Source organism: Lacerta agilis, chromosome 1, assembly GCF_009819535.1.
Source record: "Lacerta agilis isolate rLacAgi1 chromosome 1, rLacAgi1.pri, whole genome shotgun sequence".
NCBI classification, from domain to species: Eukaryota; Metazoa; Chordata; class Lepidosauria; order Squamata; family Lacertidae; genus Lacerta; species Lacerta agilis.
Window position 1 is genome coordinate 4,218,238 of NC_046312.1, and position 246,035 is coordinate 4,464,272.

At 47.8% G+C, this 246,035-nt stretch overlaps 5 protein-coding genes and 1 non-coding gene across 7 annotated transcripts; 1 reads left to right on the top strand and 5 right to left on the bottom strand.

The window, feature by feature from the left end:
* Positions 1–4,614: 4,614 nt before the first annotated feature.
* On the bottom strand, positions 4,615–17,058 carry PTGER2 (prostaglandin E receptor 2). Its single transcript, XM_033172899.1, has 2 exons — positions 16,146–17,058; positions 4,615–5,098 (listed from the first exon to the last, which is right to left on the bottom strand). Exons 1-2 carry the CDS (start codon positions 16,989–16,991, stop codon positions 4,850–4,852), a joined length of 1,095 nt encoding a protein of 364 aa, XP_033028790.1. The 5' UTR covers positions 16,992–17,058; the 3' UTR covers positions 4,615–4,849.
* Positions 17,059–38,673: 21,615 nt separating this feature from the next.
* Positions 38,674–101,161, bottom strand: LOC117060312. The gene is made up of 4 exons (XM_033172530.1): positions 100,859–101,161; positions 65,273–65,350; positions 55,446–56,840; positions 38,674–38,907 (listed from the first exon to the last, which is right to left on the bottom strand). Exons 1-4 carry the CDS (start codon positions 101,159–101,161, stop codon positions 38,674–38,676), a joined length of 2,010 nt encoding a protein of 669 aa, XP_033028421.1.
* On the top strand, positions 101,048–159,489 carry NID2 (nidogen 2). Its single transcript, XM_033164456.1, has 21 exons — positions 101,048–101,385; positions 104,767–105,072; positions 112,150–112,376; positions 121,788–122,509; positions 127,153–127,302; positions 129,339–129,584; positions 130,627–130,827; positions 131,277–131,507; positions 135,261–135,404; positions 136,168–136,296; positions 141,107–141,250; positions 143,744–143,863; positions 145,743–145,973; positions 147,427–147,648; positions 148,853–149,022; positions 153,938–154,067; positions 154,999–155,170; positions 155,439–155,596; positions 157,145–157,268; positions 157,920–158,032; positions 158,981–159,489. Exons 1-21 carry the CDS (start codon positions 101,179–101,181, stop codon positions 158,989–158,991), a joined length of 4,158 nt encoding a protein of 1,385 aa, XP_033020347.1. The 5' UTR covers positions 101,048–101,178; the 3' UTR covers positions 158,992–159,489.
* A 552-nt stretch (positions 159,490–160,041) lies between these two features.
* Positions 160,042–174,400, bottom strand: RTRAF (RNA transcription, translation and transport factor). Its single transcript, XM_033164576.1, has 8 exons — positions 174,249–174,400; positions 171,344–171,471; positions 170,081–170,180; positions 167,966–168,052; positions 167,427–167,515; positions 164,439–164,507; positions 162,119–162,167; positions 160,042–160,395 (listed from the first exon to the last, which is right to left on the bottom strand). The coding sequence occupies exons 1-8, from the start codon at positions 174,307–174,309 to the stop codon at positions 160,241–160,243; spliced, it is 738 nt and encodes a 245-aa protein (XP_033020467.1). The 5' UTR covers positions 174,310–174,400; the 3' UTR covers positions 160,042–160,240.
* A 3,219-nt stretch (positions 174,401–177,619) lies between these two features.
* GNG2 (G protein subunit gamma 2) lies at positions 177,620–234,206 on the bottom strand. 2 transcript variants are annotated; one of them, XM_033164701.1, is made up of 4 exons: positions 234,031–234,206; positions 185,537–185,617; positions 183,702–183,834; positions 177,620–177,900 (listed from the first exon to the last, which is right to left on the bottom strand). In XM_033164701.1, the coding sequence occupies exons 3-4, from the start codon at positions 183,786–183,788 to the stop codon at positions 177,772–177,774; spliced, it is 216 nt and encodes a 71-aa protein (XP_033020592.1). In that variant the 5' UTR covers positions 183,789–183,834; positions 185,537–185,617; positions 234,031–234,206; the 3' UTR covers positions 177,620–177,771. The 2 variants fall into 2 exon arrangements, with proteins under 2 accessions (XP_033020592.1, XP_033020663.1); XM_033164772.1 differs by lacking the exon at positions 234,031–234,206 and adding an exon at positions 188,087–188,124.
* TRNAK-UUU lies at positions 201,618–201,690 on the bottom strand. The gene has a single exon. It is a non-coding gene; the product is annotated as a tRNA-Lys (tRNA).
* Positions 234,207–246,035: the final 11,829 nt, after the last annotated feature.

The window sequence follows — 246,035 nt, forward strand, 5'->3', positions numbered from 1 at the left end:
CTGGAGAATTGCACTGCAAAGTTCAGAGAAGTGTGAATTTTGAAGGATGGCTGTTTTGCTTCCCTTGTTCTTTCCGAAAGTGCGAATCAAGTTCTCCCCCCCCCATAAAATTTAAACCCCCTTGACTGTAAAAAGAAACACCGCAAAGCGGTTTACAAACGATAAAACAAGAAAACCAAGAAAAACTCACAAGCGTACAAAAGTTAAATACTAAAACAGATTAAAATTACCTTGTCTAAGCATCTGCACAGTCTTGTCTAATAAACAAGAACATCTTTAGCAGGCACCGAAAAGAGTGCAGCGAAGGCTCCTTCTTGATCTCAATAGGCAGGGAGTTCCAAAGTGTTGGCTCTGCCACACTAAACGATTGAGTTCTTATAAATGCGGTACAGTTTGCCTTTAAATGTGGACCGAATTGAATTTCTCTCCCATCCTAGGCCTCCAGCTGCGTTGGACCACAATTCCCACCAGCTTATGTGAGCTGTAGTCCGAAACAAATGGAAAACATCACTTAGCGGAAAGCTGTTTAAAGAAAAGGAGACCTAAGTCTTGGCATTAAGAGTCATCAGATGTTGGATTGGTTTCATTTTGCAGCAGCAGTATTTTTTAAATTCCAGCCCAACTGGATTCCTGTAATCTAGGAGCTATGCCACTATAAAGCGGGAAGCAATTTATACAGGATTGTTGCTGTCCCGCCTTGAAATCCTAGCAGGATTACTTTCGTTGTTGAAAAACACCAGGCTGCTTTTATACAAGTTTATTCCTCGTGCCTCACCCTCCCAATTCGCCCAGCGGGGAAAATCTTTCTCCGAGGAGTAAACTCAAGACCCCCAAATCAATTCTCAAGTTGCTGTGCGAGTGAGGCGGCCCCTTGGCCAGAGGAAGAGAACTTTTTAGAAACTGGGAGGGCAGATTTCGGGGCAGCGCTATTTTTATCCTGCGAAAAGCCACAGGGAGCGGCAAAGAAATGCGGAGGGAACGCGAGGAAGAGCAAAAAAAAACAACACAAAAGACCCAAGAGGAAACCAAGTTTTATTTTGCACCTCTTACTTAAATATTTCTGAAACAGAATCTCCAAAGGAACAAACCATGGCATCCTTTCGAATTTATTTCATTTATAAGGTTTCTTACACTCCCCTTTTCCGTTAAAAGTCCCCAGAGTGGCGTTACAGCAATACAGGTTATAGAAACAATATGCGGCGTCATGTTAAAACAACAGGTTCGATTTGCAAGGAGGTTAATGAATTGAAAAGTTCTCGTCCCCTCACAGCATTAGCGTTGCCAGGGGTTAGACTAGATGGCCCTTTGTGTCCCTTCCATCCCTATAATTCTGTGATTCCGGCCATCTGCATTTCAGCAGCCTGTTGGATGCCCTCCTGAATAATGTCCTGATTTACACGTCACACTAAACCATGGTTTGCTTAAACCACAGTTTGTTTAATAAGCAGCAAGCTAAAACAAGTTGTCTGACAGCCAACAACAAACCATGGCTTCAGAGCAGAGTTTGTTGCCAATAAACTAACCATGGTTAAGTTGCTGGGCAGATAAACACCATCTGTAAAGTTTAAAGTGCTGGAGGAGACTCTTGAGAGTCCCATGGACTGCAAGAAGATCAAACCTATCCATTCTCAAAGAAATCAGCCCTGAGTGCTCACTAGAAGGACAGATCCTGAAGCTGAGGCTCCAGTACTTTGGCCACCTCATGAGAAGAGAAGACTCCCTGGAAAAGACCCTGATGTTGGGAAAGATGGAGGGCACAAGGAGAAGGGGACGACAGAGGATGAGATGGTTGGACAGTGTTCTCGAAGCTACTAACATGAGCTTGGCCAAACTGCGGGAGGCAGTGAAGGATAGGCGTGCCTGGCGTGCTCTGGTCCATGGGGTCACGAAGGGTCGGACACGACTGAACGACTGAACAACAACAAAGTTTATTAAACCACTAAACCAGGTGTGAGGAAACTTTGGCCTTCCAGAACGACAACTCCCATCACCCCTGGCTTGCTGGGGCTGATGGGAGTCATAGTTCAGCACCATCTGGAAGGCTAAAGGTTCCCCATAGCTGTACTAAGTCATGGTGTAATAAACCATGGTTGAATAGGGCATGGTTTAGTATTGACTGCTAACCAGGGTAAGAAGGGGGGGGGTGCGCTGTGAACTTCCTTGGCTTAGCATCGTAAGCCCTACGAACACCTATGCTGTTTGTCTCTACCATCTGCTATTCAAAGATAAACTGCCTATGCACATGGAGGCTCCATTTGCTATCATGCCTAATAAACAGAAACCCCCTTATTATGAAGGAAGGTTGCAGCAACTGGGACTCTCAACTGAGCGAAAAGGTGAGCGATAGGCGACAAGACAGAAGTTTACAAAATGATGCATGGCGAGGAGAAATTAGACTGAGAAAAATTCCCTTCCCTCTCTCATTACACTAGAACGTAAGGACGTCCAATGAGGCTGAATGTATTTTGTGTGTGTGTGTGTGTGTTTTAATCTTGTAGTTTCATGCTGTGAACTGCCCTGAGATCTGTGGATGAAAGGCGGCATACAAATTTAATAAATAATAGTAATCATAAATAAAATTCTTGGAGGAGAGGGCTATCAGCGGACACTAGCTATGCCCTGCCTCCGTGGTCAGAGGCAGTAGTGCTTCTGGATCCCAGCTGCCGGAAACCGCAGGAGGAGAGAGGGCTCCTGAGCTTGGATCCTGCTTTTGAGTGCCCCACGGGCATTTGGGTGGCCACTGTGAGGACCATATACTGGACCAGATGGGCCAGGGGCCTGACCCAGGAGAGCTACTGTTGTTTTTATGCTATTTAAAGACCCAACTTCTCAGAAGCTCAGAAACGTCTCCACATTCTGCCTCCTCTCTGCTTTCTACACTTACTGGCCATTTGGTGCATAGTTTGCACTCGTAAATTATGCCTCTACCTGCTTCAGGTAAGAGCATCTTCCTTCTGGATTTGAAGATGTTGATTTCAGTGCATAGACGACAAAAGCTAATGGTTCATATAAGGTAACGCAAGCTAATACGGATTTTACCACACTGACGAACGACCAAATACAGTTTTACTGATATATACAGCATCTGAAGTCAAAGCAAACAGGAGGGAGAAAACCCCTCGACATAGCAGGCTTCGGAGATAAATATCCAATTGCATTCAACAGCTATTGATAAAGTGTGCATCATTTTCTTTACATTGGCCCGGGCTTCATCGGAGAGGAGAAACACACACAGACGACACCTTTGGTTAAAAGAGTGTTTTGCAAACAAATAATGGTTGTTCAGGGAGATAATTCTCCCCCTATCTCAATGCAACATAAGGTTGACCCATCTAAGCATCAGAGCACCTGCTTTGCATGGAAAATGCCCCAAATTCACTCCTAGGCATCTCCAGGTGAGGATGGAAAAGACCCCTGCCTGAAATCTGGAAGAGAAGATTCCAGGAAGGAAAGAAAAATAATGAGCCAGGTGGATGGACCAATGATCTGATGTTGTCTCCAATCTGAACAGTCTCCAACGTTGCCACTCGAGTATTTCCTGGTGAACAGTTAGGATGGATGGCTACCTGTCAGGAAGTCGAAACAAAAATTCCTTCCAGTAGCATTTTACAGACCAACTAAGTTTGTTCTTGGTATGAGCTTTTGTGTGCATGCACACTTCTTCAGATACACTGAAACAGAAGTCACCAGACCCTTATATATAGTGAGAGGGTGGGGAGGGGTATGACTCAGAAGGGTGGTGGGAATGGGGGATTGGCTGATAGGTGTGGCAAACCTGTTGACGACTGTTAACGACGGCAATTGGTCTTACAGGAAAAAGCAAGGGGTGAGATGGCTAAAAATAGCTTTATCGTGTATAATGAGATAAGAATCCAATGTCTCTATTCAGACAAGGTCTCTCCCTGGTTTTAAGTTTGGTAAAGTTGAAGAAGAGGACAGATCCTGAAGTTGAAGCTCTGGTACTTTGGCCACTTCATGAGAAGAGAAGACTCCCTGGAAAAGACCCTGATGTTGGGAAAGATGGAGGGCACAAGGAGAAGGGGACGACAGAGGATGAGATGGTTGGACAGTGTTCTCGAAGCGACTAGCATGAGTTTGGCCAAGCTGCGGGAGGCAGTGGAGGATAGGCGTGCCTGGCGTGCTCTGGTCCATGGGGTCACGAAGAGTCGGACACGACTGAACGACTGAACAACAACAACAACAACAACGAAAGGTAAATGTACCCCTGACCGTTAGGTCCAGTCGCGGACGACTCTGGGGTTGCGGCGCTCATCTCACTTTATTGGCCGAGGGAGCCGCCGTTTGTCCACAGACAGCTTCCGGGTCATGTGGCCAGCATGACTAAGCCACTTCTGGCGAACCAGAGCAATTTGGTAATAAGTTGCAATTCAGCCACTTCTCTTTCCAGTCTATTTCTGAAATTCTTTTGTAATATGACAGCTACTTTGAGATCTTGTATAGAATGTCCCAGGAGATTGAAGTATTCTCCTACTGGTTTCTCTGTCTTGTGATTTCTGATGTCAGATTTATGTCCATTTTTTTAAATTTTGTTTCGACTACGGTAGACCAACACGGCTGCCTACCTAGGTCAGGAAGTCTTTAGCTGTGATCCCCACATGGTAGAACATTGGACTAGACTAGGATTCCTAAGCGTCCCTTCAAACTCTACAGTTCTAGGATGGAGTCATTTCGGACAACCGCCCTAGGGAAATGCAGGATAGAACACACTTTGATGTCCAGCGGGCATGCCAACATGGGAATGGAGAATTCCAGTCATTCTCCTGCAATTACCCTGAGGAACTGTCCAGAGATGGACTTTCAGACATCTTCTCCAAAAGCAGGGGACCGTTCACTGCCTGCAAATGCCAGCCTGTTCAACGGGCTTTGGTTTGGCAAAGGGAGGCCTCTGCCTGTCTGTAGTTCGTGGTTTTAGGGGCATCCGGCAGCAGAGCACAGAGCGTATCACCCTCAGGATGGGGGGCCGGAGGATGGCAAACACCCAGGGGTCAATGATGGAATTGAAGGACAGGAACCGCATTGCCTGAAGGTCCTCCTTGTAATCCACACTCGGGTCAAAATGGTTCATAAAGGCACGGACCTGGAAAGAAGCAAGAATAACAACACATTGTTTAGCAATTACAGTAGACCCTCGGGTTACCTTACTCTCGGGCATGCGCAGAAGCGACACCTCTGGATACGGATTGTTCAGGGTGCGCACGGACCCTCGGAACGAATTAAATTTGTATCCGGAGGGTCCGCTGTATATAGCGCACGAGGCTTTAAATGTTATTGGTTTTATTTCATAGGATTTATACGCCAGGCGGTTGGTAAAAACAGCAACTCCCTCACAGTGGTTTACAAAGAGAGCAAAACAGTGACACGGTCAGTAAAAAACAACAAGCCCTTAAAACATTCAGGAGGGAAAAAGCCAACAATAAACTGAAAACGTATTGAATGTCAGAAGGAAGCTAACAGTAAATCACACCTGGCACATCGGAGTTAACTCTTTATTGGCAAAAATACGATCTGCAAGGACCTGGCAGAGTGTCATGCCTAATGAGCACAGCAAATCAATCCCAGTAGGTCTTGCCCCCATGAAGCAGCTGCTGAGACTGAAGGTGTCCACCTCCCCACAGCTGCCTAAGTCATCTCCTCTCCAGGGTTCCCCCCCCCCAAGCAATTGGAGACTGTGCCTGCATTCTGGCCTTTGCTCCTCCCTCTTCATGCCTCTTCTGGCCCTGGGAGACCAGGGGGAAGCTTGTTACAGCAGGAGGGGAGATACCTGTGACTCTTCACCAGCCTGACTCATATCTGCCTCTCTCTTTTTTATAAATACTTTTTATTCGTTTTCAATTACAAAAACCCAATATAAGCCTTATTATATTGATACCAAATTACAATACCAATTTGAATGCAAGTCAATCAAATAACCAGTTATAAAATTTAGGTGGCCCCCCGTGTGCTAGCCTAATAATTCCCTTTAATTACGATCCAATCTTAATAACAATCCCTTATACCACAGCGACGATGTTTTAATTTCAATTCGTATTAGCACATTTAATCATTGATGAGTCCGCTAGTGAAGTTCTCCTTTCTTCTTCCTGTGTGAGGTATTTATTTTAACCAATTATTCCTCTGGGTCTTTGCCAAATAGTACGTCCATCTTGGTTATTCGTGGTCTCCATCATGCCTTGTGTCTTTCTGTCTCGGTGTCATTCTGGAGCAGGCATGGCCAAACTTGGCCCTCCAGATGTTTTGGGACTACGGTTCCCATCATCCTTGACCACTGGTCCTGTTAGCTAGGGATGATGGGAGTTGTAGTCCCAAAACATCTGGAGGGCCAAGTTTGGCCATGCCTATTCTAGAGAGATCTCTCTTTCTTTGTTTTCCAGCCCCTCTGGCTGCAGTTGTAAAATTCCACCCATCTCTGCCTCTTAACCCCCCTAGTCCCACTCGCCTATTTCAGCTTCTGCCTCCGATTCTGGACTCCTCTCTGCCACAGACTCTCCCAGCTCACCGAGTCCTGTTACCCTTTCAGCTTCCGACACCTCCTCTTCCCAATCTTCTCCCTGCGACCACTCATCGTTGCCCCACCACCAATCCTTGGGCTGTGAGCTTTGGAGGTTCCTCAACTGGTCCCTTCTACCATTCCTTTGCATCCAACCAGTCCAAGACATTGAAACATATATATCGACATTCTGCATGGAATGTCAAACTATGGAACTCACTTCCGCAGGAGGCAGTGATGGCCAGTGGCTGATAGCCATGACAGCAATGCCCTGTCTCCGCTCTTGGAGACAGCAATGCTTCTCAACACCAGTTGCTGGAAACCGCAGGAGAGGGGAGCGCTGGTCTTGTGTGCCGAGATCCAGCTTGCAGGTTTCCCTTTGGCAAAAGGCTGGCCACTGTGGGAACAGGATGCCGGACTAGATGGGCCATTGTTGGCCTGATCCAGCAAGCTCTTATGTTCTTATGCCTGGCTAGGCTTGTCTCAACAAAAACGTTTTCAGCGGCCGCTGAAAAGAGTACAGTGAAGGCCTGATGTCAAAACTTCACAGGGCAGCGGAAAAGAGAAAGAGCACACCCAGAAATATTCGTTAAATGGAGGCATGTTGGGACCTGCTTTTGAACCTCAAGCGTTTTACGGGTGGAAAAGACTGCAGAGAATTACGTAAGCCCCCCTAAGACAGGAACGATGCTCTGACTGCGTGGACTTAACTGCATTGCAGCAAGAAGGTTCTTTATAAGGTTGGAGCAGAACACAGGAAATTGTTGAGGGTCTGGCTCACAGTCCACGGTGAATTTGTGACTGTGGTTTTGCCTCCAGGCCTACGCCAGCCTCCTTTTTCGGCCTCTGAGTCTCCCTACGCTGCTCCTTCCCACTTCTTCTCCTCCTCCTCCTCTTCCTTCTTCTTTAAAAAAAAATACATTTATGCTTTTCAGGTTTATACATTTCACCAACTTTACAATCATTTTAACTTTTCGAAACTTGACTTACTTTCCCCTCTTTCCGCAGTTCCTCAAATGTATTTTTAAAAACTTCTGCATATCCAAATCAACTTAATTTGCTCGTTTATTCATCTGCTTTAAATATATACTCGTATAAATATGCAGGCTATTACCATAATCCTGCCAATGTTCTTATCCGTTTACAATTTATCTGTAACTATTCAATAAACCATTTCCATTCTTCTATATATAAAAAAGTTTGTTATCTTGATTTCTTATTCTTCCGGTAAGTTTCGCCATTTCTGCATATTCTGTAAGTTTTTGTATCCATTCTTCCTTTGCTGGAACTTCAGCTTTTTCCAGTTTGGGGCAAGTAGCATTCTTGCCACTGTAGTCGCATACATGAATACGTTTCTGTACAGTTACAGGTAGGTAGCCGTGTTGGTCTGCCATAGTCAAAACAAAATAATAATAATAAAAATCCTTCCAGTAGCACCTTAGAGACCAACTAAGTTGGCTCTTGGTATGAGCTTTCGTGTGCATGCACACTTCTTCAGATACCTGAAGAAGTGTGCATGCACATGAAAGCTCATACCAAGAACAAACTTAGTTGGTCTCTAAGGAGCTACTGGAAGGAATTTTTTAAGTTTCTATACAGTTTAGGTAGTTCTGTCCCTATAATTCTCAAAAGAAAAGCTTCTGGGTTGTTGGTTTTTTTAAACAAACGTTATTTTGAACATCCTTTTCAATTCGTTATGTATCATTTCCCAGTAAGCTTTAACCTTACTACAAGATCTTACTATGAGACTTCTTGTCGTGCTCCTTCCCAATTCTTTCAGCCCACTCCTCAAAAGGCAAGAATCAGGAATGCCAGGAAGAGGGCTCTCCAGTTTCCACCTTGGTAAAATAATGTCAGAAGAGCCTGACTGCTGAATCAGCAGAGAGGCCCGTCTTGTTGTCCAGCATCTGGTTCTCACAGGGGTCACTCACCCCCACCTAACTGCCAAAATTCTTACTGGTTTGCGAAGTGTCAGGACCAGAAACTTAATTTGTATCTAAATAATCTGTAATTTATTCAGATTATTCGGGGAGTGCCCTGATGCTCCCTGGAAGGACAGATCCTGAAGTTGAGGCTCCAGTATTTTGGCCACCTCATGAGAAGAGAAGACTCCCTGGAAAAGACCCTGATATTGGGAAAGATGGAGGGCACAAGGAGAAGGGGACGACAGAGGACGAGATGGTTGGACAGTGTTCTCAAAGTGGCATGTGTTTGGCCAAACTGTAAAAACACCAGGCAGGTCCCACAAATAACCCAGAGATGCATTTTAAATAAAAGCACACATTTTACTCATGTAAAAACACGCTGATTCCCGGACCGTCTGTGGGCCAGATTGAGAAGGCGATCGGGCAGGATCTGGCCCCCGGGCCTTAGTTTGCCTACCCATGGGTTAGAGTGTTGGACAATGACCTGGAAGAGCAGGGTTTGAATCCCCACTCGGCCACAAAGCTCCCTGGGTGACCTTGGGCCAGTCACTGCCCCTTGGTCCATCCTACCTCATTGGCTTGTTGCGAAGATGAAATGGGAAGGATAACCAACTGCGCCACCTTGAGCTCCTTGGCGGACAAAGGTGGTATACGCATGACCTGGGATAGCTCAGTCAGTAGAGCAAGAGACTCTGAATCTCAGGGTCGTGGGTTCGATTCCCGCGTTGGGCAATTCTACAAGTGTATCTAAATGTAATATATATAACAACAAAGAGTAAAAAAGAGAAGGTTTCTAGCATTTTTAGAACCTGTTACGAGATTAAATGAGCAGACATGATTCCTCTGGGTTTTTGTTTTGTTTTGTGAGGAATCAGTGGCCTCTGACTTTTAGTGGGGTGACTTTTAGAAGACATCTGTAGGCAGCCCTGTTTAGGGAAGTTGTTAATGTTTGATGTTTTATCATGTTTTTAATATTCTGATGGGAGCAGGCCAGAGTGGTTGGGGAAACCCAGCCAGATGGGTGGGTATTAATGATAATAATAATAATAATAATAATAATAATAATAATAATAATAATAATAATAATATCATCATCATCATCCCTACTTTCAGTGTTTTATATCCCCCCCATTAATGGGGGCACCCATGAACTTCTTTCATTTTTGGCGATCCCTCGTAGCCGAGTAAGATTGTCTTCCATGAACACGGTTTTAACAATGAGTCCGTAAGCAACTGTGGAGGCCAATTCTGGATCCACACATCCTTCCACAGTGGGGACATTGGTTTCCGGGCGGGAGTTGATCACGGTGTGGATTTGCCAAGTGTGCCTTCCTCTTAGCACGTTTCTCCCTTGCGTCCTGAGTTCGAGTGTCTTCAAAGCCCATGACACCTTTGGTCAAGGCTGTTCTCCAACTGGAGCACTCGCAGGCCAGTGTTTCCCAATTGTCGGTGTTTATACTACATTTTTTTAAGATTTGCCTTGAGAGAGTCTTTAAACCTCTTTTGTTGACCACCAGCATTACGCTTTCCATTTTTAAGTTTGGAATAGAGTAGTTGCTCTTGAGAGTCCCATGGACTGCAAGAAGATCAAACCTATCCATTCTCAAAGAAATCAGCCCTGAGTGCTCACTGGAAGGACAGATCCTGAAGTTGAGGCTCCAGTACTTTGGCCACCTCATGAGAAGAGAAGAATCCCTAGAAAAGACCCTGATGTTGGGAAAGATGGAGGGCACAAGGAGAAGGGGACGACAGAGAGATGAGATGGTTGGACAGTGTTCTCGAAGCGACTGGCATGAGTTTGGCCAAACTGTGGGAAGCAGTGAAAGATAGGCATGCCTGGCGTGCTCTGGTCCATGGGGTCACGAAGAGTCGGACACGACTGAACGACTGAACAACAAAGTTGTTTTGGAAGATGATCATCAGGCATCCGCACAACATGACCAGCCCAACAATGTTGATGTTGAAGATTCGTTGCTTCGACAGCGGTGCTCTATTATTATCCCTCCTTTCAATGTTTTATATTCCCCCCCCCCACTGAAAGTAATGGGGGCACCCATGAACTAAATGACTGGAATCCAAGGCATCACCAAACAACTGTCCTAGGATTTCTGCTTGCGTAACCAGACTTCCAGACCCATCTCTCTCCCTTTCACCCTGCACCCTCCTCTGGAGTGTAGTGGGAGCCCCCAGAGCAGATTTAGGGCAGGAGAAGTTCCCACTGGGAAAGCGGGAATTCTCACGCAGACTCGGGACGGTGAATTATTGCAGTGCTCGATGCCGGCTAGGAAAGTCCCAGGCGGTCCAGGACGAAAGAACGCGCAACTGCGGCCTCCCCTTCCCGTCCCAGCCCATCACAGCTCCGCCAGCTGCACCTTCTCCAATTATGACTCAGCCGGAAAGCAAATGAAGTGGAGAAGATGTTTCAAGGCTGTTGCGACCCAGAGCTAAATACTGGGGGCCAAAAGCCGAATGTCAGTATCCTGTTATAATAAACATTGGGATGAGACTGTAAAGATGGAAAGAGAGAGAGATAGAGAGAGAGAGAGAGAGAAGACTCCTTAAAACGTTGGTACCTATTTGTTCCGCAGAATCATAGAATTGTAGAGCTGGAAGGGATACCAAGGGTCATCTAGTCTCACCCCTTGCAATTCAGGAATCGTAATAATAATAATTTATAATAATTTATTATTTGTTTCCCGCCCATCTGGCTGTGTCTCCCCAGCCACTCTGGGCGGCTTCCAACAAATATTAAAGTAGACCTACAGAATCCCTGGCAGACAGACATCCAACCTTTTTCATTCTCAAACTACCCCTTTCCCAATGTGCTGCCTATCCTATAAGGGAGAATATGTCTACGTATCTTTCCCCAACAGCGGAAAAAATGGGGGGGGGGGATATTTAGTGAGGGAAGCAGCAAGCAAGGAAAGGGTTAAGCACTCCTTTTCGGACCTGCCCTACACCGGCTGCTAACTGCATCCCTCCCTCCCCTCCAAAAGCAGAGCAAAACACTGAAGAAAGGAATATGGAACCCCATGTAAATCAGGGGTTGGGACTGTTCCCCCAAGGAAATGTTCTTGGGACTCCATGTGTTGTAAGAAATTACGGTCTTTTATATACACTGTATACATAATAAATGTTCCTCCTTCATGGATCACTGCCTTGTCGTGGTGAAGGGGCTTGAATAAGATGGTGACATTTCAATGTATTTTAATCTTTGATGGAAGCCGCCCAGAGTGGGCGGTGTGCAAACAATAAATTATTATTATTATTATTATTATTATTATTATTATTATTATTATTATTATTAGCTTTGCCTATGTATTTAGTGTTTTTATCTTGTGTATTTTTTATCTTGTGAACTGCCCTGAGATCTACAGACAAAGGGCGGTACACACATTTAATTAATTAATAATAATACTTAATACATAAACTATATATATATATAATATTAATTAATAATAATACTTAATCTATAAACAAGGGCTGTGATGTGATGGACACCAAAGCAAAGTATGGTGATCCGTACTAGCAATGGAAAAGGAAGGATTTATCCCTGCTTTCTGTTGTCCAAGTGCAAACGGCAATTCGGTTTTTTTCCGGGTTGGCGTTTGCGCCGATTTAGAGCCGGATAGCAGGTTTTCCCTGGGAAAGAATCGGGGCAAATGGAAAACCACTCAGACCTGCGCACAGGGCAAGCGGAGGAGGCGTGAACCAGCCCAAAGTTTCTCCTAGTCACATATATTGACTCAGCATTTGCATCTGGCTTTTCCATGTGCGGTATTTTCATTTTTTAAAAAGCCGCCCTCTGGCTAATTTGAGCCGGCTGGTGTGCTGCTTCTATTGTTACCAGCTCCCTGGGATTTCAGCCTTGTTTACACAGTTGGCTTGCTCATCTCATGCCATAAAAACTAGCGCACATAAACAGTAAGCCGTTTGAGTGTTTTGCATTCTATTGCACTTTTTAAAGAGTTTCCCCTTTGCTTAAGAATCCCAAAGGCAGATTGAACATCACAGATTGTATCCACCTAATCACCCCTGGAATATGGGACGACGTTTTGTGTTATTCTTGCCTTCCATCTGTCTCGAGAGGCGATGGGGGTGCGCTTCCGGGCATAGCTGTCAAGTCTCCCTTTTTTTGCGAGAAACTCCCTTATTCCAAGCCGTTTCCCGCTGCTATCCCTTGTTGTTGATATCCCTAAAATTTCCCTTATTTCCGGGAAGGAGTGTTGGAGTCTGGGGACTCCTTGGGTCCCTGCCTTTCTCAGCCCTGCCTGCCTGCCTGCCTGCCTGCCTACCTCACAGGACTGTTGTGGGGATTAAATGAGGACTAGGACCAGGGACCTCCTTGGAGAAAAAGGTGGAATATAAATACCTAATAACAAACAGACAGACGGATATATAAAGAAGAAGAAGATAAAATAGATGACTGTTTCTCGGCAACAGGTGCTCAGATTCAGCATTGCTGCCCCTAACTGGAGGCAGAGCAGAGCCAACCTGGCCAGAAGCCATCAGTGGTCCTCTCCTCCTGCATGAATTTGCCTAATCCTTTTCTAAAGACATCCAAGTTGGTGGCCATCGCTGCTCCCTGTGGCAGGGAGTTCCAGAGGTTAACCGTGTGCTGCGTAAATAAGTGCTTTCTTTTCTCTGCTCTGATTTCTCTTTCCTGGGAGCTCTATCCTGGTGTAAATTAATTTGTAGCCTGGGGGGGGGGGATTACCGCGGTGTGGACTGTCCCTGAGAACCGTAGACTGTCCCCGGGACGGGTGAGGGTGCTGATCCCTTATTTTCAAATCCGAAACTTGACAGCTATGCTTCCGGGGTGAAGTCAAACTGCTGTGTTAGCTGCTCCAAAGTGACCAACCCCCCCCCCAGGGCACAAGCCTGGGCAGCATGTCTGGAGGTCCTGAACTGCCCAGACGACAAGACCCCCCCCCCTCTCGGGGTCCAAAGGAAAAAAGCAGAGGAAGACGTTTGGCACCAGCTGGGCTGCAGGAGTTGCCGGAAGGAGGCGTGCAAGGCACCATCTAACCGCCTTAGGGGCTCCGCTCCAGATTTGTGTATGGCTTACTCCTTGGGCTCTTCATTTTATTTTATTTTTTGTTAAATATTTTTTTAAAATTAATTTTCAATCACAAAACTGCAATATAAACCGTATTATATTAATTCCAAATTGCAGTACGAATTCAAGTACAAATCAATAACATAGCCGATCAAGGTCTGTTGATTCCCTTTAACCCTGCTTCCAATCTACAGGTGAAACTCGTAAAATTAGAATATCGTGGAGAGTTTGATTTCTTTCAGTAATTCAACTTAAAAGGTGAAACTAATAGAAAAATGATTTTTCTCTACGCAAGCACAGCCGCCAGAATAGTAATAGCCACAAAATGGAAAGCACAAGAGGTTCCAACAAAGGAAGAATGGATCTGTAAATTAAACGAATACCTAACTTTGGCAAAATTAACTGCGACAATAAGAAATCAGTCCAACCAAAAAATTTAAAAATGAATGGAAATGTTACGAAGACTACAGGTGAAACTCGAAAAATTAGAATATTGTGGAAAGGTTCATTTCTTTCAGTAATTCAACTTAAAAGGTGAAACTAATATATGAGATAGACTCATGTCATGCAAAGCGAGATATGTCAAGCCTTTATTTGTTATAAGTGTGATGATTATGGCGTACAGCTGATGAGAACCCCAAATTAACAATTTCAACTTTGGGTTTTTCATCAAACCTGTTTACCTTCCCGCTGGAGCGGTACCTATTTATCTACTTGCGCTTTGACGTGCTTTCGAACTGCTAGGTTGGCAGGAGCAGGGACCAAGCAACGGGAGCTCACCCTGTCGCGGGGATTCGAACTGGCAACCTTCCGATCGGCAAGCCCATGGATAATATGACTTGATATAAAATTTAAGAGTATGGAATAATATGCAGTTGTAAATGCTGAAAATAGGATACCATGGAAGGGTTGGGAGGGGGGAAATCGGAAGATGCAGAGTAATCTCAATATATGGGTATGTATTTAAAGCAGCAGATAAAGGATTTGAACAGAAACATCTTGGAAGTAAGGATGGCAGGTCAAAACGCCAGGGGGGAGATTGTACTGGAACTGAACGGAATTGGTTAAACTGTATGAAAATTAATAAAAAATTATGGGGGAGGAAGAGTGGTTAGACCCTGGCATAAATCGCAGGAGGAAAGTCATTGAGGTCTCACATTTAACATGCCTTTCAGAGTCTTTCACTGTTGCTTCATAGTTTGCATGGCTTAAAGCTAAACATCCAATGCTCTGGGGCATCGGAAGCTGCCTTATCAGCCGTGCTGCGTCAAAAGGCTGCAGGGTCTTTGGGGAAGGCCAAGAGCTCACTGGGAGAACACCTGCTCGGCATGCAGAAGGTCGCAGATTCAAACCCAGCTGCTTTCGGGGCCAGCAGCAGAGGGTGATCGAGCTGGGCACCTGCCAGGGCCCCACAGCCAGCAGAAGACCCATGGATCCTAACTGTGCACCGTTCTGGTTGCCTCGCCTCAAAAAAGATACTGTACTTTTGGAAACGGTTCCAAAAAACGGCAACCGAAATTATCAAAGGGCTGGAGAAGAGGAGATTCAGAGGTGATGTGATAGCCTCTTTCAAGTATCACATGCAAGAGGCTTGTTTTCTGCTACTCCAGAGTGCAGGACCTGAACTTACGGATTCAAATGACAAGAAAGAAGATTCCAACTAAGCATCAGTCTGTAGAGTAGGAGACTCTTCATCTCAGGGTCATGGGTTCGAATCCCATGTTGGGCAAAAAGATTCCTGCATTGCAGGGGGTTGGACTAGATGGCCCTTGTGATCCCCTCCAGCTCTACAATTCTATGATCAGGCAGGACTTTCTGACGGTACGAGCTGTTCGGCGGTGGAACGGACTCCCTCGATGGTGTCTCTGAAAATTTTTACACATCACTTGGGAAGACAGGTGAACTAATACCAGTGTACTGGAAGAAGCAAAGATCACCAGTGTTGAAGCAACGATTCTTCAACATCAACTTTGTTGGACTGGTCATGTTGTTCGGATGCCTGATGATCGTCTTCCAAAGCAACTACTCTATTGCGAACTTTAAAATGGAAAGCGTAATGCTGGTGGTCAACAAAAGAGGTTTAAAGACTCTCAAGGCAAATCTTTAAAAATGTAGTATAAACACCAACAATTGGGAAACACTTGCCTGTGAGAGCTCTAATTGGAGAAGAGCCTTGACCAAAGGTGTCATGGGCTTTGAAGACACTCGAACTCAGGACGCAAGGGAGAAACATGCTAAGAGGAAGGCACGCTTGGCAAACCCTCACTGTGATCAACTCCTGCCCAGAAACCAATGTCCCCACTGTGGAAGGATGTGTGGATCCAGAACTGGCCTCCACAGTTACTTACGGACTCACTGCTAAGACCGTGTTCATGGAAGACAATTTTACTCGGCTCCGAGGGAATCACCAAAGAAGAAGTTGATATTCCTATACTGTAGGGGGTTGGGCTAGTTGACCCTTGGGGTCCCTTCCAACACTACAGTGCTACAATTCTACAACTGTAAACCTCTTTAAGAGCCCCTTTCATTCAGATGCGGCACCAGCCCCATGTCAGCTCACCCCCCACCTCTTGGCCAGCTCAGAGGCTGGCCGCTTGTGCCCCAAGACTGCTGGGGGGGCCCCGTCCCAATCGCATCCTCCCTCCCCACTCACCGTGAAAGGCAGAGAGCACACAGCGAAGGTGATGGTGATGATGGCGAGGAGGATGAGGTGGTCCAGCTCCTCGAACATGGACAGCTGCTTCCTGGCTGCGTTCTTGGGGCTGGGCGCCTGGCCGTCGGAAGACTCCGTCTGGCGGAGCTGGGAAGAAGAGGAGGAGGACGACGAGGCGGCGGCGGCGGCGGTGGTCGCCCGTCGGGTGGCTTTTCCCCTCCGCTGCATGCGGAGCAGGTTGACGATAACGCTGAGGTTGCAGAGCAGCACGGCCAGGATGAGCAGCAGCAGCAGCGAGGCGTAGAGGAGCGAGAAGGCGCCCCCCGACGACAGCTCCGCTGCGCCGCCGGTCCTTGGAAAGTGCATCTGGATGAAGCACCAGGTGCCCGGGCAGTACTGGACGTAGCGGCCGAAGCCGAGCAGCGGCAGGGCGCAGAAGGCGGCGGCCAGCGCGTAGAGGGCCGGCAGGGCGGCCAGCAGGAGCGGCGCGACGGGGCGGGAGCTCAGGAGGCGCTCGTACAGGTAGGGCGCGCCGATGGCCAGGCTGCGCTCCAGCGCCATGGCGCCCAGGCATCCCATAGTGGCCAGGCTGAAGAAGCTCATGGCGAAGGCGAAGTAGAGGCACACGCCGCCGCCGTCGGACAACCCGCGCAGCGTCCGCCGGCGCCCGTAGGCCGCCAGCACTACCGGGCTCAGCAGGCACGTGCCCAGCAGGTCCGTCAGCACCAGCGCCATCACCAGCACGTGGAAGGGCGCCAGGCGCTCCCGGCGAGCCCGACGGCGAGCCCGCGCCCGAAGCAGCAGCCCCAACGCCGTAAGGTTGCCCAGCACGCCGGCCGCGAACATGAGCGCCGCGCTGGCCGGGCTTTCGCCCGGCGGCAGACGCAGCTCCAGCGCCGCCTCGCAGCTCGTGGTGTTCATCGGAGGGACTGTGCCCAATGCGCTCCGTCGGGAGGGAAGGCAGGCGGAGGCGGGGAAGCCGGCGGGGGCGGGACCAGGCGACACCTCCCTCCCTCCCTGTTAGGGTGCCGGAGAGAGACCGGGTGCCCCGTCGGGGGAGGAGCGTAGGCCGGCCTCCCCAGACCTTCGCCAGCATCCGAGGCCCGCGGCGGCATCCCCAAGGCGCACGAAGGAATCGACGGGGACCCCAGGACCTCGCCAATCCCCGCCATCCGACGGCGTCCCGAAGGCGCACGGGGAGTGGGCGGGGATCGATGGGAAGCCAGAGGAGGACTTCTCCAATTCCGCTCCCCACCACGTCGTCCCCAAGGCGCAGGGGGAATCGACGGGGACCCACAGCACCTCGCCAATACTCCCCCCCCCCGGGGTGGATCACCAGGCTTTGCCAATGTTTTCAACGCCGTACCGTGTGAAGTCCTCCGAGCTGTCCTGCTCCAAGGCCGGGATCCCATCCCCGGTTCCCGATCTCCGCGGTGTCCCTGGGCCCTTCACGTGCGTGGGTCTCCTTCACGCGGGTCCATTGGTAGATGCCAACTGAAAACACGTGGCGGGGGGACCCGGCCAGGTCAGCTCTGGGTGAGTGGAGAGGCGTGGAGATCTTTTCTCTGGATTTCCTAAGACATTCCCTATTTTTCCTGCCTCGGGCTTCCGCGTCCGAGGCGGGTGTCTCTGAGCATGTGTGGAGAGCGCTGCTCCGCTCTTTCTCTGCGATTACTGGTAGAGGATTTTCAGGCGAAATCCACAGTTCTCTTTCCACGTTGCCTCCAGACTGTCACTGTTTGGTGTGGGGAGCGGGAGGGATTCAGGTATCCAAAATTTAGTTTAGTGCAATTAAAGTAGGTGAAAAGTCCGGGTTCTGCTGCCATTTAGCCCTTCCTTGCTTGATTGCATAAAAGAAATGGATGTTTTGGAGCATATAGGTAGCAATCACTATTTATCCTCTTGCGATTTTAAAGGATATTGCTGGACCTCAAACCCACAACTGCATAATCGAAAGGGAAAGTTTTGGGATCCAAAAGACTCAGCCCTTCTCTCTCTCTCTCTCTCTCTCTCTCTCTCTCTCTCTCTCTCTTTAAAAAAATATTTATTGAGATTTTACTACAAAAATACAAAAAAATAAACACAACTACAATAATAACAAACACAACAAACATAACAAAAACAACAATTTACTCATTTCTTAAAACTAATATTACTTCCTCACATCAAAGTGGGACTTCCTCCTTTCTCCTCCTCCTACGTCCCTTGTAAATACCTTTTTTGTAACTTCCATTAATTTCTTACAATTCTATTCTACTCTCCAATAACAAAATCATTAATATTTTATCTCTCTTAATCTATATTTTATCTCTCTTAATCTATATTATAGCATTGCCTAAATAATTAGTCTTATATCGTATCTTAATCCCAATCATCCTCTATCTTAATCAATTATCTTCTATTCTACAACCTAACTTACACTCAAATTATATCTAACTTTCAATCATACAATGATTTTTAAAATACATTTAAAAAATTTTCCATTCTTTTTCCACTGCGTCGTCCCTCTGGTCACGGAGTTTCCTGGTCATTTCTGCGAGCTCCATATAGTCCATCAGACCTTGATTAATTTTATGAGGGCTAAGGAATTGGTACTATTTTGTTCTCATTGTCTTTGGGGGGAAAGCTCTTCTTTTTAGCACCAACAGGCAGAATGAAACACTGATGACATCTTGTAACACCACATAAGATTTCTGACTTATCCTTCTCATGTTTTGATAATTATCGCCAGAATGCTAAGCAAACATTGGCCCAACTCTCTAGACAACATCTTGTAACGGAAGTAGCCACTCAAGGGCTCATCAAATCCACATCGTCTCATAAATGCCTCTTACACAAACACACCCTAGAATATAACAGAACTCAGTGGGAGGCCTTGCGGATGGCTGCTATAGAAAAAAATGAGCCTAGATTTTGAGATACTGCTGCCCAGGGCCCAGCTGAGACGAGAGGGATCATTGGAGCCCAGATTTCAACTGAGGACTGGACCAGTTATTTTACTAAATCATACAGCTCTCCATCAGTTTCTGAGCTTTGCGTAGATTATGACGTTTCTCTTATTTGGGATCCAGTAACCTCACAGTCATGGGACGTGGGTGACGCTGTGGGTTAAACCACAGAGCCTAGGGGTTGCTGATCAGAAGGTCGGCAGTTCGAATCCCCACGATGGGGTGAGCTCCCGTTGTTCGGTCCCAGCTCCTGCCCACCTAGCAGTTCGAAAGCACGTCAAAAGTGCAAGTAGATAAATAGGTACCGCTCCGTCGGGAAGGTAAACGCCGTTTCCATGTGCTGCTCTGGTTTCGCCAGAAGCGGCTTTGTCATGCTGGCCACATGACCCGGAAGCTGTATGCCGGCTCCCTCGGCCAGTAATGCGAGATGAGCGCCGCAACCCCAGAGTCGGACACGACTGGACCTAATGGTCAGGGGCCCCTTTACCTTTAACTTCACAGTCAGGTTGTGACTCCACAGCAGTGATCAGAGGAGGAATGACACCTAGGAGGAGCACAGAGAGAAGAAACGTCTTGGTGCATCTGCAGCAACACAAATGGATGCCTTCCTCTGCCCCAGCTGCAGCTAAACATGTCTCTCCAGTATCAGTCTCAACAGCCACAGCAGGTGATGTAAACTTTCAACTGTTTGACTTCACCACCAAAGGCACATTCTCCTCTATTTGTCTCCCGAGACAGAGAGATGCCAACCAACCTCACACCAAATTAAATCACTGATTGGTCTGATTAAAAATAATAATAATAATAATAATAATAATAATAATAATAATAATAATAGTGTTTGGATTTGATATCCTGCTTTATCACTACCCAAAGGAGTCTCAAAGCGGCTCACATTCTCCTTTCACTTCCTCCCCCACAACAAACACTCTGAGAGACTTCAGAGAAGTGTGACTAGCCCAAGGTCACCCAGCAGCTGCATGCGGAGGAGCGGGGAAGCGAACCCGGTTCACCAGATTACAAGTCTACCACTCTTAACCACTACACCACACTGGCTCCCAAGTGAACATTTCTTACCCCCCAGAAATGTTTAAAACCTACTTCAACTGGTGGACTCCTGTCCTTGCTAAGCTGTTACACCGAGATCATTCTGACTGGCTCAGTTCCTCCAGGTTGGAAATTGTAGTGTACCTAATTTTTTTAAAGTAAGGGTCGTCCTTTTAATTCCCAGAATCAAAGACCAATCGAGCTGTTGGAGACCTCTTCTAAAATACATGCCACTTCTTTTTACTGAATAAGCTGCAGCGGTGAGTCTCTCCCAGTTGCACTCTGTGTGAAGAGCAAGCTGGTTTTTGGAATTTCCGTTCCACCGTTGATCATTTGCTATACAGTACTTTGTCCCACCTCATGAGAAGAGAAGTACTTTGGCCACCTCATGAGAAGAGAAGACTCCCTGGAAAAGACCCTGATGTTGGGAAAGATGGAGGGCACAAGGAGAAGGGGACGACAGAGGACGAGATGGTTGGACAGTGTTCTTGAAGCGACTGGCATGAGTTTGGCCAAACTGCGGGAGGCAGTGGAGGATAGGCGTGCCTGGCGTGCTCTGGTCCATGGGGTCACGAAGAATCGGACACGACTGAACGACTGAACAACAACAACAACAACTTTGTCCCAACTACTTGGGGAAACTGTTGAAAACCATGCGAGGCTCTTTGCTGTGTCTGTTGACCTGGCATCCTCAGTTGACCCCCAATCCCGCTGGAAAATAGCCACAGCCTGGGAGTTCCCCTCCTAACTGGGCAAGTCGAAGGGGTCAAAGAACAGCAATCCTGAGCGGGGCCGTCTTACCCATAGACGCAAGGGGTGTGGGGCACCCAGGCGCCGGGCTCTCAGGGGCGCCAGGTTGAGAGTCCGGGGTTCGAGAGTTGAGTCTGGGGAAGAGCCCATCTTTCAGTCAGAGTGCTGTGGTGGGCTCTTCTGCTGTGGGCGGATCTGCGCCACGAGTTTGAGGGCAACCGAGCCAGCGAGACGCTGAGGCGGCTAGCCGGCTCTGCCCTCCTGTGCGCCTGGGACTGGGGGGCGGGTGCGGGCGGATCTTTGCACCCCGGCACCGCATATGCTTAAGACAGCCCTGGTCCTGAGTTTCAAAAAATAATGTTAAAGAGTCTTAAAGATACTTTCTCCCTTCCTGAGACAGGCACACCCTGTAGGAAAACAAGCGATGATGCAAGCCATTGCGTAGCCGGAACGTTATTGGGACGGGCACCATCTGCTAGAGCTGCCACGTATTGTCACCTGAACAATAACCACCTTCCCTCCAAAAGAAAGTTTGCTCAGGGCAGCAACTGTCATCCCAGGGCTCAGTCTGAGCAAGGACCCATCAGCACACAAGCCTTGGCTTATTAAGAGACCACCTCTGTAAAAACACAACGCGGCTTTCCTTCTCCAGCTGTGAAGTGGTTCCTGGTTGGTGTTGTGGTTAGAGTGCTGGACTGGGAGCTGGGAGACCGGGGTTCAAGTCCCCCCTCAGCAAACTTGGGCCAGTCAGTCACCACTGCTGTGAGCCTGACCCACCTGGCAGGGTTGGTGTGAGGATAAAATGGGAGGGAGGGGAAGAATAAAGTCTGCTTCCTTGAGCTCCTTGGAGAAAAGGCGGGGTAGGAATTTAAATAATAAGTGAATGACCTGAAAGAAAGGCTTCTGAAAAGGAAGGCAAGTTGGGGCAAATGGAGATGGCATCATCTCAACCTCAGAGGGAACTGGGGGGGGGGCAACACCTGAGGGTATTTTGTAGATGTCTTGGAGTGGGTTTGGGGGCTGCAGTTTTGAAGGAGGTGCACAGAGGCAGTTGTTGGGCAGCGGCACAGCAAACGCCGATCGGGCGACTGGGGCGCCGTGCATGCCCCACTCAAAATGCGCCAAGAAGATGGATATCAGTGCAGTCCATCCAACTTCAATGTTCTGCCCAAGAGACTTTTTCTTTTCTTTTTCCATAAAAATTTATTGGATTTTAGCAATAAAGACACACATAATACAACACACACACTACAAAGAAAACAAAACTACAAAACAATACAAAAAAAGAAAACTTACACACACTTATTTAACCATCCTTATCCTCTTTCTAAACAATATTTTGGGACTTCCTCACATCCTCTCTTCTGCGTTCATTTCTCATCTTCTTTAGTAACTTTGTGACATTATAGAATCTTCCTTCTCACAACTAATCTTAATCCTACACACCCTGGCAGGGAGTTCCTTAGTTCAACTCTGCGCTGCATGAAGAAGAACTTTCATCTGTCCTGAATCTTACATCATTCTGCTTCGTTCCAGTGTCCACGAGTTCCAGTGTTAGGAGAAACTTAGTTGGTCTCTAAGGTGCTACTGGAAAGAATTTTTTTTATTTTATTTTGTTTTGACTATGGCAGACCAACACGGCTACCCACCTGTAACTAGTGTTATGAAAGAGGGAGAAGAAATTTTCTCCGGCCATTTTCTTTTTAATTTTTTTATAAACTTCTCTTACTCATCTTTTCTCTAAACGGAAAAATCCCAAATGCTGCAACTTTCCCTCTTAGGAGAGTCAGTCTGTCTCCTTGAAGTTGCTACTCTTCTCTCCAAGCTCCAGCCTTCATAACCTAGGGCAGGGGTCTGCAACCTTTAAGACCAAAAGAGCCACTTGGACCCATTTCCGAAGGGGAAAAAAAACCTGGGAGCCGCAAAACCATTGCGACATTTAAAACAAATATAACACTGCATTTTATTTTTAAAAATCCGATTTAAATTTAAAAAAATCCAATTTAAATAAAAAAATCCGATTTAAATAAAAAAAATCCGATTTAAATTTAAAAAAAAAATCCATTTTTTTTAAAAAAAATCATTCATTTTTATCCACCCTGGGGACCACTACCAGGTCACAGCCTGATCCAAGGTGGGTTGCAACAGCATAAAAATATTTGATTTTTTTTTTTTTTTTTAAATGAGTCCTCAACTGCACACTTGTGTTAAATGTTTGTCCCATGTCTAATTGAAGACTGCTGGCTTTTACAATAATCTTAGTGTCTTTTACTCTTAATATTTCAGACCAGGGGCTATGTTCACCTCTTCCAACCTCCTCTCTTGCTAAATAAAGCACAGAATTGCACCAGAGAAGCCTGTGATGTTTGTGCTGACTTGCATACAGGTGGCTGTAGTAGTTCGTAGTGTTCAAACCTTTTTAGGGGAGTTCCCTGCCCCCTTAATGACAATGGCGATAGATTTTGCACATGAACACAGATCCAAGTTAGGACTCCTCTCTTCCACGGCAACAGGTGCTTTGTCAAGGCTCCCCTAACACACACTCAGGACAGAGGAAAAACCACAAAACGTCCCGGCCTTGCTCCGGGGCGGAGAGAGACGCGCGCCCGCGAGAGCGTGGTCTGATGCTGCGAGCGGAACCAGGAGCGAAGGAGGCAGCAGCAGGGAAACAGGCGCCGCTTCCTCGACCATTTTTAAAAAGAGGGCTTCCCCCCTCGCCCTCGCCTGCCACCTGCCGCCCCTGGCCCAGCACACAGCTGCCTACCTCGTCGTCGCCTCAACGCAGCAGCCAGCAGCCTTCCGAGAGGAACCGCGGCCAGCCCGCCCCCGCGGTCCCACGACCCAGTTGAGGAGTCCTGGCCTCCAGTGCCCGTGCGGGCACGCGTCTGAAGGCCCCCTTCCTGCCCCCATCCTGTCCCGCCTCCCAGGTGCCTCTGGATGCCGCGGGGTCCCACATAGCTGCCGACCCCAGAGCTCCCCTGTCCACCCCAAGGCCGCCTCCCACGCTAGGAAGACTCCCGGAGCTGGGCAGGGTTGGTCCCGCCAGGCAGGCTTGGGGGGGCGGCCTCTCCCATGGACGCCTGCTTCGGAGGCGGAGGCGGGGTCTTCAAAGTTCCCCCTCCCGCTCGCCCAGCTCCATCTCTTCCCGAAGGAGCGCGCGCGCCTCAGGAGCGCTCCCCGCCAGAGCCCTCAGCTGAGCTGCGCCACCTCTACTGCGTCCCCACCGCCTCTGAGCCCCGCTGCCCCGCTGTTCAAGGCTAAGTGATCCTGGGTACGCCCCTGAGCAGCGCCCTCAGCCTCCTGAGGGCGGGCCGCCGGCCAGCTGGAGGGCGGTCGCTTCCGCTGGCCAGCTGGAGAAGTGGGCGGGCGTATCTGCCCCGGAGCCCCAGAGCCACGGCAGCCGTGTAAAAGAGCCGCATGCGGCTCTGGAGCCGCAGGTTGCTGACCCCCGACCTAGGGTAATGGACTTTCCCATGCCCTATTCATTGCATGAAAATTCCCTCCCCACAGCTGGTTGTTGTTGTGTTGTTGTTTTTTGCCCAGGTGCCCAGTGACTCATCCAGAGACACAGCAGACCCCCTCCTCCAGGGGCAATTAATTCTGTGGCACCGAACGCACTGAATGACCCCGACACGCCCGATGCGAAGAGTGCCCGACACGCCCGATGCGAAGAGTGCCAGAACTGCCCACTTCCAGCAGAGGCTAATTGTTTGAAGGTCAGGAGAGAGTGAATCACACAGATGCAGGAGAAACGGGAGATTTATTTAATGTTTTGCTGATGCGTGGCCACACTGGCCGTTATCCCAGGGGCATGGAGTGCGAGAATGTGACGGATCTAACCGTTTTAAGCTGGCAGAGTTAAATTAAGAAGTGGGTAAAAGCCCAGAGTAGAGCACAGTAGGAAATGGTTGTGGTGGGATTTGGACCAGGGATTTCCTGACTCACACATTTAGCCTTTTACAGCTGTGGGGCTGGTGCTGCTACTGAAATATTTCAATGAACCCAACACAGAGGTGAAGAGAGAGGCAGCCACAGTGGGAGAAGCAATGAATGACTTGAGTTAGTCATATCCCAAACGGAATCGGGGAGTTGCTTGGAGAGCAGAGAATAGGATGAGGTTTTTGGGGGGACAGGAGGCGGGCAGGTGTGGGGGACTCCCTGGTCCTGAATGGGGCAACTGTGCCACTGAAGGACCAGGTGCGCAGCCTGGGAGTCATTTTGGATTCACAGCTGTCCCTGGAGGCGCAGGTCAATTCTGTGTCCAGAGCAGCTGTCTACCAGCTCCATCTGGTACCCCGGCTGAGACCCAATCTGCCCGCAGACTGTCTCGCCAGAGTGGTGCATGCTCTGGATATCTCCCGCCACTGGCGGAGGAAGAGGAGTGTGGGGGAGTGCATTGCCCCTGGCAGCGGGATCCCGGTGGGGTGCCATCGCAGCTGCCCCCCCCTGCGCTGGGCACCACGTCCCCACAGATGGCACGCCACACCCCCAGGATGCGTGCCACACCCTGTGGGTGATGCACAACACCCCAAGGATGCGCACCATGCCTCTGGGATGCGTGCCAGCCCTGCCCCTGCCTACTCTCCCCCCCCCCCCGGTGCCAGAGCATGAACCTCCACCACTGTCTCCCGCTTGGACTACTGCAACGCGCTCTATGTGGCGCTACCTTTGAAGGTGTAAAAGGTAAAGGTAAAGGGACCCCTGACCATTAAGTCCAGTCGTGTCCGACTCTGGGGTTGCAGAGGGAGACGGCGTACAGCTTCTGGGTCATGTGGCCAGCATGACAAAGCCGCTTCTGGCGAACCAGAGCAGCGCACGGAAATGCCGTTTACCTTCCCACTGGAGAGGTACCTAATTTATCTACTTGCACTTTGACATGCTTTCAAACTGCTAGGTGGGCAGGAGCTGGGACCGAGCAACTCGAGCTCCCCCCGTTGTGGGGATTCGAACCGCCGACCTTCTGATCAGCAACCCCTAGGCTCTGTGGTTTAACCCACAGCGCCACCTGTGTCCTTTGAAGGTGACCCAGAAACTAATCCAGAATGCGGCAGCTAGAGTGGTGCCTGGGAGCGGCCGCCGAGACCACATAACACCAGTCCTGAAGGACCTACATTGGTTCCCAGTACGTTTCTGAGCACAAGTCAAAGTGCTGGTGTTGACCTTGAAAGCCCTAAACGGCCTCACCCCAGTATACCTGAAGGAGCATCTCCAACCCCATCGTCCCGAGGTCCAGCTCCGAGGGCCTTCTGGTGCTTCCCTCACTGCAAGAAGCAAATTTACAGGGAACCAGTCAGAGGGCCTTCTCGGTGGTGGCACCCTCCCTGTGGAATGCCCTCCCATCAGATGTCAAAGAAATAAACAACTACCTACTATCTACTTTGGACAATCCTCCCCAAGAAAAGCTCAACAGCACAGAGAAATACGGTAAATTGCCGTGTTGGCACTTTGCGACAAATAAGTGGGTTTTGGGTTGCAGTTTGGGCACTCGGTCTCTAAAAGGTTTACCACCACTGGACTAGGGGGAAGTCAATTTGTTTTGTTTTGTTGTTGTTTTAATTTTTGTTATTTTTTTTAAAAAATTAATAAAATGTTATTAAAAAACTAACTAAATAAAAACCCTCTGTTTACTTACTAGAGAGTAAGCCCACTAAACCGGGGGGGGGGGGGCTTTCCTCTGAACAGACCTGCACAGGGTTGAGAATTCTAATTTGAAAAAGCCATGGTGAAAACAGAAGCAGGGTGATTTCTGTGTAGGTATATATATGTTAAACAGGACAAGAGACAATAGTGCGATGACGATACTGGCCTGGTTGGGAAGTGGTTTTTGAACACTTGAAACGTGTTATATGAAAGCTTAGCAACAACAAAAATCCTGGGTTGTGTCATCTCCTTCATCTGTCAAATGCTGCCACCTATGGGGTGAAATCATTAATATTTCTATAATATCCAGCAAAATATCTAAGACAGCGGTTACCAATTTGCTAAGTATACTGCAGATCCCCCCCCCTGTTTTTCAAAAGCCAAGACATGGACCCCCTACTTTCGAAAATTCTGGTATCTCTAAGGAAGTTTTTTTTAAAAAAAAAATTATTGAAAAGAACTTAAGTCAATACAATTTATCAAAACAGCCAATTACATTTTACCCTCTCTCCCCCCCTTCCCACCCACTCGGACTTCCCACAGCTCCTCTCTGATTTATTTATCCACATTGTTTCTGCATGTTATAAAATTGTACATATCATTTTCCATGTTCAATCATATTCTATTAATAAAAAAAATGGTGTGTCTTTATTCGAAACCTGCCAGTGAGTCTACGTCTCTTTGTTGTTTTTTCAAATAGTTTGTAAAAAGTTCCCATTCTTTTTTAAATTCCCGGTTGTCCTTCTCGCGTCATTTTGCCAGTTCCGCATAGTTCACCAGCTTTTCTTGCCATTGTTCCTTTGTTGGAATTTCTTCCTTCTTCCAGCTTTGTGCTAGCAAAACTCTTGCCGCGGTTAAGGAAGTTTTTTTTTAATGTGAATGGTGCCACGGACCCCCTTGGTAGGGTATGAGGACCCCCTGGTGTCCGTGGACCACCAGTTGGGAACCCCTGATGTAAAGCATAATCCTGGCAATGTTCTTCCCCTTAACTGATTTCAACAGGATACATTTAAGTGTGCAGTTATATGTCGGTTTCCCCCTACAGTTTCCAAAAACAAAGGCAAGAAATTCACCTGTGACTCATCAGCACAATGCAGCAAAACGCGAAGGGCTATAATCGTGTTCTGTTCAAAGGGCGGAAGGACTATTCATTGTTGAACTCTGGCCTTGGAAAAACAGCGTTCCTGGAAGGATTCTCTACAATAGAGAATCTACAAGGTCCTTTCCTCGTAAGAATCTCTGTTCAGCTGCAGCGACGGCCAAGCAGAATGAGCCACAGTATCGCACACCTATCGTGTGGCTGAGGCCATAATCCTGATATGCGCAGCCCTGAAGAAGAAGAAGAAGAGTTTGGATTTGATTTGACCCAGCAGCTGCATGTGGAGGAGCGGGGATGCGAACCCGATTCACCGGATTACGAGTCTACCGCTCTTAACCACTACACCACACCGGCTCTCCATGCGCTGCGTCCATGTGCTCATCATGGACACAGCAATGCAGCTAACATTCTCCTTTCCCTTCCTCCCCTACAACAAACACTCTGTGAGGCGAGTGGGGCTGAGAGACTTCAGAGAAGTGTGACTAGCCCCAGGTCACCCAGCAGCTGCATGTGGAGGAGCGGAGACGCGAACCCAGTTCACCAGATTACGAGTCCACCACTCTTAACCACTACACCACACTGGCTCTGACACACGCAGGCAAAGGCATAGCCCTCTTCATGTCTTTATCTGCCCCACACCTGATGTTCTGTGAAATGGACTCATGGGCCAAATAGGGGGAGGCCTGGAGGGCCTCATCAGGCTCAAGGGGGAGAGGTTCCCCACTGCTGCTTTGAAGTTGGTGTCAGAGAACCACGGCGTCCCGTGAGCATAGCGAGCCACAGGATGCATCTAACAAAATCCTCAGCATTGCTGCCCAGATAAACAGGGACCGTAGAATCGTAGAGTTGGAAGGGACCACTAGCCATAGGGATGCGGGTGGCGCTGTGGTCTAAACCACTGAGCCTCTAGGGCTTGCCGATCAAAAGGTCAGTGGTTCTAATTCCCCGTGATGGGGTGAGCTCCCGTTGCTCTGTCCCAGCTCCTGCCAACCTAGCAGTTCAAAAGCACGCCAGTGCAAGTAGATAAATAGGTAACGCTGCGGCGGGAAGGTAAACGGCGTTTCCGTGCGCTCTGGTTTCTGTCACGGTGTACCATTGCGTCAGCAGTTCAGTCATGCTGGCAACGATCCGGAAAGCTGTCTGTGGACAAACACCAGCCCCCTCGGCCTGAAAGCGAGATGTGTGACGCAATCCTATAGTCGCCTTTGACTGGACTTAATTGTCCAGGGGTCCTTTGCCTTTACCTTTAACCTTACTAGGGTCATCTAGCCCAACCCCCTGAAACGTAGGAATCTTTCACCCAATGTGGGGCTCGAACCCACAACTCTGAGATTAAGCCTCATGCTCTACCAACTGAGCTTTCCATCTACCACAGAGTGTTACTTGCTTTCTCACTTGTTTTTTCTTTCTTTCTTTCTTTCTTTCTTTCTTTCTTTCTTTCTTTCTTTCTTTCTTTCTTTCTTTCTTTCTTTCTTTCTTTCTTTCTTTCTTTCTTTCTTTCTTTCTTTCTTTCTCTTCCTTCCTTCCTTCCTTCCTTCCTTCCTTCCTTCCTTCCTTCCTTTCTTTTCCTTCCTTCCTTCCTTTTTCCTCTTTCTTTCTTTCTTTCTTTCTTTCTTTCTTTCTTTCTTTCTTTCTTTCTTTCTTTCTTTCCTCTCTCTCTCTCTGTACAGGTAGGTAGCCGTGTTGGTCTGCCATAGTCAAAACAAAATAAAAAATAAAAAAAATCCTTCCAGTAGCACCTTAGAGACCAACTAAGTTTGTTCTTGGTATGAGCTTTCGTGTGCATGCACACTTCTTCAGATACACACAAATGCACACAAATTAGATACACACAAATCTGAAGAAGTGTGCATGCACACGGAAGCTCTCTCTCTCTAATCTGTGATATTTTTTCCATATTTCTCTTTCCTTTTTCTGAAGGCATTGTTAATTTTAGGGAGAAGAAAATCAAAATGCACTTCAAAGCACTCAAGTGATTTCGGTGGAGGCGAAGCCCAGAGTGGATGGACTTGCAACTTGCTAACATTACTCCCAAGACATTTTAAAACAGGAAATGCTGCTGTCACCAGAAAAGCAATCAAAGCCTGCTCAATGATCACTTAGTTGTCGAGTTTATTGCTTTGTCGTTCCTATTTATTGTACTTGTTATCTTTCTGCTGGAAACTTTGCTTTTTTAAAAAAGGTGGCAATAGCAGGAGTGGAGGCGACTCTAGACTCTTTCCCTACCTCATTTCCTCACTCTGAATCGCCCTCAAACAAAGTGGCTTTTGTCCCCAAACAATTCCAAATAAATGTTTGCCTAAATTTAAGGAGGTGGAGTGATGTGTCCTGAAATAAATGAGCAAAATTCTGCATCGGGAAAAGCTGAATTCTGCAACCAGTTATGAATTCTGCAAACGTGTGTCATTTCTTTGCAAAATTCATTCTACTTTGTGCTAGTCACAAGGAAAGAACAAAACAGCCAGCTCTCTGGTTTAAGATTTTATTTCTAGAATTCTGCTTGCTTCTTTTGGAAAGCAGAGATCCTGAGGAAGCTGAACTCCATGTAAAAAAAAAACCCAAATACTGCATTCTGCAACATTCCCATGCTCCTGCCAAATCACAGCAAGCAGAAAGTCATGCCATGAGGCTTTGAAATCTTTCGAGGTGTCGAATGCCCCAAAAGCAACTCCCACAGTTGATCATGTTGTTTTCCAAAAACCAGGCAGGAAACTCCATGCAGGGTAAAATAATTTATTTCACAAACATAATCCATCATGCAGAATGGAGTCGCTTGCAACAAATATCTGAAGTGCTGGGCCACTGAACGCTGAAGCAGATTTCATTACGCTGCCTGGCCTTTTAGGTCCTGATCTGCCGTCCAGTCATGCATTGCAAAGGGGAGACTGAGAAGGTGACAAAGGGAGCCAATTGTGGAGTTGACAGAGTTGTAAACCACTGAGCCTCTTGGGCTTGCCGATCGGAAGGTCAGCAGTTCGAATCCCCGCGACCGACGGAGTGAGCTCCCGTTGCTCTGTCCCAGCTCCTGCCAACCTAGCAGTTCGAAAGCACACCAGTGCAAGTAGATAAATAGGTACCACTGCAGCAGGAAGGTAAACAGTGTTTCTGTGCGCTCTGGTTTCCGTCACGGTGTCCCGTTGCGCCAGAAGCGGTTTAGTCCTGCTGGCCACATGACCCGGAAAGCTGTCTGTGGACAAACGCCGGCTCCCTCGGCCTGAAAGCGAGATGAGCGCTGCAACCCCATAGTCGCCTTTGACTGGACTTAACCGTCCAGGGATCCTTTACCTTTTTACCTTATACAGTATCTATATCTATCTAACTATGGTTCAAAGGCATATTAATACCAAAATGCTACAATAAAAATGTAACAAATCTATTGAAACAATATACAAGATCAGAAAATACCCACCAATCACACGGGATAGGTGTTTATAGAAGAAGAAGAAGAAGAAGAAGAAGAAGAAGAAGAAGAAGAAGAAGAAGAAGAAGAGTTTGGATTTGATATCCCGCTTTATCACTACCTGAAGGAGTCTCAAAGCAGCTAACAATCTCCTTTTCCCTTCCTCCCCCACAGCAAACACTCTGTGATATGAGTGGGACTGAGAGACTTCAGAGAAGTGGGACTAGCCCAAGGTCACCCAGCAGCTGCATGTGGAAGAGCGGAGACGCGAACCCAGTTCACCAGATTATGAGTCTACCGCTCTTAACCACTACACCACACTGGCTCTCCATGTGCTGCATCCATGTGCTCATCATGGACACAGCAATGCACCTATAACTTGGGAATTCTATTTAACTCGCCTCCCCCCTCCAGCTCCAGCCTCTCACCTAGGAACAAGCTGAGCCATGGAGAAGCCAAGCCACACTCAGTTCCCCATGGGGGAAGCTTCAAAGGGTAACTCTTCCTTTGGTGCCCCTCCCTGTAGGAATCCTCTCTTCTATGCACCTCTGAACGGTATGGGAACCTTTATATACTGAACTGTGAACTTTTTAAAATGAGGGTGTAGTGCAAGGAGGACTTTCAGCAAATGTTAAACTTTGGTTCTTGCCTCCGCGTAGCCTGATGGGAGAAGTAAAATCCTGGTATCCTGGGAATGTGTGCCTGGTCTCCCTTTAAGATAAACCTTCCCCTCTCACCCTCCCTTAATTGCCAGGGTGCGATTTAATTGTCTCCAGCTTGAAGGAAGATGTTATCCGGATTACAAGGTGGATTTATAATGCTAAGTGTCAAGCTTGATACAGCTGGGTTAAGTTGTGTATTGGGGTTATAAAGATCAATCAATTGCAACCTAGGATGCCTGCTACACACCTGGGAACTTAGGGAGTGTCCTTGATCCCAGGATGTTCCCTAACAAACAATATCACAGCTACAGGTGGGTAGCCGTGTTGGTCTGCCATAGTCGAAACAAAATAGAAAATTCTTTTCAGTAGCACCTTAGAGACCAACTGTGTTTGTTCTTGGTATGAGCTTTCGTGTGCATGCACACTTCTTCAGATACACTGAAACGGAAGTCACCAGACCCTTAAATATAGTGAGGGAGTGGGGAGGGGTATTACTCAGAAGAGTGGTGGGAATGGGTGATCAGCTGATAGACTGTTAACAACTGCAATTTGGTCTTACAGGGAAAGGCAAGGGGTGAGGTGGCTAAAGATAGCTTTGTTATGTATAATGAGATAAGAATCCAATGTCCTTGTTCAGACCAGGTTTCTCCATGGTTTTAAGTTTGGTGATTAGTTGCAATTCAGCCACTTCTCTTTCCAGTCTATTTCTGAAATTTCTTTGTATTAAAACAGCTACTTTGAGATCTTTTATAGAATGTCCTGGGAGATTGAAGTGTTCTCCTACTGGTTTCTCTGTCTTGTGATTCCTGATATCAGATTTATGTCCATTTATCCTTTGGCGAAGGGTTTGGCCTGTTTGTCCAATATAGAGAGCTGAAGGGCACTGTTGGCATTTGATTGCATACACAATGTTGGAAGATGAGCAATCCACAGCTGTGTGGATTGTTTTGGCCATCATGAGTTACAACCCCAATCCCTAGCCATTGGTTCGCTACAATTAAAGAAAGCATCTAATAGGATTAAACACGGACCATTTCGGATAATAACTCTTGTGTTTTGAGATGCTAATTGCATTCCGCCAGGGGAATCCGCCAGGCCTCTTGTTAAGGTACCTCGCCTGAGGGCAGTGACCAGAGGGAAGTTCTTTTGACTTTATACTATGTTTGAATGTAAGTATATTAGCTAGAAATATTTTACAATGCTCTTGCTTTTTTCCTGTTTGTAACTCTTTTTAAGAAATGTGCACCTTTTTAAGTTGTCTTGTTTTTTAAAATAAATTCTGAAACGTATTTCTTGTTCTTGTCTTGATTGCCTTTGCATTGGGGAAACTGAATCCAGTGTCTAACCCCTTGGACCCTACCAGTTATTCTGTTTTGTTAATTGGTGCCATGGTATAGTGAGCCAAGGTGTGTAACCTGGTTAATAATAGTTACAGGTGGGTTGCCGTGTTGGTCTGCCATAGTCAAAAACAAAACAAAACAAAAAAACCTTTCCAGTAGCACCTTAGAGAACAACTAAGTTTGTTCTTGGTATGAGCTTTCGTGTGCATGCACACTTCTTCAGATAGTTAATAATAGATAGATTATTCAGATAGATGGTTAATAATAGGATTTCTCCTACAGTGGTGCCCCGCTAGACGAAAATAATTTGTTCTGCGAAAATTTTCGTCTAGCGGGTTTTTCGTCTTGCGGAGCGGCAATGACAGCCGCGCTCCGCAAAACGGAAAAAAAGACGAAACTTTTTCATCTAGCGGGGCAGCCTTCCGCTAGACGAATGCCTTCGTCTAGCGAGGCATTCGTCTAAGCGGGGCACCACTGTATTTGGTTACCCGGAAAAAGGGAGGTGGTGGCAGCTTTACCTTTTGTTTCATGTATTGCCAAGTAAAAGTGAAAACTCTCCCCTTCCTTATCTAAGTTCTGCCGGTGCTTGGAGGATTGGATAATTGGAGAGGAGGGCCAAAACCCCTACAGAGGGTGCATAAAATTCGAAGGAAAAAATCAAAGCATGCAACGATACGAACGACGGAAACTCCTCATAAAATGCCTGCGGAAACAAGCAAGTCTTTGTGCCTGAAGCTGACAGAGGGTTTTTCCTTAGCCTGGGGACTCTTCACAAATGGCACCCTTTTTACGCCGTCTGAAATGGCCCAGTCCACTCTGCCGCCGCCTCCTTCTGCAGGCCCTAGAGGAGGCGGAAGGGAAACAAAGAGCCACGTCCCCCCTGCCTTCGCCTGTTGGATGGCATAGCGGCAATTCCAGCCGCCGCCCCTTCCACATCTGGGCCCATATGTGTCTCCATTGCAGAGCATGCCTCTAAGGCACTGGTGGCCAAACTTGGCCCTCCAGCTGTTTTGGGACTACAACTCCCATCATCCCTAGCTAACAGGACCAGTGGTCAGGGGATGATGGGAGTTGTAGTCCCCAAACAGATGGAGGGCCAAGTTTGGCCACCACCGCTCTAAGGGGACGTCTCCCATGCTACCTTTCAAAGACATCGGAGTTGTTTTTCTCCCCAGATTCGTGTAAACCTAGGACTTTGCCTTATCCTGAATCAGGCTATTGGTTCATCCAACTCAGTATTGTCAACACTGACTGGCAGCATCTCTCCTGGATTTCAGACGGGGGTCTCTACCACCTTGGGATTCAACCCGTTCCTTCCTCAACATAATAAAGAGATGCATGCATTATTTCTTGAATAAGACAGGAATGTGCCCCAAAGGTTGGATGCTTTTAATGGTATACCAAAGAGGCTAAATGTCAGTTGCTGCCAGGTTCTTTGCAAGCACCCCAGTCGTTGGCAATCAGAGGCTATTTATTATTGTTGTTTATTTCATATAACTTATACACCGCTTGTTTGTAAAACAAAAAAAGCGCTTTACAAAAGGCAAACAATTATCACCAAGGAAAATTGACAATAAGTTAAGACTTTCAAAAAATTGCAATAACAAAAGACTAAAAACGCTAAAGCTCGCATGAACTTTCTAAACACCTGGATACGTTTGTCTAACAAGGATGCCCAAAAGAGTAGGGTGAAGGTGCTTGCCTGATAATCAAGAGGCAGGGAGTTCCAAAGTGTGGACTCTGCCACATTAAAAGACTGAGTTGTTACAAGGAACAGGACTAATTCCATCAATTGAAGCACTTGAGTGGGCATGTAACGGGTAAAGTTATGAACCTCCTGATTGCTCAGTGGCAAAATGTCAGCAACAGAACATTGTACCTCTGTGTCTTTAGATGCTTGTACATTATGAAAAGAGATGCACACACACATACACATTTCCTGGAGGAGACAGAGACACTTAGCAGAGCTCTTGGGTCCCGATTTACACACATGCTACAATTTGGCCCCCAAACTGGCTATCACCAGTGCTGCCTGCCTCCTTTCCCCATGGGAGTTTTGGAGAAATCAGAACTTGGGGAAAAAAGCAGTCCTAACTGCTCCACGTCCAAGTGTCAGCAACAGAATATTGACGGCGGAGGAATGATGGACAGCCCTGCTGGAACAGATTCCTGACGATCGCCCCAGAGCTTTGGAACAAATACTCGGGTATATGTCCCTAGGAAATCCAGAGGTATACCGAGAGTTCCTGCTCATAGCTATTGCAACTAGCAGCCACCGACAGACACAATTTCCCTGAACCTCTCGTTTTTGTTTTGTTTTTAAAGCAGCAATTAGTTGTTGCATAAAGAAATCCATCCTTTTGTCTGCACCAGAGCAACAGCCAGGGGGCGCCCCTGACACGTTGAGAGACAGCAAGAACAAATGTACAGTGGTATCTTGGGTTACAGACACCTCGGGTTGCAAACACCGAGTGCTGCAACCCCAGAGTCGTTCGCAACTGGACTTAACTGCCAGGTGTCCTTCACCTTTACCTTTCAGGCCCAGTGTAGTTTTGTAGTTGGCTGCAAAAACCTCACCCCGACTCAAATCTGAACCCTTCCAGCTTTTACACATCTGGATGAAAAATCAGGCGGTTGCATTTCCAACAGTCGTTGGTTCTTGTCTTGTACATTTTAGCCAATTTAAAGGTAAAGGGACCCCTGACCGTTCGGTCCAGTCGCAGACGACTCTGGGGTTGCGGCACTCATTTCACTCTATAGGCCAAGGGAGCCGGCGTTTGTCCGCAGACAGCTTCCGGGTCATGTGGCCAGCATGACTAAGCCGCTTCTGGCGAACCAGAGCAGCGCACGGAAACGCCGTTTACCTTCCCGCTGGAGCAGTACCTATTTATCTACTTGCACTTTTGATGTGCTTTTGAACTGCTAGGTTGGCAGGAGCAGGGAACGAGCAACGGGATCTCACCCCGTCACGGGGATTCGAACTGCCAACCTTCTGATCGGCAAGCCCTAGGCTCTGTGGTTTAAACCACAGCGCCACTGGCATCCATTTTAGCTGGTGTTAAATACCATCTAAAATGAAAAAAGAAAAATTCCTTCCAGTAGCACCTTAGAGACCAACTAAGTTTGTTCTTGGTATCCATGCACACGAACGCTCATACCAAGAACAAACTTAGTTGGTCTCTAAGGTGCTACTGGAAGGAATTTTTAAATTTTATTTTGTTTTGACTATGGAAGACCAACACGGCTACCTACCTGTAACTTAAATACCATCTATACATCATTTTCATAACATTCTCTTTAAGAGCACTGGGAATGTAAAGAAAGGGGATGCTATCTTCTACCACATGTGGTGGACTTGTAAAGGCTTTCTGGGAAATGATATACATTGAGTTAAAGAAAATGATTAAAAATAGTTTTGTTAAAAAACCAGTAGCCTTTTTATTGGGTATAGTGGGCGAAGAGATACCAAGGGACGATAAAAGACTCTTTATGTATGCAGCAACTGTGGCATGAATTATTTTAGCCCAAAAATGGAAATACCAACGAAAGAAGAGTGGCAGACGAAGATGATGGACTCTGCGGAACTGGCGAAGCCGACGGGAAAAATCCGAAACCGGCATGATCAAGTATTCCAAAAGGACTGGATTAAATTTATACAATATCTGAAAGATCATTGTAAGCAATGAACATCATTTGCAGGGTTGTCTGAAGACTTGTAATGAGAAATTTTCTACCTTTCTATATTTAAATTTTCAGTCATTTTGTAATGAGTCCGATTAGAATTGGAAAACGTACAAATTGCAGTGAGATAAAGGTTAATTTCGAAAGCCATGAGGCGGGTGGGAAGGAAGTTGACAGGCTCCAAAAAAGCCAGGGTGGAAAAGTGGGATAATGATGATGCGAATGTATATTATTAAATGGAAAATAAATAAGAATTATAAAAATAAAAATATCGAGCGCTTGGCAGATGTCTCGGACTAAACATCTGTTTGGCCAGCTGAAGCAAACCAACCGGTCTTCCCAAGGTGAAAAACTGCTCCTGGGAGGGGGGGGGCGTTTGTGATTGCCATAAGGAACAACCAATTGGCAAACACAAACAGGTTTCTTCTGAGCATGGCCGGAACGGAACAAGGGGCACCTCCAGGGGGGCCTCGCCCCTCAAATGATGCACGACTGGATGCGCCCCAATGTTGCAGAATAACACGACGCCGTCAGGAAGTTTTATTTCTGACCCCTTGCTCGGCGTTCCATATCCTGACCTTTTCGTCAAGGGCTCCAGCCCCTTTGATCGTTTCAGTTGTCCTTTCTCAGTCCCGGCTTGACTGCTGCGCACCATTCCGTAGCTTCCCCAGCAACGCTCAGGATTCATAGAATCAGAACTGTAGAATTGGAAGGGGAACCCCCTGGGGTCATCTAGTCCAACCCTCCCACCATGCAAGCTAACGATTCGCTGGATGAAACCCAACATTGGCTTGATGACGTTGGCACCATTAATGTATAAAGCATGTGTGTGTGTAGGAGATTCCTGATTTAAACGCAGAATGGAGGATTCAGTTGAGGGCAGATCAACTCCACCGTCCCTCCCCTTCAAGAAAAGGTGTTTCCTTTTATCCCTGGTCATTTTGTCTGCCTGTTTCTGCCCCTTTCCCAGCTCTACAGTCTCCCGTTTTGAGATGAGGGTAGCTAGGATTTGACCTACTGCTCCAATGAAAGCTGCACATCCGCTCTACTAAGAATGATCAAGGCGGTCATTCCGGATTTCCGTGGGCAGAAACCCGAGGGGAATTTGCCCTTTCGAGGCACCGCCACACATCCACGTGGCTATGCAATTCTCCTATCAGGCCAGCCAACTCGCCTGGTCGCCACTGGCGAGGAACCATGGCCTCCAGGCGACCTGGCAGGCAAGTCCTTGCAAGCTGGGAGAGAGCAGACTCCTCTCTCTTTAACTTTTCAGTTAAAGTGGCTGATATCCGCAGGCAGTACGCAAACCGTCTAGTACCTTTGATCAGGTTGCTTGCAGGTTTGGCATGAGCCGGTCGCTAAACGCTTTGGGGAAAAGTCTCCCCAGGTCAAGTACGATGGGAGTGCAATGTCCGCCCGTCCCCCCAAATTTGGTGACTGCTTCTTGGATTTTCCACCTATCTTGAAAGACCAGAAACCATGAATGGTGGTACGATCACTACATTAAAAAAACCTAAGAAGAGCCTGCTGGATTGGGCCAATGGCCCATCTAGTCCAGCAAGCATCTGGTTCTTACACTGGCCAATCAGATGCCCCAATGGGAATCCCGCAATCAGGATTCGAACACAAGAGCTTCCTGTGGTTTCCGGCAACTGTTATTCAGAAGCACTGCAGTGGAGGCAGAGCCTAGCCATCGCCAGCCCTCTCTTCCACGAATTTGTCCAGTCTTCAAATTCATCCAGGCTGGTGGCCATCGCTGTCTCCTGTGGGCATGAGTTCCAGAGGTTAACCATGCAGGTTAAGCCACCCGCTTCTTTCTGACCAGGGAAAATGTTTGCTTGCAAGCACTTTGGCCTGCTCCTTGGACTATGGGCGATTTACGGGGCCGGGATTGGGGGGTGGGTGGGAGTCCAGCTGGACCCCCCCCCTCCAGCACCAGCTCCTCAGAAGGCAGAAATGCCTCACTGCAGAGGACCAGATCCTTTCCGCTCCCAAGTTTCCAGCAGCTGAGATTCCGGGGTCCTTTTTGAGCTCAGCCTCCTCGAAACCCGGCGGAGGCAACTGCGGAACAGGGACGTCCGGAAAATAATGAGGACCCAGGGGTCCACGATGGAGTTCACGGAGAAGAATCGGAGGGCCGTGAGGTCTCCTTTCTCGTCGAAATCCGGGGCAAATGCGCCAATGTAAGCACGGACCTGTGGGAGGGGAGGGAGACAGGTTGAAAAACTCACTTGCGACAGATTGAGGCGGCTGAGTATTATTGTGACTACTACTTCATAGACGTTAAACCACAGAGCCTAGGGCTTGCCGATCGGAAGGTCGGCGGTTCGAATCCCCGCGACAGGGTGAGCTCCCGTTGCTCGGTCCCAGCTCCTGCCAACCTAGCAGTTCGAAAGCACGTCAAAGTGCAAGTAGATAAATAGGTACCACTCCGGTGGGAAGGTAAACGCCATTTCCGTGTGCTGCTCTGGTTCGCCAGAAGCGGCTTAGTCATGCTGGCCACATGACCCGGAATCTATACGCCGGCTCCCTTGGCCAGTAAAGCGAAATGAGCACCGCAACCCGAGTCGTCTGCGACTGGACCTAATGGTCAGGGGTCCCTTTACCTTTACTTCATAGAAGCATAGGATTTCAGGGTTGGAAGGGACCCTGAGAATCATCTAGTCTAACCCTCTGCAATGCAGGAACAGGCCGATGTCCCAAACGGGGATCGAACCTGCAACCTTGGTGTTATCAGCACCATGCTCTAACCAACTGAGCTTTCCAGTTGGTTTGTTCATTACCTGCTCCTCTTCACCATCGGGTCCCAGGGCAGATTTACAACAATTTAAAACTCTGTATGTATTGAAAAACAGTTCATCTAAAAGATGAACCACGAGGAAAGGGTGCGTCCCGGAAACACCTGTCTTGGCCATCAAAGGCCAGGGTAGAGAGCTACATCTTCAGCATTACACTGCAGAGGCAGTGGATGTGTAGTGGTTAGAGCGCATGACTAGGACTTTGGGAGACCAGGATTTGAATCCACCACTCAGCCATGGGCCAGCCGCTGCCTCTCAGCCAAACCTTCCTTGCAGGGTTCTTGAGAGGATAAAATGGAGAGGTGGAGAATTATGCAGGCCCCCTTGAGCAAAGTTGGGTTGGGGGGGAAAGGTGGTATATCATACCGTACAACTTTTGGAGACTGAAATCCGGGACGCGTGGTTTTTAACAACCACGCGGTGTATAAATTTTATGGAATATATTGGTAATGAATAGCAACATCTGGAGATGATGAAGAAGAGTTTGGATTTGATATCCCGCTTTTCACTACCCGAAGGAGTCTCAAAGCGGCTCATAATCTCCTTTCCCTTCCTCGCCCACAACAAACACTCTGTGAGGTGAGTGGGGCTGAGAGACTTCAGAGAAGTGTGACTAGCCCATGGTCACCCGGCAGCTGCATGCGGAGGAGCGGGGAAGCGAACCCGGTTCACCGGATTATGAGTCTACTGCTCTTAACCACTACACCACACTGGCTTCGCTATCCCACAAGCCACTGTGGCATAAACCCACTACTTTGGTTTTTCAGCTGACTGCGTGTGTAAAGAGCTCCCCCTTGTGGGTAAAGATGGTGGTCTGTCTCAAAACTGTTTCTTTGAAGGGGCTTCCATAGAATCAGAGTTGGAAGGGACCTCCAGAGTCATCTAGTCCAACCCCAGAGCAATGCAGGCATCTCAACTGAAGCATCCATGACAGATGGCCATCCAACCTGTGCTTCAAAACCTCCAAGGAAGGAGAGTCCACCACCTCCCGAGGGAAACCGTGCCACCTTTAGAAGACATTTGAAACAAAATAAAAAATAAAAAAATCCTTCCAGTAGCACCTTAGAGACCAACTAAGTTTCTTCTTGGTATGAGCTTTCGTGTGCATGCACACTTCTTCAGATACACAGAAGACATTTGAAGGCAGCCCTGAATAAGGAAGGGTTGTTTTTTTTTGTTTAATGTTTTATTATGTTTTTGTAATTTGTTGGAAGCTGCCCAGAGTGGCTGGGGCAAGCCAGTCAGATGAGCGGAGTTGTTGTCGTTGATGGGCAGAGTTGTTGTTGTTGTTAAGGACACCCCTATTTTCATATGCACACCTGCAGTCTAAAGAAGAGTTTGGATTTGATATCCCGCTTTTCACTACCCTAAGGAGTCTCAAAGCAGCTCACATTCTCCTTTACAACAAACCCTCTGTGAGGTGAGTGGGGCTGAGAGACTTCAGAGAAGTGTGTCTAGCCCAAGGTCACCCAGCAGCTGCATGTGGAGGAGAGGGGAAGCAAACCCGGTTCACCAGATTACGAGTCTACCGCTCTTAACCACTACACCACACTGGCTCCCAGTGCTTCTCACGTGCCTTTCTGGAACACGAGAACTGGCTCCAAGTCTCCCTGCATTCGTTCCAGGAGGGTCGTCCTGCTATGTATCTAAGTACAGTGGTCCCTTGGTTCTCAAACGCCTTGGCTCTCAAACAACTTGGAACCCAAACCCTGCAAACCCGGAAGTAAGTGTTCTGGTTTGCGAACTTTTTCGGAAGCCGAACATGCTCCGTTTTGAGTGCCACACTTCTATTTTGAGTGCCACGCTTCCGTTTTGAGTGTTAATGCTGAGGTCTGTCTGTTTTTGCTATTTATTTTGTGTTTTTGTGGCTCTTTTTCATTTCGTTTTTGTGACTGTGTGGAAATCACTTCAGCTACCGATTGATTGATTGATTGTGTGACTGCAGTACATTGTTTATCGCTTTCATTTTATGGATCATTGGCCTTGCTGGATAGCAAAATTCATGTTAAATTGCCCCTTTTAAGGGGTTGCTTTTAAAAGTCTGGAACGGATCAATCCATTTTGCATTCCTTTCTATGGGAAAGCGTGCCTTGGTTTTGGAACGCTTTGGTTTTGGAACGGACTTCCGGAACGGATTAAGTTTGAGAACCGACGTACCACTGTAACAGTTGTGTGTACTAAAAATAAGGGCTGTTTCAGGCGCAATAGCAGAAAGGCTTTGAATCGCCCTGAGATCTTCAGATGGAGGGTGGAATACAAATTTAATAAATTAAAACTGAATCACAAAATTGTGAACTAGGTGGGGCTTCCCTTGTGCTTGACCCAGAAGCTGTGGCTAGGGCAGGCTGTTGCAACCCGATTGCTGGCAGGATTGAGGGCTTGCTAACAGGTTAACACCTGTGCTACGAGGTCTGCACCAGTTGCAGATTCTCTACCGGGCTGAGTTCAAGGTGTTAGGAAAGTCCTTAGCAACTGGGGACCAGTTTACCTGCAAGATCTCCGCTCCTCATATATTCCCATCGGACCGCTTCGGTCTGCGGAGCTGGCGCTGTTAACGGTGCCGCACAATACCCGTTCTGCATTTGCAAGAACTCCCATCTTTTCGTGCACTTTGGAACTCCCTGCCTCATGATATCAGGCAGGCGCCTCTGCTGTGCTCTTTCTGGTGCCTGCTAAAAGCATTTGGGAACCACACATCCAGAAAAGGGACTATCTGCTTATCTGCCTACCCGGTGATGGTATATATTAGCAGAGCCTTAACTGTAAGCATCTTCAGCTTTTTGTTGTCCTGCGTCAGATCTCTTAGCCGGAAAGCAGTTTGGGGGAGTTTTAACAGGACCGCTGCAGTTACATTGTTTTTGGAAAGCTATTAAATGCCTGCGGAGGACCAGAGCCTCACGTGGGCATTCTGAGCCCTTTTAAGGCCAAGATTACAAGGAGAGGAGGTTGGAGGTTGTCAAGAGGTTATTGGAGACATTTTCGAGAAAAGCAGATGATGAGGTTGGTGAGTCAGAGTCCAGCCTTGGCCAAGTTCAGGGGTGGCTGTAAGGCCCGTGGAGCCACTGTCTCCTTAGTTCCACAAACTCATCCCCAATGCCGCTGCCCCCCCCCCAAGCCAATATTCAGAATTGGGGTTTCCAAGACCCAGAAGATAATAAGGCAACAAAATTGAAAATGGTGACAGTTAATTTCACATTTATTCCCAATCCCACTACAGTGGTACCTTGGTTCTCAAACTTAATCCGTTCCGGAAGTCCGTTCCAAAACCAAAGCGTTCCAGAACCAAGGCGTGCTTTCCCATAGAAAGCAATGCAAAACGGATTAATCTGTTCCAGAAGTAAGTGTATCTGAAGAAGTGTGCATGCACACGAAAGCTCATACCAATAACAAACTTAGTTGGTCTCTAAGGTGCTACTGGAAGGTATTTTTTTGTTTGTTTCATCTTATTTATTTTATAGTACATCGATTATTGCTTTCATTTTATGGATCAATGGTCTCGTTAGATAGTAAAATTCATGTTAAATTGCTGTTTCAGGGGTTGTTTTTAAAAGTCTGGAACGGATTAATCCATTTTGCATTACTTTCTATGGGGAAGCGCGCCTTGGTTTTGGAACGGAGTTCTGGAACGGATTACGTTTGAGAACCAAGGTACTACGGTACCTTCCAAGGACTCTCGTTCCCTCTTCCCGGTGAAGTTTCTCCAGGAGGGCTCAAGTTTCTTGTATTGATTTCCACAATTTATATACCGTTTATTTATTTAGTAAATTTGAATCCCGTGCTTTGTCTCAAAGGAGGCCAGGGCACCAGACAACATGCAATGAAACATCTCCAAAACAATTCCATTGCAGATGCCGTTCTCGGAAAGATCTCAGCTTCAAAGGCTTGTTGTAATTCAAGATAATAATCAGTTAAAACTGCTTTAAAAAACAACAACCCAACTGCGGTTAGACTGCTGGGCTAGGACATTGGAGACCAGGGTTCAAAAACTCACTAGGTGACCGGGGGGGGGGGGTCAATCGGTTGCTCTCAGCCTAGCCTACCTCTCAGGGTTGTTGTGAAGATAAAGTGGGGAGAAGGGTTGTATGTATGCCGCCTTGAGTTCTTCAGAGGAAAGAAGGTGAGACATAAACGCAATAAATAAATGTAATAAATCAGGATGCAGTTAAAATGCCTTCTGGGTTTTATTTTTTAAGTCTTCAGTAGGCAGTGGCGTTTCACTGGGGAGGGGGCCTGCCTGATCTCAGCTGGGGGGGGGGGAGTTCCCATAAGGCTGGGATCTCAATACCGACTGAAACTGAGAAGCGTAGAATTAGAGGGGGCACCAAGGGTCATCTAGTCCAACCCCCTGCAATGCCGGAATCTCAGCTAAAGCATCCAGGACAAATGGCCCTATGACCTCAGCTTCAAAACCTCCAAGGAAGGAGTGGCCACCACTTTCCGAGGTACTCTTTTCCACTGTTGAACGGCTCTTACCATCAAAAAGTCCCCCCCAATGTTTAGCCAGAATCCCCTTTCTTGTAACTCAAAGCCATGGGTTCGAGTCCTCCCCTCCGGAGCAGGAGAAAACGAACTTGTTCCATCTTCCATGTGACAGCCCTTGAGATATTGGAAGATGGCTCTCCTATCTCCTCTTTTCCAGGCTAAACATACCCAGCTCCTTCAACCGTTCTTCACAAGGCTTGGCTTCCAGGCCCAAACCTTCCATGGAGCATCTACCATGTGACAGCACTTGAGGTATCTGAAGATGGTTCTCATCAGTGCTATTTTTCTAGAAGAAGAACAGGTGCCGGAATTCACCAAGAACGCCTCCTTCGTTCTCTTAGAACGGCAATGGCCACCACCTGAAAGGTGCTGGAACTGAGTGCCGGCAGAAAAAAAAAGCCCTGGTTCCCATATCTCCTCTCAGACTCCACTTTCGAACCGAGCTGCTGGTGGATCCAGGCCACTTGTTGTTCAGTCGTGTCCGACTCTTCGTGACCCCATGGACCAGAGCACGCCAGGCACGCCTATCCTTCACTGCCTCTCACAGTTTGGCCAAACTCATGCCAGTCGCTTCGAGGACACTGTCCAACCATCTCATCCTCTGTCGTCCCCTTCTCCTTGTGCCCTCCATCTTTCCCAACATCAGGGTCTTTTCCAGGGAGTCTTCTCTTCTCATGAGGTGGCCAAAGTACTGGAGCCTCAACTTCAGGATCTGTCCTTCTAGTGAGCACTCAGGGCTGATTTCTTTAAGAATGGATAGGTTTGATCTTTTTGCAGTCCATGGGACTCTCAAGAGTCTCCTCCAGCACCATAATTCAAAAGCATCAATTCTTCGGCGATCAGTCTCCTTTATGGTCCAGCTCTCACTTCCGTACATTACTACTGGGAAAACCATAGCTTTAACTATACGGATCTTTGTCGGCAGGGTGATGTCTTTGCTTTTTAAGATGCTGTCTAGGTTTGGCATTGCTTTTCTCCCAAGAAGCAGGCATCTTCTAATTTCGGGACCACCAGCAGTGTCTCCCTCAATCAGGCATCCCTTGAGATATCCTGGGCCCAAGGCGGGAAGGGCTGTGCCAATTGATCCAAGAGCCTTGAACCTTGCCCAGGAGAAGACAGGAAAGAGCGATTTCAGAATGGGGTCAGCGGCTCAAGAATAGCCGTTCTCTCTCTAGAGACTGGTCTGCATTTGACAATCTGCTAGATGAATCAGATCTGGCACCAAATCTGGCCAAGCCTGAAGACTTTTACGCTGCTTGGCAAGGATCCATTTCTTCTGTTAACAGGGTTCCTGCTGTTCCTGGGCCACTGTGCTCTCAACGTTCAGTTCTGAGAAGACACTTTAGCTCAGGGGTCAGCAACCTTTTTCAGCCGTGGGCCGGTCCACCGTCCCTCAGACCCTGTGGTGGGCCGGACTATATTTTTTTTGGGGGGGGGGAGGGAAATGAACAAATTCCCATGCCCCACAAATAACCCAGAGATGCATTTTAAATAAAAAGACACATTCTATAGGTGAAACTCGAAAAATTAGAATATTGTGGAAAGGTTCGTTTCTTTCAGTAATTCAGCTTAAAAGGTGAAACTAATATATGAGATAGACTCATGACATGCAAAGCGAGATATGTCAAGCCTTTATTTGTTATAATTGTGATGATTATGGCGTACAGCTGATGAGAACCCCAAATTAACAATTTCAACTTTGGGGTTTTCATCAGCTGGATGCCATAATCATCACAATTATAACAAGCAAAGGCTTAACATATCTCGCTTTGCATGTCACGAGTCTATCTCATATATTAAACTCCAGTAGTTAATGAAAACAATTGCTTACATAAATGGACTTTTCCACGATATTCTAATTTTTGGAGTTTCACCTGTACTCATGTAAAAACACGCTGATTCCCGGACCGTCCATGAGCCGGATTGAGAAGGCCATTGGGCCGCATCCAGCCCACGGGCCTAAGGTTGTCTACCCCTGCTTTAGCTGATATTTTTCCTGGTCTTCTCTGGAGGCTGGGCTCTGCTGACTGTGCTGTGATAAGATGGCAGATATCGCTATCTCCTGTTGTCACTGATTGTTTGACTTCCTTCTGTCTCCTTGAGAAAATGTCCTTTAAAGGGGGGCGGGGAAGGCTGGCAGACCAGGTGGTTCTCATCCCCAACCCTGCTCCGGTGCCTAAATTTGAAATATGGGCAGAGAAATCTAAATTTAAGATGGATATTTACAAGCTGGAACATATTCAGAGGAGGGCAACCAAGATGATCCAGTGCCTGGAAACAAAACCTTATGAGGAACGGTTGAGGGAGTTGGGGAGGTTTAGCTTGGAAAAGAGGAGACTGGGAAGAGATAGGACAGCCATCTTCTGATAGCCTGTCACATGGAGGATGGATGGAGTAAAGCTTGTTTTCTCCTGCTCCGGAGGGGTGGACTCAAATCAGTGGATTCACCGTTACAAAAAAGGAGATTCTGACTCACCATCAGTAATATTAATATTAATACAAAATCAAAAATTCTTTCCAGTAGCACCTTAGAGACCAACTGAGTTTGTTCCTGGTATGAGCTTTCGTGTGCATGCACACTTCTTCAGATACACTGAAACAGAAGTCACCAGATCCTTAAATATAGTGAGGGAGTGGGGAGGGGTATTGCTAAGAAGGGTGGTGGGAATGGGTGATCAGCTGATAGGTGTGGAAAACCTGTTGACGACTCTTAACGGCTGTAATTAGTCTTGCAGGGAAAGGCAAGGGGTGAGATGGCTAAAGATAGCTTTGTTATGTATAATGAGATAAGAATCCAATGTCTTTGTTCAGACCAGGTTTCTCCATGGTTTTAAGTTTGGTGATTAGTTGTAATTCAGCCACTTCTCTTTCCAGTCTATTTCTGAAATTTCTTTGTATTAAGACAGCTACTTTGAGATCTTTTATAGTATTATTAATATTAATAATACTAACAACAACAACAACAACAACAATTTATTATTTATACCCCGCCCATCTGGCTGTGTTTCCCCAGCCACTCTGGGCGACTCCCAACAGAATACAGTGGTACCTCGGTTGTCAAACGTAATCCGTTCCACTTCTGAAATGTTCAACAACCAAGGCGCAAAGGGCTGCCGGCAAATTGAACGGAGAAAATTGAGAAACGCGCCTCGGAAGCGTGCCACCACCGAGAAGGCCCTCTCTGTCTGGTTCCCTGTTTGACAGTGGAACAGACTCAGAAAGTGCTGGCATTGGAGCCAGCCGTGCACCCCACCCTCAGAACAGCTGGATTCTGCGGTTCTGGGTGCGGAAGACGAGAAGGAGAGCCCTGTTGGATCAGGAGAAATGGCCCTTTCGGTCCAGCATCCTGTTCTCACAGGGGCCAACCAGATGCTTGTGGAAAACCAGTAAGCAGAGCATGATAGGAAGAAGAAGAAGAAAGAAGAGGAGGAGTTTGGATTTGATATCCCGCTTTATCACTACCCTAAGGAGTCTCAAAGCGGCTCACATTTTCCTTTCCCTTCCTCGCCCACAACAAACACTCTGTGAGGTGAGTGGGGCTGAGAGACTTCAGAGAAGTGTGACTAGCCCAAGGTCACCCAGCAGCTGCATGTGGAGGAGTGGAGATGCGAACCCGGTTCACCAGATTACAAGTCTACCGCTCTTAACCACTACACCACACTAGCTCCCATAGATAGATAGATAGACAGATGGATAGATGATAGATAAATGATAGAGATAAAGGTTAGATAGATAGATAGATAGATAGATGAAGAGTTTGGATTTGATATCCCGCTTTTCACTACCCGAAGGAGTCTCAAAGCGGCTAACATTCTCCTTCCCCTTCCTTCCCCACAACAAACACTCTGTGAGGTGAGTGGGGCTGAGAGACTTCAGAGAAGTGTGACTAGCCCAAAGTCACCCAGCAGCTGCATGTGGAGGAGTGGAGGTGCGAACCCGGTTCACCAGATTACAAGTCTACCGCTCTTAACCACTACACCACACTGGCTCTCAGTGTGAGCACTAGAGTTCTGTCCCTTCCTGGGCTTTCTAAGAACTGGTACCCAGAATCACTGCCGCTTCCAGCTGTGGTGGTCAGAGCCCAGCCATTGCGGCTGGTAGCCTTTGCTATACATTTTACCCTGGTGGGGAAGCCTGTGGCCTGGTGACTTCCTTGGTCTGCTGACAACTGCTAACTGCTGATGGGTAACTCCAACGTCTCTGCAGATCTCCCCTCTCAGAGTTCTTTATCTTTAAACAGACCTGGGACACATTCACAGCACACAATTAAAATGCTCTTATATCGCTCAAAACAGTCGTGGCTTCCCTCCAAAGAATCCCGGGAGCTGCAGTTTGTTAAGCTGTTAGGATGCCCCCTTTCCCCTCGCAGAGCTACAGTTCCCAGGGAAGGGGGATTGACTGTAAAATTGTTGTTGTTGTTCAGTCGTGTCCGACTCTTGGTGACCCCATTGACCAGAGCACGCCAGGCACGCCTATCCTTCACTGCCTCTCGCAGTTTGGCCAAACTCATGTTAGTAGCTTCGAGAACACTGTCCAACCATCTCATCCTCTGTCGTCCCCTTCTCCTTGTGCCCTCCATCTTTCCCAACATCAGGGTCTTTTCCAGGGAGTCTTGGGACCTTGATCTGTTTTATGTGGATCTCGTGATACATATTGACACATGTTGATGTCATATATTTGCAGTTGAATACTTGTACCCATGTATTATTATGCTTGAGTTCTATATTATACCTGTTTATATGTAAAAATGATGGGAAATTGAGATTACTTCATCAGCCGGTTACGATCTTGTTGAGATTCCTGCATTGCAGGGAGTTGGACTGGATGACCCTCAGTGGTCCCTTCCAACTCTATGATTCTATGCTCATTTGCTCAGCCTTGACTCTCATGGCTAGATGTGCCAGACTCAAAGCCTGTTAACCGCGCATGGCAGGGCTACACAACTAGATTGCAATCTGGCTTTCCTAACAGAGGCCTCATCCTGCCCGCGAAGCGCACCAGGCAAGGCCCACAGGTAAGCCACTCCTACAGGAGGAGAAGGCTGCTGTCTTCACACTGCCTTGTTTTGTGGGTCCTGCACATCATCTCTGCTGCAAACAGGATATTGGCATTGATGGTCTCTTTTGTCAGACCAGCAGGGCTAACTTGATGACCACAGATCCGTCTTAATCTTCTTTGCTCTGTTCCAGACATGCCGTGTGCGTCGGCTAAAAAATGGATGCTGTTGGCCGGCAATGCGAAACATTCTCCCGACTGTGTGCAAGTAACCAAAGCAAGTTCTCAAATGCATCAACATTAATCAGTGTTCTCTCGCAGTCCCGTTCCAGAAATCAATTAGTTAGCAGCTTTTGACTTCTAGGGACGCAGCAAGCTGCAAGGAACCCCATAAATCTGAGACTTGTCATTATCGGCGCTCCGAAAACACAGCCGGAATGTTTTGCAGCTTAACAAAGAGAGAACAGCAGTGAGTCCTTTCTGTTACAGCTTCCCACGTCCAAACACCCCAGAGGGCAGCTGTTCTTTCCATCCTGCTAATCTCAGAGAGGTGCGATGTGACGATTCTCAAGAAAACCAGTGCAGGGTTCAGAGCCCTTAGCTACAACAACGAAGGCGCCGTCAAGGTTCGCTGTGATGCCCCATAGCAGGGTTGGGGTGTGACTTACGGGGCAATGGCTATGGGGCTTGGGAGATGCCTCTGTTCTCTGGTGGGGCAGAAGTTATAGCGACCTGATCAAATTCTGCGGCAAGAGAACGCGAGTAATTTCAGAAAGCTAGGGAGAAAGAATTGATGCTTTTTTATTATGGTGCTGGAGGAGACTCTTGAGAGTCCCATGGACTGCAAGATCAAACCTATCCATCCTTAAAGAAATCAGCCCTGAGTGCTCACTAGAAGGACAGATCCTGAAGTTGAGGCTCCAGTACTTTGGCCACCTCATGAGAAGAGAAGACTCCCTGGAAAAGACCCTGATGGGAAAGATGGAGGGCACAAGGAGAAGGGGACGACAGAGGACGAGGTGGTTGGACAGTGTTCTCGAAGCTACTAACATGAGCTTGGCCAAACTGCGAGAGGCAGTGAAGGATAGGCATGCCTGGCGTGCTCTGGTCCATGGGGTCATGAAGAGTCGGACACGACTGAACAACAAAGGGAGAAAGGAAGGGCAGGTGGATCACAGACCCGGAGAGGAGCCTACATTTTGCACCGTTTCCAAATCTGACGGCATTTGCCCCATGTTGGGCAAAAGATTCCTGCACTGTAGGGGGCTGGACTAGATGACCCCTGTGGTCCCTTCCAACTCTACGATTCTACAAAATCGCCTACAAATGACAGAGAGGGGTGTATCTGTAGAAGTGTGCATGCACACGACAGCTCATACCAAGAACAAACTTAGTTGGTCTCTAAGGTGCTACTGGAAGGAATTTTTTATTTTGTTTTGTTTTGACTATGGCAGACCAACACGGCTACCTACCTGTAGAGAGGGGTGTGTTATTGTGTGTAGAAAGCAGTCTACTGCAAGGGGTGAATTTGGCATTTGTTGTCAAATTCTCACTTTCAGCTCTGCTCCCTACCAGCATGTGGCCCCCATGTTCTTGCCCAGAAGGGAATGCGGCCCTCAGCCTGGGAAAAGTCCCCCCTCCCTTAGTTACGCATGCATGTGACTCACTCCCTAGCACGTCCAATCCTGTAGCCTCCATTACAGATGTTCGCTTGTAATTTGATTATAAAGTGAGCTCAAATTGTGCACACTGCAAAGCGTAAAGCAATATTTTTAGCATTTTCTCCTCCCCCCTTATAAGGTGAATAGCTATTTAAAAGCCTATAGTATCTTATATATGCCCTGTTTTTCTAAAGCCCTGAAACCCAACATCTGTCGCGGGGAAAGCTGCAAAACATCAGGTTAGGAGACTGCCGCTGAGCTAATCTGGGATGCAAAAAACAACCAGGCGTCCTTTTGAATGCACATTCATAATGATTTGCGCTCACGGTGGTATCAGGGAGGTCACACGTGATCACATTTTCAATGCCGGTTGCACCTGCAAAAGCTTTGGGGCTGTTCATTCCCAGTCGGTGCGTGTCTTCCTGCTGAAATCCTGCAAATTTTTTTATATATATCATAAGTGTTCTGTTTCATTTTCTTTGCTTCTTTTGGATGCACTATGGGCCCTTCTAGACAGCAATAATGGGGCATGATTTGGGGAAGAGTCAAACCAAAGCGCGATAAATCCACCGCTAATGAACTATTCTTGTGTCAAGAATATATGCTGCAGAAGACAACCCTCAACCGCTGGGCCATTATCTCTAACCAATTTGTTCTAGAGATTGCTTGCAACGTGGATGGAAAAACAGACACCAAACTGTCACCCCCCAAAAGTGAAAGCAAGCATATGTCACGGATCATAGAATCATGGAATCCTAGAGTTGGAAGAGACCCCAAGGGCCATCCAGTCCAACCCCCTGCCAAGCAGGAAACACCAGCAAAGCATTCCTGACATATGGCTGTCAAGCCTCCGCTTAAAGACCTCCAAAGAAGGAGGCTCCACCACACTCATTGGCAGCAAATTCCACTGTCCAACAGCTCTTACTGTCAGGAAGTTCTTCCTAATCTTTAGGTGGAATCTTCTTTCTTGTAGTTTGAATCCATTGCCCTGTGTCCGCTTCTCTGGAGCAGCAGAAAACAACCTTTCTCCCTCCTCTAGATGACATCCTTTGATATATTTGAACATGGCTATCATATCACCTCTTAACCTTCTCTTCTCCAGACTAAACTTACCCAGCTCCCTAAGCCGTTCCTCATAAGGCATCGTTTCCAGGCCTTTGACCATTTTGGTTGCCCTCCTCTGGACACGTTCCAGCTTGTCAGTATCCTTCTTGAAGTGTGGTGCCCAAAAATGGACACAGTATTCTAGGTGAGGTCTGACCAGAGTCAGACCTATTACTTCCCTTGATCTAGATGCTATACTCCTATTGATGCAACCCAGAATTGCATTGGCTTTTTTAGCTGCTGCATCACACTGTTGACTCATGTCAAGTTGATGGTCTACCAAGACTCCTAGATCCTTTTCACATGTACTGCTCTCAAGCCAGGTGTCACCCATCCTGTATTTGTGCCTTTCATTTTTTGTGCCCAAGTGTAGTACTTTACATTTCTCCCTGTTAAAATTCATCCTGTTTCCTTTGGCCCAGTTCTCTAATCTGTTAAGGTCATTTTGAAGTGTGATCTTGTCCTCTGGGGTATTAGCCACCCCTCCCAATTTGGTGTCAAACTGAGGATGTTAGAAAGGAGAATCAAACCCCGTCATGTGTGAAGTCCCCCTTTTTAGAATTCTGCCTCCAGAGAGCAGCAGCGTAAGATCTCTGCCTGCTGTGATTTTTTTCCTTTCCTAAAACAATCCCGGCCTGTGTTAATAGCTGCTACATCATTTATCACCGCAGTCCTGCTACGGCCCAGGATCTGTTTTCTGTTAAATTAAACAATCTGCGAGGGCTTCAGCAGAAGGGAAAGGAAGGTGCGCAGTTATCAAAGAGATGCAAAGGGGAGATTAGAGCTAAAACTGTTCAGGGAGGGACGTTACGTTCTGTGCCACACAAGCAGAGACCAGGCTTGCTTGGGATCCATGGAAAAGGCACGTTTGCTAGCGGAAGTCGCCAGCCCTCTTCAAATCAGGTGCGCAGATCATTGCGTGTGCCATCTGTGCCCCCTCAGGCAAGACTAAAAGGGTAGAACCTCCACTCTGGGTGGCAGTCTACCAGTTGCAGGGAATCACAACCGGGGTGTTGTGCTCAGGTCCTGTTTGCGGGTTTCCTTTAAAAAAAAATAATTTTCTTATACATTTTATAAGATATAAAACATATAAAACAAATACAAAACACAAACAACTCTTATATCAACTTCACATTTTCCCTTTGACATCTTAAGGCGACTTCCTGCAACCTCCCCTTTCTGGGTTTCATTACTATGCTTTCGGGTTTTCAACAGGCATCTCGTTGGCCACTGGGAGAACAGAATTCTGGACCAGATGGGCCATGGGCCTCATCCTGCAGGCTCTTCCGGTGTCCTTAATACTTGTTGTTGTTGTTGTTGTTCAGTCGTGTCCGACTCTTCGTGACCCCATGGACAAGAGCACGCCAGGCACGCCTATCCTTCACTGCCTCCCGCAGTTTGGCCAAACTCAGGCCAGTCGCTTCAAGAACACTGTCCAACCATCTCATCCTCTGCCGTCCCCTTCTCCTTGTGCCCTCCATCTTTCCCAGCATCAGGGTCTTTTCCAGGGAGTCTTCTCTTCTCATGAGGTGGCCAAAGTACTGGAGCCTCAACTTCAGGATCTGCCCTTCCAGTGAGCACTCAGGGCTGAATTCTTTAAGGATGGATAAGTTTGATCTTTTGCAGTCCATGGGACTCTCAAGAGTCTCCTCCAGCACCATAATTCAAAAGCATCAATTCTTCGGTGATCAGCCTTCTTGATGGTCCAGCTCTCACTTCCATACATCACTACTGGGAAAACCGTAGCTTTAACTATACGGACCTTTGTTGGCATGGTGGTGTCTCTGCTTTTTAAGATGCTGTCTAGGTTTGTCATTGCTTTCCTCCCAAGAAGCAGGCGTCTTTTAATTTCGTGACTGCTGTCACCATCTGCATTGATCATGGAGCCCAAGAAAGTAAAATCTCTCACTGCTTCCATTTCTTCCCCTTCTATTTGCCAGGAGGTGATGGGACCTTAATACTAAAGTGTGCTAATTTATTATTACTGTTGTTAGTTTTATTAAATTTCTTTAGCACCTTTCTAACAAAATCTCAAGGTGTCCCACAAAGAATATACAATGAGAAGTAACGTAAAAACGAGAATACAGGTGAAACTTGAAAAATTAGAATATCGTGGAAAGGTTCATTTCCTTCAGTAATTCAACTTAAAAGGTGAAACTAATGTATGAGATAGACTCATGACATGCAAAGCGACATATGCCAAGCCTTTATTTGTTATAATTGTGATGATTATGGCGTACAGCTGATGAGAACCCCAAATTCACAATCTCAACTTTGGGGTTTTCATCAGCTGTGCGCCATAATCATCACAATTATAACAAATAAAGGCTTGGCATATCTCGCTTTGCATGTCATGAGTCTATCTCATATATTAAACTCCAGTAGCTAATGAAAACAACTGCTTACATAAATGGACTTCTCCACGATATTCAAATTTTTCGAGTTTCACCTGTATAACGGAGGTAACAGTAATATCACTACAAACAGTAAAATCCACATCAGTCCACCAAAAACAAAAAAAGCCCAATTCACCACTCATTATTGTCCGTGTTGCCTTCACTGGGGTTGATCTTCTGACCCATACAGTTCAGCTGGTTGAGCATGAGACTCTTAATCCCAGGGTTCTTGGGTTCGAACCTCACATTGGGTGAAAGATTCCTGCATTGCAGGGGGCTGGACTAATATGACCCTGAGAGCTCAGTTCTGGCACCTCTCAGATGGGCACCATTGCCATTCTAAGAGAACAAGGTGAGTTCTGGTACCTCTTTTCCTAGAAAAATAGCAATGAGATGATTCTGTGTCTCCTGACATAATTTCACACAGTCCTCAGTTTAGTTTTGAAATCTAGCTACCTGTAAGTGTGACCACAGCAGTGTTCTGGCAGAAAGCGTTTGTAAAAGTGGGTGGACCATCTCCCGTCTGTTTTGGGCCCCACAGGATGCTGGGTTCAGCCTCGTCCATGGCTGGCTGGCATGAGGAGACCCTCTGGTCTTCCACTCACCCCAAGTCTTTCTCACCTCCACCTGCGGATGCCAGGGGTTGAACAGGTGGCCTTGGGGAGGTGGCCTTGCTACTGGAGATATCTACTTCATTGTCTCTAGGCATCTAGACATACACGGGCGGGGTGGGGGCTGCCCCACCAAGGATCAAAATGCTGGAGGCAGGGGTGCCCACTTGAATAAAATATTGTGGTACCCCAGGTAAGCCCTGCCCCACATAATCCATCACATAATGTGGTGTGCGCACATCATTTGAATGCCCATCAACTTTGGGGGCCCCTGGCCACCCCAAATATATTATTTTTTGGGGGGGCAAAGCCCCCTCGGTCCCTCAGAGTTGGCTCCTACGGCTGGAGGGTCCCTGGAGAGGCGCTGTGGAACACCCTCCCATCTGATGTCAAAGAGATAAACAACTATCTGACATTTAGAAGACCTCTGAAGGCAGCCCTGTTTAGGGAAGTTTTTAATGACTGATGTTTTAATGTATTTTAAATCTTTCGTTGGAAGCTGCCCAGAGTGGCTGGGGAAACCCAGCCAGATGGGCGGGGTAGAAATAATAAATTATTATTATTGTATTATGGTGCCCTCTGGGCGCACAGAGCGCGCCTTCCGACGGGGCGTTTCCCTCAACGGCCTCTCCAAGGTACACAGCTCTCCCGTCCGTCCCTCCACCCCCCCCCGTAGCGTTACTTACGATCATGGGGAGGGAGCAGACGGTGAAGAGGGCGGTCATGAGAGCCAGCAAGACCAGCTGGCCCAGCTCCTCGGTGCGGCCGGCGTAGGGAGGCGCGGCCGACGGGGCGCCCGTGCCACCGCCGCTTTCGTGCGCTCCGGCCGGCTGGCTCCTTCGCGGGGGCTGCCGGCGCGCCATGCGGTAGAGGCTGCGCATGCTGGCCAGGTTGCAGAGCCCGATGGCGAGTCCCAGCGCGCCCAGGAGGCTGGCGTAGAGCACCGAGTAGGCCCGCCCGCCGCCGGCCATGCGGATGAAGCACCAGGTGCCCGGGCAGTACTGCACGATGGCACCAAAGCCCAGCAGAGGCAGGGCGCAGAAGAGGGCGCACAGCGCGCCCGCCGCGACGGTTAGCAGCGCGCCCAGGCGCCGGCTGGTGTGGCGCTGGTAGAAGTAGGGGTGGCCCAGCGACAGGCAGCACTCCAGGGCCATGGCTAGTAGCAGCATGGTGGGCGCCAGGCCGAAGAAAGCCATCAGGAAGGCGAAGAGCTGGCACAGGCTCCCGGGGCTCGCGTCTCCAGCGCCGGCGGCTGCGTCTTCCCCGACGGCGGTTGCTGGCGGCGGCCAGAGCTCGCTGAGGCTGCGGTTGCGCGCATAGGCGGCCAGGACGATGGGGCTGAGCAGGCACTTTCCCAGCAGGTCGGTGGCGGCCAAGGCGCTCACCAGGAGGTAGAAGGCGGACGCCCTTGGGCGCCCCCAGCCGCCGGCGCGCTGCAGCCGCGCGCGGAGCTGGTGCTGCCACAGGATCCCCAGCGCCAGCACGTTGCCCAGCAGGCCGGCCGCGAAGAGCAGCGAGCCCGGCAGCGCCGACTGGCCGCCCTCCAGGTGCCGGTTGGCGCGGCAGCGGTAAGCGCCGCCGCCGTCCATGGAGCCGGCGGCGGGCGAGAGCGTGCGCCTCGACGGGGCGGGATGGGCGGGACGCGTGTGGGGCGGCGCGGCGGGACGAGCCGTGCCTATGAAGGGGCGCGGGGCGGGGAGGATGCGCAGGAGGGTGGACGGCCTCCCGCAGACGGGGCGGGAGCAAGAGAGCCAAAGAGGTGGGGCGGGGGCTAAGAGAAGGAAGCGCTGGCCTCGCCGGGAGGGCGGAGAAGGGGCCGTTTGTTCCCACGGGGAGCGGGGAAGGAATCGCGGCTGTCTGTGGGAAGGGGGGGGGGACGGGAGCAAGCGAGAGGGAGGGAATCCCCTTCTAGACGGCAGGCGGCAAAGGCTCGAGGAAACGAGAGGTGCCGCCCGGGAAGGGTAATAGGTTGGGTACAGTGGGATTGCGGAAAGGTTTCCGGTGACAAGGGCGCACTGCACATGCCCAGAGGCACTCTGCCCGCCCTCACCGCCACTTCCGTCCGGGATGTGCAGCAGTAACTCGGAAATAGGGACCCAGATCAGGGTTCAGGGTGTTTGGGGCGGGGATTTCGCGAGTCCGAGGCGCATAGGATGGCAGTGCGGCAGGACATCTGCTTTGCGAGCTGAAGGTCCCGGGTTCAGTCCCTGGCTGGTAGCATCTCCAGGTAAGGCCCTGTCCAAAACCCCGGAGAGCCGCTGCCATTCAGAGCACGTAACGCACAGCTAGATAAGGGTCTGACTCAGAATAAGGAAGCTTTTTGGTATGAATTGCCCTCAGGTGACCAGATAGGGAGGCTTTGCAAAAACTGGTTCTTTGTGGGGGGAAGGGTCATAGGTGACCGGGAGAGTATCTGCTTTGAATGCAGAAAGTTCAAAGTTCACTCTCAGGCCTCTTCAGGTAGGATTGAAGGAACCTGCCCCTCAGGAAGGTCAACCCACAGGAAGATGAACCAAGAGCCCGACTCTTTAGAAAGCACCTTCCTATCTTCCCAGGTGAAGTTCCGGCATTGCAGAAGTCCAGGGGAGGGAGGGATGGCCAAGCTTACCTGGGAAGCTGGCCTTTGACAGGAGGGAAGCCACAACGTTGGCAAGACCAGTGAACTTGCAGGTTTTGTTGCCCTTCTAAGCCCTCAAACCCAGTGCCGGATTTATGTATAAGCTAAACAAGCTATAGCCAAAAAAATTTAAAGGAAAAAAAACCCTGGATTTACATTTCCAAAATATAAGATAAAAAACAAATAAAATAAAACCTAAATACAGCAACAGTGTTTTGTGTTGTGTAGGCTCCTATGATGTAAGTGATGTGCCCCGTCTGCTAGCCTGCTCACTCAAATATCACTGTTTTGCTCCTTTCTATATATAGGGTGCCTACATTCTGCATGGACGGGTTGCATGGCAACATGTGCAAATGGCTTGAGATACCTATTAGGTCCATAAATTACCATATAGCATATTTGTTGTTGTTGTTGTTCAGTCGTTCAGTCGTGTCTGACTCTTCGTGACCCCATGGACTAGCAGTACATGTGAAAAGGATCTAGGGGTCTTAGTGGAATACCAGCTTGACTTTGAGTCCACAGTGTGATGCAGCAGCAAAAACAAATGCTAATGCTATTCGGTTGTTGTTGTTCAGTCGTTCAGTCGTGTCCGACTCTTCGTGACCCCATGGACCAGAGCACGCCAGGCATGCCTATCTTTCAAAGCCTCCCGCAGTTTGGCCAAACTCATGCTAGTCGCTTCGAGCCAGTGTGGTGTAGTGGTTAAGAGAGGTAGACTCGTAATCTGGTGAACCGGGTTTGCGTCTCCACTTTTCCACATGCAGCTGCTGGGTGACCTTGGGCTAGTCACACTTCTTTGAAGTCTCTCAGCCCCACTCACCTCACAGAGTGTTTGTTGTGGGGGAGGGAGGGAAAGGAGAATGTAAGCCGCTTTGAGACTCCTTCGGGTAGTGAAAAGCGGGATATCAAATCCAAACTCTTCTTCTTCTTCGAGAACACTGTCCAACCATCTTATCCTCTGTCGTCCCCTTCTCCTTGTGCCCTCCATATTTCCCAACATCAGGGTCTTTTCCAGGGAGTCTTCTCTTCTCCTGAGGTGGCCAAAGTACTGGAGCCTCAACTTCAGGATCTGCCCTTCCAGTGAGCACTCAGGGCTGATTTCTTTAAGGATGGATAAATTTGATCTTTTTGCAGTCCATGGGTGAATGATATTCTAGGCTGCATCAACAGAAGTATAGAGTCCAGGTTAAGGGAAGTAATTGTTGTTCTTTAGTTGTTCAGTCGTTTCCGACTCTTCGTGACCCCATGGACCAGAGCACGTCAGGCACTCCTGTCTTCCACTGCCTCCCGCAATTTGGTCAGACTCATGTTGGTAGCTTCGAGAACACTGTCCAACCATCTTATCCTCTGTCGTCCCCTTCTCCTTGTGCCCTCCATCTTTCCCAACAACAGGGACTTTTACAGGGAGTCTTCTCTTCTCATGAGGTGGCCAAAGTACTGGAGCCTCAGCTTCAGGATCTGTCCTTCCGGTGAGCACTCAGGCCTGATTTCCTTCAGAATGGATAGGTTTGATCTTCTTGCAGTCCATGGGACTCTCAAGAGTCTCTTCCAGCACCAGAATTCAAAAGCATCAGTTCTTTGGCGATCAGCCTACTTTATGGTCCAGCTCTCACTTCCATACATTACTACTGGGAAAACCATAGCTTTAACTATATGGACCTTTGTCGGCAAGGTGATGTCTTTGCTTTTTGAGATGCTGTCTAGGTTTGTCATTGCTTTTCTCCCAAGAAGCAGGCGTTTTTTAATTTCGTGACTGCTGTCACCATCTGCGGTGATCATGGATCCCACAAAAGTAAAATCTTTCACTGCTTCTATTTCTTCCCCTTCTATTTGCCAGGAGGTGATGGGAAGTCATAGTCCCACTCTATTCTGCCTTAGTCAGACCACACCTGGAATACTGTGTCCATTCCTGGGTGCCACAATTTAAGAAGGATGTTGACAAGCTGGAACGTGTCCAGAGGAGGGCAACCAAAATGATCAAAGGCCTGGAAACGATGCCTTATGAGGAACGGCTTAGGGAGCTGGGTATGTTTAGCCTGGAGAAGAGAAGGTTAAGGGGTGATATGATAGCCATGTTCAAACATAGAAAAGGATGTCATCTAGAGGAGGGAGAAAGGTTGTTTTCTGCTGCTCCAGAGAAGTGGACACGGGGCAATGGGTTCAAACTGCAAGAAAGAAGATTCCACCTAAACATTAGGAAGAACTTCCTGGAAGCAAGATCTGTTCAGCAGTGGAATTTGCTACCAAGGAGTGTGGTGGAGTCTCCTTCTTTGGAGGTCTTTAAGCGGAGGCTTGACAGCCATCTGTCAGGAATGCTTTGATGGTGTTTCCTGCTTGGCAGGGGGTTGGACTGGATGGCCCTTGGGGTCTCTTCCAACGCTAGGATTCTAGGATTCTAAGAGGGCAACCAAGATGATCAAGGGTCTGGAAACCAAGTCTTACGAGGAACGGTTGAAGGAGCTGGGTATGTTTAGCCTGGGAAAGAGGAGACTGAGAGGAGATAGGAGAGCCAACTACAAATATCTCAGTGGCTGTCAGATGGAAGATGGAGCCACCATGTTTTCTCCTTCTCCAGAGAAGTTACAAGAAAGGAGATTCCAACTAAACATCAGGATGAACCTTCTGGCAGTAAGAGCTGTTCAACAGTGGAACAGACTCCCTTGGAAAGTGGTGGACATTCTCCTTCATTGGAGGGGGGTTGAGTAGCCAACTTTCAGGGATTCTTCAGCTGTGATTCCTGCATTGCAGAGGGTTGGACTAGATGACCCTTGGGGATCCCTCCCAACTCTACCATTCTATGATTCTTTGAAACCGTGGTCAACCAGGGTTTCAGGAAGCTCACCACCATATCTGTCTTGTACACTGGAAGGGATGTTGATTTACGAATAGAGGAAGCTGCCTTATACTGAATCAAAGCATATTGTCTCCACTGACTGGCAGCAGCTTACAGACAGAGTCTGGCCTCTCCCAACCCTTCCTGGAGATGCTGGGGACTGAACCTGAGACCTTTTGCTTGGAAGGCAGATGTTTTAACCCCTGAGCTAGCTCTCCCCCCTGTTGCACACTAAAAGAAAGGGATCATCCCTGGTTACTTGTGAGCTGGAAGGAGGTAGCGCCTTCTCCCCTTGGTGACAAGAGAGCAATAATATTTGCTCCTGTCCATCCATCTTGTTTGTTTTTTCTGTGGAGCTGGGAGCTCAGATTGAAAACCAAGATTACTGACTTCAACAGGGACAGGCTTTGTAGACACTTCGTGACTATCGGAAAGTGCAGAGAAATCCGAGCCTCGCTTGCAGAATCATCGAAAATTGGGCCCGCGAGTGACATTTTTTTGGTGACAAAGATATTCTGGCTGTGACCCTGCAGTACTGCCTCCACCTCGATCACTTTGGCAGTTCTTTTCTGAACTTTTGCCAACTCGACAATAAAATAAACCTGAAAGGGACTTGCCTATCAATCTTCGGTGTGGGGTGAACATGGAATCCACAAACCCTAGGTCTGCAGGGAAATACGATAATAAGAATGAGATATCGGTGCAAATTTCCCTGCCCCCAGATGCTTTAGCTGAGATTTCTACATTGCAGGGGGTGGACTAGATGACTCAGGGTTCCTTCCAACTCTACTATTCCGTGTTTCAATGAAGGAGCCCCTTCTTCCATACAGACCTGCCTCTGTGTTGAGATCTGTGGAGTTGACCTTCCTATTGGGGCTTCCACTGTCTGGCAAATAATATTGAGCACCCCAGGGGAGGGCCTTCTCGGTGGTGGCACCACAGTTTTGTAATTCCCCCATTGAGTTACGGCGGGATGTGACCTTCGTGAGTTTTTTTCACCAGCTAAAGACATACTTGTTTCCTCAGGCATTTCCTGGGTATTAATGCTGGAGCCCGCTTTTAATTAATGTCCTGCTGCTTGTTGAGATTGCGAAAAATATTTTTATGCGTCTTCTCTTCAGAGCTGTATTTTTAAACTGCAGATATTTTAAATGAAATAAATATAAGCATGATGTTTACGTCCCCTTTATATTGCAAAGGCAGAAAAAAAGGCCAAAACGAATGCAACACAATGTTGGGTTATATTGCCTATAAAAGGCAGATTAAAAGGTTCAAATGACTTTTTTTAAAAAAAATAAAATGACAGAGGCGTGGTGGAATTACGTTTTTATTCAGGAGAATTTGCCTAAGGGATTTAATCATTTTGCAATAAGAAACATAAATAAGGAAATAAACATAAATAAACATAATAAATAAACATAAATAAACATAAATAAGGAAATAAACAACTACCTGACATTCAGAAAATACCAGAAGGCAGCCCTGTTTAGGGAAGTTTTAAATGACTGATATTTTAAATGTATTTTAATGTTTGGTGGAAGCCGCCCAGAGTGGCTGGGGAGACCCAGCCAGATGGGCGGGGTACAAATAATAAATTATTATTATTATAAAACCACAAAGGTCAGGAATGGTTGTAAATCGGGCATCATTGCAACGAATCCATTATTATTATTTTTTTAAAGTATTTTTTATTAAAGATTTTCTTGATTCACAAAGGTGTGTGCAATGTCTCTCTCGTATTGTTTCCCCCGTGTAACATTTTTACAAATCAGTTTCGGTTGTTGAGACATTAGGAAGAGAAGGGGGAAAGAGGTGGGTGGGATGGGGAGATGGGTGGGGTGAGGTGGCAATATATTTATTTTACAAAGAATCCATTATTGAAATCTAGGAAAGGAATAGATTTCACTAAGTCTTAGATTTTGGCTGTCCCCATTAGCCTCGCTTATCCCTATACGATCCGTGAGCCAAGTTCCACACCAGTTTGAGGAGCTGTTAAGCTAAGCATGGATTGACATTTTTATTTATTTGAGGGATGTTTATATGGCTTTTCAACCGCAGTTTTCAGGGCACTTGACAGATGAAATGATTTTTGAAACATCAAGGGGAAAACGGGGGGGGGGGGCACACTTCAAAAGCAGCATTAACAATGAGTGATGGGGCCTTTTAAAAGCTGGAGAGGAGGACATGAAAAAAAGTATCTTTGTCCAGTGCGGAAAAGAGAATCCTGCAAATGTGTCAGGGCCCTTTCACACTTCATTTTATGGCTCATTCACGATGATCTGTGCTCAAGATCCTGCTTCACTGCAAAGGTTTTTGGGGCAGTCGTATTGCTTATAATTCTGAATTTCTGCCTGTCCGTAGCTTCCTGCTGAAATCCTGTGAATTTTTATACCCCAGATGTTATGGGGGTGGGTGGGCTTCTATGTCCTGCTTTTTTGTGCAATAATAATAATAATAATAATAATAATAATTTATTTATATCCCACCCATCTGGCTGGATTTCTCCAGCCACTCTGGGCGGCTCCCAATCGGGTATTAAAAGCACAATACAGCATCAAACATTAAAAGCTTCCCTAAACAGGGCTGCCCTCAGATGTCTTCTAAAAGTCAGATAGCTGTTTATTTCCTTGAGATCTGATGGGAGGGTGTTCCACAGGGCGGGTGCCACCACCGAGAAGGCCCTCTGCCTGGTTCCCTGTAACTTGGCTTCTCGCAGGTAGGGAACCGCCAGAAGGCCCTCGGAGCTGGAGCTCATTGTCCAGGCAGAACGATGGGGGTGGAGACGCTCCTTCAGGTATACTGGGCTTTTGAGGCCTTTTAGGGCTTTCAAGGTCAGCACCAACACTTTGAATTGTGCTCGGAAACAGGGGCGTCGCTGGGGAGGGGCGGTAGGGGCGGTACGCCCCCAGTGACAGGGTGACAAGCGGCGGGTGGGGGTGACAAGCGGCGGCCCCTCCCGCCACTCCCACGCGCTGCTGCTCCCTCCGTCACCCCAGGAGCAGCAGCGCTGCATGGACAGGGTGCTCGCTCGGCTGAGGGAGCACCCCGTCCGTGCAGCGCTGCTCCTCCCGGGGTGACCGGTGGTGCGTGGGGAGTGGTGGGAGGGGGCGCCGCTTGTCACCCCCACGTACCACCGCTCGCTCCGTCGCCGTGGGAGCAGCAGCGCACATTGTGTGCGGTGCTGCTGCTCCCGGGGCGATGGAACGAACGGCAGCACGTGGGGTGACAAGCGGCGCCCCCTCCCACCACTCCCACGCGCCGCCGCTCCGCTCCCTGTCCGCTGGGCTCAGGGAGCGGAGCCCGGGGGGAAAGGACAGGGGCAGGCCAGCGAGGGGAATGACACCCCCTCGCTGGCCCAACCCCTCTCCTTTCCCCGGGACGGCTCCGTTCACGGAGCGCAGAGGCGTTGTTCCATGCGCATGCGTCATGACGTCATGCGCACGGAGCGGCGCCCCGCCCCCATGGGTGCCGCTGGGCTTGCCGCCCCCGGCAGCCCAGCGGCTAGCTACGCCTCTGCTCAGAAACGTACTGGGAGTTCTGGGGCAATGCAGTAACACTGGGAAAGCACTCCAGAACAACTAACGAAGTGGAATGATGTCTTGACGATCCAGTATAAATCCACCACAGATGTGCTGTTACTGTGTTAATTTACATGTTGCAGAACACACCGACCAAAAATATTCCCCACTAGTCTCAAGAGTCACTCAGTCCTCGCACAATCATTTATTGAGTTAATTGTGGATTGGATCAAGAAAGTTTGTGGGTTAATTTCTGGATTATTTACTTTTAAGAAACCTGGTTAAACAAATAATCCTTTGGGATGTTACCATCTTCTCTAGGCTTAAGTCAAGAGATCAGTAGGGGAGGAAAACCCCGGTCTCTTGCCGTCCATCTTGCCTGAACAATCCAGGCACGGTACTTCAGCCAGGTTTCTGAATCCACGAGGATAGTTTCTGTCTGGCAGGAAGATTGAAAAAGTCCTGGCGGCAATTTCCACTGGCAAAAACCATCTCCCCCTGCCCACAAGGGCGTTTGCCATGTCGCTAAATCCTGGAAAGATGTTGCAATGGTTACCTGGCATCATGTGCTCTGATTGGCTGAAAAGTGCCAGCTGAAGAAGTGTGCATGCACATGAAAGCTTATACCATGGATCAGCAAAGTTTACCTCGCCTGGGCTGGTTCACTCCAGCGGAGATCCCTCCATGGGCCAGATCCCGCCCCTGCGTGAGCGCGCAGCCCTGTGATTTCCGGCATCTGCACCTGCATAGATGTGATTTCCAGTGTCTGCGCATGCGCCAACGCGATTTCCAGCGCCGCGGAAGTGAGCCCCCGCACTGCACTGGTTTAGCGCAATGTGCGGGGACTCGCCGAATGGGCGCCTCGGTTCAGGGCGGCTCATGGGCCAGTTAAACGACCCCCATGGGCTGCTTGTGGCCCATAGGCTTTAGGTTGCCAACCCCTGGCTTATACCCAGAACATACTTAGTTGGTCTCTAAGGACCCAGGTGGCGCTGTGGGTTAAACCACAGAGTCTACGGCTTGCTGGTCAGAAGGTCGGTGGTTCGAATCCCTGCCACGGGGTGAGCTCCCGTTGCTCGGTCCCAGCTCCTGCCCACCTAGCAGTTTGAAAGCATGTCAAAGTGCAAGTAGATAAATAGGGACCACTCCAGCGGGAAGGTAAACGGCGTTTCCATGCGCTGCTCTGGTTCGCCAAAAGCGGCTTTGTCATGGTAGCCACATGACCCGGAAGCTGTCTGCGGACAAACACCGGCTCCCTCGGCCTATAGAGCGTGATGAGCGCCGCAGCCCCAGAGTCGGACACGACCTGATGGTCAGGGGTCCCTTTACCTTTAAGCTACTGAAGGTAATGGGGCCCTTTATATGTCCAGCTGTCCTTTGTCAACAACAAATTGTCGCTGTTTTTTGTGTGTTGAATATACGCTATATGGTCATTTATGTACACGACTGGACCTGATGGTCAGGGGTCCCTTTACCTTTTACCAAGGTGCTACTGGACAATTTTTAATTTTTTTCCGACTGCGTCAGACCAACACAGCTACCTACCTGAATCTTGTTCTCCAGAAGTTTTCTTTTGCTCTCCAGCTCCGCTTGACCCTTGCCATCGCAGATCGGTGCGTATCTCTGGTGGGATAGCCAAACAAAGCATGGGTGCTGTGTTCACAAATAACGCCTAGCCATGATCATTACAAACAAAATGGTTGGTAAGCCAGCAACAAATCATGGCTTCAGGTGGTGGCTTGTTGGCAGTAAACAAACTATAGTTAAGCTGCCGAGCAGGATTTGCATGTGGCGCTAAGCCAAGAGTAGGGAATCTCAGGCCTGCTTGCGACATGGATTATGACAACAATGGCAGTTTTTATTGTTTCCGCCATCTCTTATCGGCCCCTAACATGGAAGCCATCTTCTCAGAGCTGCTTGCTAAACTGATGACCAATCTTCTCTTTGAAGGAGTCCTTTCTTTAAAGGTCTCTTCACTCCAAGTCCAATTTGAACATTTTAAAACCCGTAAGAATGGAGCTCGAGAGTAATGAAGTTTCCCACCAGTGTTTAGCAATGGCTCCTAGTTGCTGCTGCTGCTACTACTAGTAGTATTAATGGTGCTACTACTAGTACTACTAATACTACTACTAGTAATAGTAGTAGTAGTGGTAGTAGCAGCAGCAGCAGCAGCAACTAGGAGCCATTGCTAAACACTGGTGGGAAACTTCATTACTCTCAAACTCCATTCTTATGGGTTTTTAAATGTTCAAATTGGACTTGGTGCTTCTACTAGTACTACTATGGGACCCAGGTGGTGCTGTGGGCTAAACCACAGGGCCTAGGGCTTGGCGATCAGAAGGTCGGCGGTTCGAATCCCTGCAACGGGGTGAGCTCCTTTGGTTCGGTCCCAGCTCCTGCCCACCTAGCAGTTCGAAAGCACGTCAAAAGTGCAAGTAGAGAAATAGGTACCGCTCCGGCGGGAAGGTAAACGGCGTTTCCGTGCGCTGCTCTGGTTCGCCAGAAGCGGCTTTGTCATGCTGGCCACATGACCCGGAAGCTGTACCAGTAACGCGAGATGAGTGCCGCAACCCCAGAGTCGGACACGACTGGACCTAACGGTCAGGGGTCCCTTTACCTTTTTACTAGTACTGCTAGTAATACACATTAAAACGTGGCAAAAACCATTTCATCAGAACATGAAAACACCCATAATTAAAAAGGTATAATTTACAAGCCTTCTAAAGTAGCATAACAGTCAAAACAATGATTAAAGCAGGAGGTTCAAGCCTGGAGATCAGGAGATCATTTGTCCAAACAGGAGTGGCACAAGGTTGATATTGATGGAGCGTCTCGCATTTCAGCAGAGAGAACATGGGGGGGGCAGTAAATGCTTCTGAAGACCAGTAGCTGGGAATTGAAATTGGGGAGGGTGCTCTGGTGCTCAGGTCCTGTTCGTGGACTTCTCATAGGTACCAGGCCGGCCATGGTGAGAATGAAGGGATGCTGGACTAGATGGGGCTTTTGTCTGATCCAGTGGCAAGGCTCTTCATAGGTTGTGGGAATACGTTTTTAAGGTGCTCCTGCACCTGTTTATGTTTATTTTAAGGTAACCTTCCGCGCTGGGAAGGAAGGGCAAAGGATCCAGCAGAGAGTTTGCTGCATGGATCCCTCCACGTTTGGGGCAAAGCGCGCCAATTTAGCCAACGTAACGGTCAGTTGATAGTTTCCCGCCCAGAAACTAGCTTAGAGACAAGGTTGTGATTGGTTCTTGTAAATGTTGTGACGATGTTTGATTTCCTAATAAATAGCCTCCGCTCTCTGTAGCGTGTGTGGAGAACGCGCGAGACAAGCCAGAGAGAACATCTGTGCGGGACAAGCCAGAGAGAAACCGAAAGCAAAACCAGCCGCACAGAGCAGTTGAGAGCTTCTTCACCATTGACTGCAGTCTCTTAGTTTTTATTTCTTTTATTTCAAAAGCGTTTATTTGGCCTTCTAAGTTTTGGCCGCTACCTAGCTTAGCCTATCTTTCTATCCGGAGTTCCAGTTACAGGTGGGTAGCCATGTTGGTCTGCCATAGTCGAAACAAAATAGGAAATATCTGAAGAAGTGTGTATGCACACGAAAGCTCATACCAAGAACAAACTCAGTTGGTCTCTAAGGTGCTACTGGAAAGAATTTATATCCGGAGACCTCCGGAATCTTCGGAACCTTCAGATACCTGCAGAAAACCTTCAGAAACCTTCAGTAACCTTCAGAACTCACGACAACTACCTTCAGATCATAGCCAGCGGACCCTTTCACGACGCAGTGGGAGCAGGAACTCCGGGATTACTGGTCGTCCCATCTGCTGACTATCCCCACAGTGGGTTCATATTGGTATCGTTGCAAGTTCTCTAGGGTTTCAGGTAGGGTTTTCTCAGACCTACCTAGAGATCCTGGGGATTGAATCTAGAGCCTCTTCAAGCTGTGAAGGCATGGCCACACCACCTTCACTCCAAGGAATTGATGCTGCTGTGGACCAGGGCTTCCCAAACATTTTGGGGTTCAATAAACTCATTCCCAGTGCCCCCCTACCTGATGAAAAACATTATTCAGAATAGAGGTTTGCACGACCCACTAAGGAATCATAGATCACTGAACTGTAGAGTTGGAAGGGACCCTAACGGTCATCTAGTCCGACCCCCTGCAATGCCGGAATCTCACCTGAAGCATCCGTGACAGGTGGCCATCCAAGCTCTGCTTAAAAACCTCCAAGGAAAGGTAGTCCACCACCTTTGGAGGTATTTGGTTCCACTTTCAAATGGCTCTTACCACCAGAAAGTTCTTTTTAAAATAATAATAATAATAATATTTTAAAATTAATTTTCCAACATTTACCCAATACTACCACAGTTTTGCCAACAATTATACAGATTCCAATCAATATCAAAATAATTCCAATTATTTCCAAATTTATGCAATTTAATCAAAGTGGTTTCCCGTGCTCCTTGATCAATTTTTTTTCTCTAATTCTTAGATTGCTGCAGTTCCTATTTTTTTTAAAAAAAACCATCTAATTATATTTTGGTCGATATATTCATCATTAAGATCACAGCTGCATTTTTAGTGATTACTGTTCTTGTCAATACCTTATCTACCTTTCCATAGGATTTCAAATGAGCTGCTCTAATTATTTGCCTTTTATCTGTGTGTTCCAGTCTGAACATGTCCAATTATAAAGTCCTTGGCCTTTGTCTGCTGTCCAGCTCTTGAAATTCTTCCAGTTACTGTTGTCTCTCATCATAACTGGGGTGAGGCTATAATATCCTGGAGAATTCTCAGAATATCTCAATAGCTCCCTCCCATCATGCTCTCATCTTGCTTGGTGTTTCCGGACATCAACATACTCCAACAGTCCACTCTTTCTCACTACTCAGTCAACGTCTAGAAATTTCCACAGCCCAAGAAAGAGGGATCTAGCTTCCGCCCTGGGGATCTTGTAGTACTTTCATTTTAATCCATCGCCATCAAAAGTCTCCATGCCTCCCTCGTCCACAGCTCCAAATTCCTTTCATCTTTACGACTGCATTTTGGCCAAAGTCCACTTAAGTTGTATCTCTTCTCTGTTGTTTTTAAGGGCTGGGGGGGTAGAGATGGTATCCGTTCTAATTTTCCAAGATAATCCATTCCAGCGTTAGAGATCTCCCCCCATCTCTTTAAACAACACGCAGCTGTTGTATGAAAAAATCTGCCCTTATTCCCTTATGGCAGGCATGTCCAACAGGTACGTTTCTGAGCACAATTCAAAGTGTTGGTGCTGACCTTTAAAGCCCTAAACGGCCTCGGTCCAGGATACCTGAACGAGCGTTTCCACCCCCATCGTTCTGCCCGGACATTGAGATCCAGCACCAAGGGCCTTCTGGTGGTTCCCTCCCTGCGAGAAGCCAAGTTACAGGGAACCAGACAGAGGGCCTTCTCGGTAGTGGCGCCCGCCCTGTGGAATGCCCTCCTATCAGATGTCAAGGAAAGAAACAACTATCTGACCTTTAGAAGACATCTGAAGGCAGCCCTGTTTAGGGAAGCTTTTAATGTTTAATAGATTATTGTATTTTAACATTCTGTTGGAAGCTGCTCAGAGTGGCTGGGGAAACCCAGCCAGATGGGCGGGGTATAAATAAATTATTATTATTATTATTATTATTATTATTATTATTATTATTATTATTATTATTATTATTACAACACAACAAAATTCAAAACAGTAACAATTACTGGTAATTTTGCATTTATTCAAAGTCTGCTAGCAACCTCTTGTTTCCCCTTGCCCCTTAGCCCCCCTCCCAGTTATCCCACAAGGGTGAAAGGTTGTTTTCTGCTGCTCCAGAGAAGCGGACACGGGGCAATGGATTCAAACTACAAGAAAGAAGATTCCACCTAAACATTAGGAAGAACTTCCTGACAGTAAGAGCTGTTCGGCAGTGGAATTTGCTACCAAGGAGTGTGGTGGAGTCTCCTTCTTTGGAGGTCTTTAAGCGGAGGCTTGACAGCCATCTGTCAGGAATGCTTTGATGGTGTTTCCTGCTTGGCAGGGGGTTGGACTGGATGACCCTTGGGGTCTCTTCCAACTCTATGATCCCGGTTGCCACACATTTTGGGAGCCACTGTTGTAGAGCAGTATGAATTTTTGGCAAAAAACAAACCAGCCCATGGTAGTTACTTTTTTATTTTTTTAAAAAAACCCCTAAAAGTGCAAAATCTTTGGTCAGTTGAAGTGCTGAATGGTCATGGGTACTGTCACTGCAGCTGTTCTCAACTGCACAGTTTTTGACACGTCCCACAAATCTTAGGCGCACGTTGTCCCTTTGCTGCCAATACAAACTGTTGCTTATGCAGAACGAAAAGCAAAAGTATTTATGACTGTTTGGGACTGAGCTGAAAACCACCGTAACTCACAGAGAGCCTTCTAAATTCCGACAACTTGGCAGACTCGTCCGGGATAATAGGATTTGGAGTGGACTCTCAGATGCCGTTTCCGGAATAGGGAGTGTGTTGTGAACCAGTTGAGCCCAGGTAAAATAAAATAAAATAAAAATCTCTCTAATCTAGGGTCTCTATAGAATCAAAACTATGGAGGATGTATTGGTCCCTGAAATCCATTCTGCAGAATCTCCCCCATGCAATTTTCGTGATGATATATACTGTTGTTACGTTATAGTTTGATGCTATGTCTTGATTTAGGAATGGGGTTTGCTGTTCCGAACCGGTCTGACATTTGATCGTGCTGTTGATTTGCGGCTCAGACTTGTTCCGTTTTGCTTAACGTTTAATCAAGTTAGGGCAATCTCAGCCTGGCTTGGTGGTTTGCAAAAAGAACGCTATTATTTTTGGTGCTCAAGACTCTGTTGCAGTGGTCGCTTCCATAATGGATATTGCTATTTATGGCATTTACGCATCATCAAGTAGACATTTCCTCGTCCAGAGAGGTATTGCAATTTCTCTGTCTAGGCATTTATACGATAATGCATGATTTTATTTAATTTGCCGGTAATTGCTGGCATTTAGGATTGAATAACCCACCAGTTATTCAGAAGACTGATTGCCGGAGAATTGATGCTTTTGAATTATGGTGCTGGAGGAGACTCTTGAGAGTCCCATGGATTGCAAAAAGATCAAACTTACCGGTATCCATTCTGAAGGAAATCATCCCTGAGTGCTCACTGGAAGGACAGATCCTGAAGTTGAGGCTCCAGTACTTTGGCCACCTCATGAGAAGAGAAGACTCCCTGGAAAAGACCCTGATGTTGGGAAAGATGGAGGGCACAAGGAGAAGGGGACGACAGAGGACGAGATGGTTGGACAGTGTTCTCAAAGCTACTAACATGAGTTTGGCCAAACTGCAGGAGGCAGTGGAAGATAGGAGTGCCTGGCGTGCTCTGGTCCATGGGGTCACGAAGAGTCGGACATGACTGAACGACTAAACAACAACCCACCATTTAAAATAGGGCTATAGTTTACATCATGGGTTGGCAAACTAAGGCCTGCGGGCCATATCAGGCCCAATTGCCTTCTAGATCCGGCCAGCGGACAGTCTGTGAATCCAGGCAGCTGGCAAAGCGTGCGCATGCGATTGTTTTTGCGACTCAGACAGGCTTGGGGGTCAAAAGCATTCCTGACAGATGGCTGTCAAGCCTCCGCTTCAAGACCTCCAAAGAAGGAGACTCCACCACACTCCTTGGCAGGAAATTCCACTGCCGAACAGCTCTCACTGTCAGGAAGTTCTTCCTAATGTTTAGGTGGAATCTTCTTTCTTGTAGTTTGAATCCATTGCCCCGTGTCCGCTTCTCTGGAGCAGCAGAAAACAACCTTTCTCCCTCCTCTGTATGACATCCTTTTATATATTTGAACATGGCTATCCTATCACCCCTTAACCTTCTCTTCTCCAGGCTAAACATACCCAGCTCCCTAAGCCGTTCCTCATAAGGCATCGTTTCCAGGCCTTTGACCATTTTGGTTGCCCTCCTCTGGACACCTTCCAGCTTGTCAGTATCCTTCTTGAACTGTGGTGCCCAGAACTGGACACAGTATTCCAGGTGAGGTCTGACCAGAGCAGAATATAGTAGTACTATTACTTCCCTTGATCTAGACGCTATACTCCTCTTGATGCAGCCCAGAATTGCATTGGCTTTTTTAGCTGCTGCATCACACTGTTGACTCATGTCAAGTTTGTGGTCTACCAAGACTCCTAGATCCTTTTCACATGTACTGCTCTCAAGCCAGGTGTCACCCATCCTGTATTTGTGCCAGCGGGGAGCGTCTGGGTGGCTGCACTCCGAAACTGTTCTGTTCTCTGCTGGGGAGGCCGCTTGTTAGCTACACGGTGCGAGCCATGGAAAGGTAAATAGCCGCCTGCTCCTCGTCTTCCCTCACACGGGGAAAAGAACGTTTTTGCTTGAGCGGCGCCGACCTGACTTAGCGTGGCCAGCAGCTTTTTCCTTCACCCACGCAGGCGCACACACTCTCCAGGGCCAACAGGAATGGCACGCTTACCTCAGCCCCCTACCCCCCACCCCGCCTTACGAGAGAAATAATAACTGTCAACACGTAGACCGCAAAGGAAGCAGCGTGGGTATATGAGGGAACCCCCCCCAAAAAAAACACATTTGGGCAACATTGGAATTGGTCCCAATAAGGGTTTTTGCCAAAAATGCGGTTCATAATCATGGCAGCATATAGTCCAGCCCCCCACAAGGTCTGAGGGACAGTGGACCGGCCCCCTGCTGAAAAAGTTTGCTGACCCCTGGTTTACATGCTGCCAGATGGGTGCTTGGAACATGTATTTGTCGATTTAATTGTGAGGGGCTTCTCAATCCTTTCCCCGCTTCTGGTTGTTCTGCTAAAAAAACAACACAACTCCTCTCTTCCCGCTACTTTTTCTTCCCTGGGAGAAAAAAAACATGGGTTTCTACACCAGATTGCAGCCACCACTGCTAGATTGGGCAAAAAGGGGGAGAAAACAAATAAAACCATGGAATAAGAACTACATGATACTGCGCCTCACATGTTCTTTGGCTCGCAGTTAGGACTGGGGTCCAGGCATTCCTGGAACTCTGATCCAGGAAAGATTTTAGGAAGCCTATGTCCTTCCAACTTAGCCGGTTTGGAAGAATGGGAGGGAAGGAGATAGGACAACAAAGGCAGACGGACAGAAATCCCGCTTTGGCTGAGATTTGCATTGGAAACTCCTGGCTGCCTACCTGAAAAGTGTTCTTAATAGAGTTATTTCACAGCACCTGAAATGGTCTGCATCATGTAGTTAGCAGAAGAACATAAGAGCTTGTGGCATCAGGCCGGTGGCCCATCTAGTCCTGCATTCTGTTCTTATAGTGGCCGACCAGTAAGCTCACAAACAGGATTGGAGCAGAAAAGGACTTCTCTTTTCCTGTGCTTTCCAGGGTATATACCCAGTGTGAACCTCAGAGATGGATTTGATGAGGCCCTAAGCTACTGTTAAACCACAGAGCCTAGGGCTTGCTGATCAGAAGGTTGGCGGTTCGAATCCCTGCCACGGGGTGAGCTCCCGTTGCTCGGTCCCTGCTCCTGCCCACCTAGCAGTTCGAAAGCACGTCAAACCGCAAGTAGATAAATAGGGACTGCTCCGGCGGGAAGGGAAACGGCGTTTCTGTGCTCTGCTCTGGTTTGCCAGAAGCGGCTTAGTCATGCTGGGCACATGACCCGGAAGCTGTACGCCGGCTCCCTCGGCCGATAAAGCAAGATGAGCGCCGCAACCCCAGAGCTCACCCCGTCGCGGGGATTCGAACCACCGACCTTCTGATCAGCAAGCCCTAGGCTCTGTGGTTTAACCCACAGCGCCACCCACATCTCTTATTGATAATAGTTTAGTCATAGTCATTATTGTAATTGTTAAGAATGAATGTCTGTTTATTATTTGCTGGTGTTCTGAGAGTTAATTTTATTGCGTACTATTATTGTATATCCTGTTTATTTTATTTTAAAAAAATACGTTTTTATTTGAACACGTGCAATTAAATCTATATTTTCAGGATAGCTTACAAAAGAGAACCATAAAACAAATAGAAACCAGATTCAAAACATTGGAAATAAAAGCAATTATCGTACTATTTTACAGTATTCTAATAGTACTTCCTTTTATCTGCTGTGAATATTCCAACGTTCAGCTTCACTGGGCGGTCACGAGTTCTAATCTAGTCTTGTACTTCGTTCACACAACTGTTTCTCCAGAGTTGATGGTGGGCGGGCATGAAGCTGTAGAGGCCCATCCCAAGGGTTATGCAGCCCCAGTTCTCCTGGCGCATGGGGACTCGTCCTTTTTTTCTTCTTTCCGAAATGTATGTTTATTTCACAAAGCTCTGGGCCCGTTCCAAAGCTGAACATATTTCATGTTGCTCTGCATGTTCCAGAGCTCGGCTCTGGCATTCCAAGGGACTCGGAATAAGCTCTGAATCCATCATCTTGCAGAGCATGGCTATAAACCTCCGAGTATCAGAAGCTGGAAGCAATTATCGGGGATGGGATTACTCTGCTAGAACTGGATGCATTTGTTCGCTTCTCTGGTACATTTGGAACAGGCCACTGTCCGAGCAAAACATGGGGACAGAGGAAGGTTGATTTGACCTCGCAAGTATCTCAGGATGTCTTTATGGCTTGGCTGTTGCATGTGATGTAAGTCTGGACATATCACACTTTCCAGCAATCCAAATACAGTGGTACCTCGGGTTACAGACGCTTCAGGTTACATACTCGGCTAACTCAGAAATAACTCAGTGGATAAATTCAGTGTATCTGAAGAAGTGTGCATGCACACGAAAGCTCATACCAAGAACAAACTCAGTTGGTCTCTAAGGTGCTACTGGAAAGAATTTTCTATTTTGTTTCGACTATGGCAGACCAACACGGCTACCCACCTGTAACCAGAAATAACTCTTCAGGTTAAGAAGTTTGCTTCAGGATAAGAACAGAAATCGTGCTCTGGCGGCGCAGCGGCAGCGGGAGGCCCCATTAGCTAAAGTGGTGCTTCAGGTTAAGAACGGACCTCCAGAACGAATTAAGTACAAAACCAGAGCTACCACTGTATACCGTTGTTGAATGGCTATATCCCTCCCTCCCAGGTGAATAATGACACAGGACACATTTTATCGAATTAAATGGGCGTAAAGGCCACAACTTTATTGGTTACGGATGTTGAGCAGTATTGGCTTAGGCATTGGATCCTAACCACTATATCTGACCCCCCAACCCGGGTGTTGGAGGTCCGTGAAGGGTTAACCAGCAAGGGCAGCACCCCTGATGCTTATCAAGAGGAACTGCCCCTGTGATCACCGTTGGGGCGTGGCTTAGCCCCTAACCTCCCTAGGCCACGCCCCCGGAAACCTTTAACGGAATAAACTTCCAATGAGGGGCAGGTGATGGCGCTACCTCCCCTTTTCACCTCTATTGATGTTATCCAATGCCTAACCGCCAAAACCAAAGTTGTGACGAGGTAGGTGAAAAAACCCGATTTGGCTAGTCCAAATGGAGAAAAGTCCTACCAGGCCCCCCAGCCAACTGGGGCAACCAACCGGAGTCCATAGCAAGGTCAATAGCTACCCTAAAGGGTGGGTGGGCGGGAGAACCGATGTGGCTTGGGGCAGCGAAAGGAGAGGGGGAAGGATTCCCGCCGCCTCCAGTTAAAGGGCTGTTGGCTCCTCCCCTCAGCCGACCGGATTGGTCAGCCACTGGGGAGAGGCGTCGGGAATTCTCCAATCGTGCAGGGGCTGTGTATCAGCCCCTGCACGCATGCTCGGGTCGTGATGCCCACAACGCCACCTCCTGCATGTAGGCGGAAGTGGCTTTGTCTCCCCCACTCTGCTGTTTCTTGGTTTCTCCATCCTGTTTGATGTATTGCTTTCTAAAATAAAAATAAATAAAAATCAGACTTTGGTCTTGTCCACGTTTGAGCATTATTTAGCTCAGCGGTTCCCAAAGTGGGTGGTCGGATTACATGAGGGGTGCCAAGAAGAAAAGGCAGCCAGGGTTTCCTCGAGGTGCAGATGATTAGAAGACTTTGAAAAACAGGTATCATGGGATCAAATCCCTAAGTTTTGTTGACTCAATTAAACAACACTGTTTCAAGTGCATTTTGAATAAGTGTGCAATTAACTGTGACTGTTTTGAATTATATTATGCTGTTATTATTTTGTTTTATTGCATTTATGGTGCATACCCTCCAGCATTTCTCTGATGAAAATAGGGATGTCCTATTCCATTATTATTATTATTATTAGTAGTAGTAGTAGTATACTCCGCCCGTCTGACTGGGTTGCCCCAGACACTCTGAGCGGCTTTCAATATATATAATAACAAAATTAAACAATAAACATTTTTAAAAAGAACCTTCCCTATACAGGGCTGCCTTCAGATGTCTCTTAAAATTTATATACAGTCATACCTCTGGTTACGATTGCTTCAGGTTGTGTTCGTCACGGGATACAAACGCGCCGAACCTGGAAGTACCAGAATGGGTTACTTCTGGGTTCGGCAATTCGCGCATGCGCAGAAGCGCCGAATTGCATCGCGTAGAAGCGCCCGATCGCGCCACGCACATGCGCAGATGTGGCGCTTCAGGTTGCGGACCTTTCAGGTTGCGGACCTTTCAGGTTGCGAACAAGGCTCCGGAACAGATCCCGTTCGCAACCAGAGGTACCACTGTAGTTACTTATCTCCTTGGCTTGGGGGGGTCGGATAACTCCATACCCTCCAACATTTCTCCTGCAAGATTAACACTAGAGTCTCCGAGACACATACGCGAGTTCCAGAATGGGAAAGGATGCGAAATTTCTAGATCTAGAATTCAAACGAATTCTTCCAAAGGAGAAAACGGATGCCAAAGGAAAGCTAAACACTTTGGCACGGTCTCCTCCACACAGCCAGGCCAGTGGGACAAAGTGTCAACGTCTTTTAGAGGAAGAACAGAGAAGACAATGAAAGAGGCATTTTCCTGCCCCCCCCACCACGCTTGCAAAATCCCTATCTGGACGGGCATTTCAGCTGCTTATCTTTTGAAACAAACTAAAATCAGATTGATAGGCATCGAGCTGGAGCCCTTGTACAATTCAAGCGAGCAACATATCTGTAAGGTTTCTCAGTGGTTGCTCATGAGGAAGCAGGCTGCCTCCGAACCGCTACAAACTAAGTTCTTTATTGTGCAGATATTTACAGAGGAGTTACAGTAAAAGCGTCCAGCTCATCCCTCTGCAGAGTCTGGGAATGTCCGCTTCCGGTTCTTGGTCCAGCATAAGAGGCGCGGGATCCTGAACCCCCGCCTCCCCCTTCCACGTCCTTCCCCCCTGCGAAATCGGGGCGCGGGAAAAGGTCCCTGCTCCCCGACTTCCTGCTTCCATCTCCCCCTCCCCACTGGAGGAGCGATCGCTTCCTCCACTCGAACTACGAACTGGAGAGGGTGGTTCCCTATACTGCAAATGACCCGGGAACGCTACCTGCTGCGGTGAGGGGGGTTTCCTGACAATATCTTTCACAATATCCTAATTAGACTAAAGGATATCGAAAGACAAAATATTGAGGCAGCTGTAAATAAAATTTGCTCTCCCATATTCTATGATTTAAACATCTTAGATAGCAGTCAACTATGTTACTAAACTAATAATACCAGCCCAACGTAAGGCATTTATGCTGGCCCGACTGAATATCTTCCCCTTGGCATTTGTCAGGGGTAGATATCAGAATATTCCCAGAAACAAGAGATACTGCAGATGTTCCCTGAATGTCCCGGACACTGTAGAGCATATTCTCTTTTATTGTCCACTACACAGTACGCTGCATGAACGCGTGTTGTCCCCCCTTTTGGGTGGTTTGAAACCGCAGCATGGTGGAAGTGCTGGCACAAGGAGAAGGGGACGACAGAGGACGAGATGGTTGGACAGTGTTCTCGAAGCGACTGGCATGAGTTTGGCCAAACTGCAGGAGGCAGTGGAGGATAGGGGTGCCTGGCGTGCTCTGGTCCATGGGGTCATGAAGAGTCGGACACGACTGAACGACTGAACAACAACAAGGTGCTACTGGAAGGATTTTTTGATTTTTGATTTTGTTTCATCTTTTCCAAGCTAAACATCCCCAGATCCCTCAACCATTCCTCATATGGCTTTGTTCCCAGACCCTTGATCACCTTGGTCGCCCTCCTCTGCACACCTTCCAGCTTGTCGATAACCTTCTTAAACTGGGGTACCCAGAACCGGACACGGGACTCCAAGTGAGGCCTGACCAAGGCAGAATACAACAATATCATAGATCACATCTTGAAGATGAGACTGTGCATAACAACACAGCGTTGAATTCACAGGAGACTCTCCATTGCCGGCTCCTCCTCCCCCTGGATTTTCCTCCAGCTCCCGGCTCTGCTTTCCCACTGAGCGAACGTCCTAAAAATGGTGTTTTTACGAGGAACACAAGCACGGAGAACAAATGTTCTAGGACGGATTCTTCGTTCCGTCCCGAGCAATGCACAGGACACACTGAAGGCTGCTTAATCACCTCTCTTAAACTCAGCGGATCGTGAGCCATCAAATGCTACAGGTCATTTGAAAGAGGAGAGAAATCAAATAAACCGGTGTGGAATTGATTTAAGGGCACCGAAAGATTAAAGGCAGCCATAAAATGGAGTGATTTCACGAGCCGTTTTGCTTGTTCCCATTCCTTGCTAAATGTGTAGACCGTGACTTGTGGCAGCGTCGAAGTGGCACGTCTTTGATGGCGAGCGTTGTTCGACTGTGAAACGGAAGACCTCAGAAGTGGACTCTCCCTCCTTGGAAGATTTTAAACAGTGGTTGGATGGCCATATGCCAGCCATTCTTTAGCTGTGATTCCTGCACTGCAGGGGGTTCGTCTAGATGACTTCTGGGGGTCCCAACGGCACAATTCTATGATTCTACAAAACCCCCATACACACAGCCCAGGCTTGCACCCTGGGGAGGTTACTTTCGTGCTGCTAACACAGCGGTTGGACTTCACCCCTGGAGGCAAACGTCCTTGTTACAACCCCTCCAAGATTATACATCTGTTTCCAGGCACAATTCAAAGTTCTGGTTATGACCTATAAAGCTCTACACAGCATTATACTGTAGGTCCAAGCTATCTGAAATACTATATTCCCTCATACCCACCTGTCAGGGAAGGGAAGGCCCTTTTCTCAGTCCTGCCACCCTCCCAGGCACACTTGGGGAGGGGGGAGGGAGAGGGCCTTCTCGGTGGTGGCTCCTCTCAGACAACCTTGGAACTCCCGAAAGAAGCTAGACTCCTTGCTCCCTCCCTCCCTCCCACCAGCAGTTGAAGGCCTTTCCCTTCCAACAGGCTTTTGGGAACCGACTGCTTTTAAGGAAAGCGAAGTGGCGCCATGCTGTTTCTGTTGTTTAAACAGATATATGTGTTGTTGTTCAGTCGTGTCCGACTATTCGTGACCCCATGGACCAGACCACACCAGGCATTCCTGTCTTTCACTGCCTCCCGCAGTTTGGCCAAACTCATGCTAGTCGCTTCGAGAACACTGTCCAACCATCTCATCCTCTGTCGTCCCCTTCTCCTTGTGCCCTCCATCTTTCCCAACATCAGGGTCTTTTCTAGGGAGTCTTCTCTTCTCGTGAGGTGACCAAAGTATTGGAGCCTCAGCTTCAGGATCTGTTCTTCCAGTGAGCACTCAGGGCTGATTTCCTTCAGAATGGATAGGTTTGATCTTTTTGCAGTCCATGGGACTCTCAAGAGTCTCCTCCAGCACCATAATTCAAAAGCATCAATTCTTCGGCGATCAGTCTTCTTTATGGTCCAGCTCTCACTTCCGTACATTACTACTGGGAAAACCATAGCTTTAACTATACGGACCTTTGTCGGCAAGGTGATGTCTTTGCTTTGTAAGATGCTGTCTAGGTTTGTCATTGCTTTCCTCCCAAGAAGCAGGCGTCTTCTAATTTCGTGACTGCTGTCACCATCTGCAGTGATCATGGAACCCAAGAAAGTAAAATCTCCCACTTTCTCCATTTCTTCCCCTTCTATTTGCCAGGAGGTGATGGGACCAGTGGCCATGATCTTAGTTTTTTTTTATGTTGAGCTCCAGACCATATTTTGCACTCTCCTCTTTCACCCTCATTAAAAGGTTCTTTAATTCCTCCTCACTTTCTGCCATCAAGGTTGTGTATATAGCTTTAATTCTGTCTGCATTTAATTGTGTTTTAATGATTTGCTTTTCTGTGTGTCATCATTTTGAAAGACCTACATTGGCTCCCAGTACGTTTCCAAGCACAATTCAAAGTGTTGGTGCTGACCTTTAAAGCCCTAAACGGCCTCAGTCCAGTATCCCTGAAGGAGTGTCTCCACCCCCATCGTTCTGCCCGGACACTGAGGTCCATTGCCGAGGGCCTTCTGGTGGTTCCCTTGCTGCGAGAAGCCAAGTTACAGGGAACCAGGCAGAGGGCCTTCTCTGTGGTGGCGCCCGCCCTGTGGAACACCCTCCCACCAGATGTCAAGGAAATAAACAATTATCTGACTTTTAGAAGACATCTGAAGGCAGCCCTGTTTAGGGAAGTTTTTAATGACTGGTGTTTTAATGTATTTTAAAACGTTTGTTGGAAGCCACCCAGAGTGGCTGGGGAAACCCAGCCAGATGGGCGGGGTATAAATATTATTATTATTATTATTATTATTATTATTATTATTATTATTATTATTATTTTATCATCATCACCATTATCAGTGCTTATTTTCTGGGGGTACTTGAGGGCACGCAGTACTGCTGGCAGCCCCCAAAGTTAAAAGCACAGATCATCATCATTGTCTCTCCAGACCAACAGGCGCCAGCAATCACGGAATCGTAGAGTTGGAAGGGACCCCCAAGGGTCATCAAGTCCAACCCCAGAGAGCCACTTCCAGCATTGACAACCCTGACCTAGATGGAGCAAAGATCTGAGTCGATGGAGGGCAGTTTGCTGTGCACTTCATAGCTTCCACCAAAGCCCATTTATCAGCCACATCTGGACTTGAGCTGCAGGATGGAAGCCTGTTCCCTCAGCGACAGTTTCCAACCAGCCAGAAGCAAGCAAGCAAAACAGCTGGGGCACTTTGGGAGAAATGTTGGGCCCGTTGCAAGGAAGGGAAGGCGACAAGACCCAGTTGTCTTGCAGATGTTTTGAGCTCCAGCCCTGGCTAGCGCAGCCGATGGGAGTTGGAGTCTGAAACATCTGGGCTGCATCAGTTTGGGGAAGGCTGTTTTAGATGACCAGACAGCTTTCGTTTCTTATTATTCATTTGTTTCGCAAGATTTATATGCCACGCGGTTGTAATAAAACCTCAAAGCAGCTTACAAAACGAACAGTGCGATAAAACGCTCCGTTTAAAAATGTTTCAAAACAGCTGTTTAAAACATCCAAAAGATAATTAAATGCAAGCAAAACCCCAGATGTCAACACACACCAGCCTTCTGCAGGTCTGGGTAAGGCAGGCGTGCCTAAATAAAAATGTATTTGGCAGGTGCAAAGAAGAGGACAGTGAAGGCGTCTGCCTGACGTCAATTGGCAGGGAGTTCCAAAGTGTAGAGGCCGATTTCTTACAAGTGTGGTGGGTTGACTATGTGGCACTTGTAAGAGTGCGAGGTTTCGAAGATGAGAGTGGTCGAATGGGTAAGGCGGTCTCACATATAAACTGGGCCCAAGGATATTAAGGCAAAAATATTCCCCTTCTCCCAGCCCTTTGGCTAACTAAACAATCTATGGCTTTTTAAATTGTATTGGGAGGGGGTACTCCATTTGTTTGTAACTATGGCATGTATTTTTGTGTTTTTATGTTGTAAGCTGCCTTGTGGTCATAGAAACATAGCACTGTGGAGTTGGAAGGGACCCCCAGGGGTCATCTAGTCCAACCCCCCGTGCAATGCAGGAGTCTCAGCTGAAGCATCCCTGGCAGGTGGCCACCCAACCTCTGCTTAAAAACCTCCAAGGAAGGAGAGCCCACCACCTTCTGAAGGGAGAGTCCACCACCTTCTGAAAGAGACCGTTCCACTGTCAAACAGGTCTTCCTGACAGAAAGTTCTTCCTGATGTTTCACCGGAAGCCATTGGTTCGAGTCCTACCCTCCAGAGCAGGAGAAAGCAAGTTTGCACCCTCTTCCATGTGACAGCTCTTCAGATATTTGAAGATGGCTATCATATCCTCGGGTGAAGGACGGTAAAGAAATTTAAAGAAATAAATACTAATAGTAACATCTAGAACATGGCTTGCACTTCTGGGAGTTCTCGGTCCACATACTGCTTAAGCCTGCCTTGTAGAATTTTAAGCATAACCTTGCTAGCGTGTGAAATGAGCGCAATTGTGCGGTAGTTGGAGCATTCTTTGGCACTGCCCTTCTTTGGGATTGGGATGTAGACTGATCTTCTCCAATCCTCTGGCCACTGCTGAGTTTTCCAAACTTGCTGGCATATTGAGTGTAGCACCTTAACAGCATCATCTTTTAAAAATTTAAATAGTTCAGCTGGAATATCATCATTTCCACTGGCCTTGTTGTTAGCAAGGCTTTCTAAGGCCCATTTGACTTCACTCTCCAGGATGTCTGGCTCAAGGTCAGCAACCACACTAGCAGTGACCATTGAGCAAGACTGCTGTTCCAGAGGGTCAGACCTGAACCATGGGTTTCAAATGGCCAGAAAGGAGATTCTGATTAAACATTTGGAAGAACTTTCTCATGGATTGGGAAATTGTGGACACGCCTTCACTGGAAGTTTTTAAGCAGAGGTTAGATAGCAATCTTGTCAGTTGAGATTCCTGCACTGTGTTCTTTATTTGAGATCCTTGCATTGCAGGGGGTTGGACTAGATGAACTTTGGGGTTCCCTTCAAACTTTACCATTCTTCCGTAATCCTGGCTTGGATTCAATGAGTGCTATATTGGCTCTTTGGTTTGCTGCAATTTGCCATAGGCCTTCCAGGGTCCCTAAAACAGCCTTTGGCAACCTGGAGCTCTTCTAGGTAATTCGGACTTCAACTCCCATCAGCCCCAGCCAGCGAATGTTCAAGGGAGAGAATGCAAACGATGCCAAGGTTTTCTGAGGACATGCTACCATCTACTGGGCAAAAATTAAGCTGCAAAATTTACTGTGATATCCCAGTTACAGGTAGGTAGCCGTGTTGGTCTGCCATAGTCAAAACAAAATAAAAAAAATTCCTTCCAGTAGCACCTTAGAGACCAACTAAGTTTGTTCTTGGTATGAGCTTTCGTGTGCATGCACACTTCTTCGGATACGAAATGCATGCACACGAAAGCTCATACCAAGAACAAACTTAGTTGCTCTCTAAGGTGCTACTGGAAGGAATTTTTTTATTTTATTTTGGTTTGTCTTATTTATTTTATAGTACATTGATTATTGCTTTCATTTTATGGATCAATGGTCTCATTAGATAGTAAAATTCATGTTAAATTGCTGTTTTAGGGGTTGTTTTTAAAAGTCTGGAACGGATTAATGCGTTTTGCATTACTTTCTATGGGAAAGTGTGTCTTGGTTTTGGAACGGAGTTCCGGAACAGATTACGTTTGAGAACCAAGATACCACGGTACCTTCCAAGGACTCTTGTTCCCTCTTCCCGGTGAAGTTTCTCCAGGAAGGCACAAGTTTGTTGTTCAGTTGTTCAGTCGTGACCGAATCTTCGTGACCCAATGGACCAGAGCACGCCAGGCACTCCTATCTTTCACTGCCTCCCGCAGTTTGGCAAAACTCATGCCAGTCGCTTCGAGAACAGTGTCCAACCATCTCATCCCCTTCTCCTTGTGCCCTCCATCTTTCCCAACATCAGGGTCTTTTCTAGGGAGTCTTCTCTTCTCATGAGGTGGCCAAAGTAGTTGGTCTCTAAGGTGCTACTGGAAGGATTTTTTTTTTAATTTTTTTTTTTTGTTGTGATATCCCTGGTACAGAACTCAACAAAAATGTACAGTGGGACCTTGGTTTATGAACTTAATCCGTTCCGGAATCTGTTCTTAAACCAAAGCGTTCTTAAACCAAGGCGTGCTTTCCCATAGCAGCGGGGGACTCAATTGACAAATGGAACACACTCAACAGGAAGCAAAACATGTTCTTATTCCAAGGCAAAGTTCACAAACCAAAACACCTACTTCCGGGTTTGCAGCGTTCTTAATCCAAGTTGTTCATAAACTAAGCTGTTCTTAAACCAAGGTACCACTGTATTAGGAAAGCCTGATTGGAAATGGTTGGAAATTTGCAACCCCAAATCAATTTTGCCATTACCTTTCATTCTTTACTGTTGCATCGCATAGAATCACAGAAGCTTAGAGTTGGAAGGAACCCCGAGGGTCATCTAGTCCAACCCCCTGAAATGCCGGAATCTCAGCTAAAGCATCCAGGACAGATGGCCACCCAAACTCTGCTTAAAAACCTCCAAGGAAGGAGGGTCCACCACTTCTTGTGGGAGTCTGTTCAACTGTCAAACAGCTCTTACTGTCAGAAAAGTTTTTCCGAATGTATAGTCGGAATCTCCTTTCTTGCAACTTGAAGCCATTGGTTCGAATCCTACCCTCCAGAGCAGAAGAAAACAAGTACTGTATGCTCCCTCCTCCGTGTAACAGTCCTTAAGATATTTGAAAATGGCTATTATATCTCCTCTCACTCCTCTTTTCCAGGCTAAACATCCCCAGCTCCTTCAAGCACACCTCGTAAGGCTTGGTTTCCAGATCATCTTGGTTGCCCTCCTCTGCACACCTTTAAGAACATCCTTCTTTAATTGTGGTGCCCAGAATTGGACACAGTATTCTAAGTCTTGTCTGACCGAGGCAGAATAGAGAGGGACTATGACTTCCCTGGGACGCGGGTGGCGCTGTGGGTTAAACCACTGAGCCTAGGGCTTGCCGATCAGAAGGCCGGCGATTCGAATCCCCGCAGCAGGGTGAGCTCCCATTACTCCCATTACTCGGTCCCTGCTCCTGCCCACCTAGCAGTTCGAAAGCATGTCAAAGTGCAAGTAGATAAATAGGTACCGCTCTGGCGGGAAGGTACATGGCATTTCCATGGGCTGCTCTGGTTCGCCAGAAGTGGCCTAGTCATGCTGGCCACATGACCCGGAAGCTGTACGCCGGCTCCCTCAGCCAGTAAAGTGAGATGAGTGTCACAACCCCAGAGTCGGACACGACTGGACCTAATGGTCAGGGGTCCCTTTACCCTTTACCTTTATGACTTCCCTTGATCTGGACTCTGTACTTCTGTTGATGCAGCCTAGAATAGCATTAGCTTTTTTTGCTGCTGCATCACACCATCGACTCATATTCAGCTTGTGGTCCACCAAGACCCCTAGATTCTTTTACCTTTTGCACATATACTCCTAATAAGACAGATGTCCCCCATCCTATATTTGTGCATCTGGTTCTTCCTGGCTAGGGACAGAACCTGACGTTTGTCCCTATTGAAATTCATTTTGTTAGCTTGGGCCCAGTTCTGCAATCTGTTTAAGGCATCATTTTGAATCCTGATTCTGTTTTCTGCGACATTAGCTACCTCTCTCAGTTTGGTGTCATCTGCAGATTTGATGAGCGACCCCTCAATTCCTCCATCCAGGTCTTTTATAATGACTTTGTACCAGCTCCTCTGCAAGAATATTACGGCGGAATTTGTCAAAAGCCTTACCAAAATCAAGATACACTATGTCCATAGTATTCCCCTGATCCACCAAGTTTGTACACCATACCCACAGATGGATGGTGGTCCAAAATCTAGTTTTCCATGCCTATCATAGAGGGAAAACATAACTGGGAATCTGCCATGAAATAGTTACCACTTTGCTCAGAAAAGGGGGTGGGTGGGCTCCATTCGTTGATCCAGATCAGGATTCCAGAATGCTCAGGCGTAAGCATAAATTAATCCACTACAGAATCATAGAATCCTAGAGTTGGAAGAGACCCCAAGGGCCATCCAGTCCAACCCCCTGCCAAGCAGGAAACACCATCAAAGCATTCCTGACAGATGGCTGTCAAGCCTCTGCTTAAAGACCTCCAAAGAAGGAGACTCCACCACACTCCTTGGCAGCAAATCCCACTGCAGAACAGCTCTCACTGTCAGGAAGTTCTTCCTAATGTTTAGGTGGAATCTTCTTTCTTGTAATGTGAATCCATTGCTCCGTGTCCGCTTCTCTGGAGCAGCAGAAAACAACCTTTCTCCCTCCTCTATATGATATCCTTTGATATATTTGAACATGGCTATCATATCACCCCTTAACCTTCTCTTCTCCAGGCTAATCATACCCAGCTCCCTAAGCCGTTCCTCATAAGGCATCGTTTCCAGGCCTTTGACCATTTTGGTTACCCTCCTCTGGACACGTTCCAGCTTGTCAGTATCCTTCTTGAACTGTGGTGCCCAGAATGTACTGAGCATTCTAGTAGACAGAACACCATCTAAATGTAACTGTGGGAAGGAAATAAAAATTTTCAAGAAGGGAAAGAAGATTCTGACTAAATATCAGGAAGAATTTTCTGACAGTAAGAGCTGTTCGACAGTGGAACGGATTTCCTCTGGAGGTTGTGGACTCTCCTTCCTTGGAGGTTTTAAAGCAGAGTTTGAAAGGTCGTCTGTCGTGGATGCTTTAGCAGAGATTCGTGTATTGCAAGGGTTGGACTAGATGACCCATGGGGTACCTTCCAACTCTATTATTCTATTACTCTAGACAAGTGTGGTAGACTCGTAATCTGGTGAACCGGGTTCGCGTCTCCGCTCCTCCACATGCAGCTCCTGGGTGACCTTGGGCTAGTCACACTTCTCTGAAGTCTCTCAGCCCCACTCACCTCACAGAGGGTTTGTTGTGGGGGAGGAAGGGAAAGGAGAATGTGAACCGCTTTGAGACTCCTTCGGGTAGTGAAAAGCGGGATATCAAATCCAAACTCTTCTTCTTTTTCTTCTTCTCTTCATGTAGTTCCAGCCCATGTTCTGATTTCTAAGACTCTCAGGCTTCTGAATAAATATGTATTCTGAAATAAATATGTATTTATTTCAAAAAATGTGTACACCACTCGATTGCAGAAAAAGCCTCAAAGAGGTTTACAAAAAAGATAAAGCAATCAAATTATCACTAATTTTTTTTTACAGCAATAAATAAAAACATGCAAAAAATTGATACAATAGAGACTGAAAGAAATTAAAAGTCACACCAACTTTCGGAAACTGGTGTTTACAGCTTCTTTGTGGCACTAGAGGGCGAAATTGCCACTGCAGAATCTCTGCTTTTCTGGCAGAGCACAGGAAAGGGGACTGCAAAATTCCTATTTAGGAGTGGAGGAGGGTGGAATTTTTCCGCAGTCGTTACCACTGAGAAGACACTGGAGCAAAGCAGAAATGAGAATGCTAAGATGAGCGTCCGGGGCAACATTTCAGATATTATTGTTGTTACAGTAATTATTTCTTAATGTCAGATGACTCCTGCTGAATCACATCAAGGCCTCGTGGCAACCAGGATAATTATTTCCTATATTGGCAAACCAAATGCCCCAGTGGGACTCCTGCAAGTGGGATCAGAGCACAGCAGATCTCTTTCCCTGCTTGTGGTTCCCAGCAACGGGCGGGATGACTTCATTTATGAATCACTTCCTTTTTATATATATAACAAATTATTGATTTCCCAAAAATAACAAAACAAACAAACAAAAACAGGAAAAAGAAAAATATCATAAACAGATTAAACCATTATTATTATTTTTGTCGACTTCCCTCCACTCCCCCTCTTGGTTCCATTATAATATACTTGTTTATGCATGTCCATAAAACCTTACATACATAACAGTCCAATTTTAAAACCTTCATCTTATTACAAGTGACTTTTAGAAGTTTGTTGTTGTTCAGTCGTTCAGTCGTGTCTGACTCTTCGTGACCCCATGGACCAGAGCACGCCAGGCACTCCTGTCTTCCACTGCCTCTCGCAGTTTGGTCAGACTCATGTTGGTAGCTGTGAGAACACTGTCCCACCACCTCGTCCTCTGTCGTCCCCTTCTCCTTGTGCCCTCCATCTTTCCCAACATCAGGGTCTTTTCCAGGGAGTCTTCTCTTCTCATGAGGTGGCCAAAGTACTGGAGCCTCAGCTTCAGGATATGTCCTTCCAGTGAGCACTCATGGCTGATTTCCTTAAGAATGGAGAGGTTTGATCTTTTTGCAGTCCATGTAAAAGTCTGTGTACTGTACACAAAGCTTAAGAAATATGCACCGAACAATTGTACATTTTTGTAATTTTGTAATAGTTCAGTAATTTATTTTGCCAATCGTCTTCATTATCTTCTTGTTTACCGTATTTTTCGCTCCATAAGACGCACTTTTTTCCTCCTAAAAAGTAAGGGGAAATATCTGTGCGTCTTATGGAGCGAATGGTGGTCCCTGGAGCTGAATTGCCCAGGGGCCAAAAGAGGATCATGCTTTTTATTTTACAAAGAGAAAAGGGGGTGTTGAAAGGACCCCGCTCAGCAGCTGATCAGCAAGAGATCAGGAGAGAGATAAGAGTCCCGGCTCCCTTTCAGCCCTGCCCTCTTGCCCAGGCCTCCGTTGTTGAATGTGCTGCAGAGGGAGGTTGTTTGTTTCCCCAGCGACATGTGGCTGGCTGATTAGATTATCTGTCTGGAAACTGTAGAAAAGGCTCCCTTTCCTTTAGAAGCTGCAGAAATGTGAGTTGAACCCCATAAAAACGGGGCTTTTCCTCTTTGCTTTTCCCCCTTTGCAAAAGGAGCTTTGCTTTCCCCTCCTTTGCAAAAGGAGCTTTGCTTTTCCCCCTTTGCAAAAAAAGCTGCAAAACTTTTAGCTGATCCTCAAAAAAAACAGGGCTTTTAGAGGAGGAAAACCAGAATTTTTTCCCCCTGGGTTTACTCCTCTAAAAACGAGGTGCACTCTATGGTCCGGTGCACCCTATGGAGCGAAAAATACGGTATATTCTTTGGTCAAGGCTTCTTCCTTCTTCCATAGGGGCTGGCTGGCCTTGGCCTGGCATCCAGTCTCGCATATCGGAACAGAGTCTTTCGTTCAAACAATCCATCAAGTCCTGTACATCTCAGTATCATAACATTTATGAATCGCTTCTTAAGCAGGATGACCAAGCCGTTTCGCAGCGCCCATTCAGAACGCCTATAAAACGGTTGGGTCTAAACAAGTTAAAAACAGTTGCGTACATTTTAAAAAAAACCCTTTCAAATCCGGGACAGATATTGAGTGGGATGCAAATCCCTAATTAGAAGCTGAGCTGCTCCGAGGCACTGCTAAATCGGCAGAAAAATGTGAAGAATGGTCCTGACCCCTGACTCATTCATGATGGGCCAAAAGGGCTGGGTAAAATATGAGACCAGATGCAAATGGGTCCTTCTCTTCCTTCTCCAGAGCTGCTTGTTCTAAGAGCAAGAATGAACGAGGATTGCGTGTTTAGACCTTTTAACGACCCTCGAAATAAATTCACACGTGACTCAAATATTTGGTTTGGTTTTTGGCAGAATTTAGGCCACTGCTTTATTGATTACAATCAAGTGAGTGGTTGCATAGGCTCTGGTTCGACTAGCTCCCTGCACCCTTGCAGGCAGCGCTGACCCAGAGCTCTATCCTAGGTCAGCCAAGGGTGAACACCAGGGACAGCTGAAAGTGGGAGTGCCAGTCAGCCACCCTGACTTGGACATGGGCGCAGCTCCTCTCAGGGTTGACCAAACCATTGAGTCCCTGGATTCCTTTACCGGAATACCCTTCACATGGGGATGGCCAGACCCTTCTGCCACCCCATCACCTGAACCAGAGCCTATCCGCAACCTTTCAAGTTGTGATGATTTGCTACACGGCAGGCCATACCCAAGTGACAACAGCCAATCAGCCAAGTGGGGAAAATTCCTGCCGTGCTCCTGTCCCAACGACAGGTGACACACGATGGCATAGCAAGGTCGCAAGCCCTAAATATAGGGAGAGGTGGGCGGGTGTTCCGATGCACTAGCCCCAAGAGGAAGCTCAGGAGCACGTGCATGGGCTTAAATAGGTCCCTCGATGTCCTTTCATTGCGTCCCCTTGGCCCGATTGTTCCCAGCATCGAGGGACCCACCAATAGGGTGTTGTGGCTATCCAAATGATCCCCACCCACAACACAGGGTCTGGTTGCCAGGTCACACCACAACACATGCCCTCTGTGAGGGAGTACCTGATTTTAGAGGAGAGGGATTTACACACAGCATATAAAAATAACACATATTTCCAAACATGAACCTTCAAACAACCTCTTTAACAGGTGAGCACTCACCTGCACATGCATGATGCTTGCCTGAAATGATTACACCATCCTCTCTTTATTCCGGTATTGTAATTTTTTTAATAATTAAATTTCAAAAACTTAACTTCAAATCAAATTCAGTCGTGCCTCGGAAGTCGAACGGAATCTGTTCCGAAAGTCTGCTTGACTTCCAAAATGTTCGGAAACCAAAGTGCAGCTTCCGATTGGCTGCAGGAAGCTCCAGCAGCCAGTCAGAAGCTGCGGCAGACGGTCGGGTTCCAAAGAGCGTTTGCAAACAATCACTTCTGGGTTTGCGGCATTCGGGAACCAAAACGTCCAAGTACCAAGGCATTCAGGATCCAAGGTACGACTTTAATTACATTGTTTCGTAAGTTAACTTCCCAGCCGCACCTCCACAGTGTTTTTGTTCAAACCCGTTTCTGCTGCGTTAGATATCAAAAATGTTCACACCATTCTGAAGTTCGGAGTGAATGTGGCTTAACTTTTCTAGTTGGACTGAAGCGGGAAGAGTGACGAAAAATGACGTCAAACATCAGCATTTGTCCAGAGACTCCAGGTTGGATATTGTCTAATCTCCCTGGAAACGAAGTAGGATGAAGGCTCAATTCAAAGATTGCCTTGTTGTTGTTGTTGTTGTTCAGTCGTGTCCAACTCTTCATGAACCCATGGACCAGAGCACGCCAGGCACGCCTGTTTTCCACTGCCTCCCGCAGTTCGGTCAGACTCATGTTAGTAGCTTCGAGAACACTGTCCAACCATCTCATCCTCTGTCGTCCCCTTCTCCTTGTGCCCTCCATCTTTCCCAACATCAGGGTCTTTTCCAGGGAGTCTTCTCTTCTCATGAGGTGGCCAAAGTATTGGAGCCTCAGCTTCAGGATCTGTCCTTCCAGTGAGCACTCGGGGCTGGTTTCCTTCAGAATGGAGAGGTTTGATCTTCTTGCAGTCCATGGGACTCTCAAGAGTCTCCTCCAGCACCATAATTCAAAAGAATCAATTCTTCGCCAGTCAGCCTTCTTTATGGTCCAGTTCTCACTTCCATACATCACTCACTGGATGTGCCCAAAAGTTTAGCACTTCCTCCCCTTGCTGCTGCTTCATTTCCTCCTCCCTGATGATTTTCTTTTTTTTAAAAAAATTAAAGACCCTGAAAGGCATTTAATTGTTTTCTTATTCACATTTGCACGCAGGGTGTAGCTGTTGCACAGCCAGCGACATCTGCTTTGCATTGTTCCCTACTCCGCTCCCCTGTTGTTTAGGAATATGTGTTATACCCAAAGAGAAACCCTAAGAATATTGGATTCCATTGGACAACATCTCATGCTGCCAAAACAGGAAGCGTCCCCGCTTGACATGGGGATATGAGGCTCTTGCAAAATGATGCCACTTCACTTGCCTTTTCGACAAGTCAGGGGGCCACTAGGATTAGGGGGGAACGTGAGAAATCTCAGGGGCACATCTGCAGGGGACTAGGGCTGGGCAGTACCTGGTTTTCAACATCGCGATATACCACCAGTTATATATCACAATATACCAATATATCACGATGCCTGAAATAAGCATGGAGCCAGGGCCGTCTCGTCCTAGGGGCTGGGTGGCGCGGTGCACCAGGGCGCCAGGCCCCCCAGGGGCGCCCCCGTGAGCCCGCCGGCATACCAGGCGCTCCCTCCCCAACCCGTGCCCGCCCCCATGGGCGGGTGGGAGGGCGGGCACTTGTGCGCCGGCTGGCGAGCTGCAAGCCGGCTGCCCTCCGGAGCCCCAGCTGGAGCGCTGGGAAGGGCGCGCAAAGCCCTGCGCCGCTCCAGCGCCACGCCCCTCATCCCCCGCTCGCCCACCTCCCTCCCGCGCTGGCCACCCCTCGGGGGATGAGGGGCGTGGCGCTGGAGCGGCGCGGGGCTTTGCGCGCCCTTCACAGCGCTCCAGCTGGGGCTCCGGAGGGCGGCCGGCTTGCAGCGCCACACCCCTCATCTCCCACTCGCCCACCACCCCTCCCGAGGGGCGGCCAGCGCGGGAGGGAGGTGGGCGGAGAGGCGGCCCAGCGGGGGTGGCGAGGGATCGTCGCGCCAGGGCGGCCGATCCCTTTAAGACGGCCCTGCATGGAGCTGTGCAGATGCATTGTCTGGCTTTACAGTTTTCCTTGCGTTGTGATTTTAGTATAGCACACACATCATGATTCGGGATGTATTTCCAGGTCAAGGAGGGACGCGGGTGGCGCTGTGGTCTAAACCACTGAGCCTCTTGGACTTGCCGATCGGAAGGTCGGCGGTTCGAATCCCCACGACCGACGGAGTGAGCTCCTGTTTCTCTGTCCCAGCTCCTGCCAACCTAGCAGTTCCAAAGCACACCAGCGCAAGTAGATAAATAGGTACCACTGCGGCAGGAAGGTAAACGGCGTTTCTGTGCGCTCTGGTTTCCGTCACGGTGTCCCGTTGCGCCAGAAGCGGTTTAGTCCTGCTGTCCACATGACCCGGAAAGCTGTCTGTGGACAAACGCCGGCTCCCTTGGCCTGAAAAGCGAGATGAGCGCCGCAACCCCATAGTCGCCTTTGACTGGACTTAACCGTCCAGGGGTCCTTTACCTTTACCTATTTCCTTTACCTTACCTATTTCCAGTTCAAAAATTATGAAACTGATGCCATGCTATGGACTTCAAACCAGTTTGCAATGATATATCAATTTATTGCTATTTCTACAGGAGGCCAGTAGAGAACTTCAGGTAGAAGTCTTCCCCCGGATTCTGCTCACTGACATAAGATCGTAAGAAGAGATTGCTGGATTGGGCCAATTGCCCATCTAGTCCAGCATCCTGTTCTTTCATGAAGACTGGATGAAGCCACAGCCAGGAATACAGAGATGATGATGATGATGATGATGATGAATAATATCACACCCTCCCCAGCCATAACCGGGCTCAGGGTGGCTAACATCAAAATATAGATACATTAAAACATAAAGTTGACTGAAATACAGCTTAAAATCAGATTAAAGTCAAATAAGATAAGGACATTGGATCGAGCAGTTGTTGCTGTAGGTCCACGCACAATGAGAGCCCCTTTCACCAACTCTAATTTTGTACAAAACCCTGGTCATGGATCCCCTCCACCATGTCTGTTTTGGACCTAAACTAGAGGGAGAGGAGTAACTCCCTCCCACTCACAGATTCTCCAAGTGTCCCTATGTTCCAGGGACAGTCCTGGATGTACAGTTTGATCCTGGAATGTCTTGCTTTTCCTTGTTGTTGTTGTTTAGTCGTGTGGCCATGATCTTAGTTTTTTTGGATGTTGAGCTTCAGACCATATTTTGCTCTCTCCTCTTTCACCCTCATTAAAAGGTTCTTTAATTCCTCCTCACTTTCTGCCATCAAGGTTGTGTCGCTTTTCCTTAGGACGTCCCTACTTTCATTGGAGAAACGATGGAGGATATGCACTCATTCTTCTGAAATGGCATCTTTGGGATTGTGAGCTTGGTCCCCATCCATGGCCAAAAAGGGAGCTGAAATTAGAAGTAGGGTGTTCTTAGGAGAGGGAAGGATTTGTCCCTACACTGAAAACAAGTAATGGAACACCCCCCCTTAAAAAAATCTGCTTCTCCTTTTCTATTCTGTTTGTCCTTGTCCACAAAGCTTGGCTCAATTAACAGGAAAACGCGTCCGCGTTGCTCTGACGGGGGCAGTTCATTCTCCGTTTCATTTTCACAGACACGGGATCTGATAAAGCGTTCCAGATCCTTCCACTAAAAGGGGTGTGTGTGCTTTTTGGTTCCTCTTGCTCCAGCCCCGAGGACAACAACGAAGAGAGCTAATTATGGGAGACGACAAAAATTCCATGGCCCCCCCCCCGCAATTCTCATGTAACAGCTGCAGCCACAACAGCATGGTAAATGTGTGGGATGGTGGAGAGGGATCCGATCCAAAAGCAGGCAGAATCGGTGCTGGGTTGTGGCTCGAGGAGAGCTTTCTTTGACAGACAACGGCTAGGTTCTCGCGCACAAAAGGAGGGTGGGGAGGGCCTGGAAATCATAGTCATTTGCAGGAGCAGGAAAATAAGCCGCCACAAATGGAGAATTTCCAGTTGTGCTGCTCATAGCTGCTCACATTTGACTCCCCCTCCCTCCTCACAATTAAGAACTGGGGACCAGTTTGTCGGTGAGATTGCCTTTCCGTGTATATCAGGGGTAGGCAACCTAAGGCCCGGGGGCTGGATGCAGCCCAATCGCCTTCTCAATCCGGCTTGTGGACAGTCCGGCAATCAGCGTGTTTTTAAATGAGTAGAATGTGTGCTTTTATTTAAAATGCATATCTGGGTTATTTGTGGGGCATAGGAATTTGTTCATTATTTTTTAAAAAATACAGGTGAAACTCGAAAGATTAGAATATCGTGGAAAAGTCCATTTATGTAAGTAATTGTTTTCATTAGCTACTGGATTTTAATATATGAGATAGACTCGTGACACACAAAGCGAGATATGTCAAGCCTTTGTTTGTTATAATTGTGATGATTATGGCATACAGCTGATGAAAACCCCAAAGTTGAGATTGTGAATTTGGGGTTCTCATCAGCTGTACGCCATAATCACCACAATTATAACAAATAAAGTCTGGATGCATCTCGCTTTGCATGTCATGAGTCTATCTCATACATTAGTTTCACCTTTTAAGTTGAATTACTGAAAGAAATGAACCTTTCCACGATATTCTAATTTTTCAAGTTTCACCTGTAGGTTGGGAGAGGAGAGAGAGTTGGTTCTGGGTAGAAACATCCACTCCGAGGAATATATCACACGCTGGAGAAAGGAGTTTCTGAGCTTAGTGTGAAGGGCAGTGTGTGGTGTCCTGCAAGGATAACAGGCCAGGAATTAACTGGGAGGCGCAGGCTGAGCCAGCAGAAGTAGAAGCTGGAAAGATACAGTCTACTTACCGTATTTTTCACTCCACAAGACACACTTTTTTCCTCCTAAAAATTAAGGGGAAATATCTGTGCATCTTATGGAGCGAATGGTGGTCCCTGGAGCCGAATTGCCCAGGGGCCAAAAGCAGATAGTGCTTTTTATTTTACAAAGACAAAAAGGGGTGTTGAAAGGACCCCGCTCAGCAGCTGATCAGCAAGAGATCGGGAGAGAGATAAGAGTCCCCGGCTCCCTTTCAGCCCCGCCCTCCATTGTTGAATGTGCTGCAGAGGGAGGTTGTTTGTTTCCCCAGCGACATGGGACTGGCTGATTAGATTATCTGTCTGGAAACTGTAAAAAGGGCTCCCTTCCCTTCAGAAGCTGCAGAAATGTGAGTTGAACCCCATAAAAAATGGGGCTTTTCCTCTGCTTTTCCCCCTTTGCAAAAGGAGCTTTGCTTTTCTCCCTTTGCAAAAAAGCTGCAAAACTTTTAGCTGATCCTCAAAAAAACCCCAGGGCTTTTAGAGGAGGAAAACCAGAAAAAAAATATTTCTGGGTTTCCTCCTCTAAAAACGAGGTGCGCCCTATTGTCCGTTGCGCCCTATGGAGCGAAAAATACAGGGTCTTGTTCCAATCAGGAGGGGAGAGATTCTTCTATGAAAAGAGAAGACTCCCAAACCAGTTAAGAGGGATGTGGAGATCCCTAGAGTCTGTTACTTGGAGTACCCCAGGAGTAGGGTTGTCAAAGGGGTGTGTAACTGACCAGTGGCGTAGCAAGGGGGGCCGTTGGGGGTGGACCGCCCCGGGTGCCACTCTGGGAGGGGTAACAAGAGGACCCCTGCCTCCCCCCAGGTGTACAGTTCCTTACGAGCTGCCACTCGCGAGTGGCACCCCGTACGGACTGTGCATGTGTGGCATTCCGTACGGAGCGCGCACGTGGGGGGGTGCCACACATGCGCAGTCCGTACGGGGTGCCAAAAAAAATTCCGCACCGGGTACAATCTGGGCTCGCTACGCCACTGTAACTGACAGGAAGTACCACCTTGTCTAAGGACCAAAGTATGAAGCGGCAACAGCTGTGCAACAACTGAGAAAGAACTGAAGAGAAATAACATAATCTGAATTATCCTATGTTTTACCCACTTTGTGTCGCTCAGCGGCGCCAGGGGGAAAAGTGCCGTTCTGTCGTCGCACCCCCCTGCCCCCAAAATATCCATGCGCTTGGAGGAGGGGAAGAATGAATCTGCTTCTGCTCAAGGCTGGCTTTGCGGCCTTTGCTTATTCCCGAAGAATTACGAGGACGCTGGGAAGATAAACAAGGGGAGAAATGGTCTTTGGCGCAGCCGGACGACTGAGCAGCTGTAAGGACCGCATTTATAAGCCAAGAGATTACTAAAGCGGAGAGGAGAACAGGAGGGACACACACACACACCCATGCAAACATGTCTTCTGTGCTTCCTCTCTCTGCTCCTGATCATTTCCCGCCATCTCGTGCAAGGCCTTCCAAGACCCTTCGCCTTTGAAACCCCCAAAGATTTCTGCAGCCAGACGAGGAGGAAGCCTCCTCGCCACTCGGGGCGGCGAACGGAGGCACCCCCCTGGGGGCGGGCCATCGTGGCGTTGCGTTGTGATGTCACAACGCGACATCAGGACGGAGTGTGCACGCGCGAAATGTCGCACGTGCGCACTCCGCCGTTGGCCCCCACCGCCGCTTCTGCAGTGACGTTGCAAGCCCGCCGAGTGAAAAGGTGGCTTGTGGGGAGCTGCTGATCGCGCGTGGCAGCACCACAAGTCGCCTTTTCACTCGGCGGGCTTGCAATGTTGCTGTGGAAGCGGCAGCGCCGGCCAACACAGAGTGCGCATGCACTCCGTCTGGGCCAGTGCTGCTGCTTCCACAGCAGCTCCAGCAGCAGGGGTGGGGCAGCCCCATAGCGGCGCCGGTGGGCGGGCTGCGGCTTGCTCGAGGCCTACCGGCGGGGTGGGGTGGGGCCGGCCCAAGTGTCACCCCCCTCCCCTGGAACCTGGGGTGGCCCGCCCCCCCTTGCGACGCCGCTGTCTGCAGCTTCCTCCTTCCTTCAGCCTGGTGATGATGGCTGGTGGTCAAAAGGCACACAGTGACGCTTCTGGGGTGGCAGCACCAGCAAAACCGGCCAGGAATTCATGGCCATTCCTTGCCTCTCCTCCTCCCCAGCTGACGTCACCGCAGATCAGGGACCGATAGTCTTGGGCATTGTGGAGCGGGCAACATATTTGCAGGGTGAGCAGGACGGCCTGCAGCCTGGACGCTGTCACAACAGGGATAAGGACTCAGCACTGAGAGAGTCTCAGTTCTCCTGTTTACGGACAGCAATGGCAAAACAACTCTGGTGTCAGCTCCACTGAGGTTCTGAAGCTCCCTGATTTCCTGAGCATATGAGATCCCAAGTTTGAGGGGATCTCCGGGGCCCCTGGATGTGGGCTTACTTTGGCCACGATTGTGCCATACATTTAAAGTACTGTGATGCCACTCTAAACATCTCATGGCTTGCCCCAAAGAATCCTGGGAGCTGTAGTTTCAGACCCTTCAAGTGTACCTGTTTTCTAGGGACATTCCCAGATTTACAGAAGCCATCCTGGTTTCTGATTTGATCCCGGACTGTCCCCCTTTTCCTTAGGACGTCCCTATTTACAGCGGAAAACAGTTGGAGGGGACACCTGTATTTTCATTGGAGAAATGTTGGAGGAGGAGGAAGAAGAAGAAGAAGAAGAAGAAGAAGAAGAAGAAGAAGAAGAAGAAGAAGAAGAAGAGTTTGGATTTGATATCCCGCTTTTCACTACCCAAAGGAGTCTCAAAGCGGCTCACATTTTCCTTTCCCTTCCTCCCCGACAACAAACACTCTGTGAGGTGAGTGGGGCTGAGAGACTTCAGAGAAGTGTGACTAGCCCAAGGTCACCCAGCAGCTGCATGTGGAGGAGAGGAGACGCGAACCCAGTTCCCCAGATTATGAGTCCACCGCTCTTAACCGTAGTGGCTCTCATTATTACTGGTGGGTAATAATAATAATAGTTTTATTATTTATATGCTGCCCACCAGACTGAGAAGGATACTGTCCAGAGGAGGGCAACCAAAATGGTCAAAGGCCTGGAGACGATGCCTTATGAGGAACGGCTTAGGGAGCTGGGTATGTTTAGCTTGGAGAAGAGAAGGTTAAGGGGTGATATGATAGCCATGTTCAAATATATCAAAGGATGTCATCTAGAGGAGGGAGAAAGGTTGTTTTCTGCTGCTCCAGAGAAGCGGACACGGGGCAATGGATTCAAACTACAAGAAAGAAGATTCCACCTAAACATGAGGAAGAACTTCCTGACAGTGAGAGCTGTCCGACAGTGGGATTTGCTGCCAAGGAGTGTGGTGGAGTCTCCTTCTTTGGAGGTCTTGAAGCAGAGGCTTGACAGCCATCTGTCAGGAATGCTTTGATGGTGTTTCCTGCTAGGCAGGGGGTTGGACTGGATGGCCCTTGGGGTCTCTTCCAACTCTAGGATTCTAGGATTCTATGACTGGAGTTGGAAATGGTTCTGGAAAGGGTCACAAAAGTGATCAAAGGGATGGAGTGACTCTTCTATGAGGAAGATTCAGGACAGAAAAATATATAAAAGTACAGAGTTAAACTATGAAACTCCCTCTTCCAAGAGGCAGTGATGGTCACAGACTGGATGGCTTTAGGTAAATTCATGGAGGAGAGGGCTGTTGATGGCCCCTAGTTTTGCCATGATGGCTGCGCTCTGCCTCCACAGAATTGTAGAATTGGAAGGGATGCAAGAATTTCAGCTCAAGCATCCATGACAGATGGCCATCGAACCTCTGCTTGAAAACCTCCCAGGAAGGAGAGTCCACAACCTTCTGGGGGAGACCATTCCGCTCTCTAACAGCTTTTACTGTCAGAAAGCTTTTCCGTATCATGTTTAGTTGGAATCTCCTTTCTTGAAGCCATGGGTTCGAGTCCTACCCTCCAGAGCAGGAGAAAACAAGCCGGTTTCCTCTTCCATGTGACAGCCCTTGTGATATTGGAAGATGGCTATCCTATCTCCCTTCAGTTTCCTCCTGCACCAGGCAACCAGAAACGTCACAGCTATTTCCCCCCATAAAGCCTCTTTCTTCTGTGTACATTATGAAGCTGGAAAGATTGTGTCAGCCCCCCCCCCTCAGTCTGCCTCTGGCTTTTCAACAGTTGTTGATCACAGCTTATTACATCAGGTTGTGGGTGGTAGCTCAGGGGTGGTGGTGGAGATAATCTCTCGACAGCTACTTTCAATGTTCCAGCCCCAACCAACTTCTTTTACCATACCCCTTCAGCTTCCAATATTTGACCATGTACCACGCACCCTTTCTTGAAAGTAAACAGACAGTAATAAAGAGCAGTACCTCTGAGCATATACAGAGTGCATTCCTTCATCTCCGAGCAATTAAGAGCCTGCTTTGACCCACAAAGGCCTCTGCTATTGTACCACCAACCTTACTGTATGCTTGTGAAACACGTATAAACGCCATCTCAAACTCCTCGAAAGATTCCATCAATGGTGTCTCCGAAAATTTTTACACATCACTTGGGAAGATTAACTTCTGCTTCCTTTGACACAACAACATTCAACCTTTCTGTAAGCAATTCAGAAATAAATGCTCAATAAACAGTTCCTCCGGAAGCACCCCGTTAGATCGAAACCTTTAAGTCAGTGGTTCTAATGCAAAGCTCAGTGGCAAGGGAAAGGTACTCTGTATATGCTCTTTTTCTTTATAATTTTCTTTATAATTTCATATCAGTTGCTTTAAAGAAGGTCCATGGGTGGGAGGCAAAGTAAACTAAAGGAATATGACAAAAGGTGGGAGAGCGAAGCTAAAGTGCCATCTGATATTCCAAGATAAACTGCTCCTGACTTTGGACGTTCCATTGAAATACTGTGGGCTTGTTTACAGAATGTGCTCCTCACTTCACACTGCCCTCCTCACAAGATTTCTTCAAAAGGAAGCAAATTAAGTCATGCCTGGGGAAGCGCATGCAGATTTTTGCAAACTGCAGAGTTTGTAGCCTACTGAGTGCAAGACTGCAGTTTTCTTTGATATGGATTTCAGCTTTTTCTCATTTTTTTTTTAATTTAGTAAAATGCAGGCCTGTGTCTCTCCCCTCTGCCTGTGCCTCTGGCCTTTGCACCCTAAAAGAATTAATTAAAACACTGCACTAAAGTTAAAGGAAGAGGAAATGTTCCATTTCTCCCCAGGGCATTGCAAATGCATGTCAAATGACTGAACAACGGTTCCTTTTCTTCTTCTTTTTGAAATTATAAAAGGATGTTCTTTGTGTCACTGGGAAACAGCTGGGAATAGTCTGGGGTTTCAGCTGGAAATGGACGCAGGAGCACGTCAAGGAACATATTATAAGTGGCAGAAAAAACACTCAAAGGAGAGGTGACACAAAAGCGTTGCACAGCTGGGAACAAAGGCACTGTCTTATAGACCAAGGCAGTCTATGGGTTCATCCAGCTCAATATTGTCTACTCTGACCGGCAGCTGCTCTCCAGGGTTTCAGGCAGGGGCTATTACCAGTTTCACCAGGAGATGCCAAAGATTAAATGCGGTGCCATCTGTATGCCAAGCAGATGTCCCGTCATTGAGCTATGACCCTTCATATAAAGGGGGCGGGTGGCAGTAGGTAGGGTGCCTGAGAGGGATATAGTTTGGGCAAAGAAGTGGCCCGATCCAGAGTCATGCCGTTGGTCCATCTTCCTCAGTACTTTATCTACACAGACAACATTGCCAGTGAGCTTAAGGTGGAACCACAGGAGGGGACAAAGTGCCGGGGTACCACTTGTGGGTTTCCCCTCGGGGCGTCTACTTGGCCCCTGTGCGAAGAGGATACCGGACCAGATGGACCATGGCCTTCTGGTCCACTGCGCCCCTCTCTGCGCGACGTGCCTGCGCCCAAGCAGCGGGATCCAGCTGTTCCGATGCGCGCCGGGTACCGAGGCAGCATCCCCGACGGGGCGGGCAGCCGGCGGCGCTGCAGCAGCTGCGCCCGCCGAGCCTCTAACGAACTCCAGATGTTGCCGTCGGGGGGGGGTTACTGGGTCCAGGAGGGCTTGATTGGCCGCTGCCCGGGCTCCTGGCAGCCAATGAAGAGGCGGGAGAGGCGCCTCCGGCCCCGCCCTGCCCTGGGCCAGCGCCGGGACTCGAGGGGGCGGCCGTGGGCTTCGCGCCTCCCGCTCCGGAGCTGCGCCCGCCCCGCCCGCTTCCCCTTCCTCCTCCTCCTCCCGGAGCAAGTCCATTGCGAGGGCCAAGCAGCATGCTGGGGGAAGCCGCGCTGCCCGGGCTCTTCCTCCTCCTCCTGCGGCTGCCGGGCTGGGGGGCTGCCCTGCCCCGAGCGCAGCTCTTCCCTTTCGGGCCCCCGCGCGGCGACCGGCAGCTGCCCGACGGCGACGACGAGACCTCGGCTCCCGTTCAGCTGCCCAGCCCGCTGCTCTACTACGAGACCCAGTTCAGCCAGGTCTATGTAAGTCCGACGCCCCATAGAGAGAGAGAGAGAGAGATCGGGGGACTTGGGGGAGAGGAGCAAGGCATTCGTCTAGGGCAGCCTTCGCCAAGCGGGTGCCCCGCAGGTGTTGTTGGACGGGACGGGGATGGATCCGCCCTGCAGATGTTGGGCGGGGCTGATGGGGTGTTGTGCCCTCCAGATGTTGGATGGGGCTGTATCCTCCAGATTTTGGTGGGCAGGGCGTTTGGGTGTTGTCTGTGCCCTCCAGATGTTGGGGGCTGACGGGGCTTTCACGTGCCCTCCAGATGTGCTGTGGGGGGGCGCAGCTGATGGGAGTTGTCATCCATCAACATCTGGAGGGCACCAGCTTGGCAAAGGCTGGTGTCAGGCTCCTGTTTGGAGGATGGTACCAGCCCCAGAGAGATGCCAAGAGCTCACCCCCCCCCATGGCACCACCACTCTGCTGAGCCAGTCCAGAGCTGTGCCAGACAGGCAGGGAGAGGGAGGGGTCTTTGGCTGGGCATCTGTTTGCCCAGGACATTCCTGGGCACTCAATAAGAACTCTGTGTGTCCCTTTCCGAATATCTTTTTCCAACCCGGCGCTCCGTCCCCTCGACACACGCTGCTGAATCTCTGTCGCCAAATCCTCTCGAGAGTGACTACAGCGAACTACACATCCATTTGGCTGGATGGCCTTTGGCCTTTGCAGACCGAGACACTCCCCCAATGCAGTTGGGGGGTATCCAATGCTAGCCCTGCTCAGAGTAGCTGCATTGAAACAGACAGACATAACAAACTTGGGTAAATTCATTTTGATGCTCCGCTCCAAGTACAACCCTGTGTAAATGTGGGGTGGTTGTGTTGCTGTGGTGACCCCACTTTGGTTCGGGCTGTGAGCTGGCAGCTGGTCCCGATCCACCGATCGAAGGCTAACGGTCAAATTCTGCCGTGAGCTTCCTCTCTCCACATCTACTTATTTGAAAAATAGGGGGGGGGGATGCAAACGAAAACCTGCTAGATTTTAATAACTAAAAGGAAATAAAGTCAACAGCTTTTCATTTGCAGATGGGTTTTCTTAACCTTGATAGTGAGTTGGTGCTGTTTCCATTTTATGGATGAGAAACTGAGGCTGAAACTGCCCACAGCCGCCTGTGGCAGAAGCAGATACACAGTTTCCTTGTGAGTAAGGTCGTTATTGTTGAGCTTGGAAGTTCCCAGGCTCCATTCTTATCCACAGTTGTAAACTCACCAGGCAGTCTTAAGCAAACCTCCACTTTCCTAGCTGCCTCCCACTTAATATGGGGAATTCTCCTTGCAGGGTTGTTTTAAGGATTCCTGCAGAATGCTCTGGTTATTTCAATGTGCTGCTTGCAAGTGAAGTTTTTAAGCACTATACAGACGTATTGTTTTATTTCTGTACCTACCCCTCCTCCCACCTGGGAGCTCAAGGCAGTTTATCGTGCAGTAAAATCTCTGTTGCAAGATATTTCACAATTGCATTTAAAACTGCAATCTAACATTTGCAACTGTTGGGTCCCTGGGATACTAAATTCCCGAAGGCTCAGTTGAATAAAATAAGCCCATAACGGGTGCATAAAAGGGAGTAATGAGGAGGCCAGCAGCATTTCCCAAGGGAAGGAGCTCAGAATCTGGGAGCAGGGCCATCTCGTCCATTGAGGCTGGTGGCGCGGCGTGCCAGGGCGCAATGGCCTGGAGGGCGCCTCCGCCCTCCAGCCCTGCTGGCAGCGCCCGCCAGCAGCGCCCGCCGGCTGCCCAGCGGAGCAAGGGAGCTGACTGGCCACGCCACGCCCTCCGGCTGCCCAGCGGAGCGTGGGAGCGCAAGCCGGCCATCCTCGCCTCCCGTCCCGGAAGCACTGGAAGGGCGCGCAGAGCCCCGCGCCACTCCAGCGCCAAGCCCCTCATCCCCCGCTCGCCCACCCCCCTCCCGAGGGGCGGGAAGCGCGGGAGGGAGGTGGCGGAGAGGCGGCACGGCGCCGGAGGGATCGCCGCGCCACGGCGGCTGATCTCTTTAAGACGGCCCTGTCTGGGAGTCACCACTGAGAAGGCTGTCCCACCCCAAACTTTCCCCAGTGGTGACACCAACTGATCTCATTCCACAGGCCAGTCAGTATTTATATCCCTGATTATCTCTCCAGCAAATGGGACCTAAATCTTTCTTACATTTGTCCATCCAGAATAAGCAATTAGATGCCTGTGATTCACTCAATGCATAAATTTGCCCAATCCTCTTTTAAAGCGATCTAGGTCGGGGGCCATCACTGCCTCATGTGGGAGGGAGTTCCAGGGTTTAACTCTGTGCTGTGTAAAGACTATCTTTTCTCCATCCCAAATCTTCCAACATTCATTGGGGGTCCACAAGTTATCTTGTTACGAGAAAGGGAAGCTTTTCTTTCTCCATTCTCTCCATGCCATGCATAAGTTTATAATATTCTATCATATTGCTCCTTACTTGCTTTTTCTTTAAACGAAAAAGTCCTAAATGCTGCAACCATTCCTCAAAGGGGAGTTGCTCTATCCCTTCCATCATTTTGGTTGCCATTTTCTGAACCTTTTCCAACTCTACCATATCTTTTCGAGGTGAGGAAACCAGAACTGTACAAACAGAGATGGAAGGAAGGAAAAGTTCCCACCAGAGAGGAATGGCAGATCAAACTGATGGACTATGTGGAGATGGAGAAAATGACTGGGAAAATCAGAAACAAGGAAGAACAGAATTCCAATAAAGAATTGGGGGGGGGGATTTATAACTTACCTTGGAGACAACTGCAAACAGTTGAGCTCCTTAGCGGGTTTTAAATAACACTTACAATGTAACAAGATCTAGGAGTACATGGGATATTTTTTTAAAAATTGGAGTGACTTAAAATATGCAGCGGAAAAGGATTAGTGATGGAACCCATGGAGGGGTGTGGGAAAGTCCAGAGATTCGATTGGAATTTGTTTATCTTTTTATGATTTATGATGTAACTTTTAATTTGTAAAAGTAAAGAAAATTTTATGACGAGAACTGTACAAACCATTAGAGCCAGTGTGGGGTAGTGGTTAAGAGCGGTAGACTTGTAATCTGGTGAACTGGGTTCGATTCCCCGCTCCTCCCCATGCAGCTGCTGGGTGACCTTGGGCTAGTCACACTTCTCTGAAGTCTCTCAGCCCCACTCACCCCACAGAGTGTTTGTTGTGGGGGAGGAAGGGAAAGGAGAATGTTAGCCACTTTGAGACTCCTTCGGGTAGGGATAAAGCGGGATATCAAATCCAAACTCTTCTTCTTCTTCTTCTTCTTCTTCTTCTTCTTCTTCTTCTTCTTCTTCTTCTTCTTCTTCCACTGCGTTTGCTATTTGATCACATTATCCATTCTTCTTTGACCTGGCTCCCTGACAGGTTGGGACCAACGGGATCATTTCCACCCAGGACTTCCCCAGAGAGACCCAGTATGTGGACGACGATTTCCCCACGGACTTCCCCGCGGTTGCTCCTTTCCTGTCGGACATCGACACCAGCGGCGGGAGGGGCAAAATCTATTACCGCCTGGACGACTCCAGGGAGGTGACGGATCGGGCCGCCCAGCTAATCCAGGCTGGATTCCCCAGCGCGGCCGGTTTTGCCCCACGCCACACCTTCATCGCTACCTGGGAGAATGTGGGGGCCTACGAAGAAGTCAGCCGGAACTCGGAGCCTTCCAAACAGGTGAGGTGATGGTTTGTGACGTCTGCATTTCTGGCGGTTTCTGCTTGGGATGCTCCCGTCATTGGCCAAGCTGTTGAGATCCTACAGGGCATTTGATACAATAGAGAGGGAAGAGACAGTCTCAAGATGTTTAGTCGTTTAGTCGTGTCCGGCTCTTCGTGACCCCATGGACCAGAGCACGCCAGGCACTCCTGTCTTCCACTGCCTCCCGCAGTTTGGTCAGACTCATGTCAGTCACTTTGAGAACACTGTCCAGCCATCTCGTCCTCTGTCGTCCCCTTCTCCTTGTGCCCTCCATCTTTCCCTACATCAGGGTCGAAATTTTCCAGGGAGTCTTCTCTTCTCATGAGGTGGCCAAAGTCTTGGAGCCTCAGCTTCAGGATCTGCCCTTCCAGTGAGCACTCAGGGCCGATTTCCTTGAGAATGGATAGGTTTGATCTTCTTGCAGTCCATGGGACTCTCAAGAGTCTCCTCCATCACCATAATTCAAAAGCATCAATTCTTCAGCGATCAGTCTTCTTTATGGTCCAGCTCTCACTTCCATATATCACTACTGGGCAAACCATAGCTTGAACTAGGCAGCTGCCTAGGAAAAGGCAAAGACTTTCCGTTTTGGGAAAGTCTGACTGCTTTTGTTTTGTTAACCGTTTTAACCTCAGCGTTGTTTTTTTGGGTGGGGGGGATATGTCTCTGTGAATGATTCATCCCTGTGTCTGTTGGGAATGAAGGGCATGTTTCAGACTTTCCGCCATGCATGGAAATGAGGGCCCCGATGGCATTCCTGTAACGAGGTAGGTCTGCATACATCTATTTTTAAATTGACTCGCCCACATTTAAAAACAACACGAAAGGGCTGTAACTCAGTGTTGGTGCCTCTGGTTTGCATGCAGAAAGTCCTGTTGTGGTTGTTATTTAGGCTCAAGGCAGCTCACACAAATTAAATTGACACAGACGCTTAAAACATTTACAGTCGCCCCTTGGTTCTCAGACGTAATCCGTTCCGGAAGTCCATTCGACTCCCGAAACAGTTCGAAAACCAAGGCGCGGCTTCCGATTGGCTGCAGGAGCTTCCTGCACTCAAGCGGAAGCCGTTTCGCATGTTCGGCTTCCGAAATACGTTCGAAAACGTTCCGGGTTTTCGGCGTTCGGGAGCCAAAACGAATAGAATTAAAGCCATTAATGTTAATTAGAAAAAATGATGAGATGGATTTTAAATTAGAGTTAAAGTTAAAAAAATCTGGAATTATGTGATAATTTGGAAATCAGTAAAGGGGGGGGGAATGAGGAAGTCACTGTAAGAGTAATGATGGGAATTTAACTAACTGGCCTAGGAAGAGGGTCAGCTCCACGCTATGATTTGGAAAATATGTGGTTAAATGTGAAATGATTTTTGTTACCTCTGTGAGAGGGGTTTTTTGTATTTGTTGCTCCCCTCGGTGGGAGAGGGGGGGGGAGTTTGGAGTGTTTAACCATGTATTGTATGGTATTGTTTTTAATTGGTTTTTTAAAATTGGAAAATCCTATAAATTCTTAATAATAAAAAAGCCACACACACACACACACACACACACGTGTGTTAAAATACTGGTTCAGTCCCTATCGCCACCAGGTTTTGGCTGTGAATGTCCCTTGCCAGATACCCTGGAGCTGCCAGTCAGTGCGGGTGACACTGAGGTACATGGCAAGTGGTCTGGCTCAGCATAAGGCAGCTTCCCGTGTCACATAACCCTGGCGTGCTGTTGTGTTTTTTAAAATGCCAGGGAACATGCTAAAGTGGAGGTAGCCAATGTGAGCTCCCTCCCCCCCCAGATGGGTGCTGGGTGTCAGGATTGTTCCACTTCAGGGCCCCCCCCCCCCAGATCCTCAGAGCTCCAGGCTGTCTCTTCCTGTCAAAGACCACGGGGTGGGACATAGAATCATAGAGTTGGGAGGGACCCCAAGGGTCATCTAGTCCAACCCCCTGCAATGCAGAAATCTCAGCTCGAGCATCCATGACAGAAGGCCATCCATGCTCTACTTAAAAACCTCCAAGGAAGGAGAATCTACAATCTCCTGAGGAAGATCGTTCCACTGGCGTAGGCTGCCAGAGATTCTGCGTTGAGATTTGGGTCTCAGCCGCGCTCTTGAATTGAGGAAACCAGATTTTCCCTGGCAGAATTTTCCCTCTGCCTCTCTTTGAGCAAATGTTGGGTGCTCAGAGTCCATTGAGGGTGGCTTAGGAACAAGCAAGTCAAGCTGACCTCTGCCCTTGCCCTTTGACGCTTGACCCCACCGGAACACTGTTATCTGTCAGCTTTCCCATTTAACTGTGGGCTTAATCCTGCGTGTTTAGCTGGAAACCTCCGGGAAGAATCCAACTTTGCGCTGAGGCCACCGTTCTGTCATTTCCGTTTGCCGGATGAAACAACCCCCCTATCTCCTCTGCGTGCCATTCCGGGGTTTCTCACAACACACACACAACCCGAGCCAATTTTGGGGAAGGGGGGGAACCCCATTGTGCATGCCGACGTCTTTGTGCAACAAGACTCGTTTGTTGTACACTGCGCTCAGTTTGTTCATTTGCTTAAGGGAAGAATCCACAGGGAATGCTCTCCTCCGGGAACTCTGCTGGAATGAATGTGGGAAAAGCGAGGGGCAAGATTCCCAACAGATCATGTCCTTTGGAACTCCTTGCCTCTTGATATCAGGCAGGCGTCTTCACTGTACTCTTTTCGGCGACTGCGAGAAACATTTTTGTTCAGACGAGCCCATTCAGATGCTTAGAAAGTTTGTGTGAGTGCTACTCCGTTTTAGTTTGTAAACTTTTGTATGTTTAGAAACTTGGCGTGAGTTTTAATCTGCTTTCAGTCTCTTGTCATCTTAGCTTCCCGCAAGTCTTAAATTATTGCTGTTAGTTTTCCTGGGTGATCATTTTATTGCTTTATCTTTTTCGTCAACCTCTCTGAGTGTTTGTTTTAAAATAATAATAATAATAATAATAATAATAATAATAATAATAATAATTTATTTGTACCCCAGCCACTCTGGGCGGCTTCCACCAAACATTAAAATACATTTAAAATATCACAGTTTAAAAACTTCCCTAAATAGGGCTGCCTTCAGGTATTTTCTGAATGTCAGGTAGTTGTTTATTCCCTTCCCTTTTTTAATTGAGATTTCCCCATAATACAGTAACATTGCAGCTCTTAAAGATATAGAACAAAAACAGAAGAAGGAAAGAAAGGAACCATAGAAATAAGGAGAGGAAAGAGAGAGTAAGAGAAAACAAAGAAAGCGAAATAAAGGAAACATTAGCAAGAAATGCCAAAGAGGAATTTCTTCTTCATATAACCACAGCCTGCTGGATCAGGCCCAAGGCCCATCTTAGTCCAGCATCCTGTTCTCACAATGGGAGTGTTGAGCACAAGAGCAACTCTTCCCTCCTGCGGTTTCCAGCGTCTGTTACTCAGAAGCAAAAGTCTTGGGGCTGTGGGGCAGCTGTGGGGCTGCCTTAGGCTCTACAGGGCTGCTGCCGGCCAGAGCAGACACTATCTGCTTAGATAGACCAAAGGCTGGATTTGCTCTTGGGCTCGTGAGGCCGCCTCCTTATCTGAAGCTAAGCAGCTCAATAGAAATGAAAGCTTGTCTTAGTTTGCCAAACATGACCGCTTCTGGAGGAAAGCTTGTGGCTGTCGGGAACACCTGAATTTTCAAGGGAAATTTCAAGGGAATGTTGCGAATGTGGTTGCTACACATTTTGAGATTCTCCCCCCCCCCTCCTTTTCCGCTTCTTTTTCGTTCTGACAAAGCCATGGCTTCATCGGAGCCAGAGCTCAGCCCTTGGCTACGTCCAACGATATTATCTTTTTTATTTGTTTACTTAGCATTTGCCAAGCTGTTCTTTTCGAGTTGGGAGAGGAAAATCCCCCAGAGGCTCTTGCCGAAGCTCTTATCAGCCAGAGCGGGGATGTCCATAGCTTCTGCATTCCAGTTCTCCAGGCACATATTTGGACATGCGGCCACAACGGCCTCAGGCATCGCCTTCCGGCCCCGCAATAACGCCGAGATACCCTCTGGCATGAAGGTCTTCTTGGGCGCAGAAGGTGCTTGCTCAGGAAACACGAGGTTATCTGTGCCGGAGGAGGCTGCGTGCTTCCCGAGAGACTGTCTCATGGAGGAAGGGTGCCTTTGATCCTTCGCCCCTCCAGGCAGATGGTAACACCACGCCAGGCCATTTCAGTTTGTAAACTCCTCGGGGCAGAGAACTACCCTCTTGGGCTGGGGAAGCTTTAATAGGCCAAGGGCCGCGTTCCCTCGAGGCCAGCCTCTTGGGGGCCGCATGCCAGGGGTGGGCGGGGCCCTGAGGCACAAGTGGGCGGGGCCAAAGGTATGACAAATTGTTGCTTACATACAGAGTAAAATGTATATCCTGACCTCCCTCCAAAATGAGCCCAGGGCACCGAGCGACAAATGAGAACGCATCTTGAAAACATCTTCAAAATGATTGCTGGGTGGGAAAGATCTTGGCTTCAAAGGATTGTTGAAAGAGGAAGGTCTGAAGGAGGCGCCCCCAAAGGATACAGGATACAGTGCCAGTATAATAGTCAAGGAGAGGAAATCCTCACACATCTGAAATGCTGTGGGAGAGATGTTCTGCCACGCAGGGTTTTTTTCCTCTACTAAATTTGGCACAACTGTCAAGGGCTGTAGTTTGAGGGGTCAATTCAACCTGCCTGTTTGGCAGAGCCCGATCTCAAGGCGATGAGGCACATAAGGAAACTGAAAGGATGGAGCCCGAAGAAGAATGGTCAACTGGTCAACAGGGAAAGGAAAGGAAATCCCTCTTGGAAAATGTGTGTGTGGAGGAGAAGGAGGAGGTTTAAGGACAAGGGAGAAGTGTCTCTGAGCATGTGCAAAGCTCTGTGTCGTCCTTATTGGTTTTCCCAACCAGCCTCCACCCACGAGTCCGAGGGCCTGTTTCCAAGCAAGCTTGAATCCACAACTTCTCCCTTTTTTTGGGAATCGACGATTGCGTCTCTTGAGCTTCTTTTGGCTTCAGTGAAAATTGGAATCTCTCTTGCGGGCTCCCAAGGGGGAGATAATCCAATGGAGGAAAATGGATGTATTTCCCCTCCTTGCAGCTGAGTCAAGATTAAAAGGCAGGGAGATAAGACAAGAGGGAGGAGAGGTGAATGATACCAAACAGGGCAGTTTTACAGGGCTTTCCGAGCAACAGGCTTCTGGGAAAGGAGGAGTGGAAGAGAAGTGCAGATTAACTGGAGTTGTGCAACAAAGCCGACCCCTCCCTTGATCTGATAATCTAGGGCAGGGGTCCCCAAACTAAGGCCCGGGGGCTGGATGCGGCCCAATCGCCTTCTCAATCCGGCCCACGGACGGTCCGGGAATCAGCATGTTTTTACATGAGTAGAATGTGTCCTTTTATTTAAAATGCATCTCTGGGTTATTTGTGGGGCCTGCCTGGTGTTTTTACATAAGTAGAATGTGTGCTTTTATTTAAATGCATCTCTGGGTTATTTTGGGGGCCTGCCTGGTGTTTTTACATGAGTAGAATGTGTGCTTTTATTTAAAATGCGCCTCTGGGTTATTTGTGGGGCATAGGAATTCATTCGTATTTTTTCCCCAAAATATAGTCCGGCCCCCCACAAGGTTTGAGGGACCGTGGACCGGCCCCCTGCTGAAAATGTTTGCTGACCCCTGATCTAGGGCCATGCCACCGCTGTGTTCTGTATCTGGTGCAGAATTAGATTCATAGAACTATAAAGTTGGAAGGGCCCCAAAGGGCCCAAAGGCCCCTTGCAATGCAGGAACCCATCTATTTCTTTTAATGCCCAATTTTGAGATGTCCAGCGTCAGTTTGGCAAATGAGCAGGCGAGCAACCGGCTCCAGGCCTCTGCAGGGGGGGGGGGAGGATGCCCTGTTTGCAGAAAGTGACTTGAATCCCCAACTGCTTCCTGCAAAAACAGATTTCAAAGCCAGCATCCCCATCCCCAAGGAGGGGGGGGGCAGCAGCTTTCCTGCCAGCGCTCATCAGCTGTTTGGCACTGGCAGACAGCTCTGTGTGGAAAGGAGCAACCCAGGAGTTCACTTTGTTGTTGTTCAGTCGTTCAGTCGTGTCCGACTCTTTGTGACCCCATGGACCAGAGCACGCCAGGCACGCCTATCCTTCACTGTCTCTCGCAGTTTGGCCAAACTCATGTTAGTAGCTTCGAGAACACTGTCCAACCATCTCATCCTCTGTCGTCCCCTTCTCCTTGTGCCCTCCATCTTTCCCAGCATCAGGGTCTTTTCTAGGGAGTCTTCTCTTCTCATGAGGTGGCCAAAGTACTGGAGCCACAACTTCAGGATCTGTCCTTCTAGTGAGTACTCAGGGCTGATTTCTTTGAGAATGGAAAGGTTTGATCTTCTTGCAGTCCACGGGACTCTCAAGAGTCTCCTCCAGCACCATAATTCAAAAGCATCAATTCTTCGGCGATCAGCCTTCTTGATGGTCCAGCTCTCACTTCCATACATTACTACTGGGAAAACCATAGCTTTAACTATACGGACCTTTGTTGGCAAGGTGATGTCTCTGCTTTTTAAGATGCTGTCTAGGTTTGTCATTGCTTTTCTCCCAAGAAGCAGGCGTCTTCTAATTTCGTGACTGCTGTCACCATCTGCAGTGATCATGGAACCCAAGAAAGTGAAATCTCTCACTGCCTCCATTTCTTCCCCTTCTATTTGCCAGGAGGTGATGGGACCAGTGGCCATGATCTTAGTTTTTTTGATGTTGAGCTTCAGACCATATTTTGCGCTCTCCTCTTTCACCCTCATTAAAAGGTTCTTCAATTCCTCCTCACTTTCTGCCATCAAGGTTGTGTCATCAGCATATCTGAGGTTGTTGATATTTTTTCCAGCAATCTTAATTCCGGTTTGGGATTCATCCAGTCCAGCCTTTCGCATGATGAATTCTGCATATAAGTTCACTTTATGCCCCTAGTTTTCCCCTGGGAGCCTCATCCTGCCCCACACACCCGATGCCTGTTCTCTGCTTTGATCTGAATCTATTAACTTTGGTTCTCTGCCCTTTGCTTCTGCAGCACAACACCTTCCAAGCAGTCTTGGCCTACAGCGATTCGGATGCCTATGCCCTCTTCCTCTACCCCGAGGATGGGGTCCAGTTCTTTGGGACGCGGCCCAAAGAATCCTACAACGTCCACCTGGAGCTGCCGGCCAGAGTTGGCTTCAGCAGAGGGGACTACCAGCGCCGGGAAGGGCCGTACCACAGCGTCACCAGCAGTGAGCAGTCCGTCAAGAACCTCTACCAGTAAGTAGCTGGTGTGCTGTCTGGTTCTACCTCCAAGCATCTTAATATGCTTCTGACTTTGCAAGTTTGCGGGTGTGTGCCAAATGTTGATATCATTGAAGGTTTTGGCAGGGAAATGCCAGGGGGGAGCCCGGCCTTTAGGTCAGGGCTGCTTGCCCACCGAGGGCAAGCAACCAGCCCTTTTCTGCCAAAAAGGACTCCCTTTTGGAGAAAGGGCACAGCGCTTGGCGACGTTTTTAGTTTGCGGAAAAAGCGAAGAAGAGGCGAAGAACTTGGTGTCGTCCACAGTTTGGGAATCACCGCGGTGTGCAAACAAAGGAATTGGCACTGGGTGCGGAATCTGCCCTCCACGGAACTTTGCTTTCATTGAACGCATTTCCAGTGAGTGAGGCTTTCCCCAAGTTGCAACGGATGCAAAACAAATGATGAAAAGTCTGCAGAATTATGCACATTTGCCCAGCTCATTACAGTTTGCAGAATCCACATTTGCCCAGCTCATTACAGTTTGCGGAATTTGGAGAAGGGTTCTGATTTATTTGTGTTTAAAGCTGCACAGCCAAAAGGTTAGATTTGTTTTTTTTTGAACCTCTCGCGCTCTGACACCAAACAAGCATGCCAGCTTGCCTTATCGGAAAGCGGAGTTGCGTTTGGATCTGGTGTCAGATGTCGCAAGCAAACTTTGTTTGTGTTAGCTGCCTGTTTCCTTAGATAATGCCATGCCTTCTGGGTGATATGTGTTGTTCCGCCCCTCTTTCCAAATTTGGGTTCAAAGAGAGGCAAGCACCGTGTGGAAAACCTGTGGGAAAACATCCTTCTCGGACGGTGTTGTTGTTGCAGACCTGCTAAGGTCACTCTTTTGACAGACGGCGTACTGCCCTTGACCGGCGTGTGTTCTTGCCATGCGGTACAAACTGGGTACAAACCGTGAACGCGAGTGGCACTGTGGTCTAAACCACTGAGCCTCCTGGGTTTGCCTATCAGAAGGTCGGCGGTTCGAATCCCTGCGACGGAGTGAACTCCCGTTGCTCTGTCCCAGCTCCTGCCAACCTAGCAGTCCGAAAGCACGCCAGTGCAAGTAGATAAATAGGTACCTCTGCGGCAGGGAAGGTAAGCAGTGTTTCCGTGTGCTCTGGTTTCCGTCACAATGTTCTGTTGTGCCAGAAGTGGTTTAGTCCTGCTGGCCACAGGACCCCAGAAAGCTGTCTGTGGACAAACGCCGGTTCCCTCAGCCTGAAAGTGAGATGAGCGCTGCAACCCCATAGTTGCCTTTGACTGGACTTAACCGTCCAGATTTTGAATTATGGTGCTGGAGGAGACTCTTAAGAGTCCCATGTACCGCAAGAAGATCAAACCTATCCATTCTTAAAGAAATCAGTCCTGAGTGCTCACTAGAAGGACGGATCCTGAAGTTGAGGCTCCAGTACTTTGGCCACCTCATGAGAAGAGAAGACTCCCTAGAAAAGACCCTGATGTTGGGAAAGATGGAGGGCACAAGGAGAAGGGGACGACAGAGGATGAGATGGTTGGACAGTGTTCTCGAAGCTACTAACATGAGTTTGGCCAAACTGCGAGAGGCAGTGAAGGATAGGCGTGCCTGGCGTGCTCTGGTCCATGGGGTCACGAAGAGTCGGACACGACTGAACGACAATAACCGCCCAGGGGTCCTCTGCGCCACCTGGGGCGGCAGCGCGGAGACACCAGCCTGGGGGCGGGGCGTCACGGCGCCACGATGGGCTGTGCATGCGCGGAAAAGCCGTGCATGCACAGTCCGCTGGGCCCGGCGCCGCTGCTCCTGTGGTGAGCGGGTGACCCGCTGAGTGGGTGTCGGGGCGTGGGGCTGCCCCATGCCCTACTGCCCGCTTGGCGGGTCACCTGCTTGCCACAGGAGCAGCAGCGCCAACTCAGATGCACTGTGCATGCCCGGAATTTCCGCGCATGCGCAGTGCATCCCACCCGGTGCTGCTGCTCCCGCGGTGACTTGTAGGGCTGCCCTGGCCGTCCATGGAGCAGCACGGACGGGGTGCCGGGTGGCAGGGGGTGGCGGGAGGGGCCAGGGGATGTCACCCCCCCTCCCCTGGAACCCGGGGCGCCCCGCCCCCTACGCTCCTCCCTTGCTACGCCACTGACACCAAGGTCGCAGGTTCAGTCCTCATGTGGAACAGCTGCATATTCCTGCATTGCAGGCGCTTGCACTAGATCTGGCTTCCTCAACCTCGGCTTTCCAGATGTTTTCGGTGTACAACTCCCATGATCCCTAGCTAGCAGGACCAGTGGTCAGGGATGATGGGATTTGTAGTCTCAAAGCATCTGGAGGGCCAAGGTTGAGGAAGCCTGTACTGGATGACCTTCGGGTTCCCTTCCAACTCTACAATTCTATTATTCGGTAATGACGTATCTGCTGAAGAACCTTGACAAAAGAACATAAGGACTCTGCTGGGTCAAACTAGTGGCCCACCTAGTTCATCCTCACAGGGGCACAAGGCTGTTAGCACATTAAACAATTGACCATTTGTGGCCCTTCCTTTCCAGCTCAAATCTGCTCCCTAATGGCACAGCCGGTCCTCGTAAAACGTCTCAGGGTATGTTTCCCTTACCAAACCCCCGATCTGGACATTTCCAGCAGCGATGCTTCACAGCAGCCTCAGCTGGCATTAGAAGGAGTTTTGGGACTGGGAGGGGAGGCGGGGTATTTAGAAATTTCCTTGAAACGTGACCGACTCGAGGAGCCGGGCCTGTAAAACCGCAGCTGCCGTCTCCGTTTCCCACTGTTATCAAATGCCAGCTGTTCTCCGGCTTGGAGCTGGCTGACATGAGGGAAGGGGAGAGGAATGTGCGAATATCCGTGGCCTCGGAGGAGCATTCAGGGGCTGTGAAGGGAGATCTTGTTTGCTTCGAGATGCTTCAGGGACCTGCAGCCTGCCAGCTATTTTTTTGCGGCTCGGAATCTGCCCAGCGTTTTGCACAACTGTCGCGGAAGGAGGTTGCGGAGAATCCACACAATCTCTGCCTCCTTGACCCTCTTCTCATTCCCAGCCTGGCATCTTATCTACTTGACTGCATATTCGCCACCCAGATAGGAAACCCATCAGTTCTCAATTCCATTCCTTTCACCAGTTCTTCCTCGCCCAGGGCCTGTGCAAGAGCTTCCCTTGACTCTTTCCTGATGTAGTGCTCTATCTGAGAGCCAGTGTGGTGTAGTGGTTAAGAGCAGTAGACTCATAATCCGGTGAACTGGGTTTGCATCCCCGCTCCTCCACATGCAGCTGCTGGGTGACCTTGGGCCAGTCACACCTCTCTGAAGTCTCTCAGCCCCACTCACCTCACAGAGTGTTTGTTGTTGGGGATACAGGTGGGTAGCCGTGTTGGTCTGCCATAGTCGAAACAAAATAGGAAATTCTTTCCAGTAGCACCTTAGAGACCAACTGAGTTTGTTCTGTTGTTGGGGAGGGAGGGAAAGCAGAATGTTAGCTGCTTTGTGACTCCTTCAGGTAGTGATAAAGCAGGATATCAAATCCAAACTCTTCTTCTCTTCTTATCTGTGCCCCTGAAGGACCAGGTGTGCAGCCTGGGAGTCATTTTGGACTCACAGCTGTCCATGGAGGCGCAGGTCAATTCTGTGCCCAGGGAGGCTGTCTACCAGCTCCATCTGGTACGCAGACAGTCCCTGCCTGCGGACTGTCTCACCAGAGTGGTGCATGCTCTAGTTATCTCTCGCTTGGACTACTGCAATGCGCTCTACGTGGGGCTACCTTTGAAGGTGACCCAGAAACTACAACTAATCCAGAATGTGGCAGCTCGACTGGTGACTGGGAGCGGCTGCCGAGACCATATAACACCCGTCTTGAAAGACCTACATTGGCTCCCGGTTCGTTTCCGAGCACAATTCAAAGTGTTGATGCTGATCTTTAAAGCCCTAAACAGCCTTGGCCCAGTATACCTGAAGGAGCATCTCCACCCACATCGTTCAGCCCGGACACTGAGGTCCAGCTCTGAGTAGCGAAGTTACAGGGAACCAGACAGAGGGCCTTCTCGGTGGTGGCGCCCGCCCTGTGGAACGCCCTCCCATCAGATGTCAGAGAAATAAACAACTATCTGACATTTAGAAGACATTTGAAGGCAGCCCTGTTTAGGGAAGTTTTTAATGATTGATGTTCTAATGTATTTTTAATCTTTTGTTCCCTGGTGGCTGGGGAATAATTACATTATTATTATTATTATTATTATTATTATTATTATTATTATTATTTTATTTGTATCCTGATATCCCAGACGTGATATCTATCTTTCCCTGAACACTTCTGGAGCACACAGCTGCTACTCGAGAGTAGCGAATGTGGCGCCCTGCAGATGTCACTGGAATGAGCATGCATCGTCCCTGAACGTTGGCCAGGCTGCCTGAGGCTGATGGAAGCTGGGAGCCCAATAACACGTTGAAACTACAACTCCCATCATCCTGACCCATTGGCCATGCTGGCTGGGGAGGTGGGACAGCCACCTGTTGTGGACGTTTTAGTTGAGATTACTGCGTTGCTGGGGGTTGGACTAGATGACCCTTGGGGGTCCCTTACAACTCTGATTCTTTGATTCTAGGTCTCTCTAACCGAGGTCCAGCATGTACAGCATTTCAACACCTTGTAATACATGACATCTTAAATAATAATATATGTGGTGGACCTGGAAAAGGGTAAAAGAGTATTGGGGAGTAATCGTTAATGAATTGAAAAAAGGTTTTAAAGTACTTTAAAAAACCAACAACTAGAGTCCTTTTTGTTGGGGATAATTCAGATCCGAATTCCCAGGTGTCAAAAAAGGCTGTTTATGTATGCCGCTACTGCGGCCCGTGTTTTGTTAGCTCAAAAATGGAAAATGAGCAAAGTCCCAACCAAAGAAGAATGGCAACTTAAACTGGTGGAATATGCGCAGTTTGTGGACCTAACATATACAGGTGAAACTCGAAAAATTAGAATATCGTGGAAAAGTCCATTTATGTAAGCAATTGTTTTCATTAGCTACTGGAGTTTAATATATGAGATAGACTCGTGACATGCAAAGCCAGATATGTCAAGCCTTTGCTTGTTAGACTTGTGATGATTATGGCGCACAGCTGATGAAAACCCCAAAGTTGAAATTGTTAAATTGGGGTTCTCGTCAGCTGTACGCCATAATCATCACAATTATAACAAATAAAGGCTTGACATATCTCGCTTTGCATGTCATGAGTCTATCTCATATATTAGTTTCATTTTTTAAGTTGAATTACTGAAAGAAACGAACCTTTCCACGATATTCTAATTTTTCGAGTTTCACCTGTAGAATAGGAGAACAGGAAGAACATACGTTCAAAGAAGATTGGAAAAGATTTATTGAATAGATGGCAGGAAATTGTGTACACCTGAAAACACTGGCAGCATTAAGATAAATTCAACAGTGTAAACAAGTTTTGATGGATGTAATAATGGAATACTGAATGGTTTAATTTATGTAAAATATGCAGGGATTTATGATATGCAAATTGAACCATGGAAAGAGAACAAGGGAGGTCTTTGACATTTTAAGGTTGTTTAATGCATATTTTAAATTGCAAAATAGAAAACGTAATCAAAATTATAGACGCAAAAAAAGAAATCTTAGACAATATATACAGTGCCCAAATAATGACATGCGCAGCTCAGGATGTCAAAGCCAAGCAGTCCAAACGTTCCTGAAATAAGTCTGTGAGAGACGCTTTCTATGTGAATACTTGTGCTTTATCAGGCCCGTGGCCCGTTCTCTCTCTGCAATTCCCAAAAAACTGACATTCAGAGACATTTACAGCTGAACATTTCCTTCTTTATTTATTGCATCTCTGTCCTGTCCTTCCTCCCGAGGGAGCCCAGGGCGGCCAACAAGAACGCAGCGAAACTATGCAATTAAAATAAAAAAATAAGTGGGTGAAAACATTTTAGAAGCAGGAACAATTGAGAGCATCTGAAAACAATTTAGAAGCTCACAAGGTCAAGGCTGCCAGCGACAGCATCTTTCAGCCATCAAACCCCGAGCGAGCAGGAATCTTTCAGAATCCCTCTTGGAAGTTAATAGCAAAGGAGACAGATGCACCTGGCCAGGAAGGGGAGTCCTCAAATGGGGAGCCACCACCGAAAAGACCCTGCCATGGGTCGACACCAACTGGGTGTCACCCGCTGCTGCTGCACACTCCTTTGCCAGCTTCCTAGAATTGTAGAGGGACCCCCGAGAGTCATCTAGTCCAACCCCATGCAATGCAGGAATCTCAACTACAGCATCCACGACAGCTGGGCATCCTATTCCATTACTGATCCTAGAAATGTGGGCATTCTGCCATGTGCTGTTGCTGTTTAGGAGCGACATGCGTATTTTTGATGCTACTTGGGGGTTGAAGGAGCAAGAGAATTTGAACTCTGCCAAGCTGGGCTCTGAAGAGCAAATTCCCCCGCGATCTGGGATCTGCATGGCCTCGGTCCTTTGATCGTGTGGCCAACCAGGATCCCATCGCTGCTTCCCATGCCGGCGTTTCCTCTCCAGTGGAGCCGTTTCTGCTGTTTGCAATTAGTAACATGATCCGGGTTACTCATCCGATACGGATATCCAGACTTTGCCAGTGTGGGATGGAGCCGGACCACATTGTTTTCGCTTGTCGGCAGTGATCACGGCAAGGCAATTACACGCGCCGAGATGCCTCGGTCCCGAGCCCCGAAGGGATTTATCGGTTGTCATAAAAATCCCCCTTTCCTTGAATCAAGCTTTATTATACCGTAAGGCTGCCTCTCAGTTTTGCCCCCCCCTCCCTTCAGGCACAGTGTGAATGATGAACTAAGCCCAAATAAAAATCTTGAAATTTGCTGATGACACAACAGTTGCTGGGCTTATCCAGGAGGACGATGAATCTGTGTATAGGAGGGAAGTAGACCATCTTGTTTCGTGGTGCACCGAAAATAATTTGGTACTAAATACCCAAAAGAGAGTAGTAATGGTAATTGATTTCAGAAGGCACTCTTCCGTTCTGCCACCACTTTCCATTCTTGGTAACATGGTTGTAGTAGTAGAGTCCTTTAAGTTCCTGGGCTCTATAATTTCTTATAACTTAAATTGTTCAAGCAACATCAATAGTATTATTCAAAAGGTCCACCAGAGGCTGTATTTCCTGCGTCAACTAAGGAAATTTAAACTGTCCCAGGAAGTGTTGATCCAATTCTACAGAGGCACCATTGAAACTGTTCTCTGTAATTCTATAACAGCTTGGTACGGTACAGCCTCCAAGAGAGACAAGAAAAGGCTCCAACGAGCTTTAAGAATTGCAGAAAGGGTAATTGGTGTTAGCTTGCCTTCAATAGAGACAATTTATGCTACCCGAGTTAGGAAGAGAGCAGAGAGAATTGTAGCAGATCCTTTACATCCCGGTCATCATCTGCTTGATTTACTTCCATCTGGACATCGCTACAGGACTTCATATACAAAATCGGCCAGGCACAAGAATAGTTTTTTCCCTTGTGCCATTAAATTGTTAAATTCATAGTTGTATAGCTGAAGGGGAGGTAAAATATGGGTGGGGTTTCTTTGCTTCTTTGTATTGTGAGAGGAACAGTGTCTGTATGTTTACATTGCAATGTAGCCGAAACAAATTCCAAGTATGTTGGAAAATGTACTTGGCCAATAATAAATTATTCCTATTCCTATTCCTATAAAAGTCTGTATGCTCATGGATGGCCCACTGTCATGGATTTTTCAGCTGAGATTCCTGCATTGCAGGGGGTTGGTCTAGAAGAGTTTGGATTGGATTTGATGACCCCTGAGGGTCCCTCCCAACTCTACAGTTGCATGAATGCCAGTTTTTGAGCAGCAGCAGCAGCAGCAGCAGCAGCAGCAGCAGCAGCAGCAGCAGCAGCAGCAGCAGCAGGAGAGAGCTGTTGCCTGGGAGCCAGGATGGTCTTGTTGCATGAATTTGCACCCTTCACGTTGAAGTTTATTTTATTTTACTTGAAAAAGGTGGTTGTCAATCAGTAGCCACTGGGCTTTCACCCTCCTTCCTTGGGACTGGAGAAAGATCTTTTGAGGACCTAAGCCAGGGGTCAGCAACCTTTTTTTCAGCAGGGGGCTGGTCCACAGTCCCTCAGACCTTGTGGGCGGGCGACGGACTATATTTTGAAAAAGAAAAATGGACGAATTCCTACGCCCCACAAATAACCCAGAGATGCATTTTAAATAAAAGGACACATTCTACTCATGTAAAAACACGCTGATTCCTGGACCGTCCGTGGGCCGGATTTAGAAGGCGATTGGGCCAGATCCGGCCCCCGGGCCTTAGGTTGCCTACCCCTGCCCTAAGCACTGGAAGATTTGGGTGCCCCCATATATATATCTTATTCAAAACATAGGTAAAGCTAAAGGACCCCTGGATGGTTAAGTCCTGTCAAAGGCGACTATGGGGTTGCGGTGCTCATCTCACTTTCAGACCGAGGGAGCCGGCGTTTGTCCGCAGACAGTTTTCCAAGTCATGTGTCCAGCAGGACTAAACTGTTTCTGGGGCAACGGGACACTGTGACAGAAGCCAGAGCGCATGGAAACACAGCTTACCTTCCCGCCGGAGCGGTACCTATTTATCTACTTGCTCTGGCATGCTTTCGAAGTGCTAGGTTGGCAGGAGCAGGGGCAGAGCAAAGGGAGCTCACCCCATTGCAGCTTCCGGCGCCCCAAAGGCGTCGAGGGGTGAAACGAAAGGATGGGAGGCGGGGTTTCCGTATACCGAAACACTTTTGTTAGGGTCAGAACCGGAAGGGGCCATTCCCGGATTCTGCCGGCGCTTGATACAGACATGAACTTATTAGCTCTGCACTGTACGTAGTTTGCACAATAAAACTATTAGAGGAAAACTCGGGAGTTTTGCCTGCTTACTCATGAGCAACTAACCGAGGACCTTACAAAACCATAAAATATTTTTTTGTTTTTCAAAATGAAGAAAAACCTACAGTAAGATGGAAAATAAAATTTCTTTTTGTATACTTCCGCTTTATTTGTATTTGAGATTCCCCCCCCACTTGTTCTAATTGCAAAGTCTTTGAGATGCCTGAGATTCCTGCATTGCAGGGGGTTGGGCTAGAGGACCACTGGGGTCCCCTTTCCGACTCTACAATTCTTTGATTCCGTGATCAGATTCTCAAAACTAATCTCATGTAACACACCTGCTTCTGTACTTGAGATAAGGCTCGCAGCCTGCCTTGTTGCATATTTGCTCTGTTGGGATTTTAAATATCCTTCAACTGAGAAAACGAATGTTCAGCTGAGCAATTTGTTGAGGTTAAAAATCTGGCAATGGGAAATTTCTGTGGTGCCCCCCCCCCCCGTTCTCCCTTGATGTCCTAATGGTTAATTCAGCCCTGTTCTTCCCTTTTCCTTTAGGCTGAGCAACATGGGCATCCCTGGCATCTGGGCCTTCCACATTGGCAGCGCCTCCCAGCTGGGCAACGTGGTCCCTGCCACGCTCGGCGGGCTCCCCGCTGCTCCCCCGGAACTCCCCGAGACCAGCTCCACCGGCCACAACTTCCCGGAGCCGGAATACCCTGACCCCAACCTCGACTACGCGGACCCCTTCTACGACGACAGCGAAGACGATTTCGAGTACCTGCCCGTGGTGCCCACAGGGCGGCCTCTCGCACCGGAAGCGAGACCCAGCTCCACGCCGAACCCCGATGTGCAGGTCGACTACAGCGAGGCGAGGTACTCGGGTGCCAGCCTGGACTCAGAACTGGAGCCCACCTCGCTCTACTCGGCACCCAGCCGCCTCCCTCTGTCCCCGGAACTGGATTCGGCCCTCCTGTACCTGGCGGAGCAACTGACGCCACCTTCTGTATTAGAAGAAAACGCAAGGAGCCCGTCCCTGCCGCCGGTGTACGAGAGTCCGATCGAGGCCGTCACGGCTGTTCTGCTGAGACGCCGAGGAGATGGGGACAGCCAATCCCCGCAGGGAGAAGATACGGGCGACCCTTCGGAAACGGAAACGGACATCTTCCCAGACTATCCGGAGGGCGAAGTTATCCTCGAAAGCTTCCCAGACACCCCTCCTTTCAGCCACAGGAGGAGGGTTGTCGGTGTGGACGAGGATCTCCCTTTCGACCCAGACGGTAAGCTCCTGAGAACATCTCCCTACGCCAGACCGCAGTCTCCGAAACGGGAGATTCTTAGGCAGCAGAATTAATTGCATATGCAATAAGCGGAGTTTCGTTAATAAGCCTTTGGCTGATTATTATTCTACAACCTTTTAAATGTGTTTGTGGGAGGGGAAAATATTGCTCCGTTAGTTTTGGTTTTGCCATTTATTTCTGCTTCCATCTTGCATTTTTATCGTGTAAACCAAGGGTCAGCAACCTTTTTCGGCCGTGGGCCAGTCCACTGTCCCTCAGAACACGTGGTGGGCCAGACTATATTTTTTTTGGGGGGGGGGGAATGAGCGAATTCCTATGCCCCACAAATAACCCAGAGATGCATTTTAAATAAAAGCACACATTCTACTCATGTAAAAACACCAGGCAGGCCCCGCAAATAACCCAGAGATGCATTTTAAATACAAGCACACATTCTACTCATGTAAAAACACCAGGCAGGCCCCGCAAATATCCCAGAGATGCATTTTAAATACAAGCACACATTCTACTTGTGTAAAAACACCAGGCAGGTCCCACAAATAAGCTAGAGATGCATTTTAAATAAAAGTACACATTCTACTCATGTAAAAACACCAGGCAGGCCCCACAAATATCCCAGAGATGCATTTTAAATAATAGGACACATTCTACTCGTGTAAAAACACCAGGCAGGCCCCACAAATATCCCAGAGATGCATTTTAAATAATAGGACACATTCTACTAGTGTAAAAACACCAGGCAGGTCCCACAAATAAGCCAGAGATGCATTTTAAATAAAAGTACACATTCTACTCATGTAAAAACACCAGGCAGGTCCCACAAATAACCCAGAGATGCATTTTCAATAAAAGGACACATTCTACTCATGTAAAAACACGCTGTTTCCCGGACTGTCTGCGGGCCGGATTTAGAAGGCAATTGGGCCAGATCTAGCCCCCGGGCCTTAGGTTGCCTACCCATGGTGTAAACCCCCCAGAGATCTTTTGATGAAGGACGGAATATAAATTGATTAAATAAATATATGAAATCAAATAATGATGCACGTGGAGCGGAGAAAACGGGCAGAGGAAAGTTTCTCTGCCTCTCTCCTAACACTAGAACTCACGGGCATCCAGGGAAGCTGAAGGTTGGGAGATTTAAGATGGGTAAAAAGGAGGACTTTTCCCCGCAGCGCATAGCGGAACTGTGGAACTCACTTCCCCAGGACGCAGTTATGGCGACCAACCTAGATGGGTTTAAAAGAGGGTCGGGCAAATTAAGGGTGGAGAGGGCTATCTGTGGCTACTAGCCTGGATGGCTGTGCTTTGTCTCCACAGTTGGAGGCATCAGTGCTTCTGAAACACCAGTTGCTGAAAACTGCAGAAGGGGAAGAGGGGTCTTGTGTTCGAATCCTGCTTGAGAGTTTCCCACAGACACCTGGTTGGCCACTGGGAGACCAGAATGCTGGACTTGGATGGGCCATTGTGTGGGAATGCTTAGGAGTGTGGATGATGACATATTGCTTTATATATCTTATCCCAGCTTGTATTAACAAGCTCCAAACTTAGCAGAGTTCCATTCCCTTTTAAAACACAGCAGAGACGGTTGCATAGGCTTGCTAAAGCCTCTATAAGAAATATATATTCCTGGCATATTCCACTTTTCCCTCTTAAACGTAAAGACACAACACAGTACTGTTTATAATATATAAAAGAGTTTACTTACAGGCATCCTGAGTTAGAATACAGTCTCAGAAAGGCAGGCAGGCTTAGATAAATGTATTTACATGTAGTGAAGCAGATTCCATAGGGGAACAGGCTTCCCCTGTGCTCCTCTCAGCTGCAAGCCAAGAGAGCATCCTGCTTCTTCAAGAGACGAGGCAAAATGGTGACTGGTCTAGGGATCTTGTTCCCAGGTGAGACCACACCTACTTCAGTTACATAGAGGAAGTTGTCTCAGTCCAGGTAAACAGGAGGTTAAGGCTGGAGGACTGAGTCACCTTCATGTCCACTCTAGCAATGCTGTGTTTGACTGCTCTGTGTTTACATCCCACACATTGGCCTGACCCAGCGGCCTCTCCTGACGTTCTCACGAGGCGTGAGCTCCTCTAGCCGTGAGAGAGGGGAGGAGTTTGCAGAAGGGTGTGTGCATTTGAGAGAGACAGCGATAGAGAGGCAGAGAGAATCGGCAAATGCTGCCCTCCGCGGTTGCTGGGGCAGGGCGTGCATTAGAGACGGCTGTCGGCCGACAGCTGGCCCTTCAGGGATCTGCTCCAGACCAACTTGTGGATACTTTGATTGTTGTCTCTCAAGAACTGCCGTGCGAAGAATTAAGAAGCCATTAGTGGCCGCAGGGAACCAGGTGGTCACAGCCCTCTGTCCGCATGAAACAGGATATCCCACAGCTGAGGGATGTCTGTGGCTTGCGTGCAGAGGCCGCTGCGTATCTGGCCAGACCTGATGGTGCAATTGGGGGTGGGGTGGGGTGGGTGCAGAGATGTGGGGAAGAGGAAGGAAGATCTGCGTCAGGGACCCTCAGCGCGGCAACGTCTGGGCGTTCGGAGATTCCCCACGCGGAGGTGAGCGTGGGAAGCCAGAGGCTCGGCGGAGGTTTGCAAGCCTCAACCCTGGAAGCTCTTGAGTTGCGTAAACGAAGTTGAATGCCAACTTAGGTTGATGAATGAGAACCGCTGCTTCTAAGGTCATAAGAAAAACAAAAAATGGACGGCATCGTCCTCAGGTGGTGGCACATAGGTCCATGTGAAAATGGGAGCATAAGAAACGGTCTTATCATTGGCTGTAATTGTAGAACTGTAGACTTGGAAGGGACCCAAGAGTCATCTAGACCAACCCCCTGTAATGCAGGAATCTCAGATGTGGTTCTTCTAGCAAAATGTCCTTAAATTTAGTGGGGGTAAAAAGGTAAAGGGACCCCTGACTGTTAGGTCCAGTTGCGGACAACTCTGGGGTTGTGGCACTCATCTCGCGTTGCTGGCCGAGGGAGCCGGCGTACAGCTTCCGGGTCTTGTGGCCAGCATGACTAAGCCGCTTCTGGTGAAACCAGAGCAGCGCATGGAAACGCCGTTTACCTTCCCGCCGCAGTGGTACCTATTTATCTACTTGCACTTTGAGGTGCTTTCGAACTGCTAGGTGGGCAGGAGCAGGGACCGAGCAACGGGAGCTCACCCTGTCACGGGGATTCGAACCGCCGACCTTCCGATCGGCAAACCCTAGGCTCTGTGGTTTAACCCACATTGCCTCAAATACAAAAACATTTGGAACTGGTTAAAGGTACCTGCTCACACTGCAGACCTCCTGGAGAACGCAGTGGTCAGTTGGGAATGTAGGTTAATGCGGACATTGAATCTTAGAGTTGGAAGGGACCCCAAGGGTCATCTAGTCCAACCCCCTCAAATGCAGGAATCTCAACTGAAGCATCCCTGACAGATGGCCCTCCAACCTCTGCGTAAAAACCTCCAAGGAAGGAGAGTCCACCACTTTTCCACTGTCGAAACACTTTCGGTGGAATGACCTTTGCCCCCCCCTCCATCTCGGCAACTGTATTCTTAGTTGTTCAGGACTTTGTCAATTAACACAAGAACATTGTACCGGGAGCAAATTGTACCCCAGTGCTGGGCTAGGTGAACCAATATTCAGCATCGTCAAATTTCCTGTGGAAGGCGGGTGAGATTCCCCCCCCCCCATTTTTATTTATTTATTTGGTTTTTCAGATAGAAATTGTAGTTACATATCCAACATACAGCGTAAAAGCAAGATTCCAAGGAATCTCTTGGACCCCCCTCCTCCCCTTTGTGTCTTCTGCTGTCAATCATTTCCTCCTGCGTCTTTTATAATAATCCAAATATTTTATCTCTCCGTTGTATCCAAAATTCACCATTAAGCTACAAGTGATATTCCGATCCTACTAATGATTTTAACTGTTTACAATGGTCTTTAAGGCAAGTTATAAATTTCCCCCGTTCCTTATTAAAATGTTGGTCTTCCTGGTTTCCGATTCTTCCGGAGCCAGGTGAGATTCTGAGCCCAAAGGGCGTGGGTTGCAGGATGAGCTGATGGGAGTCTGAGTCACTTTGAATAGCTTAGCTATGTTTAATATCCTAGTTCTGATTTGATGGTGAGTACATGAATCTTTATTAAGCCTTTTTATTGTATAAATTGAACTCATATCTCTAGTAGAGTTGATGGTTTGTACTGTTGTTATCAAGGATAAAGTCCAGACCTTGACGAAACTGCTGGTGAAACGGGAAGATTTGAAGCTGGCCACCCGTTGGGAGGACATACCCAAACGTCTGAATGACTTTGTATAACCTTCTCCAACATTGGGAAGATAGACCCACACGTCTTATAGACTTTTGCATAACCATCCTTAACATTATATTGCACTTTGTATATTGAACTTTGAATCAGCACTTTGATGTTTTGAAGCATATATAGGCTTTGCCTCTGAGGAAATATCTATGTATACTTTTTGTATTATGATATTGTCAGTTTAGTTCCACAATCAATACATTTCTATCCAGAGATACACACGGTTTTCAATTTTATCTGAGACACAGTTGCGGCAGCCCGCTCCCTCTGAGATATATAGAATATAAAACAACTTGCGGTTTTTTTCCATTTAGGGTTCACCTACAGCACGGCCAACGTGGAGACCTGCGAGGACCACCACCGCCAATGCTCCTTGCATGCCTTCTGTACAGATTACAGCACAGGCTTCTGCTGCCACTGCCAGTCTAAGTTCTACGGGAATGGAAAACACTGCTTGCCAGAAGGTACGTTGCTGCAGAAGGAGCGCTGTTCTTCCCAGGCGCTGCTTTGCTCCCCATTTCCTGGGAAGGAGACAGTTGCCCCGGCGTCAGCCATGCTGTTCGGCTCTGACTTCTTCTTTGGTGATCACTCGTAGCCGAGGAAGATCGTCTTCCATAAACATGGTTTTAACGATGGGTCTGTAAGTGACGGTGGAGGCCAGTTCTGGATCCACACGCCCTTCCACAGTGGGGACATTGGTTTCCGGGCGGGAGTCGATCACGGTGAGGGTTTTCCAAGCGTGCCTTCCTCTTAGCACGTTTCTCCCTTTCGTCCTGAGTTCGAGCGTCTTCAAAACCCATGACACCTTTGGTCAAGGCTGTTCTCTAACTGTAGAGCTCGCAGGCAAGGGTTTCCCAATTCACAGAGTCTAGGGCTTGCCGATCAGAAGGTCGGCGGTTTGAATCCCTGCAACGCAGTGTGCTTGGTCCCTGCTCCTGCCAACCTAGCAGTTCGAAAGCACGTCAAAGTGCAAGTAGATAAATAGATACCGCTCTGGCGGGAAGGTAAATGGCGTTTCTGTGTACTGCTCTGGTTTGCCAGAAGCCGTCTGCGGACAAATGCCAGCTCCCTCGGCCAGTAAAGCGAGATGAGTGCCGCAATCCCAGAGTCGTCCGCAACTGGACCTAATGGTCAGGGGTCCCTTTACCTTTACACTACATTTTTTAGATTTGCCTTGAGAGAGTCTTTAAACCTCTTTTGTTGACCACCCACATTACGCTTTCCATTTTAAAGTTTGAAATAGAGTAGTTGCTTTGGAAGACGATCATCAGGCATCCGCACAACAGGACCAGTCCAACGAAGTGGATGTTGAAGAATCAGTGCTTCAACACTGGGGGTCTTTGCTTCTTCAAGTACACTAGCATTAGTTCGCCTGTCTTCCCAAGTGAGGTGTAAAAATTTTCGGAGACAGTGCCATGTGGAAAGGGGGGCACAACCCCCCCTCAAATCCTCACAGCCATATGGAGCCCTGACCTCACGGAAGTAAGAGGAGACAAATTAAAATGATGGGAGTCCATGGTCACTGGCCATAATGGTGATGCTCGGCCTCTGTGGTTGGACACAGAAATGCTTCTGACTTCCAGTTGCTGGAAACCACAGGACAGGAGAGTGGCTCTTGTGTTCGAATCCTGACCGCAGGTTCCCCATTGAGGCATCCGCTTGGCCACTGTGAGCTCAGGATGCTGAAATAAATGGGCCCCTGGCCTGATCCAGCAACCTCTTCTCGTGCTCTTGAACATCAGTTGACAGATATGTGTGCAGGTGCACAGCTTGGGAGTCATTTTGGACTCACAGCTGCCCATGGAGGCGCAGGTTAAGTGTCCAGGGCAGCTGTCTACCAGCTCCATCTGGTACGCAGGCTGAGACCCTACCTGCCCGCAGACTGTCTCACCAGAGTGGGACATGCTCTAGTCATCTCTCGCTTGGACTACCGCAATGTGCTCTACGTGGGGCTACCTTTGAAGGGGACCCAGAAACTACAACTAATCCAGAATGCGGCAGCTGGACTGGGGACTGGGAGCGGCTGCCAAGACCATATAACACCGGTCCTGAAAGACCTATATTGGTTCCCAGTACGTTTCTGAGCACAAGTGTTGGTGCTGACCTTTAGAGCCCTAAACGGCCCAGTATACCGAAGGAGCATCTCCACACCCATCGTTCTGCCTGGACACTGAGGTCCAGCTCTGAGGGCCTTCTGGTGGTTCCCTCTCTGTGACAATTCAAGTTACAGGGAACCAGGCAGAGGGCCTTCTCGGTGGTGGCGCCCGCCCTGTGGAACGCCCTCCCATCAGATGTCAAGGAAATAAACAACTATCTGACTTTTAGAAGACATCTGAAGGCAGCCCTACTTAGGGAAGTTTTTAATGTTTGATGTTTTACCGTGTTTTTAATGTTCTGTTGGGAGCCGCCCAGCGTGGCTGGGGAAACCCAGCCAGATGGGCAGGGTGCAAACAATAAAATGATGATTATGGTGATGACGATTCTGGTCTGTCTTTCTCAGGCGCTGCTCACCGTCTCAACGGCAAGGTGAGCGGAGACCTGCTGGTGGGGCAGACGCCGCTGCGCTTCGGAGAAGTCGACATGCACGCCTACATTGTGGGCAACGACGGCCGGGCCTACACGGCCATCAGCCACATTCCCCAGCCGGCCGCAAGGTCTCTGATGCCGCTGGCTCCGATCGGCAGCTTCTTCGGCTGGCTTTTTGCTCTGGAGAAACCGGGCTACAAAAATGGCTTCAGGATCGCTGGTGAGTCCCCGGGGAGAACGGGCGTGGGTGGACGCCAGGGGCGGGGGAACGTCAAGCCTGGGGGCCGCCAGACCTCTCAACCCAACCCTCAGGCCTCTCCTCAGGCCACAACCCTCACTAGCCCTGCCTAAAAAAAAAAGATGGAGTTTTATTAGAGGTTTTCAATGTATGAAGAGGTTTGCAATGTAAGAACCCGAAGGAGGAATTATTATTATTTTTTAAAATAAACTTTATTATTTTAAAAACATTCACACAATTCACACAGTTCACACACTTAACAAACACAACAGTAAAGATGACACACTGTAAAGAAAAAAGAATTTTTTTACAAAATTTACAAAAAACAAAACAAAGCAAAAGTTTAAAACATTCTTGTTGTTAAATAAAAAGACTCCCAATTAGTCTCGCTGTATTTGATATTCTTTACCTAGATTTTTCGCACAGTTATACACTTTTTATTCCCTTCTTTTTATCTCTTTACTTACTCTAATTTAATATCTCATTTGGTTCAGTCTAGTTCTGCTAATAGGAACCTTCCTACACCATTATTCTTCATATATTCGTTAAACAATTTCCATTCTTTGTGGACTTTTTGTTTTGGTGGTTCTCTTACCCTTCCAGTAGCTTTCACTAGCTGTAGGTACTCCATCATTAAATTCTGCCAGTCTATAATATTAGGTAATGTCTTATTTTTCCAATTTCTGGCTACTAATACTCTGGCTGCCGTTATCCCATACAATAGTAATATTCTTTTTGATTTTTTTCAATTCATTTGGCGCAAGACTTAATAAAAATAATTCTGGGGGGAAATTTTACACCACTTGCTCCACACACTTTTGCCTCTGGACACACCCACCACTGGAGTGTGGCCCTCGGAAGCCTTTCCAGGAAGGAATGTGGCCCTCAGGCTGCAGAGGCGAGAAGCAAAGATACAGGAAACCAGGCAGAAATGTGGGTATGGCAAAATGTGGGTAAGAAAGATAATTTTAAAATAAATAAAAAATAAAATATTCCGGATCTTCTTTCCCTCTCCCCACAATAGGTGCTAAATTCACCCACCATTTCGAAGCCACTTTCTATCCAGGAGAAGAAAAGGTTTCGGTCAGGCAAACAGCCGACGGGCTGGATGCAGAGAATTACCTCAGCGTTCGGACTGAAATTCAAGGCCGGGTGCCCTACATCCCCGAGGATTTCACCGTCCACATTGCACCTTTCAAGGAGATCTACCACTACTCGGATTCAGGTATGGACGAGCCTGTGCTCAGTTTGTCCGTAGGAAGCTGCGTTGTGTTTAGCACTTTGCAAATCGTCTTCCCCCCCGCAAATAGGAATCTATAAATTTCGTTTTTTTAAATTGGAAATTTATAGGGTTTTTACAATTTAAAACACAAAACATTTACAGGGTTAAATTTTTCCATGCTCCCCCTTCTCCCACCAAGAGGAGCGAATAACCAAGCCCCCGCTCTCACTGGAGCACTTACACAATCTTTTCAAATTTAACCAATTAACTCATTGCTCGTGGGTTCGAGTCCCACCTTGGGCAAAAGTTTCCTGCATTTCAGGGGGTTGGACTAGATGACCGTTGGGGTCCCTCTCAACTCTACAATTCTATGTTTCTGCAATGCACACCTGTAGAGGAGGCAGTGTTTTTCTAAGGCGAACCCAGCACTCCCCCTTTGCTCTCTTCCCCAGTTGTGACATCCACGTCCTATCGGGAATATTCCCTTGTTTCCGGAAACGTCAACCAAACCTTCTCCTACCGCCTGCACCAGAACATCACCTACCAAGAGTGCCCGCATGCCCACCACCGCAGGCTCTTCCCCGCCGCCCAGCAGCTAACCGTGGACCGCATCTTTGCCTTGTACAACGAGGAGGAGAGCGTGCTTCGGTATGCCGTCACCAACCAGATCGGACCCCTGGGAGGTAGGTTGTCTTTAAAAAAGGGAGTCAGGCAGGTTCACGGAAGAGGTGAATGCTACTTGCTGGGAAACTACACCGTTCCCAAACCATGTTTTCACTGAGTTGGGCACAGAGGACACTGCAGGGATGGTTTATTTGGTGGTGGATAACAATAACAATAACAATAATAATAATAATAATAGAAGAGTTTGGATTTGATATCCCGCTTTATCACTACCCAAAGGAGTCTCAAAGCTGAGAGACTTCAGAGAAGTATGACTAGCCCAAGGTCACCCAGCAGCTGCATGTGGAGGAGCGGAGACGCGAACCCGGTTCCCCAGATTACAAGTCCACCGCTCTTAACCACTACACCACACTGGCTCTCATAGATAGATAGATAGGTAGATAGATGATAGATAGATAGATAGATAGATAGATAGATAGATAGATAGAAGAAGAGTTTGGATTTGATATCCCGCTTTATCACTACCCGAAGGAGTCTCAAAGCGGCTCACATTCTCCATTCCCTTCCTCCCCCCACAGCAAACACTCTGTGAGGTGAGTGGGGCTGAGAGACTTGTGTGACTAGCCCAAGGTCACCCAGCAGCTGCATGCGGAGGAGCGGAGACGCGAACCCGGTTCACCAGATTACGAGTCTACCGCTCTTAACCACTACACCACACTGGCTCTCATTTATTTATACCCCGCCCATCTGACTGGGTTTCCCCAGCCACGCTTGGCGGCTCCCAACGAAATATTAAAAACACGAAAAAACACCAAACTTTAAAAGCTTATTGATACAGGGCTGCCTTCAGATGTCTTCAGTAGTCAGTAGATGACACGGTTAACATGGCATTGCACTATATTCTGCAACATCTGGATTCCCTGCGGGCCTTTGTGTGAGTTTTGTTTGTGGACTTTAGCTCAGCTTTTAATACTTTTGTTCCATCTAAATTGTTTTCTAAATTACTTCATCTTAATGTACCTGCCCCTGTTTGCCAATGGATATACAGCTTTTTAATGGACAGGAGGCAGCAGGTGAGGTTGGGGAAAATTATACCAAGCAACAATACCATCAATAACCAGGGGTGTGTGTTTTCCCTACTGCTTTTCTCTCTATACACAAATGACTGTACCTCAACTGATCCATCAGTTAAGATCTTGAAATTTGCCAATGACACAACAGTTGCTGGGCTTATCCAGGAGGACGATGAATCTGTGTATAGGCGGGAAGTAAGACCATCTTGTTTTGTGGTGCACCAGAAATAATTTGGTGCTAAATGCCCAAAAGACAGTGGAAATGGTAATTGATTTTAGAAGGCACTCTTCCATCCTGCCGCCACTTTCCATCCTTTGCAACATGGTTGTAGTAGTAGACTCCTTTAAGTTCCTGGGCTCTATAATTTCTCAAAACTTAAATTGGTCAGGCAACATCAATTGTATTATTAAAAAAGGTCTCCACCAGAGGTTGTATTTCCTGCGTCAACTAAGGAAATTTAAATTGCCGCAGGAAGTGTTGATCCAATTTTACAGAGGCATCATTGAAACTGTTCTCTGTAATTCTGTTACTGCTTGGTACGGCACAGCCTCCAAGATGGACAAGAAAAGGCGCCAACGAGCAGTAAGAATTGCAGAAAGGGTAATAATTGGTGCTAGCTTGCCTTCAATAGAGACACTCTATGCTACCCGAGTTAGGAAGAGAGCAGAGGGAATTGTCGCAGATCCTTTGCATCCCGGTCATCATCTGTTTGATTTACTTCCATCTGGACGTCGCTACAGGACTTTATACACAAAAACGGCCAGGCACATGAACAGTTTTCCCCCTCGTGCCATTAAATTGTTAAATTCGTAGTTGTGTAGCGGAAGGGGAGGCCAGTTATGGGTGGGGCTTCTTTGCTGTGTCATTGTATTGTGAGTGGAACAGTGTTTGTATAAGGTATGTTTACATTGCAGTGTAGCCGAAGCAAAATTCCAAGTATGTTGGAAAATGTACTTGGCCAATAAATTATTCCTGTTCCCATTCCTTCTAAAAGTCAGATAGTTGTTCATTTCCTTGACATTTTGAAGGGAGGGCGTTCCACAGGGCGGGAATGATTAAACCTGGGGCTTTTGTGGGCTTTTGCTTGCCCTCTCCTTCGTCTCCCGGGTTTTGGAAAACGCAGCCTGGGAAAATGGCTTTCTGGCGGAGCAATCCTGGAGAATGGATGAGGCTTCTTCCTGGTAGATAGGGCGAGAGTGTGTGTGTGTGTGTGTTGGGGTGGTCTACTGCTCACAACTTCATCGCTAGCAACAAAAGATGCAGTTTGTCGTTCCCGCTCCTCCCCTCCCGCCCTCTCTCCTTAAACGCACAAATGAGTTCCAGATCTCCAGTTAGTAATCCAAGCGCTTTATAACCTGGTTGTAAAAATAGCCAAAGGAGGACGAAGATGTTTGCACAACTGCAGGACCCGGGGAGATGGTTGGAAGGACAACCGGGTCAGCTTGGCCACGGCGAGAGGGACATGAGCAACTTGCAAAGATTCTGGAAGGAGATGCAATAGTCCTGTTTTGCTTTCGTAACATCAGATGTGCGGTTCGCGTTGCAGGCTGGTTGAGATCCTGCCTGCGAGGTTTTCAGAGAGAGGCCCCCTTCGCCTCTGAACATTCTGTGGCCGTGCCACGATTTTTGCGTACAGCTCTGGTCACAGTGCAAAGGTGGAATTTGCCTTTGGGACTTTTTAGTTTAGAGAAAAGTCGAGTGACGGGGGACACGAAAGAAGTTTATAAAATTACAAGTGGCAGGGAGGAAGTGGACAGAGAAAAAAATTTCTCCCTCTCTCATAACACTGGAACTCCTGGGCATTAAATAAAGCTGAAAGTTGGAAGCTTCAGGAAGATTCATGCAGTGCAGAGTTAAACTATGGAACTCCCTGCCACAGGAGGCAGGGATGACCACCAACTTGGATGGTTTTGAAAAAGGATTAGACAAAGTGATAGAGAAGCCCATCAATGGCTACTAGCCAGGATGGCTCTTCCTCCACAGAAGAAAGGCTTCTGAATCCCAGTTTCTGGAAACCGCAGGAAGGGAGAGGGTTCTTGTGCTCTCATCCTGCTTGCAGGCTTTCCATGGCCATCTGGTTGGCCACTGTGAGAGCAGGATGCTGGACTTTATGGCAATCTCAGTCCGACACTTTGGCCTAGCTCTCTCTGTGAACTGGCCTTTGGGTTTTATCAACCTAGACTGCAGGTAGGGTTGTTCCTGTAACCGAATGCTCCTCTGTACCAAAATATAAAAACAATCCCTGTCTTTGGAAAGCTAGCATGTAAGGGAGAAGGAAGCCTCCTTGACAGACTAGATTTCTAGGAGCAGGGATGGGGATATATATGTGTAGGGACCCAGGTGGCGCAGTGGGTTAAACCACTGGGCCTAGGGCTTGCTGATCAGAAGGTCGGCGGTTCGAATCCCTGCCACGGGGTGAGCTCCCGTTGCTCGGTCCCTACTCCTGCCAACCTAGCAGTTCGAAAGCACGTCAAAGTGCAAGTAGATAAATAGGTACTGCTCTGGTGGGAAGGTAAACGGCGTTTCCGTGCGCTGCTCTGGTTCGCCAGAAGCGGCTTTGTCATGCCGGCCACATGACCTGGAAGCTGTACGCCAGCTCCCTCGGCCAGTAAAGCAAGATGAGCATTGCAACCCCAGAGTTGGACACAACTGGACCTAATGGTCAGGGCCCCCTTTACCTTTATACTAAAAAAAAAACAAAACAAAAACCACACTCTGCTTTTCCTGTTCACCTGTAGAGGATTCTGGGACAGGCACATTGAACCCCTGCTACGATGGCACCCACTCATGCGACACGACAGCTCGTTGCCAGCCAGGGTCCGGTCTGGATTACAGCTGCGAATGCTCGGCCGGATATTGGGGTGATGGCAAGGAATGTGCAGGTGAGCATTGCTGCTGTTTTCCTCCAACATTGATCTCCCCCTTTCCCATCAAGGAGCTAAAGGCAGCAGCCATCATTCTCCCCTCTGCGTCTTACCTTCACAACGACCCTGCGAGGGAGACTGGGCTGAGGGATAGTGACTGCCCCAAGAGCGCCCAGTGAGCCTAAAAGGCCAAGTGGGGATTCGAAAAGTCAGGGCAGATAATAAGAAGGATTTACGTAGCGCGGAGTTAAACTGCGGAACTGCGGATGGCCACCAAGCTAGTAGTAGTTAATTTGTGAATGTTCTCCCCATATAAAAATATACCAATGTATGCATCTTGCCAGAGTTACGTTGACGCCCAGAGCTGTGTTAATCTAAAGGAGCTGGGGGGGTCGAAGGATGGGAACTTCTGACCCCGCAGCTAGAGTAATTTGAAGCCGATCTGTGCATGTTTAGCACGCTTTAAGAGGTTAAGCCTTGGAACTTTGTTTTCCCTGGAAAACATCTGGATCTGTTTGGCTCCGGTGGTGTTTTTGTAGCTGGATGGGGGGGACGAACGTCCTGGCCGGAATGAACCATGGGGAGGCGGAGGTCGTTGGGGGGGGGGGAAGGACCTGGGGAGTTGGCAGCTGTGCAGCTGATAATGTGAAATGACGCCGGAACCTCCTGGAAGAAACAGCGCGAGCGTTTTTCTCTCCCCCCCCCCCGCGCCCGGCCCGTCGCAAGCGTTGACTCGCCCCATTCATCCTGCCCCCTCTCTCCTCCTCCTCCTCCTCCTCAGATGTCAACGAATGCCAAGAGGGCCGCAGTAGGTGCAGCCCGGAGTCCGTCTGCGTCAACACGCCCGGCAGCTACCGGTGCGAGTGCCCCAGTGGATACCAGATCGCAGGGGACCGGGTCACTTGTGTAGGTAAGGTTCTAGTCCCTGGTGAGGAGTCACAAACTCCGAAATCTGGGCAGTAAGCGATGGGGAGAAAAAGGCATTGGGCGACTGTGGGCAGTGGCATCCCTCGACTTACCCGCAGTTGGCATTCTGGGCCAGCAAAGATTCTCCATCTGCCACTAAAGGCCAATGTGGGGGGGGGGGAGAGAATTTGGAAGCTGCCTTATTCTTCTGTTCTTTGGCACTCCCCATTTTCTGCATGTCCAAAGTCTGTTTTGGGGGGGCTAATCCGGCCCCTGTGGTAGTTTATCTCCTGGGGTAAAATCCTAAAAATACCTCAACAATTTCAATCCTAAAAAAAGGTTAACAACTTTGGTTGGCCCCTTTGGTCAGCCCACCTGGCCCTCCACTTCATCAAATCTGGCCCTCTTTGGAAAAATGTTTGGACACCACTGGCTCTGGACCGTTTAGTGTGGCAACTTAGGAACTCCCTGCCTGTTGAGACCACACAGGCGTCTTCACTGTACTCTTTTTGGCACGCTGTAGGTTAAACCACGGAGCCTCTTGGGCTTGCTGATCGGAAGGTCGTCGGTTCGAATCCCCGCAACGGGGTGAGCTCTCGTTGTTCTGTCCCAGCTCCTGCCAACCTAACAGTTCGAAAGCACGTCAAGTGCGAGTGGATAAATAGGTACCGCTCCGGCGGGAAGGTAAATGGCGTTTCTGTGCGCTGCTCTGGTTTGCAAGAAGCGGCTTAGTCATGCTGGCCACATGACCCGGAAGCTGTCTGTGGACAAACACCGGCTCCCTCGGCCAGTAAAGCGAGATGAGCACCACAACCCCAGAGTCGTCCGTGACTGGACCTAATGGTCAGGGGTCCCTTTACCTTTTAAAAAACATTCCTGTTGAGACAAGCCCCCTCCCCCAGATGCTGAGAAGGTCAATGTGGGTTTTAGTCTTTTAATTTTTGTATGTAGTTTTAAAAAATTGATTCTCCTGTTTTATCTTTTTATAAACTGCGTTGAGTGTTTTTTGTTTTCGTTTAACGGAGAAGCGGTATATAATTTTTAATGGAATGAGTAAGGAAATGATCCAGCCCAGTATTGGCTACTCTGACTGGCAGCAGTTCTCTGGGAACTCTAGGAGACAAGGCCTCTTTCCCCATTGCTTGCTCTCTGGGTCCTTCTGCGTGCAAACTTGGTTTCTGATGCTGAGCTGCCAAGAAATTGTTGTGGTTAGGCTTGCTCAAGAGAGCCTCCTGACGGATCCTGCCCCATGTGGATTAGTGTGAGGGGGGCCTGTCGTTTTGGATTTGCGTCGCAGGTTCCCAAAATGTCTTGAGCCAGCCCAGCCAGCTGGGAGACCTCTTTTGACCCCTTATCTCACGTTCACTCGTGTGTCTTCTCCACAAGTCTCCTCTTGGCTTCAGACTGGGGAGGAGTTGGTTTGCGTTGCTCTGGGTGGGCCTCAATATATGGGTGCACCTCCGGGCTGTGTTTGGTCTCGGAAAAGGAACAGTTGCCTGCATTTCTCCTGCTGTTTAGCCACCCCGCCCTTCTGGTTTTTTTTTTTTTTTTGCAATGGGATTTCCTCTCTTGGCACTTTTGAATGCACCTGCAGATTCAATTTATTGTGACGATTATTTGTATACTGTCCTCCGTCCGTAGATCTTAGGGCGTTCACAACACAAAAAATACAAGATGAAAAAAACACATAGCCACCCATCTCTGAAAGTGGCCTTGAGCTCCTTCATAGAATCATGGAATTGTGGAGTTGGAAGGGACCCTGTGGGTCATCTAGTCCAACCCCCTGCAATGCAGGAATCTAAACTAACACATCCATGACAGATGGCACTCTTCAGCATAACAGTTATGGACTTTCTTTTCCCTCCACCCCAGGGGTGGCTGGCATGGTCAATTCCCCATCTTGTTGGACTCCAGCTCCCATCAGCCCTGACCGTTGGTCCTGCTGGCAGGGGCTGGTGGGAGTTGTAGTCTGTAGGGTGCCAGGTTGGCTACTCCTGTTCAAACCCCTGTGCCCAGTTCTTAATTCCTGGAAACAACATGCTGATTTAGAACTTCAGCATCACCTGGTAGATTAGCAGGTCCCTGATGAGCTATTTTTCTGCATGCAGGGAATGGTCAAAAGCACCTCCTCCCCGCAATATCTGCCATCTGAAATGGTACCGGGCATTGTGACACACCTCTGTCAGTGTCCTCATCTCTGCATGTGCTTCTTCCGCCCACAAGAGAAAAAAAATTCTGGGGCTGGATTCTGTAACCTGCATATATTATGCAAATTGATCGTCTCCGCACCATTTACCTTAAGTTGCAATATTTTGCTAATTTTTTTTTTGCAGTTTTTGTTAATTATGAGGAAAGGCTGAGAGAGCTGTTTGGTGCAATGAGCCACTGGGCATATTGTTGAGCTGGCTTTGTGCATGCAGTTTCAGGGATAACCATGAAGACTAGCACCTTGGTTGTTGTCCCCCCCCCCCCCATGAGAGCAGAATTTCTCAGGAAGCTGAATTCCACAGGCAATAATCATATTCTGTGAGACCTCTGTGCTCTTGTTAATTATTGCCTCATCATTGCCTAACTTGTTTCTTGTGGGGGAAGTCTTGGGAATGTCATCCTTTGTAGGCGTAACAAAAACCATAATCTCTGGAACCTCTTTTTTCCCAGGCTTCTGCTGATGTCAGTTGGAAAATTTGACTTTGGGGTATTTTTCCGGCATGGTATCAATTAACTCTCCATTTGCAGCTAGCATGCAGTGGAGTGGTGTTAAGTCTGGAAAAGAAGGAATCTTGGGAGAGTCTTTGTTGGCTTCTCAGCTTCTGAGATTTTATTGGATACGGCACACCTGAATTTGGCCATAAGGACTAGAAACGTAACTTTTTAAAAGCAGAAACAAATGCTGAATTCAGCACCAGATTTCTATGCTTTTGCAACTGTGGAGAGCAGCCCCGTGGGACATCCTGAGAAAAGTTAGCACAGCAACCTGGCCGGGGGACACACACACACACACACACACACACACACGAGGTTCCCCATCCTTTCACTCTCGGCTTTTAAAATGCAGAGCAAGCAGGAGCCAGATTCCTCTTGTGTGGTCCAGTCGCTTCGTACACGCCTTTAGCTTGCGCAATTTCAACCACACGGAGTTGAAATTCTGCCAGTGAAATACAAGCGAGGCGGAGATGTTTTAAGCCTTCCCCCTTGCTTTGGGGGGGTGGGCCCAAGGCCCTCTTGACGCACCGGCTCTTGGAGTGCTCTCGAGGTCCCGTGGAGTCGTCCCAGGTTCCCACGAGATCTGGTGCGGGCATCCCAAGCCGGCACACTCAGCGGACCTTGCTCTCCAAGCAAGGCAATCATCCCCTCCAAGGGCCCCGATTTTCCAGGGACGGTCCCGGGAATTATGAAAGACACCCCAGCTTCTGATCTGATGCCCTGTTTCCCCCGCCAGTGCTGACAACGCTGAGCTCGGGGAGAAGGATGAGCTGGCACTTGTTCGGAGTTGTGGCGGCAGCGGCAGTTTCGAGGGGCTTCCCATGGCCTCCTTCCTTGGGATAATGCATCGTGCATCCATGTCCAATCTTGCCCCTTTCTAAACATGATTTATCGGTGTGTGTTTTTCTTTGGGGTTAAGGGATTTTCCCAGGACTGTGGAGGGCGTTTGTGCTGTGTCCCGACGGTGTCGTGGTGGACTCACACTCAATTCTGATAGTCAAAGCAAAATTTAAAAAATTCCTTCCAGTAGCACCTTAGAGACCAACTAAGTTTGTTCTTGGTATGAGCTTTCGTGTGCATGCACACTTCTTCAGATACGAAATGCATGCACACGAAAGCTCATACCAAGAACAAACTTAGTTGGTCTCTAAGGTGCTTGTTGTTGTTGTTGTTCAGTCGTTCAGTCGTGTCCGACTTTGAGGTGGCCAAAGTACTGGAGCCTCAACTTCAGGATCTGCCCTTCCAGTGAGCACTCAGGGCTGATTTCTTTAAGAATGGAGAGGTTTGATCTTCTTGCAGTCCATGCTCAAGAGTCTCCTCCAGCACCAGAATTCAAAAGCATCCATTCTTCGGCGATCAGCCTTCTTTATAGTCCAGCTCTCTAAAGTGCTACTGGAAGGAATTTTTTATTTTATTTTGTTTTGTTTTGACTATGGCAGACCAACATGGCTACCTACCTGTCTCTTCTGATAGGAAATGTGGGGGGGGGGACGACGACAAAAATGAGGGGCTGAGAAGGGTCAGTTGAGTGAGTGAGAAATGTCTCTACTTTATCTGAGGAATGTTGGAGGGTATGGGCAGGGAGCTCAAAAGCTCTTTTTGCACTGGGTTTCTCAAACCCCCACGTAAAGGTATAAGGTAAAGGACCCCTGGACGGTTAAGTCCAGTCAAAGGTGACTATGGGGTTGCGGCGCTCATCTCGCTTTCAGGCCGAGGGAGCAGGCGTTTGTCCGCAGACAGCTTTCTGGGTTATGTGGCCAGCAGGACTAAACAGCTTCTGGCACAACGGGACACTGTGACGGAAGCCAGAGCCCATGGAAATGCCATTCCCTTACCCTCCACAGTGGTACCTATTTATCTACTTGCACTGGCATGCTTTTGAACTGCTAGGTTGGCAGGAGCTGGGGCAGAGAAATGGGAGCTCACCACCGTCACGTGGATTCGAACCGCCGACCTTCTGATCAACAAGCCCAAGAGCCTATCTCTTGCTGAAGTGTGCCCTCTTAATGCATGGCTGTAGGTCCGAGCACATTCCCAGTAGGTTTTCCATCATCTTTCCTCGAGGGAGGATGTGATGAAACAGCTGACTCCCGCGTTCATTCCTTTTCCAGCCGTTGCCCCGCCATCCGATCCCTGCACAGACGGCACTCACACCTGCGCCTCGTCTGACCGGGCGCGATGCGTCTACCACGGAGGGGGTTCGTTCAGCTGCGTGTGCCTCACTGGTTATGTGGGCAATGGGCACAACTGCACAGGTAAGTGGAAGAAGAGGCTGGCCTTGGGCTCTTCCTTGTCCTTCCTCGGTGATTCCGAGACCAGCAGGAAATCGGTCTGGTCCTCTGGAACTCTCCCCCACTAGAGATTCAGCGGGCGCTTTAAGAACCTGCCGAAAACTTTTCTTTCCCCCCAGGCCTTTGCAGCTAATCAAGGATACATCCTCCCACATTGGTTAATGGATGTCCGTTTTTCTTTATTTATGGCTTTATGTTTTTATTGCTAAAAACCACATTGATATACTTACTGTGTGACACAGGAGTATGCTAACAAACGAAATGAACAAATAGACAAAACGTTACAGATGGCGCAGAACTGGAACAGCAATCACACTTGAGATTAGAATTACGACCTCAAATGATTAGGAAATCAATGATTTCAACACAATTCCGTTTAAACGCATTCTTGCAAAGTATCTCAGGTTTGTAAAAACGACGACGACTCCCTGCTAGAATTTGCCCTAAAATGACACATTGAGGTTTTGCTTATTTATATATTTATTTGGAGATAGAAGCTCTCATGTCATTCAACTGAAGGCAGAGCCCTAACAGTTCGTGGCCACGGAGTTTGCGAAAAGTGCATCCTGTGTTTTTTCTCTTGTGATGTGTGTGTGAAAATGGTTTTAAAAACCTGTTCCTTTTCTTATAAATCTGAACGGAATGTGCTTTAAAACTGATGCCTCGTTCATATCTCTCTATTTCTCCCTACGCTAACTCATCATTGCTTATTGCCTTCTAAATAATATTAGTTTGAGAGTCCATTATTGCTTTTCGGACTTGACATTTGAAATTTTGAGCCGGTTTTCCCCCTGTACCACTCTTGGAACAAGAGAGTATTTGTAGCAGAGGTGTGCAAGGAGCCTCCAGCCACATCGGAGCAGGGCTTAGTGGCTTTTCGGCTCTGGAAATTTTAGGGCTCAATATATTTTCTTTCACCTGTGCTTCTGACACTAATCTCCTAGGAGGGGAACACCTGCCTTATCAAGCACGTGATCTCAGGTCCTCTGAATTCACGCCAAAGGAGTGAGAGGGTTGCACTGGAGACTTCCCGACTTCTTCTCTAGGATACCAGACTAGTGGTCGTGTTAGTTTGCATGGCATTTTTGTAGGGCTGAATCGAAATGCCCTCTTCCCCCCATTTCACAGGCTGAGAAACTGAGACGTACAGTTTGGCTATTCCTGGCAAGTGGGGAGCGAAAGGACTGTGTGAATTCAGGGGCAATTCTGAAAGCTGGAGGCAAATAGCTCAGTCAGTAGAGCATATTTATTATAAAAGGAACATTTTTTTGCCTGGTGCCTAAAGGTGTATAATGAAGGCGCCAGGCAGACTTCCACAGACGGGGAGCCAGGGGCGTAGCAAGGTAAATTGGTACCCAGGGGCAAAAAATTTTTTGTCCCCCCCCCCCCCGAGGCATGGGAAGGTCAGGTGGTACCCGTTGCGGGAAAATTTCTTGTCACCCCCCCCATTGATTCCCCCCCCGCAAAAAATGGTTTTACGTTATTTCATATTTTCTTACAAAGGAATAATAACAAGTAATAATAAAAAAAACTTTTATTTATATCCCGCCCTCCCCGGCTGAAGTCGGGCTCAGGGTGGCTAACATCAGATACATAACATTGGTATAAAATCAAACAATAATTAAATTACCTCCTAAAAACATTTCAGAATCAAATTAAAGTCTAATTTGATGGCTTTCCACAGGGTTAGGGTTGGGAACAGTAAGTGCTCCACTGAAATGAAATTTCAGCCTTCACGACATAGGAAAACAGCCAAGTGAACAGCTAATTTGGTGGAGGAGGGACAAGATATTAACCGATATGCATGAAATTTCATATATAGCTATATAATCCCTAGTATAGTAAGATAAGACCTTTGGAGCAGGCATTTAAAAAAAATTGTTCCTTGATAATTTGTCACCCCCTCCATTATGGAACCTGGGGCGGCCCGCCCCCTGCCCCCTTGCTACGCCCCTGCGGGGAGCCACTGCAGAGAAGGCCCCGTTCTTGTGTTGCCACCCTCTGGACCTCTAGAGGAGGAGGCACACGAAGGAGGGCCTCAGAAGATGGTCTCGGGGTCCAGGTAGGTTGATATGGAAATATGTGGTCCTTGAGGTATTGCGGGTCACGAGCCGTTTAAGGCTTTGTAGGTCAAAACCAGCACTCTGAATTGGGCCTGGAAACTAATCGGTAGCCAGTGGAGTCGGACCAGGATCAGTGTAAGATGCTCAAAATGTCTTGCTCCGGTGAGCAACCTGACCGCTGAGTTCTGCACCAGCTGAAGCTTCCAAACTGTCCTATAACCCATTGCAGTAATCTAACCTTGAGGTTACCAGAGCATAGACAACAGTAGTTAGACGGAAATTTCTTATTTTCCTCTGTTGGACCTCAATACATCTTGGGACATTCCTGTGTCCAAACCGCTGCCCAGGCTATTTATTCCCTGGATTCTCCCAGTCTTTTCTTCCTCCTCCACAGATGTGGACGAATGTGCGGAGAGAAGGTGCCACCAAGCAGCGGATTGCTACAATTCTCCCGGCTCCTTCTCCTGCCGCTGTTGGGCTGGATACGAAGGCGACGGCTTCCAGTGTTCTCCAGGTACGGCCTGGGGGGGGGGCTTCTGGTGGGGGGCTTGGCTGGAGGTCCTGAGGTCATGGGGGAGGCAGGTTTCCAGACTGAGAGCTACAATGCACATGGGATAAATGATCTGAAGAAGTGTGCATGCACATGAAAGCTCATACCAAGAACAAACTTAGTTGGTCTCTATTTTTTTTTTTTAAATATAATTTTTATTATTTTTTCATATTAAACTACAATTAATACCACATTCAAACAAAAAATTTCTTACAATCATCTTTGGCTAACAAGCCATGACTTCCCTCAACCCCTTCGCATGGCTTTCTAATTTATATCTTAACATTATACTTCTTAAATCAACCATTGCTTACCACTATCAAACAAAAAAAGATTTTTTACTTCTATCCTACTTACAATGATAACTCTACAAATTAACTACAAAGCTTCTTGAAATCCTATTAACGTATTCAGTTGTAAATTGTCTCTTAAATAATTTGTAAACTTTGACCAGTCTTTGATGAACTTCTGGTCCCGCTGCTCCCGGATTCTTCCTGTCAATTTGTCCATTTCTGCGTATTCAGTCAGTTTCACTGTCCATTCTTCTACCGTCGGTAAAAAACTTAGTTGGTCTCTAAGGTGCCACTGGAAGGAATTTTTTTGTTTTTGTTTTGTTTTGACTATGGCAGACCAACACGGCTACCTACCTGTAAATGGGATAAATTAGGAAGTCAGAAAGGGTTAGGGCCTAAATTTCTAGCCCGGTCCAAAAATAACATAAGAAGCGCTTGCTGGATCAGGCCAGTGGCCCATTCAGTCCAGCATCCTGTAACAACTATTATTATTATTATTATTATTTATTTATTTATACCCCACCCATCTGGCTGGGTTTCCCAACAGAATATTATATTAAAACATCAAACATTAAAAACTTCCCTAAACAGGGTTGCCTTCAGATGTTTTCATAAAGTCAGATACAGTGGTACCTTGGTTCTCAAATTTAATTTGCTCTGGAAGTCTGTTCCAAAACCAAAACGTTCCAAAACCAAAACGTGCTTTCCCATGGAAAGTAATGCAAAATGGATTCATCCTTTCCAGACTTTTAAAAACAACCCCTAAAACAGACATTTAACATGGATTTTGCTATCTAACGGGACCATTGATCCATAAAATCAAAGCGATAAACCATGTACTGCAGTCACACAATCAATCAATCAATCAATCAATCAGTAGCTGAACTGGGTTCCACACAGTCACAAAGGAAAACAAAAAGAGCCGCAAAAAACAAATCAAAAACGCAAAATAAATAGCAGCGTAACACTCAAAGCGGAGCACGTTCGGCTTCCGAAAAAAGTTCGCAAACTGGAACAATTACTTCCAGGTTTGCAGTGTTTGGGTTCCAAATTGTTTGAGGACCAAAGGTGTTTGAGAACTAAGGCACCGCTGTAGTTGTTTATTTCCTTGACATCTGGTGGGAGGGCGTTCCACAGGGAGGGCGCCACCACCGAGAAGGCCCTCCGCCTGGTTCCCCACAGCGGCCAACCAGATGCCTGTGGGGGAACCCGCAAGCAGGATTCGAACTCTAGAGCCCTCTCCCCTCCTGTGTTTTCAGCAACTGGCATTCAGAAGCATTGCTGCCTCCCAACCGTGGAGGCAGAGCACAGCCAACATGGCTACCACCCATTGACAGCCCTCCATGAATTTGTCCAATCTTCCTTTTAAAGCCATTGCCATGGATTGGCTAGATGGAATGGGAGGCAACAGGCTTTTGAGCAGAGGTTGGGTGGCCATCTGTCATGGATGCTTTAGCTGAGATTCCCGCATTGCAGGGGGTTGGACTAGATGACCCTCGGTGGACCCCTTCCAACTCTACAATTCCATTATTCTTTCTCCTGGCCGGCAGGGGGCGTTCATAGGATGACCCGCTGTGAACACGAGCGGCTGTACGCCATCCAGCGAGGCGCTTCCTTCCCGGGGGGCCCCCACATACCCGAGTGTGATGACCAGGGGAACTACAGGCCACTTCAGTGCCACGGCAGCACCGGGTATTGCTGGTGCGTGGACACGGATGGCAAGGAGATTCCCGGTAGCCGGGTGCCGCCGTCGACTTCCCAGCCAATCTGCAGGGCTCCAGGTGAGTGCCTTCCTCGCCCTTCACTATCTGGGGAAAACAAGGGGGGACTGTTCTTTTGGAGGTCTAGGACAGGGGTCAGCGAACTTTTTCAGCGGGGGGGGGGGGCGGTCCACCATCCCTCAGACCTTGTGGGGGGTGGGTGGACTATATTTTGAAAAAAAATAATGGACGAATTCCTATGCCCCACAAATAACCCAGAGATGCATTTTAAATAAAAGCACACATTCTACTCATGTAAAAACACGCTGATTCCCGGACCGTCCGTGGACCAGATTTAGAAGGTGATTGGGCTGCATCCGGCCCCTGGGCCTTAGGTTGCCTACCCATGGTCTAGGTCAGAGGTCAGCAACCTCCGGCCATTGTGCTGGATGCTGCCCATGAAGGCCATTTTACCGGCCCATGAGCTGCCCGCTCGGCAAGCCCTCCGCACGCTGCTCTAAAGCTGTGCAGCGTGGCGCGGGGACTTGCTGAGCGGCGCCGGAAATTGAATCTGTGCATGCACAGATACTAGAAATCACGTCTGCACATGTCCAGACGCCGAAAATCATGTCTGCACATGCGCAGACGCCAAAAATCGCTTCTCTGCAGGCGCGATTTTCGGCATCTGGGCATGTGCAGAAGTGATTTCCGTCGCCACGGACATGCGCGATTTCCAGCATCGCGCTGCGCATGTCCGGCCCACAGACGCTTTCCATGGGCTTGATCCTGCCCATGGCCGGATAACCTTGCCAACGCCTGGTCTAAGTGGAGCTTCCCTGAAGGCATGTGAGCATCTCCAATGCTTTTGAAAGCTGTCCATCAGAAACCTAGCTCTCCCCCTCTTTCCCTCCCCAGCGCCTCTCAAACTGCAGTGCGATCGCACCTTGGATGCATTTAACTTGCACAATTTGAGCTTGGAGACGCCTGGTTGAAACACCAGCAAGTTAAATGCGAGCAAGGCAGAGGACTATTATTATTATTATTATTATTATTATTATTATTATTATTATTATTAATTGATGTGTTAAATTTCTAGACTGCCCTTCATCCAGGGATCACAGGGCGATTTGCAGTATAGAAACATGAAAATAGGTAGTGACCAGAGGAGGAATTCATGATTCTGTAATAGCTGCTTAAGTTTATGGTGCTGCCAGGTTTAAGATCTGCTGGATTTAGAGGCAAGACTTCATGGAGATTCGGGGGGGGGGGCGAATTTGGGTTTTGGGAAGACCTGAACTTCCAGTATTTCTCTTTCTTTACAGGTTTGGGTCACGTCCCCCCACTTTAAACTAGCATCTCTCAAACTTGGGTCTCCAGCTGTTGCAGGACTGCGACTCCCATCATCCCTGACCACTTGTCCTGCTAGCTAGCGATGATGGGAGTTGTAGTCCAACAGCAGCCAGGGACCCAAGTTTGAGAAACACTGATTTACACCCTCTTGGGTTTTTTTGTTTTGTTCTCCTTTGTCCTCCAGAGCCCACCCAGAGGCCGCAGACCATGTGCGAGCGTTGGAGGCAGAGCCTTCTAGAGCACTACGGGGGCAGCCCGAGGGGCGACCAGTACGTGCCCCAGTGCGACGCCCTGGGCGAATTCACCCCCTTGCAATGCCACGGGGACAGCGGCTACTGCTGGTGTGTGGACGCGCACGGGCGCGAGGTCCAAGGGTCGAGGTCGGAGCCTGGAGTTCCCCCCGCGTGTAAGTGCTACGGCCTCAGAAGCAGTTCTCTGCAAAAGCTTCCTGGGGGAGGGAAGCCTTAAGGGGAGAAGGCTTGGCAGAACACAGGCAGCATGGCTGTTTGTGGACGGAAAGGGACTCCGTGGCAGATGGGCATGGTGGAGCCAAGGAAGGAAATGCTGTAGGGCTGGGGGAACTTTTTTCAGCCAAGGTACACATTCCCTTCTAGTCAACGTTATGGGGGCCACATTTAAAAAATATTTTTTTTAATTTTTTTTTTACTTACTGTATTTTTCCATCTATAAGATGCCCGTATAAGATCCCCCTATTAAAGCTGATTGCCGAAGAATTGATGCTTTTGAATTATGGTGCTGGAGGAGACTCTTGAGAGTCCCATGGACTGCAAGGAGATCAAACCTATCCATTCTGAAGGAAATCAGGCCTGAGTGCTCACTGGAAGGACAGATCCTGAAGCTGAGGCTCCAAGACTTTGGCCACCTCACAAGGTTTGATCTTCTTGCAGTCCATGGGACTCTCAAGAGTCTCCTCCAGCACCATAATTCAAAAGCACCAACTCTTCGGCGATCAGCCTTCTTTATGTTTTTAGCAGGTGGCAAAAAGAGTACAATGATGTCAAGAGGCGGGGAGTTCCAGGGGGCATAACCCATACTATTTTAAAAAGTAGATAAGAGGGTGGGGAAAGTGGCAGGTAAGATAAAGAGACCGGAAGAGACCCTAAGACTTGCAAGATACTTGTGCAGATGGTGATCTCTTTTCATTTATTTTTAGTTCATTTATTGGTTTTATATACCGTCCTATACCCGGAGGTCTCAGGGCGGTTGTTGGGAAAGGGCAGTCTTCAGTCGGCAGGAGTTTGCTGGGGATGCGGGGTCCAAATGACCCTCCTGGTATAGAAAAGACCCTCGTGTACCCCACCCCCCCACCCCGAATCGGAAGAAAGGGGCAGGGGCTGTGCAGGGAAGCCCCATCAAGCAATCTCATTGGGTAGGCAGTAAGGACACACACAGCCCTTTGGGTACCATCTCTGAGCCATGTAACACCTTTGGCCTCTCCACCTGGGTGGCTCAGTTGGTTAGAGCGTGGTGCTGATAGCGCCAAGGTTGGAGGTTCAATCCTCGTAAGGGACAGCTGCATATTCCTGCATTGTGGGGGGTTGGACCAGATGATTCTCAGCATCCCTTCCAACTCTACGGTTCTCCCGCAGGCCTGCCCAGCGTCGCCCCTCCGACCGTCCGTCCCTCTCCGCGCCCCGACGTCAGTCCGCCCTCGGCCGGGACATTCCTGCTGTACGCCCAGGGCCAGCAAATCGGCTACCTACCTCTGAACGGCACCAGGCTTCATAAGGAGGCAGCAAAGACCATGCTCTCCCTGCATGTAAAGTATTTTTCCTGGGGGTGAGGGTGGGAGGGGGGCAAAGGAGGAATGGGTGGTTGTGGGGTGGGAGGGCTCAGGGGCGTAGGATGGGAGGGCCAGAGGGGGCGGGCCACCCCGGGTTCCACTCTGGGAGGGGTGACAAGATGGCCCCAGCATCCCCCCAGCTGTAGAGCGGCCGAGGGTGCGCGCTTAGGCGGCGTCCGTACGAGCTGGAGAGCCAGTGTGGTGTAGTGGTTAAGAGCGACAGACTTGTAATCTGGTGAACCGGGTTCGCGTCTCCGCTCCTCCACATGCAGCTGCTGGGTGACCTTGGGCTAGTCACACTTCTCTGAAGTTTCTCAGCCCCACTCACCCCACAGAGTGTTTGTTGTGGGGGAGGACGGGAAAGGAGAATGTGAGCCGCTTTGAGACTCCTGCAGGTAATGATAAAACGGGATATCAAATCCAAACTCTTCTTCTTCTCATGCGTGAGCAGCAGCCCATACAATCGCTGCACATGTGCAGTCTGTACGGGCTGCGCGGCCCGGGTGCTGGAGAGGGTCCCTCCGCCACTGAGAGGGCTGGCAAGGCCTCAGTTCAGACCACCTCTTCCCATGTCAAAAAGACCACATGTGGGGGACAGAGCAGCATTCCCCAACCTGCCGCCCACATCTCTGGAGGTGGAAAGGATCTAGGATGCTGCGGCCAGTGAACTTCCTGGCTGAGTGCAGATCTGAACCCGGGTCTCCTTGCAGCATTTGGAAGTATCATGATGTTGGAAGCCCAGGGCCAGATTTAGGTTTGATGAGGCCCTCAGCTACTGAAGGTCATGGGGCCCTTGATATGTCCAGCTGTCCTTTGTCAACAACAAATTGTTGCTGTTTTTTGTGTTGAATATATGCTATATGGTCATTTATGGACCAATTGGTATCTCGAGCCATTTGCACACGCTGCCATGCAACCAGTCCATGCAGAATGTAGGCACCCTATATATAGAAAGGAGCAAACCAGTGATATTTTAGGGAGCAGGCTAGCAGGCGGGGCCCATGACTTACATCATAGGAGCCTACACAACACAAAACACTGTTGCTAGATGTAGGATTTATTTTATTTGTTTTTCATCTTATATTTTGGAAATGTACATCCAGTTTGTTTTTTCCTTTAAATTTTTTTTGGGGGGCCCCAAGAAAGTGGGGCCCTAAGCTCTAGCTTGTTTAGCTTATACGTAAATCCGGCACTGTAGAAGCCAGATATGTTTTGAAACAGAATGGCCTCATGTCCACAGCGACGTAGCCACATCAGGGTAGCTAGTCGTAGGACGTTGGACCATGGTGTTGAAGGCTCGGGTTCAAATCCACATCATGCCACGAACTTCACTAATGATACAGTCCTAACTCCTTTCCGCCTCCACGGACGTCGACGGCAGGGTGCTGCGTGGTTGCATACTGGAGCAGGGCTTGCCTGCACAAACCCATGTGGACTTTTGACATGGAAAGTGGTTGTTTGAAATGCTAGAGGTGTAACACGTCTGGATTTTCCCGGACATAACTAGAATACTGCAGTCGGAAGCAGCATCTGGGCGGAAATCGCTAAAAAAAATTCCAGGAAAATCTGGATATACATCAAGCCATGTCGGCAGTCTCCTCTCTGACAATTTACCTTAAAAATAGCTCCAAAACTTTATTATTATTTTTTGCGATTTTGCCAAAAAAGCTCAATACCTTTGGGCAAAACTTTGCCAAAAAAAACCCCAAAACCCTCAACAACTTTTTGTGATATATCAGCTTATCACACTACATGCCAACACTAGTGGGATTGTACCCCAATACAGTGGTACCTCGGGTTAAGTATGCTTCAGGTTACAGACGCTTCAGGCTAAAAACTCCGCTAACACAAAAATAACGCTTCAGGTTAAGAACTTTGCTTCAGGATAAGAACAGAAATCGTGCTCTGGCGGCGCAGTGGCAGCGGGAGGCCCCATTAGCCAAAGTGGTGCTTCAGGTTAAGAACAGTTTCAGGTTAAGAACGGACCTCCGGAACGAATTAAGTTCTTAACCTGAGGTACCACTGTATTCCAGATATCTTGGAGACATCATTAACAGGAAGCCTAAGGCACTTAGCTATGCCTCATTTCTTTTATTCCCCCCCCCATATGTTTCACAACTTAAACCCTTTTTCAGTACATGCCATTGAGAGCTGTTAAAATGAAGGAAATATAGACAGACAGATTTCACAGTGGAGGTTGTCTCACTGACTCGCAGCGTTCAAAACTGGGTTCTGGTTCCACCATGGGGAAAGGTCGGGGAGCCATTTCCCCTTCCTTCCACAACCCCCGCTGTGCCTTTAAATATTGCTCTGAAGCTTCCCTCGGTCTCGGAGACTCTTCCTTCCATCTCAAACGGTTAATATTATTTGCCCAGATTTTTTAAGGAGCTCCCAGCCAAGAAGTGTTGGCAAACAAAGCTTCCAGGAAACTATTGGGGGTGGTGGTGGTTTGTTTTCAGAGAAAGGCCGCTGTCCTCCAGACCACCTCTTCGTGTACAGAGAGAGAGAGCACTTAAACGTGAAATAAAACAAAGCCCCAGCCCAGTGGGGAATCGAGCAAATTCGTAGAAAATTAAAACAGGCAGAGAGAGACAGAGAGAGAGCAGGACCTTTTTCCCGAAGATGCAGCTCTCTGGAGATTGTGGACTCGTTTTAGCACTTCTCTTGCTCTCATACAGAAAGTTTCCAAAGAAACTGTGTGTGTGTGTGTTGAGGGGGGGGCGGGGACTGACAGAATAAAGACGGAATTGATTGGTAAAAGGTGCTGGTGTTTTTGAAGTTATTTGCAGGGCATTTTGGCGCCTGAGAAAGGATAGCCAAAGTGCTCCACCGTCAGAGTTGGGAAGCATCTGATTACCAGTTGTTTTGGAACCACAAGGCGGGGGGGGGGGAGATGCTTTGGGGCTTCCCATTGGGGTATCTGGTTGGGCACTGTGGGATTGGGATGCTGGAATAGAAGAGTCACTGGCCTGATGCTGCGGCAGGGCTCTTTTCAGGGTGCTCCCACCTGCTCCCAAACAAACAGAACGCAGCAGGTAGCGCACAGACACAGGCTATCCAAAAATAATTAAGCAACTGCATTTATTGTGCTTTGTTGTTGTTGTTCAGTCGTTCAGTCGTGTCCGACTCTTCGTGACCCCATGGACCAGAGCACACCAGGCACTCCTGTCTTCCACTGCCTCCCGCAGTTTGCTCAAACTCACGTTAGCAGCTTCGAGAACACTGTCCAACCATCTCATCCTCTGTCGTCCCCTTCTCCTTGTGCCCTCCATCTTTCCCAACATCAGGGTCTTTTCCAGGGAGTCTTCTCATGAGGTGGCCAAAGTACAGGAACCTCAGCTTCAGGATCTGTCCTTCCAGTGAGCACTCAGGGCTGCTTTCCTTCAGAATGGATAGGTTTGATCTTCTTGCAGTCCATGGGACTCTCAAGAGTCTCCTCCAGCACCATAATTCAAAAGCATCCATTCTTTGGCGATCAGCCTTCTTTATGGTCCAGCTCTCACTTCCATACATTGCTACTGGGAAAACCATAGCTTTAACTATACGCACCTTTGTCGGCAAGGTGATGTCTCTGCTTTTTAATGAACCAACTGCATTTATTGGGCCGAAGTTCATAAAATCATGCACGAAAGTGGATAGAGAAATGTCGTTCGTCCGTCCCCCCGATCTCTCATAATGCCCGAACTCATATACATGCAATGAAGCTGAATGTAGGAAGATTCAGGGCAGATAAAAGGAATTCATATTTCACACAGCGCAGAGTTAAACTGTGGAACTCCCTGCCACAAGAGGCGGCGACAGCCACCAACCTAGATGGCTTTAAAAGAAGATTGGGCAAATTCATGGAGGAGAGGACTATCATGGCTACTAGCCCTATGCTCTGCCTCTGCAGTTGGAGGCAGCGATGCTTCTGAATGCCTGTTGCTGGAAACCACAGTAGGGTCTTGTACTCAGGTCCTGCGTGCTGGTTTCCAAAAGGCTGGACTAGGTGGGCTAGTGGCCTGATCCAGCAGCCTCTTCTTATCCCTGAGGCAAACACCTGAATCTGTTCAATGCCCGGTTGGAAATGCATATTCAGGGTTTTTCGCATTGGCTGCTAAATTAAAGCAGTGGAGTCAGGTAAATGGAGGCAGTGAGAGATTTGACTTTCTTGGGCTCCATGATCACTGCAGATGGTGACAGCAGTCACGAAATTAAAAGACGCCTGCTTCTTGGGAGGAAAGCAATGACAAACCTTGACAGCACCTTAAAAAGCAGAGACCTCACCTTGCCGACAAAGGTCCGTATAGCTAAAACTATGGTTTTCCCAGTAGTGATGTATGGAAGTGAGAGCTGGACCATCAAGAAGGCTGATTGCCGAAGAATTGATGCTTTTGAATTCTGGTGCTGGAGAAGACTCTTGAGAGTCCCATGGACTGCAAAAAGATCAAACTTATCCATCCTTAAAGAAATCAGCCCTGAGTGCTCACTGGAAGGACAGATCCTGAAGTTGAGGCTCCAGTACTTTGGCCACCTCATGAGAAGAGAAGACTCCCTGGAAAAGACCCTGATGTTGGGAAAGATGGAGGGCACAAGGAGAAGGGGGCGACCGAGGACGAGATGGTTGGACAGTGTTCTCGAAGCGACTGGCATGAGTTTGGTCAAACTGCGGGAGGCAGTGGGGGATAGGGGTGCCTGGCGTGCTCTGGTCCATGGGGTCACGAAGAGTCGGACACGACTGAACGACTGAACAACAACAACAACAAAGTCAGGTATTGCCAACTCATCTAGCAAGCAGGTTGTTCCTTGTAAGTGCCAGAAGCAGGAAATAGTGGCCGGATTTCTTGGATTTTCCTGAGAAATGGCCTATGCCTCAATGTCTGGCTGTTCCTCTGTGTGCACATCCCTCTAGGGTTCCATTGTGGTGGGGATTGACTACGACTGCAGGGAGAAGATGATGTACTGGACGGATGTTGCCGGGAGGACCATCAGCCGGGCGAGTCTGGAACAAGGGGCGGAACCAGAGACGATTATCCAATCGGGTATGTGGCTCGCTTCCTCTGGGTTCCCAGTCCGCGTTGGAGGCTGTGAAATAACCCCACCCCACCCCACCCCACCCCACCCCCGGCTGATATTTGCAAAGTCAGGAAACCTCCCCTAAAAGGGAAAGTTGATAGATTTTGGCTCCGAGGGAGTCTGCAGGTGCCCAGGGATTGTTCCGGAGGAAGCAGGATAGATGCAGGACGCAGATATTGCATGCAATGCCCCGGGGGGGGGGGGTGGCAGATCAGGTACGTTGCAGCAGTTGGAGGCATGCTTTGTAAATGCCAGACTGCATTTCCGAAATGTTCATAGAGGGGCACCAAAAGGCAGGGAGGACTTCGAGATGTACTATCAGGCTCCAAAAATCTGGTAAGGCTGGATCATCATTTTTGTTGAATTAGTTAAGCTAAACAGTCTTAACCGGATGTTGAATGAATGTGCAATTAATTGCGACCATTTTGAACCGCACTGCGCGATTCCTTAGTGGATTGTGCAAACCGCTGTTGTGCATAATGCTTTTTATGGGTTTTCTCACTTCCCAGAAACCTGGAAGTGGCATGATAAACAGAACAGCAGGGAACATGCAGGCTGTACCCCTTTACACCACTAGCCAGTGTGGTGTAGTGGTTAAGAGCGGCAGACTCGTAATCTGGTGAACCGGGTTCGTGTCTCCCCTCCTCCACATGCAGCTGCTGGGTGACCTTGGGCTAGTCACAGTTCTCTGAAGTCTCTCAGCCCCACTCACCTCACAGAGTGTTTGTTGTGGGGGAGGAAGGGAAAGGAGAATGTGAGCCGCTTTGAGACTCCTTCGGGTAGTGAAAAGTGGGATATCAAATCCAAACTCTTCTTCTTCTTCTTCTTCTTTAAACCTCGAGGTCAATGGATCCTTGAGCCTCCATCAAAGTCTTTTCTGGACTTCTCCTCCCTCAGGGCTGATGAGTCCAGAAGGCCTCGCCATCGACCACCTCCGAAGGACCATGTTTTGGACAGACAGCGGCTTGGACAAAATTGAGAGTGCCCGGCTGGACGGCACAGAGCGCCGCGTCCTCTTCGCCACAGACCTCGTCAACCCTCGTGCCATCGCGGTGGATCCCATTCACGGGTGAGTGGCTGGCCCCGCAGGGATGCAGAAGGGATATTTCTGAAGTCGTTTTGTGAAAATGACACAGAGGGGGGACGTGCGATGAATGGTGGCAGCAAGCAGATTGGCAGTGGTGATTGGGCGGGTGATTGGTGGCTGTGGCAAGGCCTGCTGGCGATTGGCTGTGGCTGTGGCAATTGGGCAGGTGATTGGCGGCTGTGGCGAGGCGGGCAGCCGATTGGCAGCTGCGGCAAGCTAACCATAGTTGCTTTTGGGATCTTCCCTTCAGGAATCTGTACTGGACGGATTGGAACCGCGAAGCGCCCAAAATCGAGACATCCACTGTGACTGGGGAACACAGGCGGATTTTGGTCAACCAAGACATTGGGCTGCCCAATGGCTTGACCTTCGACCCCTTTTCCAAACTGATTTGCTGGGCAGATGCAGGTAAGGGGGATTTCGCAGAGAGAAATGGAGGGAGTCTGGATTCACAATCAGGCTTTTAAGGACCCAAGTCAAGATCAACCACATTCAGGGCTCCACCTCATGCTAACATAATTGGGTTGCCTGAATATACAGGTGAAACTCGAAAAATTAGAATATCGTGGAAAAGTCCATTTATGTAAGCAATTGTTTTCATTAGCTACTGGAGTTTAATATATGAGATAGACTCATGACATGCAAAGCGAGATGTGTCAAGCCTTTATTTGTTATAATTGTGATGATTATGGCGTCCAGCTGATGGAAACCCCAAAGTTGAAATTGTGAATTTGGGGTTCTCATCAGCTGTACGCCATAATCATCACAATTATAACAAATAAAGGCTTGACATATCTCGCTTTGCATGTCATGAGTCTATCTCATATATTAGTTTCACCTTTTAAGCTGAATTACTGAAAGAACTGAAGCTTTCCACGATATTCTAATTTTTCGAGTTTCACCTGTAGAACCTTATTTATTTCCTTTAAACCTGTGTGTATAAACCTTGACTATAAAGGCTGAGAGTATGCTCTTTAAAACCAGAAAGGATCAGACTGTGAGGAATATTTCATTTATTTTGTTCCCTTGCATTCATACCCAATTTTCTTCAATTATGGAAGCCAGATTGCGTCCAGGCACTAAGCCACACAAAACATTGACCAAACCTGGACCTGCTTAGCTTCAGCAAGGTGGTGGCTTTGTGTACCTTCAGACCATAACCTGGGATGCACAAAGGTGATGCTTAGGCATTAGGAAAACTGGATTTCAAGAACACTTGTCTCCTGTTACAGATACCCTAACTAAAGACACCTCCCTCCCCTTCCCATAAGCATTCTGGCGTTTCCTGCCCACAGCCCGTTTTTTTAGGCTAATGCTCCACTCACAATGCCCCCCCCAAAAAAACAGGATGCACAAGTCAGTCCTTCACTTAAGGTCAGCCCAATTTTGCGACCCGAATCATCTACCGTATTGGCCCGAATATAAGCCGCACCCAAATATAAGCTGCAGCTTTAAAATTGGAGGGGGGGAAGAGACAAAATACCCGAATATAAGCTGCTCCATTCCTCGCTGCTCCTGGCTGCATACCGTAAGGTTGCGAATATAAGCTGTGCTTTAACTTTTCACAGTCTGAATTTGGGGGGAAAGTGAGGCTCATATTCAGGCTAATATGGTACAGCGGTACCTCGACTTACGAATTTAATCCGTTCTGAATGCACATTCGTAGGTCGGAAAATTCATAAGCCGAAAAAAGCGATTTCCCCATAGGAATGCATTGGAAACGAAAAATTCGGAAAAAAATTCGTAAGTTGAGTAAACCCCATCTAAAACCGCCAACGGATGTCCTTCGGATGTCGAAAAATTTGTAGGCGTGTGGGCACTTTTTTCATTAGTAAGTCAAAAAATTCGTATGTCGAGTAATTCGTAAGTTGAGGTACCACTGTATTTGCAATCATGGACCAGGGCAAGGAAGAGAATGCCCCGATTTAACTCTCCCTCTTTTTGGTTCGGAAAAAGGAACCAAGAAGCTGGAATGCGCACTGCCTAACGGGACGGGGCGTCGCGTCATTCAGAACCACCTCAACTATCCCTTCAGCATTGTGAGCTACGCCAATCACTTCTACCACACGGACTGGAGGAGGTAGGTTCCAAGGGCTGGGAGAAAAGCCCTTTTCAACATAAAGCCGATTCCAATTTGAGGGACCTACAAGTTTGGGTTGATGTTCTTCTCACGCTATGAAGGTACCCACATGCTTGGCCCAACCATTCTGGATGCGGAAAAGTCACTACAGGGAGAGTGTGTCGTCTCCTGCATTGCACAGGAAAAGTGTCTTGGGAAGAACTGCAGAATCGGGCCTCAAAAAATGGCTCACCCGCTGGGGAACTTGGGCCAGTTGAGGGGGTCAGACTTAACTCCGACCACTCACAATGCCTTAAAACAGTGGATTTGATTTAAATCAAACTGATTTAAATCACGATTTAAATCACTAGTCAGTAAGGCTCAGGGTGGATTAAAAATTTTAAAAATCTGATTTTTTTAATTTAAATTGGATTTTTTTGATTTAAATTCACCCTGAACCTTACTGACTAGTGATTTAAATTGTGATTTAAATCAGTTTGATTTAAATAAAATCCACCCTGCCTTAAAAGAATCTTGCATTAGCTGGGGTCATTTTTCTTCATTGTGCCTCTTAATCTGTTGACTTTTCACACTTCGGCATAGGCCAGTGCTCCTGAAGGAATGATGTTGTACTGGATGAAAACCATTTTTCCTCCCCAATTTTCTGCTCAGGGATGGCGTCATAGCTGTGAACAAAGACAGTGGTGCTTTTACAGGAGAGTATCTTCCAGAGCAGAGGACACATCTCTACGGAATAACAGCCGTTCACCCATACTGCCCAGGAGGTAAGATCTGGGGTTTCGCCAGAAATGTATGTTGCTTAACCACAAGCATTTTTGCTCCCTGGGAATACTCTTTTTCTTAAGTGATTTTTCTCAGCACTGTTACAAAACTTTTCTTGCTACTGACTGTAACACACTGCAGTAGAACAGGAAACAGCCATGGCAAGAAATGTCCCTGTAGAATCCATGTCCCTGTCTACCTATCGCATGGGTAGGCAACCTAAGTCCCGGATCCGGCCCAATCGCCTTCTAAATCCAGCCCGCAGACAGTCTGGGAATCAGCTTGTTTTTACATGAGTAGAATGTGTCCTTTTATTTAAAATGCATCTCTGGGTTATTTGTGGGGCATAGGAATTCATTCATTCCCCCCCCCTAAATATAGTCTGGCCCCCCCACAAGGTCTGAGGGACAGTGGACTAACCCCCTGCTGAAAAGGTTTGCTGACCCCTGACCATTCGGGACTAATGGCAATTTAGCTCTGATTAATTCCTATCAGATCTTTTAAAAAATTCCTTCCAGTAGCACCTTAGAGACTGACTAAGTTTGTTATTGGTATGAGCTTCCGTGTGCATGCACACTTCTTCAGAACTGCACTGTGGGATTCCTAGCGGAAATGTGCTGTGAACTCAGCACATCGATAGGATTCCTGACTGGGCTGGGTGACAATGAGTGAAAGAGAGGATCCAGCTAAAAACTGAACGGTGTCAAAACCTTGCAACAAGTTATAGAAACCCTGCAAGTGCAGGATGTTTTTTCGCAGAACATTTTGGCCTCCTCAGAAGCGCATCATCTTATGTCTTTTACTCAGCAGAGAAAATATGGTTTTTTGGCCGTCAGAGAAGCACATCACCACCTATGAACTCCACACACACAGCTGGAAGGAGTTCACATCTTCTTTACCTTAAGAATTGTATTCCTTCAAGTTAACCCTTGCTGCTTCTCTTTTTGCAGGAAGAAAATAAGCTACTGGTACTTGGGGCAGAAGAAAGAGCCGGGGGGGGGGGGGAAGAGTTCCATTGTGGCAGCTGGAAGGAGACCCCCACTGAGAAGATATTATTCTACAGAGTGCAAAAGACCCCTCTCCCAACTACATGAAGACAACCAGCAATATGTACTGAAGGGAATTAAGCGGTTTAACTTAGAGCAAAATTATCCAGTATTTTTTAAGTTATACCTCAAATCTTTTTACTACTGTATTTTTTTAAATGAAAACATTTTTTTTATGTATTGCCAAGATGAAATGGTGCTATACCCTTTTGCTGACGGGAGCAACTTTGTAAAAAAATAATAATAATTATGAACATATACACTAATCCTTACTCTATTGTTATTTTATTAGAAAACACAAGAGACTCTCTGCTTTTAAACGGGTGGCGTGGCAGCAATCTGTATAGGGACTCTATCCGTATGTACAGGAATGGCTTCTGCTAAAGTGCCTTAAGAAGTTCATGTTGGTTTTTTTTTAAAAGTTCTGGTTATACGAGAAAGGTGGAAGTAGTTTAGGAGCCATGCAAAGCTGTTGAAGGTATTTTGCAAAATCCAATGCCCACGTCCACCTCTCTCCTCTTCTGACTGTTTTTAGTATTTATATGAGAATATGCTAGAATGAACTGGCTCAAATTTACCCCCCCCCCCGGGTTCTGTGAGAGTGAGGTGTATGCGTCAACACCTGACTGAAACCTCTGGTCTTTTCTAGGCTACTCCATGAATTTCATAATAATAAAAAAACAATAAATTTTCTAAATTTTCTTAGGCCGTTTCAAGGCTTTTGTTTTTGACACGACTACCAGGAACTTCTACTGCTCACAGCACAATGAAATGGGGTCGGGGGGAAAGGAACACTCCACATCTGAGGTGGGGCCTTGGAAGTTTGCAGAAAGTGGCTATTGAAAGCGAAGCATCGCTTATCCCATGAAATATTCTCTCTGAGCACACTCCCTCGGAAGTGGAGGGACGGAGGCACCTCCTGTTGTCCTTGGCAGCCTCACACTAAAGGACGACGGTTTGGATCAGTTTAATCCAAGCTTTTATTCACGTAAAGAAAAAATGATATTGAGCGGATGTGCTGGCGGCTGCCCTTGTTTTCTTTCCAAACATGGCAGCCGTATCCTTTTTTTTTTTCTCAACTGCATGCGAGGTTCAGCTTGGAGGAGTTCGCCTAAGGGGGAGGCCAGCAGCAGCAGCCGGAGAGCCAGGAACCTGCCTGCTTGCTCATCTCCCCACCTTGCCCAGTCTGTGGTCAGTTTTTGGATCGGCGATAATCGCCTGGACCGCTACGATGGCTTCGTTGATCTTCGTCTGCAGCTCGCGGAGCTCTTCTATATGCAGGAGGCGGAGGATCTGGGCGGCTTCGTTGAGAACGGCATCTGGGGCGGATGGGGAGGGGGAAAAGGAAAGGGCTGGTCAAGCTTTAGTTCGCCATTACCTTTGGAGCTGAGCCCTAAGGGCTTAAGCTCAGTCAGCTGCCCTGAAACTTTCTTTCTTTCTTCTACAAGACAAGGGGGCTTGACGATGCCTTGGGCCAAGAGCGGCTGAAGCCCTTGCATCAGTCTCTCTCTCTCGAGAGACAATGGAGGACGGCACCTTTGGAGGAGGAGTCAAACTGCAGGAAGGTTACAGAGTTTGCTGTGGCTGTAAAGACCGATGTGGGAGGGCCTCGCAGGCAAGGACATTAAGAAGAGCTTTGCTTCTGGATCTAGTCAAAGGCCTGTCTAGGGCTGAATCCTGTTCTCAGTGGCCAAGCGGGTGCCCCAATGGGAAGCTCGCAAGCAGGACCCGAGTGCAATAATGCTCTCCCCACCTGTGATTCCCAGCCACTGGTATAATATTATTAATTATTATTAATTTATTTAGACCCCGCCCATCTGGCTGGGTTTCCCCAGCCACTCTGGCAGCTCCCAACAGAATGATAATTAATAATAATAATAATAAAAGCGACAAAACATCAGACATTAAAAACCTCCCTATTCAGAGGCATGGTGCCTCCGACAGTGGAGGGAACACAGCCATCGACAGCCTTATTCTTTTAAAGCCCTCCAACTTGTTGGCCATCTCTACCTCTTCCGTAATTTAATTAGTGCTGCCTGAAGAAGTACTCTTCCATGTTAAGCTGGATGCCCACAAATTCTAGCATTGCCACAGAGCACCAGAGTGAACTAAGGCAACGGCAACGATCATAATACTGTAATAATAGTTTTAATGTTTATTCCCTGCCCATCTGGCTGGGTTGCCAGCTTGAGGCTGGGCGATAATGGAAAGACACACCTGGACGGCCTGCAGGTCTTCTTTGGCTGGCAAAGGCCCCCATATCCCCTGGTGCCCAGCTCCCAAAGGATGGGCAGAGAGCCAGTGCAGCGTCCCATACCAAGAAGGCGAGTAAAATCTCAGGGGCTGAACTCTGGCTTGTGAACACGCCTCTCTAGGCCAGTGTTTCTCCAGCAGTTGCAGGTGAACACAGTGGTGCTGGGAGGGGCACTGATCCAACACTGGCTTTAAAAGCGGAAGGGAGAAGGGGATCACACTCCTTTCTAGAACCAGCTCTTCCTGGACTCCCTTCTCCCTAATTCAGGGTGAGATGCCATCACAAATCCAACACGGATTAGAGAGGTCATCAACCTGCCCTGCCTTGGGCACGATGGGGGGGGGGGGAAGAGAGAAACGGGAAATATGCTCCTGTTCCCTTGGGTTCCTATTTCCCCCATAAACTACCCTTTCCCCAGGTGTTCTGTGCCTCCAAAGGAGGGACCCACAGGACTACGGATTACTCCCTCCTTGAAGCGTTCTCTCCACTAATTTAACTGAAATGGTTTTAGTAAGTTGCTCTCAAGGAGAGTGTATTTTCTCCCAAGTATGTAAGGATGAGAGGAGGCTGGCGACTGTTCTGATAACAGCAGGACACTGATTAAAATACAAATCCTGTTCGCAGCAGGGCAAGAGGAAAGTGGGACATGCTTTGTGACGAGCTAACACACAACATGATGCTCATGTTTCCACGCTTGCCCGGCATGCGAACCACGGTCTCTTCAAAGGATGTGCATAGAAAACTCCCCCCCCCAAGAACATTTGCTGTGTTGAAGCGCACTCTCTTACCTCCTGTGTCAAAGCCAAGAATGTGCTTGTCCAAGGTGACAGGCAAGCCCTTGGGGAAAGAAAAGGGAGAGAAAAGGAAGTGTTATGCCTTCTCTCCAACAACTGAATCTATCCAAGTCATCAAATTGGGTGGTGTCGATTCCATTTACTCAACTTACGTCCTGCAAATCCTAAAATAAGGCGCTCCAGTTGCTAGCTACTTTGGTGACCAGCATTTCCTCACTTCTGCTTGCAAAGATTTCAACCGAGCAACTCTCCCACATGTGGTGGGCAGGATTGTGGCCTCAGAAGCTGAGGCCCTTGGAAAGGAAGAAGCTTAGGAGTTTAAATTAATTTTAAGTGGGGACCTCACTTGGAAAATCAACATAACTCAGGTGGTCAGAAAGGCCCAACAGAGACAGCCATTTCCTCAGGGTCTTGCGAAAGAATAATGTTAAACAACAACGGATGAACTCCTTTTACCGGTATACAATAGAAAGTGTCCTTTCATATTGTATCACAGTGTGGTATGCTGGCCTGACAGCCATGGACAGAAAGTCTCTACAGAGGGTGGTGAGTCCGCTAGATGACATCGCAAGGGATCGTTGCTGTAGGAGAGCGAGAAAATTTCTCAGGGATGACTCACAACCCGGCCATCACCTCTTTAATCTTCTACCCTCGGGCAGGAGACATAGAAGTATAATCAGCCATACCAACAGGCTAAAAAACAGCTTCTATCCGTGGGCTGTTAGGCAGTTAAATGGAAAATAACTTAGCAAAATTGACTTGCAAGGTGGTGTGTTGTTCGATAAGAGATTGAGTGTTTTTTTGGGGGTAGGGAGGCTCGTTTAATTTCATTGTACACAGGTTGTACAATGACAATAAAGGTATTATTATTAATAATAATAATAATAATTCCACAAAGGGGCTGTTTGATGATTCCAGGTCTTTTAAGAACACAAGACAAGCCTACAGAATCAAATCCAAAAGTCCATCAAGTCCAATGGCCTATTCTCACAGATGTCTCTTGGAAGTCTGGAAGCTGGACCCGAGAACAAGAGCATTCTTCCCGCCTGTGATTCTTGCCGCAGCTTTTAAGATACGGAAGCTAGAGAGGACTTGCAAGTCAAAACACTACACATACATACCCCTAATTGTTACAAGTGCCATGTGTGATTTCATAGCAAGAAGCAAAAACCCAACATCTTCCCCAATTAAAACCAGTTCCCATTTATCAGCTAATTTCCAGCTAATCTATTGCCTCGGGCTCACAGCCTCCGCTGCTACCACCCAAGGATCATGGGTCTGGTGGTCTCATGCAGCGGACAAGAAAGGGGCTCTGGCATTATTCTCGCACAGGGCAAGTTGCCACGAGGGAACCTGTCAAGAGAGATTAATCGGCAATGTGGTCTCTGAGCGCAGCCAGCTGCTCAGCAGCCACCGAGTTGCCTAGGAAGAATTTTATCAGCTGACCTCCACGTACTCTGCCAGCGGCTGATCTCAGTAAGAGATGTTAAAACAGCAGAACACAGCGTGACTCTTCCCACTCTGAATGCACTCCGCTGTGGGTTGCCTGCTGCGTCCCTGGTCTGACTATTTTCATGGATGCATTAATTCCAGCAATCCTTGTGTTCAATTACAGAACTACCGTATTTTCCGGCGTATAAGACGACTGGGCATATAAGACAACCCCAAACTTTTCCAGTTAAAATATAGAGTTTGAAATATACTCAACCACAGATTCTCCACCTGGCGTATAAGACGACCCCTGACTTTTGAGAAGATTTTCCTGGATTAAAAAGTAGTCTTTTACGCCAGAATATACAGTACCGTATTTTCCTGTCTGTAATTTGAGGGACTCAGAGTTAAGAAAATGGGGGGGTGGTGGCCCAGAGTATAAGACGCCCCCTAATTTTTGACATTATTTTTTAGGGGGGGGGGAACCTAGTCTTATACACAGAAAAATATGGCATTTATTTAGCTCCACAGATCTGGAGAGGGGCTGTGCCCATGGCACTGCAATGCAAATCCATGAGCTGCTAAAAGGAGCTTGTGCCACAGGAGTTTCTGAGTGTTTTTAGCTCATTCACACCAGCTACGTATAGGTGTAGCACCTCTCTGAAAAGAGGTGCTTTTTTATTTAAGGTAACTGTCATGTAATGTGGCTACTTCCAAAAGGCGACCTCCTCTCTGCATCCTTTCTGCGCAGGATCGCCTGGGCCGTTGCTGGTTTCAAACCCAGCCAGCTTCATTAACGCGGAGGGATTTCAAGCCATGGGAAGTGGCCGTAATTCAGGCAAAGGATTCACAGGCTGTACAGAGACACGAGAGTTAGACATACCTCTTTGGACTGATTTGCCTTGGCGACAGCCTCCTGACTCAAACGCTCCTGAACCAAGATGCGAATTGCCTGGGAGGGAAAAAGAAGAAGGCAGCCCACGTAAGCGCTGGGGGTTCCCTCTGGCCCAGGATCATCTGGAAGAGCTTACAGAAGCCAGCATGACATATGGTGGCAAATGATGCAATGCCATCAGGGCATATGGTGCCTAAACTGGCAGAGGGGAGGGAGATCCTTACTATGAAGAACTTACACCCAAAAAAAAATTCAGCGGTGTCTTCCAAGATTGTGCCTTCCTAAGAGGTGGCCAAGTTTTGTTCCAACTGACCTAATATTTGAATACATTCCCTTTCCACCAGTCATAGAAGAATCATAGAATCATAGAGTTGGAAGAGACCACAAGGGCCATCCAGTCCAACCCCCTGCCAAGCAGGAAACACCATCAAAGCATTCCTGACAGATGGCTGTCAAGCCTCCGCTCAAAGACCTCCAAAGAAGGAGACTCCACCACACTCCTTGGCAGCAAATTCCACTGTCCAACAGCTCTTACTGTCAGGAAGTTCTTCCTAATGTTGAGGTGGAATCTTCTTTCTTGTAGTTTGAAACCATTGCTCCGTGTCCGCTTCTCTGGAGCAGCAGAAAACAACCTTTCTCCCTCCTCTATATGACATCCTTTTATATATTTGAACATGGCTATCATATCGCCCCTCAACCTTCTCTTCTCCAGGCTAAACATACCCAGCTCCCTAAGCTGTTCCTCATAAGGCATCGTTCCCTTTCAGTCCCTTTCCTTTTCCTCCACTTGGCCATATTTGATTCTGCAATAGCTCCTGAGAGCAGAGGTTGGAGTGAGGAAACGATGGGTGAGATTTTTCAGTCACAAAAGCTCTAGCCCCTTAAGCTGCTGCCTCTCAGGCCAAACAAGACGTCACAGTCAGTAAACGTGCATTTAAAAAGATCCCGACGACAGCATTTGTTCATGGTTGAGGTGACTTGTGAGTGACCAAGGGGCGACGTACATTCACCCTTTCCCCACCTGCTGCATTTCCACGTGTACCCAGAACCTACAGAGGGAAAACCAGCTTGCAGAGGGATGATTTAGTGTGGAAAAAATGTCAGGAATGCCACTGTTTGGCCTCTGCTCCGCTCTCAACTACTCTCCCAGAACTCCTTTCCCCTAAACAAAGCAACCTCTAGGATTTAAACACATTATCTGCACATAAATATTTAGGTTGGCCATATAGGCTAGGCCTCCACACAAGTGTGAATGGATAACTGAATGACTGTGGGGGCGCTGGGTACATCACCCATGCAGGTCCCACAGGCATAAATCACAACTATCACACAGCTAAAAATGGGCTTGGAATTCTGACAAACTCCTTTTGTTTCGTGCTGACTCGGATACCCTGCACAAACCCCAGGACTTTGGCTGGATTTCAAAGTCTGCCGTTGCAACAAAGATGGATTTTAAAGAACCCATGCCAGAAATGAGGACTTTTGGTCATCAGTTATTTCTGCCTGTGCCCAGTCTTCTGACATTGTCAACAAGCCCAGTTTTGCTTCTATCTCTTCCCATGGGGAAAAGGCAGCACCTAATATCAACAGAGAAATTGTGGCCATAGCACAACCAACCGCCATGCTTGTTTCCAAGGCTACAGTGTGGTGCAGTGGTTAAGAGCGGTAGACTCGTAATCTGGTGAACTGGGTTCGCGTCTCCGCTCCTCCGCATGCAGCTGCTGGGTGACCTTGGGCTAGTCACACTTCTCTGAAGTCTCTCAGCCCCACTCACCTCACAGAGTGTTTGTTGTGGGGGAGGAAGGGAAAGGAGAATGTTAGCCGCTTTGAGACACCTTAGGGTAGTGAAAAGCGGGATATCAAATCCAAACTCTGCTTCTACAAAGGTTCCTCCAGGGGGTCTTTACTATTTGCGACTCAGTAAAGGGCAGGTGGCGCTGGGACGCGGGTGGCGCTGTGGGTTAAACCACAGATCCTAGGGCTTGCTGATCAGAAGGTGGGCGGTTCAAGGCCCCACGATGGGGTGAGCTCCTGTTGCTCGGTCCCAGCTCCTGCCCACCTAGCAGTTCAAAAGCACGTCAAAGTGCAAGTAGATAAATAGGTACCGCTCCGGCGGGAAGGTAAACGGCGTTTCCGTGCGCTGTTCTGGTTCGCCAGAAGCAGCTTTGTCATGCTGGCCACATGACCCGGAAGCTGTACGCCGGCTCCCTCGGCCAGTAACACAAGATGAGCACCGCTACCCCAGAGTCGGACACGACTGGACCTAATGGTCAGGGGTCCCTTTACATTTAAAGGGCACAGAGGCCAGGAGCATCAATGCAAGGGCCACCTACCTCACAGCAAACCTAGATTTACCTGAAGCAGGAGCTGGGCCACAGCACATTTACTCCCAAGTAAGTCCCACAGAATGAAGCTGGCAGTGCTTACTTGTGAGTAAACCCACTCTGGACCGAGATGCACAACTTGGGAGTCTGTTACTTGGGAAATGTCTGAAGCTCTCTCTTAGATGAACTGCTCTTATGGCAGGAAGATTTTTTTAATATATGTTTATGCACCCCTTTCAATGACAGGATGGCAGCGTGAAGATCAACATTAGGAATGATCTCCTAGCTTTAAATGCAGCTGACAATTGGAATAAGTAATTATCCTGCCATTGAAAGGAATGCTATGGGAAAAATCTTTTTAACTACAAAGAGCAGGAGTAGGTAAAGAGGGGACTTTCGAAAGCATCAGTGATTTGTGAAGGGTGAAGGACAGAGGCTGGACAATATGCCCTACAAGTCCCCTTCCTCTTCAAAACCTCTCACCCCAAACTCATTCTAGGCTACCAATTAAAATAGAAAAATTAGCACATTCAGCAGCTTTTTGGGGGGACGGGGAGTGGTCAACATGCTTGTACAAACCATTTAAAAAAACCACTTTTAATCTACTGCAGTTTGTATTGATGAAGAAAGAACAGGCTGCTAATGAGCTAACCTTGAGCATCACCAAATAGTCATCATGACGTTGGATCTGAAGGAGGTTCGCCAAAGCCATCACACCAGCCTTAAAGTCAGGGTTGTTTACTGTGGAAAAGCACACACACAAGTTGATTCCCCTCGAAAATAGTAACAGCATGAAATTCTCTTTGAAATTGCTTAATCCAGGTGCCACCTTTTACAGCAAGGGGGGGGGGGACGGGACCTGTGGCTCTTAGCCTAATTTCATGCAGGTGGGGGAAGCCCAGAAGCAAGCGGAGATGGATGGAGCAATTGAAGGAATTGGCGGGGAGGGGATCTTCTCGTCTTCGGACCTTTGGCAAAAGCGATTTATCCCTTTCCTGGCAGCCTGGGGAAGGTGTGTGGGGAGAGAGGGTGGCCCCGCCCACTTTTGGCTCTGGCCCCTCCCACCGCTGGCTTCGGCCCCACCCACTGCCTGCATGCAACTCATAAAAGATTACCACCCCCCCAAGGGAATGTGGCCCTGGACACACTCTCCTGTTTCACAGCATGAAATATGGTGGCTTCTTCACTCACCATCCAGGTTGATGAGGGGTTCTGCATTTTTAGATGCATTGTCTGCGTTCTTCGCCCCCTCAGGCGTGGAGTCCTTATACTTGTCAGCTGTTGAAACAAAAGCCGTTCTGGCCCGTGAGTGACAAAGGGGCTTTTAGAGGACTATGGATGAGCTAAAAATGAAAGGAAGCCGTCCCAGGCCAACAAAGGAAACGGGCACTGAACTATTCTTCTCCGCGAGAACAGCTTGTGCACAGGACGGCGGCAGCTGTCCAAGATGCCCGCAGCCTTCGCGTCAGAAGCTTGTCAATTGCTAATAAAAACGATGACACTTAAGTAGCAGCTGAACACTGAAGGAAAACAACAGATTTTCTGAACAATGCGGGAAACTGAGAAGCACTGCCCAAAACGTGAGGCCAGAACTATACATTTGGCAAAGAACCCGATGTGTTTGCAGAGTTGCAAATTGGCAATGGGGAGAAATGGCAGGCAGGCAAAGGGCATTTATGTGCTCTTAAAACTTTACTCTTCTTGCTGTTTCTTGCAACCCTTGGATTTCGTGGTTAAAAAAACAACAACACCCAATGACAATAGCTGGGGTGGTGGTGGTTCCAGAGAAAAAGCTATTTGGAGCAGGGAAAGAGTTAATGTTTCCCCACTTGCAGCTATATGACAGAAAGTCAGGCTCCCAATCCTGAGTGTCTGTCACATGTAGTAACTGAGTGTGATAGAAAACTCAGGCTTGCAGATAATCAAGGGAAAACCTGTGAGTCAAAAATATCTGGACTCTCAAGTAGAGATGTGAAGGCTTCAGGGGAAAAACAGAAAAATTTGGAAAAAACCCGCTTTTTCTGGAAGCCTTGTTTTTTCAGAAAAATTGAAAAAATTGTTTCAATCCAAGCAAACATTCAATTTTTAGAAGTCCATAACTGTGATAATGACAGACACAATAGAGTAGATGCAGAAGCAGAGACTGAAACTAATACTGATCATTACAGCTCAGAAAATTATTCTGATTAAATGCCCATTAATTGAAATTTAGTCCCATTTCCTTCTTCAGTTCTTTTTATGAGAATGTTTTTTTAAAAAAATACTGTGGAGAGGAAATATGAATAATTGTTACTTCTGGATTTAAAAAAAAAAGTTTTGTGGAGGTTTTTTTTGTTGTTGTTCCACATAAACTAGTAAACTGTTCAGGAGACTGTTGCTCCATTTGTTACAAATACAAATAAATATTATTTTAAAAGTTAATTCTGTTTGTAGTAATTGTTTGAATACACTATATTTTTAATATGCTAGTTGTGATAATTTTATGCCCATTAAAATTGTCCATAGTTATATTTTATGTTTCTAAAGTAACAGAATGATTTTCAATCTGGAAAAAGAAAAAGAAGTGCTAATGTAGCATTTTTTTAAAATTTTTCAGAAAATTTCCATTTTTTTCCGAGCTTCAAAGTTTCCGGAAATTTTACATCTCTACTCTCAAGCCCGCTTCCCTCAAGCCAATGTCGCACTGATGATGACAGAACTCGGGTGACTTCCAAATCGGTTTGTTCAAGATGACAGCCTTACACGAAAGACTTATTCTGAACTGGAAAAGTTTGGGTGTCCTTGAGCCTCTAGCTTCCATGGCCTCGCTGATGCCTAGCGACTGAATCCTGCTAACTTCCAGGCGATACAGACATGTGAAGTCTCTCCGCATTCAGACTCCTTTATCTTTTAATGTCGCCTTGTATGAGCTCCCTTCACCCTACACCTCTTGCAGCAATGGCACGAGATTCAACACTGTTCAGGCAACTGAGAAAGTAAGAAATAAAGCTTAAGCCGTAACAGAAGAGTTACAGCACAATCCTGGGCATTCCCCCCCACCCCCCAAGGCACGTTTTATGAGATCAACGACACTCACTCGGAGGCAAGGTGTTGCCCTTTTAAAGACTCTAGCCTTGGAATGAAATAAAGGAGAATTCCCTTTATGCATCTTAAAAAACTACAGCCACAAATTAACAGTAAATTACAGTGTTAATTGACACGTGCTTTCTGGCCTCTTTCTGGCTCAGCTTGAAAAATAGAACTGCAAGGGAAAGGGATCTATACCACTGTCTTTGAAGACAAGGGAGATTGAAAAGCCAAACATACCGTTGTCCCCATACTCAAGCCTCACTGCCAGTCCCAAAAGCCAGTCAATGGTTTCTTGTCTTTCTTGGGTGTTGAAAGGACAATTCACATCTTTAAGGTACTGCGAAAAATAAGAAGAAGATTGAACTAAGAACCTTCAATGATTCATAAGAAATTAACAAACACTGCAGCTTTGTTTGGGAGAGCAGCTTCCCAGGCAATGGTCATCTTGACTTGGAGGCTAAGGTAAAGGTAAAGGGACCCCTGACCATTAGGTCCAGTCGTGTCCGACTTTGGGGTTGTGGCGCTCATCTTGCATTAATGGCCGAGGGAGTTGGCGTACAGCTTCCGGGTCATGTGGCCAGCATGACTAAGCCGCTTCTGGCAAACCAGAGCAGCGCATGGAAACGCCGTTTACCTTCCTGCCGGAGTGGTACCTATTTATCTACTGGCACTTGGACATGCTTTCGAACTGCTAGGTTGGCAGGAGCTGGAACTGAGCAACAGGAGCTCACCCCATCGCAGGGATTTGAACCGCCAACCTTCTGAATAGCAAGCCCTAGGCTCTGTGGTTTAACCCAAAGCGCCACCCGCGTCCCAACTTGGAGGGTAGCACTAAGGAACTGAGGAGGGGGCAGAAATAGAAAATTGCTGCTGCTGCTGCTGCTCCTCGCCTGGGTAAACCTAACATTTATCAGTTTGTAAGAGCTCAACACACAATCTGCGTGCAAAAGCCACACCCTTGCCTTTGGCCTGCAAGAATCTGTCTGCAGCTAAACACGTCTGGCCAATGGCAGGATGGAAAATCACTTGGGAAACTCATCTAAGCCACCTTGAACTTCATCATGGAAGAAAGGTGGGATATAAATCTAACACAGACAAAGGAAAAGGCTCTCAATGACTACAAGCCGTGATGGGTATGTTCTACACCTGTTGTCAGAGGCAACAAATGCCTCTGAATATCAGCTGCTGGAAACTGCAGGAGGGAAGGGTGGTCTTGCATTTGGGTCCTGCTTTTGGGTTTCCAATTGGGGCACCTGGCTGGCCACAGTGATGCTGGTCCAGAGGGTCCCTTTTGCCTGATCCAGCACAGCTCTGCTTACGTTCTCAAAGAAAAGGATGAATTGGGCATTTTGCCTCTGCAAGAAAGCAAAGGAATGCAGAAGCACAAACGTGGTCATGTGACATTGTTCACAGCAACGGGTCTTGGGGCAGGAGCTGTCACTGATAAGCATTTCCAGAATAATAACTGTTGGCATCAACTAAGGTTTCAAGAAGTACTACCTTTTCAAAGGACTTTGTCCATTCTGCAGCATTGTGGATGTTTCTCAGATTCCCTCTGTCTTCAATTTTGTAGTGTCTGATTTTCTGGTCTTCAAGCCAAACAATGAAGTTTCGAAATTCAGTTTCATCTGTGATAACAGATTAATAAAGTCACATTGATGATGTCAAAGTCTATCCCAAGTCATTGAATCCACCCAAGGATTTATGCTACTACAGAGCTTTCCACACTTTTCATGTCGGTGACACACTTTTTAGACAAGCATCATTTTGTAATTAAGTTTTACTAGCAAACCGGAGGTTAAACTAACCCCTTTCCAGGAAAGCAGGGAGCGTTTGCGTGACACCCCTACACACAGCAGCTGACACACTTAACTTGTTGCAACACACAGTTTGGAAAGCTCTGGGCTGAAGGGTGAACTGCATAAGGAAAACAAAACAGACTAACAGAGGATGTACCAGAAGACGACTGAACACATTACAAGAAAATGTATTTCATTTCATTCATTCATTCAATTTATTTGTATGCCGCTTTTCCACCCAAAAACCGTGTTCAAATTGGCCTACAACAAAGAAACAGGGATGCATTTCAAACAAACACTACAAAAACAATTTCGTATCATAGCAAAATAGCATAGCAACAATTTCATAATTAACAAAACAATAGCAAATATAACAACATACAAAAAACCCACATTCCAATACTATAATTATAGCATGCACCATCCAATAGCAAACATAAGAAGGGAGCATCAATTTCCCATGATTTCAATAGTTGCATTACTTATCTTTTTATTTCAACAACTGCATTATATTTATACAACACTTATATTCCAGTTTCATGCAGATTTGAACTGGCACAAAGCCAGAAACACTTTGACTGGATTGTTTAACCTGAAGAATGATGTGATTACATTTGCTGTCCTATTCAAAGATGGCACCCTATCCCTGGCCTTTGACACTTGCTATGTATTTTAGGACACACTGTATTCTTCCAATTGAAAGCTGTTTTAACTGATTTTAATACTGTAAAGTATCTTTACACTGCATTAACTTGCCCTGGGACCTAATGATGAAGGGCAGGTAAGTCTACTCAAATGAAGTCTACTCAAGGTCATTCTCCATCCCACCTTTAGATACATTTTCTTAAGCATGGATGCTACCCCTGTTAAGATTTGGCTTTTCTATGCAAATCTATTCAGCAGGGAACGGATCACTGTTGTGTTAAACTCTTGAAGGCCAATTGACAGGGGGTCGGATCACCAGGGGATGCCAACAGGTGAACACCACACATCTGCAAATCAGGTCTTTCTCAGTTGTTACCACTTTATGAGATGCTTTTATTGTAATGCTTTAGTAATATTATATTCCATAAATGTTTAATTGTTTTTTAATTATTGCTCTCCCCCCGGATGTCTGTAGCTGTTTCTATTGTAGCTGTAGCCTGTGTGACACCCTGAGTCCCTATTAGGGAAAAAGGCGGAAAAAACGACAGTGAGTGCACCTTTGAGTGTGAGGTCAAAGAATCACAGCACCTGCTGTAGCTGCAGAGACCAGTAACTCACAACGGCCTCCTGCATTGTTTTTGCTGCGTTAGAAGCACCGAAGTGACCTGCCCAGGGCACCAGCCTGGGTAGCGTGCATGGAGGTCTTGAGCTGCCCAGATGACAACACCCCTCTCTTGGTCTCGCTGATATGTCCAAAGGAAAGCAGAGCGAGATACTTGGCACCAACTGAGCTGCAGGAGTTGCCAGAAGGAGGTGTACAAGACGCCATCCAATTCCCTTAGGGGCTCTACTCCAGATTTGTGTAGGGTTTACTCAGGGCTGGATTTAGGTTTGATGAGGCTCTCAGCTACTGAAGGCAATGGGGCCCTTTATATGTCCAGCTGTCCTTTGTCAACAACAGATTGTCGCTGTTTTTTGTGTTGAATATATGCTATATGGTTATTTATGGACCTAATAGGTAGGTAAAGCCATTTGCACATAACAAAATATGTATTTTATCAAAGTAATAGTTGAACTGAAATACGATTAAGAAGTATATTAATAGAGAAATCCCCCCCCCCAAGAGTGAGGCCCTAAGCTATAGTTTGTTTAGCTTATATATAATATATAATGAGAAGAAGAAGAAGAAGAGTTTGGATTTGATATCCCGCTTTATCACTGCCCGAAGGAGTCTCAAAGCGGCTCACATTCTCCTTTCCCTTCCTCCCCCACAACAAACACTCTGTGAGGTGAGTGGGGCTGAGAGACTTCAGAGAAGTGTGACTAGCCCAAGGTCACCCAGCAGCTGCAGGTGGAGGAGCGGAGACGCGAACCCGGTTCACCAGATTACGAGTCTACCGCTCTTAACCACTACACCACACCGGCTCTCAAGAACAAACACATTTAAAAGAGCATAGGGTGTTAAATCAGCCAAAGGCCTGGTTGAAGAGGCCTTTGGCTGATTAACACCCTATGCACTTTTAAATGTGTTTGTGGGAAGCGGGGGTATTAGTTTGTTCTTGTTCTCATTATATATTTTGTGGGGGTTTTTTATCTTGTAGTTTTATGTTGTGAACCGTCCTGAGTCCTACAGATTAATGGTGGTGTACAAATATAATTAACAGCAGCCTTTTCTTTTCCTGAAGGGTAATGATGATGACGACGACGACGATAATAAATAATAATAATAATAATAATAATAATGCATGAATTGAGCACAGCACACGCGAGTCAAAGTAACGTGTGAACCGAGCTGGGATGGGGGAGAGAGGAGCAAGACCAAAGGTGCAAGGGGCGTGGCCAAGACTGCCATGGGGCGGGACTAAGTGGACCACGTGCGCACGCATGCGCGCTGCGTGGCAAGCCGCCGGCCACGACCGAGAGGAAAGGAGCCGACGAGAGTTTGGGCCTACCCGCCTCACCTCGGCAGTTGAACCCGGCCGGGTTGTGGTAGTCAAGCGCTGTCAGCTTCCGCCGGAACATGGCGCCGCGCCTCGGGAGAACCTCTGCCCGGCTCGGTTGCCGCCAACGCCGCCGCCTCACAGAGAAGCGCCTCAGTCGCTGCGAAGAAGACGGCGAGAGGTTGAGTGCGCCTGCGCGGCAGAGGCTGGAGTGGGCGGGGCTGCGAGGGGGGGTTATAGCCCGCGGTAGCCAATCGGTGCTCGTGCCGAGCCGAGTGGGCGGCTGCGAGCTGGAGGTGAGACTGGGCGCGACTTAAGAGAAGAGGAGAAGCGATCGAGAAGGGGGCGCCGAAGACTTTGACTGACAGCCGCCCTGGCGAATAGGGGCGAGAGGTGGGAGGAGGCTTGTGAGGAAGGAAAGGGATGCTGAGGAGGACGGCGCCATAGATTTGTAACGCGTAGACGGAGACGGAGAGCTGGATTCCGGGGCCAGTTCAACTTTTTCTTTCGCCAACCATAAAAATCAGTGGGGACCATCATGGGTTTGGGGGTAACTGTGATTGCTCTAAACAAAATGGTTTTGTTTAAAGGCTTTTTAGGCAATGCGGCAGACGGAGGGCAACAGGAAGGACGAAAGCTTCCCCTGTTGAATATCCGCCTGCTGCCTAGATTTTTAAGTGCACGGGAATGCAAGGTCGAATCTTGCCTTTTGTTTGCATGTGTTTCAAGAAATCCAGCTAACGGGATATGGATAGTGGGATGGAGTCAAAGGATTTCCCTATTTTTCAAAAGAGGATATTCCACAGTTCAGGCCAGTGAAGATTTAAATTGATTGTAAAAAACCTGATCCATTTTCTAAAGTGATTTATTGGACAGGTGGAGTTAAAGCTCACTCTTGTTTTTTATTTTACAAAAGAACATTAAGAAATAGGTTGTTGTTTTTTTGTTTAGATGATATTTTGTTGCTGGATTCTTCTAGGCAGCCACCCTGGAAGCCATTCCAAAGGGTGGCACTCATAATTTTAAGGTATCACACTTCATCATTTATAAGCCAAAGCTGTCTCAGACTGCAGCTGTGTGTCCACAACTAGGATTTCTGCATCATTGAACTAAGTGGGATTTACTTCTGAGCAGACATGTAAGCAAGGTACTCTGGGAGCCTTTTTGGCTGAAGAGTAGGATACAAATGCTAGTCTGAATAAGGCTTTCCGGAAATGTTTTGAACATCTGCTCGCCGCTCATAAACGTGATTTCAGGTCAGAGAATCCTCACCGTGCTGTTTTCGCACCAAGAGCAAACGGCTCCAGAGATTTGAACCTTGGTCTCCGTAGCCCGTATCCTACACCCAAGACAAAACGAGGTCTCTCTTCTGTGCCACAACCTCCTTCCTTCCCTGGAGTTGCTGTGGTTATCAGGTCAGTGGGCTTTTTTTGCCCAAACTATCCAGCAGAGGGCTTTTTTGCAGAAGCAACCAACTTGCAGCTCTCTGTGGCGAGCTTGTCATGTCGAGATGAAGCTCCCACAAATTATTATAACGGATGCCTGCCAATAACGGCACGGCGAGATGGATATGGAGCACACAGGGGCCATCTTTCTTGGAGGTGTTACTTTCGAAGGAACAGAGAGTCATTTGCTAACAGGACGCATTTAGATCAGCCTTCACCAACCTGGTGTCTTGGCTACAGCTCCCGTTAGGCCAGGATGGCAGAGGTTACTCTACTCCTTTGCCTCACCCAGGTCTCTCTTTCTCCCCACCCTATTCCCAGGAAGAAGAAAAGGAGAATGTTGCCCCATGTCTTCCATGAACCTACCGTATTTTTCGCTCCATAAGAAGTATGGGGAAATATCTGTGTGTCTTATGGAGTGAATGGCAGTCCTTAGAGCCGAATTGCCCAGGGGCCAAAAGAGGATCATGCTTTTTCTTTTACAAAGAGAAAAGGGGGTGTTGAAAGGACCCCGCTCAGCAGCTGAGCAGCAAGAGATCGGGAGAGAGATAAGACTCCCCGGCTCCCTTTCAGCCCCACCCCTTTGCCCAGGCCTCCATTGTTGAATGTGCTGCAGAGGGAGGTTGTTTGTTTCCCCAGACATGTGACTTCTGAGATGGCGACCACTGCATATGGTTCTGCAGTCAGATGGTGCTCACTGTAGCCGCACCATAGGAACAACACATAGAATCATAGAGTTGGAAGAGACCCCAAGGGCCATCCAGTCCAACCCCCTGCTAAGCAGGAAACACCATCAAAGCATTCCTGATAGATGGCTGTCAAGCCTCTGCTTCAAGACCTCCAAAGAAGGAGACTCCACCACACTCCTTGGTAGCAAATTCCACTGCCAAACAGCTCTCACTGTCAGGAAGTTCTTCCTAATGTTTAGGTGGAATCTTCTTTCTTGTAGTTTGAATCCATTGCCCCGTTTCCGCTTCTCTGGAGCAGAAGAAAACAACCTTTCTCCCTCCTCTATATGACATCCTTTGATATATTTGAACATGGCTATCATATCCCCCCTTAACCTTCTCTTCTCCAGGCTAAACATACCCAGCTCCCTAAGCCGTTCCTCATAAGGCATCGTTTCCAGGCCTTTGACCATTTTGGTTGCCCTCCTCTGGACACCTTCCAGCTTGTCAGTATCCTTCTTGAACTGCGGTGCCCAGAACTGGACACAGTATTCCAGGTGAGGTCTGACCAGAGCGGAATACAGTGGTACTATTACCTCCCTTGATCTAGACGCTATACGCCTATTGAAGTCTGCGATATAGGGAGATGAAAAGGACGAGTCAAAATGCCCCATCACAACATACACTTTTTACTTGCAGAACAAAACAAAACAAAAAAAAAGCTACCAAATACAAGTGTTAGAAAAACAGCGGTAGTAACTACGTCAGGAATGTACACGGCAACCTCCCAGGTCCTTCCAAAGCTATGGCACATCCTTAGTTAAATCCTTGGAAAAGAACAAAATTGGCTGAGACTGAACAGCAAGGTCCCCTGTCCCCCCTCGCATGGCGCTACTCTAAAAATGCTACATATGCACAAGACCCAAATGCTAAGGAACATCGGAATAAATCTAACCTGCTGCGATAATTTTACGATTCAACATAAATAACTGAGTGACTTTGGCGGGGGGCACAAAAAAGAAGGATATTATGTACATACACACACAGATACACAACCCTTTTCAACCACGCTCTGCACAGCCCTCTCTCCTTTTTTTTTGGAAAGAAAAAGACAAAAGGGTTTTTGTCTGGCAAGAGCGTAAGTGGGCATCAATTTTACTCTTTTACACATTCCCCCCCTCCCTCTCCAGACTACTCTGCAGATGTCAAGATCTTTAGCCTCAGAACGTAGGTCAACATCACCATTGCATTCTCCCAAGAAGGAAGCCATTTCCTTTTCTTTTTTGATCATGCACTTCTCTGTAAACTTCCAGGCCATTTTGATTTTATGTTTTAAAATTGGGTGGACTCTGGAAACACGTCCACGTTGCTGAAAAAATCTCTACATCAGTGTCCAGGGTGGCCCAAATTGGGGTCAGGCTCCTGTGAGGTTTACAGAATGGCGCAGAAAAACTTCTTCTCTCTAAACGGGTTTTCTGAAGCAGGGACGGGAGTCAGTAGAGGGTCTTCCTTGGCGTGGGCTTCACAGTAAGCCATCAAGTCTGCGGCGGCTTTCGACACCTGGGAGGAAAGAGACAGAGAGGTCAAGTTCCCCGGGAAGCAGTTCTCAAAGAGCAACTAGTTGGGCAAGGAAGCCCACGGAGGCAGAAGAGGGGAGACCTGAAACCCTCTAGATATTAATGGACTCTCAACTCGCACCGGTCTCCCCCTGCATCGCGCAAGGTCAATGCGAGTTTTCCTCCAACTGCAACAGAAATCTACCCTCCTGTAATTTAAGCCCGTTTGAGATGCTGCGGGACAGCAGAGAACGCATCTTTGCCCTTCTGGGATTTGATGAGTGCCACCTTTTGAGTGGCAGGTCAGCTCCGTATTCCGCAACCACGTGGGAATACTGCTCATCTGTAGCCTGCGGAGAGTCGTGCCGGGGCAAATTCTTACGGGGTTAAGTTCTCCGTTCAGCCCGGACACTGAGATCCAGCGCCGAGGGCCTTCTGGCGGTTCCCTCACTGCGACAAGCAAAAGCTACAGGGAACCAGGCAGAGGTCCTTCTCGGTGGTGGCGCCCGCCCTGTGGAACGCCCTCCCATCAGAGGTCAAAGAGATAAAACAACTACCTGACGTTTAGAAAATACCTGAAGGCAGCCCTGTTTAGGGAAGTTTTTAATCTGTGATATTTTAATGTATTTTAATATTTGATGGAAGCCACCCAGAGTGGCTGGGGAGACCCAGCCAGATGGGCAGGGTTGTTGTTGTTCAGTCGTTCAGTCGTGTCCGACTCTTCGTGACCCCATGGACCAGAGCACGCCAGGCACGCCTATCCTTCACTGCCTCTCGCAGTTTGGCCAAACTCATGCTAGCAGCTTCGAGAACACTGTCCAACCATCTCATCCTCTGTCGTCCCCTTCTCCTTGTGCCCTCCATCTTTCCCAACATCAGCGTCTTTTCCAGTGAGTCTTCTCTTCTCATGAGGTGGCCAAAGTACAGGTGCCTCAACTTCAGGATCTGTCCTTCCTGTGAGCACTCAGGGCTGATTTCCTTCAGAATGCAGAGGTTTGATCTTCTTGCAGTCCATGGGACTCTCAAGAGTCTCCTCCAGTACCATAATTCAAAAGCATCAATTCTTTGGCGATCAGCCTTCTTGATGGTCCAGCTCTCACTTCCGTACATTACTACTGGGAAAGCCATAGCTTTAACTATACGGACCTTTGTCGGCAAGGTGATGTCTTTGCTTTTTAAGATGCTGTCTAGGTTTGTCATTGCTTTTCTCCCAAGAAGCAGGCGTCTTCTAATTTTGTGACTGCTGTCACCATCTGCAGTGATCATGGAACCCAAGAAAGTGAAATCTCTCACTGCCTCCATTTCTTCCCCTTCTATTTGCCAGGAGGTGATGGGACCAGTGGCCATGATCTTAGTTTTTTTGATGTTGAGCTTCAAATTATTATTATATTATTATTCTCAGTACAAAAGTGCCAAGGGCGGCTGTCTGAGCATCATGCAAGAGGAGTGCAACAGATTTCCCTGTCTTGTCAAGCCTTTTGCCTTCTGCCGGGGTGGGGGGGGGTGGGGAAACCCCATTGGGCACTGTGCTGCAGTTGCCTCTTTTGGAGGGGGGAAGGCAGTCACCCTCAGTTGCACCCCCTTAAACAGATCACCAAAAGAGAGAGAGAGAGAGAGAAGTCTCTTTTTGCAGGGGAGATTAGCAGTTTAGTCTGGTGCCCATTGCAAGTGACAGGACAGGCCCAACTCATTCTGGGTGTCCCCCCTATCCTCTCCCCTCTACAAAGGGAACACTGAGACCCAGGAGAAGGAAGCCCAACAACCTGGACTGTTCATTTAAAAAATGCGGCAAGTATTTATTTTATTACATATATTATTTCCCCCTTTTTTTTCTCCAAGGAGCTCAAGCTGGAGCGTCCTCCTCCCCTATTTTATCATCAGAACAACCCTGTGAGTTAGGTTGGCTGAAAGCAGTGACTGCCCTGAGGTCACCCAGGAAGTTTTGTGGCCGAGTGGCGAGACCAACGTTCAAATCCCAGGTCCAAGGCCAAAACTCTAACCACTACACCACACTGTCTCTCCCAAAAGGGACTTGCTGAGGTGGGTGCAGAGGTCCAGGGTGACCAGTGGGAGGGTGGTGGTGGTCAAGGACCGCTTACTATTTCTGGAGAAGGGTCCCTGCCTCCAGAATCTTTGAGCACTCCAGGGGAAAAAAAACCTATTCATGTATGTAACAATGGCAGCTCAGATGATTTATGCTCAGAAATGGAAAGAAGATGCAGTACCAGAAAAAGAAGACCTGCGGATGAAAGTAACGGAATACACAGAAATGGGTAAATTATCTGGAAGAGCGAGAAACCAGGAAGAAAAGAGTTTCAAGAGAGAATAGGGGAAATTTGTGGATTATTTGAAAAATGATTGTAAGCAACTTAAAACCTTAGCAGGATTAGATTAGGATTCAGCTGTTAAAAGTATAATTGGAGGGGAAAAATTAAGAAACTAAATAAATAATTAAGGAATAATTCAGATATGCAGTATTAAAGGGGAAAAATAAAAGGGACTGCAGAAGGGGGGAGGGAAGTAGTTTTAATTTGTATGTTCTAAATTTTGGAATTTACAGATTTGTTGCAAAATTGAAAAGGGTGAATAACATTTAAAAAGCAACAACGGAATTTTTGAGCACAAAGGGGGAGCTTTGAAGCCACTGATGAGATTTCTTTCCACCCTTTCTACCGATTGGAGCCAGTCAGCCGGTGAGGATAGGCTCCTGGGGTCATTCTGGAGGTGTACTGTATGCTCCAAAGCTAAGCATTTAGGAATGCTGATAATGAGTGCATTGTCATTACTTTGTCATGCAGCGCATAGTCAACCTCTCTGTCCCAGGAGGCAGTGATAGCCACCAACTTTGATCGCCACCAACCATGATGGCCACCAACCATGATGGCCACCAACCATGATGGCCACCAACCTTGATGGCCACCAACTTTGATAGCCACCAACTTTGATGGCCACCAACTTTGATAGCCACCAACTTTGATGGCCACCAACTTTGAAGGCCACCAACAATGATGGCCACCAACTTTGATGGCCACCAACAATGATGGCTTTAAAAGAAGATCAGACAAGATCATGGAGGATTGGACTGTTCTCTGTCTCCACGGTCGCAGGCAGGAGGGAAGAGGTCTCTTGTCCTCAGGTCTGGCTTGCAGGTTTCCGACATGCATCTGGTCCATCACTGAGAGAACAGGATGCTGGACTAGACGGGCCATTGGGCTGATCCAGCAGGTTATTTTTATGTTCTTGGTGCATAATCTCACAGCAGTGGCTGTGAGAAGCCATGGTTGTGAGTATCTGTTGGATATTCTCTCTCTGTGTGTGTGAGAATCATTTGTTCCACAAACAAAGAGCAAAGAAGGAGAAGGGAGAGTTTGTTTTGTCTATGCGGCGACATTTTCTGTGGGAACTGTTCTTTGGACATGCACAGTGTGGCAGGAAGTACTGATAACAATGGTTCTGTGCAACTTGTAACTTGTTGTGAGTCTCTTGCTTGAGCCTTGCGGTGAGGGAAGCAGAGAGAGAGAGAGAGTCTTGGACTCTTGTTGGAATCTAAGCATGCCTTGACCAAGGCAGTGGCAAATATCTGTATATATTTGCTACCGATATGCTTTGATGCCTGTCAAGTAAACCTCTACACTTGAATGAGTCTTTATGGCATCCATGTGTGTTTATTGCCTACTGTGTGTATCTTCAGCCCCAAAGACGCTTCCAAGGAAGGAGCTGCATTGAGATGTAACTCTGCTGAGCATGGATACTGGCACACACGGGCAGCAGAAGTGATGCCAGACCCAATCCTACTAAATCATCCATCAGAGGTTGATGGATTGATCCAACAGTATCAGGATGGGATCCTGTCCTTTTGAATTTGGCACTATGCTTCTGGGTGGGTGAGGCTATGCCCCATTTGCCCTAGTGGGCCAGTTCCCAATATAAAGAACACCACTTCTCTCTTCTTAGTGGCAAAATTAATCTCACCACTCTCCCTCTTTTGTCCAAATTTCGTAATTCCCAGAGCCGTGCTAGCCTCAGCCTCATTTCCCCTCGCACCCCTGCAAATGAACCAGAGTGGAAACCAAAATTCTGATATCTCAGAAAACCACATTGTGCAAACCATGCCTTCGTTGAAATCCCCACTCTTAGCAGTGGGGAAGACACAGAGACGCACACAAAGGACAGGCAAATCTCTTCATTCTGGCTTCTCCGTTACCCATTTTTCCAATCTTCAGCTCCTCGCATTTCCATACCTGTTTGCCATTTCTTTTTAAGAAGTCGTTGTGAAAATTTATCAGCGTTTTTGTGCTCATTTTTCACGCTACATACAATTTTTCCATGCAATTTTGTCCGGCACACATCATTTTGCAACTCCCGCAACAACAATGCATTTTGGTACACATTCGTTGATGGGAGAGATGCATTGCAAAATTCAGAAAGAGTGAATCTCAAAGGATGGCTGTGTTTTGGCTCACGTATGGTTTCAGAACCTGTGAGCTAGGCAGGTTTGCCTTTAAAGGCAAATGGAATGGATTTTCTCCTATGTTCCTTGTACACCTTGGCCAATTTCCAAAACGCAAGTCCAACCTGCAATGTTATGTGTTTTTGTGTAAGAGCAACCAGCCCCTTGATAACGCAAGGCTGGCCGAGACCCCTTTCTAAGCATGCCGAGCCACGGTGGAGGATGCTTGCTGTTGCCATAGTAACGCAGGGAGAAAGGAGCAACCAGCAGCCATTCTAGCGCATTTTAACGCAAAGGCTCTCTGAATTTCTGTCCGTGGGTAGCAGGGTAGGTTACCCCATTTAACAAAAGCACAGCCAGAGAAATATAGCTAGGAAATGCTAACTCGAGCCAAGCCAAGTTCCCACAATGTGGAAATAGCAGTGGAAATGGCTTGAGGATTTGTAAATCGAGGGTGTGCCCGAATGGTAGATTTGCTGTCACTTACGGACTCACTGTTAAAACCCTGTTTATGGACGGCAATCTTACTGGGCTGCGAGTGATCGCCAAAGAAGAAAGAAGATTCGCTGGCACACACGAGCAAAATTTCATTTACCAAGACACGGGTGGGCAGATGCCAGGCTTGCAGGATCTGGTGTTTTTTTTAATCCTGATATTCTCCAACTAGTACCAGTAACAAAAGATCTACTCTTGAAACGAATAGACTTCGGAGCCCAGGAATTTGTTATGAATACCAGAGCTGAAGGGAGAGCTCGTGGTCTTGTCACAAAAGGAATCCACTCCTGATTGTTCCCCATGCCAACATCCCAGATTTCTTCCTGGCTGGCGGGGGTGGAGTCACTTCATGATTGCAAATTCTAGCCGATCTGCTTAAGAACATAAGATGAGCTTGCTGGATCAGGCCAGCGGCCCATCTAGCCCAGCCTCCTGTTCTCGCAGTGGCCAAACAGATGCCCCAATGGGGAACCCTCAAGCAGGATTCAAGCTCTCTCGTTTTCTGCAGTTTCCAGCAACAGGCATACAGAAATATCACTGCTTCCAACTACAGTAGCAGAGCAGAACCACAGCCCTTGGTATCTCTCTCCTCCATGAATTTTGCTAATTGTCTTTTAAAGCCATCCAAGATGGCGGCCATCCCCGCCTCCTGTGGCAGCGAGTTCCACAGTTTAATGACGTGGAATCGTCCCAATTCCACGGACTCCAGCTCCCACCATCCCCATGCTGGCTGGGGCTTCTGGGAGTTGTGGTCCCAAGAACTTCTGCAGGGCCAAAGCCGCTCCATCCCTTTTAAAAACAACAACATCCCCTTCCCCTAAGCCACCTGCGTGAGCCGAGAACTTGCTCCCGGGCCTTACCTTTATTCTGTCGATGTTCGCCTCCATTTTGAGCTGCTCTACCAGTTTCCTGGCTTGCGCTATGCTGGTGGTGTTGTTGCTTGCCATCTGGACTTTCCTCGTGGGCCTACGGGTGCTCGCCCCTCCCTGTGCGCTGCAAAAGACGAGAGAATAAATTTAGGTGATCCACCAGGGAGCTAATAAACTGCTAGGCTTGCAAAGCCACCCGGAGGGACAGAGGAATCTGATCGAGGGGGCGGTGATTAATAATGATGCAAATACTACAGCTTAGTTTCATGGGCTGCAAGAATCTAGTCCACTATTTTTATTTTTAAAGAATCTTAGCTGGTTGAGAATAGAAACTCAACTTGGGAAAACACTTAGCTTGCAGAGGATTCTTCTAAACTCGGATGTATAAAAGGTAAAGTGAGTTTTGAGAAAATGCATCCAAGCTCATCCATTAGGGCATTATGTTGATACAACAACAACAACAACAACAACAACAACAACAACAACAACAACAGAATCCTAGAGTTGGAAGAGACCCCAAGGGCCATCCAGTCCAACCCCCTGCCAAGCAGGAAACACCATCAAAGCATTCCTGACAGATGGCTGTCAAGCCTCCGCTTCAAGACCTCCAAAGAAGGAGACTCCACCACACTCCTTGGCAGCAAATTCCACTGTCCAACAGCTCTTAGTGTCAGGAAGTTCTTCCTAATGTTTAGGTGGAATCTTCTTTCTTGTAGTTTGAATCCATTGCCCCGTGCCCGCTTCTCTGGAGCAGCAGAAAACAACCTATCTCCCTCCTCTAGATGACATCCTTTGATATATTTGAACATGGCTATCATATCACCCCTTAACCTTCTCTTCTCCAGGCTAAACATACCCAGCTCCCTAAGCCGTTCCTCATAAGGCATCGTTTCCAGGCCTTTGACCATTTTGGTTGCCCTCCTCTGGACACGTTCCAGCTTGTCAGTATCCTTCTGGAACTGGGGTGCCCAGAACTGGACACAGTATTCCAGGTGAGGTCTGACCAGAACGGAATACAGTGGTACTATTACTTCCCTTGATCTAGATGGTATACTCCTATTGATGCAGCCCAGAACTGCATTGGCTTTTTTAGCTGCTGCATCACACTGTTGACTCATGTCAAGTTTGTGGTCTACCAAGACTCCTAGATCCTTTTCACATGTACTGCTCTCAAGCCAGGTGTCACCCATCCTGTATTTGCATTGGCTTTTTAGCTGCTGAATAATAATAATAATAATAATAATAATAATAATAATAATAATAATTTTATTCATTCATTCATTCATTCTCTGCCCATCTGGCTAGGTTTCCCCAGCCACTCTGGCCGGCTCCCAACAAAATATTAAAAACACGATGGAGCATCAAACTTCAAAAACTTCCCTAAACAGGGCTGCCTTCAGATGCCTTCTTAAAGGCAGATAGTTGTTTATTTCCTTGACATCCGATGGGAAGGCGTTCCGCAGGGCAGGGGCCACCACCGAGAAGGCCTTCTGCCTGGTTCAAACACAACCAGCTCCCTCCTGCAATGTGTTTGAGATTAGGCAGAAGGATTCCCAAGATGATTTCTTTCATTTACTTATTTCATAAAATTTATACGCCACGTGACGGTTAAAAAAAAAAAAACCACCGTCAAAGTGGTTTGCCAAAAAGGGAAAACAATAACATTATCAATAAGAAAAATTAAGAACCCCCACCCCTTTTAAGACTTTAGAAAAGTGAAAATCTAGTACAACCCCCTGCAGTGTAGGAATGTTTTTTTTTCAAACCCACAGCCCTGAGATTAAGGGTCTCATGCGCTAGATAGAAAATGGATGAAGACAATTCACCTGAAGTCAGTGTCCCCTGTGATATTCTGTGTGGAGATGATCTGAGCTGAGGATGTTCACTCCTCAAGAGTAAGCAGAGCCCTGTAGAATCAAGGAGAATGGCACATGTGAGCTGTGTCTAAGCCCTGCTATCCATCCCCAACCAGATGTTTTGAAGCACAACTCCCACCCGCCCCTGGGGAGATCCTTCACCCCCCTCGCCTCCACCACCAATAATATTATTAACTATTATTTTTATTACCGATTGTCCACCCTTTACCTTAAAGGTCCCAGAGCAGGCTGAAAGCCTAAGGCGTGGTGTTTAAAGGGGTCTTGAAACAGCTTATAACCCGAAAGATGGGAGAGCGAACTGCCCGACCACAGAAAAGCAGAAGAAAGCTATTGGAATCTGTTTCATCAGAGCTAAACAAAGGCATTCTGTCCTGCCTGACGGTGGGAAAGTTAGCTTGGCTGCAGGATCAGGCCGAAGGCACTACCAGTCTGACACCCTGTTCTTACAGTGGCCAACCAGGCACTCCAAAGGGAAGCCCGTGGGCAGGACTTTGCCTCTCCCCACCCGCCGTTCCCAGCCGTGTCTCTTCCCAGATGCACTGCCTCCGACAGAGGAGGAAAGACATGGATCTTGTGCTCAGTAGCCATTGGTATGCTTGTCTTTCAAGACGAGGGGCAGGGCCTGAGGAGAGGGGTGGGGTGTCTGGGGAGCATCCCAAAGACGTATTTCTTACGGCCACCTGGAGCTCCTTGGAGGAAAAAATGTGGTACATGTGGGATGTGATCCAGGAAAGGCAGTCAAGTACAACATTCCTTGTAATGCTAGAAAAGACATGCAGGGAATGTTTGGACCAGCCAGTCGAAAACTTCCTGGGGCTGGGGCATCCTTCCTTTTGCATGTGATAGAAGGTGGGCTGGAGGAGACTCTTGAGAGTCCCATGAACTGCAAGAAGATCAAACCTCTCCATTCTGAAGGAAATCAGCCCCGAGTGCTCACTGGAAGGACAGATCCTGGAGCTGAGGCTCCAATACTTTGGCCACCTCATGAGAAGAGAAGACTCCCTAGAAAAGACCCTGATGTTGGGAAAGATGGAGGGCACACGGAGAAGGGGACAACAGAGGATGAGATGGTTGGACAGTGTTCTCGAAGCTACCAAGATATGTCTGACCAAACTGCAGGAGGCAGTGGAAGACAGGAGTGCCTGGCGTGCTCTGGTCCATGGGGTCACGAAGAGTTGGACACGACTAAAGAATAACAGAAGGTGGGTGTGACCTAACCTGTCCAGGTAACAAAAGGACGAGTCACGCAACACACTCTTCTTCTTCTTTTACTTCCTTCTTCATTTGACCAGCTTTTAGTTAGACTGCTCTGCTAGCTCTCAGCTAGCAGGAACATACAATTCAATCTGAGACAGACTGAATTGTATAATAGTGAGAAGCTCACACGAGCCTGCAACCAGCTACCTGCTGTGCATGTAAAAAGGGGGAATGTAACTGTGCTACAAAAAGGAAGTAGCTAGCACAAGTTAGGAAGGATGTTAATAAACAATATATCCTCTCCTGCCACCCTGAACATTCCCACAGTACACCCATGCAATAAAATAAAATAAAATAAAAGTATTCACAGGGGAAGAGAAGCAGGAAGAGAACACAATGATCTCTAGAACAGTTTGGTTTCAGTGTGTTAAAAGCCAGCTGCAAAACCAGCAGCACCTGCCTCCGTCAAAGGCAGCCCAAGAAATGTTTTCAGGCCTTCAGATGCACAGGTGGAGGTTTAAGCGCTCAGGGCTTAACTGGAGGGGGGTTTTCTGCTGCTCCAGAGAAGAGAACACGGGGCAATGGATTCAAACTACAAGAAAGAAGATTCCACCTAAACATGAGGAAGAACTTCCCGACATTGAGAGCTGTTCTGCAGTGGAATTTGCTACCAAGGAGTGTCTCCTTCTTTGGAGGTCTTTAAGCAGAGGCTTGACAGCCATCTGTCAGGAATGCTTGGATGGTGTTTCCTGCTTGGCAGGGGGTTGGACTGGATGGCCCTTGGGGTCTCTTCCAACTCTAGGATTCTAGGATTCACTTTGGCCGCAAATCGTGCTGGTTTATGTCAAGGATCATTGGACCGATGACAGGCAGACATCCTACAGGTGAAGGCAGGAGGTGCACGTTCCGAAATGTAACAGAAGTCATCCGACCACACACACCCAGCCGTGAAAAAGGTTTACCCTTTGCGTCCGCCCACCCCCTCGAAATGCAAGTTCTCCAGGCGGCATACGAACCCCGTCCGGTTTGAAGCAAGAGCTGCAACAAATGCAGCTTGGTGTCCAAGCCACTTCCGCTACACATTAGAGGCGGCCTTTGCCAATTGGGGCCTTCCAGCTGGGGCTGATGGGGGGCCAAGTTGGCAAAGGCTGGCTTAGCATGCCTCTCCACCAACTTCACCTGTGGGGCACCGGCATGCTTGCAAACCCGCCTTTCCTTGCAATGAAAGCACCCAGGACTTCCAGGTTCTTGTAGAGAAAGGAGATTACAGAGCAACGAGGTTGAGAGTTTTTGTGCACTCACAGAAACTGAAGATCCGGACAGGGAAATTGGGGGTTTCTGCAAGGACTAAGCTACCTCGCTTGCTTTGAAAAGGAAACTTTGGCCTCCTAGCCTTATAAATGTCTTTTGTTCTCTATATAGGTTCCACCTGGCTAATTGCCTTCTCCTCCCCTACACCGCCGGCAGGTGGTCCTGTTTAAGATCTGATCCTCAATTGCCACCTCCCCTCCCAACAGAAGAAGAAGAAGAGTTTGGATTTGATATCCCGCTTTATCACTACCCGAAGGAGTCTCAAAGCAGCTCACATTCTCCTTTCCCTTCCTCCCCCATAACAAACACTCTGAGGTGAGTGGGGCTGAAAGACTTCAGAGAAGTGGGACTAGCCCAAGGTCACCCAGCAATTGCATGTGGAGGAGCGGGGACGTGAACCCGGTTCCCCGGATTACGAGTCCACCACTCTTTAACCACTACACCACACTGGCTCCCTCGGCCAATAAAGCGAGATGAGCGCCACAACCCCAGAGTCGTCCGCAACTGGACCTAATGGTCAGGGGTCCCTTTACCTTTACCTTTTACCTCTCCCTTCTGCCTGACTGGGGAACCAGAGCCCCTGTGCCTTTAACAGCTGCATGGCAGGTCGTAATTCAACAGGAATAACCCTGCACAATGGGGCGCTGTAATGAATCAGATATAAATTGGGGCTGTTCAGGGACCCATGGTGTTTAAGAGTTAATGGGCTCCCCAGTTTGAGTGGCAGACACCCCTTGGGAGGCGGGACATTCCGCGATTTAAAAGGAGGGAGCAGCCGTTAGAGAGGGGTGTGTGAGAGTGTGAGGGAGAGTGGTGACTGAAGAAGGAGGGTGTGGGGCGAGGTTAGGTTAGGATTGTTGAAGATGTGTTTATGTTGCTGAAAGGAAGAATCTACTCTGATATCAAACTAAGCTTATGAACCAATACTGAAACCGTTATGCTCTGTAATAAATAAAGATCTCTTGTTTTTGAGCCAAGAAAATATCGTCATTCTTTTGGTCCAGCGAGTTATATAGGCTCTTGAGGAGGGGAACTCAAGGTAAGGGCAAAACTAGCCTGAAAGGCGATAGTTTGTGTCTTGGAGTTCCCTCAGGAGGGGCTAGCGGGCGGAAACCTTGGCACTGCCACAGAGTTGCTAAGAGGGCTTAGCTAACTGATATAGTGAGGGGATCTAATGAAAGAGAGACCCCGAACTGTAGGCAAAGAAGAGTTTAACCCCTGAAGCCCAGAGCAGAGGATATAACCGGCCATGGCCACTGGACAGGAAAACTCCCGTTACTAAGGGATCCCCAGATTATAGATAAAAGGGGATTGAAATAACAGATGGACCTCAGAGGGACAGGTGGGGTGCATTGTAATTTGACCCAGAACACCTGATTAGAAATTTCACTTAGTAACAAGGGGAGAGTCTGAAGTGGAGGTTCGTCGCAGCGCCCACCTGTGGAATTCACCGTCCCAAGATGTGGTGATGGCAAGCGGGTTCCCCACGCCCACCCCCACTCGCAAGTTTCATTTCACAGAATCGTAGAGTTGGAAGGGACCCCAAGGGTCATCTAGTCCAACCCCCTGCAATGCAGGAATCACAGCTCAAGCATCCTGGACAGGTGGCTATCTGCTGAAAAACCTCCAAGGAAGGAGGGTCCACCACCTTCTGAGGGAGTCCGTCCCTCTGTCAAACGGCTCCCACCTCCAGAAAGTTCTTCCTAATTTTTAGTCAAAACCAAAAAATAAATAAAAATCCTTCCAGTAGCACCTTAGAGACCAACTAAGTTTGTTCTTGGTATGAGCTTTCGTGTCCTTGCACACTTCTTCAGATACTAATTTTTAGTGATTAAGATTTAACTTACATATTTTTAACTGCTGTTCTATCTGTATTGTCCCTGTTATACCCAATTGCAAATCTAAATGCATCCCTATCGTGTTTTACGACTCCCCTGATATTGTATGTGAGCTGGAACTGGTCTGTGACCCGAAATAATAAATCTGTATTTGTTCTTCCTGATGTTTAGTCGGATTTGCAAAAGAGTCATTACTGCTGGTTCCCAACGAAGGCAAAATTCCGTCTGTTTGCAATTAATATATTTGTGTATACTTGAAAAGTAAGCGAAATGTACAAGGGAAGCCAAACAGAGGACACGCACGGGAGCCAAGGAAGTAAACGCATTAGAGGGAAAGAAGAAGACATTTCAAACTTCAAAGCCTGTGCTGTAACTAATATCGTGCGTAGTTTAAACATGACAGCAACTTATAACATTGCAGCGTACCGTATCACAAATCTTTAGAAGAGGAGGCCAGCTTGGCCTAGCGGTTCCTTCACATTCCAGTGTCTGAGTCACTATTAGCTTAAATGGCTTTCTGCCTCCGGCATGGAGGAAAAAGAGTCCGGAGATGAGAGTTAAATAGAACCTCCATGTCTGTGCGCAGTCTACCTGCGATACGCCGCCTGTCAGTTTTTGGCTAGCTGCTGTTGGAAACAGAGCGCCGGCTGAGAAGGGCCTGCCCAGCAAGCCCTTACATCAAGGTTGGAACAAACGTTTTGAAAAACCACACGCTGCATTTGTTCCCCTGCCTCTCCTTCCAAGCACTTGGGATGTCTTGGGATTCCGACGAGGTTTCTTAATGGGGACAAGGAAGTCGATTCATATCCAGCTTTTTGCTTTCTTTCTTTTTTTCTTCTCAGCCGTAGGCATTTTTTAAAAAATAAAATAAATCTCTCTTTTATTTATGATGTGCGGTTTGAAATTTTGAAAGACGAGCGGAGCCCAACTGGAAAAGGGGGCCAGCAAAAATGAGTGGTAATGAGCCCGTTTCCATGGAGACGGCTTCATTAGCATGCTGGCGTACGGCGATGGGTTTGCTCAGCGCATCTCGGGGAAGCGGGTTTTCAAAAGGGGTCGGCAGGAGAGGAGAAGAAATAGCTCCCCACCCCATTCCGCCGGTCAAAAGAAATATATGTATGTTTTTCCTTGGCAGAAACAAGGAGGGGATTGTAACCGTTGCTGACTTGGCAGCCTTGAGTTCCAATCTCACTCTCTCTTTCCCGCCTTCAGAGGAATCCCCACCACCACCACCCCCTGAAAATTCAAAAGATGCCGAAAGGCAATGGGAGTTTGAGCCGCCGGAAGCAAGACGTTTCAAAACCAGAGAGTGGCAACAGAGAAGATAAGCTGGAAACAGGACAGGGCACCTATTTCACGGCACACCGAGAGGAAAAATAGTAAAAACTCAGATGAACGACCTGATTTGAACACTGCATTTGCACCATACATTTACCCACACTATGCAGCATACTATGCTATGATTTTGCAAAGTCATGGCTCCCCCCCCTTTCCCCAAAAAAGAATCCTGGGAATAGTAGTTTTTTGCTAGTGCCGAGAGGTGTTATTCCGCTCCCGGAACCACAGTTCAAAAAGGGTTTTGATAATCAATTCCTCTTCGTGGGGAACTGGGAATCGAACCACCTAGGTGCGCAGCAATGAAATCGCGAACAGAGTTTGCGAAGCTAAGCAGGGTCCAGGATGGTTCCAAATTGGATGGGAGACCACGTGTTGAGATCCCTGCATTGCAGGGGGTTGGACTACATGGCCCTCAAGGTCCCTTCCAACTCTACAATTCCATGATTCTCTGAATTGCAGCTCTCTGGGCGGCACGGACGGGGTCTCTTAACAAAACTTGGCACCTTAAAAAAAACTACAGTTCCCAAGGTCATTGGGGGGGGGGGAAGCCACGACTCCAAGTGAAACCACAGAGCTTTGAATGTATGGTGTTCTCTCACAATGTCCAGTTGTTGATCCGGTTTCTGGGTACCGGGTTCATATCCTGTGGAGCAGCAGCTGCCGGTCAGTGCAGACAATACTGGGCTAGATGGATTCCGATTGCAGCTTGCTACACAAGCCTGTGCTTTCAGACCAGTTCTGCCGTTCGAGAGCCGATACGGCCGTAGGCCGCTTCACACACTGCAAAATGCCAAGCATGGCTTCCCAAGGCCTATCCATCGACAAGATCCTAGCATGGCCCCTAGCACAGTGGTGGCCAAACTTGGCCCTCCAGCTGTTTTGGGACTACAACTCCCATCATCCCTAGCTAGTAGTCAGGGATGATGGGAGTTGTAGTCCCAAAACAGCTGGAGGGCCAAGTTTGGCCATCACTGTCCTAGCATATGATGCTCAACGGACATATTATATCAGCCTTTGCCAACCTGGTGCCTTCCAGATGTTTTGTACTACAATTCCCATCAGTCCTTGCCAGAACGCTGGATTACAGATTATTTACTATGAGGAATGTGCCCTCATTGCAGGAATTCTGCAACATGCAAAAGAACCATTTGAATCCACCCTAATAATAATAATAATAATAATTATTATTATTATTATTATTATTATTATTATTATTATTATTATTATTTATACCCCGCCCATCTGGCTGGGTTTCCCCAGCCACTCTGTGCGGCTCCCAACATTATTAAAAACATGATAAAACATCAAACATTAAAAACTTCCCTAAACAGGGCTGCCTTCAGATATCTTCTAAAAGTCAGATAGCTTCTTATTTCCTTGACATCTGATGGAAGGGTGTTCCAAAGGGTGGGCGCCACCACCGAGAAGGCCCTCTGCATGGTTCCCTGTAACTTCCACTTTTCGCAGGGAGGGAACCGCCAGAAGGCCCTCGGCGCTGGACCTCAGTGTCCGGGGTGGACAATGGGGGTGGAGAGTGGACGCTCCTTCAGGTATCCTGGACCGAGGCCGTTTAGGGCTTTAAAGGTCAGCACCAACACTTTGAATTGTGCTCGGAAACGTGCTGGGAGCCAACGTAGGTCTTTCAGGAATCTGAAACGCCTCTCAGAATCCTTGGATGTACAGAAAGACTCTGCAACAACCACAATACTCCCGCAACCGAGTGTACACGTGGAAAGGCAGGAAGTTTTAAAACGGCCCATATCCCGCGGCGAAATGGGTCATTGCGTCTGGCTGTAAACCAGAATGTTGGTGGTTCGAGCCCACCCAGGGCTGGCTGGGGGGGTAGGATTCCTGCATTGCAGGGGGTTGGACTAGATGACCCTGGGGGGTCCCTTGCAACTCTACAATTCTGTGATTCCATGGCTATGTCAACCAAACCACTTGCCCAGAGGCTGCCACAGCGATTTTGTGGCATGCATGCTTCCTATACAAAACCAGCTTATATAATTCACGGCAATTAATTAATTAATTGCTTAATTGATGGGTGCATCCTATTATTTAGTACAGCTTTTTTTCCCCCTTTGCAAAGAGGTTCTGGGCTTATGCTCCAGAGAGCTCTAGCTCGGCTTAAGCCTTGCTGGTATTTCCACTGCCCTTTTTAAAGGGAGGAGGGGAAAGATTCATTCTGCAAAGGCTAATGAGTGCGCTATTAAAAGTACTGGGAGGTTTTTAAAACTCCGTAATGGAAGGTTTCTGGATTGTTTAGCTAGCAAAAGAGAGAGAGAGAGAGAGAGAGAGAGAGAGAGAGAGAGAGAGAGAGAGAATGGGAAACAGAACTTTGCAACGGATGGGAAGCATCGCTTAGTTAAACAAGATCTGGACAGCCGTCTAATTGATCGCAAGCAAGACGCCCCGCGTTGGAACGTTGACAGGTGACATTTATGTTATTTTCAGGCACTCGCAGATTTTCTCCCTCGAATGTTGGCAAGTAGCAAAGATTTAACAGGCACAACAGCTCACAACAACCTGGAGGCGTTCGGTCACGTGAGCCCCAAAATGGCACTGCAACTCCTGCTCATGAATATGTAAAGAAGAATGATAGGGATTTGCACAAAAGAGGGCGGAGAAAGTTCAGAAAAGGAATAAGCACATTGATTCGTATGCTGGTTGGGGTTGGGGACGACACACGGGTCATTGTCTTCTTGTGCTGGATATGGGATAAAGGGGACACACATCAGGATAAATGGGTCCTCCTCTGCTTGTCCCCGTGCTAGTCTAAGTTTGTTGGTTAATTTTTCTAGTAGGTACATTTTGCAACCAGTGGTCTATACACACGCAACCCCCGCCCATCTGGCTGAGCTTCCCCAGCCACACTGGGCGGCTCCCAAACGAATGTTAAAACAACAGCGTTAGATACTAAAAACGTCCCTAAACAGGGCTGCCTTCAGATGTCTCTTAAAAATAGGATAGCTTCTTATTTCCTTGACATCTGATGGAAGGGCGTTCCACAGGGTGGGTGCCACTACCGAAAAGGCCCTCAGTCTGGTTCCCTGTAATCTCACCTCTCGCAGTGAGGGAACCGCCAGAAGGCCCTTGGCGCTGGATATCAGTGTCTGGGCTGAACGATGGGGGTGGAGACGCTCCTTCGGGAATACTGGACCGAGGCCGTTTAGGGCTTTCAAGGTCAGCACCAACATTTTGAATTGTGCTCGGAAACGTTCTGTGAGCCAATGTAGGTCTTTCAGGACGGGTGTTATGTGGTCCCGGCGGGCGCTCCCATTCCCCAGTCTAGCTGCCGCATTCTGGATTAATTGCAGTTTCCGGGTCACCTTCAAAGGTAGCCCCACGTAGAGCACATTGCAGTAGTCCAAGCGGGAGATAACCAGAGCATGCACCACTCTGGTCAGACAGTCCGTGGGCAGGTAGGGTCTCAGCCTGCGTACCAGATGGAGCTGGTAGACAGCCGCCCTGGACACAGAATTAACCTGCGCCTCCATGGACAGCTGTGAGTCCAAAATGACTCCCAGGCTGCGCACCAAACGCAACAAACCAAGCTCTCGACCCTCTAATCTCTTGCTATGCCAACAAAAATAGATAACTATGCAAATAAAAGACCTAACCGCACGATGCTGACACAAAAATCCTGGTGCAAACACTATGCAATAGAATAATAATAATAATAATAATAATAATAATAATAATAATAATAGTTTATTTGTACCCCGCCCATCTGGCTGAGCTCCCCCCCCCATTATCCCCCCCCCCACCTCTCACCTCTCTTTCCCCCCAATATCTCGGATAATAGTATCTCATACTGAAAGTGGAGAGGTTACATGTTCTTTTCTGTGTTTATTTGCTTGTTTTGTAACACAATAAATCTTCAATAAAAAAGAAAAGGTAAAGGAATGGAGCGACCCCCTATCATAGAATCATAGAAGCTTAGAGTTGAAATGGACCCCCGAGGGTCATCTAGTCCAACCCCCTGCAATGCAGGAATCTCAGCCAAAGCATCCAGGACAGATGCTTAGAAATCTGCAAGGAAGGAGGGTCCACCACCTCTCGTGGGAGCATGCTCCACTGCCAAACAGCTCTTACTGTCAGAAAGTTTTTTCCGAATGTCTAGTTGGAATCTCCTTTCTTGTGACTTGAAGCCATGGGTTCGAGTCCTACCCTCCAGAGTGGGAGAAAACAAGTATGCTCCCTCCTCCATGTGACAGCCCTTTAGATATTTGAAGATGGCTATCATATCTCCTAGACAGCATCTTAAAAAGCAGAGACATCACCTTGCCGACAAAGGTCCGTATAGTTCAAGCTATGGTTTTCCCAGTAGTGATGTATGGAAGTGAGAGCTGGACTGTAAAGAAGGCTGATCACCAAAGAATTGATGCTTTTGAATTATGGTGCTGGGGGAGACTCTGGAGAGTCCCATGTACTGCAAAAAGATCAAACTTATCCATCCTTAAAGAAATCAGCCCTGAGTGCTCACTGGAAGGACAAATCCTGAAGTTGAGGCTCTGGAGGAGGATAGGGGTGCCTGGCGTGCTCTGGTCCATGGGGTCACGAAGATTCGGACACGACTGAACGACTGAACAACAACAAATCATCGTAAAAACTTGCAGGGTTTTAGCAGTAGGGTTTTAGCAGCCTACGTGACGTGCATAGACTGGAGACGAAGAAGTATGTCCACCGCAAAACGTTTGCAGGCACAAACAAGTACTGAAAGCAGGCTGGTGTACTACGTAAATGATTCTACCATGAGCACAAATCATCATTAATGCACCAGGAAAAGGGCAAACTTGTTTAAGGTTTCGAAGCGAAAGTGAGCATGGTGACAAAATCAGGCGCACCAAGCCAAACAAATGCAAAGGTTCCATTCCTGCTGAAGCAAAACCTCATCTTAACTTTACAATCTCCTGCCAAGGGATTCCAAAAGGAATCTGCTCGGTATTACACACCAGAGAGGCAGTTAGAGAAACAGTAACTCCTTGACTAAGCTACAGAGGATCTGGTTGGGGAAATGCTGTTGGCAGGACAAGGTAGGCATTGTTCAGAGAGCAAGCTGTGTGCCTGCAGAGCTGCTGCTGTGATTCAGCAGGTACTGGAAAGGAGACATTTATTATATTTTTAAAAAGGGAACGAGGAGCTTAAAAGAGTTTGAAACACAGGGCCTAATTCAACCCTGTTCCCTACACACCCTGACTTGGGAGTAAGCCACATGAGACTCAGGGCTGGATAGCTCAGTCAGTAGAGCATGAGACTCTTAATCTCAGGGCCGTGGGTTCGAGTCGCATGTTGGGCAAAAGATTCCTGTGTCGAAGGAGGTTGGATGACCCTCGCTGTCTCTTCCAACTCTTGGATGCTGTTTGGAAAGTGCATAGTCACACAGCGCACAGACAATGGGACTTGCTCCCCGAGGAGGCAGAACATCAACTTCGTCGGACTGGTCATGTTTTTCGGATGCCTGATTATCGTCTTCCAAAGCAACTACTCTTTTCCGAACTTAAAAATGGAAAGCATAATGCTGGTGGTCAACAAAAGAGGTTCAAAGACTCTCTCAAGGCAAATCTTAAAAAATGATGTATAAACACTGGCCTGCGAGCGCTCCAGTTGGAGAACAGCCTTGACCAAAGGTGTCATGGGCTTTGAAGACACTCGAACTCAGGACACAAGGGAGAAACGTGCTAAGAGGAAGGCGTGTTTGGCAAACCCTCACCCAGAAACCAATGTCCCCGCTGTGGAAGGACGTGTGGATCCAGAATTGGCCTCCACAGTCACTTACGGACACACCGCTAAGACCGTGCTCATGGAAGACAATCTTACTCGGCTACGAGTGATCGCCAAAGAAGAAGGATGAGGCCACCAACCTAGACACCTTAAAAAGGGGATGGGGCAAATTTGTGGAGGAGTTGGCTCTTGAGGGCTACTAGCCAGGATGGGTACAGTTGCTGGAAGCAAACGGGAAGGGAGAGTTGCTCTTCTGTTTGGATCCTGCAGTGGGGATTCTCATTGGGGCCAGGGGCGTAGCAAAGGGGGGGGGCGGGGGGCAGGCCGCCCCAGGTTCCATAATGGAGGGGGTGACAAATTATGAAGGAATTTTTTTTTTGAATTTTTTTTTTGGGGGGGGAATGCCTGCTCCGAAGGTCTTATCTTACTATACTAGGGATTATATAGCTATATATGAAAATTCATGCATATCAGTTATTATCTTGACCCTCCTCCACCAAAATAGCTGTTCACTTGGCTGTTTTCCTTTGTCGTGAAGGCTGAAATTTCAGTTCAGTGGAGCACTTACTGTTCCCAACCCTAACCCTGTGGAAAGCCATCTAATTAGACTTTAATTTGATTTTGAGATATTTTTAGGAGGTAATTTAATTATTGTTTGATTTTATACCAATGTTATGTATCTGATGTTAGCCACCCTGAGCCCGTCTTCGGCCGGGGAGGGCGGGATATAAATAAAAGTTTTTATTATTATTATTACTTGTTATTATTCCTTTGTAAGAAAATATGAAATAATGTAAAACCATTTTTTTGCGGGGGGAGGGGGGAATCAATTGGGGGGGGGGTTCCTTGGGGCATCTGGTTGGCCACTGTGAGAACAGGATGCTGCACTTAAATGGGCCATTGGCCTGATCCAGCAGGCACTCCTTATGCTCTTATAGACTACATTGCCGATAACCAGTATACTGGCTATTCCTGCAAGCCCACGGATGAGATTCAGACACCAAGAGTCTGAAGCGGATGCAGATGAACACTGGAGCACTTTTAAGAAGAGGACCAAGGTGGATGTGATGATGAAGAGAAGAGATTAGGATCTGGTGCCACCCCTCTCGCTGCCAACTCCGCTCCCTTTGCCCGTGGTTTGATTTCAAACCATGCCCAGCGAAGGAAGCACTTCCCCGAGGGCTTGCTGTCGGCTCTGATCAGCTGTTTGGTGACGTAATTGTTTTGGCAGCAGATATTTGGGCGAGCCTCAGCCATCGCGAGGCAGGATATAACATTCAGTTGCTCTGCTGGTGTTGCTCAGTTGGTTAGAGGAAATGAAGAAGGACCTGTTGTTTAAGGAAATAAATTCTCTTCCTCTGGCGGCAAAGCCGGAGGTGGTTCAATGGCGGAACGAGACGGAACCTTTATCTATTGGTACCGAAGAATGTTCGCTGGAGGAAAATATTACCTGCATGATAGAACCAAAGAGCTGCAGTTTTGGAAGGGATCCCAAGGGTCATTCAGTCCAACCCCCTGTGTAATAAGAGTTTAAAGGGATCCTTCTCCAGGAGGGAGCCCGGACCTCTGGCAGAGCACAATTGGAAGCCCTTGTTGTTGTTGTTCAGTCGTGTCCGACTCTTCGTGACCCCATGGACCAGAGCACGCCAGGCACACCTATCTTTCTCTGCCTCCCGCAGTTTGGCCAAACTCATGCCAGTCGCTTCGAGAACACTGTCCAAACATCTTGTCCTCTGTTGTCCCCTTCTCCTTGTGCCCTCCATCTTTCCCACCATCAGGGTCTTTTCCAGGGAGTCTTCTCTTCTCATGAGGTAGCCAAAGTACTGGAGCCTCAACTTCAGGATCTGTCCTTCCAGTGAGCACTCAGGCCTGGTTTCTTTAAGGATGGATAAGTTTGATCTTTTTGCAGTCCATGGGACTCTCAAGAGTCTCCTCCAGCACCATAATTCAAAAGCATCAATTCTTCGGCGATCAGCCTTCTTTATGGTCCAGCTCTCACTTCCATGCATTACTACTGGGAAAATCATAGCTTGAACTATATGGACCTTTGTCGGCAAGGTGAGGTCTCTGCTTTTTAAGATGCCGTCTAGGTTTGTCATTGCTTTCCTCCCAAGAAGCAGGCGTCTTCTAACTGCGTGACTGCTGTCACCATCTGCAGTGATCATGGAACCCAAGAAAGTAAAATCTCTCACTGCCTCCGTTTCTTCCCCTTCTATTTGCCAGGAGGTGATGGGACCAGTGGCCATGATCTTAGTTTTTTTGATGTTGAGCTTCAGAGCATATTGATCTTCAATAAAGACCAAGCCTATTGGCTGCTGTTTTGCTCTGGTATTCCTGGCTGGTGTCCTTGTTTTTTGACCAAGGGATCCCTCAGATTTCTCCGTTAACACAGCCATAGTTTCTAATGGCGCATGCACACATATAAGTTAGCATTTCCAAATGCTGTGCAAACATGAGTCCCACTTTTGGCAATGCCCCCCTTAGGTCATGCGAATCCGTGCCATAAAAAAAGCAAGAGCTATAGATTTGTTGCTCAATAAAGCGTTTGCCTGGAAAGGCAGATATTTTGATTACTGCTATGATGACTCACCGGAGCAGGAGGTTTCTGGCAAGGAAACTGTTTGGAGAAAAGCCCTCCCCCTGGCGATAATATGTTGTTTGCAGGGCGACAGAGTCAAGGGAGAGACCGTACAAGTGCCAGTCTCGTTCCTGAAATGAGAGGTGCCTCGAATGATCGGGAAAGGGTCGGTGCTTGCTGGCAGAGCAGCTGCTTTGCTTGCAGAAGGCGCCAGATTCATTCTGGGCATCTCCAGATTGAAGTAGGAAGCTCCCCTGCCAGAAATCCTGGAGCGCTGCTGCCAGTCAGTGTAGGCAATGCTGAGCTGGATGGACCAACGATATGTCACAGAACAAGGTAGCTTCGTAGGTTCCTATCGGCCGTGCCTAAAGGGGAGTCCTGAGAATCGAAAAGCCCTTCTCTGTACTATCAGATACATAGGACTGACGTGGGTTTTTGGTACTGACAGAAAATAATAATAATAATAATAATAATAATAATAATAATAATAATAAGCCTCCAATCTAACTGGGTTGCCCCAACTTTGGGAGGCTAATAATATTCTGCTTTATGAGGATATGCTGTTTTAAAAGCTCACATCACTCATGCCCACAGGCAAGCCATATACCCCTTTAAAAATAGTCCCAGAATGTGGAGCTCAGCTTCTGAAAACCATTTCAAATAATCAGAAAAACTGGACTAGAATTGTGCAATAGAAAGTATGCAGGAATAGTTAATTCTATTGGGTTTTAGCTGGTATGTCAGGACTGAAGCCTATAAGGGTATTTCACCTACATATCACGTGTTTAGATTATGATGAGCCATCGTGCACCCAATTTAATTCATGCGGATTTACCATATCCTGGTTTTTGTATTTTATTTTTCTTTGTTTGGCTATTATCCTAGCTGCTTTGGAATTTGAAAAGTGGATTATTAGCAGATTCAGACATGAAGCGAGCCGGCCCGGTTGAGGCTGGGGTTTTGTTCCTTTCGGCCTGCGGAATTTGGGAAGCGCTTGGTGTAGGGAAAGGACCGCCTTGGAGCTGGATTTAAAAAGCTACGCTTCGTTTCCATAGCGACGTGAAGAGAGAAAATGACCAGCTATCCAAAGAGGTCAGTTGCTCGAGAAAGAATAAGACGGATCTGAGATCTATGGAGGGCTGCCTTCCCAGTCTGACAGAGCAGCGGAGGGTCGCAGCCCCACAGGCAACCAGAACGAAAGAACTCAACGCCCTCGCCTTTCTTGACAGGGGTGGAAATGGAGAGGTACGGCCATCAATGAACCAAGAGCTGCAGCACACCTCTGCCAGAATAACAGACTCAGAATTGTAGAGTTGGGAGGGACCCCCCAGGGTCATGTAGTCCAACCCCCTGCAAGGCAGGAATATTTTTTTAAATAAGAATTTATTGAATTTTGACAATAAAAACACACAAAATACAACAGACACTACAAAAAAGAAACTACAAAACAATACAAAAAAGAAAACTTACACACTCCTTATCCTCTTTATAAGCATTATTTTGGGACTTCCTCACATCCTCTCCTCTGCGTTCATTTCTAATCCTCTTTAGTAACTTTGTAACATTGTAAAATCTTCCTTCTCACAACTAATCTTCATCTTTACAAATCATAATCATCATATACCTATAATCTTGTTCCTAATAAAATAAACATTACACAACTCCAACTTCTTATATCCTCTCTTAACTTAACTTCAGATTACTGTAGCCTTACATATCTTCTGATTCCAATTTCAAATGTTTATCTATTCACATCATTTCAAATAATTATACATTTCTTCCAGTTCTCTTACACCGTTTCCCCCCCTCTGGTTTCGGAGTTTCGTGGTCAGCTATTTATATTTCCCCTTTAAATAATCTTCCTTCACCCCATACCTTTCCTAACCATTCTAACCCTTCCCTTTTCCCTTCCCATCCCCCACAGATCTCCCCCCAAAAAGTCCTCTCTTTCCAGCTCCTACATCTTCTTTTTTTGTTTTCATCATGCCCAATTCTGGACTTGACATTCTTCTTTGTACCTTCTTCTTGCAAGGCAGGAATATTTTGACCAAGGTGGGACTCGAACCCATGACCCTGAGATTAAAAGTCTCATGCTGTACCGCCTGAGTCACCTAGGCAGATATTTGCAAGTGTGCTGGCTGTGCTAGCGTTTTAATCCCCAACAACTACAGTGGACGCTCGGGTCTCAAACGCGATCCGTGCGGGAGGCGCGTTCGCAACCCGCAGCATTCATAACCTGCAGCGCCGTGTCTGTGCACATGTAGGTTGCGATTCGCTGCTTCTGCGCATGCGCGAAGCGCCGAACCTGGAAGTAACCCGTTCCGGTACTTCCGGGTTCGGCACGGTGTGCAAACCGAAAACACGCAAACTGAAGTGGCCGTAACCCGAGGTATGACTGTACTGTGTCTGACAGGAAAATCTTACACATGCCAACTGGATGGGCCACCATCTCCCACCCTCCAAAGTCTAAAATTCATCTCTCCGACACTTAAATGGAGGGAGTTTCCAAGGGCAGCTGCTGGCACACTAAAAGCCCAGGTCTTCTTCAGCAATGAAATGGGTCTTCCGGTGAGAAGCCGTCCACAAGAGGCGCTCTCTGGCAGAGCGCAGTGATCGGTTGGGTATACATGGGGTGATATGATCTTTTAGGTTACACCCCCTCCAAAAAAAAAACCCTCTCCAGTCTGCCAAGGTGGGAGAGATGCTTGCTAAGGGTTGCCAGGCGCTGAGCCGGAGATTGTGCTTTGAAAAAGTCCAGAGGTTAGCTCAATTAATAATAATAATAATAATAATAATAATAAAAAATTATTTATACCCTGCCCATCTGGCTGGCTCCCAACAAAATATTTAAAACACAAGAAAACGTCAAACATGAAAAGCTTCCCAAAACAGGGCTGCCTTCAGATATCTACAAAAAATTGTATAGTTATTCATTTCCTTGACATCTGACGGGAGGGCGTTCCACAGGGCAGGCGCCACCACTGAGAAGGCCCTCTGCCTGGTTCCCTGTAACTTCGCTTCTCACAGTGAGGGAACTGCCAGAAGACCCTCGGAGCTGGATCTCAGTGTCCGGGCAGAACGATGGGGGTGGAGACGCTCCTTCAGGATTCCTGCCTTGGAGGGGGTTGGACTAGATGACCCTTGGTGTCCCTACTGACTCTAGGATTCTGTGCAACTGAGAATTACCCAAGGACCCAATGGACTATGCCGGAATGGCCGAAAAAGAATCAGAAACCAGGATGATAAAAACTTCAGTAAGCACTGGGGGAAATTCGTAATCTACTTGAGATAACACTGCAAACGTCGATATACAATGAAAATCAGAAAGGGGGGGCTTTGGGGAAGTCCACCTAAGATGAATATGAAAATAAGGATTAGAAAATGTATAATTATATGTTTTGTTGAATTATTGTTTTAGTTTTAAGATGCTCTTTTGTATTGTTTGTATTGTATGTTTATTTTTCTTTCTTTTTGTATGTTTTTTCTTTTTCTTTCTTTTCTGTCTGAAAATGCTAATAAATTCTTATTTAAAAAAAAGAGATAACACTGCAAACAATTAAAAATATTAACAGGGCTGCAAAAACACTTTCAACGTGCAAAAGAACTATGGGGAAAGTTGAGTTTTGTGGACAAATAGAGGACGGTATGAGATGCAGTGGAACGTGATTATTTGTGGACTCCACGGAGGGGAAGGAGGAAGTCCGAGAATTCGGAGAATTCGGCATTTTATGATTGCCTTTTGTGTTTGAACGTAAATCTAATGATAAAAAATTATATGTATATATAAAAGAGAATGACTCAAGGCAGGCACGCCACACAAGAGAGTGCCAGCTCTCAAATGTCGACTTCTTCCCTGCTTTCGGTTCCTAACCCAACTCCTGGCAGCCCGGAGGTTGCCTCCTTGTCGGAAACGTAGCCTGAACTTTCTCTTCCCTCGGCCAAATTGCGTCATCTTCTCGGAGGACGCCTTCGACTCTCTATTGACGCTTTATTTTTAGTAGTCTCCAGACAAAGGCAACTCGCACCTGGCCCAGAGGCCCGTGGGATTCGTTCCAGGGATGACATCAGCGGTGACAATAGAAGCTGCCGGAATGAGCGTCCCCTTGGCGTGCAGCCTTTCGGACTGCTTTAATTAGGTGTCTCCTCCAAAGGCGAATTAATGAATTGGCACTCGGCACCTGGAGCACGGCAGCCGCCAGGGCCCCCGTCAAGGCTTCAGATGCAGCAAACACTGTCGCGTGTCCTGTTATTACAGGGATATACGCCCAGGGGGCCGGCCCTGCCATTAGGCTAAATGTTGAAGGTGCCTCGGGCGGCAGAGGCTGAGGGGCAGGGAGCTGTAGGAGGACAGAGACGCATGGGGCAGGTCTCCATAACTTTGTGAATCGGGGAGCAAATTCCACAGTGTAACTATGCACTCTGTTACAGGTGGGTAGCCGTGTTGGTCTGCCATAGTCGAAACAAAATAGAAAATTCTTTCCAGTAGCACCTTAGAGACCAACTGAGTTTGTTCTTGGTATGAGCTTTCGTGTGCATGCACACGAAAGCTCATACCAAGAACAAACTCAGTTGGTCTCTAAGGTGCTACTGGAAAGAATTTTCTATTTTGTTATGCACTCTGTGAATAGGTACTTAATAATAATTAGTGCTGTGTGATAGGTGGAAGTCACCAAAAAGTCTTTTTCTTTTTTCTCTCTTTTTTCCTTTTTCCTTTTTCCTTGGTATAGGATGTATGTATAGTAATAATGCAAGTAAATAATGTAATTTCAGGTTTAATTTTTGGAGCCATGTATTGTAAAGTGGATTTAATTATCAGTTATTATTATTATTATTATTATTATTATTATTATTATTATTTCTTATTGTATATTTTGCATATTTGCGTAATTGTGTAATTGCTAAAGTGAAATAAAGTTTATTATTAATCGAAATAAAAATTTTTAAAAGTAGCCCAGTAGCACCTTAGAGACCAACTAAGTTAGTTCGGAAGCTTATACCCAGAACTAACTTAGTTGGTCTCTAAGGTGCTATTGGACTATTTTTTTAATTTTTTTATTTCGACTGCGTCAGACCGACACAGCTACCTACCTGAATAATAACGATGTATTTTTTCTTTACAGAAAGCTCCATTTGCTGCTCAACAACTATATTCCAACTCAACAAAACTAGTCGCTTCCAGTTCACCCAACATCAATGTTTATAACCCAAATTTCATACAATTGCTTCCCCCCTTTCCTTTTAATTATTTTATTTTGACAAAGTAATAACCATTCATAAATGAGAATAAAAATGTGTACCCCACCCCCGAGACCATTCCGTTGTAACTATCCGACCTCCCAAAATTTCAACACCTCTTGCGATGGTTTGACCCTTTTCCGTTTTAACAGTACAAATTCTACAAACACCCTCCATATCTCCTCAAAATCATTTCTCCTGCATATTCCCCGTCTTACTTTAATGGCACACGTTAATTTATCATTAATAGCTTTATCACATATACAACTGCTTTTTAAAGTTCTGTCTTATCTCTAACACGTGTCTAAAACTTTGCTGCCACATAAACCCGGACAACACCATTATTGTCCCCAACAACATCAAATATACCATCTCAGGACTATTTAATTGCTCATCTTCTATCTAACATTGTATCTGAAGAAGTGTGCATGCACACGAAAGCTCATACCAAGAACAAACTTAGTTGGTCTCTAAGGTGCTACTGGAAGGAATTTTTATATTTTTTTATTTTGTTCTAACATTGTGTATGCCATCAAATGCCAACAGTGCCCTTCAGCTCTCTATATTGGACAAACAGGCCAAACCCTACGCCAAAGGATAAATGGACATAAATCTGACATCAGGAATCACAAGACAGAGAAACCAGTAGGAGAACACTTCAATCTCCCAGGACATTCTATACAAGATCTCAAAGTAGCTGTCTTAATACAAAGGAATTTCAGAAATAGACTGGAAAGAGAAGTTGCTGAATTGCAACTCATTACCAAACTCAAAACAAGGAGAGAGACCTGGTTTGAACAAAGACATTGGATTCTTATCTCATTATACATGACAAAGCTATCTTTATCCTTGCTTTTTCCTGTAAGACCAATTGCAGTCGTTAACAGTCGTCAACAGGTTTTCCACACCTATCAGCCAATCACCCATTCCCACCACCCTTCTGAGTAATACCCCTCCTCACTCTCTCACTATATATAAAGGTCTGGTGACTTCTGTTTCAGTGTATCTGAAGAAGTGTGCATGCACACGAAAGCTCATACCAAGAACAAACTTAGTTGATCTCTAAGGTGCTACTGGAAGGATTTATTTTATTTTTTTATTTTGTTTTGAATGTGTCGAAAATGTTCTGCAATTTTCTTACACCTCAAACCACACTGTGTGGGAATCCACACTTTATATGGACTAGAAAGAAGTACTTGATTTGACCTGAAAATCATACCGTCCAACCTTTGCAAGCCCCAAATCAGGATGCGGCCCTACCAAAGCACGTTTTCAGAAGGGAAATTGCGGCACAAAATTGTGTGAGATCATGGTGCCCCAAACGGTAGCCGTCGTCTCGTGAGGGGAAAAAAAAGGGATATCCCGGTTTTTCCAGGACACTTGTGGGGTATGGAATTGCGCCTAGAAACTAATTGGCAGCCCAGGCAGTTGGGCCAGGATTGGTGCTATTTACCCTGATGAGCAGCCTATTATATAAGAGAAAGAGGAAGAGGAAGAGGAAGGGAGAAGAGAAGCTTCTCTCCATCCAGGAGAAATTTATAGGAGTCCATCTGCCAGCAGATCCAGATCAGAACCTAGGAACCTGATCCTGGCTGCTGGATCAGGCCAAAAAGGGATCCATTAGGTCCAGAGTGGCCAGCCAGGTGATGCTGGGAAGCCTGCAGCCGCTCTCTAGATGCTGCGATCACCATCTGGTATTCAGGGGTAGACTGTGCCTGGGCATGGAGGTTCTGCTATTGCAATAGAGCTCCATAAGGAGGGCCCTGCCGGATCAGACCAAAGGCCGATCTAGCGCAGCATCCTGTTCTTACAGTGGCTAACCAGGTGACTATATAGGAAGCTCGAAAGCAGGATGAGAGCGCACAGCCTTTTAAACTTGTGTGATTCCCAGCAATCGGTATTTCAGCTGCCTCCAAAATCAGGCGCAGGCACAGCCATGAGGATTAGGAGCCTTTGATGACAATAATAATCATCTTTTAAAGACACGCAAGTTTATTTATTTATTAAAAGAACAACAGGTTATAGAAACTTTAAACAGATACGGGCAGCGTTTGTTATGGTTAACTTTCAAAGCTGCTAAAATTCGACTGGCTGGAGAAGTAGGTTTCTTGAGGATTGTCCCTCTGCGAATTCTGTGCCTGTAGGGGTGATGACCCACATAATGCCAATTAAACAGAACTAAATTGTACTATTGCAGCCTCCGGCTCTCTTTCGAGTTGAGAAACACAACCCGTCTCGGCTTGGAAGAGGGGAAGCCACATTCCAGGTTACCGCGAATCTGCCTGGGTGCTTCAGGGTTCAATTAATAAGGCAAGGAACTCTGAGATTGAGCCACAAATGGGGACAGGGGCTATCAACATTGCGGCGCACAGAGTAGGCTCCAACCACCCTCCCTGCGCCCCATGGAAGTAGCCCCAATGTGTAGCCCTGGGAATGGCGAGTGTGCAGTGCAAAAATGCCAAGCTCTGGGTCCAAGAGCAGCTCTATACAAGCAAACTCTGCCGAACAGCTCTTTGTTGTTGTTCAGTCGTTCAGTCGTGTCCGACTCTTCGTGACCCCATGGACCAGAGCATGCCAGGCACCCCTATCCTCCACTGCCTCCCGCAGTTCGGCCAAACTCATGCCAGTCGCTTCGAGAACATTCTCCAACCATCTCGTCCTCTGTCATCCCCTTCTCCTTGTGCCCTCCATCTTTCCCAACATCAGGGTCTTTTCCAGGGAGTCTTCTCTTCTCATGAGGTGGCCAAAGTACTGGAGCCTCAACTTCAGGATCTGTCCTTCCAGTGAGCACTCAGGGCTGATTTCTTTAAGGATGGATAGGTTTGATCTTCTTGCAGTCCATGGGACTCTCAAGAGTCTCCTCCAGCACCAGAATTCAAAAGCATCCATTCTTCGGCGATCAGTCTTCTTTATGGTCCAGCTCTCACTTCCATACATTACTACTGGGAAAACCATAGCTTTAACTATACGGACCTTTGTCGGCAAGGTGATGTCTCTGCTTTTTAAGATGCTGTCTAGGTTTGTCATTGCTTTTCTCCCAAGAAGCAGGCGTCTTTTAATTTCGTGACTGCTGTCACCATCTGCAGTGATCATGGAGCCCAAGAAAGTAAAATCTCTCACTGCCTCCATTTCGAACAGCTCTTACCAGGGCCAGATTTAGATCTGATGAGGCCCTAAGCTACTGAGGGTAATGGGGCCCTTTATATGTCCAGCTGTCCTTTGTCAACAACAAATTGTCACTGTTTTTTGTGTTGAATGTATGTTATATGGTAATTGATTGACCTAATAGGCATCTAAAGCCATTTGCACCAGTCCATGCAGAATGTAGGCACCCTATATATAGAAAGGAGCAAATCAGTGATATTTTTGGGAGCAGGCTAGCAGGCAGGGCCCATCACTTACATCATAGGAGCCTACACAACACAAAACACTGTTGCTGTATGTAGGTTTTGTTTCAGTTACAGGTAGGTAGCTGTGTTGGTCTGCCGTAGTCAAAACAAAATGAAAACTAAAAAAATTCCTTTCAGTAGCACCTTAGAGACCAACTAAATTTGTTCTTGGTATCCATGCACATGAAAGCTCATACCAAGAACAAACTTAGTTGGTCTCTAAGGTGCTACTGGAAGGAATATTTTTATTTTTTATTTTGTTTTGGTTTTGTTTAATTTGTTTTTTATCTTATATTTTGGAAATGTACATCCAGTTTATTTTTTCCTTTAATTTTTTTTTTGGGGGGGCCCCCCAAGACAGTGGGGCCCTAAGCTATAGTTTGTTTAGCTTATACGTAAATCCGGCACCGGCTCTTACTGTCCGAAAGTTCTTCCTGATGTTTAGTCGGAATCGCCTTCCTTGTAACTCGAAGCCATGGGTTCGAGTCCTACCTTCCAGAGCAGGAGGAAACAAGCTCACTGGAGTTTCCTCCCCAACGTTGCTTGTTAAAACATCCCTTTCGCCCCAAAGACTGGCAGGATCCTCAGCACTGAAAATATATTAACGCGGATCCTCTTTGCATCTCTCTTTAGTAAGCGTTCGGTGGGAATTGGCAGGCCGCACAGCTGGAAGGAAGCCATGCATCAAACGGCAGAGAGTTTCCTTTCTCTTGGAAGCAGTTTAGCAGCGCAGACACGACCCATGAGATCAACGATTTCGCAGCGCCGTTTCAACTCCGGCAGTCATAAGCGGAACCTCCTGTTGCCTCGACGCAGGAGCTCTGCTTCCGAACAAGAGAAGCCTGTGTGTTTGTGTGTGTTTGTGATTAACTTGGTGGAGGGTAATTAAAACATTTGCGAGGAACCTTGGGTGAGATCTACGCCAAGAAAGCCGGAGTTTCTTAACTTTCCATCCAGGAATGGGGTACCTTGCTTTCCATCTAAAAAAATCCCTTCGGTTTTGTTACGGAAATTACGGCGGAGGGGGGCACCTCAGCAAAGCCTCCTCCCAAGTAAACTGTTGGGGTACGGAGCGATGCCCTTAAGGGAACCCATTAGGGAAATGCATTGGCTCTGCAGCCTCTGCAGGACGACCTCAGTAAGCCATCAATGGGATTTCCAGAAATCGCTGGGCAAATGTTTTCCTTCCGGACTTGCCATTTGACAGGCTGTAGGATTATGCTGGAGCAATTATGCTGCGCGCGACCGCCATTGGCGGGAAATAGACGCGGCACGATCTGTCAAACACAGCGCTGCGCATGTACAGAGTTGTTCCCGCCAGGAAAAGCGTAGATGTGTCCAATTGTTATTGGTTGACTGTGTGGCTATGTAGGCAAAAAGGTTAAAAATAAAAGCTCCCGCCTGGGTGCGAGCGGGAGGATTCGTCCGCCGTTCGTTGTGCGCACCAGTCTCCTGAGTCTCCCGTTTCCCTCAGTCTCCTGCCTCTTTCATTTTCTTTACCCTGACGACCTAATTCAGTTGTTGGAGCAGGCTTCTCCGACAACAGGCTATGCAATCAGGTGCTCAAGATATCCTTCTAACACTTAACACCCATTCAAATCTTGCCCTGAACCATTAAAAAGGTAAAGGGGCCCCTGACCATTAGGTCCAGTCGTGTCCGACTCTGGGGTTGCGGCGCTCATCTTGCTCTATAGGCCAAGGGAGCCGGCGTTTGTCCACAGACAGCTTCCGGGTCATGTGGCCAGCATAACTAAGCCGCTTCTGGCGAACCAGAGCAGCGCACGGAAACGCAGTTTACCTTCCCGCCGGAGCGGTACCTATTTATCTACTTGCACTTTGATGTGCTTTCGAACTGCTAGGTGGGCAGGAGCTGGGATCAAGGAACGGGAGCTCACCCCGTCACAGGGATTCGAACCGCCAACCTTCTGATCAGCAAGAGGAAGAGGAAGAAGAGGAAGAGTTTGGATTTGATATCCCGCTTTTCACTACCCGAAGGAGTCTCAAAGCGGCTAACATTCTCCTTTCCCTTCCTCCCCCACAACAAACACTCTGTGAGGTGAGTGGGGCTGAGAGACTTCAAAGAAGTGTGACTAGCCCAAGGTCACCCAGCAGCTGCATGTGGAGGAGTGGAGACGCAAACCCGGTTCACCAGATTACGAGTCTACCGCTCTTAACCACTACACCACACTGGCTCTCCAGTAGTACAAAATCTCGGAAGCACGCAGCTCAAACAAGTATGAGCTGACTCATACTTTGCACAGCAATCATGTTTGCTACAATTAGGACATATCCACGCTTACCTTTTGCCCGGCTCTTTCCAGGCACGGGTCTGCGCTTAAAAGATCAGATTCGGAGTGTTTATTTGTTCGTTCATTTCTTTGAACTGAAGCGTTCCCCACAGATACCCATTTTTTAGCGCTTGATCAGAGCAAACGTCAATTTGGGTTTTCAGCAGATTGCCATTTGCTCTGACTGAGCTTTAAGGAGCGGGTTTCCGTGGGGGGAGGGGACTCCAGGGTGCTCAGACAGTGCCTGGAAAGAGTGGAAGAACAGTCGAATTGGATAGGCCCTACACTTCAGCGTCAAGGTGGCATGCAAGCATGGCATGCAACCATTACAAAGTGTGCACTCTGCCCACACATCTGCGGGTGGGTGGGTGTGTTAGAAATTATATTGTTGCAACACAAACACACACAGAGAAAAATAATAAAATAAAATAATGTAAACTTAAAAAGAATATACCAATGCAAATGCAAATACAGATACAAATACGAAACAAACACATAACCATATTTCAGTTCTTATTTTCTTCTAACTGACTTCCTTCGTCCTCAATGCAGGTCTGCTTTCATCTTTGATAATCTGTTTCTTTCTCCTCTCGTTTTTTCTGCTTTTCTTTCTTAGGCCTTTACACCATAATTTGTTTTATAATAATAATAATAATAATTTATTATTTATACCCCGCCCATCTGGCCGGGTCTCCCCAGCCACTCTGGGCGGCCTCCAACAAATATCAAAATACAATACAGAGTCACAAATTAAAAACTTCCCTAAACAGGGCTGCCTTTAGGTGTTTTCTGAATGTCAGGTAGTTGTTTATTCCCTTGACTTCTGACGGGAGGGCGTTCCACAGGGCGGGCGCCACTACCGAGAAGGCCCTCTGCCTGGTTCCCTGTAGCTTTGCTTCTCGCAGTGAGGGAACCGCCAGAAGGCCCTCGGCACTGGACCTCAGTGTCCGGGCTGAATGATGGGGGTGGAGATGCTCCTTCAGGTATACAGGACCGAGGCCGTTTAGGGCTTTAAAGGTCAACACCAACACTTTGAATTGTGCTCGGAAACGTACTGGGAGCCAATGCAGATCTCTCAGGACCGGTGTTATGTGGTCCCGGCGGCCACTCCCAGTCACCAGTCTAGCTGCCGCATTCTGGATTAATTGCAGTTTCCGGGTCACCTTCAAAGGTAGCCCCACGTAGAGCGCATTGCAGTAGTCCAAGTGGGAGATAACCAGAGCATGCACCACTCTGACAAGACAGTCTGCGGGCAGGTAGGGTCTCAGCCTGCGTACCAGATGGAGCTGGTAGACAGCCGCCCTGGACACAGAATTAACCTGCGCTTCCATGGACAGCTGTGAGTCCAAAATGACTCCCAGGCTGCGCACCTGGTCCTTCAGGGGCACAGTTACCCCATTCAGGACCAGGGAGTCCCCCACACCCGCCCGCCTCCTGTCCCCCAAAAACAGTACTTCTGTCTTGTCAGGATTCAACCTCAATCTGTTATCCACCATCCATCCTCCAACAGCCTCCAGGCACTCACACAGGACCTTCACCGCCTTCACTGGTTCTGATTTAAAAGAGAGGTAGAGCTGGGTGTCATCTGCATATTGATGAACACCCAACCCAAACCCCCTGATGATCTCTCCCAGCGGCTTCATATAGATATTAAAAAGCATGGGGGAGAGGACAGAACCCTGAGGCACCCCACAAGTGAGAGCCCAGGGGTCTGAACACTCATCCCCCACCACCACTTTCTGAACACGGCCCAGGAGGAAAGAGCGGAACCACTGTATAACAGTGCCCCCAGCTCCCAACCCCTCTAGCCGGTCCAGAAGGATGTTATGGTCGATGGTGTCAAAGGCCGCTGAGAGATCCAGCAGAACCAGGAAACAGCTCTCACCTTTGTCCCTAGCCCGCCGGAGATCATTGACCAGCGCAACCAAGGCAGTTTCAGTCCCATGATGAGGCCTGAATCCTGATTGGAAGGGATCCAAATGGTCCGCATCTTCCAGGCGTGCTTGGAGTTGTTCAGCAACCACCCGCTCAATCACCTTGCCCAAGAATGGTAAATTTGAGACTGGGCGATAGTTGGCCATATTGGCCGGGTCTAGAGATGTTTTTTTAAGAAGCGGTTTAATGACCGCCTCTTTCAGCGGGTCTGGAAAGATTCCCTCGTAGAGCCCTAGCAAGCCCTAGGCTCTGTGGCATTACCTTATGTTAATCTTGTTTGCTACTATGTTAATCTCATGTAACTCTCCCCTTTCCTGATGTTTCACTGATGTAACTAATGTGGTCATGATGCCTACTGAATTGTATCCTGGGATGTGGAGAGAAATTTTAAAAATCCTTGTCACCCCATTCCTGTTGTTCAGTCCTGGCTTGAACCTGTTGTGCAATAAACTAGGATCTCTGTTCTTTGATCTGTTGAGTGTTTGTTGTGGGGGAGGAAGGGAAAGGAGAATGTTAGCTGCTTTGAGACTCCTTTGGGTAGTGAAAAGCGGGATATCAAATCCAAACTCTTCTTCTTCTTCTTGGACTTAGAGCGGAAAAAAGAACAAGTTGCTGCTTCTTGGTAGGGAGAAGGCGATCAAATCAATGGGCAAAGGTGGCCACAGTCACCAAGAGGCTTCTTATCGAGGCCAAGATGACACAAATAGGGCTTCCAGGTTGGGTAACATCACCCTCAGATCAGGTTAGACTCAGAAATGCGACCTCAAGGATCCCTGGGAGTCAATTCCTCTCAAATTTCCAAAGAGGGACAGGCACTCTGCACATGTTCAGAGCATGAGGTTTTTTTTATTTTTAATCTAGCTGCCAACATTATATTAAAAACAACAACAAGCACCAAACCTACAGTAGGTTTTCTAGTTTCTAGTTTTTCTTAGGGGGGGGGAAAAGCCTTTTTGATATTTCTTCATTAGATCCCCCGTGGAACCTGTGAAAATAGATTCTGGAGCTAAGCCACCGTGACCCCAGCTCTACACTAAGCAGAACAAAGAACCTATGTGTCTCTTTTCATTTCTCTAACTGTGAGTTTTGTTATCGCTGGTGTGAGATCTGGATTGTGCACCGACTGCCGAATCCAAGCATTTCTGCTTTGGATTCCGGCTTGTGACACCTTGCTACGAAGACTACACTCTCACAAATGTGTCACACATGCTGCGAAATGCCACAACATTTCACAGTCTCATAGCCGGGTGGGGTCCCCACCCCCTTTACCTGCTAGACACCCACAGAATAGTGCCATGCGTTGCCCGAGCAACGGCAAGCTTTCAAAAAGAGCAGCTCTCACTGCCATCAGCAAAGGGTCCCATTGCTGCTCACAGCTCTGTTTCTCAGGATTACAGCATTATTCACACCTTGGGACTGAGCCACCTGGGAATCGAAGCAGACTTGGGTTGGAGCAGAAGGCAGGCTGGGTCCTTTGTGGCATCAGAGAACCATGGAACCATAAGCCGCAATGGGTCACATCTTAAGAACATAAGACATGTTCTGCTGGATTGGGCCAATGGCCCATCTAATTCAGCACCCTGTTGTCACAATGGTCAACCAGATGCCCAAATGAGAAGCCTGCAAGCAGGATCCATGCACACCACCAGAAGGTCCTCGGAGCTGGACCTCAGTGTCCGGGCTGAATGATGGGGGTGGAGATGCTCCTTCAGGTATACATGGGCTGTGGCCGTTTAGGGCTTTCTAGGTCAGCACCAACACTTTGAATCGTGCTCGGAAACGTACTGGGAGCCGATGTATTTGTTATGTAGTGTAACCCATAAATGTGGGTTACCCATTCCCACCTTCTGAGTAATACCCCTCCCCACTCCCTCACTATATTTAAGGATCTGGTGACTTCTGTTTCAGTGTATCTGAAGAAGTGTGCATGCACACGAAAGCTCATACCAGGAACAAACTCAGTTGGTCTCTAAGGTGCTACTGGAAAGAATTTTTTTTTTTTTTTTGTTTCCATAAATGTGGGGCTAGTGGGCAGGGGGACGAGCTCCTTTCGAGGGGCACTGCTTGCCGCTCCTGCCCCCTGGCACCATCCAAAGGTCTGAAAGGTTACCCCCAAATTGTCTGCCTGAGGCGAGCCGCCCCACTCCGCCCCGTTTAGTAGGTCACACTGATCTTAGTGGTAAGTCTCGCCAGTACCAAGTCCGGGCGCAGATTCCACCTGCAGGAATGCAGGCCCAGCAAGATTTCCCGCAACAGATCTAACTGTAACGAGGAAGGTTAAAAACGGGGGCAGCCTGTGCCGGAGAGTTAGCTGTGGCGCTTGAGAAGATTAAGGGCTTATCTGTAAGTTCGTTTTTGCAAGCGCTGGAAATGACTCTCTGATTATAACCCGCGCTCCACATCTCCTTCCTCTTCATTTTTTTTTGATTTTTTTTTTTGTGGCTGACGTGTTGGGTCCCTCCTCAACCGGTCTGTTGAATGTGGAGCCGACCCAACGGAAATGGCATGTCTGTGTGAAAATTGAAATTGGAACGAAAGAGATAAGGGGATAATTGGAACTAAAAGAGAGAGAGAAGGAAACAGTTTGTAAATGAAACCGCTTTGCAGAGGAATGAAAGGATGAAATGAAATATGGTTCCAGTTACAGGTGGGTAGCCGTGTTGGTCTGCCATAGTCGAAACAAAATAGAAAATTCTTTCCAGTAGCACCTTAGAGACCAACTGAGTTTGTTCTTGGTATGAGCTTTCGTGTGCATGCACATTTCTTCAGATACCAGGTATCTGAAGAAGTGTGCATGCACACGAAAGCTCATACCAAGAACAAACTCATGAAATATGGTATAATTATATTGTTTTTCTATTTATTTATTTTTTAAAGGAACTGGCATGTCTCCATGTAGCTATCGGGCAGCTGGGGGGTGCACAGGCTTCATGGCAGGGTTCAAATACCTTCTCTCGGATATAATCGACAGTATATTGCAGGAAACATGTACATCCGAAGAACGTGTCAAATGACGACAGCGATTTACCAAAACAAAGCAACCAACCCACACAATTCCGGCCTCCACATCTCCAAAAGTCTACTATACTGCAGAAAAGGACAACCAAAATTATCCAGGGGAAATGGATGCAGAAAAGCTAGAGTCCAGTGGGGCCACCCAGGGAAGCTGGATATTCAGGGGTGGGGGTGGGGGGGTGGAAGCATGAATTGTGGTATTTGCTCCTTCGGGGTGGTGCTCCCCACTAGGGATGAGGGAGAAATTTGGTTCTGTTCACATTTCTGTGTGCTAACATCCCTAGTTTGCACTTCCCCGAGTGAGAGGCAAACCAAAACGCAGCTGCCCGGATGACACACCTCCGAATTTTGAGCTTCAGTTCTCCAGCCGAATAATGTGTGCAGAAGGAGTGAAAATAATGTGAAAATGCATTAGGTTAGGAGAAAATTGCTCGCAAAGATGTGCATATTATCCAAAATAGACAGGAGTATCATAGAATCAAAGAGCTGGAAGGGACCACGAGAGTAATCTAGTCCAACCCCCTTTAATGCAGGGGGGGCCTCGAACCCACAACCTTTGCATAGCTAAAGTAGAGTTGCCATACGTCCAAAATTTCTCGGACATAGCCAAAAAAGAAAAAAAGCTCAACAACTCAAGTGTCTGGTTTTTCACTTTTTGAAATATGGAGACCCTAGTTAGAAGAGAAGAAGAAGAAGAAGAAGAAGAAGAAGAAGAAGAAGAAGAAGGAGAAGAAGAGGAGGAGGAGGAGGAGGAGAAGGAGGAGGAGGAGGAGAAGGAGGAGGTTGGATTTGATACCCCACTTTATCACTACCCGGAGGAGTCTCACAGCAGCTAACGTTCTCCTTTCCCTTCATCCCCCATAACAAACACGCTGTTTGGAAGGGAAAGGAGAATGTGAGCCGCTTTGAGACTCCTTCAGGTAGTGAAAAGCGGGATATCAAATCCAAACTACTACTTCTTCCTCTTCTTCTTCTTCTTCTTCTTCTTCTTCCTCTTCTTCTTCTCCATCTCCATCACTTAAGGCACCAGGCCATTCAGTGAGATCCCAGAGGGCCACCTCTGTTGGACTTCCACCCCCACCGTGAGATACTGTCAAGAGCAGGTATTTGGTTCCTGTCTAGCTGCTCTGATGAATGGAGGGAGGAAGTCGCCAAAGGAGGAAGCAGCAGCCCAACGGCACAGTGACGTGGAAGCAGCCATTGCAGAGTCGGCACCTGTTTCCTTGCACTACCACATGCTAACACCCAAGAGCAGATTTAGCTGCCTCTGCCAGGAAAGCTGCAGAAAATAGCAGAAAAACAAGAACTCAGGCCACAATGATGATTCAATTGATTCAAGTTACAGGTGGGTAGCCGTGTTGGTCTGCCATAGTCAAAACAAAATCGAAAATTCTTTCTAGTAGCACCTTAGAGACCAACTGAGTTTGTTCTTGGTATGAGCTTTCGTGTGCATGCACACTTCTTCAGATACACTGAAACAGAAGTCACCAGATCCTTAAATATAGTGAGGGAGTGGGGAGGGGTATTACTCAGAAGGGTGGTGGGAATGGGTGATCAGCTGATAGGTGTGGAAAACCTGTTGACGACTCCAATGTCTTTGTTCAGACCAGGTTTCTCCATGGTTTTAAGTTTGGTGATTAGTTGCAATTCAGCCACTTCTCTTTCCAGTCTATCTGAAGTTTCAGTGTATCTGAAGAAGTGTGCATGCACACGAAAGCTCATACCAAGAACAAACTCAGTTGGTCTCAATTGATTCAAGTTTTTCAAGTCTCTTATGAATAGATTTATTTCTTAAAGTTTATATACCAGGTGAAATTAATGTGCCAGGACAAGGCCCTGTTTCGGTGATTCTTCTTCAGCTAATAGAGTCTTAGAGTCGATGTGTACTGGTTGCTTAGAGTTCACTTAGATTCACTGAAACAGGGCCTTGTCCTGGCACATTAATTTCACCTAGAATCATAGAATCATAGAGTTGGAAGAGACCACAAGGGCCATCCAGTCCAACCCCCTGCCAAGCAGGAAACACCATCAAAGCCAGGAAACACCTGGTATATAAACTTTAAGAAATAAGTCTACCCATAAGAGACTTGAAAAACTTGAATCAATTGAATCATCATTGTGACCTGAGTTCTTCTTTTTCTGCTATTTTCTACATCGCTTCTATCAAGAACTCCCACCTTTTTAGTTATCTGCCAGGAAAGGTAGCTTAAAGCTTGGGACTTTTTGGCTTAGAGAAAAAGGCGAGTAATAGGGTTGCATGGTAGGCGTTTATAAAATCATGTATGGCCTCGGCGGCCGCTCCCAATCGCCAGTCCAGCTGCTGCATTCTGGATTAGTTGGGTCACCTTCAAAGGTAGCCCCACATAGAGTGCATTGCAGTAATCCAAGCGAGAGATAACTAGAGCATGCACCATTCTGGCGAGACAGTCTGCAGGCAGGTAGGGTCTCAGCCTGCGTACCAGATGGAGCTGGTAGACAGCGGCCCTGGACACAGAATTAACCTGCGCCTCCATGGACAGCTGTGAGTCCAAAATGACTCCCAGGCTGCACACCTGGTCCTTCAGGGGCACAGTTGCCCCATTCGGGACCAGGGAGTCCCCCACACCTGCCTGCCCCAGGAAAGGCTGATATATGTTGCTAACAACACAGCTCTCCCAGGTCTTCGCCGTCCCATATTTTTTGTCTCGACTGATTGATGATGCCTATTTAAATATGCCGCTCGCTGTTTTCAGGGGATCTTCAGGCTGAAAAGCTGAATAGCAACGCTAATTATTCTTTTCGGTGACAGCCGGGAGTTCGTTGCCAAGCGTGAAGTTCTGTTCGGGTGCAACCAGCTAGCCACAAACGCCGCGTTCCTGGCAGACGTTAAGCCTCCACATGGAATTGCAAAGGCGGTGGGGGGGGGTAAAGAAAGCCCATAATGCAGTTGTGTCAATCAGCCCCGGGTGATTTTTGGGGAGAAGTTCGAAGACCATCTTGCACGGCAGAGCCAAATTGCCATAGCAACAGCACGAGCCGAGTGGGTGGATGTCTTGTGGGGTTTTTTTTTTAATGAGTCATTTTTATTTTTTGTTTCTTGAAGGAGTGATTGCTCCCACCGCCATCTTTTAAATTTGTATTTTAAATCAAAGGATGAATTACTTAAAAATAGAAAACCAAAGACACCAAACTGATTCCCTGCGAACGATGAAAAATATGGGTGGTAATCACCTCCTGGCAAATAGAAGGGGAAGAAATGGAGGCAGTGAGAGATTTTACTTTCTTGGGCTCCATGATCACTGCAGGTGGTGACAGCAGTCACGAAATTAGAAGACGCCTGCTTCTTGGGAGAAAAGCAATGACAAACCTAGACAGCATCTTAAAAAGCAAAGACATCACCTTGCCGACAAAGGTCCGTATAGTTAAAGCTATGGTTTTCCCAGTAGTGATGTATGGAAGTGAGAGCTGGACCATAAAGAAGGTTGATCGCCGAAGAATGGATGCTTTTGAATTATGGTGCTGGAGGAGACTCTTGAGAGTCCCATGGACTGCAAGAAGATCAAACCTATCCATTCTCAAGGAAATCGGCCCTGAGTGCTCACTGCAAGGACAGATCCTGAAGTTGAGGCTCCAGTACTTTGGCCACCTCATGAGAAGAGAAGACTCCCTGGAAAAGACCCTGATGTTGGGAAAGATGGAGGACACAAGGAGAAGGGGATGACAGAGGATGAGATGGTTGGACAGTGTTCTCGAAGTGACCAACATGAGTCTGACCAAACTGCGGGAGGCAGTGGAAGACAGGAGCGCCTGGCGTGCTCTGGTCCATGGGGTCACAAAGAGTCGGACACGACTGAACGACTGAACAACAACAACAACAAAATCTTGGAAGACTTGGCTTCTGCCTAAACATCTCCGTTATGGACGTGTTGTGTAGCTGGTAGGGCAGTTGCGGAGGTAACCCAGGATAAAACTTGCCAATCTTAGCTCTGTAATCCAATTAATAGAAGGCTTTGCAAATAGTTTAGAAGCGAGACACCATCTCCCATTATAAACAGCTGTGATCGCGTTAAGCTGTGCTCCCCCCCCCACATTCTGGGCGTGTGCATTCTCATAAACAAGCACAGGAAATAATACCGACTGCACCTTGAATTAACTGACTCATCCACAAGTTACTGGGAGGTTGTAGGTTGTAGGGTCGTTCATCAAGACAACACGCTGCATTCTGCAAGTTTCGCAAACCAAGAGCCCTGTCTGCCTGCTACGACCAAAAGAACAAGGGGATCAAATACCCTCCAACATTCCTCAGATGAAAAAAGGGATATTTCTCATTCTTCCCCCCTAAACTGACCCTCTTAGACCCCCCATTTTTTGTGTAAAGGTAAAGGTAAAGGGGCCCCTGACTGTTAGGTCCGGTCGTGGACGACTCTGGGGTTGCGGCGCTCATCTCGCTTTATTGGCCGAGGGAGCCGGCGTACAGCTTCTGGGTCATGTGGCCAGCATGATTAAGCCGCTTCTGGCGAACCAGAGCAGCGCACGGAAAAGGCGTTTACCTTCCCGCTGGAGCTATATCTATTTATCTACTTGCACTTTTGACGTGCTTTCAAACTGCTAGGTGGGCAGGAGCTGGGACCGAGCAACGAGAGCTCACCCCGTCGTGGGGATTCGAACCACCGACCTTCTGATCGGCAAGCCCCAGGCCAATGCCACCCTCACGATACCAGCAGCCCTCCACCATCCTGGGAAAAAAACACCCCTCAATTGTTATTTCATTAAATTTTATTCCTTGGTGGATTTACAAAAAGAAAAACTAACACCAACATGTGTTTTTTAGAAAGGGGCTGCGGAGACCTGTAACTTGTACCTGCTGCCCCTCGCATTGTTTTGGCAGTGTGTGTGGAGATCCTGGGCTGCCCAGGTGACAAGACCCTCCTCTCAGCTTCCCTGATGTGGTCCAAAGAAAAGCAGAACAAGAAATTCTGCACCAGCTTGGCAGCAGGAGTTGCCGGAAGGAGGTGTACAAGACGCCATCCAAACCATCTCAGGGAGTCCGCTCTGGATTTGTGTAGAGTTTACACCTTAGAATTTTGTTCTCTTGAAGATACAGTGGTACACCTTGGTTCTCAAATGCCTTGGTTCTCAAATGCCTTGTTACTCAAATGCCTTGGTTCTCAAATGCCTTGGTACTCAAACGCCTTGGTACTCAAACGCCTTGGTTCTCAAACGCCTTGGTACTCAAATGCCTTGGTACTCAAACGCCTTGGTTCTCAAACGCCTTGGTTCTCAAACGCCTTGGTTCTCAAATGCCTTGGTTCTCAAATGCCTTGGTACTCAAACGCCTTGGTACTCAAATGCCCTGGTTCTCAAACGCCTTGGTACTCAAATGCCTTGGTACTCAAACACCTTGGTACTCAAATGCCTTGGTTCTCAAATGCCTTGGTTCTCAAACGCCTTGGTTCTCAAATGCCTTGGTTCTCAAACGCCAAAAACCCGGAAGTAAGTGTTCTGGTTTTTGAACATTTTCCAGAAGCCGAATGCCCAATGCATTGTTTCCGGGGCACCTGCACCAATCAGAAGCTGCGCCTTGGTTTTTGAACGTTTCGGAAGTCAAACTGACTTCCGGAACGGATTAAGTTTGGTGTTTTTGTTTTTGCTATTTATTTTGCCTTTTTGTTTATTTGTTTTTGTGACTGTGTGGAACCCAGTTCAGCTACTGATTGATTGTGTGACTGTGGGAATGGATAAAAGTGCCCCCATCCAAACAATGATTGTCATCAGTGTAGGTAAGAAAAATAAAATATTTTTTTTAATCATCCACAATAATGTCTTATTTATTTTATAGTACAGTACATTGATTATTGCTTTCATTTTATGGATCAATGGTTTCGTTAGATAGTAAAATTCATGTTAAATTGCTGTTTTAAGGGTTGTTTTTAAAAGTCTGGAACGGATGAATCCGTTTTGCATTACTTTCTATGGGAAAGCGCGCCTTGGTTTTGGAACACTCTGGTTTTGGAACAGACTTCTGGAACGGACTAAGTTTGAGAACCAAGGTACTACTGTATCTCATAAGTTAGCGAGTATCTTAAGGACTAGAAACCGGCATATTCGGTTAAAACTAAAGCTGGACATTTCGGCAAGTTCAATATTATGCCCAACTTTCTGCGATGCATGCAGCACGATTCTGAAACGCACAGAGCGGTGGATATATTGTGAGCGCTCTCGGACACTGGGGAAACACTGAAATCAAATTAGAGCAAGAGTGCAGAAAATTATTAATCCGGAGAGCTCAGCTTCTCCTGACAGGGAGAGTCCGCCAGGGCAATGTCTCGTGGAAGTCTCCACCTGGGCTCTCGGGAGACCAGGCTGTGTTCTGCGTCTAGCAATGCAGACGCAACACAATTATCAACAATTGCTGGAGCCCTCGGAGATTTCGCACAGAGAGGCTGCATTGCCAGAGGGAATCCTCTTGAGGGGAGGTGAAACACTTTTGTTGAGTCTGCAATGACTAAAAAAATAAAATAACGGATGCTACCCATGAAGACCTTTTGCCACATTCCCTCCCCCTTCTCCTTTGTTTCCTGTTAAGCGGAAAAATCTGGTTTCAGATGGACACAATAAGAGAATCTCAGAATTGTAGAGCTGGAAGGTACCACCAAGGGTCATCTAGTCCAACCCCCTGCAATGCAGGAATCTAAACTAAAGCATCCATGACAGATGGCCTCCTTGCTCTTCAGCATAGCAGTTATGGACTTTCTTTTTCCTCCACCCCAGGGTTGGCTGGCATGGTCAATTCCCCATCTTGTTGTACTCCAGCTCCTATCAGTCCTGAACGTTGGGTCCTGCTGGCTGGGGCTGAGGGGAGTTGTAGTCTGACAGCCTCTGGAGGGTGCCAGGTTGGCTACTCCTGTTCAAACCCCTGTGCCCAGTTCTTTATTTCTGGAAACAACATGCTGATTTAGAACTTCAGCATCACCTGGTAGATTAGTAGGTCCCTGATGAGCTATTTTTCTGCATGCAGGGATGGTCAAAAGTGCCTCCTCCCCGCAATGCCTGCCACCTGAAATGGTACGGGGCATTGTGACACACCTCTATCAGTGTCCTCTTCTCTGATGCAGGTGCTTCTTCCACCCACAAGAGAATCCCAGGTCCGCTTATAAATATGTTTTTTAAAAATTCTGGGGCTGGATTCTGTAACCTGCACCCGTGACAGGCTTTCTGGAGCTGTGTGGATGTGATGTGAGTGGAAGTTGAGAAGACACTGTGTCAGTGTTGGCAACCCTGGAGCCTTCCTAATGTGGCTGGACTCCAACTCCCAACAGCTCCAGCCAGGATTACCAATGGCCAGGGATGATGGGATTTGTAGTCCAACCAGGTCTTGAGCTCCTAGACTACGGCGGTCCCACCTCAGCCCTGCCCCCCAACCGTACGCTTGTGAAATGTGGTCCACTTGTAAACACCATCTCCATTTCCTCGAAAGATTCCATCAATGGTGTCTCCGAAAATTTTTACGCATCACTTGGGAAGACAGGTGAACTAATGCCAGTGTACTGGAAGAAGCAAAGATCACCAGTGTTGAAGCAACGATTCTTCAACACCAACTTCGTTGGACTGGTCATGTTGTTCGGATGCCTGATTTTCATCCTCCAAAGCAACTACTCCATTCCGAATTTAAGAATGGAAAGCGTAATGCTGGTGGTCAACAAAAGAGGTTCAAAGACTCTCTCAAGGCAAATCTAAAAAAAGTAGTATAAACACTAACAATTGGGAAACATTGGCCTGCGAGCGCTCCAGTTGGAGAACAGCCTTGACCAAAGGTGGCATGGGCTTTGAAGACACTCGAACTCAGGACGCAAGGGAGAAACGTGCCAAGAGGAAGGCACACTTGGCAAACCCTCACCGTGATCAGTTGCCACTCAGAAACCTATGTCCCCACTGTGGAAGGATGTGTGGATCCAGAATTGGCCTCCACAGTCACTTACGGACTCACTGTTAAGACCGTGTTTATGGAAGACAATCTTACTCAGCTACGAGTGATTGCCAAAGAAGGAGAAGGAGAAGGAGAAGGAGAAGGAGGAGAAAGAAGGAGAAGGAGGAGGAGAAAGAAGGAGAAAGAGAAGAAGGAGAAAGAAGGAGAAGGAGAAAGAGAAGGAGGAAGAAGGAGAAGGAGAAGGAGAAGGAAGGAGAAAGAAGAAGAAGGAGAAAGAAGGAGAAGGAGAAAGAAGTTGAGATTGTGAATTTGGAGTTCTCATCAGCTGTACGCCATAATCATCACAATTATAACAAATAAAGGCTTGACATATCTCACTTTGTGTGTCATGAGTCTATCTCGTATATTAGTTTCACCTTTTAAGTAGAATTACTGAAAGAAATGAACCTTTCCACGATATTCTAATTTTTCGAGTTTCACCTGTATTTGAGTCGTCATTTTCCAACTCTACAATTTCCTTTTAGAGGCGAGGTATTCCAAATGCAGCTGGACCACAGATTTGTATAACGGCGTTGTTATAGCAACGGTTTTTTATTTCTAATCCCTTTCCTAATGCTTAGTGCAACAGGTCTTAACCTTAACAGAAGCCATGCTGATTCTGCTTCAGCAAGACTTCTTCTTCTATATACTTGGGAATCTATCTTTAATTATGCTTTTAACGGGTTTTCCTGCAACAGGCATTAAGCTACCCAACCAGTATTTTCCCGGATACCTCCTGAATCCCTTTTAAATAACTGGTGTTATATGTTTTCCATTCCTCAGATGTGGAGGCTGAAATTAGGGAAAAGTTATTTTTTTGGAAGCAATTTCACTTCTGAGTTCTTTATGACCTCTCAGATTGACACTAACCGAACCTGATCAGTTGTTTTTCATTTGTCAATAAGGCCCAAAACTTATCATGACCGTATCCCTCAGTTGCTCAGACGTGCTTCCTGTGAAAGTTTGCTCGGATACAGGAATCTGCCCTGAATCTTCCTTTGTGTAGACAGATGGAAATAATTAATTCAATTAACGGAATAGCCCTCCAGCCCTCTGTAGAGATTTAACTACTTTCATTTTTTCTTTTCAACTTCCTCTTTCAAAGTCCCTTCATTTCTGGGAAGTTTCTCCTCCTGATGTGAAATGTGACTCTGCTGGTCTTTCTCGGCAACTGTCCATTTGCATATACAGAGCACGAGACTCTTAATCTCAGGGTTGTGGGTTCGAGTCCCACACGGGTTGGGCTAGATGACCCTCGTGGTCCCTTCCACCTCTACAATTCTATGCTTCTATATATCGAATCTGATAGGATTATAGTCACTGTTCCTGCTCGGGTCAGTAAAATTTACATCCTGGGCATCACTTAAGATTGAATCCAAGGCCAGCTCCCCTCTGGTCAGTTCCATGTTCTACTGCTCTAGCATAGAGTTGTTTATCTAGAAAGTTGAAAGGGTGAAACTAAGGACTTATCCAAACTTATCTTTTGTACCGCTCTTTCCAGGCAAAGGTAAATGGAAGGAAGTTGTGAATAAGCCTTAAACTCAGCTGCGCTTCCATACCCTCCAACATTTCTCCGATGAAAATAGGGATGTCCTAAGGAAAAAGCGGGATCAAATCAGAAACGGGGGGATGGCGTCTGTAAATCTGGGACTGTCCCTGGAAAATAGGGACACTGGGAGGGTCCGCACTTGCGATAAAAATAAATAAATCACAGGTGATTCTCATAGAGCGATCTGCAACACACTATCGGGTGGTTCACATAACTACAGTGACAATAAATTGAAGAAGAGCCCGCTGGATCAGGCCAAGGGCCCATCGAGTGTCACAAAATTCGTTTGCGTTTTTGCTTTCTTAGACCCAAGAAAACATACTTTGAGTAGCATCCTCTGAAGAGAGCCACCACTTGCAGCAATAAGTGTCTCCCCCCACCCCTCCTTAAATGATGCTGATTTCACAAGGAACAATGGAGCAGAGATCCTGCAGCACCAGCCTGTATCACAAACTTTGTGATACAGAAATCTGTGCGCTGTTAGAAAGATCCCATTATAACCAGCTTTGGGGGGTGGGGGCGGGCAGGGATAGTGCCAGCACTCAGTGACACATACTCTTTTGGAACAGAAATGTGGGGGGAAAGATACAAGATTGAATATCCAGATATTATATTGTGCTACGTGACTTTGTTGCTCAGCTCAGTCTTTTTGCACGGTCTTTTATTATGCATTGTCACTTTGCTGTTATTTTTATAGATTACAGTCTAGTAGTTATTTATTCTAAAATAATGCTTTTTATAGTGTAGAGTTCAGTTCATGGCACCAAAAAAAGTTCGAGACCTAGATGGCAGTTGCACAATTTGCGGGCTGTTTTTGGGGCAGACCCTGACGCGGACACCTGAAAACTGGGCATTTTCATGTCGCATTGTATCTTCCGAGCACCTGCGGATAATTCCCTTTCCTGCGACCCACACAACTAATTGCTGTCATGAGTTCCGATCTCGCCCATCTAACCCTGTTGAGCTACGACAGCCGGGTGCTCTCTGCATTTTCCGGAAACAATGGAAGGCCTTTTTTTTTGCTTTGACAAGCTTTTCAAGGATGAAAAGGTCTCTGACTTAAGGTGTTCATTTTGCACGGTTTTAAACCTATAGTTTAGCTGTTGCTTTGTCCTGTTTTCAAAACTATTTTTAGCGGGGTTTCAGATTGCGATTTCGTCAGTTGCCTTGGGACATGCATAGAAGGTGACTAGTTCCTAAGTCATGGTGGTGATATTTTCTAGAGATATCAGGTGGTATGCAGCGCTAGTCCTACTCAGAGTAGACCCACTGAAGTCAATGGCTATGTTCTGCTTCCACAGTTGGAGGCAACAATACTTCTGAACCCCAGTTGCTGGAAACCACTGGAGGGGAGAGTTGCTCTTGTGTTCGAATCCTGCTTCCCAATTTCCCACTGGTTGGCCACTGTGAGAACAGGATGCCGGACTGGATGGGACACTGGCCTGATCCTGCTGGCTGCTCTTATATTCTTAATGCACAGGACTAACCTAGACAGCATCTTTAAAAGCAGAGACACCACCTTGCCGACAAAGGTCCGTATAGTTAAAGCTATGGTTTTCCCAGTAGTGATGTCGGGAAGTGAGAGCTGGACCATAAAGAAGGCTGATCGCTGAAGAATTGATGCTTTTCAATTATGGTGCTGGAGGAGACTTGAGAGTCCATGGACTGCAAAAAGATCAAACCTATCCATTCTGAAGGAAATCAGCCCTGAGTGCTCACTGGAAGGACAGATCCTGAAGATGAGGCTCCAGTACTTTGGCCACCTCATGAGAAGAGAAGACTCCCTGAAAAGACCCTGATGTTGGGAAAGATGGAGGGCACAAGGAGAAGGGGACGGCAGAGGATGAGATGGTTGGACAGTGTTCTCGAAGCTACCAACATGAGTCTGACCAAACTGCAGGAGGCAGTGGAAGACAGGAGCGCCTGGCGTGCTCTGGTCCATGGGGTCACGAAGAGTCGGGGGGGGGGTATAAATAATAAAATTATTGTTGTTGTTGTTGTTGTTGTTGGTGTTGTTGTTGGTGTTGTTGTTGTTGTTATGGAATAGGACATCCCCATTTTCATCAGATAAATGTTGGAGGTTATGCGATGAGAGTTGGGGGTCTGGCAACCTCTGGGGGGCCAGAGGTTTCCCTCACTGATCTCTGAGCTTGTCAAAACATACCAAGATAACTGGCGGGTCTGGTCTGGGCTTCCTCATTCCTTCCTCATCCCTGCATTAGGAGCTGCCTGGAAGTCACCCCCCCCCCCAAGTGTGGTGTAATGGTTAAAGCAGAGTTTCTCAACCTTGGGCCCCTAGCTGTTGTTGGGCCCTCAGCTGCAATGCCCACCATCCCTAGCTAGAAGGATCAGTGGTCAGGGATGATGGGAGCTCGCTCCCAGGACATTTCCGAGCACAATTCAAAGTGTTGGTGCTGACCTTTAAAGCCCTAAACAGCCTCGGCCCAGTATACCTGGAGGAGCGTCTCCACCCCCATTGTTCAGCTCGGACACGGAAGTCCAGCTCCAAGTGTCTTCTGGTGGTTCCCTCATTGCGAGAAGTGAGGTTACAGGGAACCAGGCAGAGGGCCTTCTCGGTGGTGGCGCCCGCCCTGTGAAACGCCCTCCCACCAGATGTCAAGGAAATAAACAACTCTCTGACTTTTAGAAGACATCTGAAGGCAGCCCTGTTTAGAGAATTTTTAAATGTTTGATGGTATATAAAAAGTTGTGTTTTTATACATGTTGGAAGCTGCCCAGAGAGGCTGGGGAAATCCAGCCAGATGGGCGGGGTATAAATAATAATAATAATTTATTAATAATAATAATAATAATAATAATAATAATAATAATAATAATACAATAATAATAATAATATAATATTATTGTTGTTGTTGTTGTTGTTGTTGTTGTTTTGTTGTTGTTGTTGTTGTTGTTGTTGTTGTTGTTGTTGTTGTTATTATTATTATTATTATTCCGACCACAGCTGGGGACTCAATATGAGAAACAATGGGTTAGAGTGTTGGACCATGACCTGGGAGACTAGAGTTTGAATCCTCACTTGGCGAGTCACAGTCTCTCAGCCTAATAAATAGCTTCCCCAGAGCTAGAGTGGTCACGGATACGTGCCTGGACTTGGAATGAAAGCTCTGAGTTCAAGTTGCGTAGTTGCCATGGGTTCCTTTCTTAGCCTGGGGCTCAACCCCAATTTCCCCCATTGGCCAACTGGAACAGCAGCAACCTAACCCATCAGGCCAATATATAGGAAGCTTTCTTTTCCGCCTTATACATCCACACAACAACCCTGTGAGGTAGGGTTAGGCTGAGAGGGGGCGACTGACTCCAAGGTCACCCAGGGAGATTCATGGCTGAGTGAAGATTCGAACCCAGCTCTTTTGGCTCGTAGCCTAACACTCTATGCCACACTGACTCCACCTTGGTCCATCCTATTCAGTGTTGTCTACACCAACTGGCAGCGATGCTCCGGGGTTTCGGGCAGGGGGTTGTTCCCATCCCTACCTGGAGGATCGAACCTCTGCTGCGGAGCTAGGTCACTTTCCCCAAAATATCCATACCGAGTCAGACCACTGGGCCACCCCGTGAAACTATAAGGCCCATAGAATCAAGATGACGCAGCGCTTTGCAAACGAGGAGAGCTATGGAAACGATACGCAGGAACAGCGTTCAATCAGGGGCTAGAGCAGTGCTGTCAAGTATCCCGTTTCCCCCGGGATTCTCCCTTATTTCAAGCAGTTTCCCGCTGCTCTCCCTTATTTTTTTATTTCCCTTACATTTCCCATTTTTAATGGAAGCAGCTCCTCCCCTGCTGGCCAGGGACTGGGTGGGAAGACCTCGCCTACTTGGAGAGAAAAGCCTCAGCCCTCAAAGCAAGTGGGAGCCGTTTCCCACGCTTACAGGGGGGTGTATTCCTCCCCCTGCATCAGCCCCTATCCGTTGCCGCCGAGCCCCTCAGCCGGCCAATAGGGTTAGCTGGTGGGCGGAGCCTGGCTGCCTTTGAGCAGCTGCTGCTTCCTGTCCTGTTTTGATGGGATCAGACAAGAAGACGATGGGGCTCCATCGCAGAGAGCACATGGCTGCCCTCCTCTTTGCTCCGCTCCGAGCCCGAGCCCGCTTGGAGTTTACATTGCTGCTCTGCCCACTTTTGCTTCTGGCTCCGCCCACCACTGACATGTGACTGTCCCCGGGATAGGTGAGACTGCTGATCCCTTAGTTTCAAATCCGAAACTTGACAGCTATGGGCTAGAGGCAGGAGCCAGTTCCCATTTTAGCTTCTAAAGTGGTGATTCACATAAAAAGCTGCCTTAGATTAGGTCACTATTGCCCACTCTGACTGCCAGCAGCAGGTCTCCAAGCCTCGGGCAGAGGAGCAGACATTTCCCGCCCTCAGCTGCAGATGCTTTTAACGGGAGACGCAAGCGACTGACCCCGGGACTTTCTGCCCGCAAAACAGGCTCTGTATAGGACTTCCACAAGACGCATATCAGTGAATTAGCAAGCCGCTACTTAGAAAATCTGTTCCAGCATCTGCCCAGGGGGGAGATCAGACCAGAAAGCTACATGCCAAGGCTCTATCCCATCACTCTCCAACCTGGTGCCCTCCAAATGTTGTTGGGACTACAACACCCATCATCCCTGACCACTGGCTAAGCTGGATGTGGATGATGGGAGTTGTAGTCAACCCAGGAACACTCCTCTATTTCAGATGTTCACAAGGCCACCAGTTGGAGACCTCAAGTTGGGGCTCTACCACCACAACCCAGAATCCTCCTGGTCCTGGAAATCAGGTGATCTCAGTGAACCAATCCAGCGCTGCTCTGCTCTATAAAAGTTCCCACATAGGCTTGCCCTTACTCAATTTGGGAAATTTGTTTTTTTTTTTCGGTAGACCTTCCCACTTCCATGGATTCATAGCTAACCCTCTTTTAGGATTAGAATAAAATTGGCTCAGTGGGTTAGAGCCTGGTGCAGATAATGCCAAGGTTGCAGGTTCGATCCCCGTAAGGGACAGCTGCATATTTCAGGATAGTGCCTTATATCACTGGCCCATCTTAACTAGCATTGCCTACACTGGCTGGCAGCAGTTTTCCTTGGTTTTTTTTTCTCCCACCCCAACCTGGAGAAGACGGGGATTGAACTCGGGACCCCCAGCCTACAAGGCGGATGTTCTGTCACTGATGTACAGCTTTTCAAATCCTTGTCATCAACCCGTCTTGTGGGCATATGTTTCTCTGGGCCTTTTGGGGCCGATCAATAGGGCCATCCCAACATGTAATTTATGAGAAGCAGGGACACGGGTGGTGCTGTGGTCTAAATGACTGAGTCTCTCTGGCTTGCCAATTGGAAGGTCGGCGGTTCGAATCCCCGCGACGGGGTGAGCTCCCATTGCTGGGTCCCAGCTCCTGCCAACCTAGCAGTTCAAAAGCACACCAGTGCAAGTAGATGAATAGGTACCGCTGTGGCAGGAAAGTGAACGGCGTTTCTATGCGCTCTGGTTTCCATCACAGTGTTGCGTTGCACCAGAAGCGGTTTAGTCCTGCTGTCCACATGACCCGGAAAGCTGTCTGTGGACAAACGCCGGCTCCCTCGGCCTGAAAGCGAGATGAGCGCCGCAACCCCATAGTCGCCTTTGACTGGACTTAACCGTCCAGGCCACTGGTCCCATCACCTCCTGGCAAATAGAAGCGGAAGAAATGGAGGCAGTGAGAGATTTCACTTTCTTGGGCTCCATGATCACTGCAGATGGTGACAGCAGTCACGAAATTAGAAGACGCCTGCTTCTTGGGAGAAAAGCAATGACAAACCTAGACAGCATCTTAAAAAGCAGAGACATCACCTTGCCGACAAAGGTCCGTATAGTTAAAGCTATGGTTTTCCCAGTAGTAATGTATGAAAGTGAGAGCTGGACCATCAAGAAGGCTGATCACTAAAGAATTGATGCTTTTGAATTATGGTGCTGGAGGAGACTCTTGAGAGTCCCATGGACTGCAAGAAGATCAAACCTATCCATTCTCAAGGAAATCGGCCCTGAGTGCTCACTAGAAGGACAGATCCTGAAGTTGAGGCTCCAGTACTTTGGCCACCTCATGAGAAGAGAAGAATCCCTAGAAAAGACCCTGATGTTGGGAAAGATGGAGGGCACAAGGAGAAGGGGACGACAGAGGATGAGATGGTTGGACAGGGTTCTCGAAGCTACTAACATGAGTTTGGCCAAACTGCGAGAGGCAGTGAAGGATAGGCGTGCCTGGCGTGCTCTGGTCCATGGGGTCACGAAGAGTCGGACACGACTGAACGACTGAACAACAACAACAACCGTCCATGGGTCCTTTACCTTTTTTTTCAATTATGAGAAGCAACCAGCAGAGGCGTGGAGAGAGATGTTACTTTCTCCAGAGCAGTTATATTTTACAAACGTTTATCAAGCCTTCCTTAGCTGTCTGCCCCCCCCCAAACCCCCCTCTACCACTGTCTCCATTATGGAGGCTTTCAGAGCATGCCACGCCCACCGAGGTGATGCAAAACCCACTGGAAAGCAGAAAGGGGAGGGGAGAGAGAAGAAGGCAAGTGGCTTCCTACCTCACCTTTAAGCCAATTGCATTTCAGTTCCATGCACGGCCATATGGCAGAAAAGAGGATTGGAACCAGAGGATTCCATGAAATCCGGTTAATATGGAAGGAGCGGCCGAGTGGGTGTGGCATAGGACCCCGGTCGGTCGCAGAGCCAGAAATCAAGAGGCAGCAGATGTTGATCCACGCAGACACCTGGCAGAGCGAAACCACCCCACAGAGAGCATAGGCTTGTCTTTTCGCCCAGGGAACAGCTGATGGGTTCCTTTTTAAATGGTGGCTGGAATGAAGGACAGGTGTGATCTCCTCTTGTCTTAAGGGGCCAGCAGGTTTGAGAACCTGGCCAGGCAATCCTTGCATAGAAGCAAAAGCGGGGTTTACTGCCGGTTCCCAGGCTCTTTTAAAATAAATCAGAGACACCCCCTCTCCGAGGCCCTAATAAAACTCTCCTCCTAAGAGACAACAGGTATGTCTTGGGATGACTTGTGAGCGGAGAAGCTAAGGACCATTGAGCTTTATAGGTTGTAATAGTCGATTAGCACAAAATTAATGGGGGGCAGCAAAGGAGGCGGAGGGGAGTGTCATTTTTTAATTGCCTCATAAACGTGTGTGTGGGGGGGTTGAATCCCCACTCGAGTTTCTTCCCTCCCACTCCCATCTTTTCCACGGATCTCGAGAGTCACAATATCTGCCTCCTCTCTTCCCACCTCGCATCACCTCTGCAAAGCTGAGCATTAAAAACAAAAGATGCTTATTTCGCTAGAGTTCACTTCTCGTTTTCCCTGCAGTCCCTTCCCCCTTCTTAGAGATCTGCCCCTTACGAAATCAGAATCCAAAGCGTTTCACCATCTCAGAGACCTGGGTTCAACCACCTTCCTCTCCACACCCACCTAAGAATTAATCTCTCTCCTCCCTCCTTTTTAAGAAAAAAAAGGAGTAGAAATGTGAAGTTTGTACTGTTCTGCCTTGTTTTGTAGGATGATGATGGTGTGTGTGTGTGTGCGCGAGCGCGCATTTATTTGTGGTGGAGCTGGTTGAAAAACTGATCTCCAGTTTTTATTCTTTTTTTTTAAATGATTTTTAAAAATGTAGGAGAGCCAGCTCTCATTCATCCAGGATTAGCAGGCAGGCCAAAGTCCTCTAAATTCAGTCTTTGTTCCCAGAGGCTGGACTCTGTGGCATGACCTGTTTTGTCAATGGCCACTCACCCTTTTGCAAGGCTTGGGCTTCTTCCACATTGTCAACATCCTGTAGAGTCCCCATCCCAGGTCATTTTATGAATGGGCTGATGGGGTGGGGTAGGGGTGGGGTGGGGGGTAAAAGAGTAGGCTGGGCTGCTTTGCCCTGAGTCAGACTGCCCATTCAATCTGCCCACCCAGTTTTAATGCTTATCCGTCCGCCCACCCACCCATCTTAAGAAATAAACACCAGGCTCCTTCTCTCGGCAGTTTGGCAACCTTGCATTCATGCACCGCTGTCAGCAGAACACAGCTGCCCCCCCACCTTCGCCAGATTTGCTGCCCACCCGTTTTCCATCAGAGCAGTAATACCACCTACCACTGCCTAAAAATAAAATTTAAAAATCTGCTAACACAAGAGAAATATTTCCAGAAGAAGGAGCCAATACGCATCTCTCTCTCTCTCTCTCTCTCTCCCCCCCCCCCAACTTAAAAGAATTAAAAAAAGACAGCTTCTCCAGCTGGGCAAGGAGGAAACAACTTTAAACAAAGCCGAGCAGAAGGATTTAATATATACACATATTGGGTGGGATCCCAATGCTTGCCATGAGTTTTAGTATCTGAATCAGACAGACAAGACTCTCTCCATCATGAGACATGGGAGGGGAGTGCAGGCAGGCCAGCAAACGCTACTTGCTCCGAACAAAGAGATTGCAAACAGATCCAGGTGGGAAGGGATCCCTCGCCCACCCAGGAAGATCCCTCGCAGAAAGGAGAGGAGGGTGGTTTGTTTTTTTTTAAAAAAATAATATTATATAAAAATTCACGTGCATTACAAATTAGGCAGAGCGCTGGCGATGCAACAACTCCGGAGTGACGCCAAATTAAATTTAATGCAGTTTTTGCAAAGAGCCGCGAGGCGTAAAGTGTGTCTGTGTGTTTTGTTCTCTGGCGGAATGAAAAACAAAAAAAAACACACCACACACACATTCCCATCAATTTCTCTTACGCTGGAGGGAGAGACATGTTATTAGATTCCCTCCCCTGGACACATTCCCCGGTTGCAAGATTCCTCCCCCCAAACAGAGGATCATATTTTGCTTGCAAGAAATCAGGGCAGGATTTGTCAGCCCACCCCAGATTGTGTCCCCTGTGAAAACCCCGTTCGCGCCTGGAGGCGCCACGAACCCAAATGTGGAAAATTAGATAGACAGATAGATCAGATGCATGCATAGGAAACGAGGGTGCCCGTTGACCACCGCGTTGGATAAAAAGGAAGAAAACCTACAGCCCAGGAAGAAAAGGGATAGAGAGACCCCCCCCCCAGCACGTTTAGTGGGCTTTCCCCCTCTCCTTTACCTGGATGAAGATTTCACAAACTGGAGCGCACAGCGGAGTCCTTCTCCTCCCCTCCTGGATCCAGATGTGGCCAGAAGCAAAATGCCCCCCTCCTTTCCCCGAGTCCCAGAGCCGGGAGTAGCAGCAACAGCTGGATCGCCAGAGAGCTGAGCTGAGCTGAGCCTCAGATGCGAGTCCCCACCCAGTCTGCTTGTTATATGTGTGTGTGTGTGTGTGTGTGTGTGAAATCAGCTCCCCGTTGTACAGGAAACACGGCAACTACCGCTTCCTCCTCGAGCTGCTGGTTGAGGCTTCTGGCTTCTCTCTTGCAGCCTTGTTCTCTGTTTTCTCTGTTCAGCTGTCCTTTTCCGCGCCTGAAATCCTGGAGAGCTGCTGCCAGCCCGTGCAGACAACACTGATCCCTGCTCTGACTCACTCAGTAGAAGGCATCTCGCTGGGTTCCTTGCAAATACATGTTTCCTGGGATTACAATCGCAGAGTTGGAAAGGTCCACACGCACAAGGGTGATCTAGTCCAACCCCCCATCTTTTTGCCCAAGGCGGGACTTGAACCCATGACCCTGAGATTAAGAGGCTCCTGCTCCACCGGCAGAGCTGTCTGCTAAGCTGGAGTAGACCGGGCAGTGGCTCTGTGCTTCTCTGGCGCAATCCTCAGCATCGCAGGGTAGGACTGGGAGAGCTGCTGCCAGCCCGTGCCAACAGCACAGAGCTAGGTGGACCCAATGGTCTGGCTCAGCACAAGGCACCGTCTTATGTAAATAAAGAGGAAGTGGGGCTAAATATGGCTTGAATGCAGAAGCTGCGGGGCACAACTTTTAGAAAACAAGAAATTGGGTAAGATGTCCTGGCTCAATGGTCAGGGTGTGTGAGGTTGTGCATTGAACAAGGGCCAGATTGAGGTTTAATGAGGCCCTAAGCTACTGAAGGTCATGGGGCCCTTTATATGTCCAGCTGTACTTTGTCAACAACAAATTGTTGCTCTTTTTTGTGTTGAATATGTTGTTGTTTAGTCATTTAGTCATGTCCGACTCTTTATGACCCCATGGACCACAGCACTCCAAGCACTCCTGTCTGCACTGCCTCTCGCAATTTGGTCAGACTCATGTTAGTAGCTTCAAGAACACTGTCCAACCATCTCATCCTCTGCCGTCCCCTTCTCCTTGTGCCCTCCATCTTTCCCAACATCAGGGTCTTTTCTTGGGAGTCTTCTCTTCTCATGAGGTGGCCAAAGTACTGGAGCCTCAACTTCAGGATCTGTCCTTCTAGTGAGCACTCAGGGCTGATTCCTTTGAGAATGGAGAGGTTTGATCTTCTTGCAGTCCATGGGACTCTCAAGAGTCTCCTCCAGCACCATAATTCAAAAGCATCCATTCTTCGGCGATCAGCCTTCTTTATGCGATCAGCCTAATATTCCTGACTATACTGTGTGCTATATGGTAATTTATGGACCTAATAGGTATCTAAAGCCATTTGCACACAACAAAATATGTATTTTAGCAAAGTGATTGTTTAACTTATATTTTGGAAATGTACATTGTTTTTTCCCTTTAATTTTTTTGGGGCCCCCAAAAGAGTGGGGCCCTAAGCCATAGCTAGTTAAGTTTATACGTAAATCTGGCACTGAAACAAAAGTGACCGGTTCCTGAAGCTCTGCAAAAGCCATCTTGGTAGTCAAATAACCCCACAATTAACTGGTAGTTGTAGCAATGAGCTCATATGTGTGCATATTCACTTGCTTTGATATTAGCTAATTGGCTTCCTTTGATGCTACCCTTATCTGTTGGTTTCGGGTGTTGGGCTCTGAGCTCAGAAAAGAGGACTATATGTAAAATTTGAGCACTTTCCACCTATCCCTTCATCTGGTGAAGCAATGGCAAGTCCTGACCCATTTGGGACTCGGCTACATTAGTCAAGAAACAGCGTTTTGAATGCATTATAAACATGCAATGACACATGGCTCCAGAGAGCAAATATATATATATATATATATATATATATATATATATATATATATATATATATATATATATATATATATATATATATAAAATTCTAAGCAATTTCCCAGTGTTTTCCCCTTTTGTTATAACGATTTAATATCTGACTTATAGCGTGTTTTTCTTCCTGTGTGTAGATCCACCCCAAGTTGATGTATGGTGCTTTGTGCACGAAGAAGGTATGTGTGTTTCCTTGGTTGCAGACAAATCATCTCCTTCTGCTGTGCTCATAAAGGCAAGGAAGATATACAGGTGAAACTCGAAAAATTAGAATAACGTGGAGAGGTTCATTTCTTTCAGTAATTCAACTTAAAAGGTGAAACTAATATTTGAGATAGACTCATGGCATGCAAAGCGAGATATGTCATGCCTTTATTTGTTACAATTGTGATGATTATGGCGTACAGCTGATGAGAACCCCAAATTAACAATTTCAATTTTGGAGATTAGGAGAAAACAACAAGCTCCTTTCTTATTTGTGAGCCGCGTTGAGTCTGTAAGGGAAAAAGGCAGGGTGTTGTTGTTGTTATTATTTGCTGTTAGATTCACCTGTCTCAAGAGACAATGGAGTGTACCTCTGGGGGTGAATGGAGCCAGGAATAAACGATGGGGAGACACTCACCAATTCCTTGTTGGATCAAAAGGCTAAAAACCTTGCCACTGTATCCATGGGATCGGGAGTTGATGGGAATCTTCCTCCCTTGAAAAACGCCTGGCGTTCTAACTGTTGAACCGGCTCATGTCTCCATCTCCCCACTGAATAAAATTCTCATCTCCCTCCTTTGGTTCTCCAGCTCTTGCCAGCTCTTGGCAAACCCCCTTCTGCTCCCTTGTTAGGAAGCCAGGGTCATTCAGCTGAAGAAACCTGCTCCTGGCTCCCTGGCTGATTGCAGGCAACCTGTCAGTGGGGATTGGAGACTTTGCAAGGAAGACAGGAGAGAAAAGGAATCTGTACCTGTCAGAGGGCTGCTGTACATTCGTGTGTCTCTGGGTGTCAATAGTGCAGAACAGCGCAGGGAGGCAGCACATTTAAGAACACCTGACAAGCAACGGAGAGGGCTGGTTTGCTTTGGGGTTAACGGGGTTACCATCTCCCCAACATAAGAGGCTTGGGAGTCTTCAGACTGGTGCTATTTTGGGGGTGGCGTTCAGTCATGCGCTGGCCAATTGAGGCTGCACAATTGCAGAGTGGGAGGCCTTGCACAACTGACCAGCAACGATGGCCGCCCACCCAGGTGGCTTTAACAAAGGAACAGACCAATTTGTGGAGGAGAGGGCAATCGATGGCTCCTGGTCTGCTCTGACTCAAGCTGGAGGCAGCAATGCTTCCGTATCCCAGTTGCTGGAAAACCGCCATGGACTGGCTGGAGGGAGAGGAGTGGTGGAAAGCGCCAGCTTGGGAACCCCCCAAGGGAAGAAGGCATGGAGCCAGGGGATTGGCGGCGGGACGATGGCGAGTGGTCAGAGTGAGAAGAGGGAGCAGACTGGGAGCAGGAGGTGTCGGAGGTTGAAGAGGCGACAGGGTTTAGTGAGCAGGAAGAGGCTGGGGCAGAGAGCAGTCCGGACTCAGAGGCAGGAGAGGAGGGGCCCCAGGAGACAGAGATGAGGCAAGCTGCTGGAGAACCCAGGGGGTCTCCCTCTCCTGCTATGACCAGTTCCTCCCCCCACCCCGGTCTCCAAGAACACACAGAGAAATGAAGACGGCTGAATAAAGAGATACAGGACGAAGAAGCCTCAGGCTGCTAGGAAGGTGGGACCCACTGGTGGAGGAAGGCTCTGTGCTACCCGGGGTGGCAAAAGAAAACGTCCCGGGGGCGGGGCGTCGTGACATCATGTGACGTCACGATGGAGTGCGCCTGTGCGAAATGTCATGCAGCTGCACTCCATCGGCGGGCCGCCACCGCTTCTGCAGCCCCCTTTTAAGCCACAGAGTGAAAAGGCGGCTCCCGGGGTGACAGAGGGAGCGGCGGCGTGTAGGAGTGGCGGAAGGGGCTGCCGCTTGTCACCCCCATGCGCCGCCGTTCGCTCCGTTGCCCCGGGAGCAGCAGCACTGCACACACTGTGCGCTGCTGCTTCTGGGGCGACGGAGGGAGCGGCGGCGCGTGGAGGTGAGAAGCGGCGGACCCTCCTGCCCCTCCCCATGCACCGCCGGTCACCCCGGGAGTAGCAGCGCTGCATGGACGGGGTGCTCGCTTGGCTGTGCGCTGCTGCTCCTGGGGTGACGGAGGGGGCGCTGCCACGTGGGAGTGGCAGGAGGGACCGCCACTTCTCACCGCCACTTGTCACCCCCTCCCCTGTCACCCGGGGTGTACCGCCCCCCCGCCCCCCCAGCGACGCCCCTGGTGGGACCTTCAGTCCTCACAACTGCCCCATTGGGGCAGACCTACTGGGAAAGTTTGCTGTGACTACTAGACCTGAGCCGTTTCATTTCTTGGAATAAAGAGTTAACTTCTCTGACATTGGGTGCCTTATTGTTTTATTGTTGACTTCTGCCTGACTCTGGCTCCTGACCAAGTCAGGGGAGAGAGGGCTCTTGTGCTCGAATCCTGCTCGCTGGTTTCCCACAGGCAACTGGTCGGCCGCTGTGATAATGGGATGCTGGGCTAGAGGGGCCACTGGCCGGATCCAGCAGGTGGTTCTTGTGTCCTTAACTTGCACTACTCTAACCTATATGTGACCTGAAACACAGCTAGGCTCCAAAATTCAAACTTCTCCAAATCAAAACAGCAGCTGAAGCTGTCAGTGTGGATGCTGGAACGATGGGGGCGAAGTGCTCACGGGGACTCATTCCTAGCAGAAAATTCAAAAGAAATGAAAACAGGTCCTAGTTTCCTTGTGCATCATGGGGATAAGCTCCTCCTCCTCCTCCTCCTCCTCCTCCTCCCTTCTTCTTCTTCTTCTTCTTCTTCTTCTGTAAGATTGTCTTCCATAAACGCGGTTTTAACAGTCAGTCCGTAAGTGACTGTGGAGGCCAATTCCGGATCCACATATCCTTCCACAGTAGGGACATAAGTTTACGGGAGAGAGTTGATCCTGGTGAGGGTTTGCCAAACGTGGCTTCCTCTTGGCACGTTTCTCCCTTGCATCCTGAGTTCGAGTGTCTTCAAAGCCCATGACACCTTTGGTCAAGGCTGTTCTCCAACTGGAGCGCTCGCAGGCCAGTTTCCCAGTTGTCAGTGTTTATACTAAATCTTTTAAAGATTTGCCTTGAGAGAGTCTTTGAACCTCTTTTGTTGACCACCAGCATTACGCTTTCCATGTTTAAGTTCGGAATAGAGTAGTTGCTTTGGAAGACGATCATCAGGCATCCGCACAACATGACCAGTCCAACGAAGTTGATGTTGAAGAATCATTGCTTCAACACTGGCGATCTTTGCTTCTTCCAGTACACTGGTATTTGTTCGCCTGTCTTCCAAAGTGATGTGTAAAAAATTTCGGGGACACCGTTGATGGAATCTTTCAAGGAGTTGGAGATGGTGTTTATATGTTCCATGTTTCACAAGAATAGAGTAAAGTTGTTAGTGGAATAGCTTTGTAAACAAGCATTTTGGTTTCCCTGCGAATGTCCTGGTCCTCAAACACACTGCGCTTCAATTGGGAGAAAGCTGCACTCACAGAGCTAAGGCGATGCTGGATTTCGGCATCAGTGTTGACCCTTGTGGAATGATAACTGCCCAGGTAGGAAAAGTGATCAACACTTCCCAACGTTACACCATCGAAAAAATATGGGAGAGAGAGGAGATCCCAGCAGACTTTAAGGATGCCAAAATTATCAACCTATTTATTTAAAAAGGCGATAGAATGGATTGTGGAAACTATTGAGACATCTCTTTACTAGCTGCGGCTTGCAAAATTATTTTAAGGATCTTAGCAAACTGTCTCCTAACTATATCTGAGGCTACGCTTCCTGAATCCCAAAATGGTTTGCACAGTGGGATCAGGTGTTAAACAGGGTTGTGTTATCTCCCCAACTCTACTCATTATGTTCATATTGCCATGATTCTACACTTTGTCAAAGGGAAACTCCTCACCGGAGTAGAAATCATATATCAGACAGATGGAAAGCTCTTTAATCTGAGCAGGCTGAAAATGAATCATAGAGTTGGAAGAGACCCCAAGGGCCATCCAGTCCAACCCCCTGCCAAGCAGGAAACACCATCAAAGCATTCCTGACAGATGGCTGTCAAGCCTCCGCTTCAAGACCTCCAAAGAAGGAGACTCCACCACACTCCTTGGCAGCAAATTCCACTGCCGAACAGCTCTCACTGTCAGGAAGTTCTTCCTAATGTTTAGGTGGAATCTTCTTTCTTGTAGTTTGAATCCATTGCTCTGTGTCCGCTTCTCTGGAGCAGCAGAAAACAACGTCCTGTGTATGGGGAAAAGCAACTCCCATCAGCCCCTGCTAGCCTAAGCTGTCGCTCAAAATCACCAGGACAGGGAGTGCATTATGGTTCCCGCTCAGAATCCTTGCCCTCCATCGCCATCTAGGGATCCACCAGGGATATGTGTCCATCAAACATGTGCTTGGCTGCCTGTCATGCCCTCAAGTATTATTCTCGTCACTCATCCAGCTTCTAAGCCGGGCCGCTCAGATTCTCGTGGTCGCATCCTGCCACAAGGTGTCAGCGGGCACCCAAATCGCTTCCTCTGAAGAGAGTTTTCCCTGTTCACAGATGCAGAGCTTGGCGTGGAAGTTCCTTCTATAAAGCAAGCATTGTTTTCAGGTCCACCCAGGGAGACTGAGAAGAGCCCTGGCTGCTGGGTCAGGCCAAAGGGGGCCTGTCAAGCCCAGCATCCTGTTCTCACAGTGGCTGACCAGATGCCCACTGTGGGAAACCCGAAAGCAGGATTCGAATACAGGAGCAACTTTCCCCTTCTGTGGTTTCCAGCAAATGGTATTCAGAAGCATTGCTGTGGCCAATTGGGAAAGCAGAGCATAGCCTCTGTGGCTGGTAGCCATTGATAGCCCTTTCCTTTGTTGTTGTTCATTAATAATAATAATAATAATAATAATAATAATAATAATAATAATAATACCCTGCCCATCTGGCTGGGTTTCCCCAGCCACTCTTAGATTAGAATTCAGAATTAGAACTTGTCTAATTATCTTCCAGGTAATTAATTAATTAGGGACCCAGGTGGCGCTGTGGGTTAAACCACAGAGCCTAGGGCTTGCCAATCAGAAGGTCGGCGGTTCGAATCCCTGCGACGGGGTGAGCTCCTGTTGCTCAGTCCCAGCTCCTGCCCACCTAGCAGTTTGAAAGCACATCAAAGTGCAAGTAGATAAATAGGGACCACTCTGGCGGGAAGGTAAACGCCGTTTCCGTGCGCTGCTCTGGTTCATCAGAAAGCAGCTTTGTCATGCTGGCCACATGACCCGGAAGCTGTCTGTGGACAAACGCTGGCTCCCTTGGCCTATAGAGCGAGATGAGCACTGTAACCCCAGAGTCGGACATGACTGGACCTAATGGTCAGGGGTCCCTTTACCTTTAATTATCTTCCAAAGCCATCTAGGTTGGTGGTCTCCATCCCTGCCTCTTGTGGCAGAGAGTTCCACAGTTCATGTGAAAACGTGAGGAAGCTTTCCTACGGCTGCCTCAGGACTTAAGGAAGAATATACAACAGCAAACGTGCCCCCCCCCCTTGCTACGTCGGATCTCCAAGGTGTTTACGGAGCCTGACGACTCTATGGCTCCACATTCTCTCCTCTGACTCACCTCTGTCTGGGTCGCTAGTCCAGAACGCAGATATGTATGTGGTATTTTGACGGCTGGGTTTCCTCCCCCCCTTAGGGCGAGGAGGGAGACGCTCCGCTCAAAACAAAGACCAGAGGAGCTACAGCAATGTAAACCGCGACTTTTATTGTCATTTCTTCGAACTGCACCACAGAAGGCCGCGCACCGCAAACATCTGGCATGACAAACACGAATTGGCTATGTTCCTTTCGGCGCGTTGCTCCCGGCTGCTGGCGCACCCCCCTCCCGACGGGGAAGAGCCTTTCACAGAAAGGAGCAGGGGCTCGTCTGAGCGGTGGGGCACTCCGGAGCCGGGGGAACGGATCTGCGGCGGCAGCAATCGGGGGGCAACCCAGACCCGGTTAAGAGTTCCCAGAAATGCAAAAGTATATACTATAGATATATATAAAAAATACAGGCTGGTAGCATATGGCCTCCCTTGGACATCTATAATACAAAAGGACTTGCTTCTCCGATATCCCCTTCCCTTAAACCACACCCCGAAGGTTACCAACGCGTACGGGTCAAAGGCTATCTAACCCCGGTTGCACAATTTAGAGTTGCCGCCCCCCATTGCACAGTGAGGACCCTTTTAGGATGGTGGCTGCCACGACGTTCATGCCCCTGGTGACCCTGGAAGTGACCTCCGTGGGTCTGGTTCACTCAGGTCTAAAGGAGGAGGGTGGGGCAGGGGTTGGTTCCATGCAGCCCCCAACCCAAGCCTTTTGCTGCTGGAAAGGGGGAAGGCATGTGGCACGGAACCAACACGCCTCCTTTCGACCTCCGCTGCTTGGAGAAAGTGGGTTGGGCAGAAAGGAGCAGCAAGGCAGGGGGTCGGGGGGAGTTTGAGCACCCCTGCGCGTTAGAGAGAGGCCGCCGAGCCCAGTGGTTTGCAGAAAGGTCTCGGGTTCGATTTCAAGCAGCACCTCTGGGTGGGGCTGGGACTGTCCCCTGCCTGAGCCCCCAGATAGCTGCTGCCGGTCAGTGTAGAGCAGTGTTTCCCCAACATGGGTCTCCGGCTTTTTTTTTTTTTTTGGACAACAACAACTCCCATGATCCGTGACCGTCCTTGCTAGCTACGGATGATGGGAGCTGTAGTCCAACAACGGCTGGAGACCCAAGTTTGGGAAACGCTGGTGTAGAGAATTCTGAGCTCCCTGTAAGGCAGCTTCTCTGAAAATCAGATCCACACTTTAGACATGAAGCAGGCAGAATTATGAACCAACTGCCTTTAACCATGCTGAGCCAAGACACTGGCCTACCTGGGAATATATTGTCTTGCTCTGGCTGGCAGCAGCTTTCTGCCCTGCAAGTTGGGATCCCGTCGCTGGAGATGCTAGAGTTAGAAGCTGGGATGCGAGGCGTGCAAAGCAGGGGCTCTTATCCATAGTGGTGCTGAGTCCCTCATCCGGGTTAGTGCAAGGAGTTAGCTTGGCACGTTCCCCCTCCCTGGCCTGCTAAATCTGGAGCAGATTTGGGGTGTGTGTGTGTGCAGGCAAGGGGGACGTCCCACTGCACAAATCCTTATACTCTCTCTTCAGGTTTAAGTTTGGACTTCTCAAGTACGGTGCCACCAACTGGCAGGCCCTGCTGCCATCTGAAGGCCTAGCCCACCCTTAGAACCAGCCAAGCAATTCTGCCCCCATTTAATGTGGGGATCGGAAAGGGACAAAGCACACACTTGTCACAACGCCGACATCCACTGGGAGCCTCCAGCACATCTCTCAAGACATTGCTTGGACTCACAAAGGCAACTTTTTGCTGGTGTGCTCTCTGCATATGCATCTGCGCTCATTCCTCAAGGTCTCCGCCCCTGGCTTACGCCGCCATGCAAGACTTACACACAAGCAGTGGGTTTTCAGCCGAACCCGTCCAAATGCATTGAGAGTTTATGCGCAGCCACACAACGACCCTCACAGCTGGTTCTATAAAACAAAGCTAGCACCCCCCGCAAGGGAACTGTTATCACACAGAAACCAGACAACCGACCGCACACCAGGTCAACTGCTGTTGTTGTTTCAAGTCGTCTTTTAAGCAACGGCAACACAGACCCACAGATCCAGCCTCGGTTTTTGTGCGACCGTGAGATACGGCTTCCGAGGACGTCCGCGGAGCATCTTTAACTTCCACACCAAAAGCCAGAAAGACGAGAAACGGGGTGGCTCGTCCAATCAGACAGCTCAGCCTCCCAAGGCCCAACACTCGCCTTCGTCAACACAGCTGTGAACCGAAATCCGGAACATTCCTCCGCTCAGTCACCAGGGTAATACTGCCCTCTAATGGTAACGAAATGTTTTATCTATAGAGCTTCTCCATTTTTGATCGGACACAAGACAACAGGCTGGGTGACGGAGGCGGCTTCAAACTTCACCAAATGGCAAGCACAGCCGAAGCCGTGTGCTGGCAGCATCTGGGAATAAGGCACTTTTGAGCACACCTCCTTCATGTTTCAGCGTGCCGAGACTTGGCCCTCACATGCGGCTGGACCCTATGGAGGAAAATTCTCATCACCGCACAGCGACTTCACAGGTGTTCCTCCATGACACAGATGCTCATCTGAATCCAACTCAGATTAGATCAGGGTTTGTGTGTGTGTGTGCATCTGCATTTAATATCAGCCTTCAACTTCACCATACAAATTGACTGCTGCCTGATATCACGACTCGGGATCTGTCTTGGCTAACAGGGTGTCGTGCAAAGGTGTTTGGACCGCAGTTGCCATCTGCTTGGCTGCGTGAGGCTAGAAGCTCATGGGAACTGTAGTTTAAACACCTCCGCACGGCACCAGGTTAGCAAAGGCCGCCTTAGATCGATCAGCAGTTCAGCTCAGTAACAACAACAACAACAACAACAACAACAACAACAAGCTGGTCGATAGGAGTTTGGAATCGAGGAATTTGGCTGCAGTCATGCATCTGGGACGGACAAAAGGGTTGCCTCTGAGCTGCCGCTGTTATGACCTGTGTCTCAAGAGACACAGAGGAAAGTGTTATGCAAACCGCGATGGCTGACTTGTGCAATCGTGCGATGCTCACAAGAGACTGGGGAACGGCTAATTCCAGAAAATCTCCTCTCCCTTCTCCAAAACAAAGTCTTCCGAGTAAACCAGCCAAGCTTACTGGTGATATCACCTGCCCTTCTCAAGCACCCTGACCACACCAGAGTGAAAGGTCAGCCTCTCTCCTTGCCAAAATTTGTCTCACCAAGATCCAGCCTCTGTCCGCAGATCTGGGCGGGCCGCTTCTGATGGTGCGCCAAATGACAAGAGGGCTGCCCAATGGGAAGCGAGGAGCAGGGCAAGCAATGGAAACATCGCTCCTTTATGTACCGTCCTCCAAGCCCAACACAGTCCCCTCTCCGTGTATTCCAGCCTACCAGGTGCTTGAATCCCCAGCTGAGGGCAAGACAAACCCTGCCAGGTCGCCATCCTTGGCTGAGGAGGGACTAAGACTGGCCTGCCGGGAGTGGAGTCTGCAATTTGCAACGGCTGGTACCCGAATGCCATGGGGGGGGGCACCTGTGCCAAACCGGCAGCGCCGACGGCAAAGCACAACATAGAGAATATGCAGCCTCATTGCAACTGCTGCTTTACGACACACAAACAAACACACCCCTGCCTGTATCGCAAAGCAAAATCTCAAAAGGAAGCTGCGAACATCTTGTTCTGACATGCTGCGGAGCGCAGGTACCGGTGAAAGCTCATCTGAAGCTATTGGCAGAATCTAGAAGTGCCCACCCTGAGACCTAGTTACAGGTGGGTAGCCGTGTTGGTCTGCTGTAGTCGAAACAAAATTAAAAAATAGAAAAAATTCCTTCCAGTAGCACCTTAGAGACCAACTAAGTTTGTTCTTGGTATGAGCTTTCATGTGCATGTATCTGAAGAGGTGTGCATGCACATAAAAGCTAATACCAATAACAAACTTAGTTCGTCTCTAAGGTGCTACTGGAAGGAATTTTTTAAATTTTGTTTCCACCCTGAGACCTCTCCTCCTGTTAACACTGATTAACTGGTCAGCCTATTTGGACACCAAAACAGGGGGAAAGGGGTGGGGGGAATTAAAGAATGGAAATTTTCTGCCTACTTAGAAAAAATATCCTTGCTTTCAGCTTTATAAAATAATAATATATATATACAGTTACATATATATATTTAAGAAAGGCTCCAGTTAGAAAAAAGACAAGTGTATCAAAATATGGCGATGCTGTATGGCTGTGAGTACAAAACCCCTCAAAAATATTTGTTCGCGTGCTATTTTTTAAAAAAAGGCATCGTG

Coding starts and splice junctions, on each gene's coding strand:
- PTGER2 (XM_033172899.1), bottom strand. CDS start 16,991: ATGTTCGCGGCCGGCGTGCTGGGCAACCTTACGGCGTTGGGGCTGCTG. Junction 5,099..16,145: donor TGTGCTCTCTGCCTTTCACG/GTGAGTGGGGAG, acceptor GCTTCTTTCCAG/GTCCGTGCCTTTATGAACCA.
- LOC117060312 (XM_033172530.1), bottom strand. CDS start 101,161: ATGGACTTGCTCCGGGAGGAGGAGGAGGAAGGGGAAGCGGGCGGGGCG. Junction 56,841..65,272: donor TTCTGGAGAACAAGATTCAG/GTAGGTAGCTGT, acceptor CCTATTTCCGAG/TTACTGCTGCACATCCCGGA. Junction 38,908..55,445: donor TCTGCTCCCTCCCCATGATC/GTAAGTAACGCT, acceptor CCCCTCCCACAG/GTCCGTGCTTACATTGGCGC.
- NID2 (XM_033164456.1), top strand. CDS start 101,179: ATGCTGGGGGAAGCCGCGCTGCCCGGGCTCTTCCTCCTCCTCCTGCGG. Junction 131,508..135,260: donor CCAGATCGGACCCCTGGGAG/GTAGGTTGTCTT, acceptor GTTCACCTGTAG/AGGATTCTGGGACAGGCACA. Junction 155,171..155,438: donor GCGGTGGATCCCATTCACGG/GTGAGTGGCTGG, acceptor TCTTCCCTTCAG/GAATCTGTACTGGACGGATT.
- RTRAF (XM_033164576.1), bottom strand. CDS start 174,309: ATGTTCCGGCGGAAGCTGACAGCGCTTGACTACCACAACCCGGCCGGG. Junction 167,516..167,965: donor ACCCCTCATCAACCTGGATG/GTGAGTGAAGAA, acceptor GCTTTTCCACAG/TAAACAACCCTGACTTTAAG. Junction 162,168..164,438: donor AGGCAAATCAGTCCAAAGAG/GTATGTCTAACT, acceptor TCTTTCCCCAAG/GGCTTGCCTGTCACCTTGGA.
- GNG2 (XM_033164701.1), bottom strand. CDS start 183,788: ATGGCAAGCAACAACACCACCAGCATAGCGCAAGCCAGGAAACTGGTA. Junction 177,901..183,701: donor CGAACATCGACAGAATAAAG/GTAAGGCCCGGG, acceptor CTTTCCTCCCAG/GTGTCGAAAGCCGCCGCAGA.